The 237307-nt window shown below is 36.6% G+C and overlaps 2 protein-coding genes, 2 long non-coding RNA genes and 1 other non-coding gene across 22 annotated transcripts; 2 read left to right on the top strand and 3 right to left on the bottom strand.

The window, feature by feature from the left end:
• Positions 1–73626: 73626 nt before the first annotated feature.
• TRNAT-CGU (transfer RNA threonine (anticodon CGU)) lies at positions 73627–73698 on the bottom strand. The gene has a single exon. It is a non-coding gene; the product is annotated as a tRNA-Thr (tRNA).
• A 220-nt stretch (positions 73699–73918) lies between these two features.
• Positions 73919–102766, top strand: LOC129213098 (uncharacterized). The gene is made up of 5 exons (XR_008579357.1): positions 73919–73938; positions 76515–76610; positions 76762–76854; positions 99115–99170; positions 100839–102766. It is a non-coding gene; the product is annotated as an uncharacterized LOC129213098 (long non-coding RNA).
• MRTFB (myocardin related transcription factor B) lies at positions 82940–162995 on the bottom strand. Of its 14 annotated transcripts, XM_054842518.1 has the most exons (18): positions 162877–162993; positions 159567–159611; positions 154681–154898; positions 140018–140184; positions 112308–112373; positions 109823–109878; positions 109195–109270; positions 107977–108138; positions 107239–107423; positions 100305–100445; positions 98617–98864; positions 96874–97027; positions 93215–94240; positions 92050–92208; positions 88950–89108; positions 88504–88641; positions 87002–87062; positions 82940–85078 (listed from the first exon to the last, which is right to left on the bottom strand). In XM_054842518.1, the coding sequence occupies exons 4-18, from the start codon at positions 140169–140171 to the stop codon at positions 84540–84542; spliced, it is 3324 nt and encodes a 1107-aa protein (XP_054698493.1). In that variant the 5' UTR covers positions 140172–140184; positions 154681–154898; positions 159567–159611; positions 162877–162993; the 3' UTR covers positions 82940–84539. The 14 variants fall into 14 exon arrangements, with proteins under 14 accessions (XP_054698493.1, XP_054698497.1, XP_054698491.1 ...); XM_054842522.1 differs by lacking the exon at positions 154681–154898 and having other exon boundaries at positions 107239–107420; positions 162877–162994; XM_054842516.1 differs by lacking the exon at positions 154681–154898.
• A 73-nt stretch (positions 162996–163068) lies between these two features.
• On the top strand, positions 163069–182120 carry LOC129213093 (uncharacterized). 4 transcript variants are annotated; one of them, XR_008579353.1, is made up of 6 exons: positions 163069–163443; positions 169781–169922; positions 170209–170245; positions 171930–172113; positions 173896–173917; positions 179271–182120. It is a non-coding gene; the product is annotated as an uncharacterized LOC129213093 (long non-coding RNA). The 4 variants fall into 4 exon arrangements; XR_008579356.1 differs by having other exon boundaries at positions 163069–163224; positions 173896–182120; XR_008579354.1 differs by having other exon boundaries at positions 163069–163224; positions 171930–182120.
• An 829-nt stretch (positions 182121–182949) lies between these two features.
• ERCC4 (ERCC excision repair 4, endonuclease catalytic subunit) lies at positions 182950–200860 on the bottom strand. 2 transcript variants are annotated; one of them, XM_054842506.1, is made up of 12 exons: positions 200658–200846; positions 199540–199720; positions 196324–196519; positions 195707–195862; positions 194830–195037; positions 193423–193603; positions 192950–193078; positions 192249–192359; positions 190488–191079; positions 188587–188679; positions 187218–187330; positions 182950–186202 (listed from the first exon to the last, which is right to left on the bottom strand). In XM_054842506.1, the coding sequence occupies exons 1-12, from the start codon at positions 200829–200831 to the stop codon at positions 185469–185471; spliced, it is 2868 nt and encodes a 955-aa protein (XP_054698481.1). In that variant the 5' UTR covers positions 200832–200846; the 3' UTR covers positions 182950–185468. The 2 variants fall into 2 exon arrangements, with proteins under 2 accessions (XP_054698481.1, XP_054698483.1); XM_054842508.1 differs by lacking the exon at positions 195707–195862 and having other exon boundaries at positions 200658–200860.
• Positions 200861–237307: the final 36447 nt, after the last annotated feature.

Raw genomic sequence — 237307 nt, 5'->3', positions numbered from 1 at the left:
TGGGGTTTTTAATAGCAGCCATATCATCACATTCTTACATTAAAATGTGGGAAAGACGACAGTGTTATTAGTGATACAAGGGGAAATTAGTAACTGAACTCTTCTGCTCTCAAGGATCCAGAGACTTTTCTTCTCTGAGACTCATGACCTTAGGAGTAAATACTTAAATCAGTTTTATCTTGAGTATCCAAACCTGCAAAGAAACTGCAAATTTAGTTGTGAGAATATATGCAACAGTTAAAGAAAAATTGTATAAAATATTAATCTCTTATGGAAATGATTCAGGTAACTTATATGGTGTTCTAGCCAAATGCTGGGGGGTTATATTAACTATATATCCTAAAGAACTGGCATAACATGATTTGGGAGGGAGTTTAGAGTCATGATGTCAAAACATGCAGAAGCATTTAAAGGGATTCTCAGAAGTACAGGTTGAGGCAAGAAAGTCTCTGCTCAAGAGCTATAGAGCCACGTGCTGTTGCAAAGAATCCACCTGGAGTCTTCAGTCGGAGGCCATTATTAGGATGTTTATGGTACTGACTTCACTCTTGAGCAGCAACACTTTACATACCTGCAGTGAAAATATAAGTCTTAATTGCATTGCAATACAATCCCTTAAAAACTTGTTTCTTTGTAGTAGGCCATGTCTATCCTCTAAACTACAAAGGTTAATAGATACTCCTACTGTTTCTACCCTCGTCCCCTCCCAAATTGTCATTTTGAGGAGCAGGATGTTATTTATCTCTACCTGTAATTAATACCTCTTAAGAAAATAGCATTCTTCCATTTTCTAGTCCTTATATGTTTGATTTTACTAGTTAACACATAGGTAAGTTAATAAAATGGGGCTGGATGCGGGGCTGTAGTATTTCTAATGCTAAGTTTGGGTGGAGAAGTGTTAGGGGTCAGTGACAGGTGGTGCCCTAAGAGGGAACTGGCCCCACTGATACCACATCAAACCTCATTATTGTGTGGGGTTTGGTATACTTCCCTTTGTTTTAAGTGAAATCATTAATTCTAGAAGGGAAAGAACATAGCTTCTTAAATTAGATCCACATTTGTTTCCTAGTGCATGTTTAGAATATGTGCAGAGAATTTAGATCTTTACTGCATTTGTTTCTGAAGAATAAAGCTGTCATCACTAGTCTTCGTGGCTGCAGAGATTCCTGGGTCTTGATCTCCAGGGGTTTTATGTACTATTACTTGACTCCATAAGTATGGCGAGGCATTGGTCTTGCTCCTTCATTGTGGAGCTGGGATAGCTGGTAAGTTGCTGAGAGGCCATGTTTTGTAAAAAGTCAGATCCATCTGTGTAATACTTTGATTGAATTATTTTTTGAATTACCTTTTTTTTTTTTCCTTCATTCCCTTCTTCTGCCAGGGGCAGGGGGAGGGGACTGACGGATCTGTTCAATTTTAGAGCTATTGTTTTGCTTTCTATTTGGAGGAGCAGCGATAGCTACACCTAGTTCAGTGTCCTGCACGTTTGCGCCTGTTCAGGCCCAAGCCAGCTCTGGGCAGGAGGACCTTCTTTTGTCCCTTTTGATTGCTTTGTTGGCGCATGGGAGGCGGCGCGGCGCGGCGTCCCCCTCTCCCCTCAGGGCTGGGCGGGAGGTGGTGAGGCAGCTCCCCTTCCCGCCGCGGGGTGGCGGGCCGGGGCTGGACTGAGGTGGAGCCAGGGCAAGGTGAGCCGTGTGCGGCAGCCCCGTAAGGTAATTTCTGCTTCCCGACTGTGTAGAACAGCCAGCAGTACCTTGCTGTCAGTAGTACTGAAGTGAAAGATTTTCTTCAGCAAATGGCAAGGGGCTTTACTGTAACTGTGGGTGCCCTGTGGAAGGTTGTCCTTGCTCGTGGTGAGGTTAGAGGTGGCCTCTTCCTCACTGTTGGCTGTGAGGGGGAGGGAGTTGGGAGCTGTGTGAGAGTTGGGTGGCGGGAATGCTGAGGAGGATATTAGAAGCAACAAACAGCAATATATAGAAGTGCTGCAAGTAGGGGTTGAAGAACATCAGGAGTTTCCTTGAGAAAATGAGGGAATTTTGTGAATAACGTTCAGGAGAAGAGATGAGAACTTGGGAGTGTAGACCTGAATGTGAGACAATCGGAAAAAGTGGTGTGGAGAAACATGGAGAGGTCTTTCTCAGCGGGCAAATGAGGTAGGTGGGCTGAAATCCTGTGTCTTCAAAGGAATAAGAATGTGTTTGTATGACTGAAACTCAAACTTGACAACGATCATTTATCAATAGTGATTGAGTGCTTCATTGTTTGAATCAGAGAGCAAGTTCGAACTATATTTAAAGTAATAATTTTCAAATCCATCTCGAGCATTTATGGGTGAGAAGCGTTAACTTGTGTCAGAATGCACAGAATTGACAGCATGGGGTATAGGAAGTTGCTGGTAGGCCAGATATATGGAGAAATAGGTGATTGTGTAGAGTAAAACAGAGGAGTGCGAATGTCCCTGTAGCATGGGTTTGAACAGGGACAGGTAAGAGAGTGAAGACTATGGGAGAACGAACTACCCCATGTAAAATTAACATCCCTGTGAGTGCTATAGCCTATTATTGGTCTCAGTTTTGAGCTTATGGTTTGGAGTAAAGAGCTAAAGGCTTCAAATGATTTAGACGGAGGACAAAGTTTAACTATCCATCCAGTGGAGAAACTGAGAGAAGGGTAGAAAGCTAAAACTGTCGGTAATTTTGGGGAAAAAAATAGATGTTCTAACTCCTTCTTTCTTTAAACCTTTGAGTCATGATGCCTGGAAAAATGTCTGGTACTCTGAACATGTTTTGTATCTTCAAATCATGTTAAACATAATGCAGAAAAAAATGTCCTCTGCAACTGAGCCTAAGTGCATACACAAGAATATTCCTGATATTCAAAAGTTCTTGGTCTCTGAAGTCTTTAGACTTATTGCCAGCTGACCAGATGTGTATGTTGAAGAAGATTCCTCAGGTTACTCCACATTACATTTAGTAAATGAATAAACACTTGTCTGTATTGTAGCTTTAAACTTAATCTGAACTATCATTACTTGTGTGCTTTACAGAAATACTGCCACACTTTCATTGGATGAGGAAAAATAGATGGTAGGTTAGGCTGGGATTTATAGGGTCATTGTACTTGTAATTAAGATGTTCTTTTTGCTTTAATAAGTGTGCGTGAAGATCCTTTAAAAAATATTTTTTCCAGTAGCGTAATTATTGGCATCCATGTGCTTCCAAAAGCACTGTAGCAGATCATGGGTTAGTCCCAGCTCAAGAAAAACTCATATGGAACGCGTCTATTCATAAATGCAATATAGAAAACATTCGGCCTAACTGTGAAAAGTTCGATTTCCTGCCCTTATATTAACTTCTTAAAAATGACTGATAGTTGTATTTGTACATGAGCAATCTATAGTTTTGCAAGTTCTTGCAAACAATTTTCTGGGTTATTACCAGAGTGACCCTATATGATGTGATGGGTATTAGTATGCAGTTGAACGTGAAAATCCAGAGGTTGTGGCTGTGCCAAGCCAGTTGCATCCTAATTGTGATCTGTTTACAACCCATCAAATGACTGAGTATACAACTGTATTAAAGCTAATTACTTCAAATTCAGTCTTTGAAGTTGACAATTTCTTATAAGCCTCAAAAAACCTGTACCATTAATGTGTTAAGAACAGCTATTTTGTTTGATTCTAAGGACTTTGTGAAGAATTTTGTCTCAATAATGAGTCTGTCACATATATATGTACACATATATATTAACTTTTAACTTGAATAACTTTGTCTTTTTCAAATGTGGTTTTAAACTTAGAATGTTCAAGGAAGACTGAACATGTTCAGTTAGTGTATACACTCAGTTATCTTTTTTTTTTAAATTAGAAGTTAGATGACTTCATTGTGGGCAGCTTCTTATTCTTCAAAAATAAGTCTTGTTCATGAGCAAGTTTCTTAATTGAAGTAAATTCTTCGGCTTCTTAGAGGGTGCAACTCTAAGGAGTTCTAACATGCTTATAAAATCTTAATAATAATTTCTAATGTATATTTGCAATTATGAATGGGGAAATGTTTAAGATTCTCACCTTTGGTTAGAGTAATGACCAAGAACAGGAATTTTCCATCTAATCGATCATCCAATACCTGCCTACCATGAAATTTGAGGTAAGTGCTGAGTAGGTTTGAACAGGATAATTTTTTTTTTATTTTCTGTGCATCATCTCCTTGCATGTCAGCAAAACAGTCCCATCCAGGAGATTTTTGACCTTTGCCTGCAGGCAATAGTACCAACCCCCCCCTCACCCCCATCCTACCACAGCAAACAACCAACCTATCATAATGTGGCATCTGTGTAGTACATCAGATACAAACCACTAAATGTTATTATCATGCTCCCATTTAAAGGCCTTGAGTTTAGAACTTTATTAGTCTATAAACTATATGTAAATATAAACATAGTCCTGTTGTTGAACAACAAAGCCAAGTGCACAGAAAGGAACACTGCATTAGTTGAATAATACTCTGATAAAGGATGTGCCTAAAGTAAAATGGAGATTCAGGGGCAGAATTACTTTAGTACCCTTTAGTCTTGTTATGCCTTGCTTTTTTTTTTTGCGGAAAGAGCAAGAAGAATTAAACTAAATATAAACTAAATATGGAACAGTATTTTCATATTTTCATATATTTCATAAAACAGTGACAGTTTTAACAAATACTTCTTTTCCTTACAACTACTCTGCACGTTTTTAAACACTTGCAATGACAGTAGTAATATGCTGCTTGAGTATGAGTATTAGCTCATACTAAAATATAAATTTAATGTAGCTCATGCTAAAAAACCTTAAAATAGCAGCTACAAACTTTAAGAAACTGTTTGGGTATATAAAAAGACTGAAGAATAGAATGATGCTCAATTTAATATATTTCCATACTAGTAGTACTCTAAGGTTAGCAAGGTGGAGCTATTTTTTCACCTTGGAAGGAATCTGTAAAAGAGATACTTCTCAAATTACCACTCTAACATATAAAATCAGCCTAATAAGTAACAGTAAAAAATAGCACTTTTCGGAGGAAAGTGCACTATTTTTCATGGCAAAAAAAAAGGATGCAGTGTTATGAGAGGATTCCCAGTTATAGTCTGACAGTTTTCAAAGACCTGATGAATGCACAAACTCAAGTCTGTGTTTTTAGAAGAGAACATGTCTGGTTTCCTTTTGTGTAATCTTAGGGTATGTGTGTTACAAGCAAGAGCTACAAGCTTTTATACACATACTCTAGTATCTTAAAAAGCAGGCTTTCTTACTCCATCTTGCCAAAACACGCTCTCAGGCCGTTGTATTTTAGTGGAACAGAAGATCTTCTATCAGTAGATGTTTTCAATCTAGTGCTGATTTTTTTGTTTGTTTGTTTAAATAAGGAATTTGGAAATTTCTGTGTTTTGCTTCTATGGGAGTTCAGATGAGACAGAGTTGTGATATATTCTGAATTCCATATTCTTAAATAAAGGTAGTTCCCTGCTTTCCTTCCCATGCATATTTCTACAGTCTGAGCTAATGCACACCAAATTGAACTATGGCTACCACATTCTCATCCATTTCTGTTTACTAAAATGCTCACTCATGTTGAAGAAATCAAATACTTTCTTGTTCCTTGAATGCTTTCCTGAAAAATAAACACACACATAAACACAGCTGTACTATTGCATTCACAACTCTTTGAAAAATGTTTAATGTTTACACTACATATAGTTTTACTTGTGTATATTTCCTTTATATTTGGGAATAAATTATTGGGATAAAAATACTCCTGAACATAGAGTACAATTTCAAATTTAGTCTAAGGTAGATTTGTGAACTGTAATCAGTATTTAGATCTCCATTACTCATTTTGGCAAATAGATTTCAGCTTGTTTGCCTCTGCAAGAACAGAAATTATCACTGTGTTTTGAAATTGCAGTCTTTTTACCACTCACAGACTGTTTTATGACTCAGGCAATCTGTGTAATCTCAGTGTATAGAGCACTCCATTACCACATGCAGAATATTTACATGAAATGGAACATAAAATTAATAATCTGGCATGATGACTATTTAACATACTGCAAAGGATTGTGGAACCAATATGTAGCTGTTCAGCCATGCTACCAGCAATGCAAAGGAATTCCTGCAAGCCAAGGCTGGAGGCACTGCCAAACTGCTTGTATAACAGCCTGAACAACAGTGCATTGTCAAACATTCTAAAAGCTGGGGAAAACTAGAAGATTTTTTTCCTAGGAGGCTGAAGAGCTAACACAAAAACTAAAAAATCTTAAAACATACTAAAAGAAAATGGACAAAGGATGTCAGTAAAGATGAGAAGTTAATTAGTTGTTAGAATTTTGAATATGTGTGCACATTTAATATTTCTAAATAGAACTGAAAAGGCTTGGGCAAATAAGACCACATGTAGCCAGTGTTTGGTGATGCCCTTTGATGAGGAAATGACTAGTGAAGATTTAAATGTGACACTAGATTGAGAAGATAAAGGTTAAAATTGTTTTCATGTTTTGTTGTACAACATGCAACTATTAATACTACCTGTGAGCATTAAGTACTTAGCTGGACCGCAGCATATAGATGTTCTACACTGGAGCAGAGTTATACCTTCTGTTTAGGAGTCTTGTCCTTGTTGGAGGCAGTTAATATGTAGTCACTCACATGTCCTGTAACTCTTCACATGCATGTAAAAGTCTAAGCTCTATGGTTACTGCTTATTTCCCCTCTTCTCTTAAATGCCAGTAACGTGGTGTATGTATCACAAATCTTTACCAAGTATCTACATTTTTTTATGCTAGCAAACTATATGCAAACATTTAATCAAATAAAGACATTGGAAGATCAAAGAACCAAATGGTTTGTATTATACTGATTCTTTTCCTTGCTTCTTTGTACATTCCTAATAAGAACCTGAGCACCTCAATAATAATTTAATTTCAGTTTATAGAAGTGAGCAATATTTTCTTATGAAGCATTCGTGCTAGGTTTACTATCTGTATGTTTCTTTGAGACAGCTGGAAGATTCTATATATACTCCTTAAGTTTTTTTGTTTTCTCTTTAGTTTCTTAAAGATAATTACTGAGGGTGTTACCAGATTTTGGAGAGAGAGGCATCACTACAACAAGACATGTTTGTCTTGGCAGTCTTCTTTGAACAGAATATTCAATTTCTATTCCATTCTGGGTTTTGGGGGTTTTTGGGGTGGCTTGATTGTATTGCAAGGCACATTCTAAAAATAAAATATGAAACGGTGTTGTTTAGTTCTAAATGTAAGTATTTGACTGCAATCAAATGGGTATATAATGTGAACAGGAAGAATAAGGCCAAGCATTGGCATCTCAATACTGTAGGAAACAGAACAGAGTAAATGATCTTTTTGGCCTATAAATCTGACTGAAGTTATAGTTGCTAGCAGTCCAACTGTAGAAACTTCTGGGGAAAAAATAGCAGGAGGCTTACACTTGTCTAGGATTCTGAGTAACTTAAGTGCTAGCTAACTCATGTTCAGGAAACTTGTTTTTTTGGTCTTTTTTAATGCTAAAATGTCTTTGCATTTCAGATAGATTTAGAGTTATGTCTGGCAACATGGTCAGATTATTTTCAAGTGTCGTCTAAAGAGAAGTGAATTGATTTCCAAGTTTAATATAGTCTAACCTGGAAAAACAAAAAGTAAAAATCTTTATTGTAGTGAGATGTAAATACAGGGACTTTTAGTAGATGAGAAAAATTTGCAGGACTCTTGCATTAGCTTTTACATTTTTTCCATTGCTGCTCTTGCTCTGTATATTCTGAACCTAACAGACATAGATGTTTACTCCGTATATTAGAAAAGCCTTACTAAGATCTATCCACATTCAAAATAATAAAAAAAAATAGTCACACTGAATTTTCAGAGCTTGTAGTGCAAGCAGCACAGAATTATCATTGTAGATAACAAACTAGGAGAGAGCTACCATGTTCTAGACTTTTTTCTGTGGAATAGAAATCAGAGTGAATGATCCTAAGAGAAAATCTGAATCATGTCACTGATCCCTCTGGGTGGGTGGATCCATTTTAGCATGCTCTGGCTAGCTTTTAGGTAACTGAAATTAGTACTGGAAACTGGAGTGGAAAAAATGGATAACATAAATAAGTGAAAGCATCCATAATCATAGATAAACAGTATCTGCTTAATAATAAAACCAAAGCAGGAACTTAATAACCCTTATAAAATTCCAAATATCCAAATGGAAGAATAACTGGAGAATTTACATACTTGAGTTGAAAATCTTGAGTGCTTTACTTATATGTCATTAGAAGAAGGTAATGGCTTAGTGATTAATATTATGTCACATTCAAAAGCACAGTCTCCCACTCCTTCATTTCCTGAAGTTTGAGCCCTGTTTAAATCACTATAAAACTGTTTGGCACTTAATGATATTCAGACATGCCAGTTCATGGACTTCTCTGGGATTCAACTCAGTCTCACGTGTCTGCAACTGTCTCGCACCTTTCATGCTCTGAAAGATATTTTTTTTTTTTTTTAAGCACTCAGTTACTGGGAGCTACAAATGCAAGCCTCAGAGTTTAAGCAGCTCCATAAATGCCATTGTACAATGGCCATACATGCTGCTGAATATTACATTCTACAGAATCCTAAACTTGGAAGCCGAAAAGCTGCTAGAAATCATTTATCTGAAACTATAGTAATTCTTCAAAGTGTGATTTGTCTGTATTCTACCCTGGGATATTTATCTGAATTTTAACACTGAAATGTATGCTTGGTGGGAATCTGCAAACATTTTGATCTGAATTTTTATATGCACTAACATCAGATTTTGTAACAAATATGAATAATGACTTTTTCTTCTCCTGTAGTGCATTTGTATTTCCACTGCCCTGTGGAGGATTATACAGCAGTGTACAACTTATCCTGAACAGTTCACAAATGCATTTTCAAACTTAGTGTGAAGTAAGATCCGATTGAAGGGATTCCCTACTTGCCTTCAGAGTGCTTTTAATTGTTGCAACACAATCTCATTCTCAAAAGATAGAAATCTTCTTTGATTACTGGAACTATAGGTAAATAGCTGACTGGGAGACTTTAAGTATCTTCTGAAAATGCATGTAGCTTGTAGATAATATTTATTAAGATCTAAATTGTGTAAGCTGTACAGATAATGGTGGCTTTAAACAGATTTTTTTCCATAGTGCTGATAAAATGTTGTGAAGATTTATTTTGTATTAAAAAAATATCAGTCCAATCTCAGAGATTCAAGGTTATTTTTTCTGGGGTACCTATATTTAGCCATGAGCTGGATAAAACCTCCCTCCTGCAAAGTTTGCATTTTTATGCTCATGTTGCTGTAGCAAAGCTCATTTAAACTAAGCTAATATTTTCATTAGTTTAGACTTAATATTTGTGAATTTCAGACAGAGTTCTGACATTCTTCCTTTGTGACAGATAAAATTCTTCTGATTTTTAACTTAGTCTTTATACAACTTCTGGGGTCTAACTGAGGACAATGATTTATGTAGGGTTGGACAGCGCATAGAATGAAACTCAGCCACTCAAACCTACATAGGTTTAAAGTGTTTTGTAAATGTGAATTTAATACCACATTTAGCTAACGTTTCTAGTTGAGGATAGTTCTTTAGTGAACCTGTGCAGATTTAAGGCATTATGAGGGGAAACAGTGCAGTATTACCTATTTTTGCTAGCTATATATAGAGTAATTGCTCTGGCAATTTTACTGGCACTTCTTTCAGTTTACCATAAAATCATATCACAGAGAACTTCACATTTTCCCAACAAAATAAAAACAAAAAATTTTAAGTTTTTGATAGATCCCAAGGGTGGACGGACTCCAGCACTTACTCTGATTGATATTGTAGATCTGTTTTACTGCTGCAAAGCTAGAAGAGGATGCTATGCTTAACTTTTATGTTTCATTAGTGTCATATAAGTGTACTCTGTTGTTTTGTTTTGTTTTGTTCTGTTTTTCTTCCCTTTAATAGCCACCTAAAGGAACAGCCGCTGCAATGCTAAAAATGAGGATGAATGACACATTGTAAGGAAAGAGGCTCTACGCCAAATTCCACACATTTACACTGCCAACATTTATCCACAATGTTGGCAAAGAGGAGAAACACTTCTGAGCTGCTCTGTTATTTATGCGACAGATAATTTTTTTTTTCCTGGTAGGACAGCACTGGATAATCTGATTTTTGTCACCATCATCTTAGCTACCTGTCTTTAGTGTGACATTGGGAAACTTGCTTTAACTCATCTCTGTCTCTAGTTTCTTCATCTGTAATATGGATGTAATAGTTATGTATCTGATATTAGTACTCTAAGACTGACTTCAGTTAAGATCCAGGCGTATATTATGTTTTTATGGGAGGCATTATTTCGTATGAAAAAATATGAATTTGATGAGTATTTATTCAGGACGTAGTGAACTTTGTCCTTAAAAGCAATACATGGGGCATTAACTGTTTTTCCATCTATTTTCTAAGTGTTTGAAAAATCAGGTATGACAGTTTTCTTCAATTTCATTTGACAGATATGACCATATACACTTAAAGATATTCTGCCTCCTTTGTGTATCTGAAATCATTCCAGGATCTGTCTTCACTGTGAAATACCATGTTTTACTGTTTTGGTCCCTTCCCTCCTCTCTGTCTCCCTGGTACTATAACTAAACTGTATTATTCTGTGTTCTAATTAAATGTGTAAGGATGGTGTTATGTTATAGAGTCTTAGTTTATGTAATGATTTTTTGCCCCCCTTTTTTTTGTCCTGAAAAGACCTATAATGCAGCTTTTCACGCTCTCTGTTGGGAGTTTACAATACCAGGAAGTTAGAAATGTATGCTCATTCAGTGAGACTGTTACTTTGAACAATGTGTTCTAAGTGTACACAAATGAGTACTCAGTTCTTGTGCATGTGGAAGTTAATTACTGTGTAAGAGATTTCATACAGAAATTCATTCTTGGAAGTTGCCTTAGGCAAAAAAGACATTCTTACTTTTTGAAACATCTTCATTACAGTAAGTAATGAAAGCATGTCTAAGTTCAAGCACCTAAATATTCACTGTAAATGTAATCTGTGTAGTTACACTGCTACACAGAAGCTGGTTTTCTATGCAACTTGAATACTACACAGGGTTGATCCAACTGGGAGGAGACAGAGTAAATGAAGTAAAAGAACAATTAGAATAGCTATTCTTTGAAATCGTAGTCCAGGTTTTCTTGGTTAATACTAAGTGTGCATTCGTGTAGGAATGGAGGTCTGTGGGACAACATAACCTTTTCATCTTCGTATTTGTAGGAAAAGGCATTACTTTTTTTTTTCCTTGACTACATATGCAAAAATACTTTCCAGTGGCATTTAGTATCTGCTACAGTTCTCTTCAAATATTTTCCTAATATAGTTGAAAGCATCATGTAAGCACAAAGAGAAAGCTTTATCCTGTTTTCATGTTGGTTTGTGGGGGTGTTTTGGGTTTTGTTCGTTGGTTGTGGTTTTTGGGTGGCGGTGGGAGGGGGTTCTTGGGTTTGGTTTTTTTTTTCCTTGAACTCTCTTGAGGAGAAGTATCTCCTTGCAACAATCTAATTTGCTCTCCTTTTTTTTTGCTTTTGAGTTTGTCTGTGGAACAGCATACCAAAGAAGAAACAATGCTTCAATTTATATTTTTATTTCAACTTCCATTTAGACTCTCTTTGTATTCATAGAATCATGAAATGGTTTGGGTTAGAAGGGACCTCAAAGATCATCTAGTTCCAACCTCCCTGCCACGGGCAGGGACACCCTCCACTAGACTAGGTTGCCCAAAACGTCAATCCAACTATTCTTATAGTTTTATTTTTGAATGAAAATGTCAACATTAATTTCACTTCCCAGATTTTTTTTTTAAGTTTCAGCAAAGTCTTTGTTCTATTTTATTCCAATACAATATTTTCTCTTGAGCTTTGTTTGGACTTATTAGGACTTCTAAGTAAAAAGTAAAGGGTTTTTTGTTTTGTGGGGGTTTTTTTGGCTTTGTTTTTGTTTTTCTTTTTTAAAGGTCATATACATTCTGCCAACTAAGAACATTGTTGGTGAGCCAGACATCTCCAGGGGAAGGCTTATAAAGGTAGCTTGAAAGTGCCTGGGGTTTAGAAACCGCAAAGTATAGAAACTCATAAAATACATGATTTCTGCAGAGAGAGTGAGTTCTTCGAGTCTAGAGGAAAAAGTCTCTGGGACTGAGAAAGAAAGGTAGCAAACTCTAAAAAATATTTTTAATTTGCTCAGGATGTATGTATTACATGCATTGCCTGCAAAGTGCAGTATTCAACTTTGTAATAGAAGCACCTCAAGCAAGTCATTACTTGAACTTAATTTGGTCCAAAATAATTAATTTAGTCAAATTGAAAATACATGCAATCCTCATGCAGGATGTCAACCACCCCAATATCTGCTTACACTCATGTAAGAAGGCTGTGCATTGATACAGATTATTCTTGAATGTATAGGAATATGAGTTGTATTGTTGATGCAAACCCTTTGACTTGGTTGCTTTAAGCTTCAGGTTTTGTTCTTCGTACCCACTGGAACCTGACAGAAGTAGTAGTATGTGGTCATGCATGTAACTTTACTATCACAGGAACTTCTAAAGAAATATTTCTTGTCCTAGTGCTGGACTCTTGGACCCTTGTGCAACAATGGGACAAAAGACATTGCTGGAAATGGAGTGTGGATGGGAAGCAACTTGAACACCTTGTGAAGCCTTGGAGGTAAAGAAAGGGGGGACAGAAAAGACAAATGTGATTGAGCAAGACCGATAGAATGGCAGTATTGAAACACCACCTAACATGCTTGCTTCCGCTTGCAGTTATTTCTCCTTAAATATACAAAGAGGAGATTTGTTAATATAAAGTGAAAACACTTAGAAATTTTTTTTTTAATGTAATCTTTAGTTAGTTTCTTTACTGTAGATAACAGAAATGGGATCAAGTCTCTTTCCAAGATCAGGGAATAAGAAGATGCAACAAACTGTATTGTAGGAATTGTTCGTCTTCTGTAAAGGAATAGCTACATCTTAGGTGAGCTATTCCCATTACGATAAAAACTATCAGACTAACCTTTGACCCATGTAAACACTATTTTAATTTTATGGGTGGACATATGCAACACAGTTGGACCTTGCGATTGATAATTCACTACTGTGAATTCAGAATGTTATATGTGAAGTCCCTTATGATAAAGGTATAAAGAAAATATCATCCTCACTTGCAGAAGAGCCAAATGATGTAAAAAGTTACATTTTATTTTTGGATGACCTCATTAGGACATTAAGCCTAGGGTTTCCAAAGATTCATTGGTTTGACCTTCCTGAAAATTTTTCCTATAAGCACATGCTGGTTTTAATATTTCTCTCCCAAAAGCATACTTTAATTTCTTTGACTTCCATTTAAAAATTCTAAAGTACATCTTTGTGTACTTCATGTATACTAAGTAAATAAATGTTTTTTATTAAGTGCATTTTAATAAAAAGACAAAATTAATATACAAAACACCCAAACCCAATGTATTTAGAATTGAGCTTAACTTTACTTTTGCACAGGCCTGTATAAACCAATAGATCTTCAAAATGGCTGGGTTAGTAAATAATGGTATTTATTGAGATATTTGGAAACTAAATCAACTTCAGACAACAAGTTAGAGTTCAAGCCTTGTGCAAATACATGCAATTTAAATGGCTTGAATGGATTTGATTCTTGACGTTTCTTAAGAGGCTGAAAGAGATAAAGCTTTTTGAAAGGCTATACGCAGAAGAGTCACCAGTGTGTTTCTCCCCGGAATTTTAAGACATCAGTTTTGCCTACTGGGGAAATTTTCTGTTTGAAATGTTGTAACTTTGCCATTGTTACGTTTGCCAATATTGTGTCACATTAACAGCAAGAAATTTACTAACTAATTGTGCATTAGCTTGAACTATTTTGCACATATACAATTAGAAATGATTAAAGAGGGTTTCAGTTAAACAATCTTCCCCTGACAAGCTTAAGCAAAATTTTGTTTCAATAAACCAAACCGTTATGATGCCATCTGTTTGAAAATTATCTAGAACTTTGAATTTAATATTTGTGTTTACATTACCCGTTACTGAATTGTTGACTCTTGTATTCCTAATTATGTGAAGCCCACAAGCATTTATATATAATACATATTTATTATATAAATCTTGGGGTTTATATAATAATTATTATAAATTTTTGTCATTATTTGTTTGCTGCTATAAATTGTCAAAACAAGAATCAGTCAGTCTCCGAACTCGTAGTTCCCTAAAGAACTGTAATGTACGCAGTCTCCATCGCTTTCCTAACCCATAATTATTTTTTTTTTCATAAGTTAAGTGAAGAAATAATGTCATATAAATGGCAAACTGTTAAAAAACCCTCATATTTTGTTACCTTTTCCTTAGCAGTTTCCCATTTGGTACTTTACTTTGGATAACACATAAAACTAATAAGCAGGTGGAAATTGGGTCACAGGAATCTTTCTGGTGCCAGTAAACAACTTAATGGAAATTGTTGAGCATAGCTGTATTTTCTAAGGAGCTTTTCTGTTCTCATCTGATTTTAGCATAATATTCTGTATTATGTATGTTTGAAACAATTGTAAATTAATGCTGAATAAATTTGACTCTCATCAGCTCCCGTCAACAGCAAACACATTTCGTACAGATATATGTCCACTGGAAATGGAAATACTTTATTTGAAATGGTGCAGCTTTACTTTCTTGTTTTTTATGATCTTTACATTTCAATATTCTTAATCTAGACAAGAGCCAAAGCTGTAAATGTTGCCTATCGTTGGCGTGGCGACCTGGTTCAGGAACGGCGCGATGACCAATCCCAGGTCGTTCGGTCCATCAGCTCGCGGACACCAATGTGGTGGACGGCAAATGGTGTTTATTGGTGGGCGACATAGCATTATATAGCTTGGGTTTACAACATCACATCCGTCTGCTTACGTCGTAAATTAAACACTATTGGCTATTAGGAGAGGGGTCTTATCTTTCCGTACAGCGTGACATCTTCCGGCCGCCAGGCCCTAGCTATCTACATGTAAAACTCCAGTCTGCTGAAGGCTGTTTATTAGGTTAATGATTACTTTGAATAATGTTAAATAAAAACAAGTTTTTGAATAGGACTGGCAGTTGAATGGGTAGATTTTATATATGGTCTATTTATTTATCTATTTTTCTTTCTCTTTATCAAAAAAAAAAACATTTGGTAATCACTCATGATTCCACAGAGATCAACAGAGACATTGTCATCATGTTAGTCACTATGAAAACTATCTTGAAAGCTACCATTAACTATAGCTAATTCACAATAAAAAGCTTAGTATTTCCCAAATGAGACCTCTGACAGCTGTCTCTCTGCACTGGTCAGAGCTGATCAGCGTGGCTGTTCTCATCTCTCTATGACTCAGGCTGTATCTAAACTTCGTATGTTGGCAAGGAGCAGGGAAAGATCAATCCAGAATGCATCCGTGTTGCTGACATTATATCTGTGCCTCCTGGGAAGACTGTGCTTAATAAAGCTTGGGATCATATTTATTTATTTGCCTTTGAGCCATAGATGTTTAGCTTGAGTTCTTTTGAAAAAATGTTTAGATGCACAGAGAACTTTGTCCTGATGATAACTTTAGGTTCCTACAGGTGTCAGGTGATTAAAAGGCTCAGCAGAGTTTTGGATTTCAGTATCCAACTACACTAAATCTTTTTGTCCATCTAGGCCTTATTCTTTGCACAAAGTGTAAGACTGTACTTAAAACCAAATTACACTATTTTCATGTATGTAACTGATACTTTGGAAAATGTATTTCCTGCTATTTTTGCAAAATAATAATAATTTAAAGTCATCAGATAATTATTATCTCCAGGGAACCAAATGCATGTTCATCTGCAACAGGAGTTGTAGTTACAGGTAGATGGTGTACAGGAGCACTTGTCTCTTTTTTTTTTTCTTTTTTTTTTTCCCTATGGTTTAAAGAATAGTTTGCTTCTAAAAGTTTGGACAGATGAATAATTTTGAGGATATGCAGATCTTCTCATTTAGTATGAATCTGATGACAGTCCTTGAAATGCCTTTCAAAAGAAAAGACAAAGATTTCATAATGTCTGTATCAGAATTTCTGGTAATGCAAATTCATTATATATATTAATACTTCCTCCTTTAGCTTTGATGTCTAATTTTACAAAGTGTTAAAATTTCTGTGAGCTAAATGACAAGGATTTTGCCATACTTTAAATTTTTTCTAAGTAATAAACCCAAGAGAAGATAGAACGCTCTGGAATGAGTTATACCAAACTTCATCAGATTTGGTGACATAAAGGGTTTCTCTTGTTTGTCAGGCTTTGTCAGAGAATTAGGAATGAGTTAAACCTGTACCGGGAATTTTAGCAAGTGAGTCTGAGTGCCTCTAATAACAAATGTTTTGACTGGGTGTCCCAGGTGGAAAAAATTGGGCACTTAGATCTCACTGAAGAGCAGTTCTATCGTTCTCTCTTGCCCTTATTTTTTATTAATGTTTTATTGTTTCCTGTGTGGAGAAAAAAACCCACAAAACACCAACATTCACACAGCTTCTTTTATGATCATGATTCACCACTATGGAAATCTAGCAAAGCTTGGAGGAATACTGCATGATGGCTTGCCAGTGCTTTGAAATACATGGCAGTCAAAGCTATTTGGACATGGTTTAACTTGAAAATTGTACTACTGTGTGATTTCCAAAGTTTCTGCTTGTGGTTCTCCACCCAGAAAATAAGTTGACAATGACAGTGGACGCTCATACTTTTGTCCTAAGAACACATTAGAAATACATAAAAATGAAGAGGAGATGACAATATTGAAAATGCAGATGATTATCCTGAAAAGTTGCAGTCAAATGATTCTTATGAGTAAACAAGTCAAGGACAGAATTAGTTACCTATGATGTTAAGAAAACAGCTCAGAATGTTGTTCTTATCTTATTTTTGGTATATCTACAAACAGTTTGAACTTCCAGTTTAGTAGCTTGGGTGTAATTTTACAGTATATAGGAGAATATGCATTTTCATTAGGAACAAGTAGTTATTTCAGGCAGGAAATCTTCCTCTGGTATTTGGCTAAGAACATAGGAAGACTAGCAAGATAAACAAATAGCAGCTCAACTTTTGTTAAAGTTACTTAATGAAGAGCCATTTGTAAGGATGACCATATGGAGTGTTTCCTAAAATCATCATAACTATGTTAACTTTTATTGAAAGTGAAAACTGGACAACTGACCTGCAATTTTCAACTAATGCAACAGTGAGAAGAAACAGAGGCATGTCACAGGCTTGAAAATGTCCCATCAGCTGGAAATCTACTGGATTGCTTTGTTTCAATTCTAGCTCTCTAAGCCCTATACCTTTAAGCTTTGTTTGATCAGAGTTGGAAGCAGGTTTCTCTCTGGTTCAGTTGCCAGTCAGGATTATTTGTCTTCTACTTCTTGGTAAATGTGAGACTTCACTGGCTAGTTGCACATGCTCCCCTAACCCCAAGGATGAGTGCTGACATCTGTGTCCCTAGGTTCTCTGAAGGATTAAGCACAGCTTTTCCTTTAGCCCCCATTTTACTCACTCAGGGTTTACAGTTCACCTCTTAGAAACATGGAATAGTTGAAGTAGACAAGCACAGATGTAAAAATTCCATAAAATCAATGATTCTTTATATTGGCTGAGAAAACACTATACTGTGTATACTTCCCTTCCACAGTTTTGAATGTTGTTTTGGGCATAGTCTATGTGCTCTGTGTCATCCATTTCTGTACATAACTCTTCTAAATTATGTTGCATGCATGTCTGTGTCAGAATTTTGAAGCCAGTTTCATTCTCACTTGGCTGATGCACAGTTAGCAAAGCATGCCTCACTGTTCCTTCTCCATGCGCAAGTTTTCTGTCTCTCTGTGATTCGTGGCATTTCCCAAATGCTTTAGCTTTTGAGGTCCAGTCATAACATTTGATCTTCCTTTCAGTTTTTTGGGGAAATTCCATAGCTCCAAACCCTGGCTTGCAGGAAGAGTTTGGGTGAATTTTTTGCTGTCTGGCTCAGGCACCCCATTGTCCTTTTATTTTCCCTCTTGACTAGGAGCTGCTAGGGTGGGATGTTTTCCACAGTCCCATGTCTGAGGCACATATGACTCAGCCCTAACAGCATATGGTTGACTTCACATCCTCTGAGGTATTTAATGATACAGCAATTTCATAACCACAGCCAGGATTCATACTCTGTACAGGGATAGATTTCCCATGTTGTGACATATGCTGTTTCAAATGTAGTGTCTTAACAGTTTTGAGTGTTTTACCTACAAGCTGTACTGATGGCATTCTACATTTCACACAATACTTACTCACCTGACTGCTGGTTACGTGCAGAGTCTGTAAACAGGTGTTAGAGTGGAATAAAATATGAAAAGTGAGAATTGACACACCACATAACTTCTGAATAGAAGGCTTAGTTACAAAGCCAGCAGCTGCTTTATATAAATCTTAAAAAGATATGACCAGTACTTCTCTGAGCAGAAGAATCTCACATTGATTATGAATCAGAAACAGGAAACTGATGCAAAAAAAGCCTATTCCGTATCTTTCTAGGTTTGTTTTACAGTTCAGTGTTTGCTCATAAAATAAACTGACAAGAAGGTTGTGAATGTGTCTTAAAATTTTCTGTAACAAACCTATAATGTATGTCTCAAATTAACATAGATGTTATTTATTGGATTGCAAACATTTAAAATAATCAGCATTTTCATAGCTTAGTTTTATGAGAATATACACAGGTCTTGGAAGGCAAGGCTCATGTAAATTGTGCCTGACCAACCTGGTTGGCCTCTGTGATGAAACAACTGGCTCTGTGGAAGGTAAGGTAAGTGATTATTTCCCTCGTCACCAGCACTTTCAAAGCTGCATCTAAGACCTGTGTCTGGTTTTGGGCTTCCCAACCTGGAGAGAGACCAGCAGCGAATCACCTAGGTGACATGGGGACTGGAACAAAGCATGCAAGGAGACACTTGAGGGTATTTTTCTCCCCAGAAAAGGCTGGGGTGGATGGAATCTAAACTTAACTAGAAATTTTCCAGAGAAACCTGCTCTGACTTCAATGTTAGTCATGCTTTGGGAGATTGGATTAGAGATTTCCACCAGTCACTTTCAAACTTATTTTCTATAATTCTGAAGTATTATTTTGGTAGTTTCTTTGGAGGTTTTTGTGGTTTTGTTTTTTAAAAGATCACATTGCACACATCATAAAGGTCTTAAGCAGCGTCAAGCCTCATATATCACAGCTTACTTCTTGATGCATTAAGAATAATCCATTTCTATATGCTTCCAACCCAAACCATTCTAGCATTCTATGATCCACACTTTCACTATCGTGTTGTGAGCATTTTCAAATTAAATTGCTTTACTTAATTTTTTCTAGACTGATGTACATAGGAACTAAAACTCAGTGTTAAAAACTTTTCAGGTTGAGTTTCAAAAAGTGAAGAATGGTAAATAATGTACAATAGAGCATTTAGAAGAAAAAATACTAAGGCAATTTTAAGTGTTTTAGAACACATTTTACAGCAGGGTACAGTTTATTATATCTGCTTGTAGTCTCATAATATTAAATATATTTTTTGTATATGAAGAATATAATTGAGAATGAAAGAAATGTTAAGCTTCACATTGTGCAGGATTGATTTGACACTTGGTCCATGCATTAAAATATTCTAAATAACTATTCCTAGAAGTTACGTTGCTGTACCAAGTATCTAGATGTGATAACCTGGGACTTAGTTTGGCTAATTCTGAATACCACAGCAATCCTTAAAAAAAGCCAAACCAAACCAAAACAACAACAACAAACCCCAACCAATCAAACAAAACCCCCCCCCAACCCCCCCCGCAAATGAAAACAAAAACTTAGAAAATAAACTTTGACCCATTCGTTGTTTGTGGAATGATTTACATTAATAATACATTAACTTTTAAAGAGGAGAGACCATAGAACAGAAATCTTTTGTATTTCCGGTGTAAATATGGTAAAGTGTGGCTGGTTGTTTTTGCTGTTGTTTGTTTGTTTTAATTAAGCTAGGAGGCAGTGTTCTATATTGTCCTCATTAAAAAAAACCAAAGGTCTGGCAACTTTTTCCTTTGAAATACTGGAATGACCCAAAAGCTCGGAATTGAGATTTGATGTTGGCAGGAAAGTGGCCTGTCTGAGCATATGCTTTTTGTTATTTCTGTGAAAAATCTACATATTTAATCAAGTTTTAACCCTTTTGGGCATCAGTACTATTATGAGCTCTTCTTGCTAGATTTTAACAGCAAAATCTTTGATAATTCTATTCCCTAATTATTCCCATAATCTCTCTCTGTATGGAGTATATGCATACCAGCTTCACAGAGCTGTTGGGTATGCTCTGTCCCCTTAGATGTCTTAAGGTGACTAGACTGCAGGTACCTTTCAAAGTAGACCTAGTGGCATAATGAATTCAGTCATCTTTAACTGTTGTTGAAGGTGATTCAACTGAACCTAACTGCCCTAGGAAGTCCATTTCACTTACAGGGACTTGAGGATGGCAAAAAAATAGTAAAAGTAGTAACAACTTAAAACTCATAGCTGATTCTGAAGTGTTTGACCACAGCTGGAGAGCCCCAGTAGATTAATTTCTTGACAATCTGGTTAAAGAGTCTATTGTATCTATCTTTCTGCTCTGCAACTCAGCTGGCAGTGCCTGTTCCCTAACAGGGCTGCAGAACCAAGGAATGTTAGCTTTGCAGTCATTGCAGTTCACAGCTCTGTATGTTAAAATTTAACAAATAGCAGCTTAATTTCACATGCTCAACAGTGAACTGTAGTATTTTTTCCCCCAGTTTTTGTTCTGAGGAATTAGCATTAAAAGTTACGGACCTAAGCTGTAGATGTGGCTAGCATGAAAAAAGTACAGTGTGTAAAAGGTTGGCTTCTTAACGTGAGCATTAATTTTTAAGGTTGTTCTTACAAATAAGCTGTGGAATAACCTGAACTTTCATTTTACAGATGCATAATCTGACTTGTAGTTTCACGTTTAACAGTTTCATCCACAATCTGCAGGATGATACCTTTGATTTTTCCAGATCTTCGCACTTTTGGGAATATATTAGTAGTATTTAACCATTCACAATTAATGGATGGTCTTGCAGTTTGGATTGTGAAGGTCTTTTGTATACAATTCTTTTTGAACAGATGGAGTTTTTATTGATTCCCACCTGCCCCATCCCCCAGTTTCTTAAATGTATGAAATAGTCTTCCTTTGCCTTTTGTTTCCTCCTCTGTTTCCTGTTGCCTTGTATTTCACTTTAGACTGCTGGGCGTGTCCACCGTCTTCTTTTCCTCTGTGAGTCCATTATTAAGTATGAGTGACAACATGAAATAATTTGGGACAAACATTACTCTTAATCATCTGAGTTTTGTGGCAGTGGTATTGCAATTAGAAGCTAACATGTTGAGAGCAGATGCTATCTTTACAGCAAAGAGAACATCTGTGGACTGATCTGTGACACGCGTTTGAAGTATTTACTTGCGAATCCTCCAAAGAATAGAGATTCCATCACTGAACCACGTTCATATGCAGCAAATAAAACCCATTGTAGTTAACACGCTATACCTAAGCTCACTTTAGGTTGGTGCACCCTCTTGAATTAGCAGAAATAGCACTCAGAAAGAACATTAACTCCAGAAAAAGGCAGATGGAAACTGTAGTAGAGAGATTAATTCACTGCAACATGGTAGAGTTGGAAACACTATCTTCACTTTTTCTTTGTAGATGAGGAAAAGTTGAAAATGTTACAGAGCTATTGATTACATTAGGATCTTACACCCTGCTCTTCTGGAAGCCCTTCCAGGGGAGTTGTTGAGCTGGTCTGTATTCTGTCATGCTGCTGAACCCTGTGATTCTCAGATAGCTGTATTTCACTAGATTTATTTTTGAAAGTATTGATTGTCTTGTCTATATTTGTTGTCTGTGTTTGAAACCTATTAAATCAATAGGTCTTATATTTTATAATTCTCATAGTATTCTTCAAAATCACAGAAATTATTACAGGCTTTCATGCTTCAAATTCTCTTGATGCACACCTGTTCCATGAAGTATAGTAAGGATAGCAACATCTCGCTTCTCTGCTATGAAATGTCAAGTTTTAGTTATGTGGGATAGGATTCTCATTATTTTTTCACATTTTTTCCATTTTAGCATACATATAAAAGTGAGGTTCTGCAACATGGTTACTGTTCCCTTGAGGTATGTGAAGCAATTTTTAATTCCCATGAAAGACTGTAGTTAAGAATGCTTAACATTTCCACAGATTCACAGAATGGTAGGGGTTGGAAGGGCCCTCTGGAGATCATCTAGTATGACCCCCCTGCTAGAGCAGGATCACCTAAAGCAGGTTGCACAGGATTGCATCCAGGTGGGTTTTGAATATCTCCAGAGAAGGAGACTCCACAACCTCTCTGGGCAGCCTCTTCCAGTGCTTGGTCACCCTCAGAGTAAAGAAGCTTTTTCTCATGTTCAGATGGAACTTCCCGTTTTCCAGTTTGTGCCCATTGCCCCTTGTCCTGTCAATGGGCATCACTGAGAAGAGTCTGGCCCCTTCCTCCAGACATCCACCCTTTAGACATTTATAAGTGTTGATCAGATCCCCTCTCAGTCTTCCAGGCTCTCTTCTCCAGGCTAAACGGACCCAGCTCTCTCAGCCTTTCCTCATAAGACAGATGCTCCAGTCCCCTAATTATCCTCGTAGCCCTCTGCTGGACTCTCTCCAGTAGTCTGTCTTGAACTGGGGAGCCCAGAACTGGACACAATATTTCAGATGTGGCCTCACCAGGGCAGAGTAGAGGGGGAGAATAACCTCCCTCGACCTGCTGGCCATGCTTTTCTTAATGCACCCTAGGATACCATTGGCCTTCTTGGCCATGAAAGCACACTGCTGGCTCACGGAGAGGTTGTTGTCCACCAGGACTCCCAGGTTCTTCTCTGCAACGCTGCTTCCCAGCAGGTCAACCCCTAACCAGTACTGGTGCCTGGGGCTGTTTTTCCCTAGGTGCAAGACCCTACACTTGTGCTTACTGAATTTCATATGGTTCCTCCTTGCCCAATTGTTTAGTCTGTCAAGATCTTGCTGAATGGCAGCGCAGCCTTCTGGTGTGTCAGCCACTCCTATTTTAGTATCATCAGCCAATTTGCTGAGGGTACACTCTGTCCCCTTATCCAGGTTATTGATGAATATGTTGAATAAGACCGGACCAAGCACTGACCCTTGGGGCATACCACTGGCTACAGGCCTCCAACTAGACTCTGCGCCGCTTATCAGAACCCTCTGGGCTCTGCCATTCAGCCAGTTCTCAACCCACCTCACTGTCCGCTCATCCAACCCACACTTCCTAAGCTTGCTTATGAGGATGTTACAAAAGACGGTGTCAAAAGCCTTGCTGAAGTCAAGATAGACAACATCTGCTCTCTCTTCATCCAGCCAGCCAGTCATGCCATCATAGAAGGCTATCAGATTGGTCAGGCGTGATTTCCCCTTGGTGAATCCATGTTGACCACTCCCAATAACCACCTCCTCCCCCACATGCTTGTTGATAACCCCCAGAATAAGCTGTTCCATCACCTTTCCAGGGATGGAGGTGAGGCTGACTGACCTGTAGTTTCCTGGGTCCTCCTTGCTCTTTTTGAAGACTGGAGTGACATTGGTTTTCATCCAGTCCTCAGGCACCTCTCCTCTTTTCCATGACCTTTCGAATGTTGAATGTCTTAGACTTAAGATAGATGGATAATTATCAGTCAATGATTCTGGAAATTACAGAAGACTAAGGAAAGGCATCAGCTCCAATTTGCCACTTTTTAATTGTCTTGCATAAATATTTTGGTTAAAACATCTCTTCAGTAACAGCAAATTTCCTGAAAATAGCAAGATTATTTATAAGCTAAAAATATGAAATTACTAATACATAACATGTTACTTAAAAATGTACAGTTTGTCACTTATATCAGTTGATTTTTATGGTCAATATATTAGAAAAATATAGCTAAAGGAAATGAAAGGGTGTAGGGGCTCCTGTACTTTTGATATTTTTTAAATTCAATTTAGTGAGTAATTATTCCATGACCCCCCTACTCCACAACATAAGTATTCAAACAGCTTGATATATATTCCAATAAGAAGTAAAGCAGTTTTTTGTACGTTGATGGTAGTTTATGGTAGTGAGGAAGAGAGCTGTATTTTAAATATGCAGAAAATATAAAGCAGAATTTCTCAATTTAGTGGAAAAAGAAAAAAATACATAGACAATCCCATGTATTGCTGCCATAAAGCATTGACAGAAATGAATAAAAATAGTGTAATTGTTGAATTCCATTACTTATGTTTTCCCTGCAGAATGGAGTTTTTTTGCATGAATGGTAATGAAAATGCATTAAGTAAAAAAAATAAAAATAAACCGAACAGCCCCCAAAAAACCCCAAACAAAAACCCACAAAAATTTGCAGTTATTTCATAGAGCATCATCTGATTCTTGCAGACCACAGTCAGAGAAGCTGTGATGTAAAATGTTAGATTTTAACCAGCTGGCTGGATTTCTTTGAGAACTTAGAGAATGAGAGAAATGGCAGTTGCAACATAATTTATCTTGATAACTAGAGAGACTGAATCACTTACCACATTTGTATAGTGCAAATCATTGTGCAAATAGGTATTCTGGGTCCTTTCTTTGCCTAGTCAGAATCTTTGACAGCTTTCCTCTATGTCTTTCTAATGTGGATTTCTTCTGGGCTTTTCCTAGACAGGTATTGCAGAACATGAAAGAAGCGCAAAGATTTCATTTCTCATGTTTAATTACCAGTGCTCCTAATAATACAAATAAAGCAACAGCAAATAATAGAGGTAAACAAAGACTTTCAGAAAGCAGAGATCCCAACAGAGGGGCATTATTTTGTTCATGTGGTTTTGGAATATGGAAAAAGAATTAAAAGTCTTGTTTAAAACTTACTTTAAAGCTTAGTCAGGATTTCGTGAAGTGCTTAATTTGTTTAATTCAGATGGTTTTATTTTAAATTATTCGAATTTAAAAGCTAGTTAAGAGATCTTGCAAAAGTATAGAATTTCATCAGTCATGAAATTTATAGAAGAATATATCTTTGGTGTCAAAACTGATTAAAATTCATACTGGATATATTTGAGTTGCATAGGGTTTTCAGACAGTGCGAAACATCAAAAAGTTGGGTGAATATGTGTGGTTTTGAATTTACTTTTAAAATATGAAAATAATTTCAAGATTAAAAATGAACAGCTGTAGTATATCAAGGACTTGAGTGGAGAAAGGAAAAATAAGCCAACAGCAACTGAATATTTGTAAGGATTTTAAGTATTATATAAACAACACATGCCATCTGTAAAGCGATGCTACAAAGTACATTAGGGCATATTAGGGACAGATTTGCAGAGTCATCTCGGGTATTCTTTCCAGTTGAGCTCTTTTCCACAGTATTGTAGTCTACAGCCATGTGAATTGTCCTAAGTCACCTACATATATGTTGTTTCCTCTTGAAAAATGGCCATACCATATAAATGGAGTGCTTGCTTTGGAAAGGACATGTGTCTTCGGTAGTTCAGAACTGCTACTGACATAGATTCAGTGACACTTTGCTGTGCTGTTTGTTTTTTTTTTCCTGATTGTATCCACCACAAAGTAGCAGAATGTATACACAATAGCTATTTAAATTAAATATATTATCAAGGGACAAAATACTATTATAAATTCTTACTAGTAGAAAAAAAGTGCTATGACAGAAGCACAGTGCTTTTCCTCAAGCTTCTCAGGAAATACTTTACAGTTATCTTAACACTGAGAAGCCAACAATCACATTATAAAAATTGTTTTACTAAAAAGCTAGGCATGAAAGGTAGTCAGTGTCATGAATTATCTCCTTATCAGATTCAGGTTTGCTATCCCACATTGCCGTTCCAAACTCCAGATTGCTAAACTCCATTTTAGCAATCCAAAATTCCATTTTAGCAATCTGGAATTTGTTCCCTTCACTTATGAAGCCAGATGAGAGGGAATTGTCTGTTGTGTTTGTATATTTCCAGTTAACACAGAAATCTTTGTTTTAGAGAAACTTTAGAATTCCCTTTCTTTTGAATCTTTTCTTTTAGGAAATTTAATTTTTTTCTCTTAGGGAATCTTTCTCTAATTCCTACTAATATAACTGTGTCAAAATCATATTTTCATATTAACAATGAAATAGTATAATGGAGTAGAGAGATAGTGACAATAACAGAAAAACTGTAAGACTAAAATTGTATGAGATGCCTGCTAATTATTAATAATCAGCTTTATGTTATCAGAGATTCTCAATACAGAAATTGTAGCAGGAGACAGAGAGTTGATTTTTACAGAGCACAAATAGTGCTTATCATCTTATATATTCCTTACAATGCATCTCCCAGATATTATGAAAAAACAAAAGGGAAAAAGAGTTGGGTTTGTGGTGTTTTGGTTTGGTTTGGTTTTAAATGAAAGGGTGGAACTTTCCTTTTAAAAAGATGAAAAATACAATAATAATAAAATAGCATACTAGTTGAGGTAAACACATTGAAGTCATTCAGAAAAATAACTGCATGACATCATGTGAGAAAGACAGAACCAAAAAAGGGCAAGTTTTATAGGCCAAATAGCTTCTTTTCATTCCCAAAGAATTTGTCCTACTCACACAAAAATTGGGAGAGAGAAAGAAATAAACCCTTCATCCTTGGAAGCTCACAAACTACAAACATATTGTCCCAGATAGGACAGATCAAAAAAGTAAAAACAGAATAAAATAAAGCCGTAACTCTAATCAGGAATGCTTACTGAGAAATACTGACTTGGCACTCAAAAAATCAGAGCTGAAAGTTACTCCCAGCAATCCAAAGAAGTCCTGGAACCATTGTAAATCACGATATGCTCTTGTTATCTTACAGTTTCAGCAAACTACTGTTTGCATATAAAAGGATGATTTTTGACACTTTTTTTCTATCTTGATCTCTCAGAGCAGCAGGAAGATTTTTTTACACCTTCGTGAATTCAGCAAGGTGATTCCCAGTCACTCGCTTGGCACTAGCAAATTTCGGAAGCATGGGCTGCTGCACAAGCTGATCTGTGCCCTGTAGCTTATCCTGTTCTTAGGCAGATAATTGTGTTGTCTAACCTAACCCACATAGTTCAGGAGGAAATGATGCATTTGGGTTCAGAAGACTTCCAGGACTAAAGTACTACATAGTCTCAGTTTGTATGTCCCTTGATATATTCAGGCTACTTTGAAATAAAAGCTATGCTAAACACAATGCAGTAAATCTTGCTAATGGTTGTTTGAGATGACCATCCCTGCTTTTCTGCCCCAGGCCTATTTATCTGCCCTGGGCTGTTACCGCATAGCAGAACACAACAAGCACCTGCCTCCACTGTTTCAGTTTGTTGTCTGACATGGTAGCATAAATAGATGGGCTTCCATCTTCAAGGTTTGGTAATGGCTACATGTGCTGTATTGCACAGGCTGAAGACTATTTACCATTGCAGCATCTATAGTAGGTATACTAATCTCCTGCCCTTTTTTATGTTCAACATATAGGCAATTAACATTTGGCACGGCTGTTCCCCATCTCTGTTACTCTTCATGTTGTCTGGCAGGACAAGCTTTTCACTGTTCTAGTTCTCTCTGTGTATTTTCTTCTCAGCCATCAGAATCTGCATTGTAAGTTTGCTGCACAAAATCTGAAATGTTGGTGGTATAGTCTCTTCAGATCACTTTTCAGCCTCAGACTTCATAGGACAGTCATGCTGATATTTTTGGTTGATATTTTTTGGGACCTATTTTCCCTTTTTATGAAATGCTACTATAATAGATAGATATATTATTAATATTTATCTAATTACTTTTGTTTTGTCTACATGATTTATCAACAGTTTTCTACCTTGTGTGTATCCTGAAACAATAGTGCTTGCAATTTTGTTTTAAAAATCCATTTATGTTTCTTTACCTGTCCTGCTACTATTTTGTGGCTTTCTGTACTTCAAGGGCATCTGTCTCTGGACAGATACCTGCTACCTGCCTCTTCATTGTTTCTGTATTGTCTTATGATGGCCAGTTGCCACTACTGCACCTTCCCTCCAGCTGTTAGCAATTTTCACATCATGTAGTTAAATCCACTTTCTTTACTAGAAATCTTACTTGTTCTTGAACACATGCAATATGCATAGAAGTTAGTATATTATCAAATTAATATGCATATTTTTATCAAATTAATATATAAAAGTCCTTGAAATTGGTATTTCTGGGAATGCAGTTAAACTCATGCGCTGTTAGTCATAGCATTCTGCTTTTATCAAACAGAATAAAGGAGCTAGTCTTGTCAAGAAGAAAATAGGACAGCAAAAAAAAAAAGTGTTAGAAGTTTACAAAAGCAGCAAGAAAATATCAATAGGGAACTAGCTGTGTTATATGAAAGATGAAGAGAAACTAGTTTAAATGGGTACAGTTGGACAAGGTGAGGATAGTTGGGTACCTTTTAGAGCATGTATGTAAATAATCACAATTATTGTCTTGAATCAGTTCAGGGCTACCTTCAGAAGGTGGTGCATCTTAAAATAGCATTATTGTCACACAAGAATGTAATTTCCAGGAATTACACCTAAGGCTTCAGAGGTATATTAGTGCTTAAAAGCAGATTTGCTGGCTTCCTGGCATATTGATTTTGATCAGCTTTATTGATAAAATAGTGACATTAGAGTATATGAAACATTTTTAGCTTTGTGATTTAAAAACAAACAAGAGTAGTCCTGAAGTTCTAAAATACCAGAAAGGAAGTGCCATTCTTAAAGGAACTTATATAGACTATGAAATTTCTGTTTGGGACCATGCAGAGTTGTAAGGCAGCAGACCAAACCAGACTAAAAATGTGGCTGTAGTAATGGGCAGTGCCATTTTAATATTCTACAGTACTAATATAAGAAGTAATGTGAGATTTCTAAACTTCTGTGCACAAGCCTAGCACTGTGGAAACATGGTATTACTGTTGCCAACAATTTTGGTTTCATTTATTTATATGCATTTACTATTGTACCGTGGTGGGTACTTCATATGTATATTCCTAATGAAGAAGTTTTAATGTTAAAGTTAAGGAAAATTCCTTACTTGTGAAGAATGTGAGTCTAACCTTTTCAGCAATTTTTTGGTAAGGTAAGTTAGCAAATGTGATGCCCATCTACAAGAAGGGCCGGAAGGAGCATCTGGGGAACTACAGATTTGTTAGTCTGACCTCAGTGCCAGGGAAGGTTACGGAGCAGATCATCTTGCGTGCCATCATGCGGCATGTACACGACAACCAGGTGATTGGGCCCAGTCAGCGTGGGTTTATGAAAGGCAGGTCCTACTTGACTAACCTGATTTCCATCTATGACAAGGTGACCTGCTTAGTGGATGAGGGAAAGGCTGAGGATGTTGTCTACCTGGACTTTAATAAAGCCTTTAACACTCTTTCCCACAGCATTTTCCTGGAGAAACGGGCTGTTCTTGGCTTGGATGGGCATACATTTTGCTGGCTAAAAAACTGGCTGGATGGCTGGGCCCAAAGAGTTGGGGTGAATGGAGTTAAATCCAGTTGGCAGCTGGTCACAAGTGGTGTTCCCCAGGGCTCAGTACTGGGGCCAGTTCTCTGTAATGTCTTTATCAATGATCTGGACGAGGGGATTGAGTAAAACCTTTTCAAAATTTGGCTGTTTAGCCTCAGTTACTCTAGAGTCTCTCAAGAGTCAGTCCCCAGGAACTTTTTTTTTCTCTCAAGAAGTAGGCACTTCCAGAAACCAGTTTTTCTGCCTTCTGTCTCTTTCCCCAGAGTGTAGATTTAGACAAACAACTTTTTCTGCATATCTACAGAAAATTAATCCCACCTGAATCACGACAGAAATGGTCCTGCTTCTTTTGCCTTGTTTTTGTACACTGATAGAAAGCATTGAGAAAATCTTCCAATTAATATTTTATGAAGGCAGAGTCCTCTTTAGAAAGCCCATGTTAAATATGCATATGTGGTAGCAACTAAAAAAAGAAAGACCATTTTCTTTGGACTGTCCAGAAAGAATTCCACATATTTGTTTCTGTAATTCACTTTAAAAATGTAATTGAATGAGCCTGCAGATTTACTTAGTAAATTGTCATCTAAATCCATTGAGCAAAGAAGCGTTTACTGTAACAGTGCAGAAATCTTTATAAATGTAATAGTTAATCTGTTGTAATTCAGGTCCAAAAACATATGTGCCAATAGTGCTTTCTCATAATTGAAGCATGTTCATCTTTCTAAACAGATGAAATGCATTTGTCATATTTAACAGGAGATCTGGGGAGACCACCACAGTTTTTTATCTGAATCTTTACTAAGAATAAGGGAGTTGTAGGTAGGGCATAAAAAAACCCCCAAGGCATTTTTTTTATGTAGATACAAAGAAAGCCCTTACTACAAAGGTAGTCAAGGTCTGTACCACACGATAACTTTCAAAAACTTATGTTTTGGATTATTTCAATTACCATCATTTTAGAGCCTGATTACCAAAATGAGAAAATGATACATGGAGGAAAAATAGAGGAACATTCAGTGTTTTATTTTTTGGCATTATTAGTACATTTTAGATGGCATGCACTAGTAAAACACAGAGCAAAGCACTGGAATTTGGCTTAAATGATATGCTTTATTTCTTCCAACAGAGATAAATTAAAACAAATCCTGTGTGAGCTGGTTTGAGTTCAGCATTTCACAATCAATGTGGTTAAGAAAGCAGTTGAACTAACTTATACACTACATGTCAAATCTTTTCTTATAAACTAATGCTTTTGAGTATATAAAAAGCACTTCTTACTGTTATATTCCAAATAGCATATGTGGTAATACGGAAAATAAAAACCCATAGAAGAAAAACCAGTTTTAGTCTCAGTAACCTGTGGATTGAAGTTAAAAAGAAATCCAAAACTCTTTGCATCAAGCAATGCATTTTAACCCATAAGACTAATAAAAGAATGGCTAATATGCAACCCAGCTCACAGAAAGATGATTTAATGTCTCTAGCACTCTAGAAAAGCTTGGTGTGGCCTTCAGTCTCAAAGACAATTTCACCTGTTGCAAAGTTTTTCTGAAGTCCAGATATTTTTGAATTAGCAAACATGCCTCAGAATCAAAAGCTCAAGATTTTACTTTTTTTTTTTTTTAAAGCCATGTTTAGCTGTAAAGGGAATAGAAAGTACAGTTTTCATAAACCATGTGACAGTATTATTGCAATGGATTTTAGACATGTGCTGATTATGTATTATTTTTTTCTTAACCATTTTGAAGATTAGCAATTTGAACAGCAAATTTTTAATAACAATGCCATTAATACCATATTTTTAAAATGGATTTAGAAATGGTTAGTAATAGGATAATAAATTTAATGTCATGGATGACAGTCAAAAGGAAGGAGACAATGGAACACAAGGCTGCTACAGAAATTACTCTGATGGAGCTGTAAAAGGGTACTCATGCATGATAAAGACAATGTAATATCAAGAAAAAAATGAAGAGACAAATCCATTTTAAAAGCACTCGATGAAATTAGGTATCTTTTTACCATTTCAAACTGCAAACAGGTGAATTTTCCTGTAACTTGGCTGCAAATATTTCTTTCATTCAGGAATCCAACTCACTTCTTTTTCACTAAGTATAAGAAGTTTAGAAAAACAATTTTTAAAATGTAGAATAATAAAAATTAATTGCAGTCATCCAGATGATAAGTAGAAAGTGAGTAACAGGGTGGATTTATCAACAACAAACCACGTTAAGCAAGTCTGATTTCCCTCTACGACAGGGTAGCAGCTCTTGTAGCGGTAGGAGTTGTACATTTTACTAAGGCTTTTGAAAATGTCTCAAATGGCATTCTCATAAACTATCTAGGGAAATACAATCTAGGTCATACATTGGCAACATGAAGGGCTGTGTTCTAGACTGAATGTACCCCTCCAAATTACGTGATTAAGAACCTGGTGCAAGTTGGGAGATGTTACATCTCAGACAAGATGCTTCTTACTGGCAACGTGTTGCCTCTATGAAAGATAGTGGCTTCTCATATATATCCTTACTCATGTGTTGAGATTCCTATCATCAGGGCAGGCACAAGAAAAGAGACAGAAATATGAGATGAGATGTCTGTTAAAAGCAATAGCTCAAAGAGGCTGAGCTCTGCCTGCTAGCCAGTTTTATTAGCTCTCCTGATGACAACTGCAAGGGCTGCTGAAAGCATACTATTTACAGAATATAGTCTCCTTTGAACAGGTACAGGTATAACCTTGCACCTATACCCTAGTCTTGGATGCCAGAATTGGATGTTAGAATATAATTGTTGGATATTAGAATATAATAATTATTCGATGTTAGACTATAATTATTAAAGTTTCACAAGATTGAGAGGAGCTCCCACTATGCTGAAAGGCAGGATTAGAAATTAGAATAGCCTTTACAAATTCAATAAATAGTCTGAAAAATATAAGATACAATTTAATAAGGAAAAACACAAACTTAAATGTTTAAGTATAAATAATTCAACTGCAGGGGTTATACAGAAAATGATCTGAATAAGATTCTGGAAATAGACAATATCACGCCGTTATGAAAAAGGAAAAGTGGTAATTTTGCCATAGCCTTTTAAGCAAGTTTACTACTGTTTGTTTGCCCATTCCTGTTAATTCCTTTCAGAACTGTTAATATCTTTTGAATTAGGCACCTCCACACCAGTTATCTTCTTAAAAACTCTGTGGCTTGGTTTCTTTATACTCGCAAATTAAGTCTCCTGTGAAGCACATTTTTTAAGACCTACACGTTTTTACAGAATGTGGTTTCCATCTCTTACTATGGAGTATTTGAGTACTTTACTGAATTCAGGTCATGATGACACACACAGCAACTGTGTGCTAGTCCAAGCTTATGGAATTCATGATTTCCACTCCTGCTGTTCATCCTGATTCTCATGCCACCCCTTTTGCTGTGTTGTGCTGGCATAACTACCCATGGGCTAGTACAGATCTGTATTGGGGAACTCATCCACCTGAAAAATAACATTGCAAAACCCAAAGCCCAACAGAAGATAAAGCCCATAAACAAAAGGCAGGAAAGACCCTGTGGAGATCTTGGGGAACACCTAAGGCACGCCACTACCAAAGAGACTTATAGAATCATAATCTCAGGGATGTCCAAAAAGGGCAGCTTCACAACATTTACTTATTGGGGCATTCATCCTGGCAGTTGTCCTATTAATATTTTGTACTTACAAAGGTCAGAATGGGTTACAAAAAAGTGTTTGATTAGGTAATGAGACATAATACTGGTTAATTTTTTGCTACTTGGTCCAGAGCAAGTGGAACTGCTCAGCAGTGAAAAATCTAGAGATTTGCATTTGGAGTCACTGCTGACAGCTTGAGAAATAACAGGTGATGAAGAATGAATCAGCACCAACAGCTAACTGTTCATTCTCTGCTAAACAAACTGTCAAAAAAGCGAAGTTTGGCTTAGAAGTACAAGAATTACTTAGTTGGTGTCAGGAATAGAAGCAGTGATCGTTAATGCACCACCTGGGCATATTCACATCCACTGATATCAGTGGATGTTGCTGATATCTTCAGCAATAGAAAGCAGGACAAATTCAAGCCGGGAAAGTGAGAGTGACCTGGCTCAGCTTCTGAGTTTGTTTTGGAGGTAGATTAGTAGCAGACTTCTCTGCCTGGTGAAATGACTCTGATATGTTACTTGTCAGCTAAGCAAGCCAAAACAGGAATAAAAACAAAGCAACTCACCACCTCCAAATGAAGTGCAGTGTGGGTGCCAGCTATGCTCAGCTATTCACTCCAGAGCGAATCTGTCAGCTCTAAACCTGCACATTCTGACAGCTGCTATTGCTGTACGTGGGGAAGAGGATCAAAGAAAAAGATATTGAGGACACCACAGATAAAGTCTTCTGGAGTCCTCAACTCCAAACATTTCTTTTATGTGAGGAGAACAAAAAAAATCTTTATGAAAAGTTGAAAAATACTTCCATAACACTAATGAGGAAGTATTCTTCTGTTAACATAGCTTAATTTGGTGATTCACAGACCATATCTCATCCCACATAACTGTAGGTACTGGTATGTAAATTTTTAGTGTAGTCATCTTAAGGTTTTGTGTCATCACCAGAAAGTTACTTTAGCCTTCCTAAAGTCTGAGTTGCCTCTGGAAGTAGCTCTCTGGCTTGGAGTCACTCAGTGGCTGGAGCTGATGCTATCTCAGTTATAGATGCTATTGACAGTTATAGAATACTCCTGGCACACAAGGTTTCTCAGCTTAGCTCCAAACAAAAGCAACAGCTCTGCTTCCCCTCAAGTCCCTCTCTGTCGCAGAGGTATAGCAATGAAGAGGAGTGAAGGGATCATAACTAAAATGCATTATAAGCTGAATATTCTTAGCTCTGGCTATTCTGTGACATCAGATAAACCTCTGGCCAGCACAAGAAAGAAAAACTGTGTTTGGTTATGTCTGCAGCAGACAGACCCTGCGTCCGTAAGATAAATTTTGGGTATTATTGGAAGTGTGGTGCTTAACAGAGTACATTTTTCTTCATTGACTTGACGAGAGGATTGTTGATAGGCAACAAACAGACTAGCTCAAATTTTATACCAGCTAGCACATGTGAGAGATGCTGACTTGACATCTTTGGTGTCTATCTGTAATTTCTCACACTTTTACTAGGTGATCCAGACCTTTCTTGATACAATAAGGACTGTAAGGACTAATGTTTGAGAGGGCCACTGTCCTGTCTAGCACAACCAGCCACATAGCAAAGAATGATTCAACTAAGTAGAGCCAGCATTTCATTAACCTGTCAAATGTAAAAGCGTGAGGAACGGAGAAAAGAAGTCTGAAGTAAAATAAACTTTTACAAGAACGTACCAGAGGACTGTAGTGGAGGTGAAGAGAATATAGTCAGCCTTTATGAAATCTTGGTTAAACAAGATTGGGTTGAACAAGATAAAATGTGGGAGGAGCAGTATACTGATGTGATCTGATGTTTTATTGACATACTTGTATACAAATATCATGACTAGCATGGGTATTAAAACTCTTAGCAAGAAAATACTACAAAACACCAGAATTAAGAACTCACTTTATAAATTTTTATGAAGAAAACAACAGGAGCCAGCAAGACTTCTAGTATTATGGGACATTCAAGAATAACAATTAAGACTTTTTTGCCCTGTACATTAGTATTTTGAATGATGCAAATTATAGTTCTGTGCCTCCCAGCAAGTTCTGTAGGCAACAAGATTTCTCTTTCCAAATGTTAATCTTTTTCTTTAAAGAACATGTGTACATGATTAAACCAAGCTTGCCCTTCTACCTATTTTTTAGAGAAGAACCACCTTTCTATTGGTGTATTACAGGAATGAAGTTCCCTTCCCCTTTACAGAAGATGGCACAATTTAGAAGAAGTTGTTTCAGAACACGCTCAGTTTAATTACAGGATCAGTGAACACAGCAATGTTTTCTTGGCAACAGGTAGAAAAGCTGGCAGTTAATCAGTTTCTCTGGAGCGGTTTCTTGGCATTACATCGCTGCATTAGAAACTTGGATTTCATTTCTTATTTTGTTTTTCTGTTCCCATGCTTCATTTCCTCTTTATCATTTTTTTTTCCTAGTTGTACATTAAAATAACATGCTGCATTCTGTGTTATGAAGAAACAATTAACTCAGTTGCTTTTTGAATTTGTAAACAGTGGTGGGATGTGGTAAGAATTCTGCATATATGTATGCATTATTCGATAATAAATAAGGTAGCTAAATGAAGATCATGAACAGCTTTGAAGGACAGGAAACAGCTTAAAGGGATAAGTGTTGAATGTTAAACTTACATAATTTCCATGGCTGAACTTATATATTAAAATGTATTACATGCATAAGATAAAAAATAGTTAGGTATATAGAAAACCCTTAGGGTAGAAAGACAGAGAACACCTGCCAACAGTACTTGTGACTTACGTTATTGTTTAATTGCTGTTGCCTTTTTGACTTACTGCCTGCCCCATAAAGTTCATTTCTATTAATCACTGCATATACTAAGTGGAATGATATATTAAAAGCAGTATTTTTCAGAGAAAATATATTGTTCTCCTTCCTTTGTCCCTTTGAGAGGGACAAAACAAATAACAGAAGCAACTGCTGACTGAAGAGAAAGATGTTGTAAGCCCTGTATATATATATCTATGCTTGAGAGAAGAGCATAATTTTTCAAATTTTACAATTCAGATTGCTAGTTTTCTATACTTTCATTTAGTCATGCATAGAGAATATGAAGAATTAAATGACAATCTGCACTGGGTTCATGATAGAGCTATCTGAGCAAAGATGAGTCATAAAGAATGACATGCTTAATAGTAATCAACAAAACTTTTAGGAAATAATTTGTATACCTGTCTAGCATTCAAAATTGTCTCACTTTTGCTATATTCTGACCTGTATTTTTATCATCTTTGCTTTTAATGCTACCTGAAAATAGCTTATCAATAACTTTTCATACATGAAATTTGTATTTTTTGCTCAGAATCATTGTTATTTTTATGTTCATACAGCATATGGAAGACATAAACAGACAGATTCTTTGTAAGAGCATGCCATGCCAGCACTCTGGCCTTATAGTTTTAGTTCATTTTGGTAACTCTGTGTTCTATGCAAGTTCATTTCATCCAAAAGAAAAAAACACTGGAAATAGTTTCTTTCTGTCGTCTTTTCCACTTACTTATACTATTGTACAATAGTAATTGAATATGGCTCCCATTACTAATTCACATCATGTACATTATCACGTCTGGTAACAGTTTCTTACTCTACAGTTTCCATTGTAGGATTGGAAGGAGTACCCACATAAGATAACTTTTAAAATGTTTTTTGTCTTAGGATGTAATTTTGCCCCAGTGCTGAAGTAAAATATTTAAATTCCTATTTTGCAGTCTGCAAATCAGAAAGTAGGGCAACACTTTATTAGGTTAAGATGTTATGTTGTGTTTTGTGAACACAGAGCTTTAGAGGTTTGTTTGGTTTTTTCAAAATATGAATTGTTAAACAGGCTTTCTGCACATCTGTACACTTCCATAAAAACAAAACAAAGTATTTTCAGAGGTAATGAGAAACAGGACAAAAAGCATTAACAGTTGAATAGTACAGCTTCTGGAAAACTTTCAACTTCTCTAAATACTCATGACAGCAGTAGCCTAAAATTTTAGTTTAAATTTTGCATGATGTTCTGAAGTGTTTATAAGACTTTGAAGTGTTTTTCACCAAGTCTGGAAATAATACATTAAATTTTTGTTCCAGAAGTGTTCCTTATGTATGTCTGGCTCTCACTTAAGTGGCTTGAGCTTATCTCTGATAAATAATATTTGAGTAAGCCTACTTCTCTATGAAACCTTTTTTTTTTTTTAAAGCAGAGATTGAAACCTTTTTTTAAAGCGGAGATGACATAGATCTCTACCTATCCATGCTAGATCTTCTGCACAACTTTTGTATTGTGTACTCAGTTAGAAAAACAATTAATAGAACTAGAGAAAGTTTTACTCTTTCTGCAGAGACACCTTCATGTTGGAGAAAGATGCTGTTTATCTGATTAAATACATAGCAAATATTAAATTCAATGCTCAGTCCCTTGTGTCTTCAAACAGTTTACTGAATCAGGTTGGTATGACTTAAAAGTCATTGTCCACAACAGTAATTTCCTGAACTTTGGTGCTAAATTACACAAGCCCTTGGAAAGAAGACTTGGGTTCAGCCGCTCACTCGTGCAAGTATGTCACTAAATCATGCCTCAAAAAAGGGCTGTACTGAACCTTTGTGTATTTTTTTTAAATTTGTAAATATCTAAACACAGTATCTAAATTTTATTTCAAAGGATTTTTATATTTCTGAGAAAAATAAACTAGAATGTTACTTCACTGGTTTTAGTCCTTTATTGAGTACTCATTCTTTTGAGTGCTCAAAGAAGCATTTTCTATTTAATACTACTTTTAGTAGTATTCTTCCTGAATTTGTCAGCTTTGGAAATAATATTAAAGATGTGTCTTAGATTTACTCTTTTAATCTTGTTTCTTCTTTTCTTCTTGATTGCATTCTTAAACTACAGTTTATATAGTGATACATATGTGAGTAACACCTGGTGATTTTGACTCACTTCTGATGAGAAATATGAGAGTAACCATTAGTGATTTTGACTCACTTCTCATTTCCTATCAGGACTTTCTGCTTTTATTTTCAGGCTTAATCACTGCTATTGTAAAAATATTTTGTCTTCATAAAAGTTCCCAAGTGATTTTGAATATACCTTGGGGGTGTCCTGTTATTCATACATATATAATGAGCCCATATATACTCATTGTTTAATTAACTGTCAGTTAAGTACAAACCTCCTTTTTTCCAACTATTAAATATACTTTTATCCTGTCATATTGTGCCGCACTTAAAACACTGAGGAATTTACTTGCTCTTTATTTAGATGTGCTAATCCTGGTAAAAGATACAAAAATATTGTTGGTAGCTAAACTGAATAGGTTCATATTTGTTTTACTTTTACTAGATTTAGTATCTAAATTTGGTGCATCAATATAAAATCTTTCCTGAAGTGCCCAGGATCTTTGTGTTTCCAGATTTAAAGTACTTAGCAGAGTCCAGTCTTCTATAAGCAATTTTCTGTACTCTACATCTAGAGGGAATATTCTGTTTCCACTTTCAAGTGTTAAGAAATAGTTTCTTTTTTTCTTTTTAGGGTCTTCATTTTATTTATTTCTTAACAGAACGCTTATTTAATCGCATGGCATTTACTATGACTTCTCAGTAGAGTGTATGATTCTTTTGCAGGGGTTATAAGCCATTTGCAGAGTAGAGGCTTACTGGTTATCTCACAATTTTTTGATATTAAATGTGAGAAAAAAGCTTTTTCTGAACTGGAGTCACGGGCACTTATAGCTTACTTCTGAGCCATGTAGTGTAGAAAGCAACTGAATTTGTTTCCAATTTTTCACATAGATATTTTTCAGTCTGATTTATCTTTTTCATCATCTTTTTCAGATTTTGTTCTCTTTCAACTGAGCGTATCATTGCCATTTACAATATCGACCCATGTAAGAGTGAGAAATAGAGGACAGAAAGGAAAATTAAGAATAAACAACTTATAGTCTAGTAATTCTTAATCATCTACTGGTTTTGATACTTTAAACATGGCGATAATTAACGTGGAAAGCTCTGGAAGCCTTAGTAAGCTAGCTTGATCATCTGAGGAATGCCAGTACTTATTAGGGAAAGTTCATGATTCATACTCAAAGATTAAGCCAAGAGAATCTTGTGACCTAAGCAGCCTGGCTCTCCAGTGGTAAAAATGGGATTTTCTTATCTTCAGAAAAATAATAACTGAGGCAGAGAGCAGGGATGGAAGCAGACAGTATACATTTGATTTAAGAGCTAGCAATACTCAGTGTGAAGGGAAATTGCTGTTTTGGCAAATTGTTGGTGTCATGATAGAAATTTAAAGTTAACCTACAGTATATGAAGTATTCAGGAGAGATGAATCAGAGCATGCCTGAGAAACAGTAAAGATGAGAATTGTAACATGAAATGTTAAGTCTTTTATCTTCAATGTCTGAGTTATCCTTAAGAAATTTTTAGTAATCTGCCTGATATTCAGGAAATTGCTCTTCCTTGGGTATTAATCACTTAAAACCAAGCACATGAGCATATGTCACATTATGGTAGGTAGTCAGTGCCAGAAGACTGGGTGCAAGATTTGGAGTGATGACATGAAATCTAATCCTATTTCTCATAGTAAACACTGACTTGACAGTCAGCTTCAATACTTCAATTTCTCCATTTCTACAACTGGGATAATAATTTAACTTTTGATTCATTTGCTTAGAATTATGAAAAAAGGCCTTTGAAATATGAACAATAAAGGATACAATGCATAAGGGAGCGTTGCAAACCAACTCCCTAAGTTGCATAAACACACGCTTATCCCTTTGCAGAGCTCATTGACATAAACAATCTCTTTTCTGTGCAATCTTTTATACTGGCTTTTGTATTGTACAAATCAATTATAAGGGGATGATGCTGTAAGGTGCAGAGGCAGGCATGCTACTCATTTTAATAACATACTATCAGTGGTTCGGTTTGAGTTCTGTGGAGGAAATCATACACTTAAAGCTTCTTGGGAGGAGCTGATTTGTAGGGAAAAATTTACCATCATTACACTCCTGTGCTCAGTTGCAAGATCGCAAGTTCATGTTTATTCATACCTTCCTTCGTGATACTGTTTGAGTTGTAGTTGAAATAAAACAAATTATACAATGAAAAAGAATAAACCATAACAGTACATAAAGCAAATTCTATCAGTGCTGCCAGAATCTTTGCTCAAATAACAGAGTAGTTCAAAATCTTTTGTAAAACATTTTGGTGCATTTAAATTTTAAATTGCTTTTGTGATGTCTGGAGGAAAAGTAGACAAACTGCAGTATGGAAGTAAATTTCTATATAATACTACTTTAGACAATGCAATTTCTATACAATAATACCTTAGTTTCAGAAATTGCAGTCTAAATCTTTTAAGATTTTTCTTAAATTTTAGTGCACCGACCCCTGGCAATAAGTAGATCTTTAGAGACATCCTGGACACTCCCTTTGTCCCTCTATAGTGAAAAAAGGATGGAAAAATGCTCTCTCAGGACAGCAGTAGTTTTCTGTAATATCAATCTGAAATGACAGGATTGCTGTTGTACATGGAAACACTGTATAGCAGCCCTTGCCCAGCAGTGCTGTTCTGATTTTTACAAATATTGCCACCTTTATTAGCAGTCAGGAATTTTCATTTCCTCTCATTATAATCACAAAACCTATATACAGCATTGTTATTTTACTTTCAAAGGGAAGACTTTCAAAAGCAAAAAGGACAATGGGATCCCAAACTACATGGAAATCATGATGATTAACCTGCCTAGCTCCATTTGTATCTGGGACATAACCAAAGTTTGTTAACGTTTGCTAAATGTTATTACTACGTTTTACAAATGGCAAAAAAAAAAAAGATATTTTATATTATAAACATAAAAGACCTATTATTCTACAATCTCTTTCACCTGCCAGGACAAGACAACCTTCTATCGTGGTAAAAATGGGGACCCAAAGCTGTAACATATTTTTAGGTAAATGCTATTAGGAAACTATCAAAAATTTAAATTATAAGTTTAAAGTGACAGTTCTTGCTGTTAAACATGTCCTTCTTCCTATGCAGTGATTATTTCATGTATAAATTGAAACTTGTTGTTAGGTCTTTAGATCCTGTTTTTTAATGTAGATGTTTTAAAAATATTCTCCAGCTGAACTTGTAATTCTGACTTCCCTGATTCTCATTCTGAATTAACATTTAACATTTACAGCTCCCAATCTATAATTGTGCCCAAGTTGTTAGCGTTCAGTCCATATTTTATTATTTGCTGTTGTTATAATATATAGGAAAATGCATTTAAAGTGTTACACTAAAAGGACTCCCTTATTCGAAATTTCACTTCTAATTTTACTTTGTTCTTGCATATACCTTGCTGTTGAGTGTGGAATAGATGTAGTTTTCTCACATACTGAAATGAGAGCTGACATTCAAACACTTTTGAGAATATGGAGAGTTTAACTAAGTCAAGTCGGTGCTGGGTAACTCCCTTGCCCAGCCCTACCGGGGTTTGTTAGTTCTGACTTGCAGAGCCAGTCATGGGATTCATTTAAAGAAGGACGCAAAAGAAGTTCTGACGTGGTACAAACCATGCAATGTTTGCAAGTGGGGACTTGTGTGTTCCAATTAGTAACCTTTTTTTTTATGCCATATATGGGAAAAGATTTGACACCATACCCCAGCATCTATCCAGTCACCTACTCTTTGAGAGAGTCTATTCTTTCTTTTTTTTTTTTGAAAAGCCTATGATGTGCTAGCACAGTTAAATCGTGGTGAGAAAAACATAAAGAAAATGCATTTCTGCCAATCCCTAACACTCTTTTACTTACTGTTTTCTGGAGGAAATCAGTATTTTAGCTACCAATCAGAAATATCTGTTGATGGAAAAAAACAGCAAGGAAATTTCACTTGGTAAACAGGAAGAATGTATAAATGTAATATATTTTAAAGTGACAGTTCTAAGAAAACAAAAGGCATTTTTGGTTTCAAATGTATGTACAGATTAAATAGTCTTTTAAAAATCTATATAGTTTGTATTAGAAAAATGTTTGATACAAATTTCATTCTCATATCAAAGTTATACCCAGTGTGAATATCTAAAACTCATATACGCAATCCTGACATTTGTATAGACATAAATTATCTCAGTTTTCAACATAACTTTGAATAACAGACTACAATATTTTACCCATAAGAAAAGCAATAAGTAAAACAAGGATTATGACAAAATTTAGCTCTTTTAATTCCCAGAAATATGTAAAACATTAGCAAAACATATTTATATTTATTTTCTGCTGAGTAAAAAGAATTTAAAAATCCTCCGTTCTACATTGGCATTGTATCCAGAGAGTCTGATTCCTGTATGGAGTCCCATCAATTTAATTATGTTCACTGCAGATTACAGATCTACTTGCAGATGCACAGTTTGCATGGGGAAGAATAATACATTTATATACCATAAATAAACCCTACTTCTACAATGTTAAACAAATTTAGGATTTAGGTTTTGGAAAGCAAGCCAAAGACACTCTATACCTTTGGCATGATTTTGACTCTATATGGAAATCAGTATTTTGAAAATTAGATGTAGAGAACAAAGTTATAAAATTATTCACAATATTCTATCACCTGAAACTGGAAAACAGTTTACTTGGCTTTATTTAAAGTAAAAATAATTTGAATTTTTGCTGTGATATGGGTTGTCTGCATGCAAAATTTCTCACAATAAAAGACTGACTGAAAGACAAACTCTGGAAGACTGACAAGAAAGAGCTCTATAAAAATGCAATAAAAGCCAAGTTTATAACTTTTTAATATAGTTTCAAAGAGAAATTAAGTTTATCAGTGATGAAGGTCCTCAACCAAGGAAAATTGGTTTTCTTTCCAAAAAGAAAGCAAAATGAAGGCATAATATAATATTTAGGAATATTTATGTATCCATAAATACATAAACGTAATACCTCTCATTTATTTTTTTCGCATTCAGGTTCAATGCTCAAGATTTAATATCTGAAGATGTGAGGTTCAAGATATGTTACTGCAATTATCTACATACTGTCAGCACAAACCATATTTTCAAATAGGGTTTGGGGTTTTTTTACTTTTGATTTTTCATACCTCGATTTTTGAAATGTATTTTCAAATATATTGAACATTGACAACTCCCTACTGATGTGAGTTGCAACTGGAAACTGCCCCAGAAGCAGATTCTTTTTATACTCCAGAGTAAAAGAGAGTAAAGACTTCAGAGTGAGTGGGGAAGAAAGAAGTTCAGTGGAAGGTGCTTTTGGCCAAATGTTTCTTTTACAAACATAATCTTTTTCAAAATATTTTGTAAGTACGATATGAGATTCATTGGTATAAAAACCTGAAAGTTATATATTGGAATAGTTATCTTAAGTCACTTTATTCCCTGCCCCTTTATGAGTAATGCCACTATCTGTAACTCAAAATTATAAAGGATTTATTCATAGTAGGAAATAGGCTGAACGACTCAATTTTATAAATACCTGGAATATAGAGATTATTTTAAAAACAATGCTGTATTTTGCTGAGTTTTTAACTTACAGTGTTTATTTTGATGACATTTAAAAATTTCATGTAAGTAACTGAAACTCAGTCTTTATCAACGTTTTAGGAATGTGGCTTATGGGCTCTGTAAATTCCACCACTGCCATTAAACTCCACAAACAGGTGTTCCAGAGTGCTCTGCAGATATCTAGCAGCTAGCTTGTATCAGAGTATAACAATTTGCTCAATCTTTTCTAAATGTAATTTGGGCATTTCTGTCAACATAGTAGTGTATTTGAAAAATCTCATTGAAATGTGTCTTAATTAGGAGATACCTTGTTTCCCCAACTATAAGCCATTTTTTAGATATTGATCTAGTCCAGATTTACATAGCTCTGACACAAAGCTGAAATTAATTTTTCAGCTTGGAGCAAACTTCATTGCTAACTAAATCAAACCTTCCCACAAACAGAACAGATACCAGAAACACTAATAACACATCCCTAACTATTTAACCAAAAGCTGACATAGATACAACAATGATACTTAAAAATCATATGGTTATTTAAAAAAACTATTATTGTCAGAGTATAAATATTTTTCACAGTGAAATAAATGTAAATCTTTCCAGGAAAATTTTATAATGCTGATTTTCTTTAAAAAGTAAGAGAGATTTCTGCAGTATTTATCTACTCGTATACATGATTAATGGTATCAATGCTATTTTTTTTATTAGCATGTCTCCCCTATGGTATTTACAACATTAGAGGATTAATAGTACTGGCTGCAGTCAAATCTGGCATAGAGAGGCACTGTGCAGGCTTCTCCTATGTGTTTTAACTAGACCATTACATTTTAGGACAGATTCTGCTAGCCTAATGACAGTTTGCTCAAACTAACACTTACACAGACGCTAAGCAGGTTAAAAGTCTAACGCCAAATGGAGTAAAAAATCTCACTGGGCACTCATCTGCATCTTCTTCAGGCAAAAGCCTCTGTAAATGTAGACAGTAGCTACCTGACCATATTTCGTCTGTTGTCGTTGATGATGGTGAGGATAGAAAAGATCCTGCTCCAGCACTAAGTGTGCTACATTCCACATAGACCTTTGATGCACAAAAAAGAAAGACTTCTCCAGTAAATCCTTTAAAGATTTCATATTGTAATTTGTCCGTGCCGGTAAAGACTTGAGGAATTCTGATAGAATCGTATATGTGTAAGTATTTGTTTTGGCGAATAAGTGGTTATCATGATTTAATCGAGCCAGCAAAGGTTTAGCCAGGTAACTTCAATCCAAGTATTAAAAGACCTTTTTAATGTCAAACAGTAGCAAACTGTTACCAAGTTGTTTTCTGTCACTAGCCATTAGTGATTAATTTAGGTCATTGTTTAAAGTGCCTGGACTGAAAATGTACTTTTTACATTATATGCTATAGTCAAGCAGTTGCTTTAAGGATAAATGTTACGCTACAGAGAAAAATTCATGCTTGGGTTGGGGGTAAGAGTTATATTTTTAATGGGCATGTATGAAGAGTGTAAGTATTCAGTGAAAATATCTATTTGTATAACTGAAACATGGAATCCAGTATTTTTTTGTGCACAGTGTGAAATAATGCCTACAAATAATACACCTGAATGTAAGTTTTAAGGAGAAAGTATAGTCGTCCTAGATCACTTCTGGATTATGCTAGCCGTTTCATAATGTCCTGGAGCTCAAAGCAAGTACCTGAAATGTGTCTCTGGGATAACATGTCACAATATCTCTTTATTTGGTCCAGCTACTGGAATAATGTAAAAACAATTTTCTAGATATTAGGCAATGTGCTATTTTATCATGAAGAAAGTTCCTAATAGTGCATTAACAGTGTCATTTTTGCGTAATGTTCCAGCCCCCACCCCAGACAATGATCAGTATGAAGGGATACTCAGCTATGCTACACTTTGTCCTCACGCAAAACACATTCTAATTAGAGCGGCAACTTCTGATGCAGCAAAGGAACCTATTTAAGATGATGAATTAAACATGTGACTTATGGTTAATTTGTTGTGCTCTCTTCTCCTAAACCAACAGGAATATTCCAGAAGAATGAGTACAAAGAAATTGCCAGTGGTGGTATCTCGAAGGTCACCATCCTCATTTATTCAATGTGTTAATCCAGCTATCAGAGTCTAACTATGTTCCAGAGAGAACCTCCTCTGGGACAGGCACCAGGCATTTTTATCAAATGGCACTTACAGTCTCCAATGTTTAATCACTGTGCATTTAATAAGAGAGGGAACCTTCCTTGTTCAGCACAGTTGTATGATTTGGGATTTTTGTTTTATGAATATAGCAAAAACTTTCCTTTTGGCAAATAATATGGCATGAAAAAGTTTGCATGGATATCTTCTTCATTTCTATGCTAGCATCTCACACTTTAGAGTTACTAATACTCCAGATTCCACATGAATCTTGGCTAAAATCTCTTGAGTTTCATGTTATTTCCTGTTATTAGTACCAAATTTTTGCTGTGTTGAAATGGAACCATAGATCAGCTCAGGCATACTAAATGTGTTAAAGGGAATTTGATTTGTGTCTGCAGTTGATTTAAAAGCAAAACCTAGTGAAATCTTTCTTTTTGAGTAGTTCACAGTGATCTATGTGACACTCAGAATTTACATAAGAGATTTTTAGGGTGAAATACAGAAATAGGGACTCAGAATAAAATGTTCTGTCAAAAGAATATTTTGCTGTGTTCCATTATAAACAAAATACTGCTTACAAATGTAGTTGTTTGAGATATGCTAAACTTATGGTTGTGCAGATCAGTTTCAGATTTCAAAACATATCTATGCTTAGTAGAGATGTCAGGTGATACAGATACCTATTTCTGCATTCTTTGATTTTCTGTAGGGCTTCTCTCAATAAGGAAATTCAATAGTTTCATTATAACCTTATACTACAAGGGCTTTTACAACATAATGTTTAACGCACACTCTTTTACTCTAGGAAGTTTTATCAATATGACAATAATGACTTAAAAATATTACTGCGAGTAATTTCCTTTAAGTAGACAACTACTAAGTAAAACTGTTTTTGTCATTAGACTTTATCTTTGATCATGTTAGTTCTTTGCGAGTCAAGCATCTAGTTGCTTTTATTTCACATGATATTAGACTTGTCTAGTACAATTTAGAATGTGTTTATAGGCTGAAATCATTAATGTGTGATAAATACATGATTTTTTTCTATATTCATACTTAATTTTATTTTGTCTTTTAGAGTATCTGTAGGTTGCATAAATAGATTTGGGCAGTTTATGAAGTGATGTCATAAATAGAATAGGCAGCCACAGTAAGACAATATTAGAATAGTCTTTTTTTTTCAGTATTTCTTCTGATCTTGTAAGTAAGAAAAATAACGTACTGGCTTTTCATTTCTTAATTCTCTAAGGAACATAACAGCTTTAAGGAGGATTAATCTCTCCTTATTTGAGGTGTCTAAAACGTAGGCACCATGATGAACAAGATCATTGAGGAGTACCCTGTTATCAGGGAAGAGAAAAGGCTACTGCCAAAGAGTTACTCATCCTCTCATATGATAAGCATCTAAGACAGGTAGGACTAGGAGAAGAATTTGCTGAGTTTTGAAAGACTCTACCCTGAATCTGGATTTATTCTACAAAACCAGACTGCCATCTTTAGGGGGGTTATGCTGTTAAGTCACACTGCAGCCATGAAAAAGTGGATTTTATAGAAAGGGGTATTTCCCTTGCATCTACTAAAGCAAACCATATGTATGTATATATACCTATATGTAGTTATATATATGCACATAGATAACAGTTAGGTCTTGCTCCTTGAATGATCATTTATTGCAGTGAGGCAGAACCAGGTACAATACATTGCCTGTGTTCTGAAATATTTGTTCATTATTTTAATCACGTTTTAATTTTTATCACTGTTAAATGTTCTCGGCCAAGAACAATCAATATGGCTGTAAATCTGAAAGTCAATTAGAAATGCATATTTCAGTTATATGAGTACAGATAAGGTACTTCCCATATTATAAAAAATTGTTTAATAAGGACTTGTTAAATTTGCAAAATGTGTTACTTCAGTAAGGATTAAATTAGTCATGCTCTGTAGGAATTATTTCTAATACTCTACTTAGTTTATACTTTTCTGTAGAGAACTTATAATTCAGCTCTATAATACTTTTTTCCCATAGAAGAGGACTATATCATTTCAATTCCATTCATCTTTACATTCCATTTGCTGCTTTACTAGGATTAACAAAGCCTTCAAAGTATTTTAACAGGAAAGTAATTGATTCACAAAAATGTCATTAAGGTCTTTATCTTCAAGTTACAAAAGACTGCACTTTTTAATGATTAAAAACTGCAAACTGAAGCAGCACATACTTAGAGAATGATTCTGATGATAGTACTTTTGTTGCATGGATTTGGGAAGAGCCCTTTCTTTGCTACCGCATTCTTCTGTCTTGGAACTTTATTACTATAGTAATAAATATTGAATTCTAATTCCAGGATATAATGTGTGGCTATCAATGCCTGACTAACACACAGAGATCTCTTTTATTAATAAAACAATCCCAATATGGAAAAGTTCCGTTTTAAATCTAGAGGATCAAATTATATTTGGGTTTGTACAAAGTGAATAAGGCTACAAGCACAACTAAATAGCACCTTTCCAACAAACATTAATTGCCTGGCAAGATTTATATCTCTCAATTTCATGAAAATTTGCGAGGAATCTTAGTTCATACTTTTTTTTTTTTTTTTTAATTTTATTTCAGAAGGTAACTCAATGTAATTACTATCAGTACTGGAATACATCATATAAAGAGTAGACTAGGTGCATTAGCTGTTTAAGCAGAAATAAACACTCGAGCTCATTAAGGTGAATCCCTGGTGCAGCACTCCTGGTGCATTACCTCTGAACCATTAGTTCAGAATAATAGTTTCTCCACCTCTAGCACTTGGCGACAGAAGTCCAAACAAACAGAATTCCCTACACAACATTTTGAAATGAGGTGTTTCAGAATCAGGGCATGTTCCCAAGATGGGTCCTCCCAGACAACTGCTGGCCCGTTGTTTTAAATGAAGGGGTCCAGGAAGTGCCTTTGTAGATCACTTCTGCTGTAATGTGTGAGTAGAAGGAGGGAGGGATGATTTCTCAAAGGAGGTATCTACAGTGATATGTCACACACATTCAGATCTTAATTTTGAGCTACTCTCAATTCTGAAGCAAAGCTCTCATTTAGTTGAGCAGTCAGGACTATGAAGTTGCAGCTTCTAATATATTTCAAGTTCTTATATTGACAAAATACAAATATGGCTGATTACTTTCGGAGACACACACACACACTGCAAATTAAATGACCTGTTAGAACAACATGAACATTCTTCATGTCTGAAGCACACTGGATATTCTTGGAGAACTTAGAATTGAAGAAATGAAGTTATTAATTGTTGTTATTCTCCAAGAATTTGTGATGATTTCTGAATGTACACCATTTTTTGCTTCTATATGCATATACTTTGTTTCGTTTGCCTCCCTGACAAGTTGCCAGAGCTTTGTTTCTCAAAAATTAAGTTTTCAAAAAGTTTTGTAAAGTACTGCAATGACAGGTGTGTGAAAAGTGGCAAGAATTTGAAATTAGAATTTGAAATGTTCATCCATTGTAGACACAAAAATTTTTATGGTATCTGAAAATAATTTGTGCATGTATATATATGGGTAATTTGGAATCTTTTGGATGCTAAACTTATCTTGCAATATTCAATACAATACGCTGTACTATGAAATTTTACAAATTCTATTGTACATTGAGATGCAATATAACTTGGCATTACACAAATCCCTACTGGTATCTTGCTATTATTGTATGTCTTTTCTGTTACTGTGAAAGAATCGAAAAAACAAAAGGAAGAGCTGACAGTAGAACAATAATTATTAATGGGACTGCATATAGAAATGAAATAATTTGTGAAAGCAAATTTTTACATGTATTTATACATTTACAGATAAAATAGTTCTAATTTTTCTTCATGCATGTATTTAATAATTTAAAAATATGCAGATGGAGTAGGAACAGTTACATAATTTCCATTTTGCCAACAGGTTTCTTATGCAAGAGTGTTTTCCTGAAAAACAGAGTCATTTCAGCCCATTTCTGCAGTCACCTTCACCAATGGAAATCGCAAGCTCATTAATATTACTTGAACTGGTAGGTATTAGGTATTATACAAATACTAGATCCAATGACAAAATGAAAATGAGACAACAGCACATTTTCTTAAATGCATTAAAATAATTATTTATATAACCTTTCAGAATTATGCTGAATATTAAAGGCAGGCAAATACAAAACAGCTTTAGCTTTTTTTAAAAGTCCTTTTCCTGAATATGTCACTATTCATTCTGTATTAGTAATGAATTTACATTCTTGTGTAAAAAGACTTGGATGTAACTGCACAATTTAGATTTTATAAGAACAACAAACCTGCCTATAATATGCCTCAAATATTTTAAAAGACTGAACTTTGTTTTAAAATAAATGATAATAACTACAGACCATGTCAGCATTGGGAACAGGGTGTATAAATTCTCAGGTAAGGAAAATTGTGTCCAGTTCTGGGCTCCCCAGTTCAAGACAGACTACTGGAGAGAGTCCAGCAGAGGGCTACGAGGATAATTAGGGGACTGGAGCATCTGTCTTATGAGGAAAGGCTGAGAGAGCTGGGTCCGTTTAGCCTGGAGAAGAGAGCCTGGAAGACTGAGAGGGGATCTGATCAACACTTATAAATGTCTAAAGGGTGGATGTCTGGAGGAAGGGGCTAGACTCTTCTCAGTGATGCCCATTGACAGGACAAGGGGCAATGGGCACAAACTGGAAAACGGGAAGTTCCATCTGAACATGAGAAAAAGCTTCTTTACTCTGAGGGTGACCAAGCACTGGAAGAGGCTGCCCAGAGAGGTTGTGGAGTCTCCTTCTCTGGAGATATTCAAAACCCACCTGGATGCAATCCTGTGCAACCTGCTTTAGGTGATCCTGCTCTAGCAGGGGGGTCATACTAGATGATCTCCAGAGGGCCCTTCCAACCCCTACCATTGTGTGAATCTGTTAAACAGACAAACATTCACTAACGATGTTATTTTCAGAAAAAGTCAACTTAGTTTTATAATAAATCCTGCATTCCCACATTACATATTTGGTTAAATCCAAATATCTCTTAGTTAAAAACAATAACATATTTTCTAGCTACATTCCTGCTGCCTTATATTTCAATGTAAAGCTCATGTGCAGATATAATTCTGTGTGTCCATTCCCTTTACTGTTTCGGGAAAAGGTCCTAACAGATCTAGATTTCTCTATATCACATACTCCAGAACATGTTTCTTTGGAAGAGACATTCACCTCTAAAATGTGCTACAGTGTTTTCTAGGGTCCAAGACAATCAGAGCTAAAACTTCAGTTGATATGAACTGGCATAATACTACTTGACTTAATGCTGATGTATACCAGCTACCATGTGATTCCTGTTTTTTTCTCGAGACTTCACAGAGGCATAGAATCCCAGACTGGTTTGGGTTGGAAGGGACCTTAAAGCCAGAACAAGTAACAAGTTCCCTATTAAGGTCTCATTTCATTACTCTAAAATTGAACAAGACATTTAAGATCATTCAGGTCAAATTTTGTGTCTAAATCAGTCTTCCTTCTTGAAAGGTGATACTTGTTTTGGGAGACCTAACCTAATACAACCTGATGACAAAAAATAAAATTGAAATCTTTAGGCAGGATAATGAGTCTAAAGGACTATATCAGTGGTATATATGAACTTTATTCTACCCTGAACATTAAATCTGTCAGACCCAATATAAGACAAATGTTATCAAACAATATTCTCCTCCATTTTAATTTAATTTATTAGTTCCTTATGGCTATTTGGGGTTTTGCACAAACTAAGGAAAAATATTCTTAGACCTCAGAAGAGAAATGCTATCTGTGTCTGGTGTGTCTGTGTTTGCCATATATCTATTCTTCTTAAATATCTGCAGCAAAGTTGTTGGTGCAAAGTTGAAAGACAATTTATTCTTTGAGTAGTGTGTTGCTCCTGTAGACAGCCAGTTGGCTAAACTGGCACATTCCTTCTTTGCCTCTGCGTTCTCACAGGTTATTATTTATGTTACAGGCCTACATGAGTTCCTTTGATTCAGAGCTAAAAAGACTGCAGAATGATGATCCATTAGCATCCCGCTTTCTTCATGCTACAGTTAAGGTACAGTAGTTTCATAACATGGGTTATCTGCTGATTATCACAATATAGAGGTCTCCTGCTATGAAATATTAGACACTTTGGAGGAATCTCATTGCACTGCAAGAAGACATTAACCTCACATGTATACCTTATAGGCTGTCCCACTAGATCGCTCACATTCTGAATCTTTTAGAGATACTCTTAGCCCCAGTCGCTTAATAGTGGAACTATCTCCTGTATCAAGAGACATCTAATTTCAGTGTGCTGTTTTGTGAAGGCCATATCCCATACCTGAGTTTACATTTACGTGTTAGTGTCTGGTCTGTTGCTTAAGTTTTAACGTTCTAGATTTGAGAATAAGAAGAAATCAGGATAAGCAATTAAATAAATGAACTTCATAAATACCTCATTGAAAATTATTAATTTATTAATTTATTAATTTATTAAATTATTGAACTTATTAATTAATTGAAAATATCTAGCGTGCCAATAGCAATACTTCTGTGTTATTAGCCTGAGAGTAGTTCAATTTGAAAAATAATAACCCCTAGTTGACTAATATTAATATGGTGTCTAAATATGCTACCAAGAAAACTGTTTATATTTTCAAGGAAGCCAAGCATCTGCACACAAACAATTTCTGTCTTGCAGCAGAATATTATTCAGTGTCTGAGAATACAGAGAAAAAAAGCCTTTGCTTTTTCTTCTTCAAGATAGACAGGCGCATGTTTACTTTCACCAAATATCCATGTATGTGTGACACTCTCTCTCATGAGCATTCAGTTACTGGCAGAGTAAAACTTTTTTTATTCCTTTCAATAAACATCCTGCACATGCATCTCCTTTTTGTGTGACTAAATAAAGGAAGGAAGTCCTGAAAGACTGTCTATGTATTCAGTTGTGAGCTCCCAGTGGGAAACCAAGGCAAAGGACGCAATTCTCATACAAATGGGCAAAGGTATCTACATTCCACAGTGCCAAGCAACCATCAAATCCAGAAGAAATTCCTAGTCCTCATCATTGCCCTCCTTCAGGCATCTGGGAATCATTGAAGCCTTGCAAATAACTGACAATATTGGCGCTCTGGTTACTGATCACATCTTGCTAAAGTATACATTTGATCCACCCGTCCTAATTTTCGTGTCCCTTTTACCCCATATTGTGAGACAGGATACTAAAATAAGTTCTTCATATTTCTTTGACAGAGTGTAACAACATTTTCCAGGCAAAATGTGTCACAATTTTCTCCACAGTGTATTATTGTTATTTCTCTAGAGCCATAAAAATTGGCATAACACAAAAGTCAATGGTGCTTAAAAGCCTGTCTTAGTGGGGAAAGGGACTACAAAAATAGTATGGATGCTTTTGTAAGAAAAGAATTTAAACTTTTCTAAAATAGTTGTTCAATAAAATAAATGATACAAAAAAGTCATTAGAGTGTAAGATAAAAGTCTCTTCCTGCAACCTAGGAAGAAGACCTTTTGCCTTATGTTTTTAGCACCTGTGATTAATATATCCACTTACAATTTTTGCCAGTAAACCCCAGTACTACATCACTGTGCATTATCTCTTTGTTTCTCCTTTTTTATATTATGCTGCATACCATTACAAAAAAGTAACTAAAAGTGACATTTGCAATATATACAGCAGGATATTCAATATTTACTTTGGCAGCTCTTAGTTCAAATACAGATTTGGTGACAATATCAAGAGTCAAACACTATCCATTTGTTCTAAGGCATATAGGCCTACATCACAAAAATAATCAGGCAAGAATTTAAGGAGTGCTAAATAGAGGTGTACAGCAGAATCCATCATAGCGCCTATTTTGTACCATACCTAAATACACAATATTTAATTTTCAATAATTACAAAAGGTAAAAACATGGAAACAATATCCCAACATCCACAGTTAATGTGAAAAGATACAGAGCAGACAAATGCTTATTTTTAATCTAACAAAGTCACTAAGCCAAATTCTGCCTGTTGTGCCATGACTTTAGCATAGTTTATCAGTGTAGAATTTAGACTCCTACATTTGTACCACTTGAAAATACAGAACCACAATGCAGTGGTGTAAGATGTACAAAGGAGGTGGATACATTGAGGAATTTACCACAAACAGAAAGAAAAGCGGTCTATGGCAGCGAAAGCTCCAGTTACTAAAAACAGAAAACCTTTTCAGCAGAACAGTTTGGGCACTGACCAGTTATTTTTCATTTTTCAGCTGTACTTCAAAACTTTCCAGCACATTTCCATCTTGTTCAAATGAACTAATAAACTCCTGGTACAACTCTTGATACTGCTTATCAACCTGTCACGCATGGCAGTGTTTGTTAACTTGCAACAAGAAAATGTTTATCTTTTTGCTACACTCAAAGCAAGCAGCAGAAATGAAAGTTCCTGTAAGAAGCTGGCAAGTAGCCTGCAGTCTAAAGAGCCTTTGGTTTGCTCTGTTTTATTTTTCATTCCCGTGCCTTTTCTCAGCACAACATCTTCTATATTCCTAATGCTAAAGATAGGTAATAATTATGTACAGTGTGAAGTACAAAAAATGTTCCAAAATAAGGTACCACACCTTAAAATTATTATTTGTTCTTTCCAATTTTTAACACTCAGGTTAACACATAGATTAGGACTGGGAGATGTAGAATCACAGAACAGAAACAAAGTCTCTGTCTCTCAAATATGTTTAAAACTCCATGTGTTACTGCTGTAACACTGCTGTATTCCGGTACGTTAGCATAAAATATTGAAGTGTTTTTAAGTGTTCCATAGATAGAATGGGAAAATACATTTTTCTGTTCTCTGTGATATAAATAAAAAGGTGAGAATATGTCCTTGGAATACATAATATATGTAATGTTAATAGCATCTAATATTATGCTTCATTAGAAATGTCAACTTCTTTGTGCAATAAGATAAACTTGCTATTACAGGTATTGTCACATACTCTGCAGAATTTGGTGTTGAAGTATACTGCTCTGCTCCTATTAATTCCTGGTGAGATCAGTTTAAACTGTGCAGCTAAACAGTTTATCTGTTATGCAGGATCAGCATTATAGGCTGTTTTTCAATCCTGTTATCAACGATAAAGGAAATTTTCTTAGGGAGTAAAGCGAGATGAAACTCCTAATGCAGCAGGTCACTATTTCTTGCTATCTTGTGGGTGATGTCTGAGGAAAAAGTCAACAAAACCAAACACATAAAATAGCAACAATAAAGGTCAAGTGTGGTCTGCTTGCTGATCAGTCCCAACTAGCATGTGCAGCACAAAGGACAGAGCCACGGTATTGCCCTGCAGGCAGCGGACTGGTGTCTTGCAGCTGCCGGCCATGCTCCCAGGATCCTGCCAGAAGGCACTTTACCCCCAGCTCCAGCTTTGCACTCCAGTCTCCTTCCATCACATGCACCGACGTGTTGTAGAACCCCCTGCAAGGGCATGCTTTTATTATACAACCCGCCACACTTGATGCATGTCTCTGTTGCAGGACATGATGCAAGGAGTGTCCTGCCTTATGAGAAAATCAAGAGGCTTTAATTGACTAATTGGTGTAATTTTTCCACTCACACACACCATACTGGAATGTCAGCAAGAGGTACGTTATCAGGAAATTGCAGCTGGGGCTGTCTTTACTTTCTGGCAGGAGTGCCTTGAAAAGGAGTTACCTCTGGTTTGGTTTTTTTTTTTTTGTCTTCTTGGAACTTTATTAACTGGGTAATCTGCAAAGGAGGAGACAGGAATAGAGCTGGTACAGAAAGATACTACGTTTAAGGCCAGAGCTGAATTGCCTTGGCCCACTGTTCCAGATTAAAATGCATTCTGAAATTAGCTAGTAGCTGTACTGCTCCATCTGATAGGTGAAGTGCATGCAGTACCTTACCTTGCTTGAGTTCTAATGAAGGCATTTTGCACCTTCCTGTGACTGCCTAGAGGGCAAATCAGGGCCAGACCTTGAATCTGGAACCTCTTGAATTTGCAACATTCATCTCCTAATGTTCAGACTGGAACCAAAACTCCACAATTTCATTTCAGATATGTTATAAGAAGGGGTTTATTTTCATTTTTGATTTTAGATATACTCAGAGTCTTAAAATAATATTATTGTGAAATTCTGGTACAAATTAGAATAAATTTATAATATAAGATGATTTTATATGAATTAGCAAGATATTGAATCTAGACTAATATAAATCCAGATTATATCACAGAGTCTATGTTTAATTCAAACTGCAATCTGCAGATCTTGTGGACACACTCAGCTCTCCTTATTGCCAACTCCAGTCATGGGATAATTTTGTTATGGATTAGTTCAGAAATCCAGAAAATGACTAGCACAGATTCCCTGGCTTTATATATGAATGTCTTGGTGCTTCTTCTGATACAAAACTAACCAGCTGCAATCCAGTTACATTAGTTCTCACCACTGAGATCTCCGAAAGCCTCAGACAGCAGTCATAGCAAGGCTGTAGATTCCTCTTTTAAAAGAATATACAAAATATAATTTGTCATTGGAAAGGTAAAGAAATTTTTAAGTGGCTTTTTCTTAAAAAAAACCCACCCCAAAAACAACAACCCAGAAGTCAACAAAAAAATCATTTTGGTTAAGAATTCCAGTCACTCAGTAGATTATTTATCAGGTAATATCACCTGTCAAGTCTAACTACTGGATAAGTTAATCATCTTCAAATATTTCAGCTTCTATTTTAATTGCTTAAGTGTAAAATAGGTCTATTATCTTGATGAAAGCATGATTATGAAATGTATGATTTCTTTCAATGAACTTTATTAACTTACAATGATTCCTTGTATTTCTACACTGTATACACACTGGCAAATCTTTTTCCAGCTATAATTAAGATTATGCCAGCACTGTACTTCATAACTTACATTTGCACTTGTTTATAATACAACCATAAAGAGCCATTTCAGTCAGAATCTTGGCACTGGTGGTTTAAATTGGGAATAAAAATGTTTATACACATTTACAATTTAAGGAAAATGAAAACAAAACCATTTACACATATTTAATCAGCTATCAATGGCAAAAAATTAACAAAGTCTGAAACAGTTCAGTATGATTGAGAAATGTAGTAGTGATCATTTATTAATGGAATTTCTTTTTGTATGCATTTCTGTTCCCATAACTAACCATTTGAGGAAAAGATACATTGCAGGATCATCATAAATACTGGTCCGCTCCCTTTACACTTACTTCTGGCCACATTCTGGTCCCCTCTTCAGAAAACTAGTTAGGTCTTTATTCTATGGACACATTTACAGCATCTGAATAATGATTTATCTCTTGCAGTTGACTTGCTGCTCTGTTTGCTATAGCTCTTCCCTCTCCCACATCTTTCTCTAACACAGTGCAAAACTACATGGCTTATCTGAGCTTTTCTGAACAGCTTCATTGTGACACAGGTTCAGTACTGATTCCTGCATTCAGACTCTGATTCTGTTATTTATAAAGGCACATGCCCTACAGGTAATGGTACAGGGAGCTGCACTGGTATACCTTCAGTACTGAATAAAGCAGACTTTATACTATCTTAATTCAGTAAGAAACTGGATCAAACATATCAGAAGTCCAATAACATAGTAAATAAATATTATTAAAATGGATAAGCCAGGTTCTGTATTCTGAATAACAATTTAAATAGTCAGTCTACATACAGTCGAGGTAATGTTCAAAACTTGAGATAATAATGGGCTTATTCAATACATAAATGAGATTGGTTTATCTTAGTCAGCTTATTTAGTAACTGCATGTCTCTTCTGCTATTTTTGTTTATTTATTATGAGACTGTTGGTAATCAGAAAAATTTGATACATAATAAAAAACTAAATGCTGTTAATGCTCTTCCATTTTGTAAAAGAAGGAAAGTGTTCTCGTATTACTCATTTCTTGGCACATAACAAACATTTAATATCTTTCCACTGTGGAAATTCTATTTGAAAAATATTACCTAGTTGCTGCTGTTATAATTTTTAGAACACCGTGAATTTGTTGGTTCATGTTAATGACTCTTGAACCTATAATTAAAAGAAATCAAAATCCCTAATAAAAGCCTAATAGAAATCTTTGCCTTGTTCATATTTAAAGAACAACCAGACAGCAAAATTATCTTTTACAAATAGTTAATATTGAAACCTACTCACAGCCTATTCACAGACAAAGTGCTTTTAGTTTTAGTGGACAGTTTCACAGATGAGTTTTGCAGTCCTTCCTTTGGGGCTGTATCAGATCCAGAGGTTTTTGTGACATACTATTTCAAACCAAAAAAATTTAAATACGTAACATAAACAATTTGAAGCAAGTATTTGAATTCTAAGTTTTAAGTGCACATATGAAACTATGTGCTTGGCTCTCATTTTCTAATGCTTACTATTCAGTGATAAAAATGTGTAAAAATAACAATTGTATGTCAGGTGATTCCTATTAGATATAAAAGGACTGGAATATAGTATTACTGGTTTTGATTCTTTTCCTTGAATTTATTCTCAGGATTGCTAGGTCTAAGCAAATATTTTTTTCTTGATAGCAGTGTCATATGATAAATATATTTTAATGTATTTACAGAGCACATGTTCAGAGAGAATCTGACTTTTGCTACAGCCTGTATGTATATAAGTAGGTATGTATGTAAGAATCAGCTGTTGAGATCTCCAACTCATACATGCAAGAAATTTTATGAAAGATTGCTTACATTAGCGAAAAAAAATAAATTCTGATAACCTTGAAAGATTACATGTAAGATAAGATTGCAACACAGGACAAATGCAAAATCAGATCAGTTTTAATGCTCAAATCTAACACAGTATTGTGACTAGCATAGCTCCTAAAAACTTTTTAGAAGTAATTAAAATTCCAGTCTGTTCATATTAGCAGTGTCTTCTATACAAAGGTGATACAATTCATAGCTCTAGGAGTACTCCCTTCACTGATCCTTAATATTACAGAACTCTATAGAATCTGTGTGGTCTCACGCATCTTTTTTTTTTAAAAAACATTTTCAATTAGATGCAGAGTCTTTAGCTAGGAGTGTTATGTGGAAATAAAAAGTTTGCTAAACACGCACACAGATGGCAAAAAACTTTACTAATAACATTAACAATTCAATTAATCTAATACCTTGTTAAGTACCTTTTATAATTTTAAAGGCTACATAAGTCTCGAGCCAGTCTGTTACAACACCTTTCATTTATGTCAGAAGGTGCTAGGAATCACCTTGCAATCGGTAGTCCAAATAGAAACACTGCAGTATTGATATGAAAATTTGGAATTAATATAATGACTAGTTTTTTCTACTGCTTTCTGTCTATACATACATTTTAAATGCTGTTGCATGTTGAAATGTTGTATGTTGAAATGCATATGCCAGTGTGTTTTGACTTGTAAATGTAATATTGTGCAACACGGCTCATTCTGTCCTTCTAGAAAGTAATTTTCTTGTTATTGTGATATTTCTCTGGGCATAAAAGGTTCTGGGTTCCAGTCATAACAGCAAGTTTGCTTTGTGACCTGTAGGACATGACTTAACCTGTAAGATTTTCCTGCCTGAAAAATTAGAAACACTTCTTTAGCAGAATGAAGAACAGCATTTCCTTGGGGATTAAACTTTAGAATGAAGGGGGGGGGCGCACGCAGGCAGAATCTACACAGCTCGTTTCTTTCCTGTGCCACCAAATATTTTGAAGGCTATTTAATGATATTAGATGCTGTCAGAGGGAGGATATGATGCTGTATATCTATTATTTCTTTTAAGCTAGTCAGTGAAGTCAAGAGCACATTTAACACAAACCAATTATAGTACTGTCCTACACACAGCTACTGAAATGTTACTAGCACTGCACATGTCAAACTGATGATACATTGCACTGCAATACCCGGACAAAAACAAACTATGTTTACATTTATATGTTCTGTCTCTTCCTTCAAGAACTGGAAAACTGAAGACTGCAGGGGAACCTGTCACCTAGCAGGAATAAACTGTGCCTGAGAGACAAGTGTGGGCACTCCAGTCCTGGCGATCTCTCACACTCACCTGGTGGGGTAGAGAAAGGAGCCATACAGCTCGACTGTATTCCCAACAGAGCATGCCTCCCTCCTCCCTGAAAAGCCCCAGCAAGAGGTATGCCCACACAAAGACCTTTCAAAAGTTGAATAAGCATAGAATAGCTGAGAACCCACAATGTCTTTTCTAGGTTTAATCGTAAATTTATTTTGAGACTGCATGAAAATTTGATTTGAATATTTTTGTGCATTTAATTTAATAAAAGTACTAGGCAGATCTATTCATTTGATAAATGGCCTGATGTATGTTCTTAAAAGCCTTTAATATTCTAAGTGAGGTCCACTATAGCAGTCATTCAAATTAGCTTGCCAAATTTGTGTCATGTTTTCAGAGACATAAACACTAGATTCTTATGTTAAAAACAAGTTAATCATACCAAAAGAGTGAAGCTCTCTCTCTTAAGCCAAAATATGTTCCTCTTCATAATACCATGCAGTTATCGACATGTCCCTTCGATTATGATTTATGACATTTGTTTACCAACAGGTGGTTGCATATCTTGCCATTTATATTTTAAGCAACAGTAAACACAACTAAAAATAATAAGAGATAAAATAAAACTCAGTGGGTTTTTTTTGAAGTGTTTTTAGAGAAAAGCTGTACTTATAAGCTAGGTCTTCAAGTAGTTGACACCAGGCCCAGCAACACAGAAGAATACTGCAAGAGCAATAAGGATTTTTAGGGGCATTATGATAGTGTAATGGAAACACATCTGCCCCCAAAAGTCCCTCATTTTCCCTGCGGTAAAGAGCCATGCAGGAAGTGGTGAATGCTGTGGAACATCAAGAATGAAACTATAAAGGAAAATTTTTTAAGTTAGAACAATTTTCCAACAACACTTCAGGATTTCATAATTTCCTGTTAGTCCACTGCATAGGAAAATTGTAGTTTTTCAAATAGCCTCTAACTCATTTACTTTGGATGTATAAAATGGTTCTGTCCATCCACCAAAGTGAATTCTGAAGCAACTATCTTAGAAATATTATTAGTATTGGGAAGCTAAAAACATTATGCATAAAGCATAGACAATCCAGGACAGTTTTTTGTTTTTTCAGCTCCCAAAAAGCAAAAACCAGAATAATCATCATTAACAGTTGACCTTCATCTCTCATTTTTAAGGATTTACTTCAGTGACAGCGTGAACATTAGTTTATAGGCGAAAATGATACATAACAAAATCATAAAACCATAGAATATCTTTCATTTTAAAGAATTTCAAAATATTTTCCAAGCAACCATGTGGGCAGTTTTCCACACATACAGAAAGACCACTCAGAGTAAAAATGCAAAGAGGAATCCCAATTTAGTAAAGACTGAATACTCCATATTTATACATCTCCTTAGTAAAACAGGTAGCACATTTGAGCTTTTAGTTATGCCTATTCAATTCACATGCCTAATGCAAAATTACTCTATTAAAATAATCCACTCTAAATAGCACCTAATAAGCATATTCTTCAACATATTCTTGTAGCATAACATACAAAATATAATAATGTTGTTGAAAAAAGTCAATTCCTCATATATTATTTAATATGATGTTCTGTGTAATACATTTGCTCTTTGTTCGTGTTATAATATAAAAAAATGAACCCAGTTCTTTCCTCGGGTTCCAGAAATTTTACTGTGATCTCACTTGTATTTTTTGTTGATGTAGGTCCAGTGATTTCAGTGGAGATACTGCTGACTTACACCAGCATTCAGACACCCACTGACAGAGGTGTGTGCAGTTTGTGTGATTTGAAATAGGCCTTTTATTAGAAAAGAAAGCTTTTATACAAACAGCAGCAGCATCAAAGCAAAAATCTAGATTATGCTGACTTTAACAGACATTTTTAACAATAGCAATATATAACAAATAGAAATATCCCTTCAGTAAAATTAGTGCATTCAGTTATTTTTACTGACCCTTGTGGCCAATCCTGAAACATCCTGAAATGATTTTTCTCACCCTTTTCTAAAACCATTTATATGTGCCTTGTTGTAGATGACAGAATACATTTTATCTCTTTTGTTTTGTTTTCATTCTTATTCTGACCTACAAAACAAAATGAAAAGCTCTTTAAAAAATTGGTGCCTAGCTACTATTTTATATCGGTTCATATAGAAAGGCCATGATTTCAGTAAAAGGATTTGGACTGTCTGACTGAAGCTGAGGTACATAAAATAGCAAAAATGCATCAAAATTACATTACACTGGTGAAGTGTAGCCTCCCCCATTAACAGTTAAATTAAAATATTACAGCAGTAATAACTGGAAAGATTGAAATAGTTTTGCTTAAAATTATTAAAGTGTATCAACGATGTAAGCATTCTGTATATTAGGAAATCAGATAGGACTGCTGCATCATTTTTAAGACTTCTTTTGAGCTCAGCTAGGAGCAGGTACGCTCCAAGCAGGAAAAGAAATAAACTGTATTTTAAAACTCTGGAGCCTGTCTGTAGAGAATTATGATTCCAATGTGAAAAATAAAATATTGATAATTGAAGAGCTTTATTTCCAACGGGGAGTCAGAAATCAGTAGTGACCTTCTGAAACCAACCACTAACACGTAGCCATATTTGGCTAGCTCACAAAGCAAGTTACCTCAGTAATAGATGTGTTTTTACTTCTATTCCTATTATCTTTATTTATTCTGTACATGGTGTAGAAACATTCTGAAAAAAAATCCACAAGCTGAATAATGCCTGTCCATTCACATGCCACCTACATAAACATTGCCCTTGCACTGAAAGCTTGTAAACAGAAATTATTTGGGTACTTTGACAACAGGCAAAAAAAGCTGATTCTTTGTTTCTTTTTTCCATGTTTGTACTTTTACCAAATTCCCTACAATTTGCATTGTCTGACTGAGGAAAGCATATGACATTGCAACAAGAGATTTGCACAATTATTAACTGATGTGCACTGTGAACAGGGCAAATGATGCCTTAAATTCATTAATTTTACCAAAGCTTCATAGTCTCAAGCTGCATGGTCTGAAGTGGATTTGGCAGTTCATGTAACACAACCACTTTTCTACCATTTTTTTCCGCTACAAGCGTGGCTTCCAGGTGATAGCAATGTTTTTCCCCTAATATTTAAAGCCATCAAAAAAGCTTACAAATTTTTTTGCTTCATAACCTGCCAAATATGATTTTAAGGCAAATAAAAAAGGACTTTTCAGTGATTCCTTCGAAAAATATGTTCTGGACATACTGGTGTATGTTCACTAGATTTTATTTGCGGCATGAGTTCCAGGTTTTACAGTGCTGATGTGTAACACTGTAACAGAGAGAGAAGAACAAAACACGATTTAGAAATCATACCTTGGGTGTCTGTGTTCTTGCCCTCGAAACATTCTGGACAGCTTCATAGGAAGGGACAACTGATTTTGTAGCCTTTACTAAGGCAAAATTTTTAGCTGTTCCAGGTCATAAGTTTCAAAACTCAGGGTCACTACCTCCATCTCTTTTTTTCTATGGCTAGATCTGAGGGGAGTCAGAAAACTTTTCTGTTGCAACCTGAGGTCAGGAGATGTCAAAGGCTGAGGCCCTGCTTCAGAAAACATGGGCCACAGACCAATCCCAAACCATGCCACTGGATTCTGGTGGAGATCCTGATCTTTTCACTGCTTTCAATAAAATTTCAAAAGTAAACAGATTAGGCCATTTGATAATCCTCTGCTGAGTCAGTGTTTGTAAACTGGTTTTTTTTAAGGGTTTTTAAGGGTTTGCTTAAAAATGCAGAAAGGTAATTCTAAAAATGTAGTTTTAAATTTATTTTAAATAGAAACACAGCTAGTAGGGTTTTCAATTTTATAAATTATAAATGCAATAAATAATTGGAGTTGATCTTTCTAAATATTATTTTTTCAATAATTCATGACAGTTTTTATCTCAAGGAAAATTAATTTTGATTCCAAACATACCATCTACTTTTTATCTTCTGTAAATTTCTTTTTTCATTTCAAATAGCAAGATAGACTGATGTCAGGTATTTAATTATTAATACTCTAGATATGCAATGCACTTCAGGAGTCTCAGCTCTGAGGCCATCACCCCATGCTGCACACAAACCTTATGGGAAAACCAGTGTGAGGGAAAGAGATCAATTTTTTATAACATAGATGTTTAGGGAATCTATCACTGTTTTGTCTAATCATCATTAATTTGGGTAACACATATAAAATGAACATACATTTCAAGTTTAATATATATGCCTGAGATCTGTAGTAGTAGAAAATTGTCTGTTTTACTGCACACTAGAGACAAACAGGAGCTCTTTCTGTAAGCTTACTAATGGGAAAAAAATGTGAATAAAAATTTTGTATGAGGAAGGCCTACAGAAGTGTAACTGTGTTCTTTAACACTGCTCATTAATCATTTAAATAGTTTATTAATTCTATAGCTAGGTTATTGGTCCTTGAAGGAATGCATATGAATTTTACGTATCTTCAATAGAGAATCAAACAGAATCTATTTGAAAAAAAAAATACATCTAAAAATAGCTGGTTAACAAAGTGCACTATGTAAAGCACATCTTACTGAAAGAGTTTTAATAGTTGGTGAGAAGCAACTGCTGTATTTCAGCAGAGCAGAGCTGATCTTTGCCGCTCTTTGGATATGGAAGTTTGTTTCTCTTTTCCCTTAAAGCAAGATCCTCACATTGATCCACTTTCTAATCTCTGATTCTCTGCTCTTACGCTCTCAGAATACTAGTGAAGAGACCATAGGAGTTAAACCAAATCTGATAGCTTGTAATATTAGACAGGTCTAGAATGCATTCACAAACTGAGTACTGTAATTCAAAAATAAATAATTTCTACAGTTAAATTTGTAGCTTAATTGGTTCATGAAAATTTAACCTTCTCATAAATGCTGCTTTTGAACAGCATCATTTCATGCAAAATAGTAGCTAAAAAGCATATTAGCAGCACAATTCTGACCTAAGCTCTTCCAAATCAGATTTCAGTCTTAAATAAGTGAGGAATTTGTTGCACTGAGGTTTGGATATGTCCTATTTCACATGTGTAACAATTATACTGCTATAAAATGTAAAACACCACAATTCCATTGAAAAATCTTGATTAATACAGCATGATATCCACTTGCATGAATACACAGATCCTGCATATAGTCATGCCATGTATCACATACCAACAACTTTGCTTTAACAGTATCACTGTGCAACTTCAGCTGAATTTCCAGGCCTTTTTGAAATACTCAAATTGATTCAGTCTGAGTAGGTCAGAACTTAAAATTAATCTGCATGTCATGCAATGACAACATGACCACAATGTGAATGTCTAGAAGTTTAGGTGTAACTTAAGCAGGTGATTAGCTGGCATAAAATGTCAAAACTATGACAGATGCAATTACACTGAGAGGATGCTCCAGTATGTATTTTGTGTGTGTGCCTGCTGTATGCATGAGCCATTGTATAAATTATATTGTGTGAGTGTAATGTGTTTCATTCAGTCTTAAATATATGTACACTATTCAGAATGACAAGTTCGGCTTATCTACTAAGAAATTTTCTAACACTTACTAGAATCCCATGAGGAAAGTACAACTACATAATTTTTAAAATTATGCTTACGTTCTTTAGGATATTGATACCAACATGTAAATGGTAACATGAACTTTAAGAGCTTTACCAAGTTCAGGTTTACAGTGCCTTACTCATAAAAATATATTCTACAACTTTTTTCAGTACAAAAATCAGTAATCTTTAAATTGACTCAGAGATACAGACCATACACATGTAGACACACAAACACACACATGTAAAAAACCAGCTAGTTGAAGAGATACATTAAAACTGAATGCTTTGTGAGCAAAAAAAACTGAGGATGGAATTGACAATACAAACGTTACTGGTATTTATATGATGTTTTCAAGGTTTAAGCTGCCTCTCTTTTCTAGGGACTTACTTCTTTTTCTCCCAACTCACTTATATTGAATGACCACTCTGAAACATAACTCTTTCTTGGGCTTTTGCTGGCTTTTTAAAAGAAAAACACCACCAAGAGTTAAAAAACTTTTTCTTATGTTTAACTTTCAGAATGATAGTATTTTCTATCCACTTTTTATTGCTGAAGACAACATTAAAATTAGAATATTGTTATTTAAAGTGTATAGTAGCCTTTTGCTAAGTGCAACAGTAGTTTACTACCAAGTTTAATGTCCACTGTAAGAGCCATAATGTACTGGTTTCTTTTGCAGAACAAAGTGACCACCAAAAGCGGGACTTTGTGGGCCAGTTGGATAAAACATAAGCTCATCTCGCCCCCAAAACCCCGACTCTGGAACCACAACCTTCCAAGATTCAATTTGTAAGTAAAGTATCTTTCTAAGATACACCCAATCAACTGAGAGAATCATTGCTTATAAAGTGGGTAATTTTCAGATTAATAAAAGAGACTACTGTAGCCAAGTCACAACGCACACTCCTTCGCTTTCTGGACAACAGGAATTGCTAACAGATACTATTTGGTTTTATTCACATTTTATGGTTTATTTATTAAGTAGGTAAGCAGCACCTTCTGTAAGTGTCTGTAAAATGACACAGAACTCCTCCAGAGTAACAGTTATTTATTAGACCCAGCACTGAAAATATCTGTTAAGATTTCTTCTCAAAATTAGTAACAACTTACGTGTTCCACTATATTTCAAACTAAAGTTGACACATGATAGAGAGATGCCTGTCATTATTCTAAATTTGTTATTTGTACAATAAACTAGAAAATATTTTCACTTTACTTGAAACAGGTCTTTTCCCACTAATAGTGGTAGTTTCAAGTATTGAGCTGTGTGTCTAAATCTTACTACCCTTGGCATTATGTTTTTTAGAACTTCTTTCAAAGATGAGAGGAAAAGTAGAGACCTGTAGACAAAAGGAATGTATTTTCTAAATCTTCAGTTTATAATTCCAGCAGAACTTCTAAATAAAATCCAAGTTTAAAAGCATTATAGTTTACAGTTGGATGACTGAAGTAGGTAAATGCTGTCAGCTGCTTTAAAAGAAACTAATTACTGTGCTTGGAAAGCCACTATTACATTTACTCTGCTCTTGATAATCAAAATACAGAGCCAAAGAATGCTGTCATAGCTGAACTGCTGTATAATCAGCAAATTCCTGAAAACGCAAAAAAGTTGATGGAAATTCTGGCTGAGCAGAAATGTTAAAGTAAAATATACTGCCTGTAGAAAGAGAAATTGACTGACTTCTCACGGTTGTGATGATTTAGAAGATTCCTCTATCATTTCACATGAGGATACGTACGACACCTATCAGCACGCTTATTTGGAGTGACTTGCCGACCCCAGGAGCCACCTCTAGGCAGCGGGACGGGACGCGTGGTCGGACGCCCGGGAGGAGCGAGCACCTGTAGCTCCCGGGGGCGCCCGGCACGGCGGCGAACCAGCGCCCTTCCTTCCCCGCACGGCGGCGGAGCGAGGCGGGCCCCGGCCTCTCCGCCCGCAGGCGCCCCCTTCGCGGCCTGCGGCAGGTGGGCGCGGGCAGCCGGCACGTGCCGCCGCGCCGCGCCGGGAGGCGGCCGGAGATGCGCGGCCCCGCGCTGCCGCTGACCCCGAGGCGGCGCGGGGCGCCTTTCCGCGGCGGCGCTGGCTCGGCCGGCGCTCGCCTGCCCAGGTGTCCGCCTGGCGCGGAGCGGCGCGGAGCCGCCCCCGTCTCCGAGGCAGGGCGCGGCCCCGGCTGCCCGCGCCGGCGGAGCGGGGCGGCGGCCCCACCTGCGGGCCTCGGAGGCAAGGAGGCAGCGGGGACGTGCGCGGTGCCACGGTTCTCTCCGCGGGCGGGCAGCGCGATGGCGGGGGGCGCGGAAGGAGAGCGCAACTTACCGCTTGTCGGTTCCCCCCGGCGGTGCCCCCGCAAGCCGTGAAGACATAAACGCCGAAGCGAGCGGGGATCCCGAGGAGAGGGTCGCGCTCGCTTGGCAGGTTCCCGTTCTTGAAAGGAGACAGCCCTTCGGTCCTCGCTCCGAGCCGGCTCCTTCCGTTGGCAAAATCCTGACTCATTACATAAAAAGATCACCCTGCCAGGCGCCCAGAAACATTTCTTCATCACGGTCACGCCACAAGCTAAACAAGAGGCCACATCAAGGGGAGGGGGAGAGGGGGAAGCGGAGGGGGAAAAAAAAAATCCAGAAGGTGTTTGGTTTTTTTTCCTTAAAATCCTCTTCCTTTGAAAAAGGAAAAAAAGAAAAAAGTGCGGGGGGCGGGGGGCGAGGGGGAGGAAGAGCAGCCACCAGGAAATAACTAGAGAAGATTCACTCGTTGTTGCCACAAAGACACCTCTCCCCTTCCCACTCCCTCTCCATGCTCGTTCCTCCAACAGTGCTACAAAGACGTGCAGTCTGCGCCGGGAGTTGCTGAGCTCGAGCAGTAAGCTCCTCAACTCCGTGGGGGCTGTGCCAGGAGACCCGGGGCTCAGAGTCCTCCGAGAGTAGGTGTGGTGAGTCCAAGACCGTCCAAAAATTATTTTTTTTCCTAGAAACTACGTCCAAATATAGTAACAGGGAAAGGGCATTCCTAGAAATTCGGGAGACGTCAGAAAGGGAAGATTTGTGAAATTCAGCTTCACTTCCTGCAGAGGGCTCCTAGCACAGGGAGAAAAAAAAAAAACCCAACAAAACCCAACTCGAGCAATAAAGTGCTTTTCATGCTTCTCTGATCAGATAATGGTTAAAAAAAGAAAATGGTAAAACACTTAACTCACATTTCTCCGATATGATCTAGGAGTTTCATATGGGAAGAAAGCTAATCAGTAACTCCCTTTCCTCATTTTCTACTAATGTTTGTAGATGTCTATCTCCTGTATTTACTTTCCCCGTGTACTCATATCAGACCTGTGCACACAGCAAATAAAAGGAATACACATGAGTGAAAAATGGGCTAAATTATAACCCTCCCACGTATCACTGGAACACTAATGTTTGTGTTATTTTTAAACAGGCTTTGTGGGTTGCATCTTTCACGCTACACTGATGTGAATAATTCATGTTATTACTGTAGATGTGTGCAGTATCGTTACTTGTATGAACAGGAATTTGTAGGTTGGGTTTTATTTAAGAGTCCCAGTACCGAGAACTGCTGACCACTGTCAGTCCCCATTGACTTAATGATATCTTAGGCTATTAATTAATTCTGCTCAGCAATTCACAGGATCAGGCGCTGACTGATAAATGTAAATCGGGACTTGCAGCAGACCAAGACACTGTCATGAGCCTCTATTATTCCTCATGCGTCTCCTAATCTGTGTATTTGGTTTGTGCTTGCGTCTAACACCCAATCCTTCTTTAGCCATAGCTTTTTAAAAAAACCAGTTTGATACATTTCATAGGAAGCAGAAATGAATGTTTGCAAAGCAGTAACAGATGAAGATATTGCATGCTACTAATTATATGAAGATGACAGTGCATTTGTAATAAAGCATTATTTAGCCAGGAAAAGCAGTTACTATAAAAACCACAATAGCCAGCTTTTGGGGAAAGATAATAGATTTCAATGTGTGCAACTCTTGCAGGTTAAGTGAATTTCTGTAATGAAATCCTTGAGTTTGTTCTTTGGATTTCATTATGACTTGCAGAGTCTGTCTCCAAATCAAATGCAATAAAAATACTGGAGTCTGGCTTTACTTCAGTGCTTTGTAAACACTCACATTTAATCAAAACTTAGTTACAGACACCTTGTCTGTCTGCAGTTTTGAAGGGGAATTAGCAGAGTTCACCTGACAATTCTAGGTGTGCCTTGACTCCTAAGTATGCTTTAACTGTTATCACAGTGCTCAATAAACAATTGCTTCAAAATACAGATGTAGCTTTCAGAGAGGTGCACCCACAGTGTTTCATTAGTAATAATGCCTGGTTAGAAGTAGGTTTATTTTAAGTAATCTCTTGGAATTCAAAACAGCTCTACTTAATTGCAAAAAGCCCTTTTTAAGCTGGCTGGCTTATTTATGGCATACTGCTCTACTCTGCCTGTCACTCTCACTTCCTGAGCGAAAAAGTGAATGGCAGCCTCAAGTTCAGGATCTTTTCATCATTAAAAGAAATGGATGTGCTGTCCTCTGTTGGTCATACTGGTTGTCACATGTAAAATTCAATTAACTCAAAAGGGCAGCAAGAGGCTCTGTTAAAATGACAAAAATGATGAAACTAAATTAAATTTGCTTCGCCTTCCACTTTCACCAATAAGACTGCACAGTGTGAGGGATTTCTAAATAATTTCTAAAAAATGAGACAATGATGGATACTAGAAGCTAGATTACGGAGGGGACTCATTTCACAGGAGTCTGCCCTGGGATTCAGCCCCATTGGACTCTGGCTGCTGTTTTAACCACTTGCCATGGGCCACCTGGCATGCTGGGTGACACAGGGAGCTGCAGCCTTCCTCTGGCTTCGGGGCTAGCCCAACGGGTTTGCCAAACATGTGGTGAGAGAGGAAGTTTCTAGCTTAAATTTCACATCACACAGTCCAGTCTGGGGACAGGGCCATGTGTGCCAGTTTGGATAGTTTGTGCTCATGTGTAATGATTCGTGATATGATGCGATGGCAGATATGCAGCTTCTTTGAGCACTATAGCTATGGCAGCTCAGGCTTTGCTGGGTACATGTAATGCAAATTCCCACTTTACCACTCTTGGGGTCCTTCTGTGAGTCATGATGTGTAGAAATGCTCTGCTCCTCTCAGTGTCGGTAAGCAGCAGCAGTGTGTCCATTTGGTGCCTCATTTTTAAGAAGAATATGTAGCAACTGGAGAGGGTCTGGAGGATTGTAGCAAGGATGATTAGAGTTGTGATTAGAGGTGTAGAATACCTGACCTAAAAGGAGAGCTTTTAAAATTTGGGGATTGTGTTGTCTAAAAAAGGAGAAAGCTGAAGGCAAATATAGTAACACTTTCAAAAAGGTTTGACATGATGTAAATGAATCTATGTCATGACAGTAAACCTGTGTGGTATGTTAATTATTTCTATATCTCAGCTGCTACTGGAGTTATCAATTCCTGGTCTGCACGAGCTTTTCTTTTCCTGTGATTTCATAGGTAGTTTTCTAATTACAAAATTAATTTCAAGTGAATAACCATAAGATATGTCTTAAAATGTTATTTAGCAAAATTATCATGCTAATAATTTAGCAGTGTTATTTAGCAAAATGTAAGTTCTGTCTGCAAACTGTGGAAAAACAGGTTCTGTATTATCCAATTTCTCTGTGTGTCATGTAACACAGACTCATAGGCCTCAAACCGTTATTGCATGGGTGAGATGCAGCCGTAGTTCTCGTGTATGCCTGGCTTCGTCTTATGAACATGTTTCTAAAAAACAATCAAGAATTTATGAAAGCATTACTCATCAGGGGCAGGGTGGCTCCTCTCCAGGTTTATCCCTGAGGTTGTAGTAACAGAAAGCAGTATTTATCAGACGTGTTTTGTCCTTGAGTTTGATTTTTATGTTTAGTTTTGAAAACCCTCTTATGAAAGCAGCTTCAGGGACACGGCTGTCCTTCATATCTGTGAGTAAAAATATCTAAGAAAACAGAAACCAGTTTAGAACGTTTTGGGTTGTAGTTTTGCATGTGCTCTGTGCTGAAACTGTCACCGCTCAAAATCAATAGTTTACATTTTCCTTCTCTCTAGGGAGATTGGGCAGTGTTGTCATGGATTTCATACTAGAAATTTCAAGTTCAAAAATGAGCTGGAAGGTATGCACTATGATTTCATTTCTGCTGATGCTTCATCAAAGTTATGCCAAATTTGCTAAAGAGCAGTTCTGCAGACTTGTGAATATTGTCAGTAAACTAAGCGCAAAAAAATATAAACTTTAATTACATGCAATTAATACAGTCAGATAATCTTCATAGCACTAAATCTATGCAAAAAAGCACCTTATATAGAATAAATGGTTACAGCCCTTCTTTAAATCAAAATACAACTTGAATCATGACTTTGACCTACCACCAGAATTTACATATTTTAAAAGATTTTTACAAAAACTAGTGTTAATAGTTAATGACAGTTATTTTTCTTCATACAACAATTGTACAATTTTGATTCTAGACAACAGAACACAACAGGAAGATTTGTCAGCAAGAAAACAAAACTGTGTGGACTAATCAAAGGTCAGTGAAACTTAAAATGGTAAGCAAATATCAAACATTAATCAATACAGATTTCCTTCAATTTATAGTGCTTTTGTTATTTACATTATTAGAACGGTTTTAAGCACCGTCAGCCCTTAACTGTGTGTTCTGGCTTGGTGGCTGGTCCCATCAGTATCCTCGAATTGAACTTCCCAGCTGCTTGTGACCCTGCTGAACCAGCCGTGTCTGAAGTACCTGGTGTTTTCTTGTGCTTGGAGATGGGTGAGCATTGCACATCTCCTCTTAACACAACTAGCCCAGCTGTTCCTTACCCGTTTTCAGTGTGACAGGGAGGTTTTCTATTTTAAAAAATAGATAAAGTGAACACTCGAACACTAACCAGATTGAAAATAATCCTTCTAAGTGGTTAGTGATACAGGTGAAGAAGCCTCATGTTTTACTAACCAGAAGACAGAACTAAATTACTAAATAATTACATGAATTGGGGGGTGTGTGTGTAAAGAACCAGGAATTACAGGATGATCTTGGTAACGGCAGCCTATGGAGAACATGTCTTCAAACAAGAGTTTGCAGAGGCTTCACTTGTTCCTCGCAGGAACAAATCCACGTTGTGGTGGGTGCCAACACGTGCTGTGAGGCCGCTGTGCAGGAAACGCGTGTGACGCGGCCTCCCCTTGGCTTTGGTAGACATCTTTTCCTTGCACATCTGAAACCGTTTTCTGCTTTTGCTTCTTCAGGCTGAGCTTGAGGGTCTCTTGAATACAGGATTAGGCCCCAAGGAAGGCGAGCTGAAGAAAAACGTTTCTGTTGTTGCAGATGTGAAGAGAGAGGTTTTGGCAGCCGGCGTAGCGAGGTAGAGGAGCGCAGGTTTGACTCGTGACATGCAGAAGGAGCAAGGCATTCGCCCGGTGGGTGCCTTCAGGCCCGAGGACGCCAGCATAGCCGGCTGGCAGGGGAGCGGCTGGAGCGCCGCTGCCGCAGGGCTGCGGGCGTTGGGCGCGTTATTTACGCTCCACACGCTGAAGTAAAGCGCCGCCGCTTGCATTCGTGGCGAGCGGTCGAGCCCCCCCCGACCGTTGGCGGGTGCTCTCCCGCGCCCGGACCTGTGCGGGGCAACGGGTCGTTTCGCCCCCTCGGGCAGCACTTCCACCCTCGGTGCCGGGCGAGGTCTCCGCTCGCCCTGGCTGTCGCAGCCACGCAGAGCCGAGGCGCGGGCTCCCGCCGGATCGGCCGCGCCACTTTCCCGTAAAAAGGATGGCGGAAGCTCCCGCCGGCGCAGAGCCGCCAAGGCACGGACGGGGTTCGAACCCGTGATCTTCGGTTTACGAGACCGACGCCTTACCACTTGGCCACCGCGCCTGCGTTGACGGCTTCTCCTGACGCCCTTCTATCGCTGGCGCCACTCCCGCGCAGCGGCGGCGTTGCCTCCCGCCAACCGCGCGCCAACGGCGGGCGGCCGCTTTGGCCACGCCCCCGGCACCCGCCGCCTGCGCCAGCACCTGGCGGCTGTTGGGCGCGGTCCGGCCGGGCGGGGTGGGCGCGCCTGCTTCTCCCTCGGCTGCCTCAGGCGCGGAGGGAGCGGCGGGGGGTTCCTCCTCGGTAGGTGTCTGCTAGGGAGGCGGTGTTTGTGGGAGGGGGGGTGAGAAAAATCCCTCTCTCCGTGGGAGCGGCCAGGAGTCGCCCTGCCCGTCTGTGGAGGTGTCCCGCGTCGGCCCCAGCGAGGCGTCGGGGCCCCGGGGCGCTCCCGCCTCTGGGGGCGGGCGGGTCGGGCGCGGGCTGCAGCGACAGAACGGTGCTCCCCGGGGGAGGGTGCGGTTTTGTTGTGCCGCAGCTGACTGGGGCACGCAGCTGTGCTGCAGCCGGGGTTTTCTTTACCAAAAGATGGCACTCTTACATCGAGATCTGTAAATGTATTGGCAGCAGTGTGGTCTTCCTCAGACCTGAAAGAACAGGTTAGAGAAGGCGGAAAAGAGGCGGGAGTAAAACTGTCCTCCTCGAGAAAAGAAGCAGAAATGCAAAACGTTGGGATAATTAAATGGTAGATATTAAATTAAACTCACTAAATGCCTGGTACTTGTTCCCCATAAAACCAGTGTTGTGAAATGCAGAAAAGTTAACTAAAATACATACTTTTCTAGATTTGGTCTCCTAGATATTTACAAGTGTGACCTGAAAACAAAGCTTTTACTTTTCATTTACTGTTCATTATGGCGATTTCCTTTAAATTCCCTATGAAACTTTTGCTGGACACCCATTATATTCCATCTTCCTGGATGAAAGGAATTTTGTTTATTGACCTGTGGGAGGTACTGATCCCAGATATGATCGTGGTTTTTTGGTGGGTTTGGTTTTTTTTTTTTGTCTGTGGAAGAAGCATGTAAATGTAAACAGAGGTACCTTTGTAAATGTTGAGATCAGAGTTGCTGATTTGGTGGTTCTGTAATGCAGGTGTGTTAAAACACTAATATATCTATACCCTTTTGGGATGTTCTTTGTCATCAGGAAAACTCATGCCTGATAGCTTGACTGAACAAATTTCATTTCTTTAAAAGCTGCCATTTTTCAGCTTCTCCATGATAGCTGTATGTGTGCCTCTGTTTCAGCAGTGATTTCAATTACCCTCACCTGTAGTGAAGGGTGTCTAATTTAAATTACCAGAGTGGATAGTCAGCCCATGTTAAGTGTGTTCACTACTGCCCTGGGATAGCTGTTGGAAAGGTGATTCGTTCTGGTTTTCCAGTCCTTATGGGCATAATTGATGGCCTGGCCAACCTGAATGCTTGCTGGACTTTATCTGCTAGTCTTGCTCATCACTGGCTTCAAAGGACATACCCTCATCTGGCCTATGGAAAGCTGGGAAGCCAGAACAGTACTGTAGTATTCTGCTTCTGTCTTGGTCATTGCGATCGCTGCAGCAATTCAGAAGTGTGATGGTGCGTAGGAGTGGAAACTGCCTCACTGAACTCTCACACCTGTAACTTTTATGATCAGGAGCGACCTCAGAGGCTCAGTTATCTTAGCTGACTGAAGCGTTACTCCTAGTATTACCAAGCTGGCAGCAGGAAGGAGTTTGATTTTAATAAATCATGTTTGATTGATGTCCTTCCATGTCTGGCCTAGTAGCTTATTACAAAATGTGCTCTTTTATATGCCATACTTGCCAGTTGTAAGTTGTCATCACAGTTCCTGTGTAGCTCGTGTCTGTGTTTATTCATGTTTTTGTGTCTTTGTGAGCTGAGAAGTAATTTTGTGATGGGAGGAAACAGAGGGGACTATTTGAATTATATGTGGAATTCATATGAGTTGTATCTCTTCAAATACACTCCATTTTTAATAAATGTATTTGGTTGGCATCAGAAATAGTATTTAATGGTAAAGCAACTTCTAATGCTAAAGTTGTTCCTTAACTCTATGGGGAGATTGAAAGCTTGATTTGAAATCATAAAGATCTTCTAAGTAGATTAAGAGGACATACTTGATTTGTTTTAAAAAAGTTGCCTAGTCTCTGAGCCTAACTTCCTTAATGTGTCTGGAAAAAATGTTACCTATCCAAATAAAGTGCTGTTTAATGGTAAGCTGACTTATCAAAACAATAGCTTTTATAACTAAAAATATAAATTTGATTTAAAAATGTGTAATTGCCTGTGGTTTCTTTTGACAGCTGGATACTTATATTTGAAAGTGTCTTTTATGTTGGTCATTAACCCTTGTTCCAGCTCTGTGTGAAAGCCCTTATTCTTTATGCTCAATCTTCCTTATGCAGTGGTCTCTTCTGACAGACTTTTTTTAAAACACAACATGAATTTCCTAAAGGAAAGTCTTTGGAAGACTCCAGTGCTGAAAAGATAATGTCAGAGATTTTGTTGGAAGGCAAAGATAATCACCAGGCTTCTTTTCTTCCTTCCCGAAGCCTCACTCTTAGGTGTTGCTCTAGGAGAGTGCTTTGATGTCAATGTACAAAACTAGGCCTTTCTACAAATCTCCCCAGATCTCTCAAGGAGCTACAGGGGAACAGTCATATTGATGCAGAGTTTGTGCAACTGTATAACTGAGTTTATAAAGACTTGCTATGGGGTTGCTGGAATACTCCTCAGTTATCAATTATTTAAGCTTAGACTTTGTCCTAGCTTTATGAAAGAATGTTTCTGTTCACTATTTTAACTTTTCATCATCAGCAGTTGTCTTGGAAGGATACAAGAATGATAACAGTGTTATGGTACAGTGGCCCTGCAGTCCTTATTCTGCAGAGAAGACTGGAGAGTCGTCTTCAGGTAACTTTTTATGTAAAGGAAAATATTTCTTAAGAGTTACTCTGTACATTTATCGATAAACACTTAAAGGAAGAAACAAAACAAAAACCACAAACCTTTAGCTGTTGCATCTCAGATGGTCTTCTAATTTGTTTCTTTGATTCTCTTTTAGGAAGTTCTTGGTGGGCTTGTAGACCACAGTATGGAGTGTGGGGAAATGTGTGTGACTTCTTTGCTATCAAGGAAACATCTCTGACTTGAGCCGGTACAAATATTCTAAGAAATATGTTAGTCTTTAGCAACATTTGTATAATACACAACACGCTAATAGGCAGGAGCATATAGCATTTAATATTGTACAAAGACAAATGTGATGATGGCTATTTGTAGAACATGGTTTAATCAGGTTTTATTGAAAACCAGGGTTTAGCTTGTGGAAGAAGTTCATTCAGCATAATCTCAAGCTTCATCAGTCCTTCTTGTCTTGGTGTTTACATCATAATAACTAATATGAACACAGTTGTGGGGGGAGGGTTATGTGTTTATATTTCTTGGTCTTTGCAAAACACTCAAAACCCCAAATTGCCAATTGGCACCAAAACTGTTGGCATCACTCTGATATACATTCTAACTATAAATTCTGTAATGCACAAACACATAGTCAAAAAATGCTGTGCTTGTTTTGCAGTATCTGTGTTTGGTGTATGATACCTGAAGGCAAGTAGGGCATATATAGCCTACATACTTTTATAATGGTTAAAGTTCATAAAGAAAAGGTATTTTATGAAATTTAAAGGACCTATTAGTAAGTTTTAATTTGTTCAGTTTTATGGGTACTACTTACTACTTTATGGGTTTTGTAATACTTGGCTGAGTTTCGATGTCATCAGCATAGAACAGACTAATGAGGAAAGGGTGGGTGATGTAGCATGGAGACTGCCTTCATAAGAAGTATAATATTTAAATGAAGGAACTCAACCATGAAAAGCAGTTTGGTGCATATTGAACAGCTTATAGCTCATTCTCCTGAAGAAATGCACGGAGGTCTTGCTAGAACACAAGCTGAGCAGAATACAAAAATGCAAGTATGAAATAACACAATCCAGCACATCTTGAAAATCCTGGAAGAATTCGGGAAAGTCATGAGCTAAAGTGGGTGTAATTGTGTCTACATCAGAAATAATTTTCTAATCCTTTCTTTGCCTTATTGTAGTTCCAAAATATCCCTTAATTTCTCACAGAATAGTCTTACTCTTTGTACTTACTTGTCTTTTTACAAATTCCTTTTTATTGTTAGAGAATTACAGGTAGCTGCTATTCAGAAAAATGTGACACAAACACTTTTTACTTTCTTGTTAAATTCAAGATTAGTACTGTAAAGTATAAAAAAGAATCACTATTTTGTAGCTGATAAGACCATATAAACTTACTTCAGGATTATTTCTGCGTCTGTGACAATGTAACTCAATTGCAGAAGTCTGTATTGCAAGGTGAAATACACCCAGTAATCTGCAATGATATTTTAATAGTTTTTTTTACTTCACTCTGACAGGCCTTAAAGGTTCATTTGCATAAGTGAACCAAATATTGTATTGTATCTGTGTGGATTGATCTGAGCAACTCGGTGGAACCATTCCATCAGTCTACTCCAGGGCAGCGACAATGAGAGGTTCACAATAGGAACATGCATGTCTCTGGACTGCCTCATTTAGTCTGTATTTTGCATTGCCTTTCCCCCCCCCCCCCCCCCCCCCGAAAAAAAAAAAAAAATCTCACTTGGAGTGATGCAGAAACTCTAGGTTTTTTCCTTCTTCCTTTTTCACCCTGGCACTGAGAGTCAGAACAATATTGGAGCCCTCTTGTCTCCTTTGTTGTTGCTTTTATAGGTGACTTCAGTGTTGCAGTTAGTTCCTCTCTCCATCAGCAAAAGGTGTGGACTAGTCCAAGAGATTATCCTTAGAGAATTTTGCTAGAGACTTGATTCTGTGGTTGACAAAGATATGTACTAGAGTCATACTGTATTTTCCCAAGTCTTACCACAACATCTTGAGTTTTGATCAATTTTTCTTTTTGAGGGGGATGGGTTTAAACTAGTGCTTGTTCAGTGATCTCTTTAGTACCCCTACGCAGTCATACGTGGTCAGTATATGCATTATATAACTTTAAATTCCTCTTCTGTGCTAGACCTAAGAAGACTTTTTAAATAAGGTGTGTCGCTCTTGTGAAAAAGAACAAGGAATGTCCAAAATTACTTAACACTTCTCTGCAGTAGTTAGTACACTGTCAGAGCTTCTTAGGTTTGTGCAGTTAACACAATGGTTACTCTCTGGGCAGCCCAGGAAAAGCACTCCGTTCCAAACTGCTCATACCGTCTAAAAAGTACTATGGCAGGATAGGTATTCTTGGAAGCTTAGGTTTTAATGACTGGGCTGAGCCAAAGAAACAGTCATTTTTTAATGAACTAGTTAGTAGAGGAGATGGGGGTGTGTGAACCCCAGCAGCTGCACATCATGAAAACACAGTTACAAATTACAAAATTAGGACTGTATTGCTTATGAGCTATATAAAAAGGTCATTGAATACAATTATTTTAATTTTTATGAAGCCACTTCATTTAAAATATATTGAAGAGTATCACACATTTTACCTGTGTGTTACATAAGATAAAATCCTAATGTATGCACAAGTGTATTTTTTTTTAAATGACAAAAGTATTGAAAAGTCTAGGTTCTTACCCTACCTTTTCTTGAGAAAAGAATAAAAAACAGGAAAGGAATTAATATAATAGTATTGCTTAAAAAAAAAAAAAAAAGTCCAAACCTAAACTTTGAGAGTTCAGGAAATCTCTATTCTTACAGAATTTGGCTCCGATTATGAAGACGTCATTCTTTTGGAGTTTGTCTTAGTACAGATTTCATTCTTATACTTAGAACACAGGCCAACTGTTTCTGACTCATAAGAGTCAGATTTTTTATTATTATTAATGGCATTTTCCCCTTTTAAGTAGTAACCATGGACAAATAAACACAGTTTTCCTTTTTTATTTGAGACACTTAGCAAAAATGCTGAAATATCAAACATTTCCTCTGTAGCTACAATATTGGCACTATGTACAAAATATTTGATAAATGTAGTACACATATAAAAATACAGTATGCATTACATATATACAGTACAATGTGCAAAACATATGGCATTCAACATATGGAATTGATTTTAGGGGTGCAAACAGCAAATACAAAGGCATCATGGTTTCTTATAGAAAGGCAATACATAAACTGACGCCCTGATTGCCATAATTTGCATTTAGTAAAGTAGTGCTTAAACGAAAAGGGCCCTAGAGACAGGTGTCTGTTGTCTTCTTTTCACAAAATGAGATGCTAAGACATAATTATGACTATGAAAAAAAAAAAGAAGAGACACACCCATTAGGGTTAGTGTTATTTCTACTGCAAGCAGTACTGTGAAGAAAAATCCTATCTGGAAAAAGCCTGTGCTATTACTTAATACAAATTTCTCAAACCACAAAAAGAAATCTGTACTGTTAAACATCAAAAACAGATTTGAAAATATCTACATCATTAGTTTTAAAAAAGTATGGATAATACTTTTGGGGATTTAATTTCCTATGCTTCAAAATACAAAGCGCCTCCTTTGGCAATATGAATGGCACTGCTTTGGTTCCTATTTAAATTTTTATATTATTATAATTTATTTTAGGCTGTCTTTTGAATATCTGAGCTGTATTTTTTTTTTATAAAAATAGTGTGATTATATAGTTATTAATCATTCCCTGCTTTTTATTGAGAATTTCCTCTCATAGCTAGAATGGCTTTTTTGGCTACATTTCTACAAATACACTTATGTGCTTTTAACTTAAAAAGTCTTTATATTCAGTATTGGACACTACAGAATGATGTAGATGTCTCTTTTTTTTGCACTTTATTCCTAGCTTCTGGTATAAAAGGAATAACTGAGATTACTTCAGGTTTTAATGGAGCTCTTTATTGGTCATGTATATACTATATGCAACTCCATTCCACATATCTCTCATAAAAAACCCATCTGTAGTATGGTCTAGAAACCATCAAAAGGCAATTTAGTAGACCACAATGTAAGGAATTTTAACAGAACACTTAATAGAGATAAGTGGAAGAAGTTTTTTTCCAGTTTTAATAGAATTTGCTTTAAGTTTATAATACACTGAAGATGCCATCCAAATAATAATAGTTTACATCAGTGAGCTTTACTGTGTTCTGATTACGTAATGCTCTTCCAGTTAAATGTATTCAGTGATTGCATTTTCTCTGCCATAAAAACAGTTCAGCAGCTTGTGCTTCATTTCCAATTACAGTGCCTACACTTTTCAGGCATCTGAATGTTTGAGATTACATAACATATAAGTTTAATATTGAAACTTATATTTTGATCACCTGCTCTTTGAACATAACTCCTGTTGGTGAATTTAGAAATACCTTGGAAAGAAATTTCAGTATTAAGTAGTGATTATTTCTAAAAGCTGTGGCATCAGCTTTTTAAAGGTCTGATTCTTCAAGCCCACATTGCTGGATTAGACTCTAAATTTCTGTAGAGAACAACTGCCATAAATCCATTTTATTCTCAGAGAGAACTGCTAAATTTATGACAATGATTTATTAACTATTTATAATGTTAAACAAAATTTTGCCTGTAAACTTACTTGTTTTAACTAATGCTGAATGGCACTAAAAGTGCATAACAAATACCATTTCTGTATTAAACACAGGCTGTGACTCCGCTTGATAAACATTAGCCTTGTAAAATATATGTCTGAGCTTTCTCTGTGTCTAGAAGTGTAAACACTAACTTTTGATTTTCGCACTGCTAAAACGGTATTCTTAATTACTTTGAAGGATCTTCTAACAACACATTTGATAGGATGTGTTCTGTTAAGTATACTGCAGCCATTAAATGGCAAATTTAGGGCCAGTGCATTCCTTTGCAACTGTTCTCTTAATGAGAAATATATTCAGTTCTGTACAGTCGAACTGCACAGTCATGATCAAATTTCTAAGATATATCTGTGTTACAAAAATTGTCATGTAAAACATGCACACACAAAAGTCTAAGCAAAACCTATTTCTGCCATAACAGGCATATATAACTATGGCAAATATATCACATTTCAGAACAAAGTCTAAAGCAAACCATTGCATATAAGGTTTAATACACATAATTCTGAAATGTACAAAAAAATCACACAGTCCCTACACTAGAATATTTGTACTTTAAAATGATCCCTTAATTTTTAAATTTTTTTTAAGTAGACTTTTAGAGTAGAAAGCTATACTGTACTGATAACAACACAACTGTTTGGGTTTATTTCTGCACATAGATTCCTATGGATTAGTTAACATTCTACACTGCCAATATGGATAGTTTTGTAGCAAGATGACTTTGCCAGTTTTAAGCTCTATTTACATGCACATCAAAAATGACAGTACAGTTGCTCTAGGTTAATTTGTGCTCTAAAGATTAAATTGCTTGCCTCTTATTTAATCAAAAGGCAGGGTCAAAAAAGGGTTACTCTAACCACACGTATGTGGTATGATGTCTGGTGTATCACACATAATAAATTGACAGTACTGCAGAACACTAAATTTCATTCAAAGTTGTTCCTGTCAGACCAGGAGTCCTTAATTCTTATTCTCCTTACAGCTGAGGGCACTTAGTATCTCAGATATTAACTCCCAAGATGAAAAGGAATGCAAAAAGTTGAATGTATTTGTTCAATACTATTGAAGAGTCCTATACCATCAAAATTTAAGGCAGACAGTCCATGTGTAATATTGTACTCAAGTATTGTAGGCACAGCAAGAAGGAATAAGGAAATATGTCTTTCAACTTCATCTTTTGTTGTGTAAATCTCGGTAGATTGTTGTTCTGTACTTAGTTTCAGATTAAAGTAAATCCTGGCCTGTAAAACTGTTGAAGATATATAATGATTTAAAGTGTTGGTAACGGATATGATGCAAACATACGATGCCAGCTTAAACCCTGAATCAATGATATAATCTACTATTTTATCTGAAACCAATGGAATTCTGCAATATTAATAAACCAGACTGCACTGTGTATCTGGAGACATAAATTTGCAGTTAATACCACAACATTTTCTGAGAACAGTATTTTGTTTGACATTAACATGATTGTGTTGTGTTGTGTTTTTTTTTTAAATATGATACAGGTTGCTAAATAGTTAACAGCTACTTTCTGTTTTTGTTATTTCTTTGAGACTTTTTTGATACATATCATTCCTCTAAGAAGTAAGCAAAAGCCTCAGGGCACTTTTTCATTAGTTCCTACAAAACTTTATTTTTGAAGGTTGGTGGTGAGGAAGGAATTCTGCAATGAGATCAATTTTCAAACTAGAAAACATAGCATGTTTCTGTTGTTCATGAAACAGGGGACTGTTTCCTTTTATCTTAATTTAGGAATTCCCTAATAGGAAATAATTCCAATTTTATGTTTGATTATCAGCCTATGTCATCTATGGCAACATTTAACAACTATTACCTGAGAGACAACCATAGAATTACAAAATATTTTACTTCTATTTACATTTTTTGTTTTTCCAACTGCTTTCATAATAGATTCTGGAAAAAAAAAAACCAAACCAACTAAGGGCTTTAAAAATATTATTTTCATGTGCTGTGAGGTAAAAACTTAATTTTTGCTATTATCTGTTTCAGATATAAACTATGCCTTCTTATCACAAACCAGTATATCCTGATACTGCTTATTAGCCTTTTACAGTTTTCCATAAGTGTGTGCGCTATTTAGGATTCTCACTGAGCAGCTTCTCTGTTTGGCTTCCCTGATGATATGTAGTGGTAGACAAAGCTGTTCAATAGTCACTAAGAAATGATGAGTGTCCTGTCAGTACTGTCCCCTGCAACTCAGTCTGATCCTACAAACATCTTTTACTGAGGGCACTGGGACTATTCTTGCATAGATGCTTGCAGGATCATAGTGCACAACAGCATTAATTAAACTTTTCTAATTCCTCAAACTGTTCTAATACGGTGAGATACTGCTTCAGTGATCTAACAATATCCTCAAACACAAAGTAAATTAGGATATTTATTATTTCCATTATAGTAATCTTTTGTTTAAAGACCACTGTTCCCCTCTGTTTGCAAAAATAAGCTATATAAAGTTAAAAGTATACAAATAACTGTCCGATATACACATTAAAACCTAGGTATTGAATCCAGAGCATTGCTGTACAAAATTCAGTGTTCTCAGTATTACCTGGTGTAGCTACAGTGGATTTCTTGCAGTTACACTTAATGTCCTTTTGGATGCGTTATATTCTACCCTCATGATTAAAGCCTGGGGGAAGAGTTTTAAAACCCACAAAACCAAAATATAAAAACAACTTGAACAAATTAAGAGACTAGATATATGAAATTTCACTGAACCAGTCAGTGCTTCAACGTGCCTTTGCCCTCCCAATTAATTCTGAACCTGGCTCAGGCTATCCACAGGAACAATGAAGCGCAGTGATACCTCACCCTCCCCCAAACATTTGCTCACTGTGTCAATACAGACAGTTGAAACCTCACGTTTTCTTCTTTAAGTTTAGCCATGTTGTGTTGCTCATTTAAGCATTACGAAGTCACAGACATAACTTCTTTCTTAAATGTTTGTGATGCATTTACCTTGGGGGTACTTTTCATCAGTAAGTACAATCTTTCTTGACTTGAGAAACACAGCTCTCAGAGGGCCCTGATCTGCATTACTGATAGGAGCATAAAGTAATTCACTGTTGTAAACATGAAAATCAATAAGGAGTTAGCTTCAAGCATTTGTTCTTCCAAACATTACTGTCTTAATTTATCTTAACTGCAATCAGGTATAATAATGGACCTCTGCTGTAAAAAGACTTGCAGGTTGTGTTCTCGTAGTTTAATCCCAGTGCAACTGCAGATCTTGGGGATCTAGAAAGTCAGTGGAAAACACGCTGGGGGCAGTAGAACTGAGAGGAGTGAGTCCAGATGAGGAGCTGGGCATTGTAATGTCTAGCCATTCCATATTGTCCAAATTTGTATCGGGAAGGTCAAGAGACAGACAAGAATTATTAGTGGTAAACTGTGGGTCAGATGTTTCCATGGGCGAATGAGAGTGATCTAAAATGCTGGAGTGATTAAGCAGATCATTCTGGAGGTCTTCAATTAAAGAAAATGACTCTCTGTCCTCATTACCGCTTGTCAGTTGAGGAATTTCATTACCTGATGGTAAAGTTCCATCCAAGAGGGCTTCAAGTTGGTTTTCCAAACTTACAGACAAACTGGTTGTTGGCTCTAAGGACACAGGAGGAGGGGCCATTTGGATTTGTGGTGGTGGGCGGGATATCACTGTATTCACTGGCATTGTAGTGATGTTAGCTGTTACTGGTCTCATTTTAGAAATGGGAGATGGTTCCTCCTTTATTGGAAGGGAAATCTCTGTAATAAAAAAAAAAATCCATTATTGAATTTAGAAAAGATAACAACATATATCCTCAGGCTTACAACTTCCACCCCTTTTTTGCCCTCTTTGAGATGCATCCATGTGAACGTGATGGAGTAAGAGTAATTTTGCTGTTCTCATAATACAAATGCTATATACATCAGACTATGTCAGGTACTCTATGAACAACAAAGCATTTTAAAACAAGCTCCAGAGTTCTGCTTTTGGTCAAATTAGAATATTTATATTGATGAAAAAAGGAATGATTTTCTAGATATTAGATTTACCTCCTTTATGTTTATAGTTCTTCTAATTAGAATAATTATGGGACCAACACATTTCCTCATTTAGAGGAGAGTACCTGAACCAATTTTCAGTTCCATCCCTGTTCAGTGCTGTGTCCACCTTGATGAATTAGAGTATAAGAGAATGTGATTAGGATGCATTTATTTCTGATTCTAGAACCTAAAACTACTCTTCTGTCAAAAAGTTCCACGTACGATAGAGGCAGTAACAATAAAAGGAAATAAAGCAAAGACATTTCCAATAAATTCTTATATGCAAATGGAATCCAAAAGTAAGATTAGGCAGACCAGAATATGGAAATAAATCCTCTAGCACAGATGATGTTTCTCCCAGCAAAAATATACCTGACAATGTATTTTGCACCAGTTCTCCAAGCAAAACCCACATTCTTAAAACTTATAAGAGTATCTATTGAAATAACTGCTTAGTAAAAGCAAAGTGTTACTAAACGGACCCTCTTACTCTCTTGAAGTACATTAATAAATGAAGCATTTTTCAGAATAGGACTTATTACATAAGTGCAAGAGCCCTGAATGCTTTCCTTTGTTTTTCATAAAGATCAGGAAACATTTCCTTTTTTATGGGAACTTAAAAAATGTGGAGCAATTGTTACCTTTAAGATCAAGTAAGTTTAATAATGTAATGCTCAAAGCAAGTATTTAAGTAAGCACACCAATGTTTCCTATGCCCTCTGTTCCAGAGGTAGAACTTCAAACTACCCGTGCAGTATTTTAATAAAAGCACTGAAAGCATTTTTGATTTTTAGCTTGATTTGTTCACTGCACAGGTCACTGTCTACTCCATTTTCTTCAGCTGACTTTGCAATTTGCTTTGAAAAAGAGAAAACACTTTGACATTTAGAATATGGCTAAAACCTTCTAATAGTCTACAATCTGTCACTTATATCCTGGCATTCACTGCTGTCAAGATCCTTATATGAGAGTAGTACAAAACACTAATCTAATTGAATTGCTTGACACCAGAACATTTCCCAGTATTGTAACAGCTTAGTCTACAAAGCCTGCTTATGCCCGAAAGCCTCCTCCTTTTACTGCAAAGCTACTTTGTATATTACTTTAGTTATTTCAGTTCCCTTCTGATAGCTCCTTCATTTTAACTAACATGGGAAGTTGTTATTCATTAATGTCTCTATGTAGTTCATACATACTTTTTCCACTAATGCAACTTTGATGTTCAGAGTTCATAATATATTTAATAAAATTTTACTATCAACATGCTTTAATTCTTACTTTTTTTTTGGTGTAATTTCAATATGCATTATATGGACTTGCTCAATTTTTCCAATTTTGATAAGATACATCTGTGCTAACCTAAGGTGTTATTTTAATCATTTGAATGCTGTGTGGATTATTGCAAAGGTCTGCCTGGGCTGATTTACAAGCAGAGAAGTTCCAAAGCAGGTTGACTGTATGTATTTTGGTGAATTTTTTCTTTAATAGATAATTACTGCAAACTTTCAGAAATACTAGTTTCATCCATGCTGGATAGCTTCTACCTCCTCTGCCTGGAAGACTTCTTTCCTTTGATTATAGCACTGAGTTTTTATTATCAGGTTTTAAATCACTACATCACACAGATGTCAATTAGCTTACCTCCACTCTTGATGAGAATGTCAAAAAGATCATCCATCTGCTGACTGTGCGCACTGGAAAGCTGTAGTGCATGAGAAAAGGATTATTCTTTTTTATGCAGTATTTTTTCCTAAGCTGATTTATCCTAGCTTCTCTCAATACCACATAAGTACTAACCTATGATCAAGACTAAAATTCTTCACATGAAACCATCTATCTAGAAAACAGAGAAATAGTTTGGAGAGAGACTTGTAATCCCTGTGGTCAGTTTCAGTACAAAGGAATAGGGAAAAAAATGTGAAAAGCAAGACGAAGATTTCATGAAGGCAACCTAGAAGAGAGGTGCAGAAAACTAAGGATAAGAAGGAGAATTACAAACCCTGTTTTGTAGCAGGGTAAGTATCTGGAATAACCACAGGACTTTGGGGGTGCACCCTGACCTGCTTTCTCTCAGAGATATCCTGTGAACAGCCATCATGTAAGATGCATTTTGTTAGGTACTTTTTTTTTTTTCCAATTTGTAGATTCACGTTCTTTTCTTTTTTTAAAGGGGAGGAAGCTTTCATCAACAGTTTATCTGTTTGTTTTAAACAACCATCTCTCGAATATCTGAACCTTAGGCAAAAGGTAACAAAAAACCCACAAACCCATTCTTTCAAAAATGGTCTAGGAAAAGTGGAGACTTTTATGATGGTCCCAAAACTAAAACAGTGTTTTAAAACACTGGTTATACTCTGGAGATGGGAAGTAATTTGTCATTTGGAGATCTAGCTCCTGAAAAGAGGCACTTCAGTAACTAGTAGTGACAGAATTGTTTAAGACGACCTGTGTGCCTTCACTGTAAGGATGTCTCACACATGCCAAGAACATACCAAATGGCATTAGATACCCATGCTTGTGCCTGAGTGTCTGCCACCACAAACCCAGCAACCAGTGCTAAGTTGCTACAAGGTTTTATCTCTTGGGACAGTTCTGAAACGCTTGAGGTTAGGGATGCTCATTAGTTTTGTTTGCAACTTTCCTCCAACATAAAGGGTACTGCAGTAAACTGACAAAGCACTCCGTAGGATTATTCATCAAGCTCACTAAACATAGACTCTTCTGAAGCAAGCATCTATGCTCAGGTATATATATGTTTGCCTGTGTGTGTATAAACACGCACACATTCTCCTCAAGTTTACTCACTTTGGAAAATACGAATATATTGTCTCTCTTTTAAGTCTGAAGTTTCGGTATCATACATCCTTGAAACAAGTCATTTGAAGCCTAGTTATTGTTAAGTAGCAAGAGCAGCATTATCCCAATTATATACATCATCAACTGGATAGTGTAAGACTTATTTACATGTCCATTGCTTTAATAAAAAGAATCATGAAACAGGAGTCCTGTATTTAAACAGAGTTATGAAAATATTAACAGGATACGTTAGAAAATCTTGACAGCAAACAAGAACTAAAGCAATGGCTTTGATAACCCTGAAGAAAAAAATGTGTTTAATAGACTAAACAGGAGAAAATAACTACCTCACGGTGCGATGTCTGAATATTGCGGGTCTGTTTTATGGCCTCTTCATAACGAGGAGGATCTTTTGTCTTGGATGCTGTGTTGTTGAAGAGGGACTGTTGAACAATATAAGGCTGGGCTTGAGATGGAGAGCCAGGCTGCGTGAAACAACAAAATAATGACTAACCAGTATGTTCTAGTGAATTCAATATGTATCAAGTTCTACAGATAATCCTATTCTGTCGTACCAATCTACATATTTACAAATAACAATAGCATAGGAAATCAGAGGGATAAAATAATAGTTTCTTTTTTTCTCTCTCTCGCACACACACACTTATGCATTATTAAAATCTACAAAACATTCTTCCTCCTTGAGTGAACTGCAGTATGTAGAGAGTCACATGTTATTTAAGAATAATAATATAAAACTGAAGTTTATGGAACATTGTTGGGCTAATCTTACCTTATTAGGAGTAGCAGGTCCATTCTGCACAGAGGGAACCTGATTACCACCAGTGTGAATGTTAGAGTTTGGTATTTTATTAATAAAAGATTGTGAAGGTGTTGTAACCGGTGCAGTCTGATAGGAAAATACCGTATTTGATGTGGTAGGTGGAAAAACCTGTAAAGGATTAATATATCAGTCTTAGCTTGTGGGGTTTTTGGGGGTTTGTAGTTTGTTTGGGTTTTTTTTTAATTAATAACATTAGGTAAATGACATTAATAAAGTTGAAGTTTTTTTTTTTTAAATACTTGTTTGCTTACATTTCCTATTAAGGGAATGTTATTGATTTTTTTCCCTCCAGTGGACTAATTTGTAAATCTAGAACAATTACTCTTTGAAAGAAACTGTGGTAAGACATGCTTTCATTCACCACTGATAACTATTTTCCTGTGATTTTCCAGGAAGCCAGAGAAAGTGTAATATCATTTTTCCAAAATACATTCAGAAAAGTATGGAACAGTTTAATACAGTATGCATGATTTCCCCACCTAGTGGACAGTCAATAAAGTTAACTTATTTCTGGCATGATACAAACTAATATATGTACCCACACTTGTCCTATGCTGCCTGTTTTAAGACAGAATGGTTTTGTTTGTGCCATATAATTCTAATTTCTTTTAACTACAGATACCTATGAGTAGTAAGGGAGAGGCAAAAGATGTAACTGATGAACTTGGATATCAACTGTAAATTTGGTTACTGGTATACAAACTTTATTTCTTCAACTGATAGTCCATACACTTATCCTACTTCTCATATTTTTAAATTAAAGGGAGAGGAAGAGGAGCTATGAATGTATGAGTGCGTAAGATTGTTCTTTTAAATTCAGTATCTCTCCCCGATACCTTTATGAGAAAGGTGTGATGAATCTTAGATCGGGGACAGAGATGAAGCTAGGATAAGCTTTGTGGAGTACGGTCTGAATACCAAATTAAGACTGCTGTGAGAGGGCTTAATGCATTTTTTTTTTAGCAACCTGGGTCATCTGTGTGAAAACTGTTGTACTTTCCAGCTGTCTACCACTCACGTGAACAACTGTGGAGGTGTCTCCTTATTACTGAATGAATTTAAGAACAAGGGTCATCTGGTAGCTAGACTGTCAAGAGACACCTCAAGCATGTAGGAGAAAATAAATGGAATAATCAGCTGGTTTGCATGAAAATCTGAGCTACCTGAGAAAATCCAGATGGATTCAAGGGAAACCGATTATGGAAAACAACTATTTATGGAGGTGAACGCTATTAGGAAGACCAACTTCACTAAAAAGTGTTAATTACTCACAGTTCATTAGCTCAATCCGCCTGCTAATCCAAGCCTCATGAAAGGCAAACAGCAGACAGGTAGATCTAATGCTGAATGCATGAAGACTGTCCTGATCTGCTGTATCACATGAGTATTTTACATTCTGATGTAAAAAACCAGCGCAATTATGCTGTCTAGTTTCCTGTGTAAAAGATGGCAGTAAATGTGTGAGAAAAACAGCTAGGATGGCTAGGCTGTTCAGTTCCAGGATAGCCAGATGCAGACTGAAGTCTGCTGGCAACTATGTGGTCTCCATGATGTGAATAGGGGGAAAGACCAGAGGGTACGATTCTTTGTTGTCTCCTGCAATCATTTCAAGGAACTTCTAGACAGCAAAGGAAGAAAACTGCTAGTCTCTGGCACAAGTACATGCCTCAGGATGACTGGAAAATTTCTATTTGGGACCTGTCGAATTAACAAGATAAGATGAACCCCTCACCAAATCCCAGAGAACCTGGGTAAAATCTGCTTTTTTGGCTATACGTAAATTTTGACTTATGTAGGATAACCTCAATGTCCATGAAATGAAACAGATTGAACAAGCAGTCTGAAGAGTGATGATGCTCATTTAGTTGTGTTCCCCTTTATTAGCCAGCTATCGGGAGAATGGCAGGGCATAATCATACATCTTCTAAGATAAATTCTTATCTGAAACAAGACCCTTAGCAGAAGCAGATTAGAGAACGCTGCACACAGGTAGAAGCCCCAAGTCACATCAGAACATGGGTTTTATGATGCATTTTTGTAAACTGAAATATAAACTTTGAAGGCTGAGATATTTTGTAGCAGTTACATAACATACTGTAAAAAATTACCCTCTTCATCCTGAAATTTCACTTGTTTCTGAATTATCCTTTCCTTGGGACAGGCTGAAAACACATTGTTCTCCTAAGTGATGGGAGTCTTAAGAGTTGATAGCAGTGATAAGGAAGCAATAAAGGTCCAAAACCAATCTCCGAGTTCCCAGTAATAGGGGTCAGCTTGGAAAAGGCTCAAGGGAGAAGAAAGCCTTTTCTTTTGTGATTGGTGCTGGTGGGTTGGTATCAGTTACCATATGAACACAACTGGATTGGCACTCACAGCTGTACATCCAAGTGCTGATGAACATCTGTTTTGGAATGGGAGATTTCAGAGCTGATTGTTTTGGGTAGAGAGGAAGAGAAGGATCTCTCTCTGAATCATTCCCTGCATTCCTCAGGAAGCGATGTATCGTAGGTATGGTGGGGTTTTGACTCACTGGAGTTGCCATCCTTAGTATCTAAGGCCATAGCTTTCTTTGTAAGTAAGGAAGAAATCAACAAAGAAAGTAGGAAAACTAAAAGCAACTCCTATAAATGAATAAATCTCTGAAGCCATAGGTAAAAGCTTTCTCTTAAGAACTGCCTACAACTATCTTCCATTTTGAGCCAGTGGCAAATAAGAGAAACTGACTGGGATACCTGGTACATCACTTGTGCCAAAGCATGAGGAAGAACTAAGTAAGAGTGGTGCCATAAGAGTACCATTAAAATAAAAAAAAAAAAATCTTTAGCCTTATGTATTTATTTGCAACTGAAAAGTAAAGTCCTGCACAGACTAAAATTTTGGCAAGAGAAGTACAAGCCCATTGTATCACACAGCAAAACCTGGTACAGAGATGTTAGGTGACTTGATCATTTATATATGATGCAGATGACACATAAAAAAGATTCTAAAAGCACTGCCTAGAATTAGATTACAAAACTATTTATCATAATGCTTATTGCTATCCACAAACCTTTCTGATTTGTTGGGTCTGACCAACAAGTGCATGCTGCGTGATGGCATTTTGTTTTGATTGTGGAGTATGCATCTGAGGTGCTGTCTGGACCAGGCCAGAGGAAGAAATAGGAGCAGGTATTTGTGATGGGGTCTGTATTCCAGCTTGTGACTGAGCCTAAAGGATGAAGATAAAATACTTTCATTATTCATATCTCACAGTAAGTTACATCATGTAAAAATCTGTTGCATAGATTATGCAGAATAGCAATAGCAGGTATTCTGGGAAGGATGACTGTGAACTGTGTATATGAGACAAAATTTTTACTAGTTGGTAGTGGTAAGTTCCCAGCTAAAAGGAGGTGTTTATTTTGCCAATAGAGTTTAAGAAAGATAAAGACAAACTGGAGAGGGTCCAGTGGAGAGCAATGAAAATAATAAAGAGATAGAGCATAACCAGTAAGAAAGGACTATAAGAACTGGGTTTGAGTAACCAAAAAGACAACTGATGATGCAACAAAAAGCTTGTTTTTAAGAAGATCATAGTAGTTTTCAATGGCCACTGAAATTTTAGCTGGTAGTTAGGAAAACTTTCTGTAATATCAGTGAAGTGAAATACAAGAACAAGCTGCTTAAGGTTGTTACAGAATTCTAGCAGGATTTTAGAACAATTTAGACAAAGATCTGTCTCGGTGTGTAGCTACCAGGAATAGTTCTTGCACTGTGGACTGTGGTGCCCACGCCCATCAGAATTTTACAGCCCTCGTAAGTATTACTAAATGTGATGGTGCACATGCTAGCACCAAACCCTAGGCCCACAACATGCCACAACAGCCAAGCACGCAGTGGAGCCGAAAGAATACTTTGCTGACACAATAACCATGTGGGTGGCAAGGGCTATCATCTAGCTATGTCCCAATAATGCCACTGGGAAGCATATACTTAATTCTGCCTTAGACCAACAGGTTAAACTGAGCATCTGGGAACAAAAGTCACAAAGCAAGCAAGCACTAGAAGAAGTTATAAAGAGACTGGCTCTTAAGTTTTTCTACTCTTTTTCCTAAAGCAGAAACAGGCTAAGCCTGATTTTTAAGTTAATCTTAGAAGCAGCACATTTGCCTATTTATACTACATCATGCAAATAGTGCCATGCAGTTTACATGATGAAAAAACCCCACCCTTACCTGCAACTTTATATTTCCAACTGGTAGCTGCACTGCAGTGGTAGAATTCGGTCCCTGGATAGACAGTGGAAGGAGCAGCTGTGCAGTTCCTTGGGTAGTTAATAAAGCTTGAGGTTGGGCAACAACTGCAGTTTGTGGCTGCCTCTGTGCATTAACATAGAATTGAGAAATGGCATTCTGAGGTTCGGCTTTGGCCACAGGTATCTCCTGCTTGATAACAACCGCCTTTTTGGCAACTGGATTCTGGCCACTAGTATATACCGATTGTCCTAAAGTATGACTAGCTACAGGTACAGACTGACTTGTACTAGAGCAGTCAGTAAGAGCATTTTCATCTTTGACAGCAGCATTGAATTGCTTCTGTTCCAAAGCAGCTGAGTTACCAGAAGCCTGAGACTGTTGCTGTTGTCCCCGTTTTTCAACCTCAAGTTGCATTTTCAGTACTTCCACAAGTTTTTGCTCTTGTTCCAGTTTCCTTTTGAGTTCTTCAATCTGCTTTTCTTTTTCTTGAAGCTTGCGGTCCTTTTCTGCAACATCGAACTCCATGGTTGAGATGCTTCCACTACTGCGATTCTGATTATCATCACTCATATTTGCTCTTAGTGGTGAAGTACTTAAGAACTGGGATGGTGACATCATGGTCATCATCTCTGTGAAAGTATCTGCCATACTAGTATCATCTGTGCTTAGACTAGATTGTTCTGAAGGAGAGGGAGATATAGGCAAAGGAGAGCTAATGTTTTCAGTATTTACTACTTTGCAGCCAGATCCGGTAGATGTCTTTTCTGGAGGAAAGCTGGATATCGTATTAGCCACTGGTTTATTTAGTGCTGCAACAGGAAATGCCACAGTCACTTCCCCAGTGTTACCTGTGGCCCCAGTAGAAGTGGTTACTGTAACAGAGCTACTAGTAGCAACCCCATTGTTATTAAGATCTTGATAGGGTTTCAGACGCTCAATAAGATCTGTTTTTGTTCCAGACACTGGTAATCCCCTCAATTTCAACTCCATTTTAAGCTCCGCTACCTGAAATAAAGCATGATAGCAAAAAAAAAAAATATGTTGAGACTATATACCTTATTACATCTTAGTAAGAAATATTCTTTTCCAGCACATCCAGTAGTTATTACACCTCTGGGTTCTGACAGCATGCATGATCCGTGAGCACATTTCCATGACCTGCTACTTACTTTCACTGTTTTAAGTGGCCGAAACCTCACTCATGTTCAGTTGTTGTACAATAAATAGTAGCAAAGTTATGCTGATTTTTCATAAATATTCAAAATGGGAAAATGAACATACAGCTCCAATTCTGGGCTAAAAAACTTCTGAAGCAAACCCGCAGACAATGGCAGTGGTGCAGCCATCACTAGCAGGCTGAAACCCTCTGTTACACCATCAAGACAGATCTATTTCTGAGAAATTTTATCAGGTCAGTTGGATGATTCAATAGACCCACCAAACGCAAAAGGCGCGCTCTCTAATTAGCAACTGAACAGTTACAGCTATATGCCATCTGGGTTTCTTTTACAAACATAGAAATTACAAGCAGTCAAAATTTATCTAATTTTTGATAGAAAAATGTTCTCAATTTTCTAATAAGCTTACAGACAAAGTGAAGTGCAAATGTGTTAAGTGTAAATTAATTCTGTGCTTCAAAATACCAAAAACAATGAATGGCTTTTGTTTATGATATACATACACTGCATCTAATTGTAGAGTGTTTGGGCTATATGTATGCCAGAATCAACTCTAAAAGAATAAAAGGTAGTGACCTCAGTAATATTTCAGTACTTTGCCAGTCTAGAATTTTAAGTTACAGGTCTTCATGATTTGGAAATTCTGAAAAATCACAGCAATCCATTTGTATAACTGTGGCAGGTGCACCCGCCCTGACAACGCCACAGTTTGAATTACGCAGTTTCAGTTGACAGGAGACAAAGCTGAAGTCTTTGGCCCATAGGGACCTATGCGACCATATATATGACCACAGGTCAGATCCGAATTGGGTATAAATGGAGTCCCAGGAGAGGCCCATCTTGAGTTGGTCTCCCTCAGGACAGTGGGTCTGCGGTCGGAGGCGCTCCCTGTGGGTTGGGATGCCACCTACGGCTCATCTTCTGTACAGATTGAGAGACCTCGTCTTACACAGGTGAGTGATTTTGTGCATTTTGGGTCATCAACCATAAACCTTAGGATCTCTTAAGTCAGCGGTGTAGTATTAATATCCTGGCCATCATCCTGAACCTGTGGATTGTTAACGTTTGTTGGAGCCAGAGTGGTTTCAGTTAGAACAAAACTAGTTTTTCCCCTTCCATCTTGTAAAATAAATACTTTTGTTTGATTGTTTGTTAACTGGACTGGCCTAGTTTGTATGGTTCTGTGACAACATCATCTCTGAACCACAGCATTTTTATGTTAAATAACTGTCTCCCTAACAACGATTATCAGCTATTTCCCCCAATCTGGTAGCCTCTACACTTGCTTGAGAGTGCGCTCCGATTTTTCCTGTTTTCAACAATGCATTTCTGAATTCCCAATCAGAATTACAGAAGCAGCAGGTCTGCAAGTATGGCTTATGTAACTGTTACCACATTAGCAGAAATACCAATAAATTATGCAGAAATGGATAAATGAACAGCTTTAATCACTGCAAAGCACAAATTCAGATATTAACTTAAATATCTTCAAAAGTTAATAACTTAAAGTTTGAAAAGCTTGTTTCAAACACTGTTGTTTGAATTACATTTTATAGACTTGTTTCATATTAAAAGATTGGCTTTAACTGACAATCATACATTACTGTCTTGGGAATCTGATCTTGCAAAACCTTTTTATCCCTTCAGGTCTAAAAATACTCACTACCATCCCTTAGAAACCCACCACCTTGGTGAAGGAAGGGAGAAATGAATACACTGCCCACTAGATGTCCCTACTCCTCTGCTCAGGTTTGGCACATTCGTGTTAATTGCTATTGAAAGGATAACACCCCCCGCCAAGCTTCTTCAGATTCATTTTCATAGGTCCCTCAGTATTAATTCCTGTTAATCTTTTCTGAAGGAAGAATATCCCATGCAGTGCCTTCATACTGCAGATTAAACAGAATTTACAGAGTTATTTATAACTTCAATAAGCCCTTACGGAATTTAGTATTCATTTTCAGATGATGTGTTGAACTCAGGTAAGAAGATCTCTGGCTTTAGAGCAGTGACCTCTCTGAATATGTTATCATTAGGGCATCTTTTAATTTATACTGCTTAACTAAACCTCTTCATTGATATACTAAAATTGTGATGAGGAAATTACTGTTCCAGTGTTTAAATCTACCTAGGCCAGAACTTCACATGAGTGCACTTCACAGTTTACACAAGGTATCAAATTATGTACCTACGCAATCTGTCTGAAATTATTCTTCCTCTTCTAATTCTTTGGGAAAGAAATGTCATTTCTAGAACATATGCATGTGAGGCAGCTAAAACAAACCAAAGATTTAAGTCTAGAAGACTTGTGTATGAAAACTTTGACAACCTTATTCTAAACAGTTAAAAGAACAGTTTTCATTGGTAAATAATATCCAGGCTTATTCTTGACTGTTACAGTTTGCAAGTTATAACCTACAGTGATGCACAGGAATGGACAAATCCCTTTTATTTTTTTACCTTCAAGTCATCCAAGCTTGAAGGTAGAGGTCCTGGTTTCCGGCTAGGAATATTACTATTCTGTCTTGGTGAGCTGGCAGCTGATGTTGGTGTGCTGTTGTTCAAAGTATTCAGTTGCGTATTCCCATTGTTACTCTGTTTGTCATTCAGTGGCCTTCAAGTGATAAGAAAAAGGGGGACAATAATGTCAATACTAAATATTATGTTTTCAATCAAGAAGCTGTGATTCTGAATCTAGTGTCTATCAAGTTAATGAATAAATCTTTTTTTACAAATACATATTTAACATAAGACATGACCATTAAGTATTTTTAGTAAAACAGCACAGATAAGAAAACAACAGAGTAGTATGTTGTTATTTTATTTTCTCTTAAGTGTACTAATTTATGCTTCATAGTTTTTATTATTGTCATGGCGTCCCTGAAGGATACTATGGACTGCAGAATCAGTTTATACAAATTAATCATCAGCTAGGGCAACTAGTCACTTTTTTGTCTGACATCAGTAAAAAAACCCCTCACAATATTGAACTCTATGTATCAAACCTACATGCATGTCTAATGGATCTGAAGATGATGCATTTTTTATCAGCTGTACTCCTAAGAAGAATCTCATACAAGGATCTCAAAATAATTGTAAAAAATTTAAAAATGCCATAATTTACACTAGGTACCGTAAGTCAGCTCTTTTATTTCGTTCAACTGATTTATGAAGAAATGTTTCTGAAATGTCAGTAAACGGAACATCAGAAGCGTGGGTAAGCAGGCAGAAACATCTCTAGTCCAAATGTTAGGATACATGGTAATTATAACCACAGATGGTATCTTTAACTTTTCTAGCCTTACTTGGTAAGGAAAAATAACTCAGTGAAAACTCATTTAAAAAAAAAACAAACCCAACCCCAAAACCCCTCAACAACAAACCAACCAAACAACCCACCAAAAAACCCCCCAAACCCCAAACCAGTTCAAAGTCATTTGACTGTAGGGTTGTGCGACTGTGGCACATTACACTGTAAGCACTTAGAGGAAACGATTGGTCTTAGACGGTGAGAACGAAACTCTGCAGATAGTTTCTCATACAGCTACAGGGTGCTGGCAACTATTGGATGATTTATTTTTCTGACTGCTTCTACCTATAAATCAGAAAGTGTACTTCTGTTAAAAGTGCTAAACACTGATGAGGAACTCATAGAAGCATCAGAGATGAGGCTATAAGCAATACAGAAATTTTACCTAATTTAAAATACTGTTTCTTCTTATTTGTAAACTGCAAAAATGTGGTCTGTGAAACTGATGTAAAAAGACAATAAAAACACAATAGTACTTGTCTTTGTAAAAGCCACCGTCTGTAAGCCTCTCTTCTGCCTACCTATGTCATATCTGAGTGAAAATGGTGTCAAAACTTCCTTGCTTCTGCAAAAATATGCTTTTGAGTTTCAAATATGCATCTGGTCAGAAAAAACGCATCTGACAGGTAGGAGGTTCTGTTTCCATGTCACACAGAAATAACTAGGACCACTTAAAGGCTTGTCAGACTTCAGGAGTATTTTAACAAGAGAACCACCTCATCACCTTGTTAAATGAGGCAAATAATACCCGCAGTGATGCACATTGCCATCTAAGTTTTTTTGGCTTCCAACCATCTCTTAACATTTGCAAAACACATTTACTTCTAAAGCATGAAGTCTATAACTGATGTATGTATCTTTTCTTTAAAGGACACAAACAATGCTTCACATACTTCAGTGGTGCAGGTAGAATTGTCTGGTAGTTGTAGTGTTGTTGCTGTTGGCTCAGGATCTGCAGCTGCAAAAACAGTTGCTGCTGTTGTAGCAGACGAGCATAGTTGGAGTCCATCTGTGGCTCATTTTTCTCACCTTTCTGATCAGGTGGAATATATTGATGATACTTCAGTTTTTTCACCCTTGGCTTAGGTTCTTTACATTTCTTGCTCCGATGCTTATCGTTTGGGTTCTTTGGGTGGCTTTGCTGTTTATGGATGGAAAAGATTGAAACAACTCTAACAGACATCTCATTTACAAGCGGTTATGCAAGGTACAAAGACAAAGCATACAGGAGCAAGCGCATTTACTGCAAACAGTTGCTGAATGCAATTATCCCTGCAAACTTGCCCAAAAGGATCGCTTACCATCCTTGAAAAGTTAAATGTACTCCAGCTGGTTTACACTGTACACAAGAAGGGATCATCAAATAAGTTTGTGAACGTTTTTTTTAATAGATGGCACAAATGAAGACAGGGATGACCTGTCACTGTGAAGAGGCACCCTTCAACAGGTAAGTTCAAAGCCACTTGGCACTTCATGCAAGTAAAAGCTAGTATCTTAAAGTCCGTCTGTAAACACTTGCAGGTCAGAAGTACTTACAGGTCTAGATTAAAAGCATGGACAGTCTTAGAAATTACAGGATTACTCTTATGAAACTTTCAGCAGTATCCTCATTAGCAATACCTGCATACGTGGTGAAACACTTCCTTTACAAGCTCTTTGCAATTATTTTGGGTGAAAAGTTGAAGGCAGTTACCTAGTCATACAGAAGGTATCAAAGCAGAAATCCTGTGTTGATCCCTCCACATTTATTACACAAATAGCCTGTTTTGAGGGATATCTGAATTTGTCATTAAGGTTCTGCATTAAGTAAGGTGGTACAAGTCCAGTGATTTCACTGCATATAGCCAAATTTATACTAGAAATCAACTATTGGAGGTCATCCTTGTAAATTTAACTGAGAATTAATTTCACACAGATAGAAGTCTACATACATATCATTACGCAGCTTAAGACCTTTGGCAAAATTGCTGAAATGAAATATTATAGACATCTTCTAACACAGCTCCCTATCTAATTGTATTTGAAAAAGTTTTCCATGCTGCTGGCTAGGTCAGTGCAGTAAAGAGAATTGAGTATGTTCTTCTGATATTCAAATACAAAGATACAGTAAACTTCTCTCACACAGTGTGTTCTGCTTCTACAATAAATAAGCTAAGAAAATAGTTGTGGAAAAGGAGCAAAGCTGTTCACCAGTTTGGTTACAGGTAGACTATGAATGTGGTTGCCTCTGTTCCTATTTTAATAATAATTTGCCTCTGTTCCTAATTTAATAATTGTTCTCCATACAGAACTAGATAAGAATAATTTCACCAATAGAAAGTAGAAACTCAATATTGCAAAAATCTATTGTCCGTCCTTACTTCTTAAAACCTTCCATAGCAAATGTAATGCATAATTCTGCTTGAAAACTTTTGTACTGTAAGGACTTCTTGAAATAATGAGCCTGTCCCTACAAGCGTTAATGGTTGATCTTAGCATACAAAAGCTTTCAGTCAACAACCCAGTATGTTCTCCCGAACACTAACGAACGTTGTTGTTATAGGCACTATAGTCCTCAGATGCCATTATGACAGATACCTACCTTTACTAATGTTGGCCCAGGCTTTGCTGCAGATACAGTATTCGTGGTCAGGGTGGTTGTAGCAGTAGAACGTGTAGCATGCTGTTCGATTGTAGAGGGAGTTTTGAGAAATTCAGGAACTGGAGAGGTTAAAGGTGGATACTAGTATTAAAAAAAATATAAGGAAAAAGAGAAACATTAAAAACATCCACCATCTGATTAACTGGGGAAAAAAAAAAGTGAAAAGGTTAAGACAATTTACTATCATGTCAAATTCACAAAATATTTTTAGGACGAATGGCAAAACCAGGACTTTTTTGTGTACATTTTGGCACACTTCAAATACAGCAAATAAGATAAACTGGTTTCTTACCCTGACTTCTTAGTTTGCATTTTAACTACTGCATGTAAATGGATCCCAAAATCTGTTTTTACCAGTACAGGGTTTACTTCTAGTTTCACCAAAGCAAAACAGTAATTGATTTCAACATCATTTTTTGTAGTATTTTTCCAACATTAACATTTTTTCTTAATTTTTATTGTTTTTTTCTGCAGGCAGAAGGAATGATAACCAAAAAGGATGTATGACAACATACAAAAAAAGCCCTCAGAAGGGGCTTTGTTTTCATAACCTTTACACTGTTTTAATTTGCAGAATTCTTTTCTCCTTTTAACACACATGAAAACAAATAAATATAATGAAAACATTTTCTTTCTTTCTTTCTTAGAAAATCATAAAAAAGTGCTGTAAGGCCTTCAGGAGTAACCTCACCCATTCAAGTCAATGCTGCTGTCTGCTGCTAACTGTCAAGTTAAACTGCTCCTAACGTGTATCTTCTCTGTTTGGCAGCCCAGAATCAGATTAACTAATTGATGCCAGTTCTTAACTTTATAATTGCAAAATTCTTCTAGAACTGACAGCTGTACTTTTGCTCCTGGCATAAGGATAAAAAAAGACATCTTCTATAGAAGGTAGTCAGTCAGAATTACAGGAAAGGGTAATGTCAAATTTCTTTTCTTGTTAGCATTACCAGGTTTCATATATGAAGGCTTCTAGAACCAAAGAATTAGAGATTTTAAGAATATAACTGATTTCTAAACTTTTATATGCAACTACATACAGAAAAATAGTTTTTAAAAGGTATTAATTATAAATAAAAGAGGAGATAAGAGTTAAAAATAATTAAAGGAAGAATGTAATGCATTGTTAGAGATACCACCATTTGTTATTACTCTGCTTGAAGCAACATTAAAATTCGACCCAAGACACAGTACTTGTATACTGAAGAGCCTACTGAAGTTACACTGCTTTGTAAGTACAGAATTGAGGCCTTCACTATTTTCTGTCTGTGAAGTCAGAATCTTGAGTACACAAGGAGAAGCTTACCACCCAAATCAGTGCTGTCAGAAAAGCCTCTCTTTCATGAAGGTCAAACATCAACATAGGAAAATGAATTTCTTGTTTCAGGATGATCGCGCAGCAGCAGAGCAGATTTATTTTGAAGAGATAGCTTCCTATTGTATTTTCATGGCAACTGCACCTCTGTGCCAAGATGTACGCTTCTTCTGTATTTGACTGTCAGCACAATTATATTACTGTGTAGGTACGATCTAGTAGCCTCAACTTTACTGAGTTTGCTCCCTTGCTGATAGAAACATCATGTGTATAATTTCTTCTATAAACTTAAAAATTCCATATAAGCTTAGGACTTTATTATTATTATTCTCTTCCTGGCACCACTACGTCTACCAGAAAATTCCCAGAAGTCTTCCTGCATAATAACCAAACTTCACTGAGCTTAACTTTGTCATATCAATTTTTTCTGTGCTGAAATTGTTTTCTGATTTAAAAACAATTTCCTTCTGTAGTGAATATCCCTCCGATGGGATATAGACTCTGTACATAAACAGATCTCAGCCCTTGTTTTTCTAGCTACATAAAGTAATTTTTATTGTTCTCTCATAAAAGATTTTTCATTCCCTGATCATCCTTTCTTGTTTTTGTTTTCATGAGTCTTTGTTGGATATAAGTAACTGGAAAGGTATAGGATATTCCATATGGGGTCTCACTGGATCCTTACAGTAACATCAGCACTTCTACTGGAATCATTTCTTCTGACATGCAGTTTTACAGAGGAAGTACACAGTAGCTCACAGTCACTTCACTGCTGGCCACTGCACCCCAACTCCCTTCCTCCTCAATTTTCTCTTGAGGCAGAGTCCCCAGGTTTCCACGTTTCTTTTTCATTGGAAGGAGAGGTGTTCTGTATTTTTCTTTTTCAGAACTATTCCATTCTATTGGAATTCCATTTCTCTCCTGAAAGTCAAACCAACCAGTACTTTCTGCATAACAACCATCCAACTCTGTGCCTTCCAATTTTTGTTACACGACCCATTCTTATGTTAAGGTTGTTAATGGTAACGTGAAACCAGAATGTCCCCAAATCAACTCCTGCAGAGCACTATTATCAATCTCTTTTCAACCCAATACTTACTTCTTTCTGTCTGATCTCTGCTAATCTCCATCTTCTCCAGTTTTGCTTAATACCATCCAGACAGATGAGATCAGTTGTATTTCCATTGTTTAAGAAAGCAATTAGATTGCCTAGTACAATATTCCTTTTATAAAAGCCCATCCATTTCCCTTATATCCTTATCAGTAAATATCCTTTTTCTTCAGAATACATTCTAAACCCTTGCATTCTAATTAAGTCAGATGGGTACTTCTCCCTAATTCATTTCTTCCTGCGCTCTACTATTCTTCCATGAGATTGTACCACAAAGGACTAAAATTAGTTTGCTAAAAACATTTTGCAACTTTATGTCCTGGTTCTTTTGTATTTCTGTGATGGCAGTTATCAAGCTGCCAGTCTGTATGCACTAAGCTCTCCGACTTTTCTTATAATTAAATTATAATAATATTCCATCTCTGCATTTCTTTTATACTTTTTGCTGCATCTCCAACCGTCAGCTGTCCACAGGCAGCTATAGCTAGCTTGCCGTAACCTATCTGTATAGTGGTTTTGATCCTTCTGTAGTGCAGTCATCCAGAGGAAATATTGCTTTACTAAACTGCAGTATTTAGTATGCCATGCCTACTCGCTGAAACACTGCACACATGCCTGTCTTGGAGTTGTGTCAGTTTATGGTGGCAGGCTAAAGATATAAATGCCTCTATTTTTGTATCCAGCTTTCAAAGTGTTTGCTCTGGAAAGCATCCGGTATCTACACAGTATCTGTTATTTGCTGGACGTGCATAAGCATTGGCAGGAGACCTCAGAGAGACTTACCCTTTTAAAAAAAGACTTCTGGATGCTGTATCCCAACATTACATTCCTGCTGCGATCAAGTTTAAAAGGCTTATTCTAGTTATAGTGGTAAAATTTAAAAAAGCACTTAGTTTGTCTTTGAATCTAAGTGTCAGGTACAGTATTACCATAAAGCACAGGAGAATTCTAATGATCTCAAGATTTTCACTGGTTCTTAAACTTTCTTTTACTGAAGTCCCATCTAAAAAGCATTTTAAATGTTTGATATTTCAGCTTATTCATACATAATCTTTTACCATTCATCATTTGGATCCTTCGTGAACCCAAACAAATAACCTGACTTCAAACATACTATTTAGCAACCCTTTACAGGCTATGAAAATGACTCCATAATGACAGCACAACAAAACTCTTTAAAATGGAAAAGTTAGTAACTTTCCAAAAAAACCCACCCCAACCCAAAAAAAACCTCACAACCCCAAAAAAACCCCACCTCTTTAATTCATATTGCTTGAAACCTAGTGTTAAACATTCTCCTCTTGCCATAGAGTAAATTACTTTTTCCTTACATTAGCTGCTATCCTAAACTACAAAGGAATAATAGCTACATGAAATACAAAGCTTTTTACAGACTTCCCAATTTTACCTGGAAGTGTTAGATGAGGCAATGAACCATACATAGCATTTACTTGATAAATTTTTTAATTAAAAAACTCTAAATTAACAGGTCTCAACTTTACTTCATAAAGTAAAGATTATATCCTTTGAACAGACCTTCTGTTTCCAGTTACAGATAATGTGATTTCTGGATCTTTTCTTCTAACTGCAAATAAGCATCTAGCAGGTCAACAGGCTACAGTGAATATATTTTAAAAAGTCATTATATTCTGTCTCATCAAGCAAAATACTTCAGCTGTTCTGAAGCTAACTGTTTAATGTCTTCAGAATTGTGAACACCACAATTGGATCTGTTTAGAGTGGTGTGGTTACAATGCCTAATTCTTACCAGATGCATATACATCACGTTAAAGCAAGTTTTAGGTCATCAGTCAACGAGAGCTGAAGGTTCTGAAAGTTGTCTTACATCCTTGGAGGCCTGGAAACGTGTGGAGGAGGAAGCATTGAAAAGAACTCTGGCTGCACTCCACTGTTTTCAAAACATTCTTTGTATTTTATGTTGTAATAAAATGTAAAATTTGTCAGAGGAAATTAAAAGAATGAAGGAGCAATTTCCCAGATACATCTCCTGTGGAGACATGCTGTGCTGTTACTCTTCATTTCAGAAGGAAAAACAAGGTAAGCGTCTGTTTTATGCTGCAGAAGAGCAGCTCTGCATTTTAGATCTGTGCACAGAAGCGGCTGTAATATGTTACGAAATCCATAAGCAAAGGACTGAAGTCCTATCTGAAGTGCTTTTTCAATCACGTTCAAGTGCTCTGTTATTTTGTTGTTGCAATCGCATACCTATCTTACGCTTCCTACTTGAAAAACTTTTGGCATGTATTGCTTTGAGAATTTTTATTTAATTCTCCATTAGGAACCTAACTCTGTACTTAGGAATCTAATTTCATGTGGTTTGTGTTCAATTTACTCAACACAAATTACATTCTCTTGACATAAATCCCAATTCACATCTTAATCAGTACGTTAGGGAACAATGAAATAAAACGGATGTGCCGTACTTTGTGTCCAGCATTGTTTTTGAATATGAACTTAGCAATACTTTTTCTATCTACTATAGTAATTCCAGATCCTGAACTACTCAGTTGTCAAGTATTCATGGTCATTAAGACGACATCATTTTTGGAGCACGAACAATATTTATCTCATATTTAACTGTTTAATTTAACATTACTTTATAGAGTAAGAACTCAGTTCTGCAGTTCTGTCTTATCTTTTGTTCATGTCTTAATTTATAAATTGCAGCACAGTTCCCTATATAGAGCCCTCTGAGAATTTACATATATAAATAAATGCATTTTCCAAAAGAATGCTTAATAAAACAACAAGCATGAAAATAATTTGAACTGCAAGGCTATGCATCTTTTTCTCCTTTGTGTAGTGGAGAAAGTAATGAAGGAATACTCTTAGGAAGTCCTCCTGAAAAATATTCGTTATAGATTACAGTTGATCAACATTAACCTGAATAACGTTACAAATTTATAGTAGTACCATTCAGGTATTCATCAAATTTTGATACACTCTTAAATTCTTTCAAATTAAAGTATTTTAATGTTTGTGTTATATAGGCTAAAACAACTTGCTTCTACCAGGTACAGACTTGCATGAAATGAAACAAGTTAAAGTGCTAAAGCTTTTGAATTTCCATCAAATTCACACTTTCTGCTTAAAGCATACTGCTCAAATTAACAGACAACATTTCAGCTAACAAAAATGGCATTACTGAAATTTCTGTGTTTCCTTATACACGCATGGTTTATTGATAGCAAGTACACAAAGCTGAGTGCAATATTATTAAACCGATGCCATTTGTAAGTCACTTCATATGTATATATAATACTGCGATGAAAACCCATGTGTCTCTATCCAGAGAAAAAGTTCCATTGAAGTTGCAGAAACCTAGTTAAAAGCAAAGCCTTCTCTTCAACTGGGCTGAAGTTAGTGAGTTTAAAATTACTACCTGAGGTATGACAGAAAACATAAACAATCCATTTAAGCCAAACATAGTAACCTTTAAATAAATACACATATCTCAGTAATGAATAAACTTACTGATTAACTCAAAGGTGAAGATAAAGAGCCGTGAAGCAAGCACCATACAAGATATTCTAGAAAGCATCCAGATAACTGATTATGCATGTAATCCTGTGTTTTCAGTAGCTGATATGACAAAAGAATTTCATTTGTAGCACATGATGTTTGTTTCATTACTGTTTTGGCAAATTATTTTACATCAGCACTTAATAATGTGTTTAAAGGTAGGGTGTGTGATGTTACTGTCTATTTCAAATCACAAAATAAAATTGTTGTAAGAGTTCTCTTTCAAAACTCATTTTTGCAACTCTTGGGAAAACAGTCAAGTGTTTTCATTCAAATCCGCTGTTCTTTAAATCCTCATCCATTTAAATGCTCTATTATAAAGACAACATTTGCAGAGGCAGACCTCGTTACTTTCTTTGTAACTTGAGAAAAATACTAAAAACCTCATAGAAAAATCAACATAAAGGTTATTTTCATTTCTTAAATAGTAAATTCCTTAGGCAGTATTTTAAAACTATAGGAGAGAACATTTAAATCATGTGGGAAACCTTATTTTTTTATGGACTTTTCTGGAGATAATGGAACTGATGGCAACTGTTGTTTCAGCTAACTTTAATTCTAAACAAATTCAAGACCAGAATGAAGACAGACATTAAATAATCAGTAACAGCTGCAGGAAACCATGGAGATGACCTTTTAAACAATTTCTGGGAAAGCTGTAGATCTTCTATGGGCCATAATGATTTTTAGTGAATTTATGGCTTTACTGCAGTCTATGGAAAGTTCAGCACTGACAACAGCTAAGCCAGAGTTCTAGTCTATACACTCCCAAACAGAAAATGGAGTCCCAGACACTCCTTTGCAACAGCAAATGTATTCATCCATGTGAAACTATGCCCCATTTCTATAGTGCCAGACCAAAAAACATACTGTGAAGATTTTGTTTCAACATTTAAAAACTGTACCTGTGTTGACGTAGCAGCATTTGGTGTTATTGGTGATGGTGAGTCACTTGTTTTCAGCTCACCAGGGGAAGCTGCTGAACCCTGGGATTCTTGGCTGGCTGGCTGATCTGGTGATAAAGCATCACTGCTGTCTTCATCAAATGAATAATCATCCAAAGCTTGAGGATAATTATCTTGTCCAACTGCTAGAATGTTCACAAAGAAACAAGCAAAACAATTTTTTTAGTTACACAAATTAAATTTAGACATTGGTGGCAGAATTAGCTAATTGCTAGAAAATGGTAGGTTTTCAGCACAGTCTAAACGTATGGTACATAAATATTGTGGTTTTAATATGGCAGCCACATTAAATCATATTCAAACAATTGATAAAACTAAGTGCACAGCAGAAGTTGTTTCAACAAGAGATTAAAAGGTACGTTAACATACGTGGAGTGCACAGATACCTATGACAGACTGAGTAATGGCCACATGTTTGATTATTTTGTAATAGTTTTTATTAAGAGACAAGTCCTTTCAAAGACAGTATTATACTCCAACTATATAAGTCTAACTTAGTTTGAAAGAAAAACAGGATAATTTTAATGAAATGATGACAGACTTTAGGACTCAGAAGCTGAAAGAATAAGTAGTGATAAACTTTGAGTATGTTTTCTTCTAGTGACCTTTATCCTCAAGAGTTAAATTATTATTTTCCACAATGCCGTATCTGATAGAAGCTGTGGGACTTCTACTTGCCTATTATAGCTTCTTTAACGCTGGAATCTACAGGAAGAATATTTTTTTCTACCAGTTCCATCGGGCCAGGCCTCTGAGCAATCTTCTCATTCAGATCATCTGCCAACCGAGCTCTCTTCAGTTTCATCTGAGTGGCTTGTAGCGAAGGCTCTGCAAAGGTCTCTGAAAAGATATATTGATTTAAATATTCCCTTCCATCTTTTCTCCAATTTCATGACAAACAACATTGTCTTGTCTTTGCAATAACCATTCCACTTTTATCAAAAGCAGGAAAAGTAGTATTCGGAAAATTCTCAAATTAATAAGCAAAAAAATAAGATTAACGAGTAGATGATGTTCATCCCCACGATCATGTTTTTCTATAAATATAACCTCATTTTAACAGCAGTAATACTTTTGGTAAACATTTGTATGATCTCCAACATTAAAGCAGGGAATATAAAATAATAAATGCTAATTATAATCTGAAGACAGCACTTGCTGCTCTAATGGTTTACCAGTGCGAGGTATGGTAAAGGTTTAATTAATCCACTGATTTTTTGATTGTCTCTTGACAAACATCTTAAAAAGTTTTCCTTTAAACATAGCTTCTAGCACAAATTTGAGTCTTCAAAATTGTATTTCAATGAAAACATGGAGGTAGTCTGTCAATATGGGTATGATCTATCAATATGGAGACTCCTATCTGAGTTTAGTATCCAAATGCAAGTTTTGAAAACTAACAACTATCAAATTGACTTTGATTATGGTTATTTGGAAAGATTATGGTGAAACACATTAATACAGCCCCATTCATAAAAAGACTATTGTTTAAAATTACCTGAACACCAAGGAAAACAACAAAGCAGGGTAAAAGTCACGTTTGTTAAATATTGTTTGGGGAGGGTGGGGAAAGTACAAGGCTGTCAGGTTATTTGAGGGTATGAATAGAAATTTAAGCAATACATACACTAACTGTACATACACGAAGGTATAATGAGGATTATAGAATAAAAGCAATATGCAATTGCAAACAAACAGACAGTTGAGAATACTGCCACAGATGTATCTATTATTACGCAGATTTAGAATACAGATTACAACAGACACTGCAGAAGTAGAGAAATATCAAGCTTTAGAAATAATTCATATCAAAGCCAAATTCAGTTAGAAAGCTGAGTGCATAATAGAAGTTCCTTCTAATAGCAGCTCAAAAGGTACATATAGCTGGGTACAAACCTTCAAGGATGTGCATTCTGACCAGCTCAGACCGGTCTGGCCTGCTGCGAATCTTGTGCTTCAGAAAATTTTCAGTCTTTAAAGGAATGAGAAAATAGCATTAACTGCTGTTTACTAGAAAAATCAAAGTAGTTTGATAAATTACTGATGTCCAATCAATGAATATTTGCAGTTGCATTCAAATAGGTGGACATCACTGTCAGAACACGGGCAGTAGAGGGGTTTGTTTTGTTTTCTTCTATTTTTCTATCAGTTAAGCAGTGCTAATGAATTTCCATCTTCCCCAAACAAGTTCAGAATGTTTCTGGATTTTATCCCATACCACCACACAAAATCGTAATAGTGTAGATTTGGTACAGAAATACTGCACAAGCATAATTTACCCAGTATCCTATCCTTAACTGGAGGTAGTTATGTATTACACTATGACCATAAGTTTATCTCCCTCCACCTGATCTGTGATCAGATTCGACACCAATATTTTATTTTAATGGATTCTTCCAAGATAAAAGCATATGTTATTACTGTAATGGTAATAATTTTTTCATGTACTCAGGGAATTTAGTATCACATACAACTGACTATCCATTTTCAGATGTTAATAACAAGTTTACACAAAGTGGTTTACCCTGGCTCGCTCCAGGCTCTTTATCTGCTCATGGAATGCAGCTGGACTTTTCAAAGCTGTGAAAGGAGAGTAAGAGTTAATTGACAGGCAGTGATTTCCAAAAGAAACATCCTAATCAGTATGTTTATATGGGTGTTTAACACCATCTCAGAGTTGTGTTTGCATCTGACCAGGCTTACATTTGATTCATGCTAGTTGTATTCACTTACATTTAACAGAGATGACCAATGCTCCTATACAGAACACTTGGAATATTTAACAGGTATTACCATGTAACAGTTAACTTTTTCACTAAGTACACCAGGGTCTATTTACCAAAACTGTTCCACAGTAGAAATTTTATGAGGTAAGGTTCAGAACGCCAAAATAGTGTTTCATTTATTCCACTGTATTTACCATCTGTCTATACCTCATACTTGCTGTTAGTAGAGAGAGCTGGACTGTCCCTTAAGAACTATTTGTGATTTTGGTTTTTTTTTTAAAATTGTAGAAGCCCCAAATGTTCTGATTAGAAAACAGAATGATGGTTAGCTGCTAAATAGTCAAAAAGAGTAAAAAAACACTATTCAGCTAGAAATAATATCAATCGTAGAGTGCTTTGTCTCAACTGGATTATTGAAAGGAAGTGAAATGGCAGCAGGCACGATCCATGTCATTTGTCACACTTTTGGCAGATATACTGCAAAACAAAATTTTTAACGCTTTTTGACAGTTTAGAAGTTTTTTCCCAGGTTTCACTCAGAAAGAAACAGAGCATTCTGTTCCTGAAGACAATCAATACTACAGACCTGGGAAAGTGAAGATGCTTTAGCAAAGCAATCTGAAATGTGCTGCATACTCAGAAACCACCAAGAAGAGATTAGCTTTAAGATACTACTGTGCTCTTGAGCTAGAACTCACCAGTGCACACGGCTATTTATAACATAATTTTGATATGCTTTCAATGGCTGGTGTTTTTGTTTAAGAAAAAAAAAAATCACTTTTCACAGTTGAATCTTTTGACAACTCGGACCTATCGTCTTGAGCCCAGTCTCATCCCACACTGTTCACTTAGGGATTCTCGATGTTTTCTGTGCACCGCTCATTCTGAGGCCAGGCTGATCTCCAAAACAAACCAGAAGATGTTACACTAAACAATTAGCGTAGTCATTGGGAGCCCAACTGGAAGAACACCAAAACATCTCTAAGGAGAGAGTTAACTGCAGTTGAATTCTAGGCCACTAAATATCTGTATTCAGGAGGACCCTCTTGTGATTCCTAAATTGATTTTAGGTATTGAAAGTGCTGCTGCTGAAACAACCATCATCTCTAACAGACTGAAATCAATAAAAGAGAAAATGGACTCTGAGTCCAATTTCATAAAGCATGCCAATTACTTTCAAAATACAAGTGCTGGGAGTTCAGACATACAAATGTAACAAATATGCAAATTTACAAACATAATTTGCTTGTCAAAGCACTATGATCTGCAATTAAATTCCAGTGGTAGAACAGTTAGAGATAAAAATGGTTTACTGAAGAACTGATAATTTCTTGCATAGCTGTCAAGGATGGCAGGTAGCCAGGCCAAAGAGTCAGAAGCTCAGCATTACAGCATCCTGGAATCATAAATACATCTCCAACTGTATTTATGAACTTGGTGACATTGCTGCCTTAGTGAAACACTTCACGCTATGGTGATTAGCAGCATTTTAACTCTCTCAAAGATAGCACCTGAAGGCATTCATTGAAATTTTACCACTACATAATCTTTGTTTTGGAAGAGAATACAAAACTCTTAGACCAATTTGGACAGTTTGCCAGATGTGGCAAGTTGATCAGGAACTTCTGGCAACTGGAAAAAAATGTTATAAAACCAAAACAGTTTTCTAAAAAAAAAAAAAAAATAAAAAAAAAAATCCACAAAGCCACTTCCCATATTCTGGGAAATGTATTTATACTCAGAAAGGCCTAGGCACTGAAGCTTCTGCATTAGGTCATATGATGCAGTGTATGATGCCCAGCCTAATCCACTGCCTCATGTCCTGTAATATCACAGCTACCATCATGCAAGATTTGACACAGAAGACACGTCTGTTGGCTCATAGGTCACCGCTTCTATGTGTCCTTTGTTTTAGTTTTGCAACCCTTGCCATCCTGCTCTTTAAAGACTGCTGGCTTTGTTATTGATGTCCATTCATTTATATAACTCAATTTATTCCAGTAAGATTAGTCGTAATTTAAAGAGAGAAAATAAAAGGAAAATCAGACTACGTCTACAAATCCTTGCGTTTTCATTGCGATGACTATTTTAACTAAAACATTAGGTAAGCATGATGAATTTACTTCATACTCATTTAGATTACCAGAAGGGTCCCACAAGTCTTTTCAAATGATTAAGTTATTCTTAATGATCCTCACAGAAATGCTTCTCTTATTTTATATATTCAGTTCATAATTAATACGGTAGAGCAATACAAATTACTGGAAATAACAGAAGTCTTACGTGGCATGATGCCCTGGTCCACCAGCTGTTCTCGTGTCCGTCTTTGTTGTAGCCTTAGCTGAAGTACTGACAAAAGAAAACAATCATTCATTCATACGTAAGCATACTATCCATCTGGAAGTACAAAAAACCCCATTCAAAAGATACCAAGTATTTCAACTTTAGAAGTATTTTTCCCCAATGTATTCAGACCTGACAGTAACCTCTAAGACACCTATCGTTAAGGATCAACTGCTGTTAACATAGTGTGGAGCAATTGCGTCCAGTCCTTAGTTGTACTGGAGTTGGCTGCTTTTCGGTTACATCTCATAAAGGGACTACGCGTGCATCCACTGTTCCTATCAGCTAGGTCTCATAAGAGGTCTTGAGTATACAGCTAAACCTAGGATTCCCCCCCGCCCCGCTTTGTAACTCTACTCTTAGATAATAGATTCGAGAAAACATAGCAAGGTATAAAGAGTTTATACCCTAAACTGCAACACAATGATTATATAGCCTTCTTACATGTCTGAAACCAATCTTACATGACTGCTCTGTGCTGAAATAGAAATTATGTTTGCAGAGCATTTTCAAAGAAAAGTTGTATGTGTCTGGTTATTGTTTTTCCTTAAGGACTTTTTCTACAATATACAGGCTTATTGTACATTTAAATAAATCTTGCTGAAACACGTGAAGAGAAGCCAGATTTTACCTGGCTTATTTAAAAACACCAAAAAAGTGATACAATCAGGAACAGATCTCATCCTCTCTGAACATCAGAAGGTGCCATTTTTTTGATGGAGATATGTGTTATTATAATTATTTCAAGGACCAAATAAATCCAATACTGTCAAATTTGGAAAAACTGTTTACATTTTTAGATGTAACTTCATATGTTTCATTACATTTAATAAAACGTACAAAGATTCTCATCTTAATGGAAGAATAACTCATGTGACACACATCAAATAGTCTATCAGGAACTGCACAAAACCTGGGGGAGGGCATAGACACAGAGGCCTCATACTTTCAAAGATTAGAGCTTTTTTGTAAATGTTCCGGGGGGGGGGGGGGGGGGGGAAGAGTAGTTTGTTTCTTCAGTCGTTCTCTTCTTGTTTCTGTATCAATTTATCATAATGCTCCATAATTTCTTAAACACATATAGCCATTACCCTAATGTGAAACTTCATCTTTTGAACAAGATATGCTCAAGATGCTTGGTGAAGGGAAAAAAAATTTACATTCTTAAATTCTGCCTTAATAGCTTATGTATGATTACAACATGCTGTTCCCATTGTATTTCACAAGGAAGCAAAACAAACTAATGCATTGTCCAAAACATCAAAATGAACGTAATTTGTAAAAAATTAGGCTAAGGACAAAGTTTGTTGTTTTCAGAATTTAAAAGGAACCAGCTTATTTCCTGTTTTACAGTACAGGAAGGATACTCCTCTGGCTAAAGCATTAAGACCAGGAATAGCAAGTCTTGAAAACAAAGACATTATTTTCTTGTGTCACACAAATGTTGAGAATTTAAATACAAACATTTCAAGGCTGTGGCCCAGCAGTTCTGCTCAGAGTTTATAATATTGTTACATATGAATTACAAAGGATAGAGATGGGAGAATGCAAAAGTAACAACAGTAAAATGTAAATTAATGGAAAGTCATTCAAAATGTATTGAGTTCGTCTGGAAACCTGAAAAAAATCTGCTTTACGTAATGAATTGTATTTTCCAAGTTATATTAAATGACTGTAAAAAAGTTAACTGAAGAATTATTTTATAATAGTGAACTGAAGAATTATTTTATAATAGTTTGAAGTTTGGTCTTCCTTAATTTCACGTGGCTCCAAGATAAGCCATGACCTCTTCTTATGGTATCTTACTAGTAGATGCAAACTTCTGCTGCCTAAGGTCTTGAACCAACTCAAATGGTGCTGTTACTCCTTTCAGCAGCGCTCCCTAGGTTGGGTTTGGCAGCGCAGTATAGCTACCTACGCACTCCCACTAAGTTCAGAGCATGGGCAGAGAACTTCTTTCTGCAGAAAATCATGTGGGTCTCTAAGCCCAACTGATCTAATCTGCCAAAAAAATGCAGGTAAGTGTGGGCAAACACACATTTATGCAACTGTACATCCAACTTTAAAAATCCACAAGCTTTATACAAGTAAGTGTGAATTAAGAAAAATAATGTATTGGGTCAGAACTTAACCCATTTCTACAGAAAACGTCAAGAAATGCACATTTCAATGGAAATGCATTTTAAGCATATGATATAACGTTATGATGTTAAGCTTCTATCCCTGGGAGTACTTCTAAGAATTTCCTACTGCCCTAGCACAAAGCACTGTATTTCAGACCCAATATTTTTGGTCTCGAGTAGATTAAATCTTGACTTTCTTCTGTTCTTTGCTCAAACTATGCTTCCTTTTACACAACTAGGAAGCTGTAGGAAGGGATGAAAAGCATGTCCTGCTCTGGGCAGGAATCTCATCCATGCTATACAGCTATATTTGGTCCAATTTTACACCACACTTAAAATTGGCTTTAATGGAACACTAAACACTACAAATTTGTCTACCACATCTTTTACCTATTACGAGTCAGTTTTAAACATATGCCTCTCTGAGCATTCAGGCTCAAGGTCTTCAAGAAGACCTGTTTACAAGGGCATGCCGTGGTAGGACGAGGGGTAATGGCTGTAAACTAAAAGAGGGTAGATTTAGATGAGATCCGAGGAAGAAATCCTTCCCTGTGAGGGTGCTGAGGCCCTGGCACAGGGTGCCCAGAGAAGCTGTGGCTCTGCCCCTGGCTCCCTGGCAGTGTTCAAGGCCAGGTTGGATGGGGCTTTGGGCAACCTGGGCTGGTGGAGGGTGTCCCTGCCCATGGCAGGGGTGGCACTGGATGGGCTGGGAGGTCCCTTCCCACCCAAACCAGTCTGGGGTTCTAAGAAAAATTACATGCTCCAACATCAGTGATGTCCAGGTGATATATGTCATCTGACACAGTAAATCAGAATTAGTAGTTCTTTCATCACCTGGAACACCATGGATCAACAAGCAAATGGTGGTAATGTTACAGCAGGTGCAGGAATATTATCACTGATGCAAGTCATCTACTAACATATGAAAGGCAAGTCACCTATTAAGAAAAAATGCATTTATGGTATGTGATATTTCTGATTTCTAATATACTTTTTACTCAGACTTTCTTTTTTACTGAGCTTTGGTCATAAACCCCATTTTGCAGGCATAGCTGGTTCAGCTGTGGTTACCTCAGCATTGCTAGTGCATTCAGATAGTAAACAGAAGTAAGAAACAACTTTCAAACTGACCTTCACACTATAGAATGATCACATTGTTTTGCAGAGTCGATAACAACAATTTGAGAGCCCTCACTAATTCACCAATTTGGACAGCAGGCTAAATGGGAAAATTATTTTGTAGGAAGTGCATACGCCATCTACTCTATGAAACCTACTACAGATGACAGATACTTGTTCTTCATCTTACCAGTCATCTTTAAAATTCTAATGTAGTACCACTGCAATCTCAAATGTGATGTACAAAGTCTTTGTGCAGGAAAAAAAATAGCTCGACAGTGTTTTTTTCAGAAATTAGTTTAACTGTTAAAATTACATATAAAGGGGCAGAGTTTTATCAGAAATTAATTATTTATTTTTTAGAGATTGGGCTTTCTTGGATCCATATATGGAGATGACTCTCAGATCAAGGCTTTTCAGCTTTCACATGAAAAGGATCACACTTCTACTTGGCATTGAAGACACACAATGCGTGGAATCTGGGAAAGGGAGAATTCAAAAGACGTGAGGTACTACAAAACAAAATTCCCCACGGGGTGGTACTTACTCAAACACTGTGTTTCACACTGTTCTTATGGGGTAAATCCATTCAGCTTGTTGCCAATAGTTTCCCTCTCACTTGCACTTTTAAAATCAGTTAGTTACTTGCATAACATCTAAAATCACAGAAGAGGATCTCCAAAATAAAGGTCCAGAATTGACAAAGATTTAGATATGTTAATACACTACTAACATCAGTAATACCGTTCCTCATATTTGAGGCGTATTTGCACAAGAAGGGCTATATTAACACCACTGAGCAAATCTAGTTGCTACAAGATGGCACAAATATTTTGCTCTTCACATTATCTGGCAGGAATCCCCCTTCGCAACGCTGCAACTCTAAGAAACTGTCTTTGAACTGCTTCTGAATAAAAGCCATGCACAGAGAGGTCAGTCAAACTCCTGTTTTGACTGAGGGGGAAGGGAGGGTATTCTTTTTTAATTTCAAGTATGTGATTTTAAGATTAACACTTTAACACCAGGTGAAGAGATTCCAAAATTTCCATGTGTTTTCTTCAGTCAATAAAATGATCATTAAATCTTAGATAGCTTATTTAATACTTCCTGACAAAACAAAAAAGCATAATCCCTCCTCACAATAAGAACATCTGGTTATCTGACTCCTAAAGTCAGTAGAGGTCTTCTGACTTCACTGGAAGCATAGATTTTTCAACACCTGAAAAACTGAGTGCCAGAGGCTGGTGCTCCCACTCTTATAGTTTCTTCTAGTGTTAGCATACCAGGGAATCAATGCCTCTATATGCAAGGGAATGGAGATGACGGTACCAAAAAGGAGAGGTCATCCGTTAACCAATGTACTTTATTGTTTTGAAACTTATTTCTATATAGCAGTAAATTTTATAAAGTTAAAGGCCTCTGTTTTCAAACTGTCAGTACTGTTCAGGTTTACATACACTATGCCCTAAAGGGGCATAAAGATTAAGAGTAACCAAAACAAACAGATCCTCAATAGCTAGCTGAAGTGCTTTGCTGTTTTGAATGCAAGAAAGCTGGCACAAGTAAACACGTGTTCCCTTTGAAAGGTAAGAAATGTAGAGCAGTCCAGACAGGTCTTCCTCAGTGTGAACGGTAGAATAAGCGAAAATAAAATGTATTATTAAATAACTCAGAACAAACAGCTATTATCAAAGTTGAGCAAGTGATTTCTGTTACAAATCTGTAATTTGTATGTTATGGAAAAGATGTCTCAAAGTAGTACTATATAATCACAAGCACTGGAATGTAAAGAGGCCAAAAATAAATTGGTAGCTGTCCTGCAGGAACAACACTATCTACACTGATTGACAAGCTTTCACCACTGCTTCTTGTCTTGAAAAAAAAACCAGAACTCATACTGTGCATGGCTCCAGCACTAACACAGTTCCACATCTTATACAGTTAATTACATAGCCTATTAATTTAAAATCAATCTTTTTATAGAAGGTATTATGAAACAGCAAATAGTTGTTGACATTTAACAATTACACAGATGACACAGACACCAAACCATCAAGAAGGGGTTTACTAGACAGCATACAGTTCTTTCAAATGATAGCAAGAAGAAAAATAACGCATCGAGATTTTTTGATGTTCTGTATGTAATCATCTCATTACTTGTTCCAAAGTTAAAATCCAGTGGATATTAGCTATTTAAGCCCTTAAAACTGCAAGTAAAAATGGGAAGAAAATGTGATGTCCAATATTCCTGCATACTCCCTTGGAAATTTCCAAGAGCGGTAGGTAGAAACTCCAGTGCAGGCTGCTAGGCTGGCTGCCATGGAAACAGACAGTGCTGGAAAGAGGGCCGTTTCCTTTAAATTAAAAGCTGTTACACAGAAAGCCTCCATTTCTGTCTGCCAGCTTAAAACAGCTTTTATGCAGCCAAGGTCTCTAACACGTTGAAGTTGAAACACAGAGCAACAGATGTTAACAACAGACGTTCTAGTTGCAATGAAGCACTGCTGCAGGAGACGAACTACGCCGTCGTATCCTTGAAGTAATCTGTAACTGGTTATTGGGATCATGACTGTACCATTAACACAAGTACATGAACAGCATGGTGGCAGTAAAGTAGAAGAGAGTATTTTATCCGATGGTAGGTGGACTATACAAGTAATCGAAGCATCAGCTTTCCATTAGAATTCTGGACCAACCTCACAGCACAGGGTGACAGCTGCAGAATTGCAGAAACCGAGTATCAAGTACTCAACTCTGTGCCTCTTACAGTTCCTATACTCACACCCCCAAACACCATCTGCTTGGACTTAAACGTTTATATGGCATTTTCTACACAGCATGATTTACACTAAGTTAATTTTCCAGAGACAGATGTTTTGCTTTCTTCTGACTTGTGATTGTTTCTCCCTCAACTCTATATGGGGCATTGTACTCTATGTATAATTCATTAAATGCTTTATTGATACAAAAATGGTTAATCTTTTCAACTAATATTTGTTCTGCACATAAAACTAAAAATTTAATAAACTGAATGTTTTGTATAATAAGTAAAAGAAAGCGCAGGTGATACACCAAGTACGCATTTCAGGAAGGTTATGGAATATGGTAGCTAGTTTGCACCTGGCATTACTCATTCCACATGTGTTCAAAGTCAGAAATTTGGTAAAGTAGCATTCTTTTCATTTATATTTGACAGCCATGTCAAAGAAGGAAGGACGGAGGGAGCAAAGCCATGAAAATATTTAGCAACCTGTAATTTGTTGGAAGCGATTCTAAAGAAGTTGTACAGCATTTTAAACATAAAATGCATTTAAAATTGTGGTATGCACCTCCCATCAGCCTGAAGATGGTGATACAGTAGGTTAAATACTCTCAATTTTACAATAAAAATAATTCATCATTAAAGAAATCAGACATCATCTAAACATGAATGTTTATCGTGGGTTCAGTCTTCAAAACTTTCACATATGCCAGGGTATCATTTAAAAAAATAAAATATTTTACTTATTTTTACTGTTTTTCTTAAAAAATTCCCTTACTTATTTTTGTATACCTTTAATATTCTTTTTCCATTATTGTATATGTGATTTTTCTACTAAAATTATCTCCAAAATAATTTAAGAAAAGCAAAACAGCCTCTGATGCATACTCATTTTAAGGAATTATTCAGTCGTACTTTCATTTCAGCTTAGAAATGTTCTGGATAAATGCAAAGCATGTGAGTGGAGACTACTGAGGGCCATTTCAGATAATCTCTTCAGAATTCTGGAGGGAAACCCTGCAGGACCTCCAAATCTTTTAAATTACACCACTGTGATTTAAAGCTTTTGTCTGTAAGCCAGTAATTACGTACACATAACTGTTTCCAGAAGTAACATCATCATACTGAAAGTCAAAGTGAAAAGCTAGATGGGAAAGATAGCTAAATGTTAACCTAACATTTAAAACAAAAATACAAAGCATAACAATATCGTCAATTGAGAAGCTTAAATGACTAGTATATAGGACAATCTGTATTGTATCCTATTGCTATGGAACACGTTGCTTAGAAACAAGCCAGAACACGAGCCTTCCAACAAACTACCAGAATGTCTGTTGGGATGAAAAAAAAAAAAAAAATATATATATATATGCACACACACAAACATGTAAAAAGCAAAATCTATACTTTTCACAATTCTGTTTAAATCTTTACAATGAGAAAAAAAATCACTAGCATCTTGGGTGGAAAGTCTGAAAAAACTAAAGCTTACAAGTATTCTGTAAAATTGCATACCTTAAGGATATTAACAATAATTACATCTTCTAAACCTGCAAGTTTAGTACAGTCTTCTGATTTTTTAAAAAATAATTTGCATTTCCTCAAATACTACTATCAGCCAAGAAGTGTGCCATCAAGGGACTCATGAAACTTGCGATCAAATTCTGCATCTACTGCAGACTTGCTTTGTGATAATTTGGAGCGTATTACACTGAATGATGACAGATGATTTCCAGCCAAGCCCTCTTAAGAAGGCACTACCTCCATTTTCCATGCTTTTCCTAAGCACAGTAGAACCAGCAAACAAAATGCATACTCAGGCAGATCCTCCACCTCACAAGATTACATATTAATTCAAAACACTGAGGAAGGTGGATTTACACTAAGATGCCTGATTGCAAACTAGGATGTAAGCAATGGCATTGTGTCAACTCTGCTACGTAGATAACATCACCAGATTTCTGCAGATGTTTGCTCAGTGGATGAGTCGGATCACTTACAGTGACAGCGACGTTGCTGCATTAAAACAGACTTTGCATTAAAAGGCTGAGGCACATACATGCTGTGTTGGATGCTCTGTCAAAGGAAAGAAGAAACTTCCAGCATAGCAACAAAACACTGATTTCAGAGCGTGGTTTCATAACTTAATGTGATCTAGGACAGGATTACTGATGAAAAGACAATGGTCTCTTCCTCCCTCCAACCCCAGCTGCTTCATACCAACAGTGGCAGAGGTGCCGCCTGTCAGGGCAGCGCTCTGATCTGCTGAAAACTAACACTATTGAAACGAACAGTCTTCAGTAGTACCTGTTCACTGATCCTACTCACTTCAGGGCGGCACAATTACTAACGCCAACACAAGAAAGAGGCTGGCAGTAAGCAGGGTCGGGCTGGATGAGACTACACCTACTGCTGGCAGGAGCAGCCTTAATCCTAACCTTTTATAAAACCTTTAAGAAATCTTCTAGTTGCCATAGCAGGTTTCCTTAGAACTCTTGGTTAGCCACTGTATGCTCCCATTCTATACAGATTACATACAAAATCAAATTAATAAACTGCGGCCTTGGTTTATCAAAGCATTTAAGAATATGTCTATTATAATGTGATTACCATATATTTATTATTCATTTAAGTACTACATTGATAAAGAAAATTTTGCAGAATAAGTGCTGATTTACTTGTAAGACATACAATTATCCCACTGTCATTAAAGAGACTGTTTATGGTAGATACATGAAGTTAAGAATTTAACACAGCCTCACAGGATCAGTACACTGAATTTATAGTGCTTCCTTTATTAACTAAGATGACAGGCATAGTACTTTTTCTCCGATATTTTTCTCATTATCTGTGTCTCAAGAAACATACCTGATAAGACTGCCACTGATAAGGGGTCATAAAAACACCTCTGAACACCATATAACAAAACTTAAAGCTTTTTTAAAAAAACCCAACAAAACCAGTAAACCAACAGTAGAATCTCTAAGTCTAACATGCCACCTCAGGAGAGCAGTGGAGGTCAAGAGTACTCGACATGCCAGCAATAGCAGGAAATCTGTTAAATAAACAATTCTCATGCAATATTGATTTGATTGCAGGGGAGGAAGGGAAGAAATCCTTCCTGACTAAATTTGGTAATCTATTAACTAGACAGAATGAAGACATTTCCAGCAAGCACCTGAAAAATCCCTGTGCTTCACTCATTCCACCCTGTATCCTGTTTCTAGTACTTGCCAGTCTCCAGTTCCTCCCAAAACAGTAAAATTAAAAAGCAACACAAATCCAGGAAAGAAATTATGTTTCAAGGTGAAAAGAAAATTTCCTCCCTGCTTAGTTTTTACTTACAGTAACCTGCAGGCAACTGGTAACTTTGAAGCTCAGCTTAATATATGAAAAATATGGTATGAACAAACTGGGATCCAATCTCTTTTTAGATCCCACCTGGGATAGCACCGTACTGGTTTGTTTCACCAATTTAATACTGTGTCTTCAAGGGTTCTGCATAGTCGTACGCTCTTGCAGGAGTTCATATTAAACCAATTTAAGATACAAGGCAAGACTTCCTAAATTCACTTCACTACTGAGTTAGAAACCTTCTAATCTGCAACTTAAATATAATTCCTAATGTATGCATTGTTGATGATACTAACTCCTTCTTACTAACTGTACACAGAATGTCCTGATTTCATTCAAGAATTTTCACTTGAATTTTCTAAATATTTTGGCCACTTACTTGACATTAGAAATCAATGCCACAGGAATTTCTAAAACAGCTGTTTAGTTACCACTGTATTAGCCTCAGAGCCAAAAAGTATTTTTGTTTATTGGTCATACAAAAGGTAATTTTGATAAAACAGATAAAATTAAGAACTGTTTTAACACAACAGACAATATGTAACAATCACATATGAGTTGTTTATAAGATAATAGGGTAAAGAAGATTTCCTCCTGTGCTATATGATGCTATAATGTGTATCTTCTAAGAATATTCATTAGTCTAAGCAAAGAAAAAAAAAAAATCATCCTTGTAATCTAACCTTCCAATGCCCTTAATATTAATTTGCTGAAGACAGTGTTGAGATTTGTGTTTTCATCAAAAGTTTCTTGCCTTATAAAGAAATACTAAGTAAAAAAAGAACTGCACCTAACAATTCTCATTGTTCTCATTCTCAAGGTACTCACTGCTGAAATAAGCACACTGTACTATCTCTAGGTTTTTAGATTTATCAAACTCTGCAAAATAGACTGTGAAGTAAAGGCTGTAGCACCTTCTGAATTACTTGACCTCTATGTACATCATCTGGGTTTGCCAACAGAATTAAATTTTTCATTTTTGCAATTTTAGCCATTCACAGATGGTATTCCTAAGTATTTTTGTGTCCTAACAAAAGATGGTTGATGGTTCAGGTGGCAGAACCAGTCACATCATCATTTGAATTACAGGAAAAAGAAAGAAAAAAAAAAGATAGAATGCCACAAGCTAATTTAGAATATGCTGTTCTGTAAAATAAGTGTTTTAATGTTATCTACAGTGTTATTTAAATAGGATGAAATTAACAACTGCAATTGAATTTTTAAAAATCTACAAAATACCCGAACTACACATTGTGTAATATTATAAACCGAAAAGGTGAAGCTCTGTTTTAGTGTCTATAGATGCAAATAAAGCAGATTTGCAATGTTCTCATTCTATACACTACAAGATGGAAAATGCTTGTTTTTTCTAAACTTTAGAAAGAGGAAAGGCTGGAAGAGGAGATCCTGTAGCCGTCCATACTCTCAAAAAGAGGTTCATTATTTTAATTTATAGGCTGCCAAATTTAGGATGGATAAAAGGATAAACCATATTCACTGGGGAAAAGTGAAAATGGAGAAAAGGTACTAAAACAGAGAAAAAGAAGCAAAGATAGCAATTGTGGAAAACAATTATATCTTCTTTTATGCACTGAATAATTTAAACTCTAAAATATTCATGAATTTAGAGTGGAAGAGTGTCCCATAATTGCAGGTTTTTTGCTACTCTGACAGACCATCATTATTGTAGTGTACATTCTTTCATCCACTTTCTACGTAACCGACATATTCAAAGAAGAATGAAGATTATTACCGTGGTTACTTATTAGCCTACCTACACTGTCCACCACGCTTGTTTTTTCACATCTTTCTCCCCTTTATTTCTTGGTAGCTTAGATTAGTCAGGGGTTTTTTTCCTACAGTATTTCCCACAACAGTATGCTCACTCCTCTGTCCCTCTCAACTTGGTCACCTTCTTTCTTTGTTACTGTTGCCCCACAGAGATTCAGGGGTAGCAGCCTCAGGTTTAACTGGGCCTGTTTGGAGGTGCAAAGCAAACACCATGAAAAAGAAGCCACTGTTGGCCCTTTCTCTTCAATCACTGTCTTTCAATCAGTACCTTCCTGCTGTAAAGCAAGCAGAACCGTTACGCGCTCAGCCACAGCCCCATGCGTCAACACTCGACTTGTTATTATCTATCTTTCCAATCAGTAAGAAACCTTTGGTATCTGTACCTTATATATATATAAAAAAAAAAGAGCTAAGTAAAGGGATTTTTTAAATAAACTGTCAGTTACTGGATTCAATAATGAATACGGGCTGTCTTTTGCTGTTTTAAACATTATTAAGATCCAAGTTTAAAAACAAACAAACAAAACCCCAAATCAAACCCAGCATTTAAATTCTGAGAAAGACATGATCTCATGTAGAAAGAGGAAAACCAGCAGTCTTGTCACAACACCCAGGAAGAAATCTCTGAATCACCAGACAATCCAGAGCTATCTGGAGTAAAAGCCAAGGCAGAGCGCTATAAAGGGAGAGAAGGAATTTTGTCTACTACAAATACAGTTTCTGACTGATTAAGAAGTTGGAGCTTGAGTCTGCAGAGAGCCTGGTATGTTAACATACACCAGTTAAACTGCTCTGTGCATGGCCGGCAGCTGACCTCAAGAGGTCTCTTCCTTCTCCTAAACACCGGCCAGCTAGAAGGAATAAAACAGTGTCCATGTCTCAGCAGTATTACTGCCACTGCCTAACGAATACTACTTCAGATGAATCTGGTATAGCACCATTTGTCAGCTTTAAATAACATTCCAAATATCCTCAGACTATTGCTATTTTACAAACTAATGCTTGTGCATTACATCAATTTAATGCACAATCTAAAACCAATTCTTTAAGGAGACATAACGTAATTTGAAAAGCATACATCTGGAAAGCAGAGTCAAATCTAATTTAAAGCATGAGGGGAGAAGGGAATTCTAGAGAAAGACAGCTGAGAAAAGCACTGTGGAAAATGAGATAGTAATACATGTCTAAAACTAAAGGTTTGTGGGGTTTTCTTTTTAATATTGCAATATTTAATGACATTCATTTCATTATATTTATTTCAATAGCAACATTTTGAAGCATTTTGTGCAATATTTACAGGATAATTTCAGAGTATTTCATGAATTGAGCACTAAATGCTACTCTGAAAAGAGTACTTACTCATTTTTCTTCGTATTACAATTTCTATCAAGCTATTATCATCGTTATCTTAATAGTTTCAGGAAAAAACTAAAAGTAGCTTTTAGACATTTTAAGAGGGAAAACAATATCCAATTTAACGTACAAAAATCCTTCCTGAACATACAGCATTACACCACAAATGCCCAGTACTTTTGCATTTTCTGTCCCCCAACCAGCAAGTGACTGACCTTCCTTGAGACTTTTCTGGCTGTTCGCCTCAAGGCATTCCTTCTCCTTCAGTGGCTTAACGTCTCCTGCAGGTAAAATCTCGGAAAAGCCCTGTTGCTGCTTCTTAGAGCTATCGATCATGATGAGAATCCTTTAGAATGGCAACATCCAGCACAGGAAAAAGAGGTATTAATTTGTCACCGAGCAGAACACTGCTGTCCCAAACACTGCTTCCAGGTCCCTCCTCCTAATAAACAAGCAATTTCATCTTTTTGCAGCCGAAAACAGCCATCATCCTTCACTTTCTAGGTTGACCTGCAGTATGCTCAGTCTGCTTTGGAGCCTGTAACTCACTGAGACGGCAGGCACAGAGGATGTGAAGCAGAACTCCCAAATCCCACCTCTTTTCCCAGACAACCACTCCCCCCTTTCCTTCAGTTACGCTTGCTTCCTCTGCACATTCGTGTTACAATATGCGGCTTGATGGTCAATCATCTGACAAAGAATGAGTCAAGCAGTTAAAAATAAATCCAGCAGTTGCTGAAGGAGCAGCATTCACTGATACCCAAGACAGACTACTGCTGAGGACTCTCTCCCTTTTCCCCTGTTCCTTCTCCCTTCCCCCACTGCTCTGAACACTGCTGCAGGCAGCAGAAATACTTTATTTTTGCCTGACTGGCACATTCATTACTCATTAAGTTTCACCAGTAAACAGAGCTGCACGTTGGCATTTGAAAAAGTTATGCTGAGGAACCTTGCCACCCGCCCCAGCCCCAGGTCTTGTTTCAGAGAAATTTCCTTGCAGTATAAGAGAAGTATAAGAGAGATTCTGTTCCTTGTTGTAAATATCTAAACCCCAAATACCTTATTATTTTCCTTTTTGCATTACAGCCACACATCTCATTATTCCCAACAGCTTTAGGAGTATTTCCTCCCACAGCTTCTGATCTGCCATTCTCTCCAGCATATCCCACTTATCTTACATGAGTCATCAACTTCAGTGTCAACCTGGAAGGTTTTGGCGAAAGGGATCCCCTCCAACTGTCTGGCATTGGCCATGAGGGAACGGCAGACTAGTTTGCATTTCATGTACTTACAGAGAATAAACTATACATAATTTTAAGTAGCCACTACATGTCAACAAGTAGCTCTAGCAGGAGCATTTTCCCTTCCCTTTGGCCTAAAAATGCCGTAATTACACATATTTTCCACATCCCTACGTTATATTTTAATCCTTCAGCCTGAAATTATAAAGCATATCTCCACTCAGAAAAACTGCTTCATTTTTATGGCATCAGATTTGAAAAGATCAATATACAATAACAAACATCCAATGCAGAACTTCAGAAGCAGAAACTAGAAAAAAAAAAAAAATAATCATCTTGCCTCTTTGGATCCTTCCACAAGACAATCATTCAACACCGACTCTTCACCTTAGTGATGCACTCCTGGGGCAGGGAACTGATACCGTGGGGCATGGGGCTGCCCGGGGCAGCCAGCAGCACTTGAAGGTCTCTCCCTATCTTCCTACTGCTGGGAGAAGGGAGACCTTGCTCTACTCAGAATTGCAGATTGAAAGGAGACATGAACTTACTAGGCCGTATCAACTTGTTGACATCTAAGGAGCTGAAAATACAGGGAAAAGAAAAACTCTTGCAGCATAAATGATTTGAAGCAGCTCTCCCAGCCTAAACATTTGTTGTTTGCACATCATTTGTATAAAAATTATCAGCTTAAATTAGGTTTTGCTTAAATACAAATTACAGGCTATTCCAATACATCTGCTTTTGCAGTGATTTTTACTGAACACAAGAAAAAAAAAATACTGTGGAAGAGCTCCTTCATAAATCAAACTAACTTCCTCACTGCCTGCAGCCAGAACATCTACTATGCATAAGAAACAAAATTACTGTTGAGAAACTCCACACATTCAGAAAAAAAATAAAAATCCAGACAAACAGAATATAAACACATACTGCTTAAGAAATCTATATGAAAATTGGAGACAGTCAATAAGTAGAATCCTACACAGTTGTGGATATACCAGATTGTAGCTCCACATTTTTCTGGTGCCAACAATTTGGATGGATTAATTATATCCTAACAGTATAACAATATGTAACAGCAGAAATTGTTGTATGGGAAGGGCACAGTGCATTTCACACATTTTCTGAAAAATCAGTACTTTGGTCTGAAGCAATTTCAAAATGATTCAGAGAACAGAGTATTTTGAAATTTAAAAAAAAAAAAATCAAGATAAGGAAGCGTGTAATCAAAGAACCCAAGGAGTAATACATTATCCTTCGAATGTCATAGTTCTGAAGGTAGTTCTATCCGTTCCTATCTGTTTATAGTGGTTTATATAAATTAAAAGTGTCCAGTGCTCAAGTGAATGCTGGATCACAGTTAGGTAACAGCAGTTTAAGCCTTCATGAATGTTCTCACCTGTTCAGAAAGATAAGCTTTAGTAGCATAGAGTTCCTGCTATCCACTCCTCCCCTTTTTCAAGGGTACCCAACTCCAGAGAATTTACAGAAACAAATATGCTTATGCTTCAGCCACTTGGAGTTAAGCCTAGTATTTTGCTTCAAATTCACCTCCCAGTTCAATACAAGCTAACATACAGATTAATATTTTAAAACACTGTCCTGGTTTCAGCTGAGAGGGTTAATTTTCTTCATAGTAGCTAGTATGAGGCTATGTTTTGGATTTGTGCTGGAAACAGGGTTGATAATATAGAGATGTTTTTGTTATATAGACATGTTTTTGTTGTTGTTGAACAGTGCTTACACAGAGCCAAGGCCTTTTCTGCTTCTCACGCTGCCCTGCCAGCGGGATGGCTGGGGGTGCACAAGAAGTTGGGAGGGGATACAGACAGGACAGGTGACCCCGACTGACCAAAGGGATGTTCCATACCATATGATGGCATGCTCAGTTTATAAGGAGCTTGGGGAAGAGGAAGAGGGGGGGCGGCAGTGTTCGGAGTGATGGCGTTTGTCTCCCCAAGTCACCGTTATGCGTGATAGAGCCCTGCTTTCCTGGAGATGGCTGAACACCTGCCTGTGATGGGAAGTGGTGAATGAATTCCTTGCTTTGATTTGCTTGCGTGCACGGCTTCTGCTTTACCTATTAAACTGTCCTTATCTCAACCCATGAGTTTTCTCACTTTAACTTTTCCAGTTCTCTCCCCCATCCTGATGGGGAGGAGTGAGCGAGCGGCTGCGTGGTGCTCAGCTGCCGGCTGGGGTAAAACCACGACAAACACCTTTAAGAAGTCGATCAAAATCTCAATGGTAATTTGCAAATAACTTTATGAAGAAAAGCAAGAACCACAGAATTTATGGAAAGTAAGAATGATGAAATTTTTGTGCAGGCTAGGAGAGATGCTCAAAATGATGCTGTGTATTTTCTATGTAACCAAATACGGTAGTTGCCAATAAATGCTATGCAATATTGAATAGTTGGGGTGGAGGCAGACGTAACAGCTGAAGAAGAAGAAAAGATACCTTGGAAGAAGAAAATAGTTTTTGTTCAGATTGTCAATACTGAGAACGCCTGGACATTCTGCCCAGGGAACAGTTTCTCTTAAATCCCTGCATGAAGAATGACATTTATCCCCCACATCATGAAAAAAGACTCATATTCCAACAACATCTTATTTTCCCAGCAGTCTTGAATACACATTAATCCAAGCTCAACTGATAATTTGGATCTACTGGTTACTTGAGTGATCAACACTATAGTTTTACTATTTTTAGTGATAAGGCTTCAAAGAAAAAATAATCACCATGTCTCAACACGTCTACTAGAAAAGTTTAAAATTCTGAGACCGTTTCACAGGCACCTGGGGGCAACTCACAACTGCTGGCTCAGCAGCTGTAGCTGCAGCACTGTAACATGGGAAAGTGCATGTTTTCATGACTTTCTCACATTCCTAAGAACTGTACTAGAAGGAACAGAAACACTGATTAGCACATTCAAGTACTAAATTCATCTGCTAACTAACAGCACGAAGGTGTCCTCCAACCACGAGCAGGTCCCGTGTGAATCAAGGCAAACTGCCTTCTCGTGATCCCCAGAGCCAATCCACCTGCCATTTAAGGTCTCCCTTTTCCCTGCTAAATAAAATAAATTTGTAACTCTCCTAGAACGGTTCATGTATGTTCTTACCTTTGACTGCTAAAGCACCATACCTAATTCTTAGATTTATTTATGCACTTTAAATTCAGATAGTAATTTTTTAAGCTCTTGCACAATAGCAGAAGCCTTGTCATCCTCCACCAACACCATGTTGATACTTTAAACATACTTCCTATGTTTGGATAGGATCAATCTCCAAGGTCATCATTCTGACAGATAAAAACTGCTTTGTGCAGCAGTTACTGTCATTGTTGCTTTTAAAGGATACTGATTTCACGTTTATCTTAAAAGAACTGGTGAAAGACTTCAGTGGTGGGAACTTAATACTTTCCCATTCAAATTACCCATTTGATCCTATAACTAAAAATCCTTTACAGTATTACTGAAACAACAGCAACTTGTTTGTTCTCTGACTACTCTTCAAAGCCTGTTCTTTATTTTAGCATTTATACAATAAATAGAACACAACCCATGAAATAAAAAATATAAACAAAAAAAGCTTGGGGTCTTTCAACTGGACTCAGTTTGAAATGCTTTTGTTGTCAGTTTCTAAAAGGCAGCTGGAATTTGGATTGCCATTTGAAATTGATGGCATTATTAAAAAACAGGCCAAAAAACTTTTTCAAATTGCTAAATTTTCATCTCTTCTGATACTGTGTACTTAAATACATAAGGTTTCATAATAAAAGAAAGAGAATACTCATTTATAAAGTAAATATTGGATGTATAACCTCTCTGATTTGAACATATACCTGTTTCCAAAGAGCTATTTTTAACAGTACAAATAGCTAAACGACACCAAGGACCATACAAAAACCTGTAATGAGCTAGAAACAAAACTGTGGCTGAAACACTAGTTTCTATCAAACAACAAAAGTGTCTCTTTCAGCTAAGAGAAAATCTTAAGCGGTATATGTTGTATCTATCAACTACAGGCTTAAACTCAATTACAAACAGCATCAGTGTATGAAAACCAAAGTAAAAGATACACAACAAGCTTTTTGTTTCAATAAAAATCAAATCTGTTGGAATTCTCATACTCTTCAGAGGGTAGAAGTACCTCTCATTTTAATTTCAGTTTAAGTTGTATATATTGTATACAAGTGGGTGAAACGAACAAAAAAGGCTTCAGAGTGGAACATCCCTGTCAGTTCCATAAACCAAAATCCAGTAACATCTCATTTCATAGCAATATATTGCACAAGATTTTCATAAACATTTGTTTGCTTTTAATCTAAGCTAATCAATGGTTTTTCTTTCCATCCTCCTGCAACACAGACTTTGAAGTGTTCTGCCAACCTTCAGCCTACAGAAGAAGCACTATTTAAAAACAGGAAGGAACTAGTACATATTCGCCAAAATCACAATGTACAGGAGGAAACAATGCAGCAATATTGTACCCTCCACAGGGCCTGTTCGTCTGCCACACAGAACAGATCCATTATCCTTTGAAGTATCAGTGATATGGTGAGTGAGATCACAAACCGTGAGCAATTTTACAACCTCATTAAACATGAAGTAACTAAGCAACAATTGCTTTAACAGTACATTACCATTCTTCACATCATATGGAGCTCATTTTTTTGAAATCCCATTAAAAAAAAACCCCTACAGATGAATTTAAACTCTATAAAAAAAAATTTAAATTAGAACAGCCTTAGGTATTTAATCTATTTCGCTACCACAAAATTTTGAAGTGGGGAAAAAAGCTTACTTACTCAAACATTTATTTTATCTTGGCTTTACGCACACTTGAACTTCTTGGTCATTTATTATTGCGTTAGGATAACCCAGTTCATCACTGTGTAATCACTTCTTCACATAGGAAAGTAGCGCTCTGACTACACAAACTAAACCATTACTTTAAATAATCCCTGCTATCGTTTATTCTATTACTTCCTTAAACAGTAAGAATGTTACCTCAAACCATTAAGGTTTTTTGCTTTGGGGTTTTTTGTTTGTTCCCCTTTTGGGCCCCCCCCAATTGCCACCTACAATAGATTTCTATTCTGCCTTCTCATTTTGGTAAAAGAAAAAAACCCTTTTTTTCCCTATACCAGTACCTATGTTCTTTGCTTTGAACACTTAAGACATTTGTCAAACAACTCAGCAGTAAATCTCATACAGAGAGTCTTATGCATGTATTTAAGATAAATATACATCCCCAAAACATAAGTCTCTCATCTTCATATTCTTTTGCTAGTAAAAGGTCAAGTATATATTTCTGTTTTTTTCAAATATTCAACTGAAAAATGTGAGTAGTTTTTGAAATAGCACTGTGTGTTATGCTGTAACTAAGGAATTACCTCAGAAGGACTGGAGACTTTTGCCTATATTCTCCACCATTGTGGTAACAAAGACCCAAACAATTCAAATTATGGTCACCACCTACCATCAGTTACTCTTCCCAGAAAAATGCCAAACACATACAGTGAGATCAAATTTGTAAGTCTGCATCTTCTACTCCTCTTCTCCCACTAAAACCTGCACAAATTCCTTTTAAGGGAAGACATATGTTGGCAGTGTTCGCTGTTTAAATCAAAATTCCCTACCATTCAGCCCATATAGACACCTAAATAAGTTATTAAATATTTCAAAATTTAATATGTAATATACATTAAAATATACTTTTATATATGTGTTTAACTGCATATATATATTTATAAATGCAATTTTTTAAAGGACAATATTTGCTCATCTACCATGCTACCTTTGATTTGCAAAAGGCTCATATAATAAGTACTGCACATCAGTTACCAGTTCTGTTTGCGCTACGTTACCTTCTTGTAGTAGCTGTATCACAAGCTATCATTTCAACGATAACTTACATAGGTAGGATTTAGCTCTAACACTTTAAAACAATTATACAGTGGAATTTAAAATTAACTCAATATTCTTTTCTAGCTATGCATTTAGTTATCCACAAGGAATTTCAGGAGAAAAAAGTCAGAATAAGACAGTCTGATCAAGAGATCTCTTTAAAGAAAAACATAGTTTCCATATCTCCTGTAATCACTCAAATGCCAAGCCCTCTAACGATCTTTTCATATATACCAGATGCCTTAAATTGAGTCAGTCACAGGTCATATCTCCCATGTTAATCTCTTCACAATGAGCAGATAATTAAAAAAAAAATAATAATCTATAAATCAAACTAAATGACAGAATGTTTGTTTAGAAGTTTACCAAATGGAAGGACCCTGCTGGAATTCTTTCATGTAGCCTGTGAAAATGTCAGAACATATTCCATTTGAGAGGTCACAGTCTCTAGAGAGCTCTGAGTTTTGGCCTGTATGTTTTTTCACATGCTTTAATATTTGAAAATTGTTCCTTGTAGACACTGACTGATGCCCTGGGAATGCTAGGATTGTGGGAACTGGCAGTACCAATGACAAAGACAGACTTACTGGGAAATCAGTACCTACTCAGTTTGCGCTCTCATCTCATGACAGATAAGACAACATTCAAATATTTACAGGGAAACCAAAAGAATTCACACATTAAAAGACATTTGTTTTTTCTACTGACACTGTTTAAAAAAACCCAAACAAACCCAAACAAGCCCCCCCCAAAACCACAAAACCAAAACAAACTCCCCCAAAAACCCCACAGCACCCCAAGAACCCCACCAAAACACAGAGACAAATATATATTAATTACAATATGCTGTGTGTTCTTACAAAGGATTATTTAGGAGAATACTTGCACTGGATGTTCCATGGACTATTAAAACCTTAATAGAAAGACAAATCACAGAATTGCTGGTTGGAAGCAACCTCCTGAGATCACGTAGCCCAAGCCCCAGCTCAAGCGGGGTTAACTGGAACAGGCTGCCCAGGAGTGCCCGGTCAGTTTTTAATATTTCCATGGATGGAGATTCCACAATTTCTCTGGGCAACTATTCTTCTACACATACACATTATATATACACTATACTATACACACACACACTTCTATTGTAAACTTATATAAATTCTACACTACTTCCATATCTAGATAGGTCTTTTAGAATATACTTACTTTGTGGGTTTTTTGTTGGGTTTTTTTTGTTTGTTTTTGTTGTGGGGGTGGTGGTGTTAATCTGAATATCTGTATGCTGTTTTCCAGATCTCATTGCTTTCAGCTTAGTGACTATGGAACTGTTGAATTTAAGTTGACATTTCCAATTATTTTCTGTGCCAATCTACCACTTTAATCAGAACCAAGTTTTCCATTTGTTGTTCTCTAGTCTTCCCACTAGCCATCTTTTCTCCACTTTATCTCTCCAAACTCTCTCAAGAAAATAACTTCTAAGCACAGTAACCTACCTATGTACCATTTGGACAGGGAAAAAATACACCTAATCACAGATCTCAAAAGAGTGGAAAAAACCTGTTGTACATAGATACGAGGAGAATGTCCCAAATTTCACTTCATTCCCTGTATCAAATTTGCAGCTTCAAATCTATTAACTGCACAGAGGATGAAGAATTTGTTCAGAAGCCATAAAGCTATGCCAAGAATGCACGTTACCAGTGCTACATAATGAGGGAGTGGAAGATAAGCGATAACAGGCAAACTAATATACCCACAACTACTTTTTTAGATGCCAGAAAAATTCCCTTGGTTCATCAAATTTATTTAGGTAATATCATTAGGTTAACTGTAATGTAGATTTCATTCAGTTATCTTGAGAACTGTCTCCCAGCTGGCTCAACTGGTCCCTTAGGAGGACTCAATATACACCATATGGAGTGTTTGTTTTCATTTTGGGTTTGTTTGGTTTGTGGGTTTTTTGGGAGGGGAAGGGGGGGGAAGTTGTGGGGGTTTTGTTTTGGTTTGGGAGGTGGAGGGGGTGTTGCATCTTCACCTTTATTGACTACAGTTCCCCACAAGCCCTCATGGCCCCATAGGAAGCTGTCATTCTCATCTGACCTTCAGTGCCTCAGGGTCTTTGCTCCTGAATGTCATGGTTCTCATGCAGCCAGAGGCACTCATTTCTTTGGGCTAATTTCTTCTAATAGAGATTTTTACCAGTCTTGCTTTTAATTTTAAGATGATTGCTGTCCCAAGGCTTTATTCCTGACAAAACATCCAAGACACTTAGCTCTTTTCTCAATTAACTCAGTTCTGCTGTACAGTATTAGCTGCTAGCCATCAAAGAGCGAGATCTAGCATATAGCCATGGTAGGCAAATTGCAACCTTTTCTAGCCTCCTCCAGTACAAGATATACAACCCCAAACAGAACCAGAATGCAATCCTGTATCTACTCCAGTTCTGAGATTAGAAAAGCAGACAGTCATTAGCTGCCATTAGCTGGAACAAAACTGTTTCTCCACACAATGTAGAGGATGGAGAACAGGCACGCTCACAAGCTGAAATTATTTATAGCCAAGACAAAGAGCTGAAGCTGGCCTACAGAGTGCTAAAGAACAGTCAATAGCCCATACAGGAGCAAACCCATCCTCTATACATTTTACGAGAATATAACTAGGCTCTCATCTGTGGATGATGACTGCACAAGAGTAACTTACATGTCTCTCTTTTTCAGAAACTAGTAGCCACTGTCACAAGGAGATTCTGGCACAGTGGGATAGTCAAGGAAGCCACTGCAAAGCCAAGAGAGATTGCTGTAAAACATAGAAGCTAGGACCTTTTCATTTTACAGGTGAAACAGCTATGATTGCACGGCTTCTGGTACCCAGACCTTCACATCTACCTCTACCAGCTAAAGTGGCATGCTCACCAATTCTGGGAAAGTACTAATTCAGCATGCAAAAAGCTTTGCTCATGCTGCATTTCCTTTTTTTTGAAGGTATCTGCATGTGCAATCCCTTCCCACCCCTTGGCTCTGAAACAGCAGGTTAAAAGGCTGCAAGCAGCATCATTCCCATCCACCCTCCTGCTGTCAGCAGCAGACAGCCTATCCTTCTCTCCCTTACCACCTCCTGGCTCTCAGACAGAAAGCTCGTGAAACTGTGGTACAGTGCGTGGGTAGCATATTGTTCTGACTAGTACTTCAGCTGTGCCATGCTGCCTACTACTCTGTCATTCTTCCTCCACTGCAGTCCAGCTAAACAACACCTAGTCATCAATTTTCTCCCTCCTGATCCCAAAGAAAGGCCTCATTTGTGTCTCTTCTCCCCCAATCACTGTCCTTCCTAAGGACAGCAGTCTGACTAAGAAAGCAAATACAGCATATATAATCTAGGAGCCTTCAGGCAGGGATGCAACCCAAGAGCCTCCTAAGGCCACAGCACTGTGTTTCCCAACTTCCATTTACGCGAGGAGTCCAACTGCTCACATGACAGACACGGACTATGCACCAGTGGTTGCCACTAGACTTCCAGAATCACAGGTGTGTCTTTGGTGTCCACTCAGTAGATGACAGTGTGAAAAGCAGAACCAATGAAAAGGTACGTTTTGCTGCTTTTTGGCAAGTGGAACAAGAGTTGGCCTCCAGAGAACAGGCACAATAATATGTTGCAATAAACAGGGCAAACGTTTACATGATCAATGCATTGCACGTATTGCCTAATTATCCAGAAAGATGCAGACTAATGAGAAACTCAAATCAATTTCACTAATAATCCAGTATTGCCCATAGCCATTAACTTGAAAACGGCTCAAAAGAAAAAGGAGAATCTTAAAATTGCAACAGTCCAAAAGACCAACATACAATATCCTGGAAAGATGATTCTTTGTTATTACACCCAAATACATACACAAAGTTACCTTCTATAAACAGTTTGTTATTTTAACCCCAAATAATTGTTTGCTTTAGAGATGGTTCAGTTGAAGTACTTCAGCCCTGCAATAAAACCCTTATCTAGCACATCAGCTTGAAACCTTTATCAGCTTGAAAACTCCCATTACTTGCCCTGCTATTAAAATACGAAGCACTAATTGGTTAGTATTTGTGTTTCACAGAATTTTTATGATGGAAGCCATCTGTCTGAAAAATGACATTTGAAAAGACAAGAATATGTTGCCCTTCTCTCCCTCACTCCCCAAAGAAATTATCTGTTTGTATTTAGTCAGGGAGTAAACACCTGCATGTGGTAAATGGCTGAAGAAGCTTGAGATGCTCTTGCCCTCTAACTGTTTGTTATTGATCCTCTACTGGAAGTTACACCCTCTTCAACAGAGTTGTCACAGCATGTAAGTGTTCCTTTGTCGACTCACGGGAGCTTAATGTAACCCATTCGATTTTGCGCCAAAAAATACGGAGCTATCCTCACCTGAACGTTATGCTAGCTTAGCTGTATGACTGTGATCTCTAGGGGCAGACTGGGCAGGGGAAGAAGAGTAAAATGTACAAAAAAAAAAAAAAAAAAGACAAAGTAGTAACATCTCAAATGACTGTTGGCTCACCAGGCACGCACTTGCAATTTCATTGCTTGTTTCTGTTACTCTGCTGTGATTACCTCCATGTAAAGCAAAACCAAACCCAAGTATAAGCCTCCCACACTTCTAGTGTCACTGGAAAAGCTTCAAATGCAGTTTCTGTACTAACTTGTGCAAGCCCGTTTAATGACAATATGCAGAACAATACTAGAATAATTCAGCCGACTACTGGACTACTGCCGAAAGACTCATTCAAGTAAACAAAAGGTTTAAAGGATCAGTACCAAAGCTCACAGTAAGCATAATGCTTCCTGCATAAAAAGTTTCAACAAAAAGCCCTTAAGCATTTCAGAATTTTTTTGTATTAAGTGCCACTATACTTCTGTGTACTGAAATCTCCTGTGCTTAAGACTTTATAAAATAGTGACATGTTAAAATACTCCTGAAGAAATCCAGTTTTGGTAAAGAGCAAAGACAAAAAGTATTAAAGCTACTTTTAATATGAACCCATCAAGTTCAAATTTTACTTTTACAAATTTTCTTCTTTCATAATTTCTACAAAAAATTTATTTTTAACCAAATTAACCAAAATTACTAAATCTGAAATTATGGGTGAGCAATAGTTTGGGTTTTTGTTGTTTTGAGAAAGCAATTTGAACACAAACATCCATTTCTTCCTGCAACAAAAGCAGCCAGCATAAAATCAGTAATTGTCAGATCTTCCACATTAAGGACAGGAAAAGAACTAGGAGGCGGAGGCTCCTCTTAAGTTCATTTAGGAATTATTCAAATATTACTAAAGCAGCATTCTCTCAGTGGCAGGATGCTTAAACCACATTAGAAAGATCTATAAAACTGAAAAGGATAGGAAATTATAGCAGTATCCATCAAACACTTCTTTATCATGTCTATCACACTGTATTCCTCAAAAAAATTCCTCCAATTATATGATTTCTCAATCTGCCTTGCTGGTTGTCGAGCTTTTTCCTTTTCAAAAGCAATAAGGCTGGGCTAATAATGGCCCTGAAAGCAAGGCCTAACCTTTTGGCCAAGCCCAGCCAGATGACTTAGTCTTGTCACAAAAGACACAGATGAAGTGAGGCCAAGGCCCATTACGTGAACTTCATACAATCTCTTCATCAAAGACGACATTAAAATGTTTGTGGGATGCCTGATACTTACAATGGACAGATGCTCAAAAGTACCCTAAGTCATAAGAGGAATTATAATAAATAATGAAGAGAAGAAGAACAGCGTAATGGTTCCTAAGTCAGCTGGCACAGAAAAGTGAGAGGCAACTTCTCAAATTACTCATTTCCCCCCCCCCCCACTACTTTATTTATGAAAATCTTCTCTGTTATTTCAAGAAGCCAGAGCCCTCAAGTATTAAAATCTCTTGCTGCTGCCTTTTCTTTGGAAAATAAACAAGCAGCAGATTATGTATGAAGACAATACAAAACCTACCTATAAAATATTTCACTAATTCATGAAAGCACAAAAATACTTTCAAATTATGGGAAGAATGCCTAAGAAAAGAAACAACTGTCCAACACAGAAGAACTAAAAATGAAAAGCTAAAGAGCAAACACTAGTAAGTTTAGCACCTGAAGCTGCCTACCTCATTTTACTGCTTGTTTGACAATTTATCTTTATTAGTAAAAGCAGGGAGATAACAAAACAATGAAATTAAGTGAAAGGGATAAATATGTAATTAACACAGTCATAGCAAGGTTCGTCAAAAGAGAAATTGACAAGCTTGCCATCTTAGAAGGAATTTTTCCTATTTAATTTAGTGCACTCTTGTGGTAGTAGCCTTCAGAAATGAAAAGGTTCACTTATTTAGACTCATAGATACCTATGTCATCCATTTCAGTTTTACAGGAGATTAAAACACAAAAAAATTTTCCAGAGGTATAATTACACACAGGATGCAAAATACCCCACTACATTCTCTCTTCCATGAGGTTTATGAATTTAGTGTTGGCATTTTTAGCCTTATTACCAAATAGCTTTCTTTAAATACATATTTCTGTTGCTTCTTTGATAAAATGGTAAAATGTAAGCTATCTTAAAACAAGCTTCTGGTATAAACATACTTATTACCAATTTAACATCAAACAGTAGCCAACAAAACCCAATGTCTCCCAAGTTACAATTTCTTTTTCTGCCTTACAAAAAATAATTCTCAAGGATGTAGAACTAAAGTATTAATAAATCAGTTGCAGATCCCTTAGTTTAAAATACTTTGAATATATTATATCTGTTAACATGGTATTCTCTATTTCAGGATCTTCATACATGGAAAAAAATAAGGAAGTAATTGTAAAAGACAAGGTCAAGTATTCAAAGAGGTTGTCATTCAACATTTATATAAGCTAAGCCTAAGTCTCTCCCCTACCACATTTTCCCTTGACATTTTTCTTTCTTGGAGTGCATATAATACTGAGGGTACGCGCACAAAGCAACATAGACTTAGTCCCTCATTGCGTAAACAGGAGCATCTTGGTTACAGACAACATTCCATGTCTTTCTAAAAGAGAGAATACCATGACTTGGACCTGTCTGCAGGTATTTGATACAGGTACAGCCTAGTAATATACATATCCTGATTTTTTTCTGCTTTAAAGCCAGGATATTCAGATAGTTTTCTTCTTATTAAATAATGCTTATATGACTATAACTGAATTAATAGCTAACTGTAGCTAAATTGATTTTAAAAAAATGCTTCAAAAATCAAATACTTCATTTACATAATTTCAATGTTCCCACTATTTATTACAAATACTGGAAAACAAATCTTCATTATTCAAAGATATTAGTGTGAGAAAACAAACACACACCACAAAAAACAAGAAGAAAGGTTCCTGCCTTCTCCCCAGTAAAAATGAACCTACAATTGGAATCAGACCTAATTCTTCCTGATGCTTACTGTAACAGTGGAAACACTTTTATGCTAAGTTGCCATGCCAACATCAACAACGAGGAAAGATATTGGAAAGATTCCCAAAATGTAATCTTATTTTTCTTTCGTTGTTCAACCTTAAACTATGTGGTGAATGAAACTTCCTGGGATACAATGTGAAACTTCAATTTTGTATTATTTTTGTGGAAAAAACTGTTCTTGTTCTCCCTTTTTGTCTGATAATAATACAACTCTCAAAACTATTTAATTAATACTTCTATTATACACTAGCTATGGTTTTAAAACTATTTTCAAATATAAACAACTCTATTCTATATGCCTCAACAAGGTATTCCAGTTGATGTTTTAAAGCCAGACTTACAAGCTGCCATAACAGGCGAAGCCGATCAGGACAGCTAGCTAGCTAACACTGTAGCACGTTAACTCTACATAATGTGGTTTGGGAAGAGCAAGTGAGGACAGTCAATTAACATTATTTGAAGAAATCAAACAAAGATCATTTGAAAACCATAGAAAGCATTTAATCAACGTAGAGAAAAGGAGAACAGTAACTTTTGCACTCACCATTCTTCCGTTCATTGAGAGGAGGTAAGTACTGATTGGGCTGTAACGAGAGTTCCTTGAACTCATGTGCCACTGCTTCGCTATGAGGACTAGGAGCAAGCCGTGGTAGTGATCCAGAGTCGTCCTCAGCATCCGCTGTCCCCGAGTGATCCATTGTGTTAAATCGTCTGGAGACAGGGAGAGCAAGCATTCTCTTAATCACACTACAGTTGATAAAACTAATAAAGAAAAAAAATATCATGTAGACACATTACTTTTTTTGTTCGATTTTTGGGTTTGGTCAGTTCCTTTGCACACAAAATTCAACTTTAAAATTATATATACATTATCTACTAAAGTTCCACAAATATCACAGGTTTGCAAAAAACCAGTTAAGCAGTGTATTTACAAGCAATTTAACAGTCATTTGGTTCTGAGAAGCAGGACAGTTTCTCTGCTCACTTTGACAGAAAAGTTACACAGTGTTAGCTCTCAATATGGATGTCCGGAGGCTCCTGTGCCCTACCTCCTAGCAAGTGACACAGCCCGTTTATCAGCAAAACATTCTTTTTCCTCAGTAGCTTATATTAGAGAATGCCGAATTAATATATGATAACATACAAACGGCTTTTCATATTTTGAAGCACTGCACAACTTTCCATTGGATCAAAAATCCACTTTGGTATTAATACAAGGCTTCATACCCCTGAAGAACTATACTAGAACTAGTTAGTCTTTAATCTCTCTGGCAAGGAAGGCTTTTTGCTGTTAATTTTTTCAAATTAATTTTATTGCATAGTAGCTACTTATTGTAAAATACAGAGTGGAATAAAAGCCCCAATTTATTGTTTCCTTCCTTACTATCATTAATGTGGTTCTTAATCCACAGTGAGGAGAAACAGAGTATGAATTACTGGTACAGGCTTTTTACAGCTCACAGAATTCTATCAAGTCATTAAAATTTCAATAAATCAATATGGACTTCAATTAAGTCCATCCCTGGATTCTTGGAAACTCGAACAATATGAAATATTAACAATCCATGAAGATCCATAAAAGTAAAGAAATGTCATCTTATTACAAATTGTTTATTTTTAGTTATTTTTCTTAAGAAACACTACTGCTGCCCATACTCAACCTTAGATTTCAAACTTCAGGTACACTGAATATAAATACTGCACATGTTGGGGTGTGTATTTAAAGGTTAACAAAATGCAACATGTGTTTCAGTGACCATATCCAAAATTTTTCAAGTGTTACTTGATATTTTAAAAAACATCAAGATGGCAAAAAGTTATCATGATTACCAAACAACGGCCTACACTACAAAAAGGGGTAAAGCATCATGTTGCTGAAAGTGCCAATTTAGGAATCCGAAATATAAGCAAGTACTGCTTGATATATACCTCAGTAGAACAATTACAATGGTTAAGTGCATATTTTTCATTATTTTCCATAGTTACCAATTGGTGCTTTCACATTAAATGAAGACCCATTAACTTACTGTTATGCAAGATTTTCTTCTTTGTTCTCAGCTTTTAGAAACATAATTTACCCAGCTCTCATTCGATTTCCTGACATTACACTCTCCTCAAACTCCCACTCACCCATACAAATTAAGTACATTATTAACCAAGCAAGTCTCTTCAGAGTAGAATTTAAGTGAAAATTTAGCTGCTTATCTGCTTGTATTCACAGAATTTTATCCACAATTTGTTAGCTATGAGTTATGCCTTGGAGTCACTTTTCAAAGAGATTAAGCCACATTAGCTGTATTTATGCCATTAAATCCATATGAAATTAATAGAAACACCTTCTTGTACTAAAGGTTTAACAGTTACTATGCCACACGTTAGCTTTGGCTAACTCTTTTCCCCATGACAGATAACTAAATATCTTGCTTTAAATTAAACCAGTTTAACTTTCATCACTTCTGTCACCTCTTGCTGTTTTGCTCTAACACAGATGATATTGCTGATTGCAACTCTCAGATCCCAGTTTTTACTATGGTTTCATACAGCACACAAACCTGACCATTAGGAAACCTCTAAAACCAAAGTTCTCTAATGCACAACCGTAACCCTAGTTTGAAAGTTTCCAATTCACAATAAAGTCTCGGATTTTGCAAATTCCTTGTCTTAAATCTTTCGGATAAACAATTTTAAGCACGAAAAGTTGTTCATAAAAAAAAAAAAAAATTGCAGCAAGCCTAAACATCTACCGTTTATCCTTTACCATTACAGAATTTCACAGAAACAAGCCTCCAGGAAGCAAAACCAGAACAGGTTGTCGCATGCACATTGATATACCATGGCCGATGGCTTTTCTGTTTCCTCAAGCAGTTGTCTATACTGAAGGACAGAGCAGGATGAGGTCACCACACACTGTTGCATGCAGAAGGCCCTCTTTCAATTTTTTGCTGCAAGGGTGCTGCAAGCCCCTTTACCTGTAGGCTCTTAAAAATCCAGATATTTTCCCAAACGATCCTTTAACACTAGAAAAACACTAGTTGCTACATCATCTTTGAATGAAAGTCTAAATTCCTCAAATTCCTCAGTCATATCTCAAATCACATTTTACTCTCATTTCTTTTCATTTTTACTAATGAACTGCTACTGTATCAGACTACGGAAGTACTTTTGAGTTTAGAACAATGAATTCTCTTGACCTTCCTCAAAAAAAGAAAACACACACCTCCACCCAACATTTATAAGGGTTTTTTTGTAGGGGCAAAAAAAATATCTGTGACATACATCAAGATCTGGCTCAGATACACTATGATTAATGAGAGCTCCTTACTGAATCAATGAACAGAACATCTAAACAATACTATAAAGATGACAAATTGAATACTTGCAATAATGAAATATGAATAATTAATTTGATTCTTCTCTCTCTTCATTAGAATCTAAAGGGGAATTCAGCTGCTCAACTTTCTAAAAAGAACTTCTCAACTTAGCATCCATGAAATTACTAGTTTGTCTTAGGCATAACGTTTTCCTTATTGATTGACAAAATAATTCTGAAACTTACATAAAAACAATTTTTGTAAATAACCTTCCAAAACAAAACAAAAAAAAGCCAAGAATAATTTTAAAAAGAGACATCTCTATATAAACAACCTATTTTTACACTGTTGTATGTATGAGATAATAAACCACCACTAATTTTTAGCACACTCATTTTAACTGCTAGAGAAGACGCATACAATTGCTTTATCATCAGCTGGTGGTTACAACCAGCGGCATTTACTTCACATGAAATTAGATTTAACATATGCAGAACATCTCCCATCTGTCTTCAGTTTTCAAAAGTCGTATTTCATGCTGACATCTCTAAAATAACTGATTGTTTGGACATCAGCAATTCAAACACAAAAAGCAGTAGGAGAAAACATTAGTTCACCTTGATTAAAATCAAACCCTGTACAATAAAAACTTTATCCAGCCATCATGTGCAAAAGTGAGAAACTTATCTCATTAGTACCATGATACTATCACATTTTATATTAAAGATATCACATTTGCCTCCCCTTTCTATTTGAATACCCCTCAATCTTGAAGAATTATTTCATATTTGCCATCTGCATTTACAGATCGTAACCATTATCTATGTAACCCCTGACTTAAGTAGACCTATAAACAAAAGTGTATTAATAACACAACTGAAACTCAACAGCAAAAACATGTACAGAAAAAAATACAATTAAAAAAATCCATACTATTAAAGTCTCAATATTCTACTCTGTATAATCCAAGAAAGCACCATTTTATACAAGGCTAATCTGACAGACAGAAATCAGTTGTCACTTCAGGGGTTTCCACTCCCTTCCTTGAAACTAAAACATCTAAAGGTTTATTAAGTTGTATGAACCATCATTCTATTTGGTATGAAAAACACTTCTACTTATAAAGTGTTGGAAAGTATAATACCATTTTATTTGTAGCAACTAAACCAGAACTACTCCATTCTTCCAACAGTCCCAAAAGATTTCAGGTTTGGGGGTATTTTTGTTTTGTTTTGTTGTTGGTTTTTTTTTTTTTTACACAGAATTCAGCAAAATGTTTAAGAGTGGTATAGTGAAAACTAGAACAAAATTATTTTCCTGCTTTACCTTTGGAATAAATTACCAAAACAGAATATGCACCAGCACTGCAAGCAAGGCTTTGGTGCACATTTATCTGACAACTGCACAGAAACAGTGTTCCAGTACCGGCAAAGGAGAACTCCTGTACAGTGTATGAGCCTTATGTAAGTGATCTCACAGATTGTAGGTGGTTGCTATCTTTCTTAACTACTGAAGACAAACGCTTCTTTTATTTTTAAACATTTTATCTTCAAAAGACAAAGTATTTTTTCTCAGAAAAATCTTGGAGAGGGGGGAATACATACTTCCCTGCCACTTGAAACACTAGAACTGGTATTTTATTTGGCACAAACTGAAATCTGGATGACACTTACGTAGTAAACCAGCTTTTATTTTAGAAATCTACTTGAAAAAACAGTTCAAGAATCACAGCGCATTCAAACTCTGGCCAAGTCAAATGGCTGACCTTAACACTGCTTCACTCATTTACACCTGCAGGGAACTCCGGTCGCTATACACAGTGCAGTATCAAATTATGAATATTCACACTGGATTAGGTATTAGCAATACCAGTCTCCTGTACAGAATTTATTACAGAATCATGGTGTGAACAGCAGCAGTCAAATCACCTAGATTTAAGTTCCTCCATTTGTAGAGCTCAGTAAAATTTTAAATGAGATAGCAGTTTGTAATACACCAGAATCTTTAGCAGGAAGAATACTAGAACTGCAAAATGCTGGGTTTGGTGTGGTGTAGTTTTGTTTGGTTTTTGTTCATTTGTTTTTTTGCAATGTGTCAGGAAACAGTAAAAAAAAAAAATCTAAAAAGCTTAAGCACCGCATCCAGCAGGTTAGCTTAAGAGTTGCCAACAAAGGTCATTTGCTTGGATCTCCTTGTCCATGCCTACAAAGACTTGAAAATCTGTACAGTGGGGACGATGATCTCTAACGCTGGAGTGGTAATAAGCATTTAGAGGACTGTTACGGTTTCAAATATTCCCTCAATTTGAACAGTAGGCATTAATGACTTGTATCTGAGATAATGTGCTAAATCACAATACAAGACTAACTTGGAAATTCCTCCATCTCATAAAAGGGCAACAACTATGCTTTCAGAATGCAGCTGGCTCTATTAAGTGCACAGATATACCTAGAACAAACTTCCTTTCTAATCTTCAAATTAGCTGAGTCCCAGTGGTCAGACCCTTGGAATGCTCTGTACCTTTTTTTTTTTTCCCCCCCACAGGATCAACACAAGTAAGACTTGGACATAAACATTCAAAATACACAGGAACATGTAGCTCACTGAACAATATGGTAACTAAGAGACTCATTTCCCAGAGAGAAGAACTGGGGATGAAATACCTGCTTCGGAGAGGAAAAAATGCAGTGTTTTAAAGGATGACTCCTCTTGACATGCTGCCTATCAGCAAACAGTAAAAAAAAAAAATTAAGAAACAAATAGTAGGGTTGGCTGCATCTCAAGTTAGTTCCTGGAGCAATACCAAATTTAGGTGTCTGCCACAAAGACAATAATGCTCCTTAGTCTAGTATATAATGGTTTCTCTCTGACCTCTAAAATGCAGCGTATTCTATTTGGTAGACACTAGCACATATCGTATATGCACAATTTCATTTCAGCTGTGCTTACATCCTATTATATGTCTGAGATCTTATAAAATTCCTACATGAAAAGCTATTGGGGTTCCCTTTATAATTGTTCTGAATACCTTTTTCTGCAGGTCCATACACAATTTTTCCCCAAACTCTAAAGTCTACTTACATTTCATTACAACACTGAAATAATAACAGCAACAAAAACAACAATAGCAGCCGCAGCTCTGGAAATACTTACAAAGTATCTAAAAGCCACTTAAAGCTATTCCTCCAAATCACCAACCTCTTACACCAAGTCTCATATTTCTGTTTTTAAAATAGTAAAGATGTAAAAAAAAAAAAAAAAGTCTTTTGCATTTAGCACTGCAATTTTAACAATAAACTGTTACAGAAAATTTCTTTTGGCTTTTTTCTTTTTTCATTTTCTCAGTAGGTTTCAAATGCACTTACTGAAATAGCATAAATAGCATTTAGAACCAGTAAAGATGAATATATGACTAAGTACAAAATGAACAAACATGGAAAGTAGTTGCTATTAATAATCACCCAGATTATCAACAAGTTAACTGAATATGTTCATCAAATTCATTTTTGACATTCATTATTTCACTGATTGGAGAAAATCTCTCCACTTAAGTTTGCCCCTGTTGCAAGAACAACACTTATACTGTTGAGACTTAGCCCCCTCATTTCGTGTATTCCACAGTGGATTAAAAGACCAAAAGACAATTTTCATGTAAAAAAGTTTTGAAAATATTCAGCTCTTCCATTATTCCACTTCACACAGTATGATGCTGTTCCTTTTCCCAAAGAGAAGCAGCATCAACACTGCTGACAACTCAGTGTTGCTTACGACTTCTGCAGTTAGTTTCTCACACAACCTCTCATTAGAAGTATTTTGGATACGATATATGAACTTAGAAATTAAAACTGACGTTAAATGATTATATTGAAAGAAAAATTGCAATCCTGCAGTTAAAATACAGTGTTGATATATTAATGAAGATAAATTTTGTGGTAAAAAACACAGCAACAAGGACTTAAATCATACAGCTATTTTTACAAAGGTAATTAGACAAAAGCAGAAAAAGATGAGAAATACCAATGGCTGACTAACTATGAGTAATCATCTTGGATTACGCATTATCAGAAACTCATTGTTACTATTCATTTCTTTAAAAAACAGTGTGCAGAAATACATGACAGAACTGAGGTCCTGTCAGGCTTCTCGCCATACCAGCAACTGGAATGACATGCTTCTTAAGGGAGCATGGAGTTAAGACTGGACTGATTAATATTTCAGGTATGTTTTCCTCTTATTAATAAGTTACTGAAATTAAATTTTTGTAACTGTCTACTCTAGCTAAATTAATAGCACTGAACAGACACTAGAAGTCCTCTAGAAACTCATTTAACACTTTTGCATATTTCTATGACGATGCTACACTGATACTCTACTAATTCTTAGAAGGAAATCTTTAAATTTTAAGTCTTCAGACTGATTAAAGCCTGAAAAGAAGTAAGCTACACTAGCAAACACACACCACGAACTAGGTAAAGTATAGAAAATTACTTATATCTGGACAGAGGCAAGGGATGAGTTCACAGAATACTAGATGATACATTCCTTTCTGTACCATCTCCAGGAAAAAAAAAAATTTAAAAAAGGCAACTTATTTGTAATGGGAGATGTGGCCTGCTAAGTGCCAATTAATTATCAGGCAGAGAGTGTGGGTCTGTGATGAACAAAGGCAGCCTCCCACACCTCCCTTAAAGCCTGGGGAAGCTAAAGCTTACCCTGTTGCTGTGTAGGGCCATACAGATGATTTACTTAATTTTTTCACATTACAGCCTTCTCAAAACTAACCTATTCAAATAGCATTGGGTAAAAATCATCCGGGCTTGACATAACCCTTCAGTGGAAAGGATACAACTCATAGGAATGTTGTGAAGGTTACTGTTTAAATACTTCAAGGTTTCATAAAAATGTTTTAAGTAGATATATTACAATTACCTTCTGCGTTCACACTTCGTGGGCTTTAAAATGGTCATTAATAATAAAATTTATCCAAGATGCTAAACTTCTTACAAATATTTTAAGTAAAGCAAGCCAAGGTTCAACATGCATAATATTCCAGTCACTAAAACGAAACCAATCTCTTCAGATGGAAGTAATGTTTAAATTGTTTACCAATTACATAAAAAAACTTTTCAAATCTACCATCTTCCTTTAAGAAACAGTTATGAAAATAACTTTCCAGCATGCACCAAAATGAATAAACAAATGGTCTGATGGACCAAACGATAGAGTCTAGCATTAGCTGCCTCTTAAAGATAATACATGGTCAACAACCTCCTTCTTTAAAGAGTAAGAACTGCTTTGTTACCCTATCATGTCAAAGACAGATATGGTCACCTAGGTAGTGGTACGAGCTATTTGAAACCAAGCATCAAAGCTAGCAACTATTAATCCATCCAGATAACCCAGAACATCTTTTAATATACCTTCTACTGACACAGTGCTTTATAAGTAGAAGACACATTGTGCTTAACTTACAGTACAGTAGTTTGTCATAGAAAGTTCATAAAGACTTAACTCATGTTGAAAACTCTGAATCACAATAAGAAGATATGTTATTTCATCTACAACTAAGTTCGTCCCTCCTAACAGCTGCTACCTGAGCACTCAGTAGCAACAAGAATTATGGCAACAACACCTGAAAATATAATAGATAAACTTTGTCCTATGACTTGTCATAAGTAAAGGACATCCAGATACAGTCTTCAACATTTTTTTACTTTTAATCACCTTAGCAGCAGACATAATTTGATTTAATCTCCTCTTTCTTGTGGATATTCTTAGTCAACAATGCTCATATTGAGGCACCGCTAAATCATTCAGCTGGATTAACTTGATTGAATAAACACAGAGCTGTTACAGCACATAGCCTCACTAGTTCTATTAAAATAAACAACTTCATGTTTTACCTTTAAAGTATTTTGATGAAGTAATATCTTGTTTAGATGTTACACTCATGCACACACTGTGCATGGAAATATGTCATTTGCAAATGCTCAGAAAAATCTAAAGATGACATTCCTATTTTTCAGTCTATGAACATGAGGTTGATTGTCAATATTTTACAATTGCTTTAATACTCTACTAAAATTTAAAATGCCTGTATTAACAGTGGCAGCAAATAAATTTAGGCTCAGCTTAGAAAACAACACAATGTCAGTTTTATAATACCTAAATATAGCAAGAGAAAGAAACAATGCTTCTAGTTTCTCATCCTCGCAGATCTGTGCATATTTGAATTAAATCTCTTTTTTCCAATAAATCAGGTGACACATCATTTCAGAAGCAATTTATTTTAATTCCCATTTAAAAACATTCAAAAGTTCTTAATATCAATTTTAATATGAAGTGCTTAGCAGTACTGTTCAAGTAATTCCACGATCAACTTGCATATTTACCCGCCAAAAAGCAAGTTAAGTTCTTCTGGACTATGGCAGAACTTTGTGGAAGGAATTACTAAGATAACATGTGCTCCATCATCTTCTGTGGCCAGCAGACATAAACAGTGTAGCCAGCAGAATCTATTTATGTAATTGAAGTTGACAACATATTAAAAAAAAAAAATCAACACACAAATGTTCATTTTGGTATGATAAAAGCACTTGATAGCTTAAGTCTGGAGTAAGGGTCAAATATTTATATTAATACATCATACAATTTCTTAAGATTTTAGTGCCATGTCCTAGAAGTGAGCATTTATTTAAAAAAAGGAAGAGAAAACATACAGAGCTTTTTATAAGAGGTGTTCTGACAGTTCAGAAAATAATCAATTAGTAACCTTTATCAATAAATCTGATCATAATCTTTAACAATTCCTTTATGTGTTCAGAGTCCTTCGATAGCCATAACGTTGATCTATTTTAAAAATGAATGTTGGTAGAGCATCTAAGGCATTTCAGAAAAGGTTAAATTATTCCATGATTTCATTTGTTTGCTTAGCTACTTCAAGATGTATCCCATTTATGACTAAGCTGCAGGTGCTATTCTGTTTATTTTACTGCCTGTAAACCAAGCCCTTGAATTGAACAAAGCAAGGAAAGCATTAGGATTCAAGTCAAAGAGGAAGGAACTGCAGGACTGTTTCCTGTTGAACATGCTACTTTCTACCTTCCTTCATAAATATGACTGAACATTACACAATCGTTTCTATAATGAAATTTCTCAAAAAAGGTAAACTTTACTTCTTTTTATTTCCAGACACTGTTACCGAGATTAGCAAAATTTTATTATAATATTTGATGTACCAAAGACTGATATTTGACCTCTTAAAAAGATGCAATCAACTTCTATAGGACAGAATTTCACTTATTATTCACATTCAGCAATAAACTAAATACTCATTAGACATGAATTCAAAATAATGTAGCATAATTAGGGATTACTGGCAACTTCAATTTAGGGGATCTTACAAATATCAAAATGATTATGTCTGAACTGCAACTCCGTGCACACACACAGATGATACTCAGTTAAGTTGTCCCTACTCATAACCTTAGGACAACTTGGAAAACCTCTCCTTCACAAACCCTTTGCTGCATATTGACTTGTACCAACACAGCTTCTTTCAGATATTAACAATGCAAACAGTAACTTGAATCAGCTCCCATGGAAACCAGTAAACTTGTTGCTCTTAACTTCTGAAACTAAAACTTGTAAAGTATAACCCACTAATGGACAAAAGAAAAACTTAAAAAGCTGACAGATTAATATTTAAATGAAAAAAGATTAAAATCAACATTCTGTACATCTTAAGCAGCAGCTATTTACCATGTGTTTTTTATTTGATTTACATTACATGCTTATAGTTCACCGAAAATATTCTCTTTTCTTATTTATGATCACATAACCTTCCTGTAAAAAGCACAGCAGAGCATTATGATACGTATTTAATGGTCCCAAATGACTGGTTTTACTTCGCAAGTTATTAGAAGTATTTAATCTTCTCCTCTCTCCTATTTCCTTTAACTGGAAAGAAAACAGAGGCCTAGTACCAAATGATTACCATGTCTAACTTAAAAGTTCATGAGACCATCTTTTCTTTTCAACAATCTAATTTACAATGGATGATGTGACACATTTTGAATAGCAACAAAAGTACAATTAAGGGCTAATTAAAGAAGGTGATAGAAATTTTAAGACTATTTTTGTATAGTGCTGCTGTCCTGCTTAGACAAAACCATTGGGTGAGCTACATCCATAAGATTTTGAAGGCTCCCCTAGCGTTCCCAAAGATAAAGCAATGAGCTACGTACATTAAATACATGCATTCATCACGTGCATGCTGTGTGGGTACGAGTGCTCATCTTTCTCAACTAAAAAGAGGCAGCGACACAAAATTTTGGCAGTCCCATAATACCATTTTGTGCTATTACCAACTCTTCTACTCAGTACATAAGTTATTCACCATTGTAATTGTCATTACCCTAGAGTCAGAATGAGGTCAATATGCTTCCCATTTCTTATAGCCAAAGCTGCTACTGGAACTGGGCAAATATGTTTGTTTGGCTTAAAAGTATTACTTTATATTACAAACTTTAAAAAGCACTTAAAAGGGAAAGAGCACAGTCATTCCATCACTTATATACCAGCTAACGTTTAGATTCATGGCTTCAGGAAGATGACCTCTTCCCTCCTCAGTCTTCAACTAATGCTTTGTGCAAGTTACGCCTACCGATACAGCAGGGTTAAAGAAAGTTATTACACCTTACCTGGAAGCAAATAGATCAAAGTGTCATATTACATTTGGTAGCAGTGAACCACTGCTCAACTGCTCATCTCCCACATTGTATTAAGTGACCTATTTTTTTCTACAACAGTGACAAAAGATCAGAATGTGAATGCAATTACATCATTTGTAATAAATATACACCTTGCAGTATCCTCTCAAGAATTACAGTGGGGTTTTTATAGATACAATAAGGATGCGTAGTAAAGTAATGCTAAATTCCATGCATTTAAGCACAGACTTTCAGGTAGGAAAAAAAAATCCCAAACCACAAAACCCCAACCCCGAACCTCCTAAACACTCAAAATTAAGCATGAAGATATACCACAACCATAATATTATAACTTTAAAAGAAAAATAAATAAATTTTTATTAAAAGACAAAATAATATTCTTTACTAAATGAAAGCCAAACTTTTACTTCTCAAATCAAGAACATCTCCACTAACAAGGCCAATAGTACTCTCTGTGAACAGGATAAGATCACAGGAAGGAATATCACTTACTGTTTCTTTATAAATACAGAACCAAGATCATAAGCGATCAAGCTTAATCCCCAGATCAACACCCATATTCTAAAATAACTAGAAAAAATATGCTATTAGTATGGTGTCTCAAAACTCTAATGTTCTAAACAGTATAATGCTATAATCCACAGTCCATGCCCTCAGTGCTTTAAGGACCAATTTCTCACGATCTCCAAAGCTAAAATGAACTTGAATTCCATTTTCCACGCTGAAATTAGCTAACGACTAAGAAGGCAGAAACTCTGGGTCAGGAGAGTTTACGTTGCCTAAGGCCCCTTTCAAAGAAGCCTTCTTATCTGTTAAACCATTGTGTGTTCCAGTATTTCATTCCCTACAAAGCTGCTTGTTTAAAAATAAATAGAGATAGATGGTAACCATAAAATTGTTTACAGTACATTTCTGCAAAAATTTCTATGCCTAACAGTGGTAAATTCTGTATTTCTTGGTATTTTCTCTTAATAAAACTTGAAGTGAAAAAAAGCGCCATTAAACCTTCCCCTTATGAAACAAACATCATTCTCATCTCCCTCAGTTATCAAAGAGAGAAAAAAGTCCTCTGTTTATGCAGAAATGGCAGTAACCAAGAATAAGCTGATCAAGAAAGAAATAATGGCATTCAGAAGTACTTAAAAATCTCAGAACCACTCAACAGAAAGTTAATAAACATAGAAAAAAAGGCCTCTTGTACTCAAAGATATAAATTTCACATGTGTGGACTTAAAAATGAGAAAGCCTGGCTGCAAAAAAATTGTTTCCTTCACTAAGATGAATTATTTCCAAAGATCATCTTTAAGTAAAATAATATTCAGAAATTTATGACAAAAGTAGTAACACAAAGAATCAATTTCACACTGATGAGTGTAAAAAACCAGACTGTCTGTAAACCCCTCCCTACCCACTCCCAATTTAAAGAACAGGATATTTCTGAATTAAAAAGGAAGAGACACTGAAGTCTGCTGTACTAATATAGAAAGCTCCTGTGCAACACTGTCTTATTATTACAAAACTTAAACAGCTCTTACTAAAGGTTATTCCTCAATTCAACATAGAATACCTGCCACCACTGGAATATAAATAGTTATTGATTAATTAGGTCCAATGGTATAGTGACTAAATATAGGACATTTCTGTTAGAACCACCAAGTCCACTTGCAATTGTGTGGACTGACAAAATCACCAGTCCCTCAGATGATTTTCACCACCCAATTTCGGGTTATGATGATCCTGTCTGCACTGCTGGGTCAGCTGTTGGCATAGATGCTCCTTATCCACAGAGCGCTCCATCAGCCTAACGAGTTTGAACCGAGTTACCTTTGCTAACTTGGCTAACATGAACTGAAATGGTTTAGGAGAAGAAACATGAGCAGGCAGAAATCTCTGATAGGGTGGAACGAGAGGCTCCACCAACAGACAACGTGCATCATCTTAATCATGTTTCAGTAAGTTATGTGGCTGAATAGTTCTCTCCCCTCAGCTGAAAATGTACTTCAAACGTGGAGCAAACTTCATGAGCTTCAGTAAGGCAAAAAAAAAAAAAAAAAATCCTTAAAACACAGGCTGAAATACTTTTAATGTATTTTCCCAATACCCTTCTGCATAATGGTAATGAAAAAGCTCTTACTTAATGTTTCATGAACACATCAAAACTAGAATAACAGTCAATTTACAAACTCATGAGCCTAAAAATACTTCAAGCCATAATTTCTCTCCTACATAATAATTTTATTTGTATGCTAGACATTTTTGGTCTTCAGCAGCATAACGGAATATATACTTGCTTTAGTATTCCTTCTAATATGTAGGATATTTCCATCATTTAACAGTCATCAAATATAATGTATTAGGGTAAGTATGTTTCAAAACACTTTGGTTAGATCCATTTACTAAAACACACAATGTATTTAATCATGAACAGGTCAGTAAAAAAAGGGCTATAAAATCTATGCAATGCCACTCTTTCCTCAAAGATACATTTCTTGAACAGTGTTAAAAATATTTTTGCAAAAAAAAAACCAAACAAAAAAGTACAAAGTTTCATTAGAACCCCTGTTGGAAAACTACTGACAATCTGATGAAAACAAGATATTCATTAGATATTATCTGGTCAGATACAATTACTATAGCCCGGGTTTTTTGGTGGGGTTTTTTGTTTGCTTGCTTGGGTTGGGTTTTTTTTACTTATTTTCATTATTTCTTTTATATCATCAGATCATAGTTCATTTCTTCCCCAGATCATTTCAGTACCTGCTTTCCTTCTTGATTCCTCTTCCTGATTTATTTTTTTTCTATCCTCCATGTTATCAGTAAGTCACTTCCCATCTCAGCTTCCACTTTACCCATCAAAAATGCTCTGTATACCAACCTTCCTCAACATATATTTTCTTCTCTTGACCATGTTCCTCAGCCAGCCAGCATAAGGCTTGGCTTAGGCTTTCAAAAGCCTATGTACAGATGGCAAGACCCACAGACAGATAAAAGAGATACTATGGAATTCTATCTTTTGAACTACCTTCTGGCCCCATTACCACCTCAAATATTTGAGAAACAGTAGATTTAGAACTGCGCCTATGTCACAGAGCCTAGAACTGAGCCTCCAGTCAACTATCAGTCTGGTTTAATCTGCAGAAAAGGAGAGAACGGTATGTAAGTACCTTCTAATGTTCTATCCAGCCTCCATTTCAGATTTCTAGTTTGTCTTCTTATTGCCCAACTTTGCTCCTGCTCGGAACTTTCTGAGGGCAGAGAAAGATGAACTATTGGCTGAAGTAGGTTGTTACCATCTGCATTTCACCCTTTCCCAGAGATTCCACCTTTCTGTTTTCCCAGGTGTGCACGATGAGTTTTTAAAATCAGGCATATTTTACAGGACCTGGTAAAAGAGCAGTCAAATGGTTAAAGTGGCAGAACAGAGGAAGGGTGGAACATCTGGCAGAGGAAGGAGGGAGTCATTAACCACTCAACTTGGACCTACTGAAGCCAGAACAGTTTGCCTCACCATGCTGATCCGATTCCAGAAGAAATCACCAATTACACTGTGTAATTCATAAAAGCAAAGAAAGTTGGTTGAAACCATCTACAGACGTAGAGTGAATTTATTTAAAGCTTGATTCACATTAGAAGATTTATAGTTTCTGTAACCATAAAGGTGATTTACACTTTGAGGAAACTGATACCATTTGCTCCATAAAGCCTTTATCTTACATCAAGTGAAAGTATTTGAGTGCTGCTGTGTTATTTGACGTTAACGTAAAGAAGCATTATTGTAAATAACCCATACAAATTCAGAAATAATAAAGACTGTAAAGTAGCAACTTCTCTTGAACTAATTATTTACTAGAAACACAGTAAGCACTACCCTCATAAACAGGACATCAAAATCCTTCTGCTGTACTCCAAATACAATTACAGCATGTAATACATTAACTAGAAAATGGTGAGGGTTTCAGTCATTCCTGTAGCTTCACACACAGTTGTGTGATGATGTTGTGATCATTCTCAGTATTTACCTAAATTATATAAGCCAAACCAGAGAAACATTGGCAATTTTTAATGAAATAACAGCAAGTACCAGACAAATGACCTGTTAACTGTCCAACTTTGCTTTTGGAGCAGTCCCTCAGTATTCGGTGATAGCAAATATTATTAGCACTTTCACTATTTGCAAATTGTATTTAAGTTTTGGATTTCTTATCTGGAAAAAACCTTACTTCAGGGTTTGTAAAAATACATTAATCAGTACGAGTTCATCTACTCCTCTGGAGTACAAGCATTAAATTCTGCAATTTTAGTAAACCCCCCCACACTTTGTAATCGTGAAAAACTTAAAAATGAGAACTGACATACAAACACACAGCTTGACTGTCAATTTTGCATTCAATTTCATAGCAAATGCTGCTGCACAGTGACACTAAATCAGTAAGAGTCTGAATTTATCTATTTTCAGAATTTTCTTACTAGGAGCGTACATAAATTTATTTCCTTCTGTTGGATGCGAAGCAAGCACAAGTATAACCATGAGAGGAAAATGTGTGAACAAGCATACTGCCATGCAAAAAACTTATTGATCTGAATTTATAGAAAATCTGACACATCACTACTAAATGGTGCCAAGAGCGGATTCAAAAATATTTTTTAAATTATTTCCTAATTCACATATACTTAGTATATTTATAAGGCTTTTGTTAAAGACTTGTAAACTGTGTGTAAATATATGTGTAAATATACTAAGTATATTTATAGAGAGTATAGCTGTACAAAGAGTACAATTTACATATCAAAAAACATTAAGGCATTTCCTTGGTTACCTGTCTTGAGTTGGAAAGATACTTTTAAGATGATATTTTTTCAAGACACAATCCCAGCAAATAACCTACCAAGTAACATGGTATCATAACGAAAAAAAAAAATGCTCCAAAATAGTCAAGAGAGATTTATTAGTCCATTCAAAACCTCCTAAAATAATACACAAATGGTACAATTCAGACCATCCATAATGAACATGAAGGTCCCGTTAATTTCTATATAGTAATCTCAGCATATTCAGTAAGCTCCATTTTAAAAATACACACATTCCGAGGCCCTCGTCTGCCTGATTACCACCAAAGATTATAAAAGCACAGACTCCTTTGCTGTCACACTTCCAAAGTTATTTACATAAAAGAATGAAACGTGCTGAGAAAGATGGCTAATTCACAACATACAAAAATATTGATAACGCATACAACTTATGCAGCGTTTTAAAACAAAAAGTGAGATTAAGGGTGACATCACATGTTCTCTCAGATAACATTTAAGTATAAACACTAAGACCATAATTCACAATTTACACAGAACACCCATCAATCTCAGAGATTACCTATACACAAAATTGACTGCCTCGATAACACTGTGATGGAAGAAGGAATATATCCACCACAATGACACTCATACACAGATTTCTTTCCTTATGTTAAGTCACAACTATTACTTTCCTAAAGCTTTATTTACACGTGGTTCTAAATCCTGAAAAGCTTTAGGCGTACGTTCAACTTTGTGCAACCCATTGAGTCTCGTAAACACATGCTTAAAGCTTTGCTGGATCATAGCTTTACCAAACAATACATTTTCATTTGTAAAAACGGGCAACAAAAGTAAGGATTGTACTAGCAATGTAATTAGACAGAATGTCCATAGCTGGAATTCTATGTCTCTGTAATTTTTTTTTTTTTTTTAATACGAAATATTGGGAAACTTGCCACTTCATGAGACATAAGAACTATGTATGGATATTAACCGGACTTGACTGGAACACACTAACAATTTGAACTCTATTTTAATGAGTTTCTCTGCTTAATTTTTATGAGCTCTTTTACATTTATAATAATGGATGACTGGCAAAGTAATTTTAATGTATCTAGAATTCTTAATCAAGTTTTCAGCAATTGTTCCCTAGCCTTCCAGCAGACTTCTAACATTAGAAACAAAACATGGAAATAAAAATACAGTTGTCCATTCTTTTCAGGAATATAAATTAGGGCTAATTATCTTGTAAATTCACAGTTTGAGAAGGGTAGAAAAAACAGGGAGGTTTGTCTTTTTGTCTTTATTTTTAGTGTTTTGTTAATTTGTGTTTTATTAGTTGGTGTGAAGATCAAAAACGAGCTTAACTATGACTTCTCTCTCACGTTGTTGCTTTTGGCGTCATGCCCAGGTTTAAGCCAGTTTTCAAACATTTAATTAATGGCTTTAGCCAAGTACCCAAATATGAAATCTTAAAATACTGTCTACTGAGTCAATGGTCACAGAGATTCAGTCTATTGCACAAGTGCAAAACTGTTACATTAACATCTGGATTTAATAACAGTAATCTGAACACTATTTAATAAATTTTGTAATGTGCATTTGCTTTGGAGTTTCAGGATATGGAAGATTTTTGCGGCTGGGGCTTCAACAGAGCCTCAACAACACTGAAGAGTAGTATTACAGCAGCTGTCAATCTTTACCACAGAAGAAAAGTTTGAAAAAGTTTTATTCCATAATTAATATTGTGCGATTTAGGCTCTTAAATTTCAGGTGATAAAAATGCTGAAGAAACAATGCCAGGAATACTGGTTCACTATGTTCAATGCTGCACAGAATAATTTCACTTAAAGAAGCAAACATGAAACATTCGTGGTTGTTAAGAACAAATAGGCTTAATGTCAGTTGTTGATCTCTTTTTTTTTTTTTTTTTTTTTTTAGGCATGCTGCTAAAAAAAAGCTGTAGATATATTCACAGTAAGAAACAAAGGTTGCAGATTTACTAAACCAGGACATGAAGTGAACTGATTTGCCAAGTCTAATCAAACCTACTCTTCTTCATGCACCCTGAATGCAACCCAAAAACACACCTTACCTTCAGGTTAAAGGTAGCTCCCCTACCTTTTAAGTGCTTCCAGTTGCTAATTTTTTGCCTAACACTACAGCTCTGGGATTTGTTGAAATACATCGGTGCTCCAGATACATACCACCTTCTGCATATCCAGAATGTTTTGTACATCTTGCTGTTCCTTCCATTCTTAGCCATGAAAGTTGTGTGCAGTGTCTAGCTTTTTCTGCAGAGGTGAAGCCAATGCTCTGTTTCATCTTAGAGGGGCCCCAGTAGAAATTATCAAGGAGCCTTTAAGCTTGATATTCTGTCTCAGTTATTCTGAAAATAAAACAACCCCTCCCACTCCCCCAACAAAGCCCTTTTTCCCATACAAAAAGATGGGGAGGGAGGGGGCAGGATCAGAATTTTCACCATTTTGGTACCAGCTGAACATCAGAGGCACACAGTTACAAAACTGAGAACGTTTTAGTTGACATAACCTAAGTTGCATATTTTACTAAGCTACTCGAGTTCTCTCCTAGTACCCACTGAAACAGAATTCTATCAGCAGCCATTAAACATTTAGTTACTCCCTTCGAGAAAGAAGTTTCCTCATCTAGAACCGGATTTATTTAATCAAAAAATACATTGGGTCTGGTGGTAGTTTGGAAATGCTGTTAGGTGCTATGGCGTTATGCTGATACTAGCCTGAGTCACTGCAGAATAATTGTTAAAAAAACCCAAAATGCTATATAGGCCAAAGTTTTACCTACCAATATCAAAACTATTAACATTTAGAAAAAGTCTAACATAATCTGTGAAGGCTTTCAAGCGTGACACTCCTTTAAAAAAAGAGAAAATATTATTTAACCAACATAAGAAATAAATATTTATATTTATAAATAATAATTACTATTAACATTAATATTTATAAATATTAAGTCAAATTTCTAAGAATTTATTAAAAACCACATCAAATGGCAAAGCAAAAACATCACAATAACTTGCTCTGAGCTTATGTAACATAGGTACTACATTATCCTCAAATTCCTGTTTGTATGAGAACATGTGTCTTGGAAAAACTTCCATTTTAACAGGATTATAAAAACAGCACAATTTAAAGCAATGCACTGCTCACTAAAAAATAACAGCTTCATGAAAAAACCCTGTATTTACAAAGTTTTAATTGTTTTAAGATATAGCACTTACCTTGTATTTCTAGCCTCCTTCTACAGTGTCTGTTTCAGCACATTGCTGGTCAAAAGGAAAGTAAAGACAGGAAAAACAACAATCACAAAAATGTCACAAGGATCCTTTATTTTAAATCTTACATATTCTATTCCACCTAGGAAATTAAAACGTTACGAACAAGAGTGGCTCTTTCTCAGTTTTTGCAGTTATGTGATGTTAAAGTACCTTATTAAGTTAAAAATCCTTAAACTAATTTCAGTATGCTCTAAGCTCATTTTTAGCACCTTTCATATTACTACTCAAGTTCTAACACACTAATTATTTGTCTTTCCAGTTACCTCTGGCAAGAATAACAGCGCTAGAAGTGCATCTTCCACTCCTATTAACGCAACTACAATATATAAAACCAGTCCTAGTTCCTTCAAGCCCAGCTTGCATAATTCCTCACAGCTGGAATGTCTTCAAAGCACTTGGAAGTTTAAGTGCCAATTATATATCTATGCACTATAACTTCATTTAATAACAGAAATATATTTTCGTTTTCTATAGATTCTAATATGAAGGAACCTTTGTAAAGAAAAGGAAACTGTTCACAACCACATTTTGGCTTTTTGCTGTGACAACTCAAACATATTTGTTCCATCATCAACACTTCATTTATTAGTATATTTTAGACTATGTGTATACATACATGCATATAGAGACACATATGATTATGTCAATGGCAACCTACTGCGTACTAAATTTAGAAAAGTTAAAAATTAAAAATCACAGTTATCTTTAAGGCTGGCATTTATTGAATGACGTTTCATACCATACTAAGGAGGTTTTCCAGTTTTGGCTTTGAACTCATAGGTACCGCCCAAAAGGTCCCATGCATTGCTCAGCCACACAATGTTGCATTTGTTGTGAGATGAATCCTAACAGATGTGGGGTTTTGTCTTTTAAAGGACTGCATGCGCAATGGCTGAAGGGGATGTTATGGTTTCTATACATATCAGTGAAAGAGGTTAACAATTAAACATCTAAAAAACTAAACCAACATCAAAACACACAAGAGGAAGAGGTTACAAGACGGAACCGCCAATAAGGCCTAAAAAAAGAAATGGCCTACAATAAAAGGTATTCCCTCTTCCTTCCAATAAGTATTTGACCAGTAATCTAAACACTGTTAAAAAAAAACCCTCAAAAAAGTGCCACAACTAAGTACATTCCCTATCCAATATCATATTAATTCATAATTTCATCAATTATCTAATTTGATATTTAGGCTAACAAGCAAGGACTCCAATTTATTGAACATTTTTCACATATAAACACTGAATTTGGCTGATAATCTGTGTATTAACCTCCACGTTTAAAGCTTTTTTTGAGTAAGTCATTCAACAGAATCCCACAAATTAGAAATGGTAAATATTAAGGTGATTTTCATGTTACTGTATGACTGCTCCTAAAAATTCACCTGTGTCATTAAGTCCAGTTTTCTACATGTCTCCAAATACAGCTAAATTGTGAAAAGTTGTTCGTACTTCCAATAGCGTATTAAGGATTTTCAGCCTCCAGATGTTTTTGTTTTCTTAATAACTGGTGTGATTACCAGACAGCACTTTGTCAAGTTTTAAATGCAAGTTATACCACAAAATCGTAATTTGCCCTAACTAATTGAACAAGAAAGAAAACTTCAGAAAGGAACTAGATAAAGTGTCATACATTAAGAAAATAATTTTATTAAATGCTAGCTGTGGCTTTGTTGAGAGCTTTAAAATATCAATTAATACAAAACGTGGGCATTTTTCCATCATGAAAAGAAAGAGGTAGTGTGAGGAAAAAGAGTAATCACCTTCCCATAAACATGAACTTTAGAACATGCCGTACTCACAGGACGGTGCAAGCTGGTTCTTTTTCGTAAAAGCTGACTGATGTTAGTCTAAATCTTTTAGACATATTGACAGCAAAGTTATGAGATTTTTACGGTGCTGTTTGTGAAATACACATGAACTGATTCATGATTAAACTATTCACTTTATTTTATTTTAAATCCTGTAGTTTTTCATTCAGCTATATTGCCTGCTGCAGCCATGAAGTCCTAGTATTATCTCTTAGCTGCACTGATAACATAACAGCAGTTTTCTGCACTGCATACTTTGAAACCAATACAAAACCCATATAAATGGAATAAAGGCAAATGCATTTGCTGACACACAGGAAAGGCACTGCAGCACACCTCTTTACCTTGCTCCGTCCATTCCGCAGAACGTCACTCGCATAAGCGTTAACCGATTTACGTGCATCTGAGATACAGATGCATACATGTAATTGCTGCGGATGCACTTGTTATTTCACGTACAAAACTGATTAACCGAGTGACACCTAAAATCTATGTATCTGACAAGTAAGGAGCCAAACCCTCGAACAGTCCCTGGGCTAAGCGCAGCTGCTCTTCCAACAGGTAAGCGAACCTACGCTGTAGTCGCATGATTTAGGTGGTCAAGGCCAGAGGTCTCCCCTGCTTTGAGGGAGGAAAAGCTTTCATTTCACGACACGCGTTTTTAAGGCCAGGCCCCGCAGTTAAGCTTGTCTCCCCCCAGGCCCCATACCTCACCCAGGAGTTTGTGTGCCTTACTAAAAATATAGTAATAAAAAAAAAAATTAAAAAAAAAATCGGTGACTGCAGTGGAACACAAGGAAAATCTATCAGCGTCAGCAGGGCAGAAGCCGGGCTGGGCAGAGCTCCAGGGGAGACGCATCCCGGAGCACGACGCGAGAGGTGCCGGCACCAGCACTCTCGCTCCGGGCCGCCTCCACCTGCGCGGCCCCGCGGGGCGGGGGAGCCCCCACAGAGAGGCCCGGCAGGGCTGAGGGGACGCCGCCGCCACCACGTCCCCAGGAGCCGGCCCTGCGGCCATCCTGCCCTTCTCTGGCACGGAGGGGGAGGCCGCGGCTCCCGGCCCCCACCAGCGCGGCGAGCGGGCGGCCGCCCCTCCTGGCGCGGGGCCAGGCCGGCGAGGCACACTCCCACACGCCTCAGCCGCCGTAAGATGGCTCTGACTGCGGGAGCGGGCGGCCGCCCGCGGGCGGGGCCGTGCAGCCGCCTACCTAGGGGCCGGGCGGCAGCAGCTGGCCGGCGGCTGCCGCTCACCGCCCTCCGTCCCCCACCGCGGCGGCGGCCGGCCCGACCCCGCGGGCGCGGCACCGCTGCCATCCCGCCGCCGCCCCGCCCGTCACGTGACGCGCGCTCCCCCGCGGACCCCGCGTGGAGGAGCCCGGCCGGGCGGCGGCACCGTCCGCCCCCCCGCTCGCTCGCTCGCTCCCTCAGCCGCCCGCTCACCCTCGCTCGCCGCCGCCGCCGCGGACATGTCCTCTCGCGAGCTCTGCGGCCGGGACCGCCCTCGGGCGCGCGCCCCGGCGGTTGGCCCGCGGGCGGGGAGGCCGCGCGCGCTGGCGCTCTGCGGCCGCCTCACGCACGTGGGAGGCGGGGGGTGAGGGGGCGGGAAGGGGCGGGGCGGCTGCATCCGGGGACTCGCGCCCGTCGGCGTCCCTTCACAGAGGGGCGGCTGGGGGGCGCCGGGCGCTCGCTGCCCGTCTTGTCCCTCCGCTGCCTGTCCCAGCTGCCGCCTTCCAGGCGCCGAGGGGCGGCTCCGAAAGCGTTCTCGGGGGTCCCTCCCCAGGGCCTGAGGTAAACTGCCCCTCTCCCTCACAGTGCCCCTCGCCCTGTCCCCCTCGGCCGAGGCGGTGCCCCCCCACCCCGTTTTCAGGTACCTCCGCGCTGGACGCGCCTGGCTGGTGGCGGGACGGTCGCGCCAGACTGACCCCGTGGCTCGGGTCGGGGGTGGCAGGGCCCAGCCGTGGGGCCCCAGGCTAGGCGGGATTTCTGCAGCGCTGAGGCGAGGCCGGGGTGAGTAGAGCACGCCTGCCCGCCGCGGTGGCGCGGCCCGGGGCGGTTCCCGCGGAGCTTTCCTCCAGGTGCTGCGGTCGCACGAATTTGAAATTCGAAGCAAAACTCACGGTACGGCTTCAAACTTCGGCTGGGCAAACACGCATAAACAAGATGGGACTCCTGTATTTTCCCTTCAGACTTAGCAATAAATGTTTGAGGTGACTGAACTCGATCAAACATCAAACCAAACAGGAGGAGGGAAAAAAAAAGGCATTTCTTAGAAGAGGTTTTAAAAAAATGATGATGTATGCTTGACAACGTGCAATAGAAAAAAAATACACATTTATTCTGCAAGCAGAATATGAGCATTCATGCACAGAATAGTTTGTTGCATGTATTGTGCAACATTGTGCTCACAGAGTGAATATCTGACTAACAGACTTTTACTGAGCTAGTACTATTCCATAAGTACACTGCATCAGGCCCATAATTATGCAACTCTGCTTTTGTTTTGGTTTGGGTTCTTTTTTTTTTTAGCTCATAGATTAAGAGCTGAGCTGCCACTAGGTGCAACAGTCTAATACAGCTTTTCTATTATTTGCAGTTTGCTAGCGTCCCGGAGCTTGCTAGGAGACTGCAGTGTCCTTATGCTACGTGGTAACAAAGCGAAACATGGTTCCCTGCTCCAAAGAGTTTTTCATTTGTTCAGCAGTGATACCGCAGGCAAACGGAACACATATATGCATGAAAAAAAAATTTCCCTTTTTAATTTCTTATGGTTTTAAGATGCTAAACAACATTCTGATATCATTGTAGTCTAAAGCTTTGACATTTAAGGAATTACTTGTTCAAATTATTTAGATGAGTTGGAAGGGTTATTATTTGTTTTGTTTTTAAACAGGGTACATATCTCTTACATGCCTCTAGATTACAGTTAGCTAATCAGATTTTATTGAATTTCAGAAACAAACTAAAACCAGCAATGACCCGGAAACTTAGCAATGAACTGTGTAAAGACCTCGTTAAAACCTGTAATTTGCTCCATATTTACTTCCATCACCTTTCAAATAAAATAATGCAGATGTGAGTCTGCTGTTAAAACCAGAAATGCAAATAAGTACTCAATTTAATGTGTAGCATTTCATTAATCAAATTAGGATTATAAAACAATTAAGGTGCAACTGAATAAAACCAATTTATATCTGAAATTTCAGCTTTCTAAGAAAACAGAAAAAAGCTGTATGATAGCACAGAGATTAAGATCTTCAGTCCTGCTTTGCCATTACGTTATTTGGAGGAGGTCCTAAAACTTTTGAAGCTAAGGCAGAGAAATGATAAACATACAAATTCAATGGATGTCTATCGTGTCCATCATTTTTTCAAACTGACAGAAATTATACTCTGAATTCAGGACAAATTATTATATAAGATCAGTCAGCTATTGCTGTTAACAAAAACAACAGAAAAAGTAACAGAGATGTATGCAACAGGGAAGTAGGTGACAGTGATACAGTTAAAAAGAGCTGTGCAGTGGAACGACTACTGGAATGTCTTTAGTTCAGGGCCTTTTTGCATGGAAGAAATGTTTTTAACATGGTCAGAAATTTGTAGGGATTAATTAAAGACATTTAAAAACTGATTCTTATTCAGCAGTATTTATGTTTTAACACAAACCAGGGATTTAACCGAACATAGCTACATCTCTTATTTTTACATTTATTCTCGTAAGGACAAATGAAGGAGGCTTCATCAAGTCATCCCAATGAACATGCCTAGGATGTGTATATTATATTGTCCTTCAAAATGACTAAATATTTGGTGCTGCCCTCTCCTATAGTATCTTCTAATTTTTTAATGTTTTGGGAGTAAAAAAGTTAATCTAGAGAGTTCTAGGAAAAGTAATAATTAAAAACCAACAAAATAAATCCTCACCTACAAATTTAATAGTGCACACAAAACTGAAAGTAATTGAGGGAAAACAGATTTATAATGTAAATTCTAGCAAAGAATTTTGGGTGTGAATGATACTGAAGATGAGATGTCAGATAATTAGGCCAAAGAAATTATGCTTTTTTTTTTTTTCTCCTTTAAGTGCACTGAATAACAGGAATATTTGCTGTATTAGTCTTCTTGGACTAGTTTACATTCACACAGAATTCTGTATTTTCTGTTTTCCTGAAAACACAAGACATCCCTTTGCTACAGAGAGATTTTATTGGCAAAGTTCGGTCTCTCTCTTCACCTTTTTTTGACTTTAAGTTAGCCATCACATTTAAAAACCAGAAACATGAAAAGATTAGCTGTGATTTCAGGTGACAGTAACATATAAAACATACTTCTATCTTGTACATAAGAATTGAAATTACATAATTATTGCAGAAATGCAGATTACCTCTTTACAGAGTGTACAGAATATGGGAAAACAAGCACGTACAAGAACATTGTATAAGAGGTGTAAAATCTCTTTAATGTCACAATGCAGTCTAGATTATTCTAGTTATTTCAACTGTCGCATGTATTAAGGCATAGTCAATGTATTTCTTAGAAGAGTATAGGTGTGGTTCATGTTATGCAATACCTTGAGTATTCCATGAGAAGGAATACTACAGAATACGAAAAACCTGAAAAAAATCATCAAAGGTGTGTTAAAAGGTTCACCGTTAAACACAGTTGATAGTTTTTGAAGGTACTTGTGCTTTTTAAAACAACATGGTGATACTAGCCAGTGGAAAGGAAGATACATTTAAAGCAGCAAATAACTACTTGAAAACAGCTTCTCCCATAAAATCACTCTATGGAAATTGTCCAGCTCCACACAATAGCTCTTGTCTTTTGAGCACCACCTTTCCTGTCTTGGGCACGAACATGTACAACACTCCTTCGTAGTACAGAAAAGTTCAACTAGAGCACTCAGCGTTAGCCTCCAAGAATAACAATGAACTTTATATTCCCTTTCTTACAATAGAATTAGGCATAAGAAACAGAGAAGTACAATGATTTTAACTGCCGGGGTAATGCTGCTGTTTGAAAAGATGGACCTAACTCTCCCTCTGTTGCTTTCAAAATAGTGTCCTGCTGTTATAAACCACTAAACATGAAAAGCAGACAAATGATACAACATCAGTATTTTAATATCCAAATTATTGCACAAATAAAAATATTTATTGTGATTTATAACAAATATGTAAATTTTTATGTAGTTGTAAGCTGTATATTTTAGGGAAGAATTGTTTATTTAATGAAACAAGGCAGACTTTTTTAAATTATTCAGAAACTACAGATGATTTTCAGTTCTAGTATAGGCCTTATACAAAAAAATTGATTGTTCTGGAAATGTAAACACTGTGTTCGGATTTGTTAATAAAGACCATTCATTATTTAAACCACATGATAAAAATATTCCATAATTAATTTTAAATTAGCACAAGAATTATCAAATTCACCCATACAGTTTTGTGTGGTTTTACACATTTCAAAGTCATATCAAATACAAGCAGTAGTAGTAAAATTATTAGTGTACTTGTCTGAGATGTATCTGTAAAAATCTTACATATGGCACCTCAAAGTAATTTGAATTTTTTTCCAAAAGCTTTCCAGCAGTTCTTATGTCAAGCATATTAGAAGAGAGAGGGTTTATTATATGTCTTCTAGACCAACAAGTCCATATAGGAATTGATAAAGAAAAGCTGTTTTCCAGAAATATTAAGAATGTCTTTCTGTCACTCCTGCCTGTATATAGCTCCATACAAACATGGAATTTCACCGCTGTTAATGCAATAACCAGTACATGCAGTTGACTAATTGTCAATAATAACTTACCATGGAAAGACTTTGTCTTACAGTGCCTATATTCTGCAGGTCTTCTAGTCTAATTTTCTTTTTCTGATATATAAATATTTGGTAACTATATACAAGAATCACACTAGCTTTCTGGGGAGGGAATTCATACACACCACTCACTAAAACCACGTTCTGTGTAAACTCTAGCGAACAATTTAAAATACATTAGTGTTCATTTTCAAGTAGTGTTTTTTCGTTATCCTAATCTTCAGGCATTGTGATGTTCATTTGTAACATGCTTCTCAAGAAAGCACTTGAAGACTATCTACTAACACAAATAACTGAAGTACTTTGTTTAAAACATAGCCAAATTTATGCTATTTCAGAGACAAGCTTTTATTCATAGGTAACCTTGCCAACCACAATTAGCACCCACTCAGACAAAGTGTATCATACAGTTACACCTCTCTACAAACAGAAATGCCATATAAATGAATTATATTAAACATAATAATTTTTATTTTTTGTTATTAAAAACATAAGAATGTCTTGAAGCTGTTAAGAAATTTAAATGCTGCTTTAGAACATGTTGGAAATATACTGTCATTGAAGCACTGAAAATCATAGAATCACAGAATCCCAGGCTGGTTTGGGTGGGCAGGGACCTCCCAGCCCACCCAGTGCCACCCCTGCCATGGGCAGGGACACCCTCCACCAGCCCAGGTTGCCCAAAGCCCCATCCAACCTGGCCTTGAACACTGCCAGGGAGCCAGGGGCAGCCACAGCTTCTCTGGGCACCCTGGGCCAGGGCCTAAGCACCCTCACAGGGAAGGATTTCTGCCTCACATCCCATCTCCATCTCCCCTCCTGCAGCTTCAGGCCATTCCCCTTGGCCTGTCACTCCCTGCCCTTGGCACCAGCCCCTCTCCAGCTTTCCTGGAGCCCCTGCAGGGACTGGAAGGGGCTCTAAGGTCTCCCCGCAGCCTTCTCTTCTCCAGGCTGAACCACCCCAACTCTCTCAGCCTGAGGTCTCCAGAGCAGAGGTGCTCCAGCCCTCGCCTCATCTCCGTGGCCTCCTCTGGCCTCGCTCCAACAGCTCCATGTCCTCCTTGTCCTGGGGACCCCCGAGCTGGACGCAGTACTCCATATATATATATATATATTCATACACATAAAATCAATTTCTGCACATGAGATTAAAAAGTAAACATTTCAGAGAATTTCTGTAAATCTGCCTTTACCCAGGAGCATCAGTGAACCACTTTGGTTTTTTTCTGTTCAGGTTGCAATTAGTACATAGGGTATGAAGTTTTTTTGCTCAACATGAATGGTTATTGACTGATTAACCTTCAAGAGGATTAATTACACGTTACTAGAATTCAAATGCTGAGAAAAGCATATTGTAATACTTGTTCACTGCTCCAGGTATTTTTGTCAGAAAGTAGTTTCATTTTTTCCTGGTATATCTATGGACTATCTACATTTCACAAAAGAATAATTAACACTGAAGCTCAAGACAAGTTCAAATACAGGGTATGACTGTGAAAATTGCTTGTTGTTAGAAAATTTTGATCATGTCCAAGCTAGAGGGAAAAGGAGGATATGGAGGAAACTTTCTAGTAACAGGCACGGTTATCCTATTTTCACTTTCCAAAGAGATAAATCCCTATTTCTTTGAGTAAGTCCCTAAGTAGGGACTATCTTAGCTTTTGCAAATATCTATCATCTGTGCTCTTTCATCATTTTTGGCAGGCTGTATCCTCAACAATTTGGACTACCTGCAGAAAAAATAAATGCAATTATTAGCCTGGGCTCCCAAAGCCAAATGTCAGCTATGTATTTGATGAGGGATATTTCATTTCTTGGTAGAGTTCATTGATTAAATATCACAATTTTGCTGTGTAACTTGCAGGATTACAGAGTAGTGGTGCAGTTAGCTTACAATTGAGCAAACTATTTTGCAACTAGGATGAGAACTATGGCTTCTGTTAGTGTCATATAAATAGTAATGATTATATTCCAATGTATTCACTAAAGGCCTGAGATCAAAATAAAATTGACAAAACATGCTGTGCAATGTAAAAATTACTCCTTTCTCCAAAGGTCTTTTTGAGTTATTTCAAATAACTGAGGGGGAAGTGGATCAGATGACTTGTTGATACAGTGTTATTTGGAGTTGAATAAGCTTTTAACACTCCTGCTACAAAGGCTCTTAGAGGTGAACAACTCCTTAGGTTCGATAGGAAACAAAGGATGGGAATGTTTATGTGAAGTGACCGGTTGTGGCTACTCTTAAGAGGGAGGATGCTGGTCTAGATGGACTTGTAGTGTAAACCACAGTACCGCTTCTTATTTCTGTATGACAAATTAAAAGAGAAAAAGACAGCATTTATCAGCATAATAGATAAGAACGAACAAAAAAACCCAAACAAAAAACCAACCCAAAATCTCCCACTGGATAACTGGTCAAATTAGTACGTTAAGTAAGTATATAAATCATTATAATTTGAAACAGCCATGTTACAGAAACAGTAGGCTGACCTTATCTTTGCCAATTTTGTTTTGTATTCTCTAGAGAAATGTACAATGATTTTAGCCCAGTGATTATACAGAGGGGACTTGATGTCCGGAAGCAGTGATCCTGCAAACAGTTTCAGTCTCCATTGCTACCTGTAGCCATGCTGACCTGATGGAATGGAGCTCTCGCAAGGTCATCGGTGGGTTCTCATAAAAGAAAACAATATTACACTTAGAGTTACATCTGAGAAAATAATTGTAACTCATGAACATTGGCTGTTACTACATTAGGTTGTAGTACTAACAAACAGCAATTGTTTATATTAATTGTAAATTCAGTATTCCACTGAAGCTTGAATAGTCTGTCACAAGAAATAGATATTTATTAATAACATTTAAATTCTATTTTTTAATTTGTGTTTGATGGTTGAATGTTAATAATACTAAAGATTGAAAGCTTAGAACCTATGTTTTTACTTTCTCCAGATTAAAGAGCAAACAAACCAACCAGCAAACATTAAAGGTGAAACTTCATTAAATATTTTTATTTCTGAAAAATGGAAAATACTTATAATCTTCTGAATTTCAAAGTTAAGAGTAGAAATAAATACAACTAGAATACTGTTCTTGAATCTTTTCTTAACCTATGAAAAATACTGAGGTCTGCACTTGATCTGCCTTCAACAGTGATAGCAATGCATGGGTCGTTATATTAGTGTTTTGTTTAAGAAGCAGTCATTGTCATCAATTATAACCCGATTGCCTAAAGTCTTTCTATAGATACCTTTTTCGATAATACCTGAACAGAATTGTATCTATAGTGTTTGAAATATTACCATGCACAGTTATTTCTCATATTTTTTGAACTAAATTTTTGATTTGCTGTATAAATGTTACGTTATCTCCTAAAAAACAGAAACCAGGAGTCAAGTATGGCTCAGTAAAAATGGTTCATTACAATCTGCCAGCTGTAAATGCAGTCTGGATATATAGTTTATCCAAATCTTTCCATTCTTTTCTTTCCTCTAACCCTCCTAAGCGCTTTCCTTTTTTTTTTTTTGGGGGGGGGGGTGTTGGGTTTTTTTGGTGGTTTGGGGGGGGGTGTGTTTGTTTGTTATTTCTTCCTATGGGATACCTGTATCACCTGTATCAGCCCACCCTGATGGGTAGATGCAGCCCCACCTCTGAACGCATGTGCATTCCATCTCTGGTGCCTCCTCATACCTCTTTTCTCCTCATCTGTTGGTTTCTTTGAGCACCAGGAAGCATGCCAGAGACTGCAGTTCTTTCATGTCTCAGCCATAGTCCTGCAGTTTTGCAGAAATTGGAGGCTTGCAGGGATGAGATTGATTTGGCAATGGGAGTCTGCCTACCCCTAGGCTGCAGGTTTTGTTGCCTGCTTCCTGTCCTTTTACTCAGCAGCTGATGGGGGAAAAAGAGGTAAACAAAGATAGGTAAAACAGTCTCTGCTTCTCTTTCCTCCAGGTATACCAAAAAGAGGGAGAAAGGCACTGTTGACTCTTGCTACTGCAAAAAGTTTGGCTTGGGACATATTCTCATGTAGATGTAGGGTGTAAGTTCACAGCTATTCCCAGTCAGTAGGTGAATATAAATGCCCAGGTTGTTAAAGCTATTTTGCCCCATATATTAATTTATATGAAACAAAAATCTTCAATAGGCAATACTCCTTACCAAAACAGTGGTGGCCTAAACAGTGGCAGAACAATGCAGCTACTCAAAGTTTGCAGAGTATAGCTAGGTGATGGGGCCAGGTAGAATTGTTGCTTCTGTGAGTCCTGAGGCATCTGGAAGGACACAAAAAGACGTAGACTAATGTGTGTGGATTTGGGCCAGTGGCTGTATGCAAAGTAGTCGTTAGCTGTCTGGCTCTAAAGACTGCTACAGTTAGCCGATGAGACTTGGGAAGCTTTCGGAAAATCCCTTTGGGAAATGTTTTTCTAGAGAGCTGAAGATGTATTCTGTTGTTTGGCAGAGGACTCGGGTAGGGGGGGAGGGAAGGGAAGGGCCCCTAATGATGGTAGTTATAGTCTTATTTACTGCTATCCAGCAGAGAGACTAGCAAGAAAATAGTGTAATTTATCACCTTGGTGTCAGTTTAGCAGACCTTGCAGAAACCTTCTGCGTTTTCTGTAGAAATGTACAAAAAGACCTGCTGTAACTATTCAGTATGTCTTTTCTCTCCTTAGAAGGCGCCTTCTGCTCCAGGCCACATACTCCACAGGACTGTGATTGTTATTCTACTTTATGATCTGTTCATTTCGTGAATTCAAAGAAGATGGAGCTGATGGTCAATTCGCACTTTAAAATGATTACTCATTTTGTTTAACCAAGTTACCAGTGTAGTGTGTTTAAATTGCAGACACATGGGAGGTAAGTGTGGGTTATTAGTAGCCCACAATTTATTAAAGCTCCTGAACTCTTTGTCAATTGCTTCTCTTGGTCTTCAGGAACGAGGATTTCTGAAATTTCTGGTCGTGCATCAAAGCATTTAAGAAGAGGGTATTTACAGTGGGGATGTTTTGTATTTCATTTTGGAACATTGGCAGCCAGCCCTTTACTTCTAATTGAATGAGAGAGATAATTTGTCATACAGAGAGGTAGTTGATTTAATTTTAATTTTTGTCAGAATGCCCAGAGCATTGAATGGATGTCTGATCATTGGAACAACATCCTTAGTGCATATTGAAAGAATTAATACAATTAATTCACCACCACCACGGGAAAAATTCTGGGATTTTGTTTATGCAGATTGAAACTGATGATGAATATGCAAAACTAAATGTATGATACTCTTGCCTTTTCCATGATGCAAGTTCAATTTCTCATGTAAAGCTCAGGCCTGAGAGGCAAAAAGCACTTATTTTGGTATGTGGGAGATGGAGGCTCTCCTAATTCCTTATTGGAGACTAGAGAGTCCATGGGCTACTTGACCCAGGTAGTAACTGAGGCCTTTTCCCAAGGGATATCTCAATGTTCATCTTATTTTGTTCTAGAGCATTTTGAAATATGGTTATAATGAAAGCTTGGCAAAAGAACAGTTTAAAATGTAAAAATAGCAAAATGTGCGGAGGCTGCTGTTCATTTTGTAAGTCAAACCTTGTGACTAAAGTATGCTGCTTAGCAACAGATGGGGAAAATTTGAAGGTGATCAGATCATTTTGCACTCTCTGAAAGTTAATTATTCATCTTCATCCTACCTTTAAAGCACCATGCTTTTCATGTCCCTGCTCTACTTGTTCCTTGGGATTAGGACTATGTGACAGGCTCAGTCATGTAACCCAGTTTTATTGTCACCCATACTCATGCCGATGCAGCTGTGATTCAGCTGCAGAGCTCGAGCTCAGCCTTCTTCAGTTCTCTGTCCCACGATGCTGTACGTAATGTGTATTGATCCATATGGAATAGGACACAAAGGTGTCCTAGGAAGGAAAGAAGGAATGACATCACAGACTATGCAATTTCTGTAGATGTTTTTTTATTAAGCACACACTTCTGTCTCAGCTAGCACCATTCTCCACCAACCCTTGCTGTTACACCTCCTCCTCCTCTGCAACTTCTTCTCACACCTAGTTCACCAACAGTTTGACTTCATATGTCTTTTTTTATGCTTTCCAAGAGCACAGGGTTGCTTTTGCTTCTAAGTTTGATTTTTCTTAGGAAATTGATCAGATCCCAGATTGAAAAAAATATTTATAAATATTGCTAATGAAATATTCTCAGATTGTGGCATTTGGGAAGGTGTAACATTCCCATTGCCGCTGCCATCATTCAGCATGCACAGGGTAGAAGCATAAATACAGTACTATAAATTGGCAAGTAGTGTTTAATTTATTTATCTGCATATGCTTTCTGTGTGAACCAAGACTTATGTTGACCAAGACATTAAACAATTTGGTAGGCTTAAAATACAAGCATCTCATACCCAACTGAAAATTTCATTTGCATAAATAGTTAAGGAAGCAGTGATTTGTGTTCATGTTTAACTGGTATATGCCACCAGATGAAATCTTGCCTGACAGGTGGTAAAAAGTATTTGATGAGATGTCTGTACTCTTCAGTGGGGTGAATTTCAACTTTTAAAATATAATTTTCACACAATGTAGCATGGGAGTTTATTTAATTAAAGTTACATTTTTCTTTGTTTCTTCTTAGCCCTAAAGCAAGGCACCTTCAGGTAAGGATACTGTTTTTTTCTACATGCAGAGCCAAGAAAACTTCAGGGTGAATTATTCAAGATATTGATTAGGGATAAACCAGCAGATTATAAGAAGGTTTTTTGTAAACACTGTCATGATATATTGATTATTCTTATCACTTAATAAAAGCATGTTTAAAGACTTGAGTTTTTAAAGCCTAGAAGTTACTACCTCCCTCATTGTATGCCTCAGTGGCATACAAGTCCATTTAAACAGAAAGGATAATCCTTGTTACAAAGAAAGTAGAACAGCATTTACCAATAGGTAAATAGGCACTAATAAAAGTAATGAATGTTTAACATTTCTGAAAGAATGCACTGTAAAAACCATCATCGTGCTATATGATTTGTAAGAAAGATATACTTTATGTTACATGCCATAATTATTTAAAACAATGCTTACAGGGGTCCTCATGGTTGGTTTGCATTTTTTTGTTGGTTTTTTTTTTTTTTTCCAACTAGCATAATAATCTCATGTAGCAGAGGCAGGTGATTGTATGCTTTACAGAGTTACAAAAAAGTGCAGTTAGGAAGAAGTGCAATCTGTACACATATCTGCTACATGATTCTATTTTAAGGGATTCAGGATGAAAAGTAGTGTTATTAAAGTGCTGATTGTGACTTTATAATCAATGTACATATGAATAACCATGCTGCAGGGAACCAGAGATCTGACTTGCCTCATGCTATTTCTCTGACACTGGACAAAAAAGTGCTTTACCCAGGTTGTACCTTAGGGGCTTTCTGAACCATATGTGGTGTGGAGACATTGGCAAGTAGTGTGCAGTGTTACGAGCTATTCATGATCAAATATTGCTTCCAGTGAGGAAAAGAAGCCCATGTTCTTCTCCTGGAGACTGTGCAGGCCCGTATTAAGAATTTTAGACCTCTTTGGCATAGTGCTAATTGGGAACTAAGGTGGATGTGTAATTATACAAATTGGGATAGTCTTGATGAGCAGGTAGTCTGATAAATGAGTACATTGCTGAGTGATATTACTTGTTACATATAATGGGTACAGTGAGACCAAGCTATGTATGCTATATTTGGAAACTAGATATTTGAATGCTATTTTAATATGAATGAATTAATTTTTGGTATCTCTGGGAAATCCTTGAGTATTAGCAACGATTTTGTGCTCTCCCCAAGTTAACAGATAGCTTGGAAGGCAGAGCAGATGTTGATAAGCACAGTTACAGAACTAAGTTTAACCTTTACAAGCAATGAAAAAGGCCTGGGAAATACTAGTTGTTCTTAGGTCAATTAGTCTTATAATGCACTCTCATAAAATGAAATAGAGCTTGAATCTAAGCTGCTGATTTGTAAACAATTAAATATCTAATGTAGTGTTTATTTTATTTGCTAATCATCTTGTTTACTGACATTTGAATTTATTTTCTTGCCTCCCCCCCTTCTCCCCCCCCCCATTTAGAATAAAATAGTCTGGTGTATGGATTATTTGCCTGCATTTAAGAAAGACTATTGACTCCTAAAGAGGTACATTATAAGAACTGCTAAATAATTAAATAATAGATAGCTAGTGCAGCAAGCGTAGGTTTTTACAAATTCTCAAATGCAAAGAGGTAAAGCAAAAGTATTAATGTAAGAGAGGGGATACGACACAGTCTCCTCTGCTGAAAAGACTTTCCTCTCTTCCTTTTTCCTGGGTTGCATAACCATTTCTTGCCCACAGTTTCCCCTCATCCTTGGCTAAAGTTGATTAAAGAGTTCTCATTTCTATTTGAATCTATTTTATACAGTACTTATAAAATGCCTCGATCTTCCAGCTGGCATCTACACACATTTGAAAAAAACCCCATCATATAGCTGCTAATTTGAGCTTCCAAATTGAAGGCTTGGATGTTCAGTTAAGATGCAATTAGTTGAAAATGAGGCATTATGTACCAAAATCCCCATGTCAGCTTTGAAAGTTAAGCTTATGATGAAATAAGACATTTCAAAATTGAAGTTATGGCTGCATTCTCTCGTCTCTAGGCCAAACGTGTTCATAATCCTTTCTACTTATTTCTTAACACACAATAGCAAATTAAGTCCACATGAGCCTTTTAGATAAATAAAGCCAGATCATAACTGATTTGGCCCTGATCATGTTTTGGAATGTGTTGATTTAAGCAGTGTAACTCTAACAGTAAGGGGCAAGCTAATTACAGTTGCTTAGAAATCCAGATTTTCTAGGTCTGAGCTGGATCCTGCCTGACAGCCTGAATTTCTCTGTAGTATTTGAAACTCACTCTTTGAACAAGGACTTCACCTGAAAAAGTCTAGCAGCGAAACAGTAATTTCTTGGTTCTTGACTCCATATTACCACTTAATCCCCAGTTTTCCTCTCTACAGGGTAGTTAGAGACAGCCCAGGAGGTACGATGAAATTGGCTTCTAGAAAGGTTTTATTGGTGAGTTAGTGCCACAGGATATGGGTGTCACGTTGGGTCCCAAAGCTGTACTGGAGGGGGCAGAACATTGCTGCATGTGGCTGAGACTGGCTTAGGGTGAATCAGTGCATCAGTCCTAGGAATCAAGAGAAACTTCAGTGTATGCTGTTTAGAGTATCACTAGACACTTACTGAAATTAAGGATTTTACCTTAAACTGGTAATAAATAACAGCATCTCAGAAGTGAAAAAGCATATGGAGGGATACGAAAGATAAGACTTTTAAGGTATAAACTGATCAGTGGCTAGTTGCAGTGTCACGCTTCAGCATAGACTTGCTTTGTCAGCTTGGGCATATCCCTTTGCCTTTAGTTTTTCTAGCTCCCTATTGTGAGATAAAATAAATACATCACCAAGTGCATGATGGAATTAAGCTCTTAATTTATAATCTGTCAAACAGGCACAGCACTGTCGTCATGGAGTCTGTTTGGTATTTTACTAGAGGTTGTATTCTTTCAACCATAGCCGGTCAAGTTACACGAGTTGTTACACTTACGGCCATATTAATTAAAAAAGACAGTTATTGTACTAATATAAGAAATCACCAGCAAGCCTGTGAGCAAGCCTACCCATTACCATGCAGTAGTTTTACTTAGCTCTGAACTTTGTATGCTACTTTTTACCTCATCTGTTTGCTGCTGCACAGACCAGGACATAGAGGAGCCATGTATACTTCTGATACATTAGAAGAAACAAAGCAAAATATAATAGGAGCAAAACCAGAAGGGATTTTTTTACTATTATTATCAAGCCTTTATAATCTATTACAGCTAAAGAATTAAAAAAAAGTTGAAAAAGGAATTACTATACCTGTTTAAGTCTCTTTAAAATCTTTATCTTTTTTCCAAGATAAAATTTGTCGTTAAGTTCCTAGTTTAAACTGTTGTTACTTAAGTAAATAAGATCTGTACAATACCTTGGAAAAAAAAAAATCTGACGGTGGTCTTCCGTAATTGACTGAGTGTACTTGAAAGTTGTTTTGTTTTTCTTTTATTTGAATGAAAGGAACCTAATCTCCAACCTGGTTATACTTAGAATCCTTGATTCAGTCAGTTTTAGGATTTGAATTTCTAACAATTTTTACACTCAGTAAATAATAAACACTCCAAAAACCTTACTTATGTGCAGAATGCTTCATTCTTGAAATAGTGTACTGTTCCTAAAATTGCATTTAGATAAAAAGCTGTCCACCTTCAGACAATGGAACCATTTCATTAAAAAAAAAACCCCAACAAAAAAACCCCCAAGAAAACAAAACAAAAAACCCCCCAAACAACAAAGGAGAAGAGATAGCTCTCGCTTGCAGAAACAATCCTAGCTGACTGTTCTGGGACTGATCTTCAGAATTACCTCATTATTTATTCTTGGTGCAGTCCACCAATTAAACAAACAGTTTTATATATAGAAACAGGGATGGGCTTAGCTTACTTTTTCAGGGTCATTTTCAGAGACATGGACACTGAAGATGTGCAGGCTCATATTACCCAACACAGGAGATACTCTGTGTCCGTGTGTGCAAATGCATGTGTGTAATGTTCTGTGCTCTCAGCAAAGTCGATAATGAATGAAGGCCGGTCAGAGATTCCTGGTGGATATCAGTTGAAATTCCTCTATTTGGGTAATAATGCATGTGTTAGTCAAGCCACTAGAAATACATCAGGGATCCCTAAGCAGCTGATGGGGCTAAGAAAGGAAAAAACAAAACAAAACAAAAACCCCAAACAAACCACCACTGCATTTAGATATCAGTAACACTTTGTGGGAAAAAATCTCGATGACTTAGTATGTGATAAGTCAAACCCTCTGTCAATTAAATATTAAAGTGAAAAAGAAAAATCTTGATTATGACTTCTGTCAGCTAGTGATACGCAATACAATGCTAATATTTAAGAAAACCCTAATTTACTGTAATAGTTATATGAACTGTAACACAGCAGATTTATCGCTGCAATTCAAGGCTTGGCTGAGACATCTTCAGTCTCTGTATAGATAGTACCTAATGCACCAAGATTTGCATGGGACATGTCTCAAAAGTTTCTAGGTATTTTTTCATATTTGGTATGGGCAGGGCTCTTGAAGGATCTCCAGATTTTTGCTGATGTGGTATAGCTGCAGGTGATCCAACCATTTACACACTGGTTATCTCTGTATTAAGAACGTCTCTCGTCTCCAACTAGTGGTCATAACATCATGCTTGTGGTACGTAAGCATTAGAAATATAGTATGACATTCTGTAAGTTATAGAAAAAGTGGAGTGATACACTTCAGAATGGATCTGTAACAAATGAAACAAGGGGATTACATAGGCTTTGGCAGTTAGAATCGTGTAACAGTTTCACACAAATAAATGTTGATTTTTAAAGACCATAGTTCTTTCCAACACTTAACATTCACAGATTTTAAAGGTGAAGCAGGAACAAAGCTTATCTTGACAACGGGAAGAGCTAGATAGGGGGATTTCATTAAAGAGAATTTAGATGAAAGTAGGACACATGGCATTAATATTTTTGCTGTTGCAGATCTCCCAAGTCCTGATATAAAAGACTATGCATGGAATATGAGGGTTTTTTGCAGGCTCTGAAAACTTGACAGTGGTATTACTGCAATGTGTTAAAAGGGCCATGAGATATAAATGCCACAAGGAAGTTTGTAACTTCTGCCATCTATGCATAAGATTCCAAGAATTTTGTTGTATGTAAAAAATGCTTTGAAAGTTTTTCGAGGCTGAGAATAATTTATAAAAGCAACTGACTATAATTTTATTGGATCTGTACTTTGTCTGGTTTTAATCTGTTAAAAAAAAATAAATCCAAGACAAAAATTAGAATTACGTGTCGCAAGAATTGCTAACCTGCTGCTCTGCGTTTTCTCTACGTGTCAGTTTTCCAAGTGTGACGTGCCTCAAGTCTGAGACCAAAATGAAATTGAAGTACAATACATTTTTGTATAAGCCCCTGGATATTAAGTACTGGACAAGACTCCGCTGCAGCCAGTCTTGCAAAGAACTCTGTGTTAGTTCTGTTCAAAAGACATCACGAACTGCAGCAATATTTAAGCAGCATTCCTGAAGGCAAACGAATGGAGAAGAATATAGACAGACATCGTTAGGATTACAGAAGCAAAAGAGAAATAAATTAGAAAATTCCAGAGGAAAAGCAGAAGAAAGATTAAAGTCAAATGGAGAATCTGAGAATAACATAAACACAGCATCATGAGAAAAAAGTGACAAACTGTAAGATGTTAGTGTCGAATGGCGCTGTGGGTATGTGACACACACACCTCCACTGCAGCTGCACGTTCCTGGTGCTCCGGAGCCCTGTGACGTTCCATTCACCCATGATGATGTTCCGAACATGTCCTACTGCGTACGCTAACGGGAACTGAGTAGCTCTGCACAAATAACTCGAATTAGAACTATGCTGCCTATTGTTAGAGGGTCTGAAATGCAGCAATGCCAAGTTTAGGCATTATGTGCCAATTTCGCTAGGGAAACTCCTGGGCTTTGAATCACGTGGGACATCGTGCTGTATGCATTTGAAATTGGAATGTTGGTACGTTTCTGTGAACAATACTAAGGAGTCACTAAAGGGAGATTAAACTGGAAGGATTTCACTGAATCGCCCGATGGAAATTTCTTTCTCTTCTTGCTAATCCAATTTTGCCATATTCCAGCATCTACTTGCAAGCTTTCTGTGTTAGCGTTGATGGAATTTGAATTCAGTTGAACTATAGTTATGAAGGAGAAGCTGGAGCAGTGGGGAATGGTGGCTTAAAAATAAAACTTACATAAATTTATAGTACGCGTATGATAGATTTAGTAGTGATTTTGAAAATTCTGCCCTCAAAAATTACAAATTTACTCTCTGGCATTCTTGATAATCCTGCAAGGCCCCTGCCCCAAATCTTTTAATCAGTAGTCCCAGCTGTGATTGCTAGCTAATTGCTTCTGAAACTGTGTTTAGTGTTCTTTGGACCTACTTCATGGTAAACCTGACCATCTCATCAACAGAGAGAGAGACTTATGTGTGGGTTTGAGTCTCCATAAAAGGAATATTTACTATGATCTGCCGAACAAACTTATGTGAGAAAGGTAACCACTGAAAAAGGCAAATCGATTGCAAAACTTTGTTTAGCCACCTGACCACTGTCTTTTCATACACAAAAAGAAAAAAATAAAAATGAGAATGGTGTAAGTGCCATTCTGAGAGCTGAGGAAGAAGCTGTGAGCTCAATAACAAGATTGCATTGCTGAATAATAACTCCAGTTTGTTTAATAACTTGCCTACTCTCTTTGATAGTCGATGATAAAGTTGAAGGAAAAAAGAAGTAATGCTGAGTGACAAAGGACCCTAGAAATGAAATCTGTTTTTATTTACAGAGGGAAGCTCTTACAAACAGAACTATGGTAAAAGGCAAGCTAAGAAAACAGTATCTATTTAACCCCAGTTTAATATTCCTAGGAAGGCTGCTTTATAGGAGTTGTGGATTAACAGAATTTTTCCATGCTCTAAAAAAAAATCTCACTAAAATTAGTACCTATGCAGGCCCATTTTGATATATTGCATCAACATCTTCTATTCAGACAACAAATCACCATAGCAGTAAGGGTAACCAGGGCTACTACACTAAGTTCAGTAAGACTAAAGAATTAATCTCGTAGCTAAGTATCGGCTAGCCAAGCTACTGAACATTTCTTCTGTTTTCAAGACTGTGTAGCTGAGACTATTTCTTCCTTTTAATTTACTGCAGAGAAGCTTGCAAAATACAGAACAAAACTCAAGTAAAAAACCAGCCAGCCTATTTGTATTGAAAACTCTGGCAGATGAACTCTTAACATTTCGTACGCAAAATAAAAAATAGCACTGAAGCTTTAAAACATTTGAATATTTCCTTGTACAACCTTATCAAAACATTTAGTCAGCCTTGTACATTCTCTCTCTCTCTCTGGACTTTGACAACGGAGTAAATTTTTTTCCCCAGAACCCACTGGCTGATTTCAAGAATAAAATACCAGGGATGATAATAGTGCTAAAGAGTTTCTTTTCTACAGAAGCCTCTCAGGTCCCTCTTATTTAGTATCAGCTTTTCTGAGCCTCCCTTACATATATCTATATATCTCTATATATATGTTAGTTGCATCAAGTAAGTGGGGAAAAAAGCTAAGTGTTTTTATTCAGTCATGATGATACTGGTTCCCTTAAAGAGTCTTAAGAAAAGCTGAAGCTAAGAAATGAACAATTTCAAAGGTCAGTGTTTCATCAATTGAAGCCAGAGGGGATAGGAGCTGTGAATTCTCTCTCACCTACATTCTGGGTCAAATTTCACTATGACAGTGAGGGTATTTTCAACGTGAGAAGGTAGCTCACAGTTAAGTAGGTATAAAGGACTTCATATGAAAAACATAAAAGGGTTTATGCTTAGTTTGAGTTGATTCTGGAAATATGAAAAATTCTTGCTATTATGTCAAGAAAGAGTCAACACCTGAAATAAATTAGTATTACAAAATCCTGGAGCAATAGTTTCTGAACTTTTTGGTTTATGACCCTACTTGCATTTCTTAAAACCACTTATTGTACAAAATAGATCAATTGAATATTAATTTAATTTAGACTATCTTTGAGTAAGAGCTAAGGAGAACTTTATCCTAAAGTAGCCCTTATAAAAGGATTGTAAACCCCGCTAGCACCCAGCTTATGGAGCCTGAAATAAAAATTGTCAATTTGTAAGCCCACACATGACAAGTTTCTTTAACCACCGTCAGTTACATTTCTTGCTGTTTGGCATATAAATAATGTATTCATTTAATAACTGGTTTTTGGCAGATGTTTGCTTTTGGATTCCATTCTACAGTCATAGAACTGGAATTCTGGATGACTAAGGAAAGCATTAGAGACAAAAGTGTTTATTTTTAAAAATTTATTTGTGATTGTACTATCACTCTGCAAATGAGAAAGCCTCACAATCACAAAAATCCTCACATTTAAACTTTTGTACTTTCTAAAAAAAAGTCACTGTTCTTTTACAGGATAGCTGCATATTTTATAAGTGGTGTGGATTTCCGGTCAAGTGGCTTACCTTTAAGTTTTGTAAGCATAAATTTGGAAGTGAGCAATACAGCTGGTACCAGAAGAGCCCTACTGTGCATGTTCATGCACAGAAAGTAATTTTGAAGGTAAAGGTTTTTTTGCTTAGGGAACTGCTCACAGACAACACAGCAAGCAAAACCTCTCCTTTGCAATTGTAGCTATAAACTGCAAGTGTCACTGCAAGTAGGAATGGTATCCAGAGAACTTAAACATAGGAACCACATCATACTCTATCCTGTGCAAAATGTATTTGCTAATATAAGCTGCACTTGTTTCTAAGAAATTTTGGATTTATTGTTAATTCTGGAAGAAACCCTGTGCAATCAAAGCCTAGGACAAACTGCATAAGCAAGCAACTTGCTGACTTACTTCCCAAAAGCATATAAACACCTGGTTTCACGTATTCCGTGACCTTGAAAGGTGTAGTCTTAAATTCTTTCATACACCCAAACCAAGACACTCCCAAACTGAAGGCAGGTTCTTTTTCGCTTGTTTTTAATAAAAAAAGCACAAACTTAAAACATCAAGCAGTGACAAGACCATAACACAAATTTCATTACCGTTGATGAAAGCAAGCTAAAGAACACCGTAAGGCCAGGGAATGCATCCTAAGGATTCTCATCATTTACCCAGACGCTTCGTTGCATTGCACACAGGCAGACTCTTTGGCTCGGTTATTTCAGGGTTAAGTGGTTTCAGGAGACAAGACCTCATCCCACCTTTGTTCACAATTTGTACACACTGCCCCTGAAGGACACACCACTCACTTGCAACCTAACCTAGTACAGTAAAATACCAAATCACAAATAAACAATAATAACGTGCAACAATGTTACTTGTTGTTATTTTAAAGAAAAAGCCAAATCCTGCGTTGAACAAAAAACCTAACCAAAAACACCCTTATAAAAATTCCACATATATAAACAAAAGGCAATTTAATCTAAATATTTAGCAAATATTATTTAATTGCATTATGTGACTTTGATCTAGTGTACAACACAAAGCTACAACTTTATAACCTCTTCACACACCCTTCATTTTCACCTTATACAAATTTAAGCAAAGAGCCAGCAATGACAAAGCCGAGATGCAGTACAGCTGAAAAAAACCCAACCAACCAACCTACGGTTCATGTCACATCTTAATGATGCAAACGCATGAACAACACATGTCAGAGGTTGTTCAGCTCTCCTTCTCTGAATCAGGCTCTACAAGCCATGCATTCAGGACACTTACGTTCTTACTCTGATTTTCGGTTCTCTTAGCACCACTTCACAGGCATTCTCAACCCTGAACATTTCTGACCTTATTGCTTTGAATAAGCAAAAGTCTCACGGAAAGACTTCTTTTTTATATTAAAGGACATAAATTAGAATGTAGGGCAATAGAAACCCTAAGATCTGGATGATAAACCACACACTAAAAATAAAAATGTTAACATCAATACAGCCAAAGGAGAATCAAGATAATTAACAAATTTTAATCTTGTTATGGATGTATTTAATACTGAAATTTGCATTTGCAGAAAACTCTTCACTTTGGAAATCGGCCACAGATCAGTCCTAGACTCTTAAGAAATTCATAATTCACACTTAAAATGCACAGCAAACGTTAAACCTGAAAGTGCACAGTACAGTTTTTACTGAACCTGAATACAGAAAATCAACACTTTCTCCATTAATGATGGGGATTATATTGATCTGTTGTTAGCATTAGAATTGTATAAATACATTCGTGCAAGTCACTGTAGATAAAGATTTTGTAAATAGCTAATGTAAATACATTAGCATGTAACGACGCAGGACCAACCCTTTTGGCAATGGCAGTTTGTTACATAGTTGTATCAAAGTTCAGTGCAGAATACATGTTTTTAACAATATACACATTCGCAAACCATCAGAAGAAAAATAACTTCTCCTGGTTTTATGCTACACAGAATGCTAAAAGTTTTATCTTCCAGGTGGCAACAGCTTTACTGAAATTATTGATGAATGGCCTATTTAAGACATTAAAATGCAAGTGCAATAGGACACAGAAAGAAGGCAATATTGGAAGAACTATGAGCACTTTTGAAAAACCTTACTTGGAAAACTACTGCATTTTATGAGAGGGAATATGCTCCGGTATAAAAGAATAGTCCCAATGGTATACCTAGATTTTTCACTTTCAAGTAAATGAGGTGAAAGAGCTATCAAAACTGATTAAAAAAATAAAGTATCTTAGAAGTATAAGTAAGGCACTCCTCTGAGAATTAAGTTGTATTGTGCCACTACAGAATCTCTACCCAGTCTAGACCAAAGGAATGCACTTTGCATAAACTACAAGACAGAGCTGTACTGACTTTGGAATGTCAAAAGAGAAAGTATAACTTCTAGTAAAGTAAGCATATATAATGTAGAACATACCACACAATTATAGTTTACTGTGACAAAGGCTTATGATGACCTAAAAATCACAACTGAGTCCCGGTATGTCCTCTTAAATGAACTCCTGACAAAAGACCATCATGCATTTCAAATAGCTCCATCACTGTCAATGGAAAATTGGCAGTTTCCAGAGAGTAAGACGTTAATAAACATGGCAAAAGCAAAGTGATATATCATGCAGCAGGTCACACATATTAATGAAAATATGGTACATTTTTAGCTTTAACAAGACATCACAACTTTCAAAAAAATTCACCTTTATTAGTCTTCGCACTTAATTCTTATGGACTTGGTGAAGAAATTTATTTCATTCAGTGATATTATAGAATTGGTTAAAGTGCTGTAGAAAGAATAAATATCATTTGCATTTTTCCATTAGAAATGTTTTTTATTCCTCTTGAAACTTGCCTCCAGTAACAATTAACTCTAATGTTAAAACTGATGGAACAGCATTAGTGAGAAACAGCTGGTTATCTTAGAGGGCATTTATTAAAATATTTCGTGCACTCTGCCAAAGTACTGTGCAAGAAAAGCTTATCTATGCCCTATGTTGAACAATCTCATTAGTCATCTTTTGGCTTTTCCTTTAGATATTGCCTCTCCATAGGTCAGGTGAATAAAGTCAAAGAGTTGCGTGGCATTGGCAGCATTACCCAAAATTTTGGAGAGTTCGTCCTTTGACAGCGTCACGAGCTCTGCAATGCTTTTAACGTGGTTCATTAAGGCACGGCAGTTTTTTGCATTAATACCTGGCATTTTTAATAGAAAGTCCTGAGGACCGGGGTTATACTTGTCTGACTCAGGAAGAATTTCAGAATCTGCTGTGACAGCCATTGCTGTTTCTGCATCAGGTTGGGGATGGTTTTGTTTTAACTCTTCAAACAGTTCAGCAGTAGCATGGGGAGAGGGACACCACAGGATACGCAACTTTGGGAAATGGAGTGTAAGAAGGGTTAGTTTAGAAGTAACGTCATTACTGGAAATTTCCTGATGTAGAGAGCCTCGTGGAATCAAGGAGAAAGATTTGTTAGGATCAAATTCAATCAGGAGAATTGGTCGCTTATAGTAACGGGACATAGAAATGCATTGTGTATACAGTCTTCCATTATTTAAGGAACCAATCAGGTCACTGATACTTTTCCGCTCTACACAGATATCAGGAGTTAAAATATAATCTCCCACTTCTAAAGTAACAGGCTCAATGTCAATGCCACGACGATGAATCAGTGACGGAAGCTCACTACGGAATTCCCGCATATCCACTATTACAGTTTGCTGAACACTCTTCTGTTCCTGTCCACCTAGAGAGCAAAATAAATACAGTTAACGTAATGCTTACGCCCTCCGACTCTGGCTGGACAGTCTTCCTGCGTGCTGCCAGTGCTGCTCTAACCGATGGACATCACATCTCACAGATCTTCACAAATTCAGCAGCATAGTAAATCCAGACTTTATTTAATTTTTCACTGTTCTAGACAAAAATCAGTTGCCAAATTATATATTGTAGTTTATGGAGTATCCTCTGCGGTTTAATAGGACTATCACACTACCTGCTATAAACTTCAAATATATGACAATGAAATACATTAAGCAGTAGATGAAAATTATTTAAATGCATCAGGAAAATCTTTAAAAAGTTGCCCACAAAACAAGATACCGAAGCCGATCCTTGTTCTTTCCATGTGTTTGCCACAGAAATATGGCATTTTATTGCAGAAGTTATATTTTAGCCTCTTATAGATCTGTAGAAGGACACAAGAAGGGACTGCAGCATCAAGGCCACAAAAGACATAATAGCAAAGATTAGAGAGTATACGGTGAAGGAAAGCAGGATTACAAAAATGACAAAGAAAACCAGGGACAGAGTTGTAAAGATGAAGACAGAGTATACATGTCAAAAGAAAGGAACAAATACGTGGTTAGAACCGCAAAAGAAAAAAAGATGCTTTATTGCAAAGAAAGTAGACAAAAACCACAATCTGCAGTTGTTTACCCAGGCAGTCTGTTTTGCCAACATGAAAAGTCCCCAACGTTTACCAGCCCAAGGACAACACTGCCTTTGACTATCTGTAGACTTCAGCTTTAATGTTTTAATTTCTCTTCACCTCACTACAAGCAATACTAGACAGTCTCATAAGCAACAAGCTTCCCAGAAACAATCCAAATGGTTATCTGTCTTAATGGTAAAATACTTCATTAACCAATTATTTTCTTTTCAAAGAAAAAATAATTAATTATGTTTATTATAACTATAACAATAGTTACAGATCTTTCTCAAAGCTTAGAGCTGCCAGCCCAACTTCAGGAATTCCTCACCTGCTTTGCGTGTGTCAGTGGAAACAGAGGCAGGTTTAGCATCTCGTATTAGGTCTAAGTTTGTTTCATCTCTTCCTTCTCTTTCTTCAGGAATAACCATGCTGGCCTTCTCTCTAAGGAACCGCAAATGCACACACACTAAAAACTGCAGTTATGTGAGAAAAACAGATCACAATACTTTAATACCCTTCAGTCCGACTGTTGTAGTCTAACCCAGCAGGCAGCTAACCACCACACAGCCGTTTACTCACTCTGCCCTCCTCAGCAGGATGGGGGGGGAGGGGAAGAAGGAGGAAAAAAAAAAAGGTAAAACTTGTGGATTGAGATAAAGACAGTTTAATAGGACAGCAAAGGAAGATAAAATTATTATCATCATTATTAATAATAATCAAATATACAAAACAGGTGATGCACAATGCAATTGCTCACCACCTGCTGACCATGCCCAGCCTGTCCCCATGCAGCAATCCCCTGCCCGGCCAACTCCCCCCACTTATATACGGAGCATGCCATCATATGGTCTGGAACGTCCCTCTGGTCAGTCGGGGTCACCTGTCCCGGCTGTGTCCCTTCCCAGCTTCCTGTGCACCCCCAGCCTCCCCACTGGCAGGGCATGAGAAGCTGAAAGGTCCTTGACTCAGTGTAAGCATTACTTAGCAACGACTAAAACATCAGTGTGTTATCAACATTATTTCTCATACTAAATTCAAAACACAGCAGTATACTGGCTACTAGGTACCAAATTAACTCTCTCTCAGCTGAAACCAGGACATAGGTGTAAAATTATATATAGTTTAACACTAAATGCAAACCCGATCAGAAATGCAATTGACTAGGTTTTCCAGATTGTTGGGCTAGATGCTATATTTTTAATTGTTAGCACTTTTTAGCATCTTAATTTTTTATTATTCTAACTTCTCAGGGCAGTATAACCTGGTGAGAAGACACTGTCAGTAAAAATACTGTCTTATATAGTCTGTGAAAACAATTGTTTTCTTCCCTAAAATGACTTAAGTCATAAAAGCCTTAGAAATACCTTAAAAGAAACATTACTTGCAGACAAAAACACATTTAAAGAAATGAAATTCATAGACAGTTAGGGAAAAATAGAAGTGGTGCTGTTTAGCCTTTGAAATTTCATATTAAAACCCCTAAAATTAGTAAGTAAAATATCAGATACTTTGAAAAGGAAGGTTTTGACTTGTCATTGATTCTTAGTGGGAAAATTTTCTTAACATCTGAAAAGCAAGTGAATTAGAAGTTTATTTAAAGCCTTCACACAGTTAAGGACTTCACTCTTTTAAAAGGTAAGTATATAAGGAAATCAAATGAAACATTAATAATAAAGGTAGTACACTGATTTTATTACCGAATGAGTTTTTCAAAGGCCTCCTTCTCTTTTCTCAGAGCTGTGAGATAGCGCTGTTCTTCTGTTGAGCCTCCATATATGAGGAAATAAACCCTGTGGGTTTGGAGGGGGGAAAAAAAAAAAGAATAAAAAAAGAAAAAAAGATCACAAAACTTCATAATAAGTTAAAACCACCCACAACCAATATTTAAGATTAGTAACAGTACGTGCCTGAGAAGTTAGTATTTGCCGTAAAAAAGGCAAGTGAAAAAACTGCATCTTCCAAAATCAGCAACAAAAATTCTTAAATCTGGTGTGCCCTCTTTTCCCAGTGACAGATATGCTTACTGGAATTCTGGGATTCAATCAGAGTGGACTCAGATTTCAGTCAGCCATTCAGTCAAGACACAAAGCAAGTATAACGGAGAAGTTAGTTTCTTACTGTTTTTAAAATCTTCCCAGCAGAATATTTATAACAAACTAAAAAATCTGCAATAATCCTGCGTTAGGAAAAAACACAATCTAAGATTTTAAAATGATATATTTGTACAATGAAATCATAGGTTCTACAAAGAACAAGCTGTCATTTATCTCAGAGATGAACACACCAACAAATCAACTTTTATTCCGCAAATAGGGGTTTATATGGAACACGTTAGAACTAATAATTACCTTAAGGAATTAATTGTCTATAGCTTTTCAGCACAGTAATTTTTTTCCAATATATTTTAATTGAGGTATGGTTTGACAGACTGATAGGATTTTATTCCTATCACTTTTTTCATACAGTGCATCTCCTAACCCCCTACTTGCATGACTGCATCTGATTTTCCTGCTCTGAAGCGTGGGAACGTGATGCTGGAGGTAGATACAACACATGGCGATTAGTCAATTAAAAATAAATGGTACAAATAACCCAGTAATTATCCTCATGCAATATACTTTGTGAGTTCTGTCATTTATATCTGCACTACAGAGTCCTTACCTTGACACTGGGTACAGAAACGCTAAATACTGCCAAACTGATTTTGATTTTCAGTTACAGTGCATATATACAAATCTTTGACTGGAAAGTTACAACCGCTCTGTTAAATTTATGCAAATAATTTTCGCAAGGTGGTTAAAGTATAAAGCATTATAATTCAAAAGGTAATAATTGTATATGCCAATAAAGTGTGTTTCAACTGTAGTAAATAAAGTGTGTTTATTCTAAGACTTAAGAAACTGCCATAAGTTATTTTCAGAGATGTACAGGTATAACTACAGTTTACTGGATTCAAGAAATGCTGTATCAGGCAGCTATATAAATGAAAGATAATGCAAAACCTCATAGTATATTAAATTTTAAGTGTTCTATATTTTTAATTAGTCTGTAACATCTATTCATAGAAGTGAGTTTTGCAGTTTACAAATGTATCAATTATATACACACAATGCGGAAATCTTTCTGTTAGCTAAAATTAAAACCAAGCATAACTGCAAATACTTCTCATTTTCTTTACTGCAGTTTCCTTTACTTGTTTTTCTGTTACAGTTTCTGAATTACTGGTCTGCATGACCAGGCATCAGGAAATGTGAAAATTAAATCCAAAATTAAGCTTATTGTGTAAAAGTCATACATATAGAGATGGGTTTTGCCATTATTATCATCTAAGCAGAGGTCTTGTAGAAGATGGAATAAACTTTTTTTTTTTAACAGGATTTTTTTTTTTCCTGTTAGGGGACTAAATACCTGCTGGGAAGTAAATTTTTTTTTTTGTTAAACCAGACATTATGCTTTTGTTTAAAATTAAGAAGAGGGCTAAACAGAAATTAAAAGGTAGCTAAAGGAAATCACTAGATGCACGTTCTGCCTTGACTGCTGAAAGTGCACTTTTGTTTTTTCATTTAAGATTAAAATTAGACCGACCAAGTCAACTTACCTTAAAGGCTTCCCAGGCCTGCTTGCCTTATAGATTTCCAGCTGCCGAACAAAAGTTAGTTCGGCATCATATAATACAACGTATCTTGGTTCTACTTCATGCAGTACCCGAGTGAGCGCATAGGGATCACTGCAACCCTGCAACGGATGAATAATTGTGAGCGGGTTCTTAAAAATACCATAGTAACAGTCTGAGGGTAAGTTCACATGGAAATCTTCAGGAATGGTTTCTTCAATACTGCTTTCTTGGCTACTACTTAATTCTTTCTTATCTTCCATCTCTGACTCCTCTCTCTTTTCCTCCTCAGTCTTCCCCATCATTTGGATTATAGTCCGGTCTTGCTGCTTCTTGTGTTTATTTTGTTTTGAAGAAGCCGTGAGTTTGGCTTTTTTGGCTTGAGGCCCTGTGTCTGGCCTGGCATTTCCTTTGGACTTGATGGCTTTCCTGTCCTTAATCCACACTTCTCCAGCTTTCTCATCCTTTCCGAAGGTTTTGTTATACAGTCTTGTTAAAAAAGCTTCTGCTCCAGCAATAATATACTCCCTGAGCTGTGCACAAGCTCGGTCATCACTGGCACAAATAAGCACTTGCCCTGCAGTTGAGAAACAGTATCATGTTTATAATCTGTTATGCTGTACTTCTTATCCAGCTACAAGACATCTCTTGAGCAAATTGGTTTTAATGATCCTAAAAGCATGTCTGCCTTTACATTTGGTTGTCACAGTTGCTCTGGACTTTCAGGGAGTCTAAATTGCATGATGTTACGTACAAAACAAGATTAGAGAAGGTTAATGAAAGTTCAGCATTCCTTATTCTTACAACATCTAAATTAGTCAGGTTTTCCTTTTGACCATCTGAAATGAGGCAGATACAGCATGTATTGAAACATACTTGGACAACTACTACTTTTTTTTTTAAAATGTGGAATGAGAACTTAATTTAGACCATTCTAATTTTCAGCCTTTGTCAGCTGTGTTAAAGAGTCTAAAAAATACATGTTTCACACAGTATTATTGACATTTGTGGGCCTTGAATAACAATTTTCCACAAGCTGACTCAGATAAACTCCTACAACACTAGGTGAGAGAGCTAGTTCTTATCCAGAGTCAGAACACTGTGGGTGGAAGAAAAGAGCACTTTTTTACCCTTACTATTTCCTAAAATAAAACTTGGTGAAATTTAAGGGGATGAAAGTCCTAAAATAGGAAAGGCAGCAAAGCAGTTAGTTAGAAACACACTTGCCTTCTACTCTCTACCCCATTTAGGCACCTCTCCTGGAGAAGCAAATTTACAGGTGCATGAGAAGAATGTGTAAGGTGAAAAGGGCATAAGACAGACTCCCTATTTGTTTTTTGAACCTGAACTTGAGAAATGAATGAATGGTAACTTGATTATTATAAATTTCCATGCTATTAGTTTTATTGGTTTTGAGATTAAGATATCAGTACAATACTGAAATTTAAGTGATTTTTGTTTTTGTAATAACACAAGTTCTTTCCTAAACAGTATTGCATAGTAGCCAACAGCATTTCTCTTTTAGAGCAAGAACTAAATAAGAGTTTATGTAAAACTATTTAGTTTTACATAACTAAATAGTTATGTCCATAGTACATATGGACTCCTTAAATCCACAAATTATTAAATTTAAAAATAGCTCTTTAATAAAACTACAGTAAAGAGTTAGGCTCCTTCTCTCAAAAGTCAAGTAGAAGTAAAAACTAGCTCTACTGTGAAAACGTACATTATTTAGTATTCTCTCACCTGGACCACCAAGGTCTTCACTGTTCTTATTCTCATTTTCAATCTCTTTCAGTACTTCTCTCAAAGCTTCCCATTTTGGGTTACTTTCTAGAACCAATTCCCTTTTCAGTTCTGAAACAAAATAAAATTGTACTGAGCAGCTCTTAGGGCCAAAATATCCTTCAGAGCTTTAAATCAGTAGTTAGATGTCAATAGCGTGATGGTTGCTGGCAAATATAATATTCAACAGCCTACATATGCAACTTGTTATGCTGACGGATTGGAGAACACTCTTACAGAAACATTTAAAAATGGGGATAAGTGCTTTAGTGAAGCAAAAAGTTAAAATATTCATTCATTTTTCAATTCTGAAACTCCTGAATATATTTTTTCTTAATATAAACAACGGCAGCCTCCTATCCCTTCACATAAAATAAAAATGATCAAGCTAAACACCAATGTAATTCAAGAACAATTCCATAAAAGCTCTCCCAATGATCAACTGAGCAAGCTTAGAAGAACCTCTTACTTCTTTGTGACTCCATTTTATGTTGTTTATTATACGCTTTTTGAACTAAGATTACGTCTCAACTTATCCCAGCTAACAGATTGAGATCTTGAGTTGTGTAAGATCATGTAGGGAACTAGAACACAAGTAGTAATATGCAGAGCGTTTGAAATCGTGTGACACTCTCAAACTTAAAATTAGGAATGATCAGTACCATTTTCGTTCTTTACATCACTTTTTTCCAAGACTTTGCCTTTCTGATTCAGTTTCTCATCTGCAATGCGATAAACTCTAGCTCGAGCATTTACAAACATTGAAGTACTGGAGTCAAGAAACAGCCAACCTAAAGAGGGAAAGAAAGCAGTAGTAGTTTGACATTTGCAATGTGTATGTGTTTCAACCCTTTCCAGTAAAAGCCCCAAGTTTCTCATCTAGAATACCTGTGCTACCTGCATGCTATGTAATTACTAGGTTAAGAAAAGAGAGAAGTGTGATGCAAATCTCACACTGTTAAGTAACAGCAGTTAAGTGGGAAGATGAAAGCATTATCTGTCAATAAAAACCTACGTCCTTATGGCTGGTTATATAAAACCTAATTAGATACCTTCATGTGTTTGGCAATGTTAATTAAAAATATCAACATTTCACTGTTTCATGCGTTAACTTGTATGGTTATTCAGTTTTTACCTGAATTCTCACCAAAAGCTTTTTCACTTGCTTTCAGTGACTCCAGAAGATTAAGGAAAGTGACACAGTCATACTGAGTTAGATACAGTAGCAAAGTACGTAGTATCTTCAAATCCTGGACCAAAGATTTTGTCTTAGCTCCAAGCTGATGCCAGAGAGGATCTAAATAGTGGCGTATTGTCTAGAAATATAAATCAGAAAGTTCAGGATATCAGATATATAGTATACTAATCAAGGTGAGAATGCACTTTTTTTCCTTTACAGGGGATGCCACTAGTTTCCCAAAGTTTTTAAACATACCCAGTTGAAGATGTTATGGTGAGATAATCATTAGATAATATTTTTTTGCAAAGTTAACATAATACAGATGCCTTTATGTAAATACTTCCAGCGATTAGCAGATGTATATCATTTAATGCTTTCAGTACATATTTTCCTTTCCATATAACAATAAAATATGGGTAAAAAAACCCACCTTATTTTACTGGTATCAGCCTGTGCCTTTAGTATCCACTATTTAGGTAAAGTAAAAAACATTATAATGTCATTTAATTTTCAACATGAGCACCATGCAGATATACAACCTACAGCGCATAAGAAAAAACCCTACAAATATTTAAAGCCCAGAAGGACTCACATCAATATTTAATCATAGGTAACAAATAACCATGTTTCACTATGATGGTTGAAGTTTATGATTTTACCCTACAGAAAGCGTATGTATGCCAAACATTGCAGATGTGCCAAAAATAACAATGCACGCACAATTAATGACAAATAATTAATAAAAGATACAACAGATGCATGCATGTGCATGTTATATATTATATACAGTGCTTCTCCTAATGGAAAAAATAAAAAAATCAAGCAGGAAATTCAAGAGGAAAAAAAAGGGGGCGGGGGGAATAACTGCATACTTATCTCTAAAGTATTTTGAACTGAAATTTCAGCCATCTTTATAATTAATAAGTAACAAAACCCCATGAATCAGGATGTTCTTACTGCAGGGACTTAAGAAATGAAGGAAGAAGCATTGGAACAGGCTGCCCAGAGACATGCTGGAGTTACCATCCCTGGAGGTGTTCAAAAAACACGTAGACGTGGCACTCCGGGGCATGGTTTAGTAGACATGGTGGTGCTGGGTTGACGGTTGGACTTGATGATCTTAGAGATCTTAATGATTTTATGATTCTATGAACAATAGTACCAATACACCAAAACCCTACTGACAACTATAACATCACCATTACAGATTAATACAGTTTCTCTCCTTGTACCAGTAATAAACATGTCATGGGAGAATACTCAGTTGCTGCTGGCTATTTATTTTAGAAATAATATTTTTGTCTGCATGACATACAGTTTGAAGATCTACATCCCTTTAGTTAGACACAGCAAAATGGTTACCTTGTCAAAAGGTTTACCAATAGCATTTTCTAAAGATAGATCTTCTACTTCAAGAGCTGGATTATAACGTTTGAGTTCTCTCAGACACGCATTCAAAATGTCCAGGATTGAAGTCTGGATAGCAAGCATAGCAGGGGTCATCGACACGTGTATTTCCACCACTTCAGGTTTATGCTTCTCTAAAAATGAGTTCACTGCTATATGAAATCTAAGAGGAAAACAGATTAAGATTTACATGGATGGTTGGCTTGACCTATAATTATTCAAAAGTTTATACAAACTACAATTACAATTGTTTTGAATGTAAACAGGTAAGTTAATTGCAAAAAAATCAGTTTCTACAGATGTGAAGATCGCAATCTTATGAACAGCCTCAGAAAACCATCTATTCTACAATCAAGACTGTAGTCTTTCTAGTCACGTGAGCCTATAGTGCTCCTGAATGATCCATGGAAAATTTCTGCATTAGATTCTACATCATTATTACACATAACCAATATTAAAGTAAAACCAAAAAAATCTCATAAGGGATAAACTGGAATGGGATCATAAATCCTTTGGAATCCCATGGATCCACTAGCAGATTCTGTGACATTCCTAGCTTCTGTTTGTAAGCAGCAGGTCCTTGTTAAAGCGCTGCCCTTACAGCCAGTCTGGCTGTACAGGTATATAGATGTTTTTTACTAACAGAATGAGGCTCAGAGAATGCAATGTCTGCTGACCTCTGAAACTCAGTGGGCATTTTCGTTACTGCATGCTGCACCCCTAGGTCTTTTCATGGTTCAGAGACTGTTACAGAGTTTACAATGCAGAGTAACAGTATGTTAAGACGAGTGAAACACTTTCTAGTCTGGATTAAAGGAACAAATGGGCAGACCTCCTGGCCAAGGCTAGAGTACTGCCCTGCTCTAGCAATCGGCTCAAGTGCCTAGTTCCATTTGTGGCTCTGCTCCTGAAAGACTTAGCGCATGTCACAAACGTGGCAATTTGGTTTCTATCAGTCATCAAGAAATATTCTTCATACACAACATACCTGTAAAAGAAGATTAAAAAAATCTAACATATAGAAAGAGATTCATGGAGTTTCATCACAGCTGGAAACAAATACATTCATGAATGGCAGAACCGACAGACTGTATTCCTGTTACTTCATGGCTTAAATGATTAATAAGTGAAGTTTTTCTTAAGCTATTAAGAATGTCACTTTCTGCTGTGATTTCTATTGGCTAAAAGGACAGCTTTACCATAAAGTTCAGCCCCTTACAGATTTAACTTGGGTCCATTTTCAAAAATACTTACAGAAATTTAGCATCTTTAAAACCACTACTTCTGTCAGAAATTGAATTGAATTTGTGTGGGAATACAAGAGGGAACACTGATTAGCAGTGTGATGACATACACCTAATTTTCTTAGGAACCCATTTTAATATCCTTCATCTTTAAAAAAAAAGAAAAAAAAGTTTAACTCTCCACTGAAGTAAAGAGGTGCCTTACCTTGGCCACAGGTAAAGTTTCCTGACAAAAAGATTTCTCATCACTCTTTCCACATGGCAAAAGCCAGTGTTAAATGCAACCACATTATCTGTAAAAGCTTTAATGAAGCCTTGCTTGTTCTTCTGGCGATAAAGTCGCAAGATAAACGCTTCCTGACAGGACTCAATGATTCTGTGTGCTTTGTATACTAAAATGCCTGGCAAAATAAAAGGTTTTCAAGTTACAAAAAAGTAAAGAAAAGTCCAATTTTGTGCAGATTTTCCCTCAAAACTGTCTTATTCTTTTAACGTTTTTTCTTAAATAAAGTATAGTAAGAAATTAAATCTTCTAAAGCAATGGTTGAACAAACTTTCAGGGGTTCAAACCAAGCGATTCTTCGGTTTCAGTACCATGGAATCCCCAAATAACAGGACCGGGTTAATGATGCATCTTTAGCAAAAGGAACCTTGCACTTGAGTGGCAGGACTTATTAGCTTAGAAAATTCTTTACTCCTAAGGCAAAACTTGATCTTGAGCCTTTTAAAAGGAGTAAAAGTGAATGCAAGACATAACACAGTATTACAACAAAGCAAGTTTGATATGTTTGAGATTGTGATATTTGAATTATTTTGTTACAGAAATTCTGGAATTACAGACTTGTCAAGTATGTTTTATGAGTAACAGTTCAAGTCTTTACATAATCAAAGAACTTCTGAAAACATTTATTTTGCTTTTCCCCCACTTCTGATATTCATATTCACACTTGAGGACAGAAGGTACCATCAACTGTATGATTACACCACCAATTTTCTTCATGGCTATTGCGTGCATTAGGAAAAAAATATTCATTGTGCACATTTTAGTAGAGAGAATTGAAACGATAGTTTAAGTACATTAAGCATTTGGGGTGAATACTTCTGGAATTCACAGTTCACTCAGCCAAGACCTGTTAAAACCAAGGCTTATTTTTTCTCACGCTTGATTGTATTAAATAGCACATTACAATTTTTCACTCTTCCCCCTAGTGAAGTGAGGCGTAAGTGGTACTTCTATCTGTTCACAGCTTCCAGTGGAATAATAAATGCTTTTCTAACATGGAAGCAAAGGACATCAAACATCATGGGTTGTACCTTGTGCCTACATAAGCTGACAAACTTACAGTGCATTTAATTTCTATAACAAGTGTCTTCAACTCAGAACTCAGTCATTGATTTTAATATGCCTTTGCTTTGTAAATGAAAAAGCAGCTATAAGAAAAAGACTTCCATATAACTACTAGCCATTCATGATCAAGTCATGGAATAATCCACTAAAAGGTATTTTTCTATCTCGATATTTTTACATCTCTCCTATGAAGCAAATTTTTCAGCACATAGTAATGAGTATATGTATTTCTGAACATCTTCGTGTTTGTCAAGATGTGACTCTGAAGGACATCACAGGAGACACAGAATTTGTAGCAGACCAGAAAGACTATGTGTTTATTATAATACCTTCTTACTTTTAGTCAATATTTCTCTGCTTATTAAGTGAGTTCATACTACCGTTTAAGCCTTGGCAGAAAAAACTTGCCACTGTTTACTATACCAAGTCGCATCAGTTTTACTATGCTATTAAGTACATTATTTCTATTTGGACAAAATCACCAGGAATAATTCCTCTTTACTGCAGTGATAATTTCTTATCTTCATTTAGCTGAATTTATGAGTTCATCAGATATTAATTCACATGTGATTCCACACTTATTTTATAAACACCATTTATAATACCTGGAAACACTTTACTGATTTTTTTTTTTTTGCTATGTTAACTTCGCAAGAAACACTATTACAAGGTTTTTTTGTTTTTGTCATACAATTTCATGCAGAGATAATATATGTTTCCAACAGAACCATGTGTTACTCAAGTTTTAAATGAGGCAGCAAGTCTATCAAAGCTGCTGCCACACTGACCTCTAGTGACAATGCAAAAACTGTAACAACTCTGTCATCACGGACAGCACTAAGTTTTAGATCTTTATGTGTATGAAAAGAAATACACTAAAGTCCAGAGGTCTGCTTTCTGCTTTTCTCCCCCCCCCCCCCACCCCGACCCTTATCTGGTAGGGCAGAAAGGCAGAGAGGAAAGCATCAAGGGGAAGAAGAGAAATTAAAGTAGGTTGCCCAGAAAATTTGTTCACTTTTTTTTAATCTAGAAATATCAGAATTGACAGATCTGGTGTCCTTTGGCTCTAGCATAAGACTGTTCAGAATGTTTTACAGATTAGAGCCTGTCATACATTGACTAAAATGAAGGCGATGCAGCTTCTGAAGCAAAAACTTACGTTCTTCTAAGCATTCAATATTCAGTTATGTTTAGCCATTAAAAAGCTATTAACATTTAGACAACAGTAAAATAGTCTTATATTGCTGCCTCTTAGATTTCACTATCTCTCCAGGCTTTAAACAGGGTTTCCAGCCTAGACAAGAACATAAAAACAACAGGGGGTCCGGGGAGAAGGGGAAAAGAACATGAAAATAAAAAGGTAATTGTAACATCTTGCATGCATAACTTCTATGTAACAACAAAAAAGGTCAAAAGCTATTTCCCAAAATCTTTACAAGGATAGGAGCAGCATTACTTCATAATACTGCTATTTAGATAGCGTCCAAGGTGTGTCAAGACAAAGATTAATAAGATATTCCCATGTTTTCATGGGACAAGTCACCAGAAGTAATCTGTTAATGCAAAAAATAGGTAGCATGCAGGGTTGATAAAACACACCATCTAAAATCAGTTTCAGTCATAGGCCATTTACTGAGAGTATTCTGGACATTATTTCACCAAGTGCAATCAATTATTCTCCTTGGAAAGCCTGCCTGAATTTTATGTTTCAATGTCAATGGCACGGTTTAACTGCTGATTTGTTTTCCAGCCAGTTACTGATATCAGAAAGTCATACAAATGCATTACCTAAAAATAATGTGGATGTTATCAAATTATATGATTAAATACAGCAAACAAGTTTGGAGCAAAGAAAGCCATTAAAAAAAACAACTCCCCCGCCTCCTCCCCCCCCCCCCCAATCCCCCCAAAAAACCTCCAACTACATTTTTGCTCCTTTTACCTCAGTCTTTGTGGGGAAAAAAGGGACTAATTCTTCAATGTCAATACTGGTAAATATAACTCTTAATACAGAATTAAACTTTATGTATTTTCAAACAGAACAGTCTTACTTTTATTCCATTAAACTCTTACCAGTAATGAGGTTTGCAGGAATTCTGTCAGTAAGGAAATCTACCACAAGGATTCGACTTGTTGCAAAGATGACTCCTCCTTGTGTGTAAAATTCGTATCGAGTATTATTTGTAATTTCATTGGTAACACGCCGAGGAAGATGAACAACTCCATCTGACCTCAGCTGATCAATAAAATACTCCTAAACCAAATACAGTAAAAACATAAGACTTAATTGTGGCAACTGATGAAATGGATGCCAAAAGTCCTTAATTATACATACTCCATGAATTTTGAGGAGCTGTCCAAAACATCTCAAAAGCATGACAGTATAAGATATTGCCTAAGGAAGTCAGAATTATCATGACTTTTTTCTTCTTAGGGATACTTTGTTCAGTTTCAAACTCACCCAAGTGATTTAAAAATCTATGTATTTTTAGTAGTAGCTAGACAATACTTAAAGCAAATACGAGCCACTGTCACTCAAAGGAGCTTAAGTTTTTTCTTATAATTTACTAGCTCTTTTTCAGAGAACAGACAATTTTAATACTCACTTAGGAACAGAGAAATGGGAAGAGAGCATCTTTTAGTCCACTCACCTGCTATCAAGGACAACTACGGCAGGTAGGCCATACACATCAAGCTTAATCTTACAAACTACAGCTGTGATATTTATTCACCAACGGTCACTACCAAAAACTTCACCTCCCTGATGGCGGGAAATCTCCCTGGTTCCAAAACAGAGCAGCGTTTTCTGGACAAGTAGGGACAAACTTGACAGCAAGTTTCCCTCCTTTCTGCTCGTTGGCTGTAACAGTTCTCTGCTACTTTCGAGTTACGCATACAAGCTGTTCTAGCCGTTACGATCAGGACCCGATCGTGCCGCGTGAGCAGAGGTGCGGGCCGCGATGCGCCCCGAACGCGTCTGGCCTGACCACCGCTCCCCCTCCCGCCGCCGCCTGCCCCTACCCGCGAGCCCGCACACCCACCCGCCCGGAGCAGCGGGCGGCGACCTCCTCCCGCCGGGCCGGGACACTGACGGGCCGCCGGCCGGGACGCGCCCGCCGAAACGGAGAGGCGACGCCGGTGAGGGGGAAGGGCGGGGCAGGCGCGATGCCGCTGACAGGAGCCCCCCTCACCTCCTCGGCGGGGCTGGTGTTCAGCACCAGCACCAGGCTGGCGGGCTCGCAGTAGAGGCGGAGGAAGCGCAGCAGCAAGCGGTCGATGCCGAGCCCGCGGGCGCAGACCACCAGCCCGTCCTGGTGGAAGAGGTCCAGGAAGATCTGGCTCTCGTGCTCCAGCAGCACCGCCATGGCGGCCGGCCCCCGCCGCCGGGGGAGCGGCGCACGCGCGCCAGCCGCCGCGCCCTCCCGCTGCTGAGGCGCGCGTCGCCCCCTGCCGGACTCAGGCGATGCGGTCCTCCAGCGTCGAGCGCGGGGAGTTTCCCGCCCCGAGCGCGAGGTGCCTCAGGCGGAGCTCCGGCGGGCGGAGGGCGACGGCGGGAGAGGAGGATCCCGGGAGGCACCGGCGTGGAAAATGAGGCGGGGAAGGAACCGATCTTCCCTCCAAGCTCCCCACAGGTGCTCGTATTGGGGCGAGCTGGAGCCCCCTTTCCTCCTTTTGTGTGTGTGCGCGCGTGCACGTGCTGAGTGCGAACACGAGATAGGGGGTCTTTTCATTTTTTTATTATAAATTATTTGTTGTTTGTTACTAATTACTTGCATTTCTTAAGCAACAAAACCAAACTTGGCTGAACTTCAGCCTGCATTCCTCACACAAGGCATCAGTACCTCAGCATTTTGCTGGTACCTCATTTCTAGTGTCCTTACCTCAGTCAGTGCAGAAAAGGCTGTTTGTTCCCACAGAGGTGAGAGACTCTTCAGCCCTGCTTTCAGAAGCAGCTGAAAATGAAGGACACTCCTTAGAGTTACCCTACAATTTAGCATGGTGAAGAGCAAGTGAACTTGTCTCCAGCCCCTCTTAAAATAAGGGATTTTTCCATGCCTACTGCAGGGGAGTTGGATGCCACTTCAACTGGGTCAAAATCACCCTCTGAGAAAGCGACGTGGGAGGACTGACAGCTTTTTTTTGCAGGGTTATTGGGCAGAGGGACAGTGTACGGCTGGTTTCTTCCATAATGTGAATGTGTGGAAGATGTTTCAAATCTTTTATTTACACTGGGTATAAATTCCCATTATTGCCCCCAATATCGTCTTCTTTTGGTAAAATGCCATTATCAGGGCATTGGGTGAACTGTCTGATACATTCAAATACATACCTTCAGTTCTTTGTTTTGCATTGTCATATGTTGGTAGTTGCAGTGGCATTTCTTTTTTTGTTTGGTTTTTTTCAAAGTAAGGGAAGATAAAGCGTACGGCTGCTAACATGTTCTTTTCCTGCATACTTATTCAAGTTGACACTATTAATGTAGCTGCACTTTACAATGCATTAATTGTAAATTTGCCACATGGTCAGGATTATGCTACAGAATCTTTTAAATTAATATAGGAAATGAATCAAAAAAATTCACTCGATAGCCAATGTGACTATTAAGCAGGTATCCTTTATTGCAGCGCTGAGAGTCGCACCGGGATATTTCCACGAATGTGCGTCTCAACAAGAAACAAATTGTTCGTGATTTATATTACAAAAGAGTTTACGTATTCATTAGGTTTCTGATAAATTTAATACATATTCATTATTATTCCGGGAACTCATGAATATATGCTAATGTCCTGATACGCCTGCGCAGTTTCTTTCTCAGGTGGTCGTCAGGGGTCGTCCTCCTCAAATCTTCCTCTTTCTCCTCTTCTTCAGTGTACACAGTTGGGTGACCTCTTCTTCGTTGTCTCCGTTTTGCAAGCTCAGCAACCTTGTTATGCGTCCTGCCCAGATGGTCCCAGGCTTGTTGGCATATTGGGCCCCCTTTATCAGGTTGCCTCAAGCTTTGTGTCTTTTTCTAGTTCATACCCAAGGACTATTCCCTAATTTGTGGCTTTTCTTATCCTGTTTCTACATTCCAACTATTTTATTAATTGTTTTCTTTTGTACTGGAGCATGAGAGAGGCGAAGCCTGAGTTTGTGGGGCCTGACTCAAGTGTTGCCAAGTTATATTCTGTTTTAAAATTGCTCTACACTAATTAGTTTCCCTTATTCAGAAATTTTAAAATTATTTTATGATATATGTTTGCATTTTAACATGCAGTACAGAGACTCAAGTCAAAGTAGAAAAAAGTCTTTAAAAACTAGCAGATATTAATAAAATACGAGAACTATTCTTGATTTTTGTCATGCATGTGTCACATTTCTGAAGTTTTATGCTGATACCTGAATATTTTTTCTTTGCAAATTGGATCATAATGCCAATTGTTGTATCAAATATCGTGCTTTGGTTCTCATTTTTAGCTGGTTGCTACTAAGCTCTTTGACATTTGCATTTAAACTTATTTTAGATCATAAATGTGTCAGAAAAACAGTATTTTTACTTGGACACTTCATTTTTGTGGCCTGCAGGTAATTTTACTGACCAAAATAAAATCTTACACTATAACATGATGATTATCATTAGCATTTATTACTATTTTTTAATACTGTATGAAATACTGTAGTCCAATAAGGCTACTTCTTCGAAGAATTATGGTATTCTATAGAGTTGTCCTAAGATAACTTAGGAACCAGCCATTTCCTTGACCTGCTGTTTCCTGCATGAATTAGAAATAATGTTTTCTTCTGGTCCACATAAAATATCTGAGGCATCTCTGTGGTCTGATTTTATTTTGTACGATATTTTTTTTTTTTTTACTTTGGCTAAATATAGTATTAATGTAAAATTGTTGTGAAACGTACTTCTTGTGGTTATATATTTATTAACCAATAGAGGGCTGTCATTTGTTATCTTAGATGGGCAGAACTTAGGCCTAAATCTTGCAATTCATTTTTATGTAATTTTTCTTTGCAAAAAAATAGAGTAACATTTTAAAAGTATTCATAAAAATGCAAGAACAACTTGTATAGGAATGGGGTAAATAAAATTTGTCTAAGAATTAGCGTAGAATTAGATATGATATGTAATTTTTAAGTTTGGAATAAGAAGAATGATATTCAGGGAAGTACATGCCAATACATTTCTGCATTCAGCAATGAAGGCTTACTTTTAATTTTAAACAAATTAAAACTTGTTATATATATGTAATAAACATTTTGAACAACTTTAGGATTTTCATTCCATATAAAATTGTAAACAAACAGAAATTATAGGCTGCTTCCAAGCTGATAGATTATGTGAGATGGTCAGTACAGCCCACTATCAACCTCCCAAGACAGTCATTTATTTGTGTGTTTTAAAAATGCATTAACAGACCTATTTACTTCATTGTATAAACACTATATGAAAGGCAGCTTAAAGATATGTACAGTTTGTACTTAAGTATCCTGAACAACCCTAATTTTAATTATTTCCCCTCTACTTGTGTATCTTAGATAAATGATATATGTGGTGACCATGTAGAATATTCCACTTTAACAGTTTCTAGATGTAAAAGTTATGAAATACAAGGAGGTTTCTTCATTGTAGCAATATATTAAAATGTCAGATAGATGAAGTGTTTTAATACATTACTTATGTTCAAGTGTATCATACATTTCTAAGGGACGTGGTCATATTCACTCAGAAATGTTTCGCTGTTCATTTAATAGAAGTACTTTTACAAATTAACTACTTTGTTATTAACAAAGGAAGCAGCAGTTGATGATGCAATGGGGAATATTTCAACACAGATGTATATAGACGGTATTACACATGTGCCAACATTTGCATGGTTGTGACCAATGCAGATTTGTTGTGTAGTAGTGGCAATGCAAATCTGGTTTTGCAGTTTTAGTTGAAGATTTTGCGTTTCCTGACCATAAGTGAAAAAATATTGATGAAAAACATCATGTTCTGAGTGCTACTAGAAGTGGGGTTTTGTGAAGAAGTGATCTTGCAATGTTATTTCTTAAAAATTGTTCATCTGAACTGCAGATAGGTAACATAAGTTGTTGGAACATGTAGTTCAATGAATATTTCTTTATCCTTCTGATTTCAACAGAGTAGTTACAAAATTTAGGGATTAGAACTCGAGCTTTATGAAAATATTAATTACTCTCACAAACCAAATATTCTATCAAGTCGTTACTTTGCTAAACAGCTTGCAGAAGATCTCATAGAGAAAAATGTGTAAGAGAAGGTTGATGCAGCATTCTGAAGAGCATGCTTTTTAGGCACCAGGAAAACAGACAATTAAGGAGCTAATTTGCACCTCAGCCTGTTATTCTCATCAGTCCATGTTGAGAAAGGACATGGACTTTTCTTTCCAAAACATATTTACTTTTGTGGGTAAACCAGATTTAGTAATTGTTTGTAAAGCTGTATTCCAAAACCAGTGTTTGCTGTGTATAGCGAACAAGATAACTTTGTATAAAGCATAGACCAATGACATTGCTGGAGTAGTGTCCTGTGGGTAAAACAAACAAGAGACAAAATTATGACTGTTCCTAAATTTCACTGGTAAAATATTGTTACCTTACAATTAGTATGAAGTGTCAGCTTTATACAGATGTTTTTCCTGAGGCATATTACCAAATATACTGTTTCTCCAATACAAAAGTAGTTTAGCAAGGAAATGTACTAACATGACAATTAAAAACCTTTTCATATTAATTTGAAAATTGTAAATGTGGTATTAATATTGTTTTACATGATAGACATTTCTAATTAGCATGCTTGTAGCCTATTATTGAAACAGGATATTGCTGCTGATGTAGGATCATATTTGTAATAACTTACTTAACACTTAATAACTGAAAGCAACTGCAATTTCTTCACTGAAGGAATATTCTGGTTTTCTCTACGGGGTAGATTCATACTTCTGTAACTTCTCCTTGACTTTTTAAGAGAACGTAAAGTTAACATGAAGCAAACTTTCCTGCTACGTGAAATCTTCCATTTCTCTAAGCGTTTGGTTATAGAATACATACAGCAAAGACAGCAATTGCAGCAGTTTTACACTGTTGTACAATGTTCTGTTTATGTAATTCCTGAGTTAGTAAATATATTCTGGGGAATTTGAGGGTTAAAAACTGAGTTGACCAAATCTATAATTACTAGAATTTAGTGCTATCCAGACATGGATGGCAACCAAGCAGAGGAAATCAGGATTCAAAGTTCAGGCTTGATCTTCTGAAATTTTTACCATCAATTCATGCCTTGCCCAGCGATGTCAATGCTCCTGTAATGCACTGTGTGTGACTGTTCAAGGAAGCCGGGAAAATGACGTCTTACTTTAGATAACTGTTTTCTAGGAACAGAGACTTAGATTTCTGAACAAATGAAAAGTCTCATCCCTGCTTCTACTACACCAAGTAAAACAGGACTTCTAAGTAAATAAAATGGCCATCTGCCTAGCTGACATATTCCAGTGAGGTAAAGAGGATGGTAAACTGCTTATAGGAAAAAAAACCTGTCTGACTGAAAAGATGATGTATAGAAGCTCTACAGTACAATGTCACTATTTTCTTAGAATGTTTTCATTTTGGGCAGTCCAAAGTGAGAAATAATGCTATCTCCTATCAGTGTTGTTTTATTCCAAAGGAGACAGTTCAGGGATTGTGATATTTTCTCTTTATTTCAGTAATTGTTGGCTTTTACATCCTAGTTTGAATGTATCATATTTCCTAGAAACATATCAAGAAAACGAACCTCTTCTTTAGTAATTAATATCTTGAACATCTTTGGAGCATTTATAAGCTTGAATGAGTTTCCTGGGATTTATCAGGCAATACAAAAATCAAAATTGGAATCTACATCTTTACTTGCATTTCAAATCAATATGTCTTTTCTACTCTTTACTTTCAGTAACTGTATCTGAAAAATTAGCTTTGCCAAATTATCACACCTCTCAGATTTCTGTCTTAGTAAGATAGTATTATGAATGTGTGATCTGTTCTATTTTTAATGATGTTTTAAATTCAATTTAAAGTAGAGAGAAAACTGTTGGCTTACCTTCTTCAGAGCCTGTAGGAAACCTCTAATTATGAAGCAGCAATAATACTTTCATGGTTAAGACTGAAGCTGGCTTCTTATTTTAGACCTGAATAGTAAATTGTCTTTACTGAGCTCCTAGAGTTCTTTGAATCACTTTTAAACTTTACATGCTGCCTTTTGTCCTGGAGTGTATGTTTCTATGGAGTCTGGAGGTTAGTCAGATAAAATGTTTTACAAATATAACACTCAAAAATCTCATCTGATTGTTGAACGTTTTCTTAGATCCTTAAAAGTGTGAGGCCTACAGATGTCCCAATCATTTAATTCTTTTCTTGCTAAGAAAACAAGTACATTGTTTTAGAGATATAATCTTTGTATGTTAATGAGGAATTATACAAATAAAAAATCTCATTATATGTGAGGCTTGAAAAAAGACTTAAACCACTTTCCAGCCAGGAGATCAAACAGAATTCTAAACATATGAGACCATGTAAGTAAATATCATACAGATGTTAAAGATGTATGGATTAAACGATTCTTTATAAAAATGCAGTTTAAACCTGCAGCATAAGCATGATATAAGACAGAACTAAAGCTACATAAAGTTTTGTTAAAGCAGTCTGTAGAGGGCTGGGGCAAGTCCCTGAGAAGGAAACCCCAAAATTTTCAGATGCAGATGTATGGGCAATATATCAGATAAAGTAGGAAACTAACCCTAATACTGGCGCAAGATTGAGTTAATGACTACGTTCTTTGATGGAAGTATACATGTAATTTTTTCTTTTAGGTTTTTGAGTGCTGCCATGTAGAAAGCTCTAGTGGTGATTTCTTGAATCTTGAGTTTGAATAGAAATATGTTCTCTGCAGAAAAATATGTGCTTCTAAAAGTCTCATGATATAATGATTCATTCTTTCAGATTCTCCATTGCTACCTTTCCATCTTCAACTCCCAGTTTCTTGGGTATACTCCTCTGTCATCCCAGAACTTCATGCTGTAACCCCAGTTTGCCTTTCCTGTGCATTTCCATGATTGCTTCAGTCTGTTTTTCTTTTTCCATACCTAGGAGGCTTACTTAAATGTATTTGTTTGGACAAAAAAGTTATTTTTATTAATCACAGTGAACAGTCTGGGTTTTTTTATTCTGTTAGTCTAGAAAGAATAAACACTACATGTTTATTTCCTTTGAGGCATTTTGACCAATACAATTTTTTTTTATATACATGAGTTTGCTAACTTTGACGATGATATCCCAGTGAAGGATTTTAGAGAAGCAAAATCAATATCCTTGCTATATTGGTGTTACAATTTTTTATGTTTTATAAACAAACATTTTTTTTTCTGAAATAATTTTAAGAACCAACCACTATTTTGGCTTGTACACAAGTGTGCTTAATTGTGTGCGTAACTTGCTGTATATTTTGGTCACTTTTTATCCTCTATGAAAGCCTAGGGTGTGGTTTGGCAGTATGATAAATCTAGCTTTACATCTGACAAAAGCTATAAAAAAAGACTGTGATCGTATGACACAATTATCTGTAAGGTTCACATCATGCCAGTTCACATTCATGAAAAAAAATGTTGGTGGATTAATACTAAACCAAATGATATTATGTGAGAATAGTTATGATTTGCCTTCATATTATCAGAATAATGCTAACACAAAATTTGCATCTGATGCTTTGCTTGACAAAATGTGATTATTTGCTCACATCTGACTGGACTTCTGACTGATTGTAATGTGGAAAACAGGTGTTTCCTAGAGTTTGTTTTCTGTGGGAAGTTGGTTGGTTTCTGTGGCTGAGAAGACTAACTAAAAAAAGATAGGAAAGGCAAGGTTCACATGATCGTAAAACAAAATCTGTATTACACAAATATTGATCCACAAGATGGGTGTGTAGAATTTTCAAATAAAGTAACTTTTTTAAAAGCATAAGTTGTTGCTTATAAACAACAGCATTAATGATTTAGTGTAAACCTTCGATAAATCAATGTTTGTGGGCTTTTGCTTTGTGAGAGTGTGATGGGCTGGGATGTACCTGAAAAAAGAGAAATGAGTGGTTAGTGTTTGAAATGCAATCTACTTCTCAAATATTTGAGATGGTATTCTTTCTGGAAATTATGTACCTAGAAAGAATAAAGGCTAGTGCATCAGTAGTAATGATTTTTCAACATAATTTAGAGTAGTAGAGAGATGCATATTGCATTTCCTGTTTTTATTCAGCAAATGAATTTGAAAAGTGGTTACAATGAAACTCAAAAATAGGTGTTGAGGTTGATCAAGAACAATTGTGAGATCACCTTTGGTTCATCAGCAAGCAGACTATTGCAAGGAAATGAGATGAAATGTTGCAAATATTCTGAACTACCATTAACACATTCATGTGGTATAAATACAATAAAATAAATTGAAAATATTTCATATAAAAGAAATGAAGGGCATATAATATTGTAAAATAATTGGAGGTTTTTCAGTCTAAAAATAGTAGCTTTTTATTTTACCCACCTTTATTTACATTAAAGCTAATTGCCATCACTGATGATCTCTGAATCCTTGATCCTGTTACCATCTTTGACCCTATTATCAGTCATCTTGGAGCTTGAAAATGAATGGCATTGCTTGAATAGAGTTCACATTTTCAGTTTTTCCAAAATTTCTAATAGTGAAGGGTGGTTAAAGTTATGATTACTTAAAGAATAGACTAAGGAAACAGTATCCTGTTTTTGCAATAACTATTGCGATTCTGCCAGCCCTCAGTGCTACTTAAGCAACTATTTGGGAAGCCCAGGCAGAAAATAACACTGAAGAGCTCATGCACATAAATATGCTCCAAAAAGAACCTGGAAGATGGGAAAATGGTAAGGCTTTTCCTACACAGTGGTTTAATTTTTTCTTGAATTTGGAACTTTGAAGTCTTAGGCAGTATTACACTTTCTTTTGCTGTCATTGTATCATGATTTGCCTCTGATGCTTTGAGACAAAGACTGAATTACTAGAGATGGTTTCCATAGCAATTACAACTATTTGAATATGCATGGAACTGCTTTCTCATTGTTTCCATTTTTTCCCAAGGTTTTTTATTTACCAGATGAATGGTGCAAGTTATAACTTTATTAAGGAGCTGCTTATTGAGTTTTTTGGGGAAGGGAGCGGCTATCTTAATCATGGCTTTACTGTGTTTGCCAAAACAATAGTGAATAATTTGGCAATTTAAAATGAATACCATTATTATCTCCCCACATTTGTGACTTAATGGAACGTGTAGGCGTGCCATAGCCATTTCAGTTCATAAGGCATTGTCTTCATGCGGATAGATCATAGTTTGAGCTGCGAGTGGTTGAGATGTACGGATATGCTTAATTTTGCTGGCTGTTCTTCAGAGTCAAATGGAGTGAGTAGTGTCATAGCTTGTCAGGTGACATCTGTAAAATCCTTTATTTTGTGTTTGATCACTGACTAGCAAAAGAGTGAGTACTGATAAGTAGATTTGATCCAGTTCTGTGCTGCCTTTTGCCCTTGAATGATCTATTAACAGGCTTTCCAAGTTGTGACACAATTCTCCATTATGTCTACTATATATGTATCATTTTCTAAATTATATTGTAGTGATATAGCAACAGTTAATTGTTCTGCACAGTAACTTTTACAAAGAAGAAAAGCACACTTAATTTGTAAGTTATATTAATTCAGCATAGAGGAATTATGAAAACAAGAACAGAAGATCATGTATCATACATGATCAGAAATAAACGTCTGTCTTGACTCTTCTCACACTTTGTCAAATTTAATTCAGTGGATTAGTTGTTGTATTACTTCCTATGTCCTGGCAGATCTTCTACTGTGTAATCTCTCTAGTTCCCCTAGTTCTCTTTTGTCCTCTCTTCCCTTCCCAATCCTCGATTGACACTTGATTTGTGGTTTCTCTTAATAAAATTATGGGTATAACTTCCTTCTAGAAAGTTACATCTTACATCTGATTATTTGCAGTTTGTTTTGTGTCAAGTTCTCTTGTACTCATACAGCCAAAAAACAGTGAGCTATGCAGATTTGTTATGAGGTAAAATGTCTGACTGTATATAGTTTCACAGATGGAACGGTGCTAGTTTCACAGTGGATGTGTTACTAAAACTAAAAAGGAACAGCATGAAAAACATTTTATCTGTAAGCTAAGATTTTCATTGAAATGTCTGTATTTGGTATAGAAAAATGGTGACTGAATGCTTAAGGTGTTTGTTAAAAAATGAACTCAAGCTGTGCTTCTTTTTCAAACTTTACTGTGACAGATATACTTAATTTTCTTTGGATTTTTTTAAAGTTTTATTCTTATGAGAAATTTGAGAAACCAGCACTGCCTTAGATCTCTGTAGAATTCCTGCTGAAGTTTGTGAGTGCTTTTGAATGTAACCACTCGCTTTGCACAAACATTTTAGACAAGAATTCAGAGTTGAATTCTAGATTCTGCCACGAGATGTGCATATGCTACTCCTGTGGATCCTAAAGAATCAAAGTTAATTGCAGTAATTTACTGTCGAGCTGTGCGGTGCATATAATCAAAATATATAGACTGACAAATCTACAGTCAAGCATATTCATTTTAATAAATGAATGGTGCAATTTCACTACCATTAATAGCTGGTTATGGATAAGTATTGTTTCATCTGCTATGACTTCTTTGACACACTCTTAATGTACCAAATCTGCCCTCCCATCTTTCTTTGTGCTGTTAACCACTGTCTCCCCTCTGGAGTTTTTTCACAGAACTTCTCAATCACCTCCATGCTCTAAAAACCCTGTTTTACTTCTGAAAACAACTACTAGAACGGACTCCTCTCAGAATATGATACACATGGGGTGAGAGACAAAGGACAATACATATCTAGGGTTGCATGGCTGAGAAAGGTAAGACATGATACTTTAATTGGTGGATTGTCTGACATCCCATACAGATGCATACAATTCAAAAATATCTCCAGTGAGGTCTGAACTAACTTTCTTTCTGGATTTCACTGTACCCCTTTCTTAATGCTTTTTTAGGCTGCAGTAGGTTACAGTGCGCCCCTTCTGTGCTGTCAGCATGTGTGTTTAATGCTGGCTCTTACCTTCCTAGAGAGCCCCCAGTACTGTCACTTACAGATGGAGAGCTGCAGATGGAAAAAATCTCTGCCCCAAGTCCCTTCACATCCTTTTTTTCAAGCAGTGTTGCTGCTCAAATCCTGTTCTTTCTTTGCAGTCCTATCCCATTTATTCTGTCCTTTTGTAATCTCTCCTTTTTGCTGCTCCAAACCTCTTGCCTTGCTTCCTTCAACTTCCTAGCCTCCTTTTCATCTTGAAGACAGTGGATGTAAGAAGTTTACATGGGTTTAAAAAACACCCAAAGCTATGAAATACCAGGACCTAACCTCTGGAAGGCATCCACAAAAGGTTACTGTCAGATACAGACCTTTGCTCTGATCTAGGTTGGCTGCTTTTATGTTCCTGACTGCCAGTGTTTACACACCTCCGTGAACACATGTATATCCACTGGAAAGCTTTTTGCATACAATGTCTGTGTATAAACCTGACAATTCTTCCTCTGCAAGTACAAAATATAAAAAAAAAAAAAAAAAAAGAAAAAAGTTAGTTATATTTGAGCCTAAGGTTCACCTACCACCTTACAGAAGATTCTCTGCTCTGTCAGCCTACAGGCTGACACATATAATAAAGGACTGTTTCCCCTAAGAGAGACAATTTAAAACATTCCTGTTTTTTCCTTTGGCTTGTCCAAAACTAGTTGTGCTCCTATGTTGAGTCAATTCTGATTACTGCACCCCATCACTTCTGAGGCACTTCTTTTTTCGTGTGTTATTTGACACTGATGGGAATGCTTTATTAGCCTCCCAAATTCTAAAGATAACTGTTCTAGCAATTTGTCCTTTGTTGTTAGGGAACTGAAAAGAAATGAGACTTCCTGAATTTGGTTATTTTACCTTGCCTTTTAATGGATCCTGACAAAAATCTTTCTTCTCTGGGATTATTATCCATCAAGCAATTCTGGACCACTGTTTTTCTCCTCAGTAATGAGCAGTTTTTCCTTTATAGCATTGTTGTTGACTAATTCACCTCTCCCATTTAATAGTGGGCCAATATTTTCCTTCTGCTTGTTGCTTACATACCTGAAGAACCCTTGTAGTTTTTGACATCTCTGGCCAATTTCAATTTGAGCTGAGCTTTTGCTTTTCTAACTGCATCTCTGCATGTCCTGGCAATGCACTTATAGTTCTCAACGGGTATTCGTCCACTTTTCTATCTCTGGTACACATCCCTTTTGGTTTTGAGCAGACTCAGAAGCTCATGGTTAAGCCAAGGGGTTCTCTTGCTCTGCCTACTTTCCTTACCTTTATAGGGGATGAACTGATGCTGATATTGCTGAACAATCAAAAGCTGTCTGAAATACAGATTATTTTGAAGATTATCTGAAATAATGTTAAGAGCACCCAACTTCTTTCAGTCTTTTACACAGATAATGAGTTCTAGAACATGGAAGTGACAGTCCAGTCTTGAATTTTTTTAAAACTTTTTGCCTTTTTTCAGTATTTAATAGGCTGCATAAATATTCTTAGCTTAACATCAAGCTTTCAGTTTAAACCAAACGGACATTTTATATCTGGATTTGGGAGTTGAATTCATGTATTATGAGTTTCTGAATTTATTTATCTTATATAAAACTCAGTATCACTAGTATTGTATTCAGTAAATGCAGTATCAACTTCTTCATTTCAGAGCTCAGGTTATCATTTAGGCTCCAAGTATATATACCAGAACACTAAATAAACTTACCTGTGTAAGATATTGAGTGACCCACTGTACACACATTTAGAAAACTGAAGTTCTAACTGTAAGATACTTTTACAAATCTATAAAATCCCTGTTGATTCAGCTTTGATTATTTTTGTTCCTCTAATGAAATGAAAAATCCTCAGAAGGGGTATTTACAAAACTGCCATAGAGGTGCTCAATCATAATCCAAGTGGGTTTTTTTATCCTTATCCCACTGTTGCTTGGTAAATTAAGTTAAACTAATCAATTTAGTCTGTAATATATGTAGATTTATTTTTTGTAGCTCTATTTTAATTTTATTTAAATGAAACTCTTACTATTTACTTTTGGATAAAGTTGTGCAGATGTGGTCATTGTAGGAAAACAGTGGGGGAGGGAGAACAGTTATATATGCATTAAAAAAAAGATGTTGCTAAAATTCACAGAGAATGCTTGAATGTGGCAATGTATATTGGCTAGGGCTTCTGATTTTGAAAAATTTTGAGGAGTTTTGGAAAATATGTTTTGATCTAACCTTTTTAGCCTTTGAAGCATTACTACATGACCCCATTTGCAAATGTTCATAATCCTATAAAAGAGATATATAATGAGGTTCTTAAAAACCCTTGAACATTGATTAAAGTACTTTAGAATCCAAAGAATCATACTCATATTCATGCATAATAAAACAAGAGCCTTTATATTAAAACAGTTACCTGCAAAGTCTTCTAGGTATTTTACTTTTTAATTCTCTCTGCCCTAAGTCTGATGTTTGATTCCTTCTGCAGCCAAATCTCCCATTTAGATTACCAGGGAATTCAGGATTACACTTTCAACACCTTATTCAAAATACACATATATTGGAAAAGGAATAGATAAATGGATGACTGTGAAACACAGCAGATTCAAGTATGTTTGTACTGTACTTCATCCTGTTTTCACTAGAATGACCTGCCTCATAGTTAATGTTTAGTCATATATTTTTTCAATTTAAAATAGGAAATATGAAATTATTTCTAATGCCATATTTTAATAACATTTGAGTTTTAATGGTGTGCACCGAAGTAATGAAAATACATAGGGTTAAGGATGACTAAATGTTCTAGAATATTACCGGCAGCCAGTGTGTAAGTGTATACCTTCTAAGCACCATACGCAACACAGAGTATCACTGTAAAGTATTATTTTTAACAGTTGTAATATTCAGCAACTCTTTTGTTGTTTAGTTTGTCTTGTAATCATGCTTTAATACTTTCTTAATATTTATCCTAATTAACATAATTTTTAATCCCCTACTTTTGGGGAATGAAATAATTGTAGCCCTATTGAACAAATTGCTTTATCTTTCTAGCAGTAGTCTCTTGGCACTTTCTTGAAAAGCCTAAGAGTACTTCCAACTATAAACTGCACAATGTAGCTTGTTTTATGATAGAGGAATATATTTTTCATATCTATAGATTAATATTTCAACATGGCTAATCTTGGTAGTAACTGAAGGTTACAAAGTCATACAAAGACTCTTTAGATACAGATGCAAAGTGGGTTGATACTATCAGCCCAATTTCTCTTGAATGTGTCCATATCACAGAGAAACCTGCCATGATTGGCGCTAATTGGCAACTTTGTTGGCAGATTCTGGAATACGGTCCAAAGACTGATTGGATAAAGAGGATGAACTATTGCATCCACCTACGTTCAGAGGTAGCTGTTTCTTGTCAGGATTGACAGCTATTGGTGGGGTAGGGTATGAACCTTGGAAAGTCTTTTCCCTTCTTTTTCTTCATCCTTTCTGTAGGTTTTGGGTTTCAGTGTTTCAGAGTAATAGTAATAGTTCACAGAGAAACAAAAATCAATTCAAGACTTAATAACAAGAAATCAAGTTGATACTGTTCCTAAAATTTCATACAATAAAAAAAATGTTAGCAGAAGAGATGAGGTATTTTTCTTGTCAGTCATATCTAGAGAGTTACTGTTTTGACTTCTACCAAAAGAGAGGACTGCCAAAATGTTTCACAGTACGGCAGGTGAATTCAGGAAGGTGAAGTGGTGATGAATTGTCTCAATAGGGGACAATAGTGCTTTGTATGGAAAGAATCAAGATACTATTCTGTTTTTCCCCCTTGAGTCTTGGCATGTTAGCTTATAATACAGATTTTTGATGACTCTTAGGAGATTTTTTTCTACTGCATGTTTTTGCCTATATGTGTTAATTCAGACAGCCTCTGACTGTTGTAGTCCAAAACAGTGTTTTAATAAGCAGGTGGTTTTGGTTATCATGTTGACAGTCATCATGCAGATCTGATATGTCTGAAGATCAGCAGAAGCTCCTGTGCTCAATTCCTTACTTTTTCTGTTAGGACTTCTGGCTCTCACACTGAAAATTAATTTAAAACTAATTAAAAAAGATGAAAATACTTAGGATCATTTATCCTTTTAATTAAATTAAAAGACTTGAGGGAATGTTTGTGGTCATTTGTGACCACTCACGCATTTCAATTGTAGATTAATGAGAAATATATTCCCAGAGCCACCCGTGAATAGTCCCATGAATCATGTTAATTGCTACTTTTTCAGAAAACTTCAGTGAATGTGGGCTGGGTTAATCTGATAGAGAAGTACTACATTGGACTGCAATTTAAGTAAAATACCTTCTTCTCCAAACACAAAGTATTTTTCCAAACATCAAAATATGTTGTGAAGTCTTTACAATGAGTTACATACTAAAGACCAAGGAATTTTTTTTGATGGATTTTGGTTTGTAGACCTCTGTTGAGAGACATGTTTGAATACACTTTCCCTAAGTAAAATGTATAGCCAAAAATATAAAAATAAGTTTTCTTGATAGCATGGCATAGAAGTTTATGTATAAATACTATATAGTTGAACGATTTATGGTTTTTCATTTCCAATTTGATTAACCCCTATTTAGTAATTTCTATTAGTATTAAATTTGTAGTTAATTTTTTGCTCTTATCTTTGAGACTTGTTCTTATTAAAGACAGAGTTTCATAACATTTGGTTCTTTTGTTAAAATTCTTTTTCTGTTGTTCATTGAGAATCTGATGGCGGTGACCTGGTCACTGTATGTACTGTACGGTGAATGAAAAGAAAGTGCAAAACCTGGTGAATAATTGCCACTAATATAGGTGATGGAGTAAATAATGAATATGTGGGAACAGACTAAATGTTTGAGCCTAGCAGGTTTTTTGTTCAGAAATTTTCAAATTCTTAGTGTTTTTGTCACTCTAAAAGTCTTAGTTTGCATTCCTGACATCATCTTAAATTTGGAATTTACCTTTTATGGTAAATGGTCCCATAATTATCTAAGAAGTTGCTGAAGAGAAGCACAAAGAATAAATATAAACTTGTGTTTGCTGCAGACTACAAAGCTCTTTCTCCCTGCAACACTTATCTTACCGCAGAAGGGTGGAGGAAGTAGGAAGACACAGACTACACTTCACAACACAACAGTAATAGAATCAGCATCTGTGAAATGCATATGGTGACTTGTTTGTTTCTGATGTACAGTCCTTTCCGAAGCACTCAGTGGGACAATGAGACTGCAACAAAGGAATGAGGATTAATCCCACAGTTGTCCCCAGAATCCAGGAAGACACTTCATGATCTTGTGGAAAGTTACCTAGTTCATCTGAGGCAAAAGTTGTTATGACTTGGTTTACTTTAGTGACATTAGATTATGGAAACATTACAGATTAGAATTCTGTGTTGATTTACATGAATAAGACAAACTCTGCTGCTCTGCACTTTTGTGCCACCTAAACTGGATTGCAAATGCTTCCTACTAAGAAGTACCACTAGGCTGAAAATCAAATATTTTTAGTACTAATCTATTTCATGTTCACTGAGGATGCTTCTGTAAGGTGTTCAAGCTTTTACAGGACAAAGAAAGAGGACAAAAAGAAAATTAAGTAGCTAATTCTGCACCACTTGGTACAAACATGAACTGTCGAAGGATGGACCTGATTGGTAGAATGTTATGGGGAAATAAAATGAAACAGGAGAATATAAATAAAAATGCAAGGCAGATTGTTTCTGCTCTTGATGAAGTTGTGTAAATTACACATTAAATATCTGCAGTAGGTAAAATCTTGTAGGTAAAACATCTAAAGCTAAATCATTAACAAAGGCAGAAGTCAACAGTAGAACTTGAACTGAGCTGTGACATCATGAGGAATCGTATCTTCCACAAGATGGAGCTGTGTGATTTCTGCTTTTGGAAGCAATTCAGTCTTTTAGTAAATGATTCTTTGATTGCTGTACAAGGACAAGAGAATCACAGTGATCTATCATTGCTTTCTTACTCAGATGCTAAGGAACTGCTGCAATTCAATTCTTGATGGTCATGTGGGTGCTAAAAATACTGAGTTTAACATGAAGGCCTCTGAATCTGGAAGAAAAGCTATATTTAAAAAAGATGAAAAATAAATCCATTACCTTTCTCTATGAAGATCACAGCGATTTGCCTAGTGTGTGGTGTCCTATCGGCTTTCTTTATTTATTCACTTTGATGATGACTGCAATGCAGATTTCTTTGGAATGATTTCTTATCCTTGATGCTCTGTAACATCTGGACAAGGGAGGGATATGATTGCTAAATGATAATTCAAACAAGTATTTTCAGTAACATTGATGGACTTCCAGTTCTGGAGTGTTTATTAGGTCTGAGCAGATGTAAGTAAAGTACTTCATCAACAGAATGGAATACTGTCTTTGAAAGCAATGACTGGAGAAGATCAAGGATTCATAGTAGAAAAATAACAGAATGTGAGGTCCTGGTGCTATGCCTTTGCATAAAAGGTAATGTAATCCTTTTTCCGAATAAGCAGGGAAAGTAAACAGGAGTAAGTGGGGAAATTTGTCTGTGTATGTGGTGGTGTTTTTCCTCCTTGTGTGGAATTGGTGAGACTGGCAGGAAACACAGCACATTCACAACTTTCAGAGCTCAGGCTGGTATCAGGAGAACTGAACAGAAGCAAAGAGCAGGCAACATTGGGATTCTCTCAGTTAAATGTGGGCCAAGGATCATCCAGACAAAGGCCTGGAAAGGTAAAAGAGTTCTTCCACAACATACCAAGAATCTCTGCTTAAAAGATTCAAGTTACTGAGGTGTTAATAACCTGGGATGTGCCCCTAACAGCCCAAGTGCCAACTGTGTAATTACTGATAGAGCTAGTGTTGACCTACCTAAAAAGGGTATGATTACATGTGTCCTCCTAGATCAAGTGGTGATTGTACAAAAAGGTTCAAGAGCACTCTTGGGATACTGGCCTACTTGAATTAACACTGGAAAATATAAATAGCAACTTGTTTGCAACCTTGTTAAATCACAGTAAGCCTGACTTTTTCTGATCTTTTCCTTTTTTTATTGTTTTGTATTATAGGGGGTTAATGATTACAAACACTTTGCAAACTTTAATAAATTCATCTAATTACAGTGTATATGCTGAAGCTTGGTTTCAAATGAGATTATGTCAAATCAAACTACAGCTCCCTTCTTCATTCACTTTTCATTGCTAAAACCTAGCTTCTCCACTGATTCCAGGATATATTGCCAACCACTCCTTTGTTCCCTAGCTTGTGGCTGGGTGAGAAACAGAAGACCTATGATTGCTTCTAAATTACATGCAAGTGGATTGTGTGGCTGATCTATACACAATGATTGACTTGAAGGTATGTCAAGCATAATAGATAATTGCTGAGCTTACACAGCAATATTTTCCTCACGGGGAAAACTCATGTCAGTCTTTATCTCCTACTCAACTGTCAGTTCTCATGGAAGCTTGTTGGAAATTCATATCTGTGAGACCAGGTCCTTTTGTCAAATTTGATCAAAATAGCCAATTCATTCAAAAGTTATGAGGGAGGGGATGAGAACTGGCAGGCTGGCAGTACATCTGTCTAATTTATTTCCTTCCAAAACTAGCACAGAAAGCAAAGTTTTCTAATTTTCAAAATAGGCAATCAGAATGCAGTAACCTGGATTTAACTGAAACTCAGAAAAATTCACATGACTAAACTGTGCACAACTTACAGTTTGTAAGTCACAGTGTTGAGAATCCTCATCATTTTGGGTTTGTGCATGTGTATGGATATATACAAGCTGATATATAAATCACATTCACTACTGGAGAACTGGAGGATAAAAACTAGATTGTTTAGCAGTCTTTCAGTTTGTTTACCTAACACAAGCCAATTTTGAAAAAAAAAAAAATCCCTAATTCCAGCAGTGTTGGTTGTCCACCTACTTTTTTTCCTGTGGCAAACATTTTACCAAAAGAGGAAAGCTGAAGGAGATAGCTGATAGCAGATGACAACTATGTTTTCACATAATCTTAAACTCTAACATGCTTTTTATTGTTGTGAACTGACCTGTCTCATTTTTAAAATAGGACTAAAGAAAAGTACTGCTTTTATGAACATTACATGGACAAGGGAGATCATATAGTTACTGAGTTTGCAGTCTGTGGATAAAAACTCTGTTACAGGGTTAGATATTAGATAACTTACTACAGTTGTCTCTAATTATACATTTCTGAAAGCAGCTAAAGGGAATGAATTATTTTTCAAAGAAATTAAAATATTGTAGGCACAGTGTAAGTAATAATAAAGCATATGTCCCAAATCCATGTGTTTTCAATTTCTATTAAATGAACTTAACCATATAGATATTTTGGTTTACCTACTTTGTTTTTTTACATGTTAGTCTTGAGACTTTTGAGGTGTGACAGTCTAGTTTGTAAGAACAGCCTTACATTTGAAGAAGTCATAAGAAATGATCCTGTGAACCTGTGGTAGAAAACAGATTTTGGCTAGGCACAGTAGTCCATCTAGATACAGATTTTAACCTCAACAATATCTGTTGAGAAAGACATGATTATGTATATTCTGTCATTAAATCATATATATCAAAGGATGGAAACTCTGTAATATGATTCTTCCCCTTCTTCCAAGGGTAGCAAATGTAAGAACCTGCTTGGTTCAGACATACTTGAAAGATTTTCAGACATACTTGAAAGATTTTCAGAAATGAATAATTCACATCAATAATGGGAGTTGAATTGCATCCCAGGAGGGAAAGCATGAAAAGAAAAAGGCAGGCATTACTAGTCAAGCTTTACTTTTGTGCCACCAATAAACAAGATTTTAAGTGAAACACAAAAGCAGTAAAGTGTGTGAAATTCGTAATATGAAAAGGATTCATGTAATAACAGGGAGAGCTTCTGAAGTAACTTAAGAACCAAATGAAGGTGCTTTATTTGCAGGTAAGTATAGTGCAGCCTACACACTTCAATCAAGCCAGCAGTAGGCTTTAGTAAGTGATAATAAAGTGTGAAAGGTGGTTTTCTGAGAAGGAGGGAAAGATTCATGCACTTATTGCTTGTAATTATGTATCCAGTAAACAGACACCAAAATAGACGCACTATGTTGCCTTGCACTATGGTACCCAAGCATATTAGTATCCATGGGCTCAGCTGAATGTTTATGTTATTGGAACATAACAGTTTATTTAACTGGAATGAAATAGCTTGCTTATTCACTTGTAAATGAAATAGGAAGTTAATTTCATTTTGGGACTCAGATGTAGAATTCCCATACTTTTGCAGTCTGACTATATGTGCTTATGCGGGGTTATATTTCAGTTTCCCTGGCCTATTTCCACTAGTTCACACATCAATTACTCCTGAAATACTACAGAAACGAACAGAGGCCAAGAACTCTTATTCCGAATGTAGATAATCTGTAATATCCATATCCAAGCCAAGATGAAGTGTACTCCTTATCAATTTAAGACAAGCCTGATGTGTTGTGGATCAACGTTGTGCAGCCAGGCTCTACTTGCAACAGCAATGTAGTTGAGTAATGCCTACTGTGCTCTTTGTAGGCTCCCCAGGGATGCCTGTGGTCATTGTGTAATATGCTCTTTGGATGAAGACAGAGATCTCTCTTTTACTCCAAAAGTAGCATTACTTTAGTGTAAATGCTGTGACAAAGAGACTCAGTAATTTTGTAAGTTACTTCTAGAACTTTTAGGGAGCTTTTGCCAGAGGAATGCATCTGTTTATTCTATTCAATTTTTTTTTTTTTTTTTTTTGAAGCAATATACTTGATTTACAACACCCTGCCCAGTGGGCATTGAGTTTGGATAACTATTCTTAACACTAGTTGTAATGAGAATTTCTGGACTGGGTTAAATACTAGAGGGAGAAGGAAGAATAGAGAAAGAATAAAATGGCACAATTTTAATTGTTACATGTAATCTAGAAGCCCTAGTTTTTCTGTTGTCCTTCAGTGGGAGGAATTTTGTCTCAGGGCTGATTTTTCACTTATATTGACCCCACAGTAATGGTGGAATTTGCAGACTAATGGATTAAAAGACTTCTTAGATTCTCTCCTTTCTATTTTTTTCTTGTATGTTTACCACTGTGAACCTAGAGTTCCTTTTCTGCTGGCTAAGGCTTAGAAAATAGCTCTGTCCCACAACACTTTCCTGTTTTTCTAGAATTTACTCCTCTTTCACAGTTTATAGGCACTCTTTAGAAGACATGTAGTGTATGAAATCTATCTTCTTCCACAAAGCACAGATGTAGAATATATATTACTGTACAGCAGATACTTGATAAACTTTGTAGTTGAGTCCTTGATGTGCCCCAAAATGATCTGTAAATACAATGAAGCCGTAATGAAATGTGTCAACTTGGAATGGAATGTCCCGGCTGAGTACCAGGGCTCTGTCTCTGGGAATCAGTGTGGTGGTGTGTTAATATTGCAGGCTCATGAATGTTTTAGCTTGAGTAAATGCAAAAATCCTTCAAACTCTGTCCTTTATATCTCTGGCTGGCTGGAAGAATCTGCTGCGGGGTTGGTTAGCTTTCTACTTTGATTCATAGATGTGCTTTCTCATCTATATTATTCTCTTATACAGTGAATATTGCTATGTTCTCCTTTCTTTGAAATGAAATGCTGTTGCCTGTTGTTTAGAGTACTAGAGCTTAGATATTTTGAAATGTATAATTAATTGTTATCAAAAGAATATATGACTTTTTCGAGGGGTGATTCCTGCTTAGCAGTACCTGTTTGCCTGTTCACTCAACTTGAATTAATTGGATCTTCTCTCCTTCCTTTCTGTATTTTATTTTCCTCTTTGTAGAAAGCCAAATCTCAGCTTCAGAGATCCAGTTGAAAAATCTCCCTGCACATAGAAAAATTATAGCCATGTGGTATAGAACAGGAGGGAGAAAATGAGGAAAATGGAAGATAGAAGTGCTTTACTTCTACAAAACAAGAGATACAAGTCTAGAAAAGTAAGGGGCGGGAGGAGGGGGCAGGAGAAGACATGCACGGGCTGTCTCCTGTAGGCAATTCTGCTGTATATTTTGATAAACTCTTTGCTGACATTTTAGGTGTGCCCTCATTTTTTTTGAACTATGGCAATGACACAGGAAACACCTGACAAGATATTTCTGATGAGAAACATTATTTCAATCCAGAAATAGAAAATAGCACATGCACAAAATCCTTCTAGGTATATTTTGATAAGAACTTATATGAAGATCAACATTTTAAATAACAAATACTTAAAAATAGCTTATATTTAAGAGAATTGGTAGGTGGTCTACTTTTCTAAAGTGCTAAGTGACCATTTGCTCTTACTAATATCATTTGAGAGCTAGAATATGCTGAATAGTTCTAACAATCAGGCAATATATATTTAGTATTGATTTGACACTATTCCTGTTGAATTCAGTGTGAGTTTTATAATCAAATTCATAGACTCATTGAATGTTTCAGGTGGGAAGGGACCTCGGGAAGTCGCCTGGTCTAATGTACTGGTCAAAGCTGGGTCCACTGTGCATGTGCTCAATACTGCATGATTTTGAATATTGTTCCTTAAAACAGTTCAGAAAAATGCCTGGTATGCAAACGCTTATCTGAACCAAGAGCTATGTCTGAAACACTTGACATGAACCTTTCGTTCATCAGGTCTGAGACTTTGAGAGCCTTTGAAACTAGCTTTGAAGCTAGATTTTCTTGTCAGTAGTACAGTCACCTGTTTGGAGTTTTTGTTTGGTTTTGCTAATCTATTTTAATTTAAAGAGCAATGTAATTTATAGCTAACGATTTTGCAGGAGGAAAGAAAAAAAAAAGACAGAACTCCATGCTTCTGCAAAGTATTCCAGTTCCTTGACAACTGCAGGAATATGGTGAATTATGACTGAAAATTCTACAAATGCAAAAAGGAAAATGGAGAAATAAGAGCAGACTACCACATTTACAACATGGTAGTTTTTAATCCAGAAAGGATGTTAAACCTGTGGACTCTGTGTGCAGAGGTTTAAAATAAAGTATTTTAAAGTTAATAGTTACAAAGGAGAGTTCATAACTGAAAAGAGAGGGATATTGTATTTAAGAGTTGGAGAGATTGCTTGAAGATATTGTCTGTGAAGGTAGCATTTGGCAGGAAAAATGAGCCTTCTTTGAACGTACAAGTGTGTAGATGTGCTGTGCTGACTCTTCTGTGGTTAGTCATTACATTTTTCTCTGCTGCACTGGGTAGAAGAATAAAACATTTTGTTGGTGGGTTTGTTTGGAGTTTTTTTGTTGTTTGGGTTTTTTTTTGTCTTGACATTTTGCCAACCCATCATGTTTGATTAATTAATTGTTTCCATTACCAGGAAGCAGACATAAACTGCCATCCTTAGGAAGTTTAGGCTTAGCTTGTGAAGAGAAGGGAGTGAAAGAGTCAATTTAAGGAGATTCTCCTTGCCTTCTCAGTTCACAGCCTTGCTGGGATAATTGTTTTTCAACCTGCAGATGAGAACAAAAAGAAGAGCAGAGCCCTGTTCACTGATGAATTTATTAGAAAAAATAGAATCCTGAGCTCTTTGCACATGTGAATGAAACTACTTTTATGAGGAAAGAGAAAATAAGAGAGTAAATTAAATATAGGAGATAGGAATATCCTCCATTAAAGAAAGCTGGCACCCTGATAAGTGGATGGGCTTCGTGGGTTTTTTAATAGTTGAGCAAATATATCAACTTGATTAAAATTATGTCTTTTCATTCAAATTAGAGAATCTCCTGTGCAGTAAAAACACCCATGGAGTGTACCAGTGGTATTAGAGTGATGCTAGGCAGTCACAATATCAACATTTAATTGTTTTCATGTATCTTGCTAAAAAATATTACTTGAATAACTGAGCTCCTTTTTTTTTTAGAAGAAGTTTGCAAGCCAGTCAATTTTTACATATGAATTCATGAGGGTTTTAAATGCTGAAATGAGGGAAAATATTAGGAGAGATGTAACCTCTGTGTCTGAGTTTAGTACACAGAAGGAATTAAGCAAAACCAAGTTGTTAAGATTTCAGATTTGACTTTTCAACCTACTTTTTTTTCCATAGTCAAGCTTACTTGCTACCATTTTCTGTTTTTACAGCTATAACTATACATGTCTCCATAGAAAAAATTTGGGGCAGCTGCTTTGAACAATTTAAGTCAGTTCTAATATGCATTTACTTGGAGTAATAATGACTTTGAGCCAAGAATAAAGAAGAATAAATAGGCTGGAGAAACTCCCCTTTCTGTTCATTAGTGATGGACTTTGGTTATACTCATGTTCTGGATACATAACCAATGTCAGCTACAGATGCTTCTCTTCTTGCAGCTGTGGAGGAGCTCCCTTTCTCCTGCAGGCATATACATACCTGCCTGTTCTGAATTAGATGAATCTCCGAACGACATCAACAAAGCCAGAACACTAAAAAATAGAAGTATCTGATCAAAAGATCATCTTTTGCAGATGATATTTGTGCCGGCGGCTTAGCAGCATCTCCTAATAACTTCTCTTTATGAACTTTGCAAAAGAAATACACTACATATTTCACTATTAAATATAAAATATTTGACTATTAAATCTTGAAACGGGAAGCTTCATTTTTCTTAGTACAGTAAAATCTAGCTGAAGTATGGATATGCCTTCAGACATGGATTATGGCTTTAGAGTCACTCAAGATGAATGTAGCTTTGTATTTTTTATTAAATTCTCTGCAGTCTAAAGGTAGATGTGTGGTATTTTGGGTTTTTGTTCTTGTTGGTGGTTTTTTTCAACACAGAACTTGCTTTTCTAGTTAAACACTTCTATTTATGTGAGCAGTGGTACAGCCTGTATTTATGAAAATGGTGGGACACTTTAAACAAACGTTTATTGAAACTGTTGGTGATACGAGAAAGTATAGCAGCAGTTTCTTATTCTTCAATACATAGAAGTTTGGTCTCTGGTAAACTCTAGAAAAAGCACGTAGTGCTACAAATAAAACAGTTTTAAGAAATAGGTACAAAAAAGCCTGTGTTAAGAATGGAACAGAAGTTTTAGTAGTATGTTCCTTTATTCTGGTATATATTGAACAGATAAAAATGAGTTTAAAGTTTTGTAGTTTGTCTTGTCTCCCTTTTCTAATCCTTCCAAAGGAAAAAAAGTTGAAAAAACAAAAGTATGAATCTGAAAGGCATGAATCTAAAATTCCTATTTGTATGCTTGTATATAAAATATATATAAATACTTTAAATTTCTCTATGTTCCTGTCCTTGCACATAGAAACAGTAAGTATGTGCTTAATTAATTTTCTCCTTTAAATGGTGGTGACATGCTTGTGTTCTTCCTGACTTTTTTCTGACAGTTGCAATATTCAATGTATTATTTCAGCTATAATCTAACAAACATGATTAAAGTTGCTGAATTTTTTAATTGGATACGATAAGACAATTTTTATAGGAGCCCTTTGTTGGATCAATGTGTGAACTGAAAAACAAACAGTTTATACTGTAGAACTATACTAGTTCCATATTGCATGAGTATATTACAGTGCTGCTTGCATGACTTAAGGCTGAAATTTGCTATGATCTTGGTTTATAAACTTGTAAAAGATACAGTCCAAGAATATGTAAAATAAGATTCACATGCTGATTTGCACAGTTACCACCACCTAGTTTTCTAACAGATAAAGGTCTTTGTCCATATGTCTGCACCTGTGAACAAGCTGAAATGTTACATATGCTCATATATACACATTAATGCTTGCAGATATGCCCAAATAAAATTATGCATGTATGTTTCTTAAGATTTCTTCCTCACTTCTGTGAAAGCAGAATTTTTCTGCTGAGAGTGAATCATTCTAAGGTGATTAGATTCTAGCTTGTAAAATCTGTTTGTTTCCTGGAATTATTACATCAGTTTTACAAGCTTAGATACCAAATTCTTTGTAGCCTGTAATGGTAAGTGATAACATATAGTCTCTGATGTATGATGAGGTCCTGCAATGAGTAAATTTAAGTTGAAATTCTAGCATATTTTTCCTTAAGAAGCTATAAGGTATACAGTTCAGTCACTTTTATTAATAACCATATTTATGATCCTTTTAAAGAGTAGAGAGAGATCACAGTGTGCTACAAAGAAATATTTTTTAAATTAATCTCTTTCACAAGTCAAAATACACATCATGTTCAGAGAACATGATGGATACCTCCTCTATTTAATAAAATGGATATTTACCACAAACTGGTGTAGAGTTATGCATCTAGGTTAACAGTTGGACTTGATCCTAAAGATCTTTTCCAACCTAAACGATTCTGTGCTTCTATGGTTCTACACTCTGAGTTGGCCAGACACAAGCCTACTGTAGCCAAAACAGCAGGTGTAGGTCAGGACCACTGACAATGGTAGCCCTTAATTGCCCTGATCCACCTCACCTGGGACCTGCACCACCTGCTCTGCTCCCTGACCTGGAGCTCCATTTAAGCTCTGGTCAGCCCTGCCCTGCTTGGGTGTTGGTGAGGTGGCTGCCCTGGTGTGTGCTGTGGGCACCCTTACCTGTTGGTGTATCTCCTGGTGGAACAGGACTGCTTGTGCTGCTCCCTGACAGGCTCTGTATCATGTTTACATTGTGGTATGCTTGCTGGTTTGAAGGGACTTAGACTGAGTGATCTTGAGAAAAGGTGGAGCTGATGCCTGGCGGTCTGTGTCTGTAGGTATGTAAGCATGCCATTAATGTGGAATTTTTTTCCTGAATCTGAATATATATAGGGATTTGAGAGTGTTTAATAGTTTTATGATCAAATCTGCAAGAAGAGCAGGTACTAAGTAGCTGATGAATAATGCCTCTAGAGATTGCAGACAACTAGGGCTGTAAAAATTAAAAAAGTTGGTCTGGATATCAGTATTGAAATAGGTTTGCCTGGTCAGTATCAGTGAAATTTGTCATGTTATCCAAACTGATCTGAATACCTTGTGTAGTCAGGTATTGTGTGTGGCCTGCATGTCAGTGTTTGCCTGTTGCTGGCAGATGTCTTTTCTTGGTTACTCCAGCTATATACTCCTTTCTCTCCACTTCCAGAACACTTGAGTAAATGAGCCTTAAAAAGACAAAGAACTGCAATACTAAGAAAGCAATAGAAAAGGCACGAGTGAGCTGAAGGAAGGAGGATGACCTACCAAGTAGGAGATGGAATAGGAGCAGGGGAATGTTACAAGCTAGTTTGCAGCATCCAGTGATACTTAAATGAATAAACAGGGATGTCCTTTGCTAAAATGCTGTGCGTAATATTTCTGTGAAGAAAACAATGAACTCTTTCCGTGTCCTCTGGCAATAGGACTAGAAATCTGTTGGGAAAGGTTTTGGTAGAGTTGTTTGTTAGGTATGGCTGATCCCATGCAGGACAAAGTGATAGACTTCTTGTTCAGTTAATTATAGTTAAAGAGGAAGGAGCAACATATAAATTTAATACTGAACACTCTTCTAATAAGAAGTGGAAAGGAAGTAAAAGAATAATAATATGAATCTCTATGTCCTTAATACATGAAAGGATTTTCTTGTTCTGAGTGCTGCATGTTTTTTCTTATACTTTTTCTGAAATCAGTGTGATGGGTTTACATGGACAGATTGTTTTGGAAATTGACTGGCTCATGTGCATGAAGGAAGCATAAGTCTATAATAATAATGAAAACCAAGGGAGCTATTAAAAAAACTGGTTAAAAAAGAGGTGCTTTTGCAGCTGAATGTATTTTTGTGTGTTTCCAACTATGTAAGGAGGAAGGTGCCATCCATATTTATGCTTCATTAAACAAGCATAAGGAGACCTGAAAAATAAAAAGGAAATCTGCAACTTACTTTCTTGTCAGCATGAAGGAACTTGTCAGTGAGACATGCACTATTTAAATTGTGCCAGCCAAAAATGGAGATCAGGAACAAAGCACATGAATGAGTCTGTTTCTCAGATTCCAAAAGAAAGAAATCTCAATTATTCAAAGTCAACAAACACCAAATGCTTTTCTATGTGGTTCTAAATTCTGACATGCAGAATTAAAATCACCAGGTAGCAGACTGGTTTGATATTTTCAGTATTTCAGAAAATAGCATAATTTATTGTTTCTGCCTTTCTGAAGTTGGGAAGGTTTTTTGTTTGGCTGGTTTTGGTTTGGTTTTTTTAATGATGGCTTTAGAAGTTCTGTTTTTGTGTGCTTTACAAATACTGTTACTAAAAATGTTTGCACCTACACCTAAGCATGGGCAATGTGCCTTATTACATCGTATCACAAACAATATTCTATTTTTTTTCTGATTCCATCACAAACATTTTGCTGTGACTTTATCATCAGTTCTTTAAATATGGTGAATCTTCTTAAAGGAGAGCCTTATAGGGTAAAAATACATTATATATTTGTGCTAAAAAGACCATTTTCTTGATATGTATAAAGAAACTGCAACGATGGTTGCTATTAATGGTTTTTCCATGGTTAAGAAATTAGGGAGTGGGGAAGAAGGAGAAAATCAGAAGCATTCATGAATGTAAAGCTAAATCTCTTTTGTGATATGTTCTAACTTCTGCATCATTATACCTTTCTCTCACAGTGCTGGAGTACTCCTTCAAGTTAACACAGTTTGGCTGGAGTTCTGTAAAACTGGCTTCTGGAGTGGCAATGGTAGGTGTGCTTAGTGGATATCAATAGATTCTTAATATGTAGATTATTATGTACAAAAGAACAACAATCAGATTTTTTTTATTTGTGTATTTTAATTATTGATGGCAAGACACAGCCTCAGTCATCAAAGAATAATGTGGAAAACACTTTAAACAGCAACTGATGATGCAAACCCTTAAGCTCATTTAAACATAGGTTCTATATTAAATTTCTGTTATCATTACAGTAGGTCTCCTAAATTTGCTTCAATGTTATTTGTCTTCAAATCTTCAATTTGAAGACAAGAGTGTCCTGGTTTTGGTTGGGATAGAGTTAATTTTCTTCCTAGTAGCTGGTATAGTGCTGTGTTCTGGATTTAGGATGAGAATAATGTTGATAACACACTGATGTTCTGGTTGTTGCTAGGCAATGTTTACACTAAGTGAAGGACTTTTCAGCTTCTCATACTGCCCCTAGGGGACACAGCCAGGACAGCTGACCCAAACTGACCAAAGGGATATTCCATACCATATGACATCATGCTCAGTATATAATTTGGGGGGAGCTGGCTGGGGGTTTAGACCGCGGCTCTGGAACTAGCTGGGCATTGGTGGTCTGCAGGTGGTGGGCAATTGTGCTGTGCATCCCTTGTTTTGTATATTCTTTTAGCATTAGTATTCTCTTCCTTTTCTGTCACATTAAACTGTCTTTATCTCAGCCTATGAGTTTTACCTATTTTTTCCCTGATTCTCTCCCCCATCCCCCTGTGAGGGGACAAAAGTTACATATCTATAGAGTTGCATTAACTGTTTAGGGAAGATTACCTCAGGCACATGTGGAAAATTGCTCTGTAAGTAAATGACAGAAAGTATTTCTTAAAAATCATGGCACAGAGTTTTGACCTTTTCCTTTTTCATTTCTCTGGCCTATTCTTTCCATTACGTTTGCTAAGAGAAGACCCTCTTGTAGACTGTCACCATCTTCATGTTATCCTGCTATTGGCAAAAAGTGATTTAACATCACCTGTTTTCTTTGCCCGTTGTGTTTATTCTTAGTGTATGTATTCTAAGGCATGTATATGTGTGTGCTTATGTATCAGTTATTCCACTTTTTATGTAATTCACCTAAGACATTTTACTTGCTGCAACTAATCCATTACCCAAATGGTCTATCACATCTTCTAGAATCTATATTCTGTATTTATCCTTAACAACTTGTTTTAGGATAAACTAACATTTTTTTAACCTGCTTTTTCACTGACTCTTAAGAATGCTTTTAATGTATTTTCAGCGTTGGAATGGGAATACATTAATAGCACCAGTGCGATGATGTACATAATGGAAGAGAAGGCTTCAAATAATGTGGTTGTTGGAAATACAGTTCTTGGGTGGACACTGATCGACTGACTGCTCCAGATGAGCTTCTTTTCAGTGTGTCTGGTCTGCGCTTCTCTGATCTTCCTTCTTTTTCCTTTCTTACTGTTCCTTCAAAGCACTGGGCCTTTTTCTCCTATGATGTTCTGTTAAGCCTCCTCTTTGCCAGTTTTGTTCCTTTTTCTGTTTAGCATCTGTGCTCTGCTTCTCCCTCTGCAGGAAAGTTAGAGGAATTTAAAATTCTGTTTTAGCCAAATAATTGTTGCAAAATGTTCCTGATTAAATCAATCTGAGCTAGATAGTGGGAACACCTGCTTCATTTGATGTCAAGTTCTATCTCCTTATAGAAAGAAGCCTGTTAAAGATACTATTATCCACATAGCCTATCAGTCCTCACTTAGCTGTCAAGGCAGCTATTGTTAGTTTTACTGTTTTGCAACATGTTTACTGCATACTGGGATGCTTCACCACATTATTAATGTTAACCAGAAGCTATAAAATATATGTAACAATAATATAGTCTTGAAATAAAAGTAGTCCTGAAATGAGTTTGCTGGCATTTTACGCTAATTGAACTTCCTTGATATGTTATGCACAATGGATAAGAGATCAATTTCCCAAATACTCATGTCAACTTAACTTCAAAATTTCTTTCAAACAGACTTTTTATGTTGTTCATATTCTCCTGAAAGAAAGATATTAGCTTTTTATAAAAATGAGAAAATCCTCCAGGGAGCTACCTTTTCTCTATGCAGTTTCCTTTTCAGAAATGATGATCATATGAAAAACAAAAGTTTGAGTTGATATAATGCCTGAATTGCAGATAGCCATAACACTATTTACTAAATATTGTATATTTAGATCTAAATTGCTAAGATTAAATTATTTTCAGTCATGATAATATATATTTCTCATTGAAAAATAAGTACATTTTCATTTAAAGGAAGTTGGTAATACAAATTTGCAATACCTACCTATATCATGTGTGATTAAATGGTATATGATATCTTAACAACATCTAGTAGGAAATTAGGATTCAGTAGTAAACTGGTGAAGTAATGGGGAAACCTTACATCAGGAGGCTAGATCAACTCCTTAAACTTATGTTTCCCTGCTAACACCCTCTGAAAGGACAAAATCCTCGTACTGTCTGCTGTGATAAAGGGGAATACTTTATCCTATGGTAAAGAATGCTTATTTAAAAAATAAGATAAGAAGTGGATTGTATGCTTCTGTGTTCTCTCATTAGCAGGACCAGTTCCAGGAATATAAACTGCCAGCATTTTAAACAGAATTCAAGATACTTTGGAATTCTTGTGAATGTGACCTCTTTCCTCTCTTCCTTTGCTAATGCCCCATATCTTACTGTATACTGAGCTATTCCAGGAATCTACAGCAGTGAAAAACATGCATGTGGTACACCATACTGGGAGAAAAGTTCACTTGCCAGCTTGTAGTAGGAGGGATGCATATTCAAAAAGGCAGGCTGTAGCTCGCTCCTGCTCTTTACAACTTTCTTTAACTTTTCATTTTATTGTAGTATCCTTTCATGAATATAATTTCACAGAAAACTCAGTTCTGTCATTTAGTGTGATCTAAGATTACAGGTATTTTTACCTTTCTACTACTGTATTGTGGATACACCAGTGGTATCCAGCTCTTGCATTGGACAGTTAAGGTCACTTAAGGTCTGTTCTCTGTTACCACGCAAGCTGCCTCAATATGCCCACTTCACAGAACCAGTGTGTTTACTTTCCCTCATGTGATGCAAACTGTATGCATATTTGTTATGTAACCCAATAGTTACTCGTAAATACACTCCACAATATGTCACAATGGGCACATTTAAGCATCTGCTATCTGGAAAACAATTACTTGGGTCTCAACAACCTCAAAAGTTGGTGGCAAGCACCAAAAGTTTATGAAAGGCTCTGTGAGTTGTTCTGATTGGTTCTTCCCAGGCAGAAGGATGGCAAATCTTACATGCAGGAGAAAAAGAACCTTATATCTGCCAACATGCTGCCATCTATACCATTATTTGGAGGGTTCTTTCTCAAATTAAAAGGCATTGACTTTTTTTAATACAAAGATTGCTACTCCTTTTATGTGATGATTTTGCATCTGGGACAATTTCTCATATATATGATAATCTGCTAACATTGGAATTTCCTTTATATATTTGGATGGTATTTGTGGCATTCTCTTCTTGCTAGATATCTGGACTACTTTGTTTCAACATCTGGTAAGAGGAGAACCATATGCTGACAAAACCTGTCCTTGTTCCTAGTGAACCATTGTCTCTTCTCACAATTTCAATGTCAACATCTCAGTTCTGTCTTGAGACGTTTCTTTTGGTTATTGCTTTGACAGATAATTAGATGGTATATAAAGCTCACATAAGTCTGATTTTTTTTTTATAAAGCATATTTTATCTCTTCAGTAGGCATCCTTTCTATATCAGACTATAATTTCCATTTTTTCAGTAAAACTGACATAACAGAAAGAGACTATCCTATAGAAAACTTGGAAATTTTTGAATTGCAGAGCTTGTAAATGCCATGAGATACACAATATACAACACAGAATAATGTTGTATGTGCACAGATTTAAGAAAGGATTATGTCTCCAAATCTTGCAGCAGAGTACATTAAATATATTGCATACCTTCAGATTTCTTTTTGATGGCCAGGCAGCTACAGATTTCTGCCTTTGTGTCAACACTTGATACCTGTTTTACTGCTACAGTTAATGTCAAACTAGAAAATATGGACTCTGGCCAGTTTGGAAGGTACGTTGTCATTGCAGAAACATGTGATTACTACAATTGTAGTAGACAAAACAGATGATGAGCATGAAAGGAAAGAGATTAATGATTTATCTGAGGTTCCACCTAGAATAGAATCCGAGCAGTCTGCTTCCCAGTGCAGTGTCTGTTTTGATGGACCGTAGCCTGACTTCAAAACTGTGTTCAAATAGTCTGCTGAAAAATTGTGCAACATAAGTATTGCTATGGAATAACCCTCTGCAAAAGTTTCTAATGTTTTTAAAATCAGGCTAAACTTTTGATTAACACATAAGAACCTGACTGTATTTCAGAAATTTTTACATCTTTGAATATTTTTCTGCTTGGCTGAGAAATGTTGAGATACATGATGAGTTGTACTCTAGGCAATTGTTTATATAGTAATTTTTTTGTAAATCTAATAATCCTAAACACATGCCCCTCCATTGCCAGAATATGAGTATGAAATACTGTATTTGTGAATCTTTGTGTTTGCTCAGTTATCAATTTTAGGACACACTTTTATCTGATGTCCAAAACATTTAATCTCCATAAATCTAGGCTGAAATTAGCAGGAGCTGCAGATAGGGTGCCTCAAAAGACTGTATTTTTTTGTTTGATAGATGTATGACAGTAAGACCAGGAAAATAAGCAGATGGTCAGACAAATCAAGGTCTTGACTGACAGTAATGTGGGACCTAGTTCAATTTTTAGGGCTTATTATTAAAATATTTTTAATATAATTTTCAACCCTTGCCAAGAAACCTAAGGGATTTTCCATTTTCTTGTAGCTCAGAAATAAGCACTTCTTCCAAGTTTGCAACAGTAAAGCAAGAATTTGAAATAACAGAAATAAAAAGAGGTAAGAAGCAAAAGAAAGGACTGCAATAAAATACCAATTTAGAAATACAGAAAAGGCCAAAAAAGTCAGGTTTCCTGTTAGATGCCCTTGAAAGCCATGCTCCCTGCTAGTTGTTCTCACTTGCTTTTACTGGATTCCCCTAGTGTGGTTAATCACTCCATCTGTTGGACAGCTAGCAGTTTTTCCTTTGTTCTGTTTTGACTCTGATCTAGTTGGCTGTAGCTCACAGCAGCCTCTACACTACTTCAGTGAGTTCAGAATAAGATAAACGACAAATGAAGTCTTTGCTAAAGAAAATGTGACTCCTGGATTGGAGCCTTTTCTTTACTTTCCTTAAAAACCCAAACAAAAAAACCTCCCACCAACCCCCCCTCCCCCAAACTGAGCCTTTTTTGCTTACAATTTCTCTTTTTAACTTTGAAAGATCTATGTTTAGTCAGAATAGCATCTTCCTGATGACACCTTATTACTGGAAAAATGGGTGCTGTTTATTTCCCCATCCTTGAATGCTTCTGTGTGGTATTTCCCTCTGCTCTACAATCTAGCTATTAAAGGTGGGTTCCAAAATACAGCATGTATCAATCAGGCCTGCTCTGACTCGATATGTTGTCCCACTCTAGTCAGTGTGGAATGCTTTCATGGCTTTTCAGATCTGCATGGGGTCTTCCTATCCTTTGGAGCTCCTCCCTGGTTTTCAGCAGTAAGTATGATTAACTAAAAGACTTGCAGGAGGCAGTGGTGTCACATGGAGAATGCTTTGGAGCTCTGTCTGGATGAAAGCACTTCCACTTCTGCTGTAGGCAATTCAGTGTCTTAGGATGGGTAATGCTGCTTCTGATCAGTGATGCTGCTTCTGATGAATCAGCCTCTTATATTGTATCCCCAAATATATACTGCCAAGGGTATTAGTAATTATTTGCATAATGTGGGACGATGGTACAGTAAATAGTGATGATTAGACCATGTAGATTTTTTTAATGTTTCAAACATTTAAATGTTTTTATTTCATTTTGATGTCTCTCTTGATTCAAAATTTCAAACATTTACAGAAATGGATCATAGAGGATTTGGATTTTAGCTTGTATCCTTACAACCATTTTCATTCCAAATTGTGAAGGTAAAAGCCTTGTTTCCCCACAACTGCTGCTGCCCCCCCCCCCCCCCCAACCCAAACCTGTGGCTGTTGTTTGCTGTTATAAAATGCATGTAATTACCATGTGGGAGCAGAGGAGAATTTATTTGTCTTAATTTATGTAGCTGGTTATTTTTTGAAGTATGCAGAGAATCCTTTTAAGTTGGCCAGCAACTGTGAGAGTAGCAGGTAGAATGATCTGGTTACAATAGTCTGGGCTATTAAGGGTAAGGGAGAAGAGGTAGAGAGCTACAATGACGGCTAGATGGGAGCATAATTGGAGAGAGGCTCAACCCAGTAGTGCTTTACAACTGCTAGTGAAGCATTGTGAGTGGGCACGCAGGCCAGAGCCGAGCAGCTATGGTAGAATTTCATGTGCTTGTTAGAGCAATGCTTCTTGTTTCCTTGAGCGTGAGGGATTTTCATGACCAAACTTGAATTGCACTTTTATATCTGGCCTCATGCTGAAGTCCTTTTCTCTAATCATATTCAAACAAGTTCTACAAATTATGACTGTTGAAACCATTATATACTTGATGTCACCGCTCATCTCATTGTTTTATTTTAAGTGTCACTCAGCAGTAAGTACCTCCGATGGTTGCTTGCTTAAGGTGATAATTGTCAAACTTATGAGCATCACCAGCCAGGATCAATTATTTTGATTCTGTGCATTTCCAACTATTATGTTTTTTAATCAGGGGTGGGGTCAGGAAAGGATATAGAAAACCGATTCTTTGCAATGAGTTAAATCACAACTTGCATTAAACCTGCAATTATGTTTTCATAGAAAAGGGCATTACAGGAAATGAGATTATTCAAACAAAATGATACTGCTTCCTTTCCTCCCTTCCCTCACCCTTCAAGTTGAGTAGAAGAGGTTACACTTTTTTTCTAATGGTTTCCTCTGTTTATTCACCAGTTTTTCTTTCTCTTTACCCATGAAGTAATTTTCAGAATTGATCCCACTTCTTTTTTCAGCTGTACATCTGGTGACTGCAGGACTTAATTATAACATTTTAAATGATCAGCTCTGTCATTTCTTCTTAAATACACAGAAAAAACCCAAGACATGGATGCCAAAGAGTCTTTTCGACTCATTTCCATCATTGACTAGTGGTGAAGCAGAACATTGCAGAAGTGAAATATTAAACCAGAGTGCATGTTAAGAAACTGCTTTTTTTTTTTTTTTTTTTTATTTTGAGATCAGTGTTGAAGTTTTCTTTCAGGATGACTTTTTAATCTTCTGCCACTTGGTCTCAAGTTCTTTTTCTGTGGATGTTCAAAAGTTACAGGAATTCACATCCATACCCTGCAATGTGAGATCACAATGTAAGATTCCTTTTAGGTTTCTTTCTTTCCTACTCTCTAAATATTTCCTTTGTAAAATAAGTTTTAGACATATTGATCATCTGAAGATTTTTAAATGTTGTATGAATTCTTTAAATTGCTGGAAGGTTCTATCTGCTGTCATGGCATGTAAAAGTATTCCATTGTCTGTTGAACTACAGCAGAAACAGTATGGGAAATGTGACAAGCATAGGCACTAACAACATAAACGATGGGGGTATTGTAGCTATATGGCTGCTCTTCTGTGGCGGTGCTGATCTTATCCACGGTGTCAGTTGAGAAGTGACAGTGTAACATCTTAGACTCTGCTGTAAAATGTTAGCCCCTGATGATATGTGTATTTGGGAGGATTTAAACTTCATTTTGAAGATGGGGGATATTATAAATTACATGATATATCTGCCAAATTATTTTTATATAACAAGGTCATTAAGTTCACCCATTCTTCAAAAAGGCATAGCAAAGCTGTATTTGTTCTTGTTTCTTATTGATAGATACAGAACTA

Source organism: Grus americana, chromosome 15 (genome assembly GCF_028858705.1).
Source record: "Grus americana isolate bGruAme1 chromosome 15, bGruAme1.mat, whole genome shotgun sequence".
Lineage (NCBI taxonomy): Eukaryota > Metazoa > Chordata > Aves > Gruiformes > Gruidae > Grus > Grus americana.
The sequence above is the reverse complement of the archived record's forward strand: the minus strand, read 5'-3'. Positions and strand labels throughout refer to the sequence as shown.

Excerpts from the sequence above, each read along its gene's own strand:
- ERCC4 (XM_054842506.1), bottom strand. The coding sequence starts at position 200,831 with ATGGCGGTGCTGCTGGAGCACGAGAGCCAGATCTTCCTGGACCTCTTC. Across the intron at positions 196,520-199,539 it reads TCCTGCAAACCTCATTACTG|GCATTTTAGTATACAAAGCA; the intron begins GTAAGAGTTTAA and ends TTATTTTGCCAG. Across the intron at positions 191,080-192,248 it reads TGAAGACCTTGGTGGTCCAG|GGCAAGTGCTTATTTGTGCC; the intron begins GTGAGAGAATAC and ends TCTCAACTGCAG.
- MRTFB (XM_054842519.1), bottom strand. The coding sequence starts at position 140,171 with ATGGATCACTCGGGGACAGCGGATGCTGAGGACGACTCTGGATCACTA. Across the intron at positions 107,424-107,976 it reads CGTTAAAGAAGCTATAATAG|CAGTTGGACAAGATAATTAT; the intron begins GCAAGTAGAAGT and ends TGAACATTCTAG. Across the intron at positions 87,063-88,503 it reads TTCAGACATCGCACCGTGAG|CTTTCCAGTGCGCACAGTCA; the intron begins GTAGTTATTTTC and ends CATGCACTACAG.